The sequence below is a fragment of the Patella vulgata genome, chromosome 1, assembly GCF_932274485.2.
Source record: "Patella vulgata chromosome 1, xgPatVulg1.2, whole genome shotgun sequence".
Taxonomy (NCBI): Eukaryota; Metazoa; Mollusca; class Gastropoda; family Patellidae; genus Patella; species Patella vulgata.
Window position 1 is genome coordinate 95,135,060 of NC_065879.2, and position 288,358 is coordinate 95,423,417.

At 35.9% G+C, this 288,358-nt stretch overlaps 7 protein-coding genes and 2 long non-coding RNA genes across 14 annotated transcripts; 3 read left to right on the forward strand and 6 right to left on the reverse strand.

Moving 5' to 3' along the window:
• The first annotated feature begins 628 nt into the window (after nucleotides 1-628).
• On the forward strand, nucleotides 629-14,108 carry LOC126818463 (zinc finger protein 239). Its single transcript, XM_050545891.2, has 2 exons — nucleotides 629-763; nucleotides 9,655-14,108. The coding sequence occupies exons 1-2, from the start codon at nucleotides 761-763 to the stop codon at nucleotides 10,741-10,743; spliced, it is 1,092 nt and encodes a 363-aa protein (XP_050401848.1). The 5' UTR covers nucleotides 629-760; the 3' UTR covers nucleotides 10,744-14,108.
• Nucleotides 14,109-18,188: 4,080 nt separating this feature from the next.
• On the forward strand, nucleotides 18,189-23,681 carry LOC126818640 (zinc finger protein 239-like). Its single transcript, XM_050546168.2, has 2 exons — nucleotides 18,189-18,244; nucleotides 21,127-23,681. Exons 1-2 carry the CDS (start codon nucleotides 18,242-18,244, stop codon nucleotides 22,123-22,125), a joined length of 1,002 nt encoding a protein of 333 aa, XP_050402125.1. The 5' UTR covers nucleotides 18,189-18,241; the 3' UTR covers nucleotides 22,126-23,681.
• A 2,780-nt stretch (nucleotides 23,682-26,461) lies between these two features.
• Nucleotides 26,462-31,062, forward strand: LOC126818401 (zinc finger protein 664-like). The gene is made up of 2 exons (XM_050545816.2): nucleotides 26,462-26,517; nucleotides 27,672-31,062. Exons 1-2 carry the CDS (start codon nucleotides 26,515-26,517, stop codon nucleotides 28,788-28,790), a joined length of 1,122 nt encoding a protein of 373 aa, XP_050401773.1. The 5' UTR covers nucleotides 26,462-26,514; the 3' UTR covers nucleotides 28,791-31,062.
• Nucleotides 31,063-33,249: 2,187 nt separating this feature from the next.
• Nucleotides 33,250-39,864, reverse strand: LOC130010486 (gastrula zinc finger protein XlCGF57.1-like). Its single transcript, XM_056100363.1, has 2 exons — nucleotides 39,794-39,864; nucleotides 33,250-35,221 (listed from the first exon to the last, which is right to left on the reverse strand). The coding sequence occupies exons 1-2, from the start codon at nucleotides 39,794-39,796 to the stop codon at nucleotides 33,797-33,799; spliced, it is 1,428 nt and encodes a 475-aa protein (XP_055956338.1). The 5' UTR covers nucleotides 39,797-39,864; the 3' UTR covers nucleotides 33,250-33,796.
• A 7,895-nt stretch (nucleotides 39,865-47,759) lies between these two features.
• On the reverse strand, nucleotides 47,760-58,126 carry LOC126818915 (uncharacterized). The gene is made up of 5 exons (XR_007679410.2): nucleotides 58,033-58,126; nucleotides 51,408-51,626; nucleotides 50,628-50,855; nucleotides 49,089-49,526; nucleotides 47,760-48,498 (listed from the first exon to the last, which is right to left on the reverse strand). It is a non-coding gene; the product is annotated as an uncharacterized LOC126818915 (long non-coding RNA).
• A 20,333-nt stretch (nucleotides 58,127-78,459) lies between these two features.
• LOC126817346 (GTPase IMAP family member 4) lies at nucleotides 78,460-192,421 on the reverse strand. Of its 5 annotated transcripts, XM_050544232.1 has the most exons (5): nucleotides 192,268-192,421; nucleotides 125,354-125,430; nucleotides 83,384-83,492; nucleotides 83,185-83,215; nucleotides 78,460-80,435 (listed from the first exon to the last, which is right to left on the reverse strand). In XM_050544232.1, the coding sequence occupies exons 3-5, from the start codon at nucleotides 83,480-83,482 to the stop codon at nucleotides 78,955-78,957; spliced, it is 1,611 nt and encodes a 536-aa protein (XP_050400189.1). In that variant the 5' UTR covers nucleotides 83,483-83,492; nucleotides 125,354-125,430; nucleotides 192,268-192,421; the 3' UTR covers nucleotides 78,460-78,954. The 5 variants fall into 5 exon arrangements, with proteins under 5 accessions (XP_050400189.1, XP_050400496.1, XP_050400447.1 ...); XM_050544539.2 differs by lacking the exons at nucleotides 78,460-80,435; nucleotides 83,185-83,215; nucleotides 83,384-83,492 and adding exons at nucleotides 102,804-105,412; nucleotides 107,787-107,814 and having other exon boundaries at nucleotides 192,268-192,412; XM_050544490.2 differs by lacking the exons at nucleotides 78,460-80,435; nucleotides 83,185-83,215; nucleotides 83,384-83,492 and adding exons at nucleotides 102,804-105,412; nucleotides 107,787-107,817 and having other exon boundaries at nucleotides 192,268-192,411.
• Nucleotides 192,422-215,038: 22,617 nt separating this feature from the next.
• Nucleotides 215,039-217,371, reverse strand: LOC126831013 (toll-like receptor 4; the record flags this gene model as incomplete). Its single annotated transcript, XM_056101104.1, is given in 4 exon segments — nucleotides 215,039-215,673; nucleotides 215,857-216,113; nucleotides 216,617-216,986; nucleotides 217,272-217,371. Coding segments are annotated over 4 exon segments (1,362 nt in total), but the record flags the coding sequence as incomplete, so codon positions are not given.
• Nucleotides 217,372-237,328: 19,957 nt separating this feature from the next.
• LOC126818944 (uncharacterized) lies at nucleotides 237,329-246,564 on the reverse strand. Its single transcript, XR_007679425.2, has 4 exons — nucleotides 246,326-246,564; nucleotides 245,215-245,503; nucleotides 238,080-238,298; nucleotides 237,329-237,550 (listed from the first exon to the last, which is right to left on the reverse strand). It is a non-coding gene; the product is annotated as an uncharacterized LOC126818944 (long non-coding RNA).
• A 21,408-nt stretch (nucleotides 246,565-267,972) lies between these two features.
• Nucleotides 267,973-280,984, reverse strand: LOC126817003 (serine/threonine-protein phosphatase 6 regulatory ankyrin repeat subunit B). 2 transcript variants are annotated; one of them, XM_050543807.2, is made up of 6 exons: nucleotides 280,259-280,984; nucleotides 275,739-276,031; nucleotides 275,490-275,523; nucleotides 274,937-275,053; nucleotides 274,584-274,647; nucleotides 267,973-274,454 (listed from the first exon to the last, which is right to left on the reverse strand). In XM_050543807.2, the coding sequence occupies exons 1-6, from the start codon at nucleotides 280,356-280,358 to the stop codon at nucleotides 271,127-271,129; spliced, it is 3,936 nt and encodes a 1,311-aa protein (XP_050399764.1). In that variant the 5' UTR covers nucleotides 280,359-280,984; the 3' UTR covers nucleotides 267,973-271,126. The 2 variants fall into 2 exon arrangements, with proteins under 2 accessions (XP_050399764.1, XP_055954263.1); XM_056098288.1 differs by lacking the exons at nucleotides 275,490-275,523; nucleotides 275,739-276,031; nucleotides 280,259-280,984 and having other exon boundaries at nucleotides 274,937-275,482.
• Between the last annotated feature and the right edge of the window lie 7,374 nt (nucleotides 280,985-288,358).

Genomic DNA, 288,358 nt, shown 5'->3' on the forward strand with positions numbered 1-288,358 from the left:
TGTATGGGGTACACCCTAGGTTGAAGCGGACGTTAAACGCCAGTACTGACTGACTGGATTGACGGAAATGAAATCATTTGAGACAGAATAAAGCTCTGTAGGGATGACACTTTGTGATGGGCGTGGAGACATCAAGACCGGTCTGCGGAAAACGGGCAACAATTTTTAATGTTTGCAGTCGGAAGTCAGTGGGGTGTTTTTGTCTCCAGACTCCTAATACGGCTTGTGGCATAAAAATGATTTTTGATGTCAATTTTAAATAGTTATTTAATTACTCCAGTTTTTTTCTATCATAGAGAGAGCTGTCGGATCTAAATCTTACACAATGCATCTTTAATTCCGTGTCATTTGATTTTATTTCGCTGCATTTGGAACATTTCAGTTGATGACCAGACATCCCCCTTTCCACACACAATAATGAACCGTTTATGTCGGTTTAGTCCATGTCCATAATAAATAAATTATTCGCACCGGAAGCGCACACGTCTTATGTAGGTTATTTCTATTTAATAAGGCCAACTTCAAGTTTGGTCAAAGGTCACGAGATGTAAACAGAACTAACGCTAATCCCAAACCTTACCCTAACCCTGGACCTAGCCCTAACGCTTACCCAAACCCTAACCTACAATTTCGCCTACAATCACGTGCCCTAGCCGTATTTACATCTAGCGACCTTGAAGAAAATTGAGTTGGCCTTAACAAATAGATTGAGTCGTCTTTGTGTTTATGACTAGAGTATCAAGTCGACTGCTTTTGTATAATGGTGAGATAATTTTATTATTTCCTCGAATTCTCCCCTCTAAAATGTATTGTGGTGCATGGAAGCTAGCTACAATATTGTCGCGGTAATAATACCCTGTTTTAGTGTTTACCGCTACAATTGATAGCCTACCTAAGGCCGCGGTTAATTGTTTGTTTGTTTCTCATGACCTGTGTTTGTGAAATATAAATATACATGTAACCGGTGGGGGGTGTGTGTAAATTCTCAATAAAAACTAAGGTGTTTAGTTTTTAAACCTTTATTAAAAACCCTGAAATATATATACATTAAAATTAATATACATATCACAGTAAAATACATCACTAATTAAATTAAATATATTAAATATCCCTTAAGTTTATACTAAATATAATATAAGTAATTGATAACATACCCAAAGAAGGGTTTTTTAAATAAGACTATCAAGATGGTGAACAAAATCTTCAGATAACTATATTCTGGAAAATAACATTATTCTGATTATACATAACAATATACTTTCAAAACGGTACCTTATAATCTACTATATATATATGTATATATGAAAAACTAATGATTTTACATGTTATTTTCTATCTATTTAAATAAAATGGCTGCTTAAAGCTGAACTCCGGTTACAAAAATACCGAAATAATTAAATTAAAAAAAAGTTAACGCCCCCAAGCCGCCATACTTGTTTCCAATTGATGAAATAAATATGGCTGACATGGAGGCTTATGACCTGGAAAGGTTAGCCGATCTCACTTCCAGTTTGTTTCTTGTCAGCCACCTGTACACATCCCGCCTTATTCTCTACACACGCTTCACTGATCGCTCTATTGTTTCCCAACAGTATACCAAATTATTGCAGATTGCAAAATGTCTGATCAGGTAAGCCTGTAAATAATTATATGGACTGTGTCTACTTATATATTCACTAAGCTTTACTCTAAAACAAAAGATGGCTTACCCCAACCTGAAATTTTCAACCATGAAGAAGACAATAGTTTGTGCAGGTGAGTAAATTATATGAACCGCGTCTACTACTATATATAGCCTAAGCTTTACTCACCTGCACAAATCACCTGCACAAACTATTGTCTTATTCATGGTTGAAAATTTCAGGTTGGGGTAAGCCATCTTTTTGCATCTTTTGTTTTCATCATCATCATCATCATCATCAGTGAGGCCTTTAAATAGGTCCGGACCTTTTGGCCTGTCAGATTTTCTAAACAGGAATTCACAGCATTTATTAGGGCGGTACTGTTACATTGTGAGTTCAGTACGGGGCTAAATTAGACTAACTGGGCGTGGCATGGTGGTGCGCTAATGGGATGTATAGTATGATAAGTATCTGCGGGGGCTCCAGGCTTTGTCCAGACGACATTTAAACTGATTTAGTGTCGTTGAGGAGATCACATCGGTCGGAAGATTTTTCCAGTCGTTATAGGCTCTGTTACAGAAAAAATTTGCTCTTACTCTTGTGTTACTTCGTTGCTTCTTTAGCCTATAACCAACACCGTGACCTCTAGTGCGACTGCAAGTCTCCGTCATATAAGGTGCTGCAGTGGTATATTTACCGTTCATATACAGTATTTCCAGATTTCAATGACATCTCCCCGATCCTGTCTGTACTTCATACGTGGGATACCTAGCTTTTTAAGACGATCTTCGTATTCAAGTTTTTTGATACTCGGGATAAGTCTTGTTGCTCTGCGAAGTATTTGTTCTATCTGGCGTCTGTCTTCTAGTAATAGTGGGTAACGTACGGCATGGCAGTATTCCAGGTGGGGTCGGATAAGTGCAGTGAATAGTTGCTTCATTGATTCCTCGTCTATGTGCTTATATGTTCTGCGAATCATACACAGTATCTTATCAGCTGTTGCTACCTTTTGTTTCACATGTCCACTGAAGGTCAGGTTAGGGTCTATATAGAAGCCCATATCTTTCTCTAGCTGTCGTTGCCAGCCTGGTCCCTTCCATATTGTAGGTGTGTCCCGGGTTGTTCTTGCCAATGTGGAGTACCTTACATTTACTGGCGTTAAAACGTAGTAACCATTTGTTGGACCATTCACTTAAGTTGTTCAGGTCGTTCTGCAACTTTATTGTATCTGTTTTATCGTGGATCTCTGTGAAGACTTTCGTGTCGTCTGCAAACATCAGGCAGTTAGTGTTGATCATGTCTGGTAGGTCGTTGATGTAGCAGACAAAAAGAATCGGACCCAGTACACTCCCTTGAGGGATACCACTAGTCACATCGGAGCACCCTGAGGTGTTTGTGTTGACTCTGACACATTGTTTCCTGTCTGACAGAAAACTTGTAATCCATCGTAGGACATCACCTGTTATTCCAAGTCCTTTCAGTTTCCTTATGAGACGCCAGTGAGGAACTGTATCGGAGGCTTTGGCGAAGTCAAGATATAGTACATCTGTTGAATTGCCATTCTCTAATGAAGAGGTCCACTTGTCTAGGGCAGTAAGCAAATTGGTTGAGCAAGACCTGCCGCTCGTGAAGCCATGCTGTTCCTTGCATATAAGTTTGTTCGTATTGAGGTGGTTCATCATAGCTGTACGTACTAGTTTCTCCATAATTTTGCATACAATGCTGGTGAGGCTCACTGGCCTGTAGTTACCTGGTTCAGACTTAATTCCCTTTTTGAAGATAGGGGTAACTACGGCCTGTTTCCACTGTCTTGGTACTTGGCCTGTTTTAATGGAAGAGTTGAATATAAACACAAGGGGGTTGCTGATCTCATCTGCAGTTTCTGATAGTGTTCTTGGGTGGATGTTGTCCGGGCCTGGAGATTTGTTAGTTTTCACAGCGCGGAGTTCCTTCAAGACATCTTCACGCGTTATTGTGAAGGTTAACAGTTCATTTAACACATGAGTCAGAGTTGGCTGAGGGGCATCAGACGTATCTTCCTGGGTAAATACTTTACAAAAAAACTGGTTTAAGACATCGGCTTTGTCAGCATCTGAAGTTACTATGGCACCGGATGTGTCTTTAAGGTCATCTATTGATTCTCTCACCGTTGTCCTACTTCGGGCGTAGGCGTAGAATGCCTTAGGGTTCGATTTTGCCTCTGATGCGATCATCTTTTCATATGCTTTGACCGCCTTCTCGTTAGCCCATTTGACTTGGTTTCTTGCTTTGGCGTATCTCCTGTAGTTGTCAACTGTTCTGTTGTTTCTGTACTGCTGGAAGGTCAGGTTCTTCTGCTCTTTCATATAATTATTTACAGGCTTACCTGATCAGACATTTTGCAATCTTCAATAATTTGGCATACTGTTGGGAAACAATAGAGCGATCAGTGAAGCGTGTATAGAGAATAAGGCCGGATGTGTACAGGTGGCTGACAAGAAACAAACTGGAAGTGAGATCGGCTAACCATTCCAGGTCATAAGCCTCCATGTCCGCCATACTTATTTCACAAATTAGAAACAAGTATGGCGGCTTGGGGGCGTTAACTTTTTTTTATTTAATTATTTCGGTATTTTTGTAACCGGAGTTCAGCTTTAATATTACAATTTCTATCATTCCTACATCCGCTCCATCTAAAGCCCAATTACCCAAAATAAGAGAATTAGCACACATACCTGTAATACTGAAGTAGTATAACTGAAACAATTCTCTGAAAATAACCTAACTAGATTTGGAAAAAAAGTTTAAACAATTTGATGGAAAGTATCAAAATGTCCTTACACTTCGAAATCTATCTAATGTCTGATGTCCAAAGTGAGGTTTAGATAAAAAAAGAAAACTTGCTTGTAACCAAGGGAGTAGAATTGTATTCACCCCAAGATTTGGGCTCTAAGAAAACAGTACAGGTTAACAAGCCAAGTTAAAGGAGAGATGTTATTATAGACCAGTTGCAAGTAAAATTAGTGTCTGTTAGTTTAAAGGTGCACTCACTCAATGCACTATATTACTTGACATAATAAAACCTATAAACATATTAAAATTCTGCTTTGCTACATACATATTATGCTACATGAGGTAATTATTAATTATGGAGATGGAATTTTAAATTTTTGAATTTAATGCTGTTTCTATTTCAGCAATAACTAATGTCGGTTACTTGGTCATTGAAAACCAAACGGAAACTGGCGTTCGCGATTTATTCACATTTAATAAAATTTTTATAGATAAAAATATCTGTTGCACAATAGCTGCCGAGCATCGGAAGACTTAAAGTAGCTAAGTCTCTAACTCAATATCATCCAAAGTCTTACACGCTGAAAACACGAATTATTTGTCAATTCAAATCAACATTAATGTTGTGATCTTACCAGGAAAAGATAGGCTTCAGATATCCAATATTTAAGACAAAATAAACATTTTACCTTTGGTACATGAATCATGTACCATAGTGCCTTTTAGCGTCATTTGCAACAAGTGACCAGAAAGAACGAGGCTAGACATATTCAACTGTGGAGTCTGCTCAATAGACTGGAATAACCAGACGCTAGAAATTGCTATAGGGTTGAGACACATGACGTATTTCGTTGGACATAACTGATTTGAAATTAAGAATCAAAACGGAAACAATTGAATGTAAATCAGTTTATATACAATCAGATTACATTATTATATGCGTTGCGACCCATTTGAGTCAATTTCTAGGTCCCAAATATTATCGATTTAGCTCCTTTAATCATAATAATAGGTCTAAATTATTAGTGATATGCTTCTTCGTTAATCGTTCGTTAATTCGTTCGTTCTTGGCATTTCATTTCTTTATCTTCCCCTACTTTGACAGGTTACATAATGACCTGTTCCAATCAGGTTGATGATTTGTTTTGAAAAATATTTAAAAGCATACCCTTGGATTTTTGAATACAACATAAGTTAGATTATTTAACATGTCAGTCCAAAGAATTTATTACACACGTGTTCGTTTCTCTAACCTTGAAGAAGACAGTACCAATAACCTGTATGTTAATTGTCTTCAACTTTAACCCCATCGCCACATGGCATCATGATAATATAAATACTTTTATAATTTTGTCTATCTTCATCAAACTATTCACATTTATTGGTACCTTTGTGTCCTTTTGAGACTGTGTTTATAGAAATGAAATGAAATGGGGTTTAACGTCCTACTGTTCAGCTCCTATACTGGGCTAATGAAGACAGGCATACGCCATACAGTGTGCTATGAGGGAAATTTTGCCTGGGCAGCGGCACTATCACCTACTCTTATTTCGAATTCCAACTGCCAAGGGATCTTTTACGTGTATTCCAATCTTTACACAGGACCTCGGTTTTTCGTCTCATTCGAAGGACTAGACAGCTGTCCTTGTCAGGCCCTCCGTCCTGCATCACTGACGTCGGAAAATCTGGATGAACTTTCTCGGCCAATGCAAGGATCGAACACCCGACCTCCAGGCTAGCGAGCCAGCGCCTTACCCACCTAGCCACTGTGGCTCCCGGGTTTATAGAATGTCGTGGTTAATAAAACTGTCAGTCAGTCAGTCAGTGCGTACCTCATGATAGAGGCTATCTCATGGCGACAGTTTTGGAACAGTTGGTCACAGAGTGCTAGTCACGTAAATGAAATATTTTAGCACTAATTTAAAGACATTTATATCTTTCCGTGAATTTTATTACAATTGACAAGTGCCTTATGAAGTATGTATGTCGTCTTTGGTGAAGGAAAATGCTACAGAATGACAGATATGATACATTTTTTTTAACTTCCTGTTATGATTTTTTCACATTCTAGCTTACTACTAGTACTAAACTTTACTTATCACCTACAGTGTCATGTTTATTGATAAATAGTCGATTTTAATGCATCAATCCATTGTTAATATTTCAAGGCAAACAAATATAGTTTTACAAATTTTACAGGACGAATTTGTGACTTCCATAAATTTGACCAAATAATTATGGAAGTGCGTAATTATTACAGATGAAAATGGACATGCGGGCAGGTCATGAGAAAGAAACAATTAGGTGCCCCTACTTCTCTTGTTTTGCGACTCCAAAAGATCCAGAACACAGCCGCTAGAATAATATCTCTGGCTCCTCGTTACAGTTACATAACTCCAATTCTCAAAGAACTCCATTTTCTTCCTGTTAGTTACGGAATCAAATTTAAAATTCTGTGTTATACTTTTCGATGTTTAAATGGTACTGCCCCAAAATACCTGAGTGATCTCTTACAATCATATACTCTTGCAAGGACCTTAAGATCTGTAGATAAGAAACTTATATAAATAGACTATTATTATTATTATTATTATTATTAATTAACTGCGGCCTAATAGTAAGTGCAGGAGGACGGCACCACACACTCAAAACAAATCTCGGACAAGACACAAACAAAGTACATACATGTATCAGATTAGAACAGTGATTCTCAACCAGTGTGCCGCAAGATCGTCCTAACCAAAATTTTTAACAGCACACTAAGAAAATGCAAAAAACCATATGATTGCACTGGTGTCTACTGATTAGTTCATAGCTGTGTTTTTCTTTATTTAGTTTGAGTCATTATGTTGTATGCCGTCTGAATGCCATGTTTTTCTTGTGTAAAAATTCAAATATTTTTCATATATATTTAGCCAGCCAATGAGTGCCGCTGGCAAAAAAAGGTTGAGAACCACTGCATTAAGTGAATGGATCCGAGGGCTAGCTGTAAGCCTTTAGTTTTACTGCGCTGTACAGTCCCGGGCCTGTAGTGATACAGACTTCACTCAAAATTAAAAACTAACAACAATCAGGAATATAACCCAAAAAACATTGTGTAATACTAGTATGAGTCAAGATCTGCTATATGTTACATGAAATATACATGTAAATGTAAGCATATTGCATTAAAAAATTACCTATACAAGTAAACATATCAGTAAAATGTATAAAAAAGCCAGGTAGTCAAAAGTTCAGTGGTCTGTGTCAGTGAGAAACATTTTAAGCGTTTGAAAGAATTGAGGTATATATTGACTATAAAGTTAGGGCATATGTCATATTTACCAAGAAAACGGAGGAAAAAACAATAATAAATGTAAAAAAGCAAACAGAGAAAGTTCGACCTGTCTCAACGACACTCGGCTGCTGAATGAAGTGACATAAAACAGCAGATGTTTCCCAAATGAAACAAATGTAGACATAATCAGGGAGATAGTATATGCGTCAATTAAATATATCTAGAATAATAGCCGAAAGAGAAATGTTATATTTACTAATCAAGTCAAATGACGGCCATAAAACCTTTTTAAAGGTTTTTGTAAGTTTAGTGGGCAAGTGTCCTTGTAAGCTGGTGATAGTGGAATATACTACTAAATGAGATAAAAAAAATATTTCCTTTTTAATGTAAATGGGTAAGCTTATGTAAAATGAGTAAAAGGGTCCCTTCTTCTGCATAGATCAGTTTACACAATGTAAAGAAGGCACACTCCATTAAGCCAATGATCGACACCGTATGTGATGTCATATGTTAAAGGTATAAATTTACTATACTTGAACTTATAAAGGTTAGTCATCGTATATGGATTGGTCATGTAAGTTTGGGGGGTTGGATGGCCGAATGATTAGCACGTGCGCACTGTATCATACGGTCTGCCATTGAGTCAACTGGCGTGGTTTTGATTCCCCGGTTGTGTTTGTGGCAAGGAGAAGGGTTGTCTGTCCCACCTCGTGGGTTTTCTCCGGGTCCTCCAGTTTCCTCCTATTGCTAAAGACCCCTACGCACAAGCGAATTATTGACATAAAATTAAACCATGTGTTAAACCAGAAATGACCTAGTTTGTATCGAGTGGAGTTACCTCCCCTCTCTCTCTCTCATGTAAATTTAGGGTACATGGTATCAATCTGTTCCAGGGGATTGGGTGCATGAATGGTTAATGTGTGGGCATTGTATCATAAGATCTGTCATTGAGTCAGTCTCAATCCCAGAGATAACTTTACCCTTCATTTATCTCTGGTAAAACTCCCTGGCCATTAAAGGACAATATTGGTGTCAGTCATTATCACATATGTGATAGAACTGGTTAAACACGTTCCAAATATTATTTTATCACAGAGATCATTGCTACGATAGATGAGTAATCAATGTTTCAACAATAGGAAGTGATGAACGCAAAAGGAAAACACAAATTATCCCTCTATATAACCAGTTCTATCACATGTGATAATGACTGACACCAATATTGTCCTTTAATCAGTGTCAGATCAGTTCCTAAGCTCTGCCCTCCAGTGGCTTCTGATTGGCTTGATATGTTTGAATGAAATGCTGATTTACATATTAATGATCCTTGGGAACATCTCCCATATCTTGACATCAAAAGTTCATCTGACAACAGTTGATTTGATGATTTGCTGTGAACTATTTTTAACGCACCATGAGAGTTATTGGGCCGGAGAAACACGAGCACTGAAATATCTTGGATCTTTGTGAAGCGACCAGTGTAAGGATACATCACGTCAGGACATTCAAAATACAAATAGTTGAATTGGGCTATCTGATTGATTTTATTTCCAAATTAATCTCTTTTACTGTATGACCATAATACATGTAGCAGCTCTGTTTTAGAAAATAACAATATCTGACACATCCACAATACAAATAAAATGAAATGGGGTTTAACGTCCTACTGTTCTGCTCTGATATATTTATTTTAAATATTACAGGAAACTAATGATGTTATAACTTTTATATATTACAGGAAACTAATGATGTTATAACTTTTATACATTACAGGAAACTAATGATGTTATAACTTTAATATATTACAGGAAACTAATGATTTTATAACTTTTATATATTACAGGAAACTAATGATGTTATAACTTTTATATATTACAGGAAACTAATGATGTTATAACTTTTATATATTACAGGACACTAATGATTTTATAACTTTTATATATTATATGAAACTAATGATGTTATAACTTTTATATATTACAGGAAACTAATAATGTTATAACACTTCACCAGTGTGTCATATGTGAAGAGATTTTTCAACAATATGATGATTTAGTACAACACAATAAGATACATGTTAAAGAAGAGAAAACTGATAATGTAGATGAATATTGTCATGTTCAATTTAAAGAAGAGAAACATGATGATATTGAAACTGTTCATCCCTTTAATTTATCTAGAGGGGAATTTAAATCTGAGACTAATTTAGAAAAACACAGTGAAATAGATGGCAACATACATATTAATATTATACAACAATCTAAAGATGGCGGTGATAAGTCTCAAGATAATATGTGTATTAAAAAACCTTATAAATGTGATGTTTGTGGTAAATCATTTTATACACAAAGCAAGTGTAAAAACCATATGGTAATTCATACAACAGAGAGACCGTTTGAATGCAATATTTGTAGTAAATCATTTAATCTGAGTAGTACCCTGAAGCTCCACATGAGAATTCATACTGAAGAAAAACTTTATACATGCGATGTTTGCGCTAAATCGTTCAATTTTCTGGGTGGCCTTCGTGTGCACATGAGAAATCATACAGGTGAAAAACCTTATAAGTGTGAGTTTTGTGGTAAATTATTTGCTCAAAAGGGGCATCAACAGAGCCATGTTCGAGTTCATACGGGTGAGAAGCCATTTAAATGTGATGTTTGTAGTAAATCATTCGGTTTTCAAGGTGCCCTTCATCTGCACAGGCAAACTCATACAGGTGTTAAACCTCATAAGTGTGATGTTTGTGGTAAACTATTAAGCAGTATTGGTGTTTTACAGAGACACATCAGAACTCACACGGGTGAAAAACCTTATAAATGTGATGTTTGTGATAAATCATTTACTTGTAAACTCGGTCTACAAGCGCACTCGATAACACATACGGAGGAAAAACCATATAAGTGTGATATTTGTGATAAATCATTTAAACGGAAATCTAATTTTGTTGTACACATGAAAATTCACACTGGGGAAAAATCTTTTATATGTGGGGTTTGTGGGAAATCATTTTCAAGAACTTGTAATCTACAAAGACACTTGGTAACGCACACAGGAGTCAAAACCTGTTAAATGAGATTTCTGTTTTAAGTCATTTATTAAGAATTCTAGTTTTATTCACACTGGACAAAAATGATTTACCAGGCCTTTTAACAAAATGAAATGAAATGGGGTTTAATGTCCTACTGTTCTGCTCCTATACTGGGCTAATGAAGACGGGCATACGCCATACAGTGTGCTATGAGGGAAATTTTGCTCGGGCAGCGGCACTATCGCCTACTCTTATATTGAATTCCAAATGCCAAGGGATCTTTTACGTGCATTCCAATGTATACACGGGACCTCGGTTTTTCGTATCATTCGAAGGACTAGACAGCTGTCCTTGTCAGACCCTCTGTTCTGCACCACTGACAAGGGGGAACCACGTATCTTTTTTACCCTGTGCTTGATAACGACAAGAGGACACTTGTTGAAACGTTGCACTATTAAAGTTGCTAGTGATTGTTATCCATAAAGTTGTGTTGTGTTTTTTCAACTTTCTCGGGATCGAACACCCGACCTCCAGGCTAGCGAGCCAGTGTCTTAACAACCTAGCCATCGTGGCTCTCAGGCCTTTTACCTACAAAGACACATAAAAACTCACGCAAAAATATGATTTGTTAGATCTATATTTCGTTTTGTTTTTTTATACTTTCGATGGTCTACACCTCATGATTATCTGACAAGTTATAGTGGGAGTTCACATCAGAGGTCGTACGAGCGGCTTTTGACCCTATGACGTCATATATTGATTAATTAATCGGCGTTGACGTTTCTAGTGGTTTACCCACAGTTCTGTGCATGGTATGCCAAGAAGTCGCTGTAACAGACTGTTTCATTGGCTAATCCCTCACTTGAACCAAAACGCTGGTAATATAACAACTCTTCCAGATCCTAGTGTAACCAAGACAATTAAGTAAAGCGAAATTTTGAAACGAAATAGAATCTGTTTTAATCAGCTTGATTAGAATTAATAAAATAATGATTTAAAATGATTGGCAGTTAATGTGATTTAATTAAAAAATGAATAATCGAATCCTTGATTACTATTGTAACAATTAGAGGTCCCAATTTTTATCCGATCGTGATGAAACTTAAGACTATATGTTTACATTCCAGATTAGGATCACGGTGGGTAAGATGCTGGCTCGCTAGCCTGGAGGTCGGGTGTTCGATCCATGCATCGGCCAAGAAAGTTCATCCAGATTTTCCGGCGTGGTTTCCCCTTGTCAATGATGAAGGACGGAGGGCCTGACAAGGACAGCTGTCTAGTCGTTCAGATGGGACGAAAAAACAAGGTCCTGTGTACACGTTGGCATGCACGTAAAAGATCCCTTGACAGTTGGAATTCGATATACATGTAAGAGTAGGCCGTAGTGCCACGGTCCAGGCAGAATTCCCCTTATAGTACACTGTATGACATATGCCCGTCTTCTTTAGCCCAGTTCGTAGCAGAACAGCAGAACGTTACACCCCATTTCATTTTCATTTCTTTCTGGATATGGTCCCTGATTGTACCAATTGTTTGTGGACACTCTACAGGTCACAATTCTTATCCGATTTTGACGATAATTGAAATATAGGTTTATCTCCAAAAGATCTCGGTTGCTGTCGATATTTGCGCATATCGGATCGTAACTTCCTGAATTATGGCCCCTGATTGTACGAAAAATCGCCTTTTTTAGCTTGTGGTCCCTCTGGAGGTCACAATTATTATCAGATTTTAAAAACCGTTTGATTATATCACCGGTACACCATATTGATGGTTGACTTCGAAATTCGTGAAAATCGGACCAAAACTGCCAGACAAAATGGCCACCCCTCATATGCAAATAATGTAAATATATGGTATATCAAGGTTGTGGACCCTCTAGAAGTCAAAATTTTGATCCGATTTTGATGAAACTTGAAATATATCTTTATAACTCAAAGATCTTGGTTCCTGTCGATATTCGCACATATCGGATTGTAACTTCCTGAATCATGGCCCTTGATTGTTCGAAAAATCGCTTTTTGTTTATCTTGTTCTCTATCCATCTTTTGCAAAATGTGGGTGTATCCTGCCTGGCAGCCGCTAGTTGATGTTGGTTTGATTCCTCGATACTTTTGAGAATGATAAACGTGCAATTAATTAATATGTGTCATCTATTTATTTTTGGATTTTGGCGGGGGACATCAGCCTCACTGTTGGCTTGTTTATATTTCTCTCCACGACCGAGATGTAACTTTAGATTTGTTCGTGTTTAGCCAGTCTTAAAATCGGATGTCTTTTTGTTTCACCAACTTGAGTTTCTTCACCTTTTAGTTGGACAGGTTTTATTCTAATTTTTAGTAGGTTTACTGTAATATATCACAAAATGCCACATAAACTTCTTTGCCTTCATATTATTGTTTTATTCTAATATTTAGTAGTTTTACTGTAATATATCACAAAATTCAACATAAGAAATTCTGTTATCTGTTCATAAAAAACATTTTTACACAAAAGCTGGTTTTGGTTTTATTGCATACAGACTGGACATATCTTTTGCTTATTCTACCCATGCAGTGGACGTACCCCTTGCTCATCCTACCTGCAGAGTGGAATACCTTTTGCTCATCCTACCTGCAAAGTAGAATACCCTTTGCTTGTTCAATCCATAAGGTGTACATTCTCTCCCACCATCTTGAAAGTGGTGAAATAATTAGAATGTGCTTCACAGAATGTTCATGTCCATCAATAGCCTGTTTATTCTTTCCTATAATCATCTGGAGCCACAGTGGCTAAGTGGGTATGTCATGTATTGGCTTGCTAACTAAGACGTCCCGTTCCTCAGTGAGTAAGACACCAGCTCTGTAACTTAGAGGTCCTGTGTTCTATCCTAGTGTTGACTGATAAAGTTTGTGATTTTCGGGTGTGATTCCCGATGTCAGTAATGTAGGTTGGAAGGCCTGGCAAGAAACAATGTATAGTTGTTTGGATGAGACAAAAAATGGGGTCCCGTGTACACACTGGCGTGCATGTTTTTTTTTTCTAAACAATATTTATTCGCAGAAACTGGATTGGAGAACAGGCAGAAGCCTATAGACCCCTCTCCATAAAAGTGCAAACATAAATATATAATGAAAAGTAAAGTAAAGTAACGATTAAATTATAAGATGGCTATATACACGATATTTACAAACCACAATCAGAATGTTTATATTTCATAAATTTACATACGGAATTTTCAAAACCCTAGACAGTTGGAATCAAAATAAGAGTAGGCCACTGTCCAAGCAAGATATCCTTCATACATATAGCACCATGAATAGCATAAGCCCGTCTTCATTAGCCCAGTCAGGGTAGAACAGTAGGACGTTAAATCTTGTATCATTACCCCAGTCAGATTAGAACAGTAGGACGTTAAATCATGTATAATTACTATATTTATTATTTTACAGATATAAAAGCTAAATTAGCCTATTGAAAGTCTTTATTTTTGCCTCCAATGTTATATATATTTTGTTCCCTACAAATTCTTATGAATGACCTACATGTAACTTGATCCATGACCAGTGGGGTTGGATGGCTGACTGGTTAGCGTGCGCGCGCTGTATCATAAAGTCTGTCATTGAGTCGACTGGCGTGGTTTCGAATCCCCGGTTGTACGTGACAAGGAGTAGGGTCGCCTGTCCAACCTCGTGGGTTTTCTCCAGGTCCTCCGGTTTCCTCCCTCTACTAAAGACCCCTACGCGCAAGCGAATTATTGAAATAAAATTAAACCATATGTTAGTCCCGAAATGACCTAGTTTGTGTTGAGTGGACGTTAAACCCCATTTCTCTCTCTCTCTCTGATCCATGACCAACACAGAGTGACCTACTATATTTATGCATGGCCTAGGGTGATCCATTAGTTACCTAGAGTGTCCACTATATTTATGCTTGGCCTAGGGTGATCCATTAGTTACCTAGAGTGTCCACTATATTTATGCTTGGCCTAGGGTGATCCATTAGTCACCTAGAGTGTCCACTATATTTATGCGTGGCCTAGGGTGATCCATTAGTTACCTAGAGTGTCTACTATATTTATGCATTGCCTAGGGTGATCTATTAGTTACCTAGTGTGTCCTACTATATTTATGTATGGCCTAGGGTGATCTATTAGTTACCTAGAAAATCCACTATTTTTATGCGTGACCTTGAGTGCTCCACAATTTGAATGCAAGGCCTAGTCTGATCAACGACCAACCGAGAGTGACCCATGACCCACCTAACAATTTGTATATGTGGCCTTACCCATGACCAACCAAGTACCACACCTAATGTGATCCATGACTAGAGTACCACACAATTCATATACGATTTCTGGTCTGACACACCTACAATGCCCCATGTGTCTTAAGTGTGACCCAGTATGATCCATGACAAACAAAGCGTGTCACAATATCTATGCATGACCCAGTGTGACCCATTACCTACCTATTTTTTGCATAGCCTAATCTGACTCATGACCCATCAACAACAACCCACCATTTTTATGCGTGAAGTAAAGTTATCCAAAATTTTTCTCCGATTGTTCCCTACAATGTTTTTATGCATGGCCTAGTTTGACTCATGACCCATCAACAACGACCCACCATTTTTATGCGTGACGTAAAGTCTAACCTATGACCTACCGATAATTTCCTACCATATTTTTATGCATGGCTTAGTCTTACATGTACCTGAACGATGACTCACCTACAGTGCTCCACAATTGTCATGTGTGAACCTGGGGTGCCCACAAATCTTACGGGTAACCTAGTTGGGAGGGAGTGGTAACAATATTATGGTGGCAACAATAATGTGACCATCATCAATTATTGAATCCAAATTCATAATCAAGAAATATAGTAAGCAATTAAAGATACATTATGTAAGATTTAGATAAAGAGTCAGCCATTGTTACTATTAATAGCTTGAAAATAGATAATGTAAAATTAATAATTTGAAAATTTCATTCAAATTACTCTATTGCGAGCGAAGATATCAGCCTTTGAAGGTTTGACAAGACGTGTGCAATAATTTCAACCAAGACGTGTGCAATAAAGTCCCACTCCTCCATTTTTAGCTTAAATCAAAATATGGCTGAACTGTTCTAATATATTCAATATCAGAAACATCCGATGCCATAGAGTTGATTATGGCCTGAATAAGTTAATTAATGTCTAATAAATAATTTAGAAAACATTTCAGGCCTATAGAAGGACCTGCAATAGGCCGATTTAGCTCTTGCATAATGTATTAATGCGGAATAGTATGATACATCAACTGAGCTATAGATTAATGAACAAGTTGGTCATTTAAAATTTTCATATAGTCATAAACATATATCATATTTGTTGACCAAATTAGGTAATAATCCATGCTGGTATGCAGGTGCATATCTATTTAGCAGTTACCATTCTATGACGTTAGTAATTTTGGATGTTTGCATCTATAACAGCAAAAACCAGGGCTCGAATGATCAGACACCAGACACTGCTTGGGTTCTTTAGACAACCATTTGATTCTCAGAGGACCACCAGATTCTGAAAGAGTAAGGGTGTTAAGGTTTACATCATCTAACTGAGAGAGTAGCCTAATGGTTTAAAGGTTTCCATCAGCTAACTCGCTCTGTGAGTGGAATGGGGTTGAGGGAGAGAGAAATGGGGTTTAATGTCCACTCGACACAGGCTAGGTCATTTCGGGACTAACATATGTTTTAATTTTATTTCAATAAATCGCTTGCGCATAGGGTCTTTAGCAGTGGGATGAAACCGGAGGACCCGGAAAAAACCCACAAGGTTGGACAGGCAACCCTACTCCTTGTCACATACAACTGGGGATTCGAAACCACGCCAGTTGACTCAATGACAGGCTTTATGATACAGCACACACGTGCTAACCATTCGGCCATCCAACCCCCCCCCCAGTGGAATGGGGCTGAGGGAAAGATAAGTTAATCTTAATTTGTTGTAATGTATACTATTCTTTAACTGCTTTAACATAAAAACCTGTGCAAACCTGTTAAATATTCGATTGCGATATCGTTAGAAAACACAACGTTGAAGTCCAAAAGGAGAGAGATACAACAGTAAGCTGTCCAGAGACAAAAGGCAAACCACTAAACCAGTGGTTCTCAACCTATTTTTTTGCCAATGGCACACCTTGGAACACAAAAAAAAAAAAAAATAAAGGCACACCTGGCTAAATATATATGAAAAATATTTAAATTTTGTAGGCCTAGACAAAGACTAGCAATGGGGGGGGGGGGGGCGTATAATGACTCAAACTAAATAAAGTAAAATACAGCTATGAACTTATCAGTAGTCACCAGTGAATACTCAATTGGGATCACATGGTTTTTTACACTTTGGAAGATCTAGCTACGAGAATGTAGCTAAAAACGTTGAGATATACTGATGTGTTTGTTTTTAGCTACCACGATTGGATGCCTTTAGTTCCAAGTGGCAAACTCAATTTCTTTATTAATGCATGTAACATCTTTAAAATAAGATAAGTTTACGCTATTATGATCAATTAAAGTTACAGAGGCCAATGTAGTGGCACAACTGTCGCCTAACTCCAAATATTCGCATTTAAATTAATGAAGCGTTGTTTTTGTCTGACGTTCACCGCCATCGCAATCCATTCATAGTTACAGCACAGAGTAAAAATGGTTACAGTGCTTTAGATTGCCCTTTTGATTGGCTGTTATAAAAGCCTTATATTTAGCCCCGCCTTCATGATGACAGCGTATCGTTTAAAAAGATGGCGGTCAAAGTAACGGGTTAACGCCTCGATTTTAAAAACGACGATTTGTTCCCGCTTCAGGTAGGATTATATGCTTAATTGTAGTTGGGTCTGGCAGAAATATTATAAATAACAATAATCAATCGTTGTTTTTATTAAAAATATTGTCAATTTTGTTTACAAATGCCGGGTGTGAATCGCACCCGCATGTGCTACGTTGAAGGTAATGGCCTCATGTCTTATCTCGAAACTTGGAGGGTTGAGAGATTAAGGTTTGTTATCTAGGGAAGATCTTGCGACACATCAGTGTGCTACAGCACACTGGTTGAGAATCACTGCACTAGACAATCAGAGGTCAAGAATTACTGGGAGTTAGGCGTCAATAGAAGTGCGTTCTGGGAAAGTTTGGAGGCTGAGAACTCAAAGGGTCCCTACTTTTTCAGTGACTCTTCAGTTTTTTTTAATGGTATTTTTCGGTATGGTAGGCCTACAGACGTTTGGAACGTTTCAGTGTGTAGTAGCTATTGGCCTTTTAACACACAAACATTAAGGTTTTAAATTAAAAATGACAATAATTGATATGAAAAATGATATACTATCAAATATCGATACATATTATTGTGGAATGAGTAGAAATAATGGTGGATTTTGATTATCGAGCATTCCCAATAACATCCACAATATGAACCATTCGTGTGGGTTTAGTCCATGTCCATAATAAATATATGTTACACACCGGAAGTGTTCTCTTCTGTCCATGGGTTGACGATAAGAACATAAAAATTCTTTTGTAAAATGGTAAGATAATTCTATTAATTCATTGAATTGGCCATTCTAGAAGGCAAGGTGGTGTACGAAGACTTACTATCTGTTCATACAGTAAATGTGATCATTTCGAGAGAAGTGATAAGATATACTCTGCAAAAAAAGAAACGCACGGCCCATTTTTATATGATTTTTCATCTTTTTTTTTACGAAGTGGATATTTAACCGTATACGGCAAAGTGTCTACTTCCGCTATTTTACCGTACATCGTTTCGGCGCAGAAGCACGATTTTACGGGAAAAACATAAACCACTGACAGTCTTAGTACTTAAAGGAGCTAAATCGCTAATATTTGGGACCTAGAAATTGTAATCTGATTGTATATAAACTGATTTACATTCATTCAATTGTTTCTGTTTTGACTCTAATTTCAAATCAGTTATGTCCAGCGAAATACAGCATGTGTCTCAACCCTATAGCAATTTCTAGTGTCTGGTTATTCCAGTCTATTAAGCAGGGCTCTCCAGTTAAATATGTCTAGCCTCGTTCTTTCTGGCCACTTGTTGCAAATGACGCTAATACGCACTATGGTACACGATTTGTGTACCAATGGTAAAATGTTTATTTTGTCTTAAATATTGAATATGAGAAGCCTGCCCTTTCCTGGTAAGATCACAACATCAATGTTGATTTGAATTGACAAATAATTCGTATTTTCAACGTGTCAGACTTAGTATGATATTGAGTTAGACACTTAGCTACTTTAAATTAAAACCAAAAGCCGCAGAAATGCGCCCTCGACCAAAATAGAATAATATTCTAAATGCTTTTCTACAATTTCCATTTATTATCTTATTTTCTTTTAAAAATAATTCTCCAGTTTCTACCATAGAAATTCAAGTATGGCTATTTCGTTCCTTTATAAGAAACGGAAAAAGAAGCAATGTTAGACAAAGAACGAATAGAACTGTTGGACTAGGGTTAGGTTTTGGGTTAGGGTTTGGGTTATGGGTTAATGTCAGACGCCAAAGCGTAAACTACTAAGTCCAGGTATCAGAGAACTGCGCATGTTAAACGGAAATAAAGTAAAGTGCCGTATACGGTTAAATATCCACTGCATTTTTTTTAATTGAACGGGGTTGTTGTTTCCATAAATCTTGCTTGTTCTTAATGTCGTTATGTACAGGTAAAAGAAATTCATTATTAGCGCCTTGAGCATGGAACTGTGCGCGATATAAATATACATATTATTATTTTATTATTATTATAAATGTAGGGTCACTAATTGTGACTGGTCGTACTTTTTTGATGAAATATGTTTTTGCTTGATTGCACCAAGACACATATATGAGTTTAACAACTTCACAAGCTGTTCGCATGAAACACAAATGTAAGGCCTATGATATCCCGGGGTTCTAGGTTTCAAAATCAGTTGCACATGTAAACACTCAACGAGCAAAGTGGTGCAACATCTGAACAAAGACCAACGTAGCTTACCTTTCTTGCTTTGGGGATAGGTACCGACAGAAGTTCAACACGTGACCGCTCAGGCTAAACAAGAGTGACTCACTGGAACATCACATCTGGTTACATCATTTGCGGAAACTGTTCACAACTGACATCCACTGCAGTAGCAATTCCTGGATGGTGTAAGATCTCAGACCAGACAGTCTACAAACGCCTACATGAAACCAATGGATTCAGACACACACGATATGTCCACAACCAACGCTGGAGAACAGTTTGGTTCAGTGGACGAATCACAGTCCCTGTGCATCAAAGTGATGGTAGAGCGAGGGTATACTTACGACGAAATGTCACTTTGTATTTCGTTTTTTGAATAGTATACTTTATAATGAGATGCATAACTGCAACAGGCAAATTATAATCAAAACACCGGTGCTAAACATTTTTAATGAGCAAATAACTCTATTCTTTGGAACCTTAGAATAGACGAAAATATTCTAAAAGCGTACAGAAATGTAACATGCATGTATATAAAGTGATTTATAGTCAATGTTTAAATTTTTTATTGTAATTTCTATTCAATATCTCGAAAATGCCCCATTACCACTCGGCATCGTATTCTATGCAAAATTTTACTCTAGAAAAGTTATGTCTGGTTTTGACCCCCACCCCCCAGCAATGAGCCTCAGGTTTAGTTAAATTTCAACAATTTCTCTAAATTGATTCCAGTGTTAAAGCACCTGTTTCAGTTTGTAGAAAATTGCAATCTGATCTGTATGATATGGACTTGTCAATGCCCACCTTTACCTACAAAAGAATATATATCCAGCAACTCTTGTCGTCCACGCGGATGATTTACATTACAGGAAACTAATGATGTTATAACTTTTATATATTACAGGAAACTAATGATGTTATAACTTTTATATATTACAGGATACTAATGATGTTATAACATTTATATATTACAGGATACTAATGATGTTATAACTTTTATATATTACAGGAAACTATTGATGTTGTAACTTTTATATATTACAGGAAATTAATGATGTTATAACTTTTATATATTACAGGAAACTAATGAGGTTATAACTTTTATATATTACAGGAAACTAATATAACTTTTATATATTACTGGAAACTACTAATGTCATTACTTTTATATATTACAGGAAACTAAGGATATTATAACTTTTATATATTACAGGAAACTAATGATGTTATAACTTTTATATATTACAGGAAACTATTGATGTTGTAACTTTTATATATTACAGGAAATTAATGATGTTATAACTTTTATGAATTACAGGAAACTAATGATACTATAACTTTTATATATTACAGGAAACAATGATACTATAACTTTTATATATTACAGGAAACTAATATAACTTTTATATATTACAGGAAACCAATGATGTAATTACTTTTATATATTACAGGAAACTAAAGATGTTAACACATTTCATCAGTGTGTTGTATGTGATGAGATTTTTCAACAATATGATGATTTACAAGTACATAGTAAAATACATGTTAAAGAAGAGAAAACGGATGATGTAGATGAATATTGTCATGGTAAAGAAGAGAAAACTGATGATGTAGATGGATACTGTCATGTACAGTTTAAAGAAGAGAAAACTGAAGATTGTGAAACTGTTTATCAGTGTAATTTATGTGATGGGGAATTTAAATCTGAGTCTGATTTAGAAAAACACTGTGAAATACATGTTAACTTAGAGGAGATCGTAGAACATACTAAAGAAAGACTTTATAAATGTGATGTTTGTGGTAAATCATTTTGTTTTCTGGGTAGCCTTCGAAGGCACACACGAACTCATACGGACGAGAAACCATTTAAATGTGATATTTGTGGTAAATCATTTAGTCGGAAAGGACTTATTAAGAGCCACAAAAGAATTCATACAGGTGAAAAGCCTTATAAGTGTGATGTTTGTGGTAAATCATTAACACAGAGTGGAAGCCTACGGATACACATGAGAATTCATACTGGTGAAAAACGTTATAAATGTGATGTTTGTAGTAAATCATTCACACAGAGTAGTAGTCTACATTCACACATGAAAGTTCATGCAGAAGAAAAGCTTCAAACTTGTGATGTTTGTGGCAAATCATTTAGTGATCGCGGAACCCTTCACAGACACATGAGAATTCATACCGGAGCGAAACCTTATAAATGTGATGTTTGTAGTAAATTATTCCGTTTTCAGGGTAGCCTTCGCAGACACATAAAAATTCATACTGGTGAAAAACCTTATAACTGTGATGTTTGTGGTAAAGCTTTTAGCTCTAGTGGTGATGTACGGAAACACATGATAACTCATTCTAGAGAAAAACGCTATAAATGTAATGTTTGTGGTAAATCATTTACACAGAATAGTAGTCTAAAATACCACATGAGAAATCATACTGGCGAATAACCATAGAAATGTGATGTTTGTGGTAAATCACATAATCAGAAACCTAGTTTTGTTCTACACTCGAGACGTTCAAATTTACCCAAAATTCACAAAGACACATCAAAATTCACTAAAAAAAAACCTGCTCAATATTAAAAATTGATAAATTGTGTTTATGTATCTTTGACTAGTCTCTGTCTACGGTTGTATGCCATCTGACCTGCCATGTTTTTATTTTGCAAAATTCAAATATTTTTCATATATACGGTATTTATATCAGTATAACCATAAAACTGCACTACTTTGTTTCACGGTTAACGATGAAAAGATAAAAGGTATGCGGGTACAAACTGATTTCAACACTGGTTTAGTAACATTTTAAAGAACTTTTTGTCTGTCGTTTGTATGTCATTGTATAAAGATGGACAGTTTAGTATATTTATACATATTTACATACATGTAGTAACACTGTGGTTTTAATTGGCTATAGTTACCATTGTCTATGGTTACATAGTATATCATTAACTAATAGAAAACATGTACACGCATGTGTTAATCTGTAGTATATGGGTTCAATTTAGGATAGAATTAAGAAAATTGATGAAGTTAATGGCCAATTGTTACTTATTGTCTAGAAAGTCGAGGAGCGTATTTTTTAATTAGATGGTTTCCATTAATTTTCTTTTTGTGATGTCATCGGCTTTCATTTTATTAAAAAGGAAAATTTGAAATTTTATTTGTAGGCGTTGTGCACATCTAAAAATATGTCTATTTACAAATAAGGGCCCATTTTCAATATTACAATCCTGTCATTGGTTGCATACTCTATCCTGTAGATGTTTGTCTGTCACCCCAATGTAAAAATTTTGACAACCCTTTCAAGTCAAGACATATATATGTATGAGAATTTTTGTGTCACAATTGACACTAAGAGTAAAGTTATGAAAGTTATATTTGTTATTTTGCGGAAGATGGTCGCAACATTTATATCGAAGATCCGGGCAATTACACACACAAAAAAACGATCCTTGTGATAGATGAATTGAATTTTGCTTTGGTTAGGAGGCTTACAGATTAGTTGGCTGTTTTTGTGATTAAATAATTGAACACTATCAAATTTCGCTCTGAGATTGTTGATTGATGCTTGGGGGTTTGATGGCCGAATGGTTAGCACGTGCATGCTGTATCATAAGGCCTGTCATTGAGTAAACTGGCGTGGTTTCAAATCCCTGGTTGTAAGTGACAAGGAGTAGGGTCGCCTGTCCAACCTCGTGGGTTTTCTCCGGGTCCTTCGGTTTCCTGCCACTGCTAAAGACCCCTACGCGCAAGTGAATTATTGAAATAAATTTGAACCATGTGTTAGTCCCGAAATGACCTAGTTTGTGTTGAGTGGCCGTTAAAACCCATCTCTCTCTCTCTCTCTCTCTCGCTCTGTTGGTTGATGCCCTGGTCTCGTGCATTGTTTTAAAGATGTTGGGGGTTATGAGTAGCGACAATAATGTTATATGTCATTAAATGTAACAGAAGAAATTCTACTGTCATTCTTAAATTCATTTTAATAAATTAATAAAACACATTTTGTCACCAAAGTTGGTTTTTGATTTTGTTTTTTCATCCAGAATGGATGAACCGTTTGTTTATTCTCCCACCATCTTGAGAGTTGTGAAATAATTAGAAAGTGATAGCTCATCAATAATCTGGTGATTGTTTCCTATAAATATTGGAGCCGCAGTGACTGGATCACTGTCAATTGTTTCCTATAAATATCGGAAGTCACAGTAGCGCAGTAAATAAGACGCTGGCTTGGCAACCTAGAGGTTCCGTGGTTTATCCCAATGTCGGCCAATAAAATTTCTGATTTTCCAGGGCAAGACGGAGAACCTTCCATGGGACTAATTATAGTCTTTCGAATGGTACTAAAAACTGAGGTCCTGTGTACACATTGGCAATGCACATACAAGAACCCTACGCAGATAGAATTCGAAATAAAAGTAGGCATGCACGTAAAAGATCCATTGGCAGTTGGAATTCGATATAAGAGTAGGCTTCCATGCTGCTGTTTAGAAAACATTTCCCTCATTGCACATTGTTTGGCATATTCCCGTCTACATTAGCCCAGTTCGGAGCAGAACAGTAGGACATTAAACGCCATTTCATTTCATTTGTAATATAAATTCTGTTCCTACAAATCTTACGCGTGATCTAGTGTTATTCATTACCAACCAAGAGTGAACCACTGAATGTACGTGTGGCCTAACTTGAACCATTACCAACCAAGACTGAACCACTGAATGTATGTGTGGCCTAGCTTGAACCATTGCCCACCTAGAATGCCCACCATTTTATGCATGACTAATTTGACCCATGACCCACCTACAGTGGCCCACAATTCTTATGCATCGCTTGCTGGGGCGAGGGGGATGTAACTGTCAGGGGACAATTGTACCAGAAACCACTTCACTGGACCCCAGTAGATTTGATGGGTCCCAACAGGTGCTCAATAGGCTCGTACTGGGATCCATGCGAGTGACCATCAATGCTACAAGCCCATTAGGAGCATAGGAAGCCCATGAACACACCAAGGGCTCGGATCAGGTCCTGGGAAGTCGTTTGGAATGTTTCAATGTATAGCGAATGGTAATCACATTTTGAAGGGCCTTTATCACATTAAGGTTTTAAATAAAAATGACAATTTTATAAACCTATAAGACAGCTCCGTTCCAGCTCAGACAAGTTCATATTAATTGAACGTAATGCCAGACAAGTTTCCTACGGAGAAAAGGCCTTTTCATTTAAAGCACCTAAACTATGGAACAAGCTGCCCCATCAATTACCATGTTGTAATTCTTTAACTGCTTTTAAATCAAAACTCAAAAGGCATCTTTTTAAAATTGCCTTTTATAACACTTCTTAACTTTCCTTTTAAATGCTTAATGATTTGATTTTTAACATTTAGACCTCTTTTGAGTGTAATTTTATTTATTTATTTATTTTTAATCTATTTAATTATTTTATTGTAAAGCACATCTGGGCACTTATGTGAAAGATGGGCTATAAAAAGTACCATAATAATAACAATAATAATTGGTATGAAGAATGATATATCATCAAATATCGATACTTATTATTGTGGAATGAGTAGAAATTATGGTGGATTTTTGTGGATATTGGGAGATTTGGGTTGATTTGGGTAAATCGTACTACCTCGATTAACTCTTTCGCTGCTGCAGGCGATTATTATCAGCTAAACGGGTCGCTGTGGCAGGCGACTATTATCAACCAGACGGGTCGCTGCTGCAGGCATCTATTATCAACTAGACGGGTCGCTGTGGCAGGCGACTATTATCAACTAGATGGGTCGCTGTGGCAGGCGACTATTATCGACTAGACAGGTCGCTGTGGCAGGCAACTATTATCAACTAGACAGGTCGCTGTGGCAGGCGACTATTATCGACTAGACGGGTCGCTGTGGCAGGCGACTATTATTGACTAGACAGGTTGCTGTGGCAGGCAACTATTATCGACTAGACGGGTCGCTGTGGCAGGCGACTATTATCGACTAGACGGGTCGCTGCGGCAGGCGACTATTATCCACTAGACCGGTCGCTGCAGCAGGCGACTATTATCAACAAATCTGATGTTAATAGTTTAGTACAGGTGACGCAATTCTTTACAATGCGTGAAAGATGTTATTAAGAATAGACACCGGTGTCAACAGTATAACTGGAGGAAGTTCTTTGTTAGCTTGAGAAAAAAGGTTTTATCGAGATATTTGAATGGTTTTGAGCAAAAGCGTTAAGTGAAAATGGCATCAAATCAACATATTTCGACGGACAAAGCTGTTTAAGATTATTCTCTTAGATTCAAGATCAGAATATGAAAATTTTGACTCTGATAACGAAGTGAACAATTGACGACAAATTCCAACGAAGAAACAGTAATTCTACTGACATAAGGCATAAGCATAAATAGGCTTTGTTGAGTTTTTTTAATAATCATTCTATATATATATATATTATTCTATAAATAGAATAAACAATATGGCTGACAAAATCATCGTACCTACATCAAAATCATCGTACCTACATCAAAATTCGATTTAAGACCCAATTCTATATTAGTAAGATGTCCTGAAAATTTCGTCAAAATAAGTTTCATTTTATATTAAGATATTTAATTTTAAGCAAACCATTCCTTCCAAATTAAACCTTTTTATAGCTAAATGTCTTAGCATTCAGCCCTGCTGTCTTTTAGTGCCACTCAGCTGCGAAAGAGTTAAGTTGATAATCGAGCATTATGAACCGTTCGTGTCGGTTTAGTCCATGGCCATAATAAATATGTACTACATACCGGAAGTGGTCGATTCTGTCTTTGTGTTGATTAGAACAACGAGTCGATTATTCTTGTAAAATGGTGAGATATTTTTATTAATTCATTGACTTCTCCATTATACTATTATGACTAATTAAACCTACAGAGGCCAATGATAGTGACAGAACTATCTCCTTTTTCCAAATATTCGCGTTTAAATTAATAATGCATCATTTGAATCCGACTTGAAAACGTCATCGAAGTCTGTCCTACGCACTTCTTTTCATTGGGAAAACCTCAACATCTGGACCACATCTGGTACCCTACATCTATCCTCGGCTGTGTGATGGTAAGTGATAGCAGGGATCGTAACCAAGGATGTTTATCATAGATATTGAAAAAAAATGTCGCACTTTTTATACGCCCACATAGAAATGTGGATGTATATTGCCGTCGCCCCCGTCCGTACGTCCATAATTTCTTGTGATTAACGCTTTAACGTCAAAAGTTATCTTCCAATTGTTTTAAAATTGATATATGTTGTTTTGATTAGTGAGATGATTTCAGTAATTTCTGTTTATAACGTCTAGAGTTATGACCCTTCTTTCACTTTGTTGAACCTTGTGAACGCTCTAATGACAAAAGTTAACATCTGATCTTTGTGAAATTTAAATGCATTATTTAAATTAGGGAAACGAGGAAGCCTATTGAATTTCAGCAATTTCTGTGTATTACGTCAGTGTATTACGTCCATCCGTCGTCCACAATTTCTTGTGAACACTCTAACGCCAAAAGTTATGATCCGATTGTTTTATGTTACTCACATTGGTGAGATGAAGAAGCCTATTTCATTTCAATAATTTCTGTTTAATACAGGGAATTAATGATGTTATAACTTTTATATATTACAGGGAACTAAAGATGTTATATTTTTATATATTTCAGGTCTAATGATATTATAACTTTTATATATTACAGGAAACTAATGATGTTATAACTTTTATATATTACAGGAACTAATGATGTTATAACTTTTATATATTACAGGAAACTAATGATGTTATAACTTTTATATATTACAGGAAACTAATGATGTTATAACTTTTATATATTACAGGAAACTAATGATGTTATAACTTTTATATATTACAGGAACTAATGATGTGATAACTTTTACATATTACAGGAAACTAATGATGTTATAACTTTTATATATTACAGGAAACTAATGATGTTATAACTTTTATATATTACAGGAAACTAAAGATGTTAAAACATTTCATCAGTGTGTCGTATGTGATGAAATTTTCCAAGAATATGATGATTTACAAGTACATAATAAAATACATGTTAAAGAAGAGAAAACGGATGATGTAGATGAATATTGTCATGTTAAAGAAGAGAAAACTGATGATGTTGATGAATATTGTCATATTAAAGAAGGGAAAACTGATGATGTAGATGAATATTGTCATGTTAAAGAAGAGAAAACTGATGATATTGAAACTGTTTATCAGTGTAATTTGTGTGATGGGGAATTTAAATCTGAATCCGATTTAGAAAAACACTGTGAAATACATGTTAACTTAGAGGAGATCGTAGAACTTACTAGAGAAAGTCTTTATAAATGTAATGTTTGTGGTAAATTATTCACTAATCACGCTTTCCTTCACATTCACCTGAGGACTCATACCACTTTCAAACCATTTAAATGTGATGTTTGTGGTAAATCGTATAGCAGCAATTCTTATTTACAAATACACATGGTTATTCATACAGGTGAAACACCTTATAAATGTTATGTTTGTAGTAAATCATTTAACAGTAGTTATAATTTACAGCGTCACATGGATACTCACAACGGAGTAAAACTACATACATGTGATGTTTGTAATAAATCATTTAGTGATCGCGGTACCCTTCACAGACACGTTAAAACTCATACCGCAGAGAAGCCTTATAAATGTGATTTCTGTGGTAAACCTTTTAGCTGTGGTGGTGATCTACAGAAACACACCAGAATTCATACAGGTGAAAAACCTTATAGATGTGATGTTTGTGATAAATCATTTAGTCAGAGTAGTAGTTTAAAACGCCACATCGAAACTCATTCAGGTAAAAAACCATATTTTTGTGTTAAACCATTTAGCATCAGTGGTGATCTACGGAAACACATGACAATTCATACAGGTGAAAAAACTTTTAAATGCAATATTTGTAATAAATCCTTCACCTTGAAAGGTGGTTTACAGAAACACATGAGAATTCATACAGGTGTAAAACCATATACATGTGATGTTTGTAATAAATCATTTAGTCAGAATGGCTGTCTAAAGCGACACATGACCCTTCATACTGGAGAACAAACATATTAAACAGTGCATTGGCCGAGATAGTTCATCCAGATTTTCCAGCGTGGCTTCCCCTTGTCAGTGATGCAGGACGGAGGGCCTGACAAGGAAAGCTCTCTAGTCGTTCAGATGGGACGAAAAACTGAGGTCCCGTGTACACATTGGCGTGAACGTAAAAGATCCCTTGGCAGTTGGAATTCAATATAAGAGTAGGCCATAGTGCCTCAAAAAACAATGACTGCTGTATGGCGTATGCCCGTCTTCATTAACCCAGTTTAGGAGCAGAACAGTAGGACGTTTTACCCCATTTCATTTCACTTCATTTACCATTGCTACATGAATCTTATACCATAATGCATGATTTGTAGTAAGGGACTCGCAGAACGAGGCTAGACATATTCCACAAGTCATGTCAAACGGTGACGCCATATTCTTATCTGGAGAGCGTGTGCATTGAATAATATCGGTGTAAACTGGAATAACCAGACGCTAGAGATTGCCATTCAGTTGAGACCTCTGGTAGGGTGACCCGTGCACTCTACTGGAATAACCAGACGCTAGAGATTGCCATTCAGTTGAGACCTCTGGTAGGGTGACCCGTGCACTCTACAGAAAGTTGGTCTCGACACGGCTAATGTGCACGCTTCAGTGGTTGTGTCTCGAACTATCAGCAGTGGAGTGTATGTTACTATAAATAGCCATGGCACGTGCAATTCTCTACAAATCTATCAATTATTACAGCCGTAAAAAATCTATTGTTGACAATTTTGAATAGCAGTAAAATTTAGCTTCTTGGTTATTACAGCAGCCTTAGAAATTATGTGCGTTTTATTTTTTAAATTGCTTTATCATTAACTGTACCGTTAAGAGCGGTATCTTTTGGTTTAGTACAAATAATATCTCTGAATCACTTTCGTTAGCAGGAACATGATACTAGCAGTAGTTACATTTTACTTTTACAAGTTTCTTAAAACAATTGTTGAGCTGGCTAACGTGCATGTTTCTAAATTCAATTTCTTGTTCCAGCTTTCTGTTATGTTTCGTAAAAAGGTAGTCTTGATTATCCCGACCTGTCAATCAGACGTAGAATGGTTGGTACACTGGTTAAGCGAAACTAATTTCAAAACAAGGGCACGTAAACTATTTTTTACTCAAAAGTATCTGGATGTTATGGACGACACTTCGAAACCAGTTTCAGTCTATTATTTATAGATGATTAAATGGTCATAGCTTTTTAAGTACAACATGATCGTTTATTTAGAGACTATAATTTTGTGAAACTGATTAAAGGCTTGGTATATATATAAATATTGTGGCGTAATTGTCGAGATATTTGGAGATATTTATTTATGGTGGGTCACCCTGTCTCTGGCGTATTTTGCCGAACATAACTGATTTGAAATTACAGTCAAGTTAAAATGGAAATGATTGAATATAAATCATTTTATATACAATAATATGAAATTATTATATGCGTTGCGACCCATTTGTGTCCATTTCTAGGTGGCAAGTATTAGCGGTTTACCTCCTTTAAATGTGATATTTGAGGTAAATCATTTACTAAAAAATCTAATCTACAAAGACGCATCAAAATTCACGAAAACACCTGCTTGAAGCAGTCTGATTAAAACACAGACCCTATTTCGTTTCGTTTCGTTTTTTACTTGTCTTTACTACACTTGGATCTGGAAGATTTGTTATATAACAGATGTTCTAGATGCTGTGAGGAATTAGCCAATGAAACGGTGTGTTATGGCGAGTTCTGGGCGTGGTTTACACGGAACTGTGGGTAAACCACTAGAAACGTTAACGCTGATTGAATCAATCAATGTCTGACGTCATAGAGTTAAAGGTCGCTCATGTGACCCCTGATGTGACCTTCCAGTAAAACTGATCAGATCTGCATGTAGTGAGGCCATCGAATATATAAAAAATGAAACGAAATATAGATCTGTATTTTAATCTGATTGTGGTCGAAGCACCATATTTTATAGAGATAAATTGTGTTGAACGTCAGCTGGACATAAAGTAGATATAATGTATAGTACACGTTTATTTCAGTAATTGAAACCATGTCACTTCACTCAATAAGAGACCCCTCGCCCCCCACCCCACTGTATATTAATATAGTAATATACAGTCTATTACTATGGATAACAATCATTATATAAACCACGGTATGATTCAGCTTGCCATTTGATCTCTGGTGATCTTTTATCATTACTGTGTCTTACTATTTTATCCTATTTTTGGTATGTTTACTGTTATATGTCATAAGATGCAACATACTGTCATTCTTTGAATCATTTTAATAAAACACATTTTGTCGCCAAAGCTGGTCTTTGATTTGTTATTTCATCAAAAAGAGACATACATTGTACCCTTGGCTTATTCTACCCACAGTGAAGACATACCCTTGGCTTATTCTACCCAGTGTGGACATATCCTTGACTTATTCTACCACCACACTTCATCTTAAAGATACATTATGGGGGATTATATAAAGGGCTGGCAGTTCTCGCTATAATAGTTCAAAACTAGATAATGTAAAGTAATGCTGAAAATTTCAGTCAAATTGATCCACTTTGAACCAAGATTTTAGCGACTGAATTTTGAGCCTAGCCTCAATCATCATTACTAAAGTCAGTCCGATAAAAAACATAGTCTCGATTATCCATTTTTTTTATTTAATTATTAATGGACGTTAAGCAGCAGATAGGATTATAATTCAGTAAATATCGCAGGCTAGCGATGGCAAGGAGGGTTCATTATGGTCTGGATAAGTTAATAAATGTCGAATTGATAATTTAGATAACATTTCAGGCCTAAGAAAGACATGCAATAGGCAGATTTAGCTCTTGCATAATGTATGTTTAAAAGAGGTGAAATAATTAGAAAGTGCAACACAAAATGTTCATATAGCTTATTTGTAATCTGTCAATTTGTGCAAGGACAGTTGTTGGGATGGTTCTGTGTACAATTTGATGTGTGCATAAAAGATCCCTTGGCCATTGGAATTCGATATAAAGAGTTGGTCGTAGTGCCACTTTTCAAACAAAATTTCCCTAACAGCACACTGTATGGCGTATGTATACCCGTATTCATTGGATCAGTCGGAGCAGAACAGGAGGATGTTAAACCCCATTTCATTGGACAGATGAGCCAACTCCTTATCAAATACTATAAACAGAGATAGAAATTGGGTTTAACATCCACTCATCACAAACTAGGTGATTTGGGGATTAACATAATATTGTACATTTTATTTCAATAATTCGCTTGCACATACAAATCTTTAACAGTGAGGGGAACCAGAGGATTTTTCAAACCCCTCTTCAATGTTATTACTTTTAATTGTACATGTATAATCTTTTATCCTATCTATAGTATGTTTACTGTAATATATCACAGAATACATAGAGAGAGAGAGAGAGAGAGAGAGAGAGAGAAATGGGGTTAAACGTCCACTCGACACAAACTAGGTCATTTCGGGACTAACATATGGTTTACTTTTTATTTCAATAATTCGCTTGCACATAGGGGTCTTTAGCAGTGGGAGGACCCGGAGAAAACCCACGAGGTTGGACAGGCGACGCTACTCCTTGTCACATACAACCGGGGATTCGAAACCACGCCAGTCGACTCAATGACAGACTTTATGATACAGCGCGCGCACGCTAACCATTCAGCCATCCAACCCCCCTGTCACATACAACCAGGGAATCGAAACTCAATGATACAGCGGGGGATCGCGTGGCTAAGTGAGTAAGATGCTAGCTCGCTAGCCTGGAGGTCGGGTGTTCGATCCCTGCATTGGCCGAGAAAGTTCATCCAGATTTTCCGGCGTGGTTCTCCCTTGTCAGTGATGCAGGACGGAGGGGCTGACAAGGAAAGCTGTCTAGTCGTTTGGATGGGACGAAAAATCGAGGTCCCTTGTACACATTGGCGTGCACGTAAAAGATCCCCTGGCAGTTGGAATTCGATATAAGAGTAGGCCGTAGTGCCGCTGTCCGGGCAAAATTTCCCTCATAGCACACTGTATGGCATATGCCCGTCTTCATTAGCCCAGGTTAGGAGCAGAACAGTAGGACGTTAAACTCCATTTCATTTCATTTCATGATACAGCGATCATGTGCTAACCATTCGTCAACCTCCCGCCGCATGTTACGAATTGTGGCAAATGTTACTAAATTTAGAAACATTTGCAGAGCCCTCTATATATAAAAGATGAACCCTCCTCAAATAATATTTGGAGAATGTTGTGCTTAGCACCTGGATACAAGATGCACTGAGCTATATGCCTGGAAACAAATATGGCAAAATTGTCATTTCCCATCTGATGACCTAGTGAGGTGGTTCTGGGCTTGTCAAGTTCATAAACCTCTAAATAATATTTTATATAACAATTTAAGCCAAAACAAAGACCTACAATAGGCAGATTTAGCTCTTACATTTAAATAAACCATAAACAACTCTTGTGACAACATGTGTTTTATTTCACAGAATCAAGACTTGAATACTGAACATTTACATCTCTACCACTTCCTACGGTTGTCGAGACTTTTAGAAGAATTTCAGACAATTCAATTAATAACTGTCGATCGCACAGACTTTTACTTTTCAATTCTGTCAATATCGTCCACTGTCTCCGCCCTCCCTCCCACAATACCATTTGGATTATTTATACTCAAACATCAGAACACTGAACTTCTTCCTATACACTGAGCTTTTTGCCAACTCTCAGGCATGTAAAATAACCCTGGCCAGTTGGAATTAGATATTAGATACATGATACAGACATAGTCCCGATTTCCAGGCAAGCTAACCCTCATACATATGTAGCACGCTGCAGGACGTAAGCCCAACTTCATTTAAGCCTAGTCAGAGCAAGACAGTAGGATGCTACACCACATTTCATTTCTTTAATGAGAAAATGACATACAAATGCTGAGGTCTGAAATGATGGCGTAGATGGCAACTCTCAGAAAATTATTCACCACAAAACATCACATGCCATAAATTTTAAAATGTCATATTTTTGTGTGAATTTTTATGTGTTTTTGTAGATGACATTTATATGAAAATGATTTACCACAAATATCACATTCAAAAGTGTCTTTTTTTGTATGGCTATTCATGTGTATTTTTAAATGAGAATTCAGGGCATATGATTTACTACAGAAATTACATTTATAAAGTTTTTCACCAGTGTGAATTCTCCTGTGCTTGTTTAGCTCACCCTTACATAAAAATGTTTTCGTACAAAATTCACATATAAAAGGTCTCACTCCTGTATGAATTTTCATGTGTGCCGTCTGACTATTTCTTCGACTAAATGATTTACTACAAAAATTACATTTATATGGTTTTTCACCTGTGTGAGTCCTCATGTGTCTCACAATTTCTGATTTCTGACAAAATGATTTACCACAAACATGACATACAACAACTCTCTCTTTAGTATGTGTTTTCATATGTTGCTGTAGACCACCATTCTGGGTAAATGATTTACCACAAACATCACATCTATAAGGTTTTTCACCTGTATGAATTCTCAGGTGTTTCTGTAGGTTTCCATGGTGTGTGAATGATTTACCACAAACATCACACGTAAAAGGTTTTACACCTGTATGAGTTCTGATGTGTGTTTGTAGATCACTACTCCTGGTGAATGATTTACTACAAACATCACATTTATATGGTCTTTTAATACCCATCTGATCTTGAAACTTATCACCATCTTTAAATTGTCCTGAAATCTGTTCTGTTTGGTCGTTGGTCTCCTCGACTTTAAGATGTATTTCACAGTGTTTCTCTAAATCAGTGTCAGATTTAAATTCTTCATCACACAAATTACACTGATAGCATGTTTCATTATCATCAGTTTTCTCTTCTTTAACATGACAATATTCATCTACATCATCAGTTTTCTCTTCTTTAACATGACAATATTCATCTACATCATCTGTTTTCCCTTCTTTAACATGACAATATTCATCTACATCATCAGTTTTCTCTTCTTTAACATGACAATATTCATCTACATCATCAGTTTTCCCTTCTTTAACATGACAATATTCATCTACATCATCAGTTTTCTCTTCTTTAACATGACAATATTCATCTACATCATCTGTTTTCTCTTCTTTAACATGACAATATTCACCTACATCATCTGTTTTCTCTTCTTTAACATGACAATATTCGTCTACATCATCAATTTTCTCTTCTTTAACATGACAATATCCATCTACATCATCAGTTGTCTCTTCTTTAACATGACAATATTCATCTACATTATCAATTTTCTCTTCTTTAACATAAAAATATTCATCTATATCATCAGTTTTCTCTTCTTTAACATGTATTTTGGTGTGATGATCTAAATCATCATATTGTTGAAAAATCTCACCACATACAACACATTGATGAAATGTTTTAACATTATTAGTTTCCTGTAATATATAAAAGTTATAACATCATTAGTTTCCTGTAATATATAAAAGTTATAACACCATTAGTTTCCTATAATATACAAAAGTTCTAACATCTTTATAACATTATTAGTTTCCTGTAATATATAATAGGTATACCATCATTAGTATCCTGTCATGTATAAAAGGTATAACACCATCAGTTAATTAAAAACATAATTATTGCTTGACCCCTATAGTGTTACATACCATTATTGCTTAACCCCTATAGTATTACACACCATTATTGCTTATAACAAATTTGAGAATACTGTGATGGTACTTTGAAACAAATTAGATGAATAACAATAAAGATAGGTTGCTAAGTCGTCCGGGCAGTTAACAAGGATTGCCACATATAAATGGGGCTCTTTGCACAGTAATGGGACATATTACTGCCAATAGGAAGATTTTAAAAAATGTAATAATATGCCATTTAGGTATCTATTTTAATTCATACAAAGGGATTATTTTATGAATTTGAAAGTCATATATTGGGATAGCTTAGTGGGTTTGCTCCTTCATATGAGTGTTTACGTAATAATACCCCGAGGTAGCAATAAAGAACCAGAGAGAGAGAGAAATGGGGTTTAACGTCCACTCGACACAAACTAGGTCATTTCGGGACTAACATATGGTTTAATTTTATTTCAATAATTCACTTGCGCGTAGGGGTCTTTAGCAGTGGGAGGAAACCGGAGGACCCGGAGAAAACCCACGAAGTTGGACAGGCGAAACTCCTCCTTGTCACGTAAAACCGGGGATTCGAAACCACGCCAGTTGACTCAATGACAGGTCTTATGATACAGTACGCACGTGCTAACCATTCGGCCATCCAACCCCCCAATAAAGAACCACAGATATTGCATGATAATTAATGACCCTTTGAGGTTTAGAAATGTGTGTCTGACTTTTTTAAGATAATAGTATGTCATTTCAACCTTATAATAACTTTCAATGGACTGTTTATTCCCATTAATTTTTAAATTATAGATGAATTATCAATTGGCATAACTAGGCATGGAAAATATCAATTGTTATATCTTTACAAAATTTATTTTCTTGATTTAATTATTTACAATAATTTGTATTTAATCTGTGAATTATATATTACACAAACAAATAACAAAATAATCTGTTGTGGAGCTTTGACATTTTGTGACCACAAAAATAACATGGAAAAGAGTCCTAGATACACAATACCACACTGATCAGCAGTGAATATTCGCTTGGCCACTACAACCACTGATAAGGATGCCATCGATGTGACTTAATGAGTCCCAAATAGTAACTTTATTCCTCCGACAAATAAAATTCTAAAACATTCTTTTTAGGTATAAGAAAAATAAATAAAGATGTTTGAAGTATTTGTAGGTACAAATTATTTCCTATTTGTAGGTACAAATTATTTCCTATTTGTAGGTACAAATTATTTCCTATTTGTAGGTACAAATTATTTCCTATTTGTAGGTACAAATTATTTCCTATTTGTAGGTACAAATTATTTCCTATTTGTAGGTACAAATAATGGGTATTAAAATGAGTAAAAGGCTTCATTCTGTTCAAACCAGTTACTTTTTTTGTAAACAATGCACGCGTCATTGAATAGATCGATGTAAGACATACTGTATGCCTAATTCTAACAAATTTTATCAATGTAAATGGACTTATTGTTAAATATCAACGCTTAGACACCTTATAAAATGTTGAGCGTTACATTGTCGTCTCGGATAGAAAATGGGAAAAAAATATTATTTATTTTTATAGTCCTAAGAGATTGTTGTGTTGTTCTAATTCAGCACTTAATCAAACGATTACATGTCATTTGGGACTCACGTCATTTGGGACTCGCGTCATTTGGGACTCAAAAAAATATGACCACGACATTTGGGACTCGGGTAAACGACGTTTGGGACTTTGGTATACGTCATTTTGGGACGCGGGTATACGACGTTTGGGACTCGGGATAATTTATTAGAAATAGGCCAATTCAAAACATGAAAGAAAATATTTATTAACATGAAAAACGTGGTTAGTAAAAGGCTCAACCAAACGATAAAACATTAGTTGCACTTACGGTTCTTTGATAATCATCGTTTCTCATAAAAGTTATATATTTATTTAAAACGAATAATATGCTGATGAATTTATTTGAAAATGACCTACACAAAAAACAAAATAAATATTTAAACGACATGCACTCTTTTTTACAAGCCCCTAGAAATTGTTAACGATAATCCGTGAGCTGCACGTTGACATGCTTGTCGTAGATGGCAATACTAATTTGATAAATTAGTGCGAACAACAAAAGTTTTTTGTGGAAAATGGCAACGATCAAAGCGGGATAATTAAAGCTGATTAACCTATAATCCCGATGTTATTGCAGCATGTTCAAAGAAACCTAACGGTTCTTTGGTGGATGAGGAAAAACGTGAGTTGTCAATCATCGAGAATGGCGTTTGTGTGTTGATTGCAGTTATACCGTTTCATGAAAAAATATTAGCAGTGGTCGGTCAATCAAGTTCGTTTACTATTTGATAAAAGAAAAACAATGAAGTATTACTAAATATACACAAATTTTCAACAATATATTATTGTCAAGTTTTATACTTGCAGATGTGGGGGTTTCGTAGGTGATAAGCGTTGAGATAAACTTTGACACGCCTTATTCTTGCCCATATATGGAAATGGCTTATATAATCGACTATTTATTACGTCAAACTTGAATTGCCGGTCATACCACATGGAAATTCTAGAGAAACCCGCCATTTTGTTGAATGGCTGGAGATGGATAGTTCGGAGCTTCTGATTGGATAGCGTGGGTCAAGTCAGCCAATGGCAGAGCGGGTTCTGAATTGTGATTAAAATCCGTGTCAAGGTTCATGCACATGCATTCTACAGTACAGAGCGTATAGATATTGTATATAAGGCCACTTAAAGTCAGTCTTAGTCGAATGGTCGGGGGGTGCGAACCTCAGCTGGAATATTCTTTATTTCACTCTGTGGTAAGCATCTCAAGGGGAGACTTTGTCTTCGGTGATCAGCAAGTTCCGCAGGAATAACCCATTATTCCGCTCGGGGCGGGTTCGATCTCCGGGGTAGAGTTTTGCCTTTAGTCCTTAAGGCTAAGACGGGCGTCCCAACTATAGGGAAATTGTTGGTTTATGGGTAGAATTTTGAGTTACTAGTTATTTCACGGGTTCCGTTTGGGTGACGTTAGATTCGTTGTCTTCTTCTGTGCGAATGTTATATGTTCGGGCTGAGGCAGGCATAAAGTTGTGATGTATATATATTTATTAGTAGAATTGTGAGTTACTCGTTATTGTAAGGGTTCCGTTGAGTTGATATAAGATTTGTTTGCTGAGGCTGAGGCAGGCAAAAGTTATGATATTTATGATTTATTGTAAAGTTGCGAGTGTTTAATTATTTAAGGCTTCCGTTTGGGTGATGTAAGATTTGTGACGACCCTCTGGATGAATATTATTAATTCAGACTGAGGCAGGCGTCAATTTTTGTCAATATCCTTCCTAAGTTTTCATTCAATCGGCCGTTTTCATTCGGAAGGTATAGAACTTTGTGTAGACGGGACGCTCAGTTTTTTGTTTGATAAAGAGACATAGTTGATGAACTTGGCAGAGTTCTTTTATTTCAGCTGGTTCACCATTGGAGGGAAGAAGACCAACAGTTACGAACGCGCGTTTCGGTCTTCAGTTTTTGTATTTTCCGAAATAAAACTTTGAAACTTTATAAATGTGTTCTCTTTTCCTTCGGTTCATGCGAGAAACCTGACATCCTGTATAGAGACCTGGACTTCCGGTTTGCATAAGAGTCGGTCACTTCCACCGCTCGAGTGCAAATCGATAACACCCCGTCCTGTTACACAGATAAAACAAAACGAAGGAGAAGTTTTATACTCGCAGATAAAACAAAACAAAGGAGAACTAGCAGTGTTAATCGCGGTCTCAAGAATCGCCGATCAACTAAATAAAACGAAAGACAACTAAGACAGCTGTTACTATATATCTCATAAATAAATAGTCCCAACTGTCGTTTATATTCACAATATTGAGTCCCAAATGTCGTTTGTGTTGAGTCCCAATTGACGCCAATTCAAGTCCCAAACGTCGTCAACTGAGTCCCAAATGTCGTTTATGTTGAGTCCCAAATGACATGAGTCCCAAATGACGTTATACCAATCAAACATACACTAAAATTATGTTGGAAATCTGAGTCAAAACTACTCAATATTTTGAGTTGAAATATGGAGACAAGGTACATGTAAATACACCATTCCTCTATATTTTGGCGCTTAAATGTCTTACATACTCAGACTTTTATTTTTGAGACTCTGTTCAAATCGGGATAGTCCCTTAATAAGTTTGTAATGTTGTCCTTGGTGAAAAAAACCACTACGAGTGTATTGGTTTGAACGCCAAGAACAAGAATACCAGTTATTTTTTTGTATCATATCGACAATGAGTCATCTATATGACAGGACGATAACCATGAGACAAGGGTCATATTTTGTACAAAATGCTCCCAAAATACACTCACCATTATCCTGTTTTCAATATTTGGTGAAATTAAATCAGACTGAAGCGGCCTTCCTTCTTTGCCAAAACTCATTTCCGGTATTACAGTTTAATGGTTGTATATTTATTTTAGCCGTAGATGTATCCAACGCGATCAACTCACAATTTAAATAATTTCATTAAGCTAAATAAGTATTGTATTTGTTTAAATACAACCTCCAGTAATACAGGATGAAAATGATCGAGGCTATAGGCAGGGATATGGGCTAGACCTTCAGTAACGTAGACTGGAATTATCAAGGTTTATAGGCAGGGATATAGGTTACACATTCAGCAGTATTACATAACATTACCAGTTCATATTCATATCAATCTAATCTGGAAGCAATTTTATATAACTGGCTTAGATTTCCGTCAATTAATTAGAAGGGTGTCTCTGGTTGGTCAGCATTAAGCAAGTATTGTTGTGTACATGTATATATTGTCTTGTTATATTTTCATATTTTATCATTGCTTGATAATGACTAGAGAAGCCTAGTCGAAACGTCGCTCAGTAATCAGCAGTAATTGTATTCCATAGAATTGTGATTTGTATATGCATAGAGTTATTGTATATGTAGACTGTAGACTTGACCATGGTGTTTAGGCCTACTCTTATAACAAATTCCAACTGCCAAGAGATCTTTAACGTTCACGCCAATGTGTACACGGGATCTTGCTTTTCATCCCATCCGTACGACTAGACAGCTGTCCTTGTCAAGCCCTACGTCCTGCACCACTTACAAGGGAAAACTTCCTCGATCAATCCAACCCGCGACCTCCAGCCAGCGTCTTACTCACTAAATAAAACAAACATGTAGTTTTTGTATAAGTAGGCTGTTGCCATGGAAATCAGTTGTTTGTTTGAATATGAAAGTCAAGTGTTAAAACAGCATGAAGTTGTGCCAATGAGATGTGATGTCATATTCATATCTATTCATGATTGATGGGCTGAAGTACAAGCGGTCCAGACACATTTAATAGATCAATGAACATGGATATTCTTTGAATGGCATTTAGTAATTGGAACATAATCAAATCAAATAAAGACTCTGTAGAAATCCCTTGCCGATAGAATCAATAAGGATGGAGTATAGTTAGAGACTCCCTTAAAGGAATCCCTTGCCGATATAATCCAAGATGAATTGAATTTTAGTTTCAGATTAGATGGCTGTTTCTGTGATTTAAAATGAGGTTGTCGTTTGATACCAGGAGTGCCGTGCTCTCGTGCATTGTTTTAAAGACGTTGGGGTTTATGAGTAGCGACAATAATGTTATATGTCATAAAATGCAACAGAAGAAATTCTACTGTCATTCTTTAACTCATTTTAATAAAACACATTTTGTCACCAAAGCTGGTTTTTGATTTTGTTATTTCTTCCAGAATGGACCCGCCCTTGACTTATTCTACCTGCATATTGGACATACCCCGTCTTTATTAGCCCAGTTCGGAGCAGAACAGTAGGACGTTAAACCCCATTTCAGATCATTTCTATTGGACATAGCCGACATACCTTTTGCTTATTCTACCACCATCTTGAGAGTTGTGAAATAATTAGAATGTGCTTCACAGAATGTTCATGTCCATAACTCATCAATAACCTGTTTATTCTTTCCTATAAACATCTGGAGCTGCAGTGGCTGGATCGTTGTCAATTGTTTCCTATAAATATCGAGAGCCACAGTAACACAGTAAATAAGAACGCTGGCTTGCCAACCTAGAGATCCTATGTTTGATCCTGATTTCGGCCAATAAAGTTTTTGATTATCTGGTGAAGGACAGAGGGCCTTCCATCGGACTAATTATAGTCTTTTGAGGTATAAAAACTGAGGTCCTGTCTACACAAACTTGTAGGTTTTGTGCACTTTTAAAGATATGTCTATTTACAAATAAGGGCCCATTTTCAATATTACAATCCCGTCGATGGTTGCGTACTCTATCCCGTAGATGCATGGACGTCTCCCCTATGTAGAAATTTAGACACCCATTGCAAGTCAAGACATATATGAGATTTTTTGTATCACAGTTCATATTGTCGTTGACACTAAATGTAAACTTAAGAAAATTATATTTGTTATTTGGCGTAATATGGTCGCAACATTTGCATCGAAGATCCAGGCATTTAGATACATAAAAGCCGGTCCTTGTGATAGATGAATTGAATTTAGCTTTGGTTAGGAGGCGTTTGAGATTAGGTGGCTGTCCTTGTGATTTAATGAATTGAACATTATCAAATTTCGTTCTGAGGTTATCGTTTGATGCCAGGAGTGACCTGCTCTCGTACACTGATTTGGGATGTTGGGGGTTATGAGTAGCGACAAAGGTAATGATATTATCCGAACTGTCTTTTGCTTTAGTAGCCCTCAGTGTTTGAATATCAATTGCCAAAGCCTTATTTATCCCAACTTCTATTACCTCGAGGGGGTAGTACTGTTTCAATAAATTTCTTTTTAGCTCACCTAATCTGACAACCCGGAGGTCTTCATGTATCACAATAGTGCATATTTTTCTAGCTAAAGAAAAGGGTATATTATTTTTGGTATGGCGTGGGTGACATGATTTATATGAAAGATAGTTTTTGGTATCTGTTTCTTTAGAATACATAACCGTTATAAGGAGTTCTCCCCTTCGTGTCACTAGAACGTCCAAGAATGCGATTTGCAGATCGTTCGTTTCAATTGTGAATTTGATATTTAGATCTATAATATATATTCTATAAATAGAATAAACAACATGACTGACAAAATCATCGTACCTGCATCAAAATTCAATTTAAGACCTAATTCTATATTATAGTAAGATGTCCTGAAAATGTTGTCAAAATAGTTTCAATGTATGTTAAGATATTTAATTTTAAGTAAACCATTCCAAATTAAACCTATTTATAGTTAAACGTCTTAGCATTCAGCCCTGCAGTCTTTTAGTGCCACTCAGCAGCGAAAGCGTTAAGCTAATAATCGAGCATTGCCAGTAATACACGCAATTATGAACCGTTCATGTCGGTTTAGTTCCATGTCTATAATAAGGATATGCTACACACAACGGAAGTGTTCGATTCTGTCTTTGTGTTGATGATTACAACATTAAACCTTCGCTTGTAAAATGGTGAGATAATTTTATTAATTCATTGAATTCTCCATTCTAGAAGGCAAGGTGGTGCCGGGAGAGATAAATGTCACGGATCTGATATGCTTTATAAAGAGATGCATGACTGCTACAGGCAAATTGTAATCAAAAACACCTGCGTTAAACTTTTGAGAGAAAAGCTCAATTCTTACTAGGAATCCTAGAATAGACGAAAATCGTTCTAAAAGCATACTTTAATGTAGAGCTGAGGGATAATTTGGTTTTTCGATATAAAATATTGAAAAACCGAACATACCACGATATATCTCGGTTTTGATTTTTGTGAATTATATTTAACATAAATATTGAAAAATTGTCTCCCTTTTTATGCTATTTACGATATTTTATTGCTTAATGAAAAATAAAAGCTGTTATAAACTCCTGAGTATTCATTCCACGAAGTTTGCAAATGCCTATAAAGAGCTTTGTTTATGTCACATGATTTCTCAATCATTTTTTCCACCCGACCAATACTGTTAGAATTATCCATACATCTTTTAGGGGTTTCAGGTCACGTGACTTTAGCGTGAAATTAGACAGCCAGCGGCTGAAATATAGCCCACTTTAATCTACGATTCTGAATTACTATTTTATGTAAATGTGTAACTAGCAATTGCATTGTAATAGTTTAATATCAATCTCAATATCTGCAAAGATTCGGGCTCAAAAACTATCGAAATGTAAGCGAAATTACCGTTTATTTACAGGAGACGCTCGCGGGAAAATACCGCTCTAACGTCACGCGGCCGGGGATTTTCCATTGCTACGGCTCACTTCATTGGTGAATCCACACGTTAGTTTCCGGGAGATTTTCATATAGAACCAATCAAACGATAGATAACATTTTTGTGATTGTTATGGTGTGCGATACCTCGAAATCTGACAATTACAGCCGTAGAAAACGAGATTTATGTGTTTTGCTGACTGGAATTTGCTAAAGTTCGACTAAATATAGCCTACTTTTTTTGTGGTATCATCCAGATTATAAATATTTGACATATTATCATTCAAATTATTACGATTTTAATAAATCTTAGCTGACTATAACGTGCGGATTTCAGTTTTAGAATTGGTACTAGCAATTCTGAAGGGAAAATATCGCTTATGACGTCACTCAGATATGACTGAAAAGCACTTATTTTGTTGCCATGAAACACATTGACTGGTATAGAGCATTTTGATTACATTATTGACGTCGATCTCAGATTTTAAAATTACATAATCTTTGGATCTAATTAGAATATTTTGATGAAATAAAAAATTTGGGTAGCATTTTATGTACATTTTCACAAAATATTTAAAAAAATTTTTTCTGTCATTTGGAACTTTGACCTGAAACCCCTACATCTTTACAAATTGTTTATACCTATAATTTGATTTCCCAAGGGAATCATTGATTTTCTGATTGAAATAAATTTTAAAAGAGCAGAAATATAAATAATGCCAACTGTATTGAGAGTTCTGGTAGACTGATTATCATTCAACTTTGGATGTGTCATGGTGGTCCGTAATCCAAAAAATCACTATTTGACTAAATCAATGGACACTTTTTGACATAGTACTAAATGTTTTATAGTTTAATTTAGTAGTCTTGTATTGTATAATGCATTTTCAAGAAAGTATACGCTTGAATGTGATAAAACGAATTTGCAAGGGTAAACATGTAGATGAATAGAACCCAATCATACATGTACCTGTAGCTTTAAAAATAAATGCACGGCCGAAAGAACACTATCATATGTTATGTTTTTTCTGCCTCCTTCGTATGTTGGAATAAACAACAACATTTTTAGCAAGTCTTCGTGACTTTATAGATCTATGTCTGAACCAGCTCATTAAGTTTTGTTGGTGAATTATATGCTTAGAGTAGCTAAGTCTCTAACGCAATATCATCCACAGTCTTCAACTTTGAAAACATGAAGTATTTTTCAATTTAAATAAACATTGATGTTGTGATCTTACAGGGAAAAGATGGGCTCTGATATCCAATATTTAAGACAAAATAAACATGTGTGTACATCAACGCCCCCAGAAGCCTTTGCCCCCCCCCCCCCCCCCAACCCCCTAACAATTTTGGGCTAGCTACGAGCCTGTATCGTTACAATTCACGACAGGGGCATTACCCTCTGGCATTGCTCAAAAACCATCTTGTCACTGCAGCTCCTCCAAGCTGTGAACCAATAAAATTCCATTTGAACACCCGATCAACATGAAACTCTCCATCTCTGTAATTCGTCCAAGAAAGGATTTTACACAGTTTGTCTGCCATATATATATATATATATATGAATTTATCACTTACAGTGTTATAAACGAATAGGGCTCATACATAACACCCTTGCGTATTCCCTATAAAATAGCTTTATTATATTAGTAATTATAATAATAATTTTGATATAATTAGTGACATAATCCTTTATATATTATTCTTCCTTTACTGAGAGAGTATACATGTTTTAAACTTTATATTTACTCTAGAAAATTGTCCTGATGGATTTTACGGTACCGATTGTAACATTAGATGTCCAGCGATTTGTACAAACAACGTCTGTGAGAAAATGTCAGGATCATTTTCTAATGGCTGTCAAGGAGATCTTTATGGTAGCAGATGTGAATTTTCATGTAGCACCAGATGTAAGAATGGTAAATGTAATGCCACGATAGGGTCATGTACAGAATGTGAAGATGGTTACTATGGTGAATTCTGTAAGTTTGCATGCAACATCAATTGCAAGGATGATAAGTGTGATAGGAAGACAGGGAAATGTACCGGATGTAAAGATGGTTACTATGGTAATTTGTGTGAGTCTACATGCAACACCAGATGTAAGAATGGTAAATGTAATGCCAGAACTGGGAAATGCACCGGATGTAAAGATGGTTACTATGGTAAATTCTGTGAGTCTTCATGCAACACCAGATGTAAGAATGGTAAATGTAATGCTAGAACTGGGAAATGCACAGGATGTAAAGATGGTTACTATGGTGATGTGTGTGAAGAATCATGTTCTACCTGTAATGGTCCATGTCGACAATTAGATGGTGTTTGTTTGACTGGATGTAAAGATGGATATTGGGGATGTAATGGTTTGTGTCTACAGACATGTTCCTACTGTAATACAGGAGGCTGTAGAATAGAAGATGGCGTATGTCATAATGGTTGTCAAGTTGGTTTCTGCTATCCGAAATGCTTCAATAGAACAAGTAAGTCGTGTTTCCTGGCCATTCTCTATATAGATCCCTTTTCAGTGGCGATTCTTGTTGGCCTTGAATTATCGAAGTTTTGTTGATTAAGAAGTAGAAGGATATGAGAATTAACAGATAGTTTCCAGTTATTTCTACAGTTGATAGTTACTTTCAATAAATGTGTATTATCAAAGCTTTCACAGTCAGTACTAGCTTGTGACAGAAACATTGTCAGATATTGCTCCACTTGTGATATTAAACTGTGAACAATACAGTCAGTGAATATTGTTAGTAGAGTTATCTACCTTGCCTCATAATGCATGATATATGAGATTTATTTCCTGAAGGAGTGCAACTCGTTATTGGCTTTAGCTAAAAAGTTCCACTGACCATGCTTAAACCGGGTGTCTGGGTTGTTATGTGGTTGATTATCCAGTAGAATTTCATCAAACTTGACAACTGACCCAGATTCTTCGTACGTTGAAGACTAGAATGTTCCAAGTGCCCGAGACTGTGGGGATGGGTGTATCAAAACTTGAGCGGCCTCCGGTCTATAGCACTTTAATGTTTTGTTGTGTATGAGGTAAAGTGTCGATTGTTCTGTGGCGAGCATCTGAATACGAGGAACATATAAGGAGATAGTGATAAGGATCTTCTATTGAATTACCACATGAACATTCGGGAGTATTTGAAATATGTCTTGTAAATTTATGAAAATTTAGATTACTGCAGCCTAGTCTTAGTTTAGTATGTATAATTTGATTTTTACGTTTGCCAATATAATAAAAGAGAGGTATTTTCGGATCATGTTTAGACAGTTCTTGTTTAAATTTTGAGAGTGATAAGACATTTGTTATGGAAGGATTTAGGCTGTTCCAGAGTCGGATAGCTGATGGAAAGAATGAATTGTAATAGAGAGATGTTCTGCAGAATATTTCATCTAATTCTGGTTTACTTCTAAGATTATATGGAGATGTTTTTAATTTAATGTGGTTGGATAAATAATTTGGAACCGTTCCATTAATAATTTTATATATTGTCTGCAGTTTATGCCTTTTTCTTCTTTCATAGAAAGGAATAATACCAGTTTCCAGATAGAGTAAACGGTGGCTAGTTCCCTTTACAGTCCCACAAATATGTTCTCACCGAGGAGTGCACACCCCTACCCAATTCCTTAGGATTTCAGCGTGTATATTTGTTTTTATCTTACGTTGATCTATTAACCTTACAGATTGGGTATTCATCATGAAGATGGACAGGGCGGTTTCAATTCCCTGGTTGTACGTGACAAGGAGTAGAGTAGCCTGTACAACGTCGTGGGTTTTCTCCGGGTCCTACGCCCACCCCCCACTGCTAAAGACCCCTACGCGAAAGCGAATTATTGAAAAAAATTGAATATGTCAGTCCCAAAATGGTCTAGATTTTTACGAGTGGACCTTAAGCCCCATTTCGCTATCTCTGATCCAGTGTTTAAGGTAGTGTAGTATATTTCGATTTAAAAACCATAGTTTCATCACATCAAACGAAATTATCTTACAATTGAATGAAATGTATAAATCCTGGGTCTCCCCTGTATAAGCTCACACCAAAACATAACAAACAGGAAATAAAATAAACAAGACGAATTGTGTTAAAGTTTTATTCAGATAAGCGTTTTAATTTATGTTATAAAAGTCTTAAAATTTAAATTGTATTCACAGTAATATACAATAAGTGCAGAAAATTGTCGTAGTATTTAAAGGCTCAATACCACTCTTGTTGTAACTGAATAATATGTCCCAATCTTTATTCTGGTCAACAAATTGTGCTATTTTAGAATATTTCAATTAATTGATGATACAAATTTCATCTTAACACACCTTATTTAAAAATTTTGAAAAATTCAACATAATGGTTTGAAACGTCTAACGTAAACCTTTTCAAATGAAACTTCGATTTAAAATTATTTTCGAACCCTCTGGACAAGTAAAATAGGATGTAATGGATAATTTACACAACAGGTAGGACAGTTAAACATCTAGTACTTAGATAGAGATATTATATATTTTCTGGAGATTTCAAGCCAGCAAGAGTGTTATTATCCCTTTAAATATAATCATATTGATTGAATGCAAGAACAAAAACCAGTAAAAATTAAACAAAAACATGGGATATTTTCATAACCAACTTCTATTTTATACCCACCAGTCGCAAAGTCTTTAATTGGGCCATAATTTCTACTTTACATGTATATGCTTATTAAATTTATTTGAAATACTGAAACATGTATTTTCACAATAAAGCTGTTTATTTTTCCTTCGTTTTTCACCATTGTTGATTTTCTTATCACCTCCCTCATTTCTTGGTAATGGCCTGCTCGGGTTAATTTCAAGGACCTGAAAACCAAACACAAGTAATATTAAATATAAAAACTAAGAACAAATACGAAACGATAATTTTAGACGCCGCTCGAGTTTTGATACACCCATCCCCACATAGTCTCGGGCACTTGGAACATTCTAGTCTTCAACGTACGAAGAATCTGGGTCAGTTGTCAACGTTTGATGAAATTCTACTGGATAATCAACCACATAACAACCCGGTTTAAGCATGGTCAGTGGAACTTTTTAGCTAAAGCCAATAACGAGTTGCACTCCTTCAGGAAATAAATCTCATATATCATGCATTATGAGGCAAGGTAGATAACTCTACTAACAATATTCACTGACTGTATTGTTCACAGTTTTAATATCACAAGTGGAGCAATATCTGACAATGTTTCTGTCACAAGCTAGTACTGACTGTGAAAGCTTTGATAATACACATTTATTGAAAGTAACTATCAACTGTAGAAATAACTGGAAACTATCTGTTAATTCTCATATCCTTCTACTTCTTAATCAACAAAACTTCGATAATTCAAGGCCAACAAGAATCGCCACTGAAAAGGGATCTATATAGAGAATGGCCAGGAAACACGACTTACTTGTTCTATTGAAGCATTTCGGATTGCAGAAACCAACTTGACAACCATTATGACATACGCCATCTTCTATTCTACAGCCTCCTGTATTACAGTAGGAACATGTCTGTAGACACAAACCATTACATCCCCAATATCCATCTTTACATCCAGTCAAACAAACACCATCTAATTGTCGACATGGACCATTACAGGTAGAACATGATTCTTCACACACATCACCATAGTAACCATCTTTACATCCGGTGCATTTCCCAGTTCTAGCATTACATTTACCATTCTTACATCTGGTGTTGCATGAAGACTCACAGAATTTACCATAAAGATCTCCTTGACAGCCATTAGAACATGATCCTGACATTTTCTCACAGACGTTGTTTGTACAATTCGCTGGACATCTAATGTTACAATCGGTACCGTAAAATCCATCAGGACAATTTTCTAGAGTAAATATAAAGTTTAAAACATGTATACTCTCTCAGTAAAGGAAGAATAATAATATATAAAGGATTATGTCACTAATTATATCAAAATTATTAGTATAATTACTAATATAATAAAGCTATTTTATAGGGAATACGGAAGGGTGTTATGTAGGAGCCCTATTCGTTTATAACACTGTAAGTGATAAATTCATATATATATATATATATATATATATATATATATATATATATATATATATATATGGCAGACAAACTGTGTAAAATCCTTTCTTGGACGAATTACAGAGATGGAGAGTTTCATGTTGATCGGGTGTTCGAATGGAATTTTATTGGTTCACAGCTTTGAGGAGTCGCATTGACAAGATGGTTTTTGAGCAATGCCAGAGGGTAATGCCCCTGTCGTGAATTGTAACGATACAGGCTCGTAGCTAGCCCAAAATTGTTAGGGGGTTGGGGGGGGGGGGGGCAAAGGCATCTGGGGGCGTTGATGTACACACTCGACGGTCCACGGTAAACTGTACCGTGGAGCACCTCCGAAAGTTCAAGGGTCCCCCCCACCATAAAATTTTGGAAAATCGGGCATGCACCTGAAAATGACAGACAATTTCAACATGAATTTGATATGAGCTTTAAATTTGAAGGAAGGAAAACGACTTGAACGTACCTATAATAATTTAAGAGATAAACGAAAATTCACAATCGAGTTAAGAGTGCGAATTTTTCCAGACTATCACGCCGTTTTGGGCGACCAATTCATTTGTGGTCGCCTAACCAACCTCACTCGGCAGTATGGGCGCCCCGCCAATCTGACTCTGCATTATGTATGGCCTGGCAATAATATATTGTCATTATAAGGCACTCCACCAAACTTGTCATTATGGGGCTCCCTCCGGGATAAGACACCCCACAGATTAGGCCGTTTTTGGGTGCCCCATCAATCAAATTGTGGTGGTGATCGTGTGAGTCATTATGAGGCGTCTCAGAATTTCGGGGGGCGCCTCATTTATAATGACATACTCGGAAATAAGATTGCTAATTGTTGCTTATCTTATCCTATTCCAAAACTGGCAAACTGTTGAATCAGTAATAGACCTACCTGTGAATATTTGTACTTCACATAACGTCAAATATTTATGTGTTGAAACAAAAACATATCTAGCCGATAATGATGGTACAGGTGGTTGATTACATCTCTCTATGGTATATACAGATTGTCCTTTTGACGTGTGGTCTTTATAACATGGTGTAGCTGATCTAAAACCTGCTTCATCACATTTACCAGTAGAACTCAATCCAATCTCAAATTCTATCATTGTGTCAGTATCTGGAAACAATATAAATTGTATGTAACTCACTCAGTGGGGCTTGTATCACATCTAACATCAATTTAAAAACAATATGAAATGTATGTAACAATAATGTGATAATGCTGAAAATAATCAGAAATTAAATTCTTGCCACATTTACTATTTGTTTAACCCACTCTATTAATATTAACACTTTTAAAGTACTTGGCATATTGTAACCAATAAATTGGGTGGGAATTTAAGACTATCGATCTGTTACGTGCACTTCGTAACCTAAATACTTACAACGGATCGTCATTGCAGGAGCAAAATCTTAACAAACTTAATATCATGTTTTATGAGACAAATGCTTTGTTTTTCAATCAATCAGTCACTCAGTGGCGCCATTTCCACATCTAAAAACAACGACGTAAAAATTGTGTTTATTGAACTGGATATATTGCAAACTATTGTTCTAATATTTAATCATCAGATATCATTCTGCTTTCGGGCACAAAGTTTCAAAAAGGTAAAGTCGTTACTATGCTCTTACAAATCTTACAGTTCCGTTTAGTTATAATCTTACGTACCGTCATCTAATATGTTAAATATCTTCACACTACTGATATCAAAACTCTGTTTTAGATCGACACACAACCATTCTGTTGCTCTATCGTCATCAGTCTGTGTACAACTTCCCCCAGACCAATCCTGATTAGTATTACCATCTACAACTTTATCTGAAACGCCATAGTACGTTGAACTTTGCCTTGTTGGTTTATTAAGTGCCACATTCAAGGAACCTGAACCTGAAATTATATTGAAGACATTCAAGTGCATAAAGTAGTCACCCTATCAGTCCATTTTTGTTATGTTTCCAATCGCAAAGGAATTTGCAAGGCACTTAATTAGGATTGTGTAGGCATGCTTATCAACGCATCATCCACCCCTCGTCGGCATAGATGTTGATTCGATTAGGTGGCAACACTTTAAATAGTGTGTAAATCTTTATCAGTTTTTGTGTCGTATTACATGAAGCCCGCACAATACAAATGTGGCAGACGGTATTAGGCTCCATAACTGTAAGTTCACAACACTTAGCTCAACCTTGTTTAATTTCTATGGTCCAGTCCATAATTTTTCACTAAATCGTGGCAAATTGTTAAGGCCCGGTCCCACTGCACTTACGGATGCAAAGAGGATGTTAAACGGGGAAAAAACGTGCCCTTTGTTTGAAAACGCCATGCATCCGTTAGGTACTCATTGCATACGTGTTTCATACGCTCTATCCATCGAACATCCGTTCACATCGATTTCATCCGCGCGAAAAGTTTTGAGCTGCACAAAACTTTTATAACGGAAGAACTTTCTGCCGTGTACGATGTAAATGCGCGACATATACGAGCACCAAACGTTCCATGTCCGTTATCATCCGTTAAACGTCCACTGTATCCTTTCTGCATCCTCTGGGAATCCTCGCAACTGACATCCGCTCCAGCTGAAAACGGAAAGAGGGAGGGAAGATAAGGTACATGGAACGTCTATACATCGTTAGTAGCACGGAAATAGAAAGGATGTAAGCGTATGCATCTCGTATATAAAGTTTTCAAAACGGACAAAGCGTTTGTATCTGGGATGTATCTGGTATATTGAAGGATGTCGGGAGTTTGTCGGAGCTGTCATCCACTTCCATCCGCTAGGCTTCCGATGAACATCCTTTTAACATCCCCGCTACATACTTCCCACGTTCGTTCTTTTCCGTTCAGTTTTCGCAAATTTTCGTCAATTTTGTCCATTTCTGGAGCAGATGAAAACGGATGGAGCCACGCCCGAAAGTTTGCTCGCCCGCTGTGTCCTTTTTGCATACGTTTTGTGTCCATCGGCCACTGGGACCGGGCCTTTAGCAATTGGATATCAACCTCCATAACTGTACGTTCACTGTTCATGATGTTTCTATAAATTGTGGTTTTCATGAACTTGATCCACACTTAGAGAAGACCCCCACCTTGTTGTAAATAAAATAAGAAGGCATTGAGATGAAACGTGCCTGCTTTAGTAATCTCATCTTTATTCGGCAAATATAAGGCACGTGCCTTAGGTCAAGCCAAAAATCTAGGCCAGAAATAAACAAAGGAATTGTTTTTTTTGATAAATATCAGTTGATGACAAAAATGCTTCCCTTTTTTATACGCCCACATTTTTATGTGGGCATATATTGTCGTCGCCCCTGTCCACCCACAATTTGATTGTGGACACTCTACTGGTCACAATTTTTATCCAATTTTGACAAAACTTGAAATATAGGTTTATCTCCCAATGATCGCGGTTCCTTGTGATATTGGCAATGTATCGGATCGTAAGTTCATGGATTATGGCCCCTGATAGTATGATTTTTAACCGATTTTCATGAAACTTGAGATATATTTTTATAACTTATAACCCAATGTTCCGTACGTAACTATCGTACGAAAATTAAATAGTAGCTGGTTCTGCTGGTAGGGTGGATCTGTCATTCAGATTGCCAATGATCTTGGTTCCTTTCGATATTTGCGCTTATCAGACCGTAATTGCCTGGAGTATGACCCCCTAGTTGAACAAAAAATCGCGTCTTTAGCGTGTGGCCTCTTTAGATGTCACAATTTTTATCCTGTTTAAAAACCTTTTAAATATATTATATATAACCGCTACACCTGCCCCTGCAATGACGGTTCGTTAAAAATAAAAAAGGAAGTAGAAAATCAATCGTTATTCGTTTATTCCTGTACCCATGTTTGATAAACTCGTTCAACATGATGACAATGAAGGTATTACGTTAATGAATACATGAACGTTGGATGATTGTGTACGTTGGATGACTATGAAACGTACGTTGAACAAATGATACATTACAGCTGGTTACAACTAACGATGAAAGAACGAACGAAGAACAAACAAATGAAGAACGGTTTCATTGAAAAGATAAAAATACAAATGCATGTATTTACAATAAACTCTGTAACATATATGTTCTACATAACCAATAAGTAATAAGTATTGGAGAGTGCTGCTGGCGCTAAAACAACTCATAATATGCAATGCATCACCTACCAAGGAATACAAAGTTACATCATAGAACTAAATACACTGGAACGCCAACGAGCCCGTTAGAGCGAATTATGCTCGTCCTCGCATGCGCGAAGATAAAAGTGCCATGTTTACTTCGGGTAGGCCTGATGCTATGGCGGAGTATTTGGAATTCCAGTTTATCGATGTCATTTTAGACGTAAGTGTTGGCTGAATTCTCTTAAAATAAATATTAATTTGGAAATATTCCAATGAAATACAAAATAAAATTCTGTTAAATTTGTATTTGAAAGTAGCCTTTGGCTTGTATAGTTCGGCAAGTGCTGGTGTCAAATCATGCGGCAATTATTAATTCATGAGAGAAAAAATAAGCTTATCAATTTAGAATAAATCATTGGCCAATTATATTTATTCCCAAAATAAGAATTAATAAAAAAAAGTCTATAGAATTCTGTAGTACCCATTCTATTCCAACAGAAAACTGTAGTGATCCAATTGCCAAACTACGGAATACTACAGTATTAATTCCTATACGAGTAATACAACATAACTCTAGAATTTTCATACAGAAAATGCAATAAAAAAAAATCTATAGGAGTCTTGATAAGCAGGCAGAAAATTTCACTGCATTTTTTGAAGATTTGCAAAATTATAATAATATAGGCCTACTAGTCCTCATTTTTATATAGGCCTACCTATTTCTAAAACTGTGATCAGCTGTCAAAAAAAGGTCAAAATATGCAGGCAGAATTCTCGGAGCATGTTATGAAGATTTGTAAAATTAAAATACTACTAGGCCTTGTAATATAGGCCTACATATTTCTAAAAAAAGGTGATCAACTGTCAAAAAAAAAGTCATTATAAGCAGGCAGAAAATTTCATTGCATTTTGTGAAGATTTGCAAAATTAAAATAATATAGGCCTACTACGGCTCATTTTTTATATAGGCCTACCTATTTCTAAAACAGTGATCAGCTGTCAAAAATTAAGTCAAAATATGCAGGCAGAATTCTCTTAGCATGTTATGAAGATTTATAAAATTAAAATAAATTGACATTTACAGGGAGGAAGGCGTTTGCCCACTATCAAGGAGATTTGGATTTTGATTCAGATGTTTGTTGAGAAAATTGCCTGTTTTCCCCTTTTGTCAGTGGTGCATCAGGTAGCATTGCATATACTGTATTATGGAAGCATGAAGGAGTGCATTAAATATCAAAACTAAGTTTGGATTGGCACCAAGTACTGTGAATCAGAATGAAATAATTTTTTTTTTATTAAAAGGAAATAATAAATTTGAAATATGAAAAGTTGTGGATTTAAACGTTTATAATATGTGTATTTGCAATATAATAGAGACCCACAAAATGTAAAGACATTACTATTCTTAACTATGCTTATAGTGAAGTGACACTGTGTGAAGCTAATGTTTTTAGGATCTCGAAAATTTGCCCAAGAAAATATACCATAGTTGCATTCACATTGAACCTTAAATTTATATAAATTTATGACAATTTCACACATTTGATCAGAGAGAAAAGTTACCAGATTTATGCCGGAAACAATGTAAGACATATTTTCATTCACCCTATTGTAAATTGTGATCCGTGTGTCAAAGTTACAATAAATGGTTTTATGTAATCATAGAGGAGGGAGTGGGTAAATTTTACAGTTTACTGAATACACCTGTACCAGTACACACAAGAGCTGCATATCTTATGAATTGAATAGAAATTGACTTTAAACACATTGAGGAGAATTCATAATTTCATTGAGTGGACAAGATAGACAGTCTCTATCCCTAGTACATTTTCAAAATATTCACAATAATCCAATGATTTCATTCATTATATTTATTAAAATTATTTCCAAAAAATAGAATGTGTAACTGAAAGTGTATAATGTACAGTCAGTTGATAGCCGAGTCTATTTCAATTCTTCACAAGAAATATATTTCAAAGTCTTTCAGGCACTCGCATAACAACCTGCTTTTCATTCAGTGCAACAACTATTTTAAAGTTAGGATTTAAGGATGAATCAACACTCAGTGCGGGTGGTTATTTAGGAATTATATTTTATTGTCCTTCTTCCATGCTAGAAATTCCTTGTTCACATCAAATGAAAGTTCTTCATAAAATTAAATACAATGGCTTTTGTATTATTGCTCTGAAAAAAAAAAAATACATATTAATTATTAGTAGTAGTAGTAGTAGTATGTTTGAACATAAAATAGAGTTTCTTCAGTGATTTCTGTGTCTACAAATTACAAATAAATTTTACAGTTGAATAAAGAGAAATGCAGTTTTAGTTATACTAATATAATTTATGCATAAATTAAAAAGGCAGTTGGCGTCAGATTTTACAGATTATGACTTTACAGATGGGTTTATATTCAAATCAGACTCAATACCAAGAAAGTACGACTGATTTCAGGTAATGCCATGGGAATTGGCACAAGAAAAACTTTCTTCAATCAGCATTATTCACTTGATAGCTCTTTTAATTTTACTCAAACAAGGCCTTAATTTATATACAAATCCACTCCTTCAATGACACAAATCTGATATCCTTTTCTTCTTGATTATCATGTGAATTTTTTTACAAAGAATCAAGAAATAATATTCAAAAGGAAAATTCCATTTGTACATTTTTCTTTGAATTAGATCAAATAATTTAAATTTAAAAACAAAATACCAGTATTCATTATTGTGTACTTTTATTTTATTAGTTTCCCAATATTGTAAAATTAGAAGTATGGTTGTGCTCACTGAAATATTACTAAATCAACTTTTTGAAATTCATTCACATTCCTGACAGGCCTCTATAAGTCTATAGTAAACAAAAGGGTTTGGTACGTAATTCCGTCCCCGACTTAAACCAGTCATTACATTATTTTTTTGTAAATCGATTCATTTATGTTTTCTCAAAAATTAACGATGACTTGATTGTATGAATTATAGGCCTAATGACATTAGTGAATTTTCAACATACCTGTTTATAAAGACAGTGCGCAGTTTGTAAATTGTACTGTGCTGGCAGCCAGTCGACGTCGTCGCTTCCAGTTCTTCGTCATTTTACAACTCTCCCTGACACCCTGTTGCATTATTTATGACATTTTTTTTTATATCAATAATAAATGATGAGCGAAGATCACAACATTTGTTTGAAGTGAAGCACAAATGAAAAAATATTTAATCCAATTCACTCGCTTGCTTTCAACATTATCAGGCTAACAAAATTACGTGATAATAACAAGATACCGGAAGTAAACCGTGCACTTTTTCGAAGCACGTCACACAGCCAAAAATTTTACCGGAAGTAGACGCTCGTTGGCGTTCCAGTGTATTTAGCAATCTGTTTTACAGACCTAATGCGACATCCGTCTTTTGTCTCTGTCCAAGATGACTGACCTTTAAAAGGTCAGACCGCTGTAGTTCTAAGGGTGACGTCACATCACAATGTTTACCAACAAAGCAAGATGGCATCGATAACGTCAAAAAAGATTACTTCTGTGGCTTGTTTTTGTTGTTTTAAAACAAACACGAGCAGGTCAATCAGATTAGATGGTAAAAAATGTACTTCTGAAAGAATTCAGAGTAAACAAACAGAAAAAAACGTCAAATTGATGGTCACACGTGCGTTGTTTACATCAAACGTAGTAATATGAACTGGTACGGGTAATATGAACTGGTACGGGCAAAATTATATCGTTTTACCCATTTCACGCCTCCGCGTACTATTTTCTGTACCTTTTTACGCTAAATATGGAATATTTTTTTATCAAGATATACTTCAAACACCTTTATTTATTTTTCTAATACTAAAAAAAAATGTCTCAGAATTTAATTTGTCGAAAGAAAAAAGTTAATATTTTGTAGTCATTAAGTCGCATCGATGTCATCCTTATCAGTGACTGTAGCGGCCAAGCGAATATTGACTGCGGATCAGTGTGTGTATTTAGTTCTATGGTTACATGTAGCAGACGAGGAAATTGCACTCACGTGACAAGCAATATCGGTTTTGCGTGGGGAAAAAACACCCGAAAAAGTAAATCGTTAAATTTGACAGAATTATGAATTGACAGTGAATAAAAATAATATGGAAATGATCTGCGATATCTGTTTACACTTTTACATAATTCTCAAGTAAACTTACAACTTGTGAGAGGGTAACAGGCGTTAGAAATGCATGGTCTCGAATACACATGCCGTTTTTCTGCACATCAATGCCAATGGCGCTCGCTAATACCGGTTGAGTATGAAACTCGGATTTGGATTACGGTACGTTCAAATTACAGACTAGGACTAAATAAGAAGGGAAACGGCATTCTGCCGTAACAACCATTATGATGGTTGAGTACGCAAGTACATAATATCAAGGTTGTGGACCATCTAGTGGTCACAATTTTTTTTTTATCTAATTTTGATTAAACTTAAAAAATAAGTGTTTATATCTTGGATTATGGCCCCTGATTGTAGCTATGTATAAATACACAAATTATTAATAAAAATTGTTGACAAGTTTGACTCATTGTGTGATCAGTTTAAAATGTGGGGGTATAGTTTTTAAAATGTAAGTATTCCCCGCGTCGTGCGCAATACCCATCATATGTAGAGATGTGAAATAACTAGGATCACGTACTGAAATATGGAGATGGTAGTACTGTCCCGGGAGGAGGTAGTGGTTCGTGTTCAGAAAAATAATAATAATATTTGTCGTATAGGATATTTACCTACCCGAAGCCCAAGTGTTCTCTATCATATCCATCCGCGGGAGAGAAGGTTTATATCCGACATATGTCCCAATTCTTAATGTAATCTTTAATAAAATTTTCGATTTAAGCACATTTCCAGCAGAATGGGGTACTGCGATGATATGTCCTATATATATAAAAAAGGACGAAGGAACAGTGTTAAGAACTACAGGGGCATATCATTACTACCAGTAATTAGCAGGCAGTATGAAGTTAGCTCGATTTTCGTTTTTCGATATTGGTGAATATCGAAAAACAACTAGCTCGTTTTTCGATATTCAAACTTGAATCTAAAAAAGCAGATTTAATGGATGTATATATACAGAATGTCTTCAAAAAATATTTGATTAAATAAGTATTCTAAAATGAACTAAAGATATCATAAATGAGGATGCCCGAGCAGTGAATTCACATAACAAAAGCTCTTTCTCCTTGTTTTTTTGATATTGGCGAATGTCGTTTTTCGAGATTCGCCAATATCAAAAAAACAAGTAGAAATAGCCGTTTTTATACGAATCCACTGCTCAGGCATCCACATTTATGATATCTTTAGTTCATTTTACAAAACTGATTTAATCAAATGTGTTTTGGAGACATTCTGTAGATGTACAACCATTAAATCTACTTTTTTAAGATTCAAGTTTGAATATCGAAAAACGAGTAGCAAATTTTATGGATGCATATTTAGAGAATGTCTCCAAAACACAATTGATTAAATACGTTTTCTAAAACGAACTAAATATATCATAAATGAGGATGTCTGAGAAAACGAGCTAAAGATACCATAAATGAGGAGGTCTCAGCAGTGGATTCACTTAGAAAATGCTCTTTTTTTTTATGTTGGCGAATGTCGAAAAACGAGCTACTCGTTTTTCGATATTCAAACTTGAATCTAAAAAAAGCAGATTTAATGGATGTATATCTACAGAATGTCTCCAAAACACATTTGATTAAATCAGTTTTGTAAAATGAACTAAAGATATCATAAATGTGGATGCCTGAGCAGTGGATTCGTATAAAAACGGCTATTTCTACTTGTTTTTTTGAAAATGAATAAGCTGAAACGATGGCGCTTAAGCAATGGAAATTGAAATCCCCATTGCGCTTGAGCAATGGAAATTGAAATCACCATGGCGCTTATGCAATGGAAATTGAAATCACCATATTTTAGCCATATTGACGGACTGTTAATTTCTTTTCCTACAATCGACTTTGTCAAGCCTCTTGGGTGTACTGGTGAGAGACGGTTTAGTTGGAAAACGATTTGTTGTGGCCCCGCTCATCTTTAATGAAAATATATAGGTTGTAAACTCAAAATGGCCAAAACACATGTGATGACGATACGCTATGAAATATCCGGTTAATTCCAGTGATCTAGACACAATTCCACTGCCCTGACGAACATTTTCAATAGGCCTACGCTATTATATATAACAACTTTCACTTTCAATCTGATCTCTCTTTTGTTAATCCATGAAATCATTGCAAGTAATAGGAACTGGTTTAACGTCATGTCCTAACAACGGCGTTTGTACCTATATTCCACCTTCCAATGGTTCGTTTATGAGCACGTAAAAGATCCCTTGACAGTTGGAATTTGACGTAAGCTTTGGCCGTAGCATCGCTGTCTGGGTACCCCCCCCCCCCCCCCCGCACAATACTTCGTACGTATCCGTCTTCATTAGCCCGGATGGTACAGAAAAGCACGACGACACATTTCATTTCTATGGATAGGCAGATATTTGTCTCAAACCCATCTCATTTGTACACGCCGAGTTTAACAACATAGTAAAATCGAAAATTATTTTTACATCACCGAAAATCAACGAAAGGCTATATAGTCTCTTTAATATATTTTTGATTGACCAGAAATCCAAATCCATTCCATTTAAAGTTAAATATACAAATTTAAAATACCAACTTACCTTCTCCACACAAGGTTGCCAAGACAACGAGAACGGCTAATCTAATATCCATACTGGCTGATGCGTGGAACTTTTTAAATGTTAGACGTCGAGAGTCTGTTTTAAACATCAGTTATTCTGCTTGTAAACTAATCTTATTGCCACTGACTCATGTTCTTATAGCTGATAAGAACATGATGTGGAAACGATGACGTGTTAGTTTCTTTACAGATGTTATTCATATCTTTATCAGATTTCTACGTAAAGAACAACAATGTCCGGTACCGCTCATATTTACTTCTAAGAAGCAGATATTAAGAAGCTGTGATACAATTTGTAATACATTGGAGAGCAAAGAGTAAAAACATGTTCTTGGAAAAATTCCGTAAACCGGATATACAATATAATTTATTATAGAAATGTAAATAGACTACGAAGAACAATCTACACTAATAAATCCGTTCTGGATATTAACTCAGTTTTACTGTATCTAATATAATATTTTGATTAGGATATTAACTCAGTTTTACTGTATCTAATTTAATATTTTGATTAATTTATTGAGAGTAATTTTATACCAGTATATAATTTAAGATTATAATTTTAAACAATGTATTTATATTTTCTGTAAATAATTTCTATCGGGGGATGATTTGCTATTAACTCAGGCTTGTTTTCAAATCAGGTAATTTATATTGTACTTAATAAATATTTATAGAATAGATTGTGTTTAAAACAGAAATAGCACAATAATTATTTTGTTCTTATCTGTGGTAATACAATACATATTAATTAAAGTCCAATCATGCCAGTATAAAAGTGAATATAGAATTAAAGGGACTTAACCCCATCTATACTTTAGTGAATATAACTCTTATAACTTTGCATTTCAAGCTGTCATTTGTTCCTATATAATAAATGCATACAGTTGTGTGTGGGTGTGTGTACCTTTTATATTCCTCGAAGTGCGTTGTTTGATTGAACTTGAATAAGGCAATGTAGGAATTGCAAGAAGGAAGTGTTCCTTGTGAAGATCTGTAAAAACAAAATGACATTTCGATATCCAGGTTGAAGGCGGAATTATAATATAAATATACCAAAAACTAGAATAATTTATGTATCATTTGTGGACTAACTCCAAATCAAAGATGAGATACATGTAGTTCCATTTAAAGTTACTTGGACTAAAAACATATTCAAACTAATTAATCTATCCAAATTTTGCTTCACATCTTTTTCAAAACATTGAATTTGTGAGGGAATACCCTTGCTATAAAAAAAATCAATTAAAAGAGGGCATGTTTGAGTCACGTGTCACAGTACCTAGCAGTATCGAAGGCGGGGGAGAATTCATTGCATATACAAGACGATGGTGTCCTTAATCGCTGATTATTTATCACAAATATCGAAGCCTAATTAAATTCACGGATTATCCACTGGCCACGTCTTTTTCCGCGTTTTTTTTATATCAGATACTGTTGTACGCTTAAGCTAACCATCAATTTTATCAACACATACATCAAACGCTGACTAATACTGGGATCTTCTCGTGCAAGCTTTGATGTCACTCGAGCAGACATCCCTAATCGTCAGGTTGTCGATTAGGGGAACCCTTACATTTTTGTCCTGTATACATTCCATGAGTGCTTTTCAGGGAATCCAGTATTTTTCTAGTAAGATTGGATATTTCTACTTTCGATATATACCAACATTGCCATACTTTTATTGGAAATAACCACCCGATAAATACTTTTCTGGGAAAGTATATTTAAATCAGAAGGTTCAAATTATATGCCATTCAACATCGAAGTCCCGATACTCCACGTCTGATACAGACATTGTCATAGGCGTACGAGCTGGGGGGGGGGGGGGCCCCCATTTTGGGCACCAAATGCTGGGAAAATTTGGGCACACAATTGTACTTTGTAAAAGTTGTATAAAAAAAATATTGTCTTCTTGAATGTGTCCAATTTAACAGCGAATTTATTATTATTATGTAACATACTAAGAACCTAACTACATTTTTTGGGCACCAACCACCACCGCCCCCCCCCCCCCAGTCAAAAATTTCCCTGTACGCTTATGGACATTGTATAGTAGACAGTGTCAGCTGTCAAAGAGATACCCGTTGATGAAATGAAATGCTGTGACAAAGTGATTTATGTTAAAACTAGCTGAGTTCATTAAGTTCTATGTACCTAAATGATACTGTTGAATTTGGTGAGAAATATAAATCACTTTGTCACAATGCTCCGAACTAGGTTAATGAAGATGGACATGCGCCATACAGTGTGCTATGGGGGAAATTTTGCCCGGACAGCGGCACTACTCTTATGTCGAATTCCAACTGTCGAGGGATCTTTTACGTGCACGCCAATGCGTCAGGGGAACTTGGTTTTTCGTACCATCCAAATGACTAGACAGCTGTCCTCGTCAGACCCTCCGTCCTGCATCACTGGAAACCACCCCGGAAAATCTGGATAAACATTCTCGCCCAATGCAGGGATCGAACACCCGACCTGCAGGCTAGCGAGCCAGCTTCTTTTTTTTTTCTTGTAAAATATTTATTCACAGAATAATAAGTATATACATTACATAAAAACAGTATTTCCAAAATTCATATACATTCCATATATAATTAATTCCAGGCAAAAATACATTATGATATTAAAAACAGGTATTTTTGATTATTTTTAGTATTATATTAATTGAGTTGGCTATTTGAACAATAGCATAAAGTACAATAAGTTATGTACAGTTAAAAACATTGCCTGTGTTTAAAGACTGATAACACAATGGAAAGATATTTGATAAATCTAAGCAGTGGCATTCATAATGTTGCAAGTAATGTAAGCAAGAAGGAATCATATAACATAATGACTTATGTCATAGAGGCGTCCTGCCATATTAAAATACGTATTAGTGATTGTAACATAAACCTGTCGCTATCAATACCCGGCTGGAGATCTTGGTAGTATTCCTTATGTCATTGCGTAACTATAACTTGTTGTTGGCGTGTCTTATCTAACTTTCTTTGTCTGATAAACTATATTGAATGTTAAACCTTCATATGATGCTTGATACATTAGACAGGTGTCTAATGAGCTCCTTTGTCTCGAATACGTTTATAAACTCAGAACAGAAACGAATCTTCAGGCGGGTCCAGGAGGCCATGCTAGGCGGGTGCCTAGATCAAGGTACCTAATGGATACGAGAGAGGTCCAGGCAGGGCTAGGAGTTAGGTCCGGCCAGGACTGAGCGAAGGCCATGGGCGCCTTGGCACGAGACGGTACGAGACGACAGCTTCTGGAGTTAGCACACTCATGCTAAGCCAAGCTAATTAAGTCATGACTCCTTCCATATAGTTAGTTCTACGGTCGTTTACATCACGATGTTTGTACCTAATATTGTAAGAAGCAGAATAAAACTATTATTAGATGTATATACCAGTGTTGTCATCCAAGAACCCGATTTAAGAACCAATATTGTCACATATTAATTGGTGCCGTGACCAGGATAACGCTTGAAGTCTTATACCACTAGACGACCACAGGCCACAGATTTTAGTATTCACAGGTAATTCTTTTTCTAAATCCTACCATGGCGACGGTTAATAATGACATTGTGCTATAATGTATTATAATTTAACTGGGAAATCAGCAGTTTATCACCACGCTTTATTAAATATCATGGTGTAGTTACTTAATTTAATATAACGTTCAAGCTAGTAGTGGAACAGTCCTTAACTATTTGTAGGAAAATGACTAAAACAAAATTGTATATATATTGTTTGTTTTACAATGGGTCATGTTGTTTTTAAAAGATTATAAATTATAATTGTTTGTTTTGAACACATATTTTGGCATTTAAAATTAGTATTAATAGGTTAATATCGAAAAGTAAAATGTTTTGTGATTGTTTAACTCGAATTGGGTTAACAGTATCGTAATTTGAAATTTAACCCAATAACATTCACACAGTATTACCGCGTTTATCTCTAAGGTTTTTTATTTGTTTTGTCTATACGTGTATATTACCCCAAGTGTTAATGGGATGGCCCGATATTTACGGGAAAGATTTTATTCGTGTTTAACGTAGTACCCCAAATGTTAATGGGATGACCCGATATGTACGGGAGGGATTTTTTATTATTTTTATTTTGTGATACCCCAATAATATAGATTGGGAGGTCCCGATATGTTACGGGAAAAGGTTTATGTGAAACCCCAGTCAGGTGGGATTGGTTTAACCCCAGGAGAGGGTCGTGCTCAGAATTAGGAGCGAACGTATTGTCTTGTTTTGTGTTGTCTTTAAAAATTATAGAGATAAACCGTTATTAATTTTGATAAGTTCTTTCAAAAATATCTTATTTTAAGATTGGTTAAATGTGTTCAGATTATTCATATTCTTGAGATAAAACAATATGACTCCCTAATTTCAATTGTATCCATGTAAATAATACTGTAAATATCGTTAGATCGATATCTAAAGTCAAATCTGTTCCACTTGCTAATTTGATTAACTATTAATTAAGTTCACTCCATGATATATATGATAAGCAGATGATAAAACTTCGGCACGGGTGGCAGTTAATACTCTTCATATGCACATGTCATAACACGCCGTTTTGCCAGACGGTATGGAAAATGAAAAGACTACCGGTCAATAAGAAGAGCTGAACTAAACGGAGCAGGGAATATTCTGACCCCTCAACATTACTGGAACGAGGAAGGGCATCATATGTACCCCACCCCTACAGTTGGCTACGACAGTGCAGTAGTTTGTGTTCGCGATTCCACCAAATAATCGGTCTAAGAAGATAATTACAGTAGTTTGTGTTCGCGATTCCACCATTTATGTGAATAATAAGAGTAGTCTGTGTTTGTGATTCCAGGATCTCGTTTTTTTTTTTTTTTCATTGACTCGCGTGTGTGACCGATTGTGTGTATATAACTTTCAAGTTCGTGTGTTTTTCATTGACCCTTTCATTTTTGGATATTATGACATTTTACATGTATATATAACTTTTAAATTCGTGTGTGTTTCATTTACCTTTTCTTTTTGTTTATAGACATTTTTGTATACGACATTTTACGAGTGTTGTTTGTTTTTATATATTTTTTCATTATTATTATTGTTGTTTATATCTTTATAAGAGTAGTAATTATCGACTCCATAGGTATCTAATTTTGTAATAGTCTTTAAAAGTTATTTCATATAATTCATAACTTTATTCAAACAAAGAGAGGTATATAACATAATGACTTATGTCATAGAGGCGTCCTGCCATATTAAAATACGTATTAGTGATTGTAACATAAACCTGTCGCTATCAATACCCGGCTGGAGATCTTGGTAGTATTCCTTATGTCATTGCGTAACTATAACTTGTTGTTGGCATGTCTTATCTAACTTTCTTTGTCTGATAAACTATATTGAATGTTAAACCTTCATATGATGCTTGATACATTAGACAGGTGTCTAATGAGCTCCTTTGTCTCGAATACGTTTATAAACTCAGAACAGAAACGAATCTTCAGGCGGGTCCAGGAGGCCATGCTAGGCGGGTGCCTAGATCAAGGTACCTAATGGATACGAGAGAGGTCCAGGCAGGGCTAGGAGTTAGGTCCGGCCAGGACTGAGCGAAGGCCATGGGCGCCTTGGCACGAGACGGTACGAGACGACAGCTTCTGGAGTTAGCACACTCATGCTAAGCCAAGCTAATTAAGTCATGACTCCTTCCATATAGTTAGTTCTACGGTCGTTTACATCACGATGTTTGTACCTAATATTGTAAGAAGCAGAATAAAACTATTATTAGATGTATATACCAGTGTTGTCATCCAAGAACCCGATTTAAGAACCAATATTGTCACAATCATTTACATAAGTACTTTCTGAGACAAAGAAGAAAAACAAACAAAATCCCAGATTCGAATTTTAGTTAGTGGAGATAGCGGCTTTAAACTTTGAAAATATTATCTAAAGGTTTAATTATTAGTATATTTAACGTCTTGAAACATAGATCAGAAAAGTGTAAGCATGACAGAAGCAATTAGGTAGGCATTCTCGGAGATATTTAGTCCAACATATTTCCATAGATAGAAATTGCATGTTAAATTTGTTAGTATATACAGTATCAATGTAAAAAAAATGGCTTTAAATTTGGATGATTTTTCTTAATGTTTCATATTCTATTCAAAAAGGTTTACATGTTAGATTTATTAGAAAAATAGAGTGAAGAGTGACAAAAGAGAACACTAGGCTTTAGATTTAGAAAGTTTTACTTAATGATTCCATGAATTAGGTCGTTTACGATCACACTTGGGCGGAGCTTAACAGCACAGGACACGTGACATGTAAACACCGTAGTAAATAAAGTTACTCTAGCGTAAAATGGGTCACGTGACACTCCGATTGAATCACAGAGGCAAGTAATAAATATTGAAGTAGCGTGTACGATCACTATGACTGACATTGTTATGTAATAAAATATTAATAAATATATGGCAGATGGCAGTCGATTATAAATTTCAAAATATTTAACAAAATAATGACAACCTTGTGTCATAATAGGCTATTATATTTATATTTAAGATAGCATAAATACGAAAAATAAAATGTCATCCCTTTTAATATTTATAAAACAAATAATTAGTAAATAGAATAATTTATCGGGTTTATCCCCTGTAATGAATCTTTTTTTTCGTCCAAAAGAGGAAAAAAGAAATCCAGGGGGATAGCACAGAGTGGGGATAGTTTGAGGCTATTAGCCTTCTTTTGCGACTTGTGTGGGTTTCGCCAACAACAGCGAGGTGTTTTGGGAGGAGTTTAGATCACGTGGTCAAAATTTATTTCATTCTCGCGAAAAGTGGGCGTGGAGAAGACAACCGAACAACAAGGTAGTTTAAATAGCGTTAATTTGTAAATCTCGTCCGCTGCTCTAAGAACCCAGTATTTTCCGATAATAGGATGATACGAGGATTATACTTCCTAATTAATACCAAGTTTGAAACATTTTTACACTGTCTTTAAAGGTTTGTAGCCTAGGTTGTAAAACAGACCGTCTGCTTCAGACAGACGGTACAGCACGAGATCACGTGACTTCGACTCTTCACACACACACACACACACACCCCAACATCCGCAAGCTGTCGTAGACAAGCAGGTACAAACTAGGTCACACACAGTAAACAAAACATGAAGGGAGAAAGGGATTAAATTATCAAAGATAAAGATTTAAATATATTATTGCACATAACGGGGTGTACATATATATATTTAAACAATTATATATATATTTAATTGTTCTATGTATCGATATAAGTATAAATATGTTATTCAAATATATATCACTAGCAGGATACCCGGCTTCGCTCGGGGGTCATAACTCCGAATTCGGAAGTGGTAGACTAACGCCACCTGGCCTATGTTACTCCCCGGTCCGAGCTACCCCTATACCCCAAATTTCAGACTCGGGGCAGACCTAGTGTAGCCGCCAACCCCGAACAGACAGACAGACAGACAGACAAACGACAGTCACAAATATATATATAGATAGATGACAGTGATTGCTACAGTTAGAAGTTTAAGGCGATTTATGTTCATCAAAGCTAAAATTTTCAGACAATGGCCTGTCTTTAATAACTATCTTGACGATAATTAGCAGATGACGGCCCGAATATTACTTTTAGTAAATATATGTAAAAGCATCTAGTTGTTTACAGGATTTTAAACTCCATTCCACTTCATTTCATTTCAATAATGGAGATATTCAGTGATATTCACTTGTTTTGACCATGGATGATTATAAAACATATATAATACTATTAATAATGTTCCATGCATTTGAAATATTTAATTGTTGTATGTATTGATATAAGTGTAAATATGTTATTGAAATATATGTTTATTACGTCAAATATATTTAAATATAATGCCTCTATATATATCATGCTTGTTTTTAATCCAAGTTATACTAGACCAATGGATTTTGTGGAGGCTAATAGGTTGATTCTAGAGAGATGCCCAAAAAATGAAGAATATCCTTCGAACAACAAAATGTATTATCAGTTATAAACAACCGCCAAGTATTAGAAGGATGTTGACATCTTCTAAATTCGATATGGACACAGAAACTAAATCAACTCCACCATGTGTTTCAAAGTGCGGCGACAATATATGTAAATTGTGTGAGGCTATAATCGAAGGTACCATCTCCCCAACTAAAACATTTACAATTAGGCAAAACATGAATTGTCATTCAAAGAATGTGGTCTACATGATGGTGTGTGCTGGATGCGGTGAATGATATATTGGAAAGACTGACCAACAACTAAGTCGCAGAATTAATCGTCATCGCTCTCACATCAAAATTCCAGAAAATAGAATGATACCCGTGAGCAAACGTTTGCATGAACGTGGGAAGGGTTGCTTTAAAGTCAGCCCCATCTATAAACTGAATTTTGAAGACACGACTTTGCTTGAAACCAAAGAGCTTTGCTTCATTAAAATGTTTGGAGCAAAACTCAATGCAAAAGGAAATTGACCAGTCGTGTCCAACTATTAACTTCTTCCCGGATTACTGTACATAATGTCGCTATGACGACGTTTCTTAGTATTACGTTATCGTTATTGTTAATATTGTTATGTTATGTCCTGATGTTGCCCTGTGAGGGAAATATCGAACACCCGACCTGCAGGCTAGCGAGCCGGCTGCTTTTTTTTTTCTTGTAAAATATTTATTCACAGAATAATAAGTATATACATTACATAAAAACAGTATTTCCAAAACTCATATAAATTCCATATATAATTAATTCCAGGCACAAAATACATTATGATATTAAAAACAGGTATTTTTGATTATTTTTAGTATTATATTAATTGAGTTGGCTATTTGAACAATAGCATAAAGTACAATAAGTTATGTACAGTTAAAAACATTGCCTGTGTTTAAAGACTGATAACACAATGTCAATGGAAAGATATTTGATAAATCTAAGCAGTGGCATTCATAATGTTGCAAGTAATGTAAGCAAGAAGGAATCATTTACATAAATACTTTCTGAGAAAAAGAAGAAAAACAAACAAAATCCCAGATTTGATTTTTTAGTTAGTGGAGATAGCGGCTTTAAACTTTGAAAATATTATCTAATGGTTTAATTATTAGTATATTTAGCGTCTTGAAACATAGATCAGAAAAGTGTTAGCATGACAGAAGCAATTAGGTAGGCATTCTCGGAGATATTTAGTCCAACATATTTCCATAGATAGAAATTGCATGTTAAATTTGTTAGTATACAGTATCAATGTGGATGATTTTTCTTAATGTTTCATATTTTCCTATAACTGGTAACTTTCACATTAAAAAATGGTAGTGTAAGCAAGAAAGGTGCATTACATCAAGAATTTTCAAGTATTTTGTACTGAAACAGGTTTACATAGGTAAGATTCCATTATTAGATTTGTTAGTATAAAATGAACAGTGTCAATGAGGAAAATAGGCTTTAAATTCAGAGAGTATTTATAAAAGATTCAAATGTGGATATTTTTGGTGACTTTAAGCTTAAAGGAAAATAGTGTGATCAAGAAAATTTTATTAACTTCATAAATTGAAGAGAAAATCTACTGAAAAGATTTACAATAGCCAATTACAATGTTAATTTGTGGTGATTATTTGATAACCAAGAATAAAGGTATTGACGTATTCAAAAAAGGTCTGGATACAGAAGACTTGTATCACTGACACACAAAGAGAACCGCTACAATTACAGTTGTAATAAATAAGGAAATTCCGAGCATATTCTATTCAAAAAGGTTTACATGTTAGATTTATTAGGAAAATAGAATGAAGAGTGACAAAAGAGAACACTCGGCTTTAGATTTAGAAAGTTTTACATACTGATTCCAATAATTAGGTCGTTCACGATCACACTTGTCACGATCACACTTGGGCGGAGCTTAACAGCACAGGACACGTGACATAAAGGTATTCGTGTAAACACCGAAGTGAATAAAGTTACTCTAGCGTAAAATGGGTCACGTGACACTCCGACTGAAGCACAGAGGCAAGTAATAAATATTGAGGTAGCGTGTACGATCGTCTGCTAGAAAGTTCTGCTTTACACTATGACTGACATTGTTATGTAATAAAATATTAATAAATATATGGCAGTCGATTATAAATTTCAAAATATTTAACAAAAGACCCTAACCCTAACCAACCTAACCCCTAACTCAAAATAATGGTAACCTTGTGTCATAGGCTATTATATTTATATTTAAGATAGCATAAATACGAAAAATAAAATGTCATCCCATTTGATATTTATAAAACAAATAATTAGTAAATAGAATAATTTATCGGGTTTATCCCCTGTAAAAATCTTTTTTTCGTCGAAAAAAGAAATCCAGGGGGATAGTTTGAGGCTATTAGCCTTCTTTTACGACTTGTGTGGCTTTCGTCAACAACAGCTAGGTGTTTTGGGAGGAGTTTAGATCACGTGGTCAAAATTTATCTCATTCACGCGAAAAGTGGGCGTGGAGAAGACAACCGAACAACAAGGTAGTTTAAATAGCGTTAATTTGTAAATCTCGTCCGCTGCTCTCAGAACCTAGTATTTTTCGATACTAGGATAATACGAGGATAATACTTCCGAATTAATACCAAGTTTGAAACATTTTTACACTGTCTTTAAAGGTTTGTAGCCTTGGTTGTAAAACAGGTCGTCTGCGCCCGACACACTGTACAACACGAGATTACGTGACTTCGACTACACACACTAACACCCGCAAGCTGTAGCAGACAAGCAGGTATAAACTAGGTCACACAGTAAACAAAACAAGAAGGGAGAAAGGGATTAAATTATCACAGATAAAGATGTAAATATATTATTGCACATAACGGGATATACATATATATATATATATATATATATATATATATATATATATATATATATATATTTAATTATTCTATGTATAGATATAAGTGTAAATATGTTATTCAAATATATATCATGACAGTGATTGCTACAGTTAGAAGTTTATGGCGATTTATGTTCATCAAAGCTAAAACTTTCAGACAATGGCCTGTCTTTAATTACTATTACTATCTTGATGATAATTAGATGGCGTCCCGAATATTACTTTCAGTAAATATATGTAAAAGCATCTATTTGTTTACAGGATTTTAAACTCCATTCCACTTCATTTCATTTCAATAATGGAGATATTCAGTGATATTCACTTGTTTTGACCATGGATGATTATAAAACATATATAATACTATTAATAATGTTCCATGCATTTGAAATATTTAATTGTTGTATGTATTGAAATAAGTGTAAATATGTTATTGAAATATATGTTTATTACGTCAAATATGTTTAAATATAATGCCTCTATATATATAATGCTTGTTTTTAATCCAAGTTATACTAGACCAATGGATTTTGTGGAGGCTAATAGGTTGATTCTAGAGAGATGCTCAAAAAATGAAGAACATTCTTCGAACAACAAAATGTATTATCAGTTATAAACAACCGCCGAGTATTGGAAGGATGGTGACATCTTCTAAATTCGATATGGAACGACTAGACAGCTGTCCTTGTCAGAACCTCCGTCCTGCATCACTGGAAAACACACCGGAAAATCTGGAAACGATCAGTCAAATGGCCGGTCTCCTTTAAGCAAATAGTATAAAAGCATGTAATGCTCAAGTTGTAGACCACCTAGAGGTCACAATTTTTATCCGATTAGATGAAACTTAAAACGATTATCACTAGCTTTTGGATGAGTTCAATTTTGGTGCGCTTTAGAGAGAGGGAGAGAAATGGGGTTTAATGTCCAGTCGACACAAACCATGTCATTTCTGTTCAATTTTATTTCAATAATTCGCTTGCGCGCAGCAGTGGGAGGAAACTGGAGGATCCGGAGAAAACCAATGAGGTTGGACAGGCGACCCTACTGACGTACAACCGGGGAATCGAAACAACGCCTGTTGACTCATTGACATACCTTATGATACAGCGGGCACGCGCTAACCATTCGGCCATCCAAACTCCCGGTGAGCATTGGATCCCTGCCTTTTAACGCAAAATGTGAAATATGAACAAGGTTTGTGGACCTTCTTGCGGTGATATTTTTTGTCCGATTAATGGGATGAAACTTAAACTATGTGTTAAGGATCAAAAGTTCTTGGATGAGATCGACTTTGATACTCACCAGCCCTTCCATTCTAGAGCAATAGCCCCTGCGTTTTATGCAAAATTTGAAATATGTATGAATTTTGTAGGTCCCCCAAGAGGGCCACATTTGTTGTCCCATTCTGATGAAACTTAACAAATAGGTTAAGGATCAAAAGATCTTGAATGAGGGGATGAGCCCTATTGATTTTATCTCTTCCCCATCCATTTCTTGCAAAATGTGGGCGTATCTTGCATGTCAATAATTTGTTTTAACTGATCTTAACTGATACCAGTGAATTATTTGATTGATAAGGGACACAAGAAAAGAGTGTGAAAAAATTCTATTCCGTCGCTTATTTTATTACTTAATCTGTCATAGATGCAACGGAAGTGAGATGGGGTTGAAATAAGGATCGACTGTTCAGTTAACTAATCGCAACCCTCGCAATAGGGAGTCTCTTAACCCAGGGATCAGTATAGAAAATCTACGTCCTAGCGTCCTAGAAGTCTCACGTCTATGTTAAAACCAGGGCCCTGTTTCACAAAAAACTTAAATCTCCTTAAAATCGTCTAAAACTAAAATTCCATCCTAACTTAAGATAGATGCTTTTCACAAAACGATTTTAAGCATTTTAGATAAAATCCACTAAAATAATACTGTAAGTTAAAATTGTATCTTAAAATAGTGGCGTTTCACAAAACTATTTTAGGGACATTTTTAACTAAAATCAATTTTACCTTAGGACAGCCGCCACCCTCTCCTAACTTAAAATCACGACTTTAACAAACATTGATTAGAGCTACGTTGTGAGATCTATTGCGACATATAGATATATTTGGAATAATGATAATATTGCCAATGGCCCCGGTTATATAATTTAAACATACTATCATTCATAAAAATAATTTTCATTCAATTTCGTTTCATTACATGGGAAATATAGTCGCGGCCCATGCGTTTATTGTATTGTAAGGCAATATAAGCAATTAGATGACGCTCCAAAAGAACATAAAAACCCCCCAAAAACACCCCAGTAAACAAAACTCTTTGTTGCTATTTTATATATTACCATATGATTCAAGTATAAATTATACTATTTTCAACGTCCACTAGATACATACTTGGTCATTTCGGGACTAACACATGGTTCAATTTTATTTGAATAATTCGATTGCGCGTAGGAGTCTTTAGTAGTGGGAGGAAACCGGGGGGACCCGGAGGAGAAAACGCACGAGGTTGGACGGGCGACCCTACTCCCTGTCACGTACAACCGGGGAATCGGAACCCCGTCAGTCCTATAATACTAGATACGCCATATGCAAATAAGTATCTATGGTTTTGGGGTTATGATGATATATATAGGAGCCAAGGGTATTTTATATTGGGAAAAAATCATTTTAATTTAGTAAGATATATAGGCATTATCCAATAAGGAGTGTGGCATTTTCAAATTATTATTAAAAGGGTCCATGGGACTGATATTTCAAATCTAGGCGTCGGAACATTGGTTATTTCGTGTATTAGTTTAAAAGTTATTAAATACTTTTAAAAATCGACAATACTTTAGTCTAGATTAATCGTTTGAGTCAGAAATATCACATGTTTGTGACAATTTCTTATTAGTTTCTGTTAACGAAAATACCATAAAACCACAGAACTCTGTGATAAAACTACGAAATTCAAGCGATTTAGTTTATCGATAAGTATTATTTCCATTGACGCCTGCGAGTAAATCAAATGCCAAGGTCAAGGCCAACCAACTGATACATTTCAAAACGAATTAACATGCAATAAACTTATTTATTTCACCTCTCTATGACTGTCTGACCATGTACAGGCATTGTTACAACGTATGAAACTCTCCTCATTGATATTGTAACGGTTAGTTCAACCTGGCAACAGTTTTCAGTTCTGAAGCGTGTATGCTTACATCCTAAGTGCCCTCGCCGGAATTGTGCACTGCCCGAGCGAAAGCAATTTTAACTTAAATCTATTAAAATTGCATTTTAAGTTACAATCGATCTTCGTGAAACGCATAAAATTTAAAATTTCAGTTTGATTTTAGTTTAAGTTTTTGTGAAACAGGACCCAGGCCTCATATTTAACCGCAAAATTACTTGCCTGCAGTAACCTGGAGAACGGAATACTTGCGGCTAAATTATTCGGGGGAGCTAAAGCTCCCCCTCCCCCCAACTCCGCCGGGCCTGATGTTGTTGTGTTCGGGACGGGCATCACCAGGCAACGTGTTACCGAGTATGGCGTACTGATGAGGAACTTTATTGTGAAGAGTGTCGTACTGATGAGGAACCTTGTTGTGAAGTGTGTCGTGCTGATGAGGAACCTTGTTGTGAAGTGTGTCGTACTGATGAGGAACCTCGTTATCAGATGTTGCGTTCTGGTGAGGTAGATCACTTGGCACATCTGTTTTACTTTCATAATGAGCATTTGGTTCAATTTGGTCTGATGTGGAGATGTACATCGTCGGATAAACCTGATAATGAAAATATTATTTTGATTCTACCAGTGTGCTTACACAATAATTATTAAGGCATGAAACAAGGGTACACGAGTCCAACTGCTATTTAATGATACGTTTTCAAATGCATTAGACACTGGTTCCTTTCTTATCCTAACAGGAGATTTTAATATCAACATTTTAAGTAATTCAAGTAATTGTGTTAAATTTAAAAAACTATTACAAAGATTAAATCTTGAAAATCTGATAAATGAACCGACTAATTTCACAACGCTACCCGAGTCATGTATTGATCTTTTTATTACTAATAAGAAATCACTTATATCAGATACTAATGTTAATGCTCCTTATATGCAGTACACATTCACAAGTAATATTATCTTTAAAACTAAAAACATACAAACAATTAAATTATCAAAAGGACTATTAGAAATTATAAACTTGCAGATTATGAAGGTTTAAATAATGAATTATTAACTGTCGATTGGACAAATCACGTCTTTAATAATGATATCAATAAAGTCTATGCAAGTTATTTTTTAGCTGTTTTAAATAAAGCATTAATACAGTATATCCCAACAAAAGTAGTAACTATAAGACCAAATGATAAGCCATTTATGAATAACGGCATACGTATACAAATTCGAAAACGAAATAGAGCACACAAAAACTAATAATCCTAATCATTGGCTATTATGTAGAAAAATACGAAATGAAGTAGTAACATTAATCAGGCAAGCTAAAAATAATTTTAAAGACAAATAAATAATAAAACCCTGCCACCAAATAAATGGTGGAAAATAGCAAAATCTATTACAAATTTTGATAATGAAAAGGTAGCCATCTCGCCATTATTATATGAAAACTGTGTATACACACACCCACTTGATAAGGCAAATATCCTTAACACTTATTTTGCCTCGATTTCAAAATTAAATGATGAACCCGACCTTCCAAACTTTGCCTCTCGCAGTAACAACGAATTTCAGACATTTATTATAAGTGAACAAGAAGTAAAATACCAGTTACTAATTCTTAACTGCTCAAAACCTTCTGGCCCGGTTAAAATAAGTCCAGCTGTACTGAAAAAGTTAACCCCCTCAATCACCAGCCCTCTCGCCAAATTTTTCAATCTTTCATTAGAACTCTAATTATTACCTGATTTTTGGAAGACTTCACATATCATTGCAGCGTATAAAGGAAAGGGTTATCCGCATTACCCTGACAACTTTTGACCAATTTCATTAACATGCTCATTATGTAAATTATTAGAGAAAATCTTATTCAAAAATCTTTATAATTTTATAAAAGAAAATAACCGATTATATAAGTATCAGTCTGGTTTTCAACCAAACGATTCTACAGCAAATCAACTTGTAGAAATCTATGATGTTATAATAAGTAATCTTGATAAAGGAAAGAAAATTCGATTTATATTTTGTGATATATCAAAAGCGTTTGATAAAGTTTGGCATGAAGGTTTATTGACTAAATTGAAACAATATGGAATTAATAAAAAACATATGTAAATGGATTGAAAACTATTTAAGTAATAGATAACAATGCGTAGTTTTAGAAGGTTTTAAATCAAATTATTTGCATATTAATTCCGGAGTCCTCCAAGGAAGTGTACTGGGTCCTTTTTTATTTTTAATTTACTTAAATGATATCTCTGATAATATTACTAAATTATGACTAGTTGCCGATGATACTTCACTTTTTACAATTATTCATAATGATCCTCTAAGTAGCGCGAACTCTATAACTAAAGACCTGCAGATATCGTCTCAGCGTGGGCTAAACAGTGGTGTGTAAATGTTAACCCCAATAAGACTAAAAATATTACTTTTCGGAAATATAAAAGTTGAAAACGTAAACACTCATTGTCATTTGGGATTAACATTTCAGTCAAATGCACTATGGCCAAAACACATTTCAAATATATACCAGAAAGCTTGTGTTCGACTAAATATATTGCGCATACTTAAATATAAAATTAATAGATTTTCACTTAATAGATTCGCCCGATTTTAGAATATGCTAATATTGTATGGGATAACTGTCCAAAGAAGGATTCTGATCTATTGGAAAGTGTTCAAACTGAAGCAGGTAGGGTAGAATAATAACTGGCCTTAGAAGAAATTCATCTAAAAAAAATTTATACAAAGAGCTTGGGAGAGAATCGCTGTCTAATCGTAGAATAAAACACAAACTAATTTACTTATATAAAATAAGGAACAACCTAGGCCCAACTTATCTGACTGAAATCTTTAAAAAATTTGAATCTTTAGTACCAACTTCTAATCTTCGTAATGAAAATCAGAACCTCAATCCACCATTTTGTAAAACCAAATCGTATTCTAATAGTTTCTTTCCCTGCACAATTAAACTATGGAACAATTTACCGGAAAATCACCATATTGTAAAACCAAATCGTAGTTTCGTTCCCTGCACAATTGAACTATAGAAAAATTTACCGGAAAACATTAAAACCTTACAAGCGTTAAGCACATTTAAATCGGGCCTTTCACGGGTATACCCATTACCTAGACCTCCATTATATTATAACACTGGAAATAGGATAGAAAATATTATCCATTGCCAATGAAGAAATGAAGCTAGTAATTTAAAGAACCATTTATTCTATCATTTTATTAGTAAAACAAAGGTGTGCCCTAGATGTAATTCTACAGATGAAGATAACTACCATTATTTTTTCATATGTCCAACCTACTCTGCCCAAAGAACAATTCTCCAAAATAACTTACACCACCTCAAACAAAATGTTACAATTAACCTAATCTTATATGGCAACCCCGACCTTTCAGATGATACTTATTTTAACAAATTTAACAAAGTGTAAAAATACATTAAAGATAGCAAGATATTTTAACACTTTAACATTTAATATTTTATTTACAATATGCAATACTTTTTATCTGATATAAATTTCATAATCTAAAATGAAAATGTAATACCCTACGATTAGACTCCAAGAAATGTATATATGTTGGTAACTCACTGTCTATACATATGTCCACCATTGTCTATTGTAAACATAAGATATAACTGTTTTATATGTTTGGAGAGAACTTATATAGGCATTTGCCTGTTGTTCAATCCATTTCAGTTTATTGAATAAAATATTGTTTAAACTAAACTACAAACACATAGAAGTATTTTACTACTACAATTGGATACTCATGTGAAAAATAATTTATACAGTTATAAACATCCTTAAACACAGCATTGCCGTTGCGTGCAAAAATATATAAAGTATATAATATGTGAACTAATTGAATATAAATTCTATAAACGTGTACCAATTATTACTGCCTACCTTTAAATATTCGATAATATTTATCTATTTTTGTGAAGAAAATCCATGGATTATTTATTTTATCAAAAAAGCACTTGCGGTATTTCTATCCAGTTTGTTAAAACAGAATACGTAACATGACAGTCATTCTCTTTGATCTGCTGTGTGGTCCAAGAGATGATAAAAAGAATCCACGTGCGTGGCGATTACCAAATTTTTACATTTTAGCTATTTTGGACAGCCTCGTTTATTACACAATTAGTTTCTCAGCAATATTGTATTATATACTATTTATTTAAATCTACTTGAATGGAGAGTGATGGTATCAGGTGTTCTACCAATAAGGGAAGAGAGTATAATTGAAGATAATATAATCTATATCATAAATGACGGGGTATAACAAAGATGTAAACATTTAGTTAATCGTCAGGTGTTAAAGCAACACGCATACTGGTTTACGAGATCTGGCCTCATTTCTGAATCTTTGCCTTTCATCTTCAAGTTCCTGTTCTTTTCTCCTTATCTCTTCTTGTGCTGCTATTTTCTTTCTCTTCATCTCTTTTTCCGCTGCCAGTTTCTTCTTCCTCATCTCTTCAATCTGCTGCTTCTTAATTTGTTCCAATCTCTGCATTTTCTTCTCCAATTGCTTCCTGCTTTCCTCCATCTCTTGTTCTCTTTTTTTCCTTTTAGCCTCAAATATTTGTTTTTCGTTTGCTAGTGTCCTTTCTCTAGCTATAGCTTCAAGGCGTTTCTTCTCAGCTTCTTCTTCCGCTCTCTCTAATTCTAAGCGCATATCTTCGAGTCTCCTTTGCTCTTCCTCCGCCTCGCGTGTAATTCTCTCGTGTTCAATTTTCTGTAGTTCTGTTTCTTTATCCTGCGCAATCTGCACCTGATTCTGCCGCTTTCTCTCCATTTCAATCTTCTGGTTTTTTGTTTCGATTTCCTTTTCTTGTCTTTCTCTTTCAAGTTCTAGATTTTTTCTTTTTTTTTCTATTTCGATACGATTCTTTTCAGCTTCCGATGCCATTTCCTCCTCAATTTTCTTCCTCCGTTCCTCCATCTCTTGGGATTTTATGTCGCTTTCTCGCTCTAACTCTCGTCGCCGTTCTAATAATTTCTGTTTCTCCTCTTCATTTTTGCGTTGATCTTCCTCGTCCTTTAATCGTTGTTTTTCCATTTCCTCCTCCAGCTTCTGTGTTTTTTCCTTCATCTCTTCTTCGAGTTTGCGTTCTTTCTCATCGAGTTCCCTTTCTCTCTTATTTTTCTCCTCCTCTATTTGCTGCAGATATTCTTGATAAACTTTTTCAGCGGCTTCATACATGGCCCCTGTATAGTATTTACCACGATTGGATTTAATGGTTTCTCTTACTGCGTGTAGTAAATCTTCTACATCGTTTGCCAGATTTACAGGATCGGCGACATTATTAATGGCAACGCACCGACCGTTACACTCTTTTATGATCGATTTTACTGCGTCTGGACAATTTTCTATATACTTGTCTAGCGTAATTTGATTATAGTGCAATTTATCTTTAGATGTAAAAACACAAACCACAAAATTCATCACTTGTTTTCCGAAAATATGTTTCAAGTTATTGATCGTGTCGCGCTCTTCGGCTGTAAATCTACCAATGCTCATAACAAAAAAGATAACGTGTGGACCTGGAGATGAGAGGGTGATGCAGATACCTATTTCCGTTTCAGTTTCCTGATTAGACTTCCTTGTATCGAACAAACCTGGTGTATCAACTACGACTAGCTTGTTACCATCTTCCAACATTCTGGTGCCAAACTCACATTGCCTTGTTTCAGAGATTCCAAATGGGGCAGAAACAAACGCTTTATATTTTAGCAGACTGTTTCCAACTCCACTTTTTCCTACTCCAGTTTTACCGACCATTACTATTCTTATTTCTGGAAATTAAGAGAATATCGATTTATATGTCTAAAAGTAGCAGGTAGACTACGCATTTTTGATTTAAGGACGCAGTGATGACGGGTTTCACCAATGCCACGTTAACCTTGAACTGACGTCACTCCCGGTACATGGGCATTGCACGCGTGATATAATTTGCCAATAAACCTAGCAATACACAAAGACGACTCACACGATGACATCACGTCAACAAAATATTTAAATTGGATTACAGAAATTACCACTTCGCTTGTCCTTGGCATGACAGAGAATTGATTAAAATTTGAACAACATTAACCCTTAGTACAGCCTTATTAAAATGCGAAATATCTTAAAAAGTGATCCTGACAAAATTGGTTATTTTTTCAGGAAATAAAGATGTTAGAAACACTTTTTTTGATATCTATATGATCGTATTGCTTCATACTATTCTATGTTTGAAGTATTTGTTTTGGGGGGCTAAAACTTCAGTTTTTGCCAAAATGACATTACTTCCGTTGATAATAAAAATCTTACTTTTATGAAATCGTAAATGGCATTCGGTATCACATGGTGAAATTTTAATGAAAATCGAATAATAATTGACATTTTGATGGACCAAAAACCTTGACAAGTGATTTGTAGAAAATCGTCTATTTCTCCGCAACTGAGCATGTTGCAATGTCTATATGATCGTATGGGTTCATTCTATTTGATGATTGGAATAAGTGGCATTAGGCATCAAATGGTGGAAAATTTGAAAATCGAAAAATAATTGAAACTCTTAAGGACAAAAATCCCTATTTCTCGTCAATGCACTAAGTTAGAAACATATTTTGACAGATTGTCTTCGTGTGGAATAATACTACAAGTTACGAAGAAATATTTAAATAGTTCATTTTTACACCGTTTTCCCCCTTAAATCGAAATGGCACAAAAACAAGACCGAAATTAAAAAAAAAAACCAAAAAACTGAGCGCGATGTATTTTGCGCTTTCAGTATGAGCATTCATCTTGATCTATCAAATTTGTAAAATTTAAAACTTACTTTCGACGATTCGTGTAAAATAAAAAATCAAGAGTATCGTAGCTATGAGCCCTGTCTCTGGCAAAATGCATCATCGGTTAAAATCCGATCATTATTTCTACTATTACGGAAATATTTCAAAAAATGACAACTTTGGTGATTTTGGACATTTTGCATTGTAGCAGAACGCTCGAAGTAGCGTTCAACCCAAATGGCACCAACCCCAAACCGGTTTTAAAGATCCAATAAAATTGTTGAAAAAGGTAAATGTTTCAAAATTTGGTAGTGTGTCATTCCTCTAGAGGTAACAATTTTTATCTGATTTTAAAAAAAAAAGTTTGAATATATCCCGGTTACACCCTAACAACGGCTCAGTTCGAATTTCCTGAAAATGGGACCAAAACTGCCGGACAAATGGCCGCCCCTCGTACGCAAATAGTGTAAATGTAAATATATGGTATATCAAGGTCGTGAACCCTCTAGACGTCACAATTTTAATCCAACTTTGATGAAACTTGAAATACATATTTATAACCCAAAGATCCTTGTTACTGTCGATCTTCGCGCGTATGGGATGGTAACTTCCTGGATTATGGCCCTTGATTGTACGAAAAATCGCTTTTTGTTTAGTTTGTTCTGGCAAAATGTGGGCGTATCAGCCGCAGCCGCTGGTTTAAAAAACACAAACGTTTATTCAAAAATTTTAATCGTATATAATTTATCATGTATTCTGTTTTAAATATTTAAATATATAAAGGATTTGATATATTTTTTTTTAATTATATTTTCTGTGATATTTGTTTTTATTTACATATATAAGTACATCTCTGCTTTACTTTGTCTCGTTAAATTCACCATATGTTTGTCGCAATATAGCCCGGTTGGAGCTGACATGCCATTAAACAACATTTCATTATATATTCTGGTATGAGAAAGACAAAAAGGTTTCATTATTTATATTTTCAACTTTTCTAAAATCAGTTCTATTTATGTTAAACAAAGTTTAATTTATTCATAATATTTCAGTTCTGTTTTTGACCTACATTTACATAAAGTTTAAACACTGCTATTTAAATTCATAGTCTGTGTTTCTGATAGGTTAATTTAGTCCCGAAATGACCTAGTTTGTGTCGAGTGGACGTTAAACCCCAGTTCTCTCTCTCTCTCTGATAGGTTAATAGTCAGTTTAAAGGTTCAAATCAAAGGTCTTAAGATTTCCAGAAGATGACACCCCGACTTAAATACTCATGGAAACCATTAAATGTTGCAATATGCTACAATAATAAAACCCAATTAATTTGTGTTCTAATTAGGATTCTTCTTTTACAATTCGCTCGTTTCTAGACGAATCTATCACCAGCAGATACCGAAAAGAAAATGACATCTAGACTCTAGGCCGGTAGGCGAACCCTAAAATATATTGCTCTTTTATGGTTTACGTAGTCCTATATTTGAATAAACCCCGATTAAATTCATAACGCTAATTTGTAATCTCAAGAGGGGTTAATATTGCGATTATCAACTTCAAACGGAATAATATCGTTATCCCGCAAACATAAAAAATGCCACAAATTTAAATTAATAGTGTTACACAAGCAAATTGTGATGATCTGTTATGGAATAACCCCACTGAATAAAATAGCGATGGTTACTAGACACCTATGCTGGTTCTCATAACATTTATGAGCTTAGGGCCCATAAATATGTAAGTCCTTTGTAAGAATTAATTAGTAAATACGTACCCTTCAAATCGTGTGAGGAGGCGGCCATCGCCTGAAAGAATAGAGAGGACACGTGTATTTTTGTTTGTTGGAAAATCAAAGGATAATTATTTAATTCATTGGAAGTAAATATTTGAAGTTACTTCTGTCTTCAACCCTCCCGTGAAATATTGCCATGTGTTATTCGTACTGTCTAAAAGAAATATAGTTATATCTTCACCTCCTTTGTTTTACTTGAACCTTCTGCCCCATGTATTTCCGGTTGCAAGCCCATAGAATTAAATTGCTCTTCCATTTCTGTTTCTTGTAGTGTCGACATGTTTTAATACCTGAAATAGATGAACATCGTCCTTTACTCAACTCGATTTTTGAAACCAATGTATTTTTGAACAAGTTTAAAAAATATTCAAATGATTATTTAAGACAGAAATAAACAAGATTTTAACCCAATAAGTTTGGACCGGTTAGCGATCCAAACGAGTGGCGACACGATAATTGCGGGTCAAAATTGATGACCCAATATTTCTGAGTGCTATTTTTAGGGTCTGATGCAACTGACCAAGTATCGTTTGATCGGTATAACCCAAAACTTCTAACAGCGCATTGAAGAAATGCCACGGTGGTTATAATTTTTGGCATCCGACAAAAAAGTTATCATTACATATTTGACGACTTACAAGGCTATCTATAAAACAATGTGTGATGAAATATTGGAATTTTAAAAGTAACCAGCACGTGGTACGTTGCCACTCACTTTACATGTTGAAAAGTGAGCAAAATACCCAAACGTAAGTAATACTTCTATGTCCTGTTTTCAACGTGACCAAACAACTCAATTACAGTTTAGGTTCCACGATAGAATTTTTATTCCTTCCAAGCGAAACTTCTATCCAAGCAAGGCAAATCCTTAGTCACTATCCTAGTAATTAACTATAAGTATTAATTAATTGATTTGTTCAATTTGCCCAATTATGCAAAGAATAAGGGGGATAACCCCGGAATGAAAACGCCTCCCACCGATTAGACACTGTTCCTTGCCAGACACTCTATCCTGCTAACTTATACGTTAATTACAATATCAAGTAGATTAATTCCTATTGATGACCCGGTTTCTTTTCAAGAAAACAGAATTATTAAAATCCGGCAAAACGTCGCTATGTTATGTATGTCTAAAGCACAAACATAAGTCTACATAATAGTCATTACTAAATCTCGTATCTATTAATTTATCATGTGATTTGCACAGCGGTAAAGTATTTTAACAACACGACAATCAGATCTTCTATCATATATGGACTTTCTCCGAAAACTTATTTCTCACTTTAACCTCTAATAAGCTCGTAATATACTTAATCAGTGACCACGCGATAATCTCGCAAACTGTACGAGTCCTTTAATTTAAACACATACACACATCCATGCGATTTACAGGCGCCATACATTTTTATATACTGACATTTCTTTTGCCTGACGTTAACCATACTACTCAAAGTTCAAATATCTAATTTTTATAACTCCGTGAACACGTATCCCTATGAATAAAAACCCTTAAACATTATTCGCGATTTACACATGGGCTCTACACATTTACTGGCACGTCTTGCCCTAATTTAACTAAAAAGGTAAATTACTCATTTTAGCCTTTACTTGGCTAACATCACAATTAAGGACTTGTACTCAAAGTCGCAAAAACTTAGCTCTACTCAGATAAACACCATCCTCGGTATCCCCAGTGCTTATTCCGTTCTACTCCACTATACCCTTTTATTATTATTATTATTATTATTAAGAACATTTATATAGCGCACAATTCACATAGTGCTCAAATGCGCTTTACAAAATAAGTAGTAAAAACAATATAACACACACAAAGTACAATACAATAATTCAGAAATAAAATAAACTAACATAAAATTAATACATTTATACATAAAAATGTAAATAATATAAGAAAACTATTGATAACAAAATAAGAGTATTTAAATATCACGATCTGGATTAAAATATATACATTCTTCAAAAAATGTTTTAGTTATAAATTAAAAGCTTCTTTAAATAAATGAGTTTTAATTTTGTTCTTAAAAATTGTAATTGTTGTAGAATTTCTGATGTTAAAAGGTAACGACTTCCAAACTTTTGGTGCATGAACACTGAATGCTCTATCACCTATTGTTTTTAATCTTGATCGCCGTTGACATAACAGTAAACAATCAGATGAGGACCTCAAAGTTCTAGAGGGTGTGTAAATTTGAATTAAATCGCTCAAGTATGAAGGCGCAGAACCATTGAGGCATTTAAAAACTAAAAGAAGCAATTTATATGCGATTCTAAAATGTAATTTAATTAATAAAGGGGTAATATGATCGGTATGTTTAGATTTAGTGATAAGCCTGGCAGCTGAGTTCTGAACCATTTGAAGTTTGTGAATTAAATTATCAGGGATACCAGCTAAGAGAGAGTTACAGCTGTCCAGTCTAGAGTTACAAGTGAATATACAATGGTTTTTATAACATCAGGGGCTAAAATTGTACGAATTTTACTTATGTAGGCAGGGTAAGCTTACTCTTCCGGACACCTGTTACCACTGTTTGTCGTGTATTTTGTACACGGTGAACAGTCCATATGCTGATTACACTATTTTGCCGTATTACACTATTTTGCTTATACCGTTTTTTTAGGACTTCAAATTTTGTCTAATGGTTTGGATTGTTCGTACTTGGTTTTATTTTATGAAAATAACATACTTTACAAATATTATTGATTTGATTGCCCATGGCCATATAACTGTCAATAAATACACCAATGTTTCTTGTTGACTCAACAGGTTTGATAATGTGAGACCCTATTAATATGTTAATATCACTTTTCAATTTCAACACAGACGATGATTTGGATCCAAAAAGGATGTACTCCGTTTTATCGTCGTTTAATTTTAAAAAGTTAACAGACATCCAGGATTTAATTTCTGATATACACATTTCTATTTGTTGCTTTGGATAATTAGACGAGGCAGGATTAAAAGCGATATAGAGTTGGGTATCGTCCGCGTAAAAGTGAAAGTCTACACCATATTTTTTTAGCAATGTCTCCGAGGGGGGTTGTATAAACTGTAAAAAGAATCGGCCCTAAAATTGAGCCTTGTGGCAATCCATAATGAAGGCCCTTGTGCTCAGAGAGTTTGTTGTTTATCAACACTGCCTGAGTTCTTAAATGAAGATAAGACCGAAAAAGTACCAGAGAAGAGCCAGACACTCCAAATTCAGAATATAGCCTAGACAGTAACATTTCATGGTCCACTGTATCAAATGCGGCGGACAAATCTAGCAGTACCAGCATCACGCATTTGTTGTTGTCCATGGGCATCAAGATATCATTTTGAACTTTTAGTAGAGCAGTCTCGGTTGAGTGAAATCTTCTATATGCACTTTGGTACTTATCTAACAAATTATTTTGACACAAATGAGATTTAAACTGATCGGCAATACACTTTTCAAGGATCTTCGAAAGAAAACTTAAATTTGATACAGGTCTGTAATTTTTGTCGATATTTGGATCGAGTGACGTCTTCTTTATAAGGGGCGCAACGTAAGCTATTTTCATAGGTTGTGGAAATATACCGAGTTGCAGAGAAGTGTTCACAATATCTAATATGGTAGGGAGGAAGAGGGGTAGGTTCTGTTTGATGAGCCAGGTAGGTGCTGGATCCAAAGAACAAGATGCGGATTTCATGGAGTTGATTATGGTACGTAGTTCTTTTTCACTTAGATCACTAAATTTATCTAGAGAGCAAATGTCATTTGTTTTAATCACTTTTTCAATAACCACTGGAGTTGAAATAGCTAGATCATTACGTATTTTAGATATTTTTTCAGAAAAGAAATCAGCAAATCTGTTTGGAAGATCGGCACAGTTTTCCGTGGGGAGTGTAGTTTTGCCGTAGTTCGGATCTAACAAAGTATTAACAACTTTATAAACGTCCTTCTGTTGATTTGTACTGTTAGGTGTCTTTCCGGAATAAAAGGTGCGTTTCGAGGATTCAATAAGTGATTTTACATTTAATCGAGCAGAATTATAAATGTCCTTGTGGTCTTGTAACCCAGTAAGGCGCCATGTTTTTTCGCTGAAATTTCGGACCTTTTTGGCTGCATCAATGTCGGGGTTATACCATTCCGATCCAGGTTGCAACACTACAGATTTCTTCTGGAGCGGGAGGGCACTGTCAATAACACACTTAATTGAACTATTATAAATATCTACCTTCGTGTTGACATCAGCATTCTCAAGAGAGTTTCTGAAAGGCGGTTCTTCTAGCTTTCGCTTAAACAGTTCAATATCTAATGTTTTAAACTTACGATATTCAAATGTTTTCTTCTCTAAACTGGGCTTTTCAATGTTCAAGTTAAAACTGATAAGAAAGTGATCAGAAATAAGACTATTATTAACCCCAATATTTCTTACAGGAATTTCACCATCCCGCGTTATAACCAGATCAAGTGTATGGCCATATTGGTGTGTTGGTAAAGACACATGTTGTTGAAGGGAATACTGGCCGAAAACCTCTTTGAAACTTGACGCAAATGGATTTGATAGGTTGTCAACATGACAATTAAAATCGCCAAGAATAATCAGGTCGAGTTTAGATACAAAAAGTGAGTTGAGCAATGCTTTAAATTCGTCTAAAAACAGCGATTCCTGGTATTTAGATGGGGGTCGGTACAACAATACTACCCTAAGTTTACAATTTTTAGTCGATACAATAGAATCAAGATATTCAAAGGAAGACAGATTTAAACGTTCCTGAACATTTACGGAGATGGTTGATTTGTATATTAGTGAGACACCCCCTCCCCTCTTAAGCCGAGTAGCATTCTTAAAGTTGTAGCCGTTTGGAACTAAAGATGCCAATGTAACATTGTCATTGACAGTACCTAGCCAGGTCTCCGTTATGGCAAACAGGTCACATTCGGAATCAATAAGAGTTTCATTTAACTCTGAAGCTTTGTTGTTCACGGATCTGGCATTTAAAAGTAGAACCTTGAACTTTTGTGTCGTAAGGCCTATTTCGATTTTTGGTTCTGTTAAATTTGAATGATTTACAGCTCTCAAAGTATGCACATGGTTGCGTATTTGGGAAACACGAACAGGAATTGCTTGTCTGCATTTTCGCCCCGCAGTACAACCTCGCCTGGTTCGCTTTATGATTGGCTTCATAACATGTTTGAGGAATTAAATCTGGTTCTTATTCAATAAGTCATACGCAGAGTATTGTAAAAGTTGGTCCTTTGAGTATAATCTGGTCATATTGAGAGTTTATCAGTGAGTTTGTTCAATGAAGAGAAATCGCTCACCACCTAGACAGAGTTTGTATACAATGATACACATGAATGATCACTATAAATAACCATATAACATCTTATTTCTCCAATAATTCACAAATTTCAAATAGTTTCACTAAAATTACCTTATTGGTGAGTACTATATAGTCATAGAATTATCCATGCAAATATTCAAACACTAAAATAAACGTGAAACTGTAGAATTTCTTAAAAATGTCATAGAGAAAGAACGAGCAGCCTTATGCGCTCAAGTTCACTCAACCCTGGGTTAATCCATAGGGTTTCCACGATTTCAAATTATCTGCCATGGCCTTGATTGTAGCTATAGTCTACAAACCAATCAACAAACAGTTTACCAACCTGTCGTTTTGCCTTCGTTTTTATAAGGGTAGATAATCATATCCATTTAGTGAATGACTTGTGTAAATAATGTATATATTTCTAATTCATTTATATATAATTGTATCATCAAAATCTTTAGCATGTTTCTGATTTCAAATATGTATAACATCTATATGTTTGACTTGTGTTATTATTATTACTATTCGTTCTTTGTCTGAAATGTTTCATTCTGTTATGATTATTATCAAAAAAAAGGAATCCAGCGGAAACCCCAATCGCGAAAATTATGAGTTCATCACGCACATTTTTGTCTAACTTCTGCCAGGCCCGGCGACTCCATTAATATTCTTTATATACTCAAAACGTTTATTACCCTACTCCGTATAGTCCCACTTCAGCTCCAATTTAATATTTCTATCATATTTCTATCATATTTCATAATTTGTAACGGTCATGTCAACCTTAACTACGACTATATTTTTTTTATTCCATGTTTAAATCTACACCTATCATCTATTAAATTTCAACCTTAAATTAATTACTAAACATTATTTGGTCTTTTAAACAAATTAAACATGTTCAATTCGCCAGAAAAAAATGTATTTGCTCATTTGCGAATATTTCCACTTTGTTACTGATTAATACTTTCCCTTCAAGGTCAACGTCCTCTCAACACAACCTATGACATTTTGGGACTAACATGTTTCAATTTTATTTCAATAATTCTCGTGCGCGAAGGAGTTTTTAGCAGTAATAGAAAACCGGAGGACACCCAAAAAACCTGCGAGGTTGGACAGCTGACTCTACCTCTGGTCACGTACAAGTGGGAAATAAAACCTCAATGACAGACCTTATGATTTCACACTCACGCGTTATACCACTAGACCCGCGAGGTAGTTATGTAGAAGAACAAGACGAAGACCCGAAAATATCTGATAAAATTAAATAGCAATAACACCGATTTACTAGAGGCCAAAGAATCATATTTTATTGAAAAATATCGGCCAGTTAAATGCAATTGTGATATTGTATGTATCTTTGTAGTCTGAGTTATAATTTTAGTTATTCCCCGTCTGAACACTACTCTGTAACCATGACGCCATAATCATTATTGTGTTATTTTTATCTTTAAACCATTGTATATTCGTCTAAAGAGCATTAGCGAAAGTACTTACAAATATATACATATATATAGTTCTTTAATCCATATTTTATTTTATATTTGTTTTGTATATATATATATACTATTCAAAAAAAGTAGGGGATATTTGATTTTGGGGGCATAATACTAAAATATGCAAATGACTACGAAAAAAGTCACTATAGAACCTAACAGAAGAAACATTTCCAGTTACATGTGACGCCCAAACGCACCAATAGCTACCGCATGAAATGCAGGTGATGCTTGGGATCATCATGGGGGTCCAACCCAAGATTTGCACGACTCTGACTTTGAATGTTACAGTCATTGTGGCATTGAATTCCAGGGTGGAAACATCAGTTTAATTGTTTTAGTGACCAGAAAACAAATTTTGATATGCGTCGGCTTACCCAAAATGAAAGGTTACGTGCCCTTGGCATGCTACAGATCGGCACAACACAGGCGGTTGTGGCGCGGACGATGAATGTTTCTCAGTCTGTCATAAGCAGGCTATGGTCCAGATACCGTGATACACAATCTGTACAGGACAGACCACGCTCAGGTCGACCAAGGGCGACAACTCAAGCCCAGGATCGATTTATCCGTACCTTGGCCTTGAGAAATCGTGTCATCACAGCAAATCAGATCAGCGCTCGTCTTCAAACAGACACTGGTGTGAGAGTGAGTGGCCAGACGATTCGGAATCGACTGCATAGGGGCCACCTTCGCGCCCGACGTCCTCGCGTGATCCCTTGTTTGAGAGATCATCACATTCAGGCAAGACGTCGTTGGTGTAGGGATCGTCAACACTGGGATAATCGACGCTGGAGCAATGTGATGTTTTCAGATGAGTCAAGGTTCACTGTTGATTTTTTGGACAGACGTAGGAGGGTGTGGCGTCGTCGAAACGAGCGCTTCCAAGACGTTAACGTCATCAGACATGATCGATTTGGGGGTGGTTCTGTTATGGTGTTGGGATGCATCACTGTTGCTGGAAGAGCGGCTTTACATGCTGTTGCAGGGCGTGTTACAGGCCAGTACTACCGGGACAACATCTTGGCAGTCCATGTTGTGCCGTTCGCACGACGTCATGGCCGCCGTTTCATCTTCCAGGATAACAACGCAAGATGTCACAGGGCCAGGATCGTTACAGGTTACCTCCAACAACAGAACATCACCACATTACCTTGGCCAGCACTGAGTCCCGACCTCTCCCCCATCGAGCATGTCTGGGACATGCTTGGACAGAGGTTACGTCAACGTCAACAACGTCCTGCCAATGTCCAAGAACTTGCTGCTGCGTTGCAACAGGAATGGGACAATCTGGACCAAAATGACCTTAGACGTCTCATTAGGAGTATGCCACGTCGGATCAATGCTTGTTTGGCAAACAGAGGAGGATTTACCCGTTACTGACTTGGTTGTGATGCTGTGGTAACTTTGCTGTTTGACCCCGGGTATCATTTTACCCTTATAATGGTCAGTCTGTGCCTTACTTAGTCTAACGATCATTTGGAATAAATCGATGAATGTGAACTTCATTTCATTTTGTCATTTGTTTCTTCTTCAGTTTCATTAGGTGACTTTAATAACACTTAAAAATCAAATATCCCCTACTTTTTTTGAATAGTATATATAGCTCTAGTTAGTAATTATTTAAGACTAGGGGGTTGAGGTTTACTATAAATTAATTCTTTGCCATGAAATTGATTAAGATTATCATTAGAAAGGAGAACATTCTTAGTATCATAAATATGTCGAAATACAAGTAGAGATATTTTTTTCTTTAGGCGTTCTTAATGCTTCAGTAGTTAGACCCCTAGCCTTTTCAATACCTATATTAATAACGCCAAGTGGGTAATCTTTTTTCAACAAATTAGATCTCAATTCATCATGTAGATAGTTACTCTTCTTTTGATGAAGTTTCCTCATCTGAATTGAAAAGAATAATAATCAATTCCTTGTCGTCGTCTTGTGGCTTAGACCCAATTCCAACGCACTTGCTGCAGTCATGCTTGGACGAAATTTTACCTATTCTAACATCCATTGTTAATGTATCGTTGATGTCTGGTATTTTTCCAGCAGTCTTAAAAGAAGCTGAAGTTAGGCCACTATTGAACAAATCGACCTGTGTCTAATTTATCGTTTGCCTCCAAATTGATTGAGAAAGTTGTCTTCATAAATTTAAACAAAAGTTAAAACGAAATACTTTAAACTATAGTTTTCAGTCAGCCTATAAGAGTACACAAACGGCCATGGTTCGAGTTTGTAATACATTCTCTTAAAACTGGATGATAAAAACGTTGTGAAACTTGTTCTGTTAGATCTTAGTGCTACATTTGACACTATTGATCAGGATGTACTTATTAAACGACTTCATGGCAGATTTGGTATCCGGGGTTTGGCATTAGAATGGTTCAAATCTTACCTCAATTCACGAATACAATCCGTAAAAATCAAAAATCAAAACCTGTGAACTTATGTTACGGTGTTCCACATGGTTCTGTACTCGGCCCTCTGCTTTTCACAGCCTATACTTCACCTCTTGGAGACTTGATCAAAGAATTTGGTATTGATTATCATATATATTGCATTTAAACAAGGTACCCAAAAAGATAAAATATATAATTTACAACTCTGCATTCAGTCAATAAAAAAAGTGGATGTCCACCAACTTTCTTAAACTAAACGACGAAAAAAACAGAGGTATTAACGATTGGAAGTAAGTTTAGGAGATGGCAAATAGACGAACTTCCAATCAATATCGGTGATATTGCTCTATGGGGGAGAAATGATGTTCGTGATCTTGGTGTACAGTTAGATTGTAACTTTGATTTTAAACACCGTGTTTCAATGATATGTAAATCAACTCATTACAATATTTTTAACATTGGTCGTATTAGAAACTTTATTGATCTAAAAACAGCAAAATTGTTAGTTAATTCACTTGTAACATCTCGTTTTGATTACTGCAATTCCATTATGTTTAATCTCCCCTCATATCAAATAAATCAGCTACAGAAGATCCAAAATAATGCAGCCCGTATTGTAACAAGAACCAAACAACGTGATCATATTACTCCAATATTAAAGAATCTACATTTGTTACCTATTGAATCCCGTATTAACTTTAATATCGTCTCCTTAACGCACCTGGCTCTCCATTCTGAAGACTTTCCACACTATCTTCAATCTCTACTCCATCGATACCAACTAGAACTCTAAGATCCCAGAATAACAATTTACTGGTACAACCAAAAACCAAAACGTCCTACGGTCAGAGATCTTTTGCTTACGCTGCACCAATGTTATGTAATTCTCAACCCGAATCCCTGGTAACTTTTACAAAATTGTTAAAAACAGCACTTTTTAAGCAAAGTTTCATGTAGTGATTGTGATGACTTTTAAAAATTAAACTTTTAAGCAAAGTTTTATGGAGTGTCTGTGATAACTTTTAAAAATTGAACTTGTTAGCAAGTTTTATGTAGCGACTGTGGTGACTTTTAATAACTGAACTTTTTAGCCAATTTTATATAATGCTTGCACTGTCATTTTAATAACTAAATATTTCTTAAATTTCCAGTCATTATATGTATTATTCATTTTTATGTATTCTGCATCTACCATTTCTACAAAATGTAATAGCGCCGCGGAGCAGTAATTTTTACTGGAATTCAGACGCTTTATAAATTCATTATATTATATTATTAAGTCGTCGAATTCTGATATCTTCGTCTAAAATTATAGTGCATAGTTTCTGGCAAGAGAAAAGGGTATATTATTTTCAACATGGCGAGGATGACATGACTTGTAAGATAAACAAGCCAACAGTGAGGCTGATGTCCCCCGCCGAAATTGCAAAATAAATAGATGACACATATTAATTAATCGCACATTTATTTTTTTCATTAAGTTTCATCACTCTCTATCAGATAGAATCAAGATTATCTTGTCCCAAACCATCGACAAATGAAATCGATTAGCTCTGCCTAGCTTCAGCTCGAAATGTTAATTATTGAACTCAGTCAAGACATTCACCTAATGAACATCTACATGTACATCAAGTTTAAACATTCACCTAATAAACACCTACACCAAGTTTGAACATTCTAGCTCAATTAGAAGGTGAGTTATTGTGTTCCAAAGTCTCGGCCAATCAAATTGCTTATCGCTCTGCTTACCCTGAGCAGAAAATGCTCATTATCGAACTTAGTCAAGGTATTGATGTAATGAAACTATACACCAAGTTTCATCACTCTGACTTAATTAGAACTAAAGTTATCGTGTCCCAAAGCATCAACCAATCAAATTGCTTATCTCTGCTTACCCTAAGCCGACAATGCTCATCTTTGAGCTCCATCAAGGCATGGACCTAATAAACACCTACACCAAGTTTGAACATTCTAGCTCAATTAGAAGGAGAGTTATTGTGTCCCAAAAAGTGTGACGGACAGACGGACGGACAGACAGACGGACGAACCCATTTTAATAGTCCCCTGCTTTCTTCGAAAGGCGGGGGACAATAATTCATAGTATCTGTTTCTTTGGAGTAAATATCTGTAACGATTTGATTTTTAAATCTCTTAACGAGAACATCTAAAAAAGCAAGTTTCAATAGTGAATTTAATATTAATATCTAAATCATTTAAAAGTTTGTGCAAATCTGTTATATGGCATGTGGCCAAGATTAGTTTTCCAAATGAAGAAGACGTCGTCTAAATATCTTTTAAATTTCTCTTCGATGTAGTTTCTATAGTTAATACCAAATTTTGTTTTCAGTTATTTTATATAATTTTTCTTCTAAAAATCCCATAACGAGGTTACTAAGGTCCGGTGAACACACTGAGCCCATAGCACAGCCTTTAGTTTGTATCAAATTACGTTTTCCAAATTCGAAAGTATTATCGATAGCTTTTAAAATAAAAGTTTTTGAAAAACGGGGATATCGAAGTACAGGTAATCTATCTATCCAATAACTGACCGCCTCCAGGCACCAATTATGTGAGATATTGCTATAGAGACTACAGACACCCAATGTTACAAACATTTCCTCATCGTTTATTTCCTGCGGTAGGTTATTAAGGGAGTAAATGTCATCCTTTATATACGATTTAATTTTAAGGACAAAGGGTTTTAAAAGAATATCAATTAAATAAGACCATCTGTTGGTAATATATTGTTCTAATGTACAGTATTATATATTTCACCAGGAAGCCATTGATAATAATATAATTTCACCAGGAAGCCATTGATAATAATAATATAATTTCACCAGGAAGCCATTGATAATAATATAATTTCACCAGGCAGCCATTGAAATTATATTGAAACGTGTAGAAGCAAATCGGTGTTATTTTTATATTTTATACTATAATATATAGATGTAAAAGTTAAATGTTCATGGTTTATGTCTTCAATATTCTTTAAAAATAACAAACTGAAGATTGGTCTTCATATAAATTCATTACCAACCGGTAATGAAATATATACAAATGTAGTTCTTTAATCCACATTTTATTTATTTTTTTTTGTGTATTTATCACCTAAGAGCAGTCAACTTTAACCTTTTCATTTTTGTATTTAATTATTTATATGCATAAAAGAAGTATTTTATTTTTAATTTTAGCCTGATCTAATTTAACCTGTCTCGTAAAAATCACCATATGTTTGGCGCAATATAGCCCGGTTGGAGCTGACGTGCCATAAAACAACATTTCATTTCAATTACCCTGCCTGGCGCCACATCCGCCATAATTGCATCCAAACCATTAGAGAAAATCTCGGTAAAACAGCGTAATTGGCCAATGGACTATCCATATGCAAAATGCAAATGATGAACAGTGTTAACAGATATTATGTAGTAGACATAATCAGGAACGTAATACACGCATCAATTAAATATATCTAGGATAATAGCCGAACGAGACATGCTATATTTACTAATCAAGTCAATATGACGGTCCTAGAACTTTTTAAAGGTTTAAGTTTAGTGGACAAGTATCCCTGTAGTTGAAGCTTAGATGACAAATGCCTTGATCTACTTAAAATATCAACATAAAAGGAACAAGCTCTCGCGTATCGCACTAGCTGAGATACATACACTCCGTAAGCAGGTGATGTAGGAATGTTACTACTAATGAATGGAAAGTTAACAATCGGAAAGTCAAAGTCATCACGTTTATCGTACAATTTAACACTCAGTTTATGGCAATTTTTAAAATCGAGACGCAGATCCAAGTAGGAAGCGTAATTTTCACTGTTAGTACTATTTTCAATTTTGAGCTCATCAGGATATATGAATTCTACATAATCACTAAATTCAGGATTATTCAGTGATAGAACATCATTGATATACCAATAAGTGAAATTAAAACGTCTGACTAATCGTTTATTTGTTTTAAGAGTGCCTGTATATAATCGGCTTCGTAAGAATATAGAAACGAATCAGCAAGCAAAGGTGCACATGGGGATACCTACCACTTGCTGATATATTTCCCCACCAAATTCAGCAAAGATATTAACAATTAAAAAGTCCATCAACTGAAATATCTTGTTGCTGTTGTATTTATTTTTGGAATTATTATGGTTCTTAAGGGAAATAATGTTGGGAGTATCAGAACTGTAAATATTGCTATGGAAAGATGTAGATTGAAAATGCTTAAACCGAAAAAGCCAAATACATAAGTGAATTATTTATTACCATATGGTCACAGATTATGATTACATGTTTACAAATTATAATTAATGCATCATAAAAACCAAACGTGGGTGACACTCCACTTAAAGAACAATGTTGGCGTCAGCAGATATTACATATATGATAGACCTGGGTAAGCACTTTCCAAATATAATTGTAACACAAACATCTTTGCTACGGTTGAACCGGGAGCAACGTTTGCTACCATGCAAAAGGCCTTGTGGCTTTACCAATTTAAACGGAATCAAATAGGCCTACCAACTGAGCTGGTATCTCATGCTGGCCGTTTAAGCGATAATAATAGTTTATACAGGAAGCTCTATAACTAAACTCAAGTGATATATTATTATTTATTAATACTCACTTCTCTCTCTCCCCCACGTGAATTAAAAATCGCAAATTTGGCCCGTGCTCTTAAACTGAAATCAGGCGAAAACTTTTTCTCTGCGGATTTGTGTATACTTTTGGTCTATGGCAGTATATTAGATTCAAAATTCTAATATACTATCGTCTAATTATTTTCTAATTTCTATTCATGTTTGGAGGAGTGTTAAAATTGAAAACAATATCGAACGTGATATGGTTTGCAAATATTATTTCTAATATAAGCTTAACAGCATTTGTTCAATATTTTTAAAGACCAGTGCAGGATTTGGCTACTTTTATTTTTTTTACTGTTAAGCCAGTTAATATTTATATACTTTTTATCTATATTCTTTTACTGCTCTAAAAATTTCTCTTTATACCACCCGAACGACTAGTCACTGTCCGTACCAGACCCTCCGTCTTGTATCAATAAAAAGGGAGGGAGAACCACGCCGAAAGATATAGGTTATATTATAGAAATATATGTCTGTGGGTTATATAACATCGTTAGCTAGTATAAACACTGGCAGAACTAAGCGTTATAATATTTCTGACAGTATTAATTCCGTCCCTGTGATTTGCGGAGGCTGCCGGACTTAATTTCACCCATGACACACTGTATGGCGTAAGTCTGTCTCATTAGACTAGATGGTGTAGAAACGTAGGACGATAGACCCCATTTCATTTTGGTTTAATTTCGCCAAGAATACCGCTATCTATGAATTTTCGTATTGCTTTATGGGGTAAGCAAAGTGATAACCAATTTGATTGGTCGAGACTTTGGAGCTCGATAACTTTGAGTGATAGTGGTGAAACTTCGTGTATAGTTTTATTACATCGATACATTAACAAGGTTCGATGTTGAGCATTTTCTGTTTAGGCAAAGTAGAGACTTCAATCGGATTGGTCGAGACTTTGGAACACAATAACTCTCCTTCTAATTGAAGTAGAGTGTTCAAAATTATTGTAGGTGTCTTATTACGTGAATGTGCATTATTCACTAAGGCTAAGTCGAGATGAGCAATGTGTGACAGTATTGATTCTTTAATCAAGTTCAGATGACAAGACTAGTTTAACATCTTATAATACTTTTATTCTTCTTCTAACATATTATGTACAAAACTTAAGACTCCGTAATTATCTTGTGTTGAGAGAGCCATGTGCTAGCTCGCCTACGCACGAGTGTGCCAACTCCCAACTAACTTACATTACATGGCCGTTGTCCGGTCTTAACTCCAGAACGGCGTGGCCTGTCTAGCCGAACCTGTCTCTCGATTTGTTAGTTAACTGGGTTTTATAAACCCTTCCAAACAAGGGATCTTATATTAGGCATCTGGCTAATGTATCATATATCATATCAGGTTTAACATTCGATACATGCTAATCAGACAAAGAAAGTTTAAATAAAACAAGCCAACAACAAGTTAAAGTTAAGATTACATAATAACATAAGACCCCAGGGGTGTCGATAGTAGACAGGTTTAAAATCACTTTCGCGTGTCAAGATTATAGGAAGCGTCTATAACATCTGTTATTATGTAACATACCTTCCCTTTTTTTTGAATAAAGTTATGAATTATATAAAATAATTTTTTTAGACCGTTACAAAATTAAATACAAATGGAGTCGATAATAACTACTTTAAGTAAAATATAAACAAAAATACGAAAAATAACAATACACTGATTAAAAGTTATATAAACAAAAAAAAATGTAATCACATAACATTGAAATCACATAATTATATCGTAGATAATTTTACTGTTTATACACAGTTCTGGGGATCGTATATATAATATATAACGCAAACTATTCTAATTTGCACACACGCGAATAACTGAAATCACATCTATATAAATTATTTTCATGGTAACACACGCGAATGTATAATATTATTATAATGGTCACACGCGCAATGTAGAAATTATATCCATTTTCTTCTTCCGTACATCGTCGTTGTGGTCAACTGTAGGGAGATACAAATTCATTTTTTTTTTCTTCTTTTATTCCGTCGGCTTCTTCTTCGTATAAGTTTTCTGTAATAGCAAGGGGTCAGTGTTTTCCGGTAGTCTTATCTTTTCCATACCGCCTGGCAGGAACGGTGTGTTATGATATGTGCTATGAAGTGTATTATAACTGTCACATGTGCCCAAGTTTTATCATCTGTTTATCATATCATGGAGTGCACTTAATTAATAGTTAATCAAATTAGCAAGTGGAACAGACTTCAATTAGCTATCTAACGATATTTACATGGATAGAATTGAAATTAGGATGGCATATTGTTTTATCTCGAGATAAAGAATAATGATGATCTGAACACATTTTACCAATCTTCAATAATAAAATAAAACCAAGTACGAACAATCCAAACCATAAGACAGAATAATTCGAAGTCCTAAAAACGTTATAGGCAAAATAGTGTATTCAAGCAAAATAGTGTAATCAGCAAATGGACTGCTCCTCGTGTACAAATTACACAACAAACAGTGGTAACAGGTGTCCGGAAGAGTAAGCTTACCCTGCCTGGCGCCACACCCGCCATAGCTGCATCTAAACTATTAGACGAAATCTCGGCAAAATAACGTGATTGGCCAACGGACTATCAATGACAGCCTACACCGGTTGTGTTCCAAAAACAAACGGTATAGGCAAAGAATAACAGTTTATCTCTAAACACAACACAAGACAATACGTTCGCTCTTAATTCTGAACACGACCCTCTCCTGGGGTTAAACCAATCCCACCTGACTGGATTTTCACATAAAACGTTTCCCGTAACATATCGGGGCATCCCAATCTCAAATTATTGGGGTATCACAAAATAAAAAAAAAAACTCTCTCCCGTACATATCGGGTCATCCCATAAATATCGGGGCATCCCATTAACATTTGGGGTAATATACACGTATAGACAAAACAAAAAAACTTAGAGATAAACGCGTTAATACTGTGTGAATGTTATTGGGTTAAATTCCAAATTACGATACTGTTAAACCAATTCTAGTTAAACAATCACAAAACATTTTACTTCTCGATATTAACCTGTTAATACTTATTTTAAATGCCAAAATATGTGTTCAAAAACAAACAATTATAATTTATAATCTTTTAAAAACAACATGACCCATTGTAAAACAAACAATATATATACAATTTTGTTTTAGTCATTTTCCTACAAATAGTTAAGGACTGTTCTACTACTAGCTTGAAAGGCAATATATTAAATTTTTTAACTACACCATGATATTTAATAAAGCGTGATGATAAACTGCTGATTTCCCAGTTAAATTATAATACATAGCACCATTTCAGTATTCACCGTGCCATTGGTAGTATTAGAAAAATACTTACCTGTGAATACTAATAGCTGTGGCCTGTGGTCTTCTAGTGGTATATAGTACTTTACACGTTGCTCTGGTCTACGGCGCCAATTAATATGTGACAGTATTAATTCTTTAATCAAGTTCAGATGACAAGACTAGTTTAACATCTTATAATACGTTTATTCTTCTTCTAACATATTATGTACAAAACTTAAGACTCCGTAATTAGCTTGTGTTGAGAGAGCCATGTCCTAGCTCGGCTAGGCACGAGTGTGCCAACTCCCAACTAACTTATATTACATGGCCGTTGTCCGGTCTTAACTCCAGACCGGCGTGGCCTGTCCTAGCCGGACCTGTCTCTCGATTTGTTAGTTAACTGGGTTTTATAAACCCAGACAAAGAAAGTTTAAATAAAACATGCCAACAACAAGTTAAAGTTAAGATTACATAATATACTATTCAAAAAAAGTAGGGGATATTTGATTGTGGGGGCATAATACTAAAATATGCAAATGACTACGAAAAAAGTCACTATAGAACCTAACAGAAGAAACATTTCCAGTTACATGTGACGCCCAAACGCACCAATAGCTACCGCATGGAATGCAGGTGATGCTTGGGATCATCATGGGGGTCCAACCCACGATTTGCACGACTCTGACTTTGAATGTTACAGTCATTGTGGCATTGAATTCCAGGGTGGAAACATCAGTTTAATTGTTTTAGTGACCAGAAAACAAATTTTGATATGCGTCGGCTTACCCAAAATGAAAGGTTACGTGCCCTTGGCATGCTACAGATCGGCACAACACAGGCGGTTGTGGCGCGGACGATGAATGTTTCTCAGTCTGTCATAAGCAGGCTATGGTCCAGATACCGTGATACACAATCTGTACAGGACAGACCACGCTCAGGTCGACAACTCAAGCCCAGGATCGATTTATCCGTACCTTGGCCTTGAGAAATCGTGTCATCACAGCAAATCAGATCAGCGCTCGTCTTCAAACAGACACTGGTGTGAGAGTGAGTGGCCAGACGATTCGGAATCGACTGCATAGGGGTCACCTTCGCGCCCGACGTCCTCGCGTGATCCCTTGTTTGAGAGATCATCACATTCAGGCAAGACGTCGTTGGTGTAGGGATCGTCAACACTGGGATAATCGACGCTGGAGCAATGTGATGTTTTCAGATGAGTCAAGGTTCACTGTTGATTTTTTGGACAGACGTAGGAGGGTGTGGCGTCGTCGAAACGAGCGCTTCCAAGACGTTAACGTCATCAGACATGATCGATTTGGGGGTGGTTCTGTTATGGTGTGGGGAGGCATCACTGTTGCTGGAAGAACGGCTTTACATGTTGTTGCAGGGCGTGTTACAGGCCAGTACTACCGGGACAACATCTTGGCAGTCCATGTTGTGCCGTTCGCACGACGTCATGGCCGCCGTTTCATCTTCCAGGATGACAACGCAAGATGTCACAGGGCCAGGATCGTTACAGGTTACCTCCAACAATAGAACATCACCACATTACCTTGGCCAGCACTGAGTCCCGACCTCTCCCCCATCGAGCATGTCTGGGACATGCTTGGACAGAGGTTACGTCAACGTCAACAACGTCCTGCCAATGTCCAAGAACTTGCTGCTGCGTTGCAACAGGAATGGGACAATCTGGACCAAAATGACCTTAGACGTCTCATTAGGAGTATGCCACGTCGGATCAATGCTTGTTTGGCAAACAGAGGAGGATTTACCCGTTACTGACTTGGTTGTGATGCTGAGGTAACTTTGCTGTTTGACCTCGGGTATCATTTTACCCTTATAATGGTCAGTCTGTGCCTTACTTAGTCTAACGATCATTTGGAATAAATCGATGAATGTGAACTTCATTTCATTTTGTCATTTGTTTCTTCGTCAGTTTCATTAGGTGACTTTAATAACACTTAAAAATCAAATATCCCCTACTTTTTTTGAATAGTATAACATAAGACCCCAGGGGTGTCGATAGTAGACAGGTTTAAAATCACTTTCGCGTGTCAAGATGATAGGAAGCGTCTATAACATCTGTTGTTATGTAACAAATGTGATTGGTTGAGACTTTGGAACATAACTGGCAGTGTGAAGTTGAATCGTTTTTCGTTATTGAGGTGGTCACTTCGTTATTCGCGAATAACGAGGGACAAGCTACCTCGATATTCGTTATTCAACTTTTTATTTGGGATTCAAATATGCAGCTAGCCATGACTAGAATGATGCATGCCAAATACGACCTCTAGACGAAAAACAGTCCACATTGTTATTCTGCAGCGAATAACGAGCTGTTTGTTTTTCACCTCGTTATTCGGGATTCACATATGGTGTTCATGTATATTTAATGAGGTCACGTGACTTACCGCTCTCTCTCTCGGAGGAGAATTCATTGCACACACAAGACGGTGTTGTCTTTAATCACAGACTATTTATTACAAATATCGAATCCTAATTAAATTCTGTTTTTACATTTCTAATCAGTTATGTTCGGCGAAATACGTCAAAAGTTTCAATGGAATGGCAATCTCTAGAGTCTGGTTATTCCAGTGCATGCACTCCAGATAAGAATATGAGTCACCGTCTGACATGACTTGTGGAATAGGTCTAGCCTCGTTCTTCGAGTCCCTTGTTACAAAGGCGCTGAAACATCAATGGTAAAATGTTTATTTTGCCTTAAATATTGGATACCAGAAGCCCATCTTTTCCCGGTAAGATCACACAACATCAATGTTGATATAAATTGACAAATAATTCGTGTTTTTAATGTTGAAGAATTTGGATGATATTGAGTTAGAGACTTAGCTACTTTAATATGTGTCATCTGTTTTATTTTTTGGATTTCTGCGGGGGACATCATCCTCACTGTTGGCTTGTTATCATAAACTTACCTGTGTGTTGAAATTACCCCAGGTTAAATAAAATCCATTATACAATTACATATTCCAACGAATAAAAAAGTTCTCACTTGAAAAGTCAAGATTTGTGCGTGTATTTTCAACAGAGTTCAATTCATGAAAACACTGCAAATGTCACGTGATGTGCGACAGCATCGTAAAATGTTGAAACGTGGTGAAGGTTACAATAAAAAAAAGGCGTGATTTCTTGTGATCATTTGAGTTTGTTAACGAAAAATATTAACACAAGGCAATTATACTGAAGATTAATTTTGCAAAAAATTGATTGTCCGACTACTAATTTTTATTCACATTGAATAATAAACCCGATTATACGGATACTCTTAAATATTATAATGCTTACCCTTAACTGTGAATACCCAGCATATTATAGATATGTTTGTAACTTAGGTTACAGCCCGGACAATTACTTTGTGGCTTAGATTTATAAACACACCTTTTATCATAATTAAATTTCATGGCATGCTCTATGGATTTCACCCAAATGGAAATATTTTCTGGCAGCTATGTCGTACGGTTATTAATCAACTTTGAATTGAAAAGGGGTAGGCTGAATGTGCAAGCTAGGCCTATTACTGTGGAAGATCGAAGTAAACCTGTTGGTTCTGAATGCCATATTGAATTGAAAATAAATTTACAAAATTGAAAATAAATTTACAAAATTGAAAATAAATTTACAAAATTAAAAATTATTTTACAAAATTAAAAATAAAAATAGGAAAAAACTACGAAATTAAACGGAGCTAGGCGTCTCGTTTAGCAGAACGGGACTGCTCATTTTGTTCCATTTCAATGCCTTTACTGATTCATTTTCCGTGCCATTCTCTCTACTTGCTTCCTCTTTTCCTCCAACTCTTGTTCTCTTCTTCTCTTTTCAGCTTCAAATTTTTGTTTTTCTTTTGCTAATGTCATGTCTCTAGCTTGAGCTTCAAGGCGTTTCTTCTCAGCTTCCTCCGCCGCTCTCTCCATTTTTAAGCGACTATCTTTGATTCTCCTTTTCTTTTCCTCCGCCTCATGTATTATTCTCTCGTGTTCCACTTTCTGTTGTTCTGCCTCCTTTTCTTGTTCAATTCGCAGCTGGTTCTGCCGCTTTCTCTCCATTTCAATCTCGTGGACTTTTTGCTCCATGGTCTTGTCTTGTTTTTCTTTTTCAAGCTTCAGATTTTGTGCTTTCATTTCAATTATAATACGATTCTTTTCTGTTTCCGATGCCATTTCCTCCTCAATTTGCTTTCTCCGTTCCTCCATCTCTTGGGATTTTATGTCGCTTTCTCGCTCTAACTCTCGTCGCCGTTCTAATAATTTCTGTTTCTCCTCTTCATTTTTGCGTTGATCTTCCTCGTCCTTTAATCGTTGTTTTTCCGTTTCCTCCTCCAGCTTCCGTGTTTTTTCTTTCCTCTCTTCATCAAGTTGGCGTTCTTTCTCATCGAGTTCCCTTTCTCTCTGATTTTTCTCCTCCTCTATTTTCTGTAGATGTTCTTTATAAGCTTTTTCAGCGGCTACATACATAGCCCCAGTATAGTGTTTACCACCATTGGATTTAATGGTTTCTCTTACTGCGTGTAGTAAATCTTCTACATCGTTTGCCAGATTTACAGGATCGGCATAATTATTAATGGCAACCCACCGACCGTTACACTCTTTTATGATAGATTGTACTTCTTTTGGACATATTTCAAAATACTGGTCTAGCGTAATATTTCCATGGGTTAGTTTATCTTTATGTGTAAAAAGAATTATTACGAAATTCATCACTTGTTCTCCGAAAATATCTTTTAAATTATTGATCACGGCGCTCTCTTCATTTGTAAATTTACCAACGACCATAACAAAGAAAAAAACGTGTGGTCCTGGAGATGTGAGGCTGATACAGTGACCTATTTCCGTTTCAGTTTCCTGATTAGACTTCCTTGTATCGAATAAGCCTGGTGTATCAACTACGACAAGCTTGTGACCATCTGCCAACATTCTGGTGCCAAACTCACATTGTGTTGTTTCAGAGATTCCAAATGGGGCAGAAACAAACGCTTTATATTGTAGCAGACTGTTTCCAACTTCACTTTTTCCTACTCCAGTTTTACCGACCATTACTATTCTTATTTCTGGAAATTAAGAGAATATCGATCGATTTATTATGTCTAATAGTAGGAGGTAGACTACGCATTTTTGATTTAAGGACGCAGTCAAAATAATGTATAGAATTGAACCTGCTGGCCAAACGATTACAATTAAATCAAGTGTACTTTGTTTTGTTTTCAATTTTCCAAGAATGAATTTTAAAATGCGACATTGTCTTTTGCCCAATATATAGCAGTATCTGACCACCAAGCTTTACTCAATATTTGATTCGTTAATCTAATCAATACTTACTATAGAATGAATCCAATTGCACTAGAATTCGGTTGTACTAAATACCGAAAAATTAAAAAAATAAAACCACCAGAAAATTTTGTTTTGATACTAATTACGGAAAATATCCTAAAAACCCTAAATACCGAAAAATCACTATATACCGAAAAAACAACACCATCAACACAAAAACGAAACTAATTACCGAAAAAAACTAAATACTGAAAAAAATAGGGACTCCATTGGGTTCCCAGCCTCCATGCCTTCACGCTTTCCCAGGCCCCAGGTTTATTGGCGCCCAACTACCAATAAGGCTTGCCACTGTGCCCATGGGCTGTCAATGGCATTCCTGTGCTCCTAATGGGCTCGCATGGATCCTAGTGTGACCCCATTGAACAAACTGAACACCCATCAACAACACTGGGGTTCGGGTATGTGGTTCTAGGACAATTACCCCATGACAATTAGAGCTTGACAACCGCCCCCTAACAATTACCCCGCTCAGCAAAGGCCTTAAGATTCGGGGTACTCTAAGAATTGAGGGCACTCTAAAAATTGTAGGCCACTGTAGGTGGGTTATCCTTCAGGTTGGGCCACGCATAAAAGAATACGGGTAACTCTTGGTCACACATAAAACTGGTGTTCACTATAGGTGGGTAATAGGTCACGCATATATATAATGGGACACCCCATGCTGGTCATGGATCACGCTAGATCAGGCATAAGACCGGTCGGGCACTCAGAACCGGTCATGGATCACGGAAGGTCACGCATACGAATTGTGGTTCAGTACAGGGGGGTCATGGATCAGGTTAGGACACGAATAAAATTGTGGGGCACTCAGGTGATGGGCTAAAAGTAGGCGCGTCATGGGAACAATCAAGATTACATGATCCATGACCATCCTAGAGTATCCGACTACATATTTAAGCGTGGCCTTGTACGACCCACTACCCACCTAAAGATCTCACCATTTTAAACATGACCCAGAGTTCCCACAATTTTTGTGTGTGGCCTAGTGTGACCCATGACCCACCTACAGCGCCCACCATTTAGGAGTGCCCCCAATTCTTATGACCCAACTACAGTGCCCCACCATTTGTATGCGTTGCCGAACCCACCTAAAATTTTTATGTGTGGCCTAACCTGACACTCGATCCACCTAGCAACTTTTATGTGTGGGCTAGCCTTAACCACGAGCCACCTTAAGAATTTATGCGTGAACCAAGAGTGCCCACAATTCTTACGACCCAGGGGTGGGGGTAATTGCCCAGGGGTTGTCGTCATGGGTGATTGTTATGGAGTAATTGTCCTAAAACCACGTCCCCGCACCCCAGTAGAGTAGATGGGTCTCAACAGATGTTCAGTTTGTTCAATGGGCTCACCCTGGGATCCATGTGAGTGACCATCAGTGATACCAGCCTATTAGGAGCACAGGGGTTCTATTGGCAGCCCATGATCACAGGTCGGTCCGAATGACCATCGGTGCTACGAGTCCATTTAGCATCCCATGAGCACAGTGGGGGTTCAGATCGAGTCCGAGGAGCACTACTGAAAAGGCCTGCAGTTCGGCAACCAAATGGGGGCTCTAATATTTCAATATTTCCGTATTTACGCGGTTTTCAGTTATCAGTGTTGTTTTTCGGTATTAATGATTTTTCGGTTTTTGTGGTTTTCCGGACTTTTCGATAATAACCAATTATATCTGACTTCATAATTCTCTGGAATTTTAATTACTGTGTATTACTGAGCGATGTCTTTACTGGACTCAAGAACATCATTTGACATTTCGTTAAAACCGCAAACTGGTGAGCGTTGAATATCCAAAAGGAATATCAGTTCAAAACTGTTAAGGGGCATATCATTTGAGATTTCAGGGAAAATAGCAATATGATGAGCGTTGGATATCTAAAAGGATATTTTGTATTGATATGACGAATTGATGTATTGAAAATCCTGTGCATATGATATGTAGGTTATATGATATGTAGGTTATTTCTTGCGCCCACAAGATTAAATGCACATATACCTCTGCAATAGTCTTTTACCCCACCCCTTGCCTCCAGCACCCTTCCTGTGCAACCGTTGCAAATAATAAAGCTAACCACTGAAGTGGTGAATACGTACCATTCAAATCTTGTGTTGAGGAGGCCATCTTCTGAAACAATAACGAGAAGGGAGCATGCATTTCTGTCTGATGGATTTAGAAAATGAAATGAAATTGGGTTCAACGTCCTACTATTTTGGTCCGAACTGGGCTAATGAAAACGGGCATACGCCATACAGTGTGCTATGAGGGAAATTTTGCCCGGACTGCGGCACTACGGCCTACACTTATATCGAATTCCAACTGTCAAGGGATCTTTTACGTGCATGCCAATGTGTACACGGGACCTCGGTTTTTCGTCTCATCCGAATGACTAGACAGCTGTCCTTGTCAGGCCCTCCGTCCTGCATCACTGACAAGGGGGAATCACGCCGGAAAATCTGAATGAATAAAGTTAAATTTGGCGTAGATTACTTGTTGTTCGAAGGTTGTGTAATAATTGTCTAGATACGAAACAGCGTGGTTTTTTTTTAAATAATATTCAGGATGTCTGAATGGGATTGAGGGGGAACATGCTTAGCCTATGTAAAGCCCCTCTCCCTTGATAGTAAGATAATATATATACATTAAACAAAGAAAGAAATAGTTAACATGGTATAGTAAAACTCCAGATCGACTTTAAAGTGCTATCCATTACGCCTAAAGCTTTATTCCCGATACTGCTTCCCCCTACATGAAACAATTAGTGCCTAATCTAAAGCAGCGGCTTGGGTCAACTAGGTAGAGTAAAATTTTATATCTTTACTGTGTCAAGGTATATCCCTGTCTGTCCTCATAAGGCGTATGCGCTGGATATCCTCGCAGTAGCCTGCATGGATATTGCAACCCGTTGGTGGTTGAAGAGCAGGCAGGGATGAATCTTTAAAATTATACTCATGGCTTCCCAATCGAAGAAGACTCGTTCATTAAAACGAACGTCGACCGAGAAATTGAAACCTAATAATATACCAAGTAAAACTTCCCGAACCTGGCCTAGATTTCTGGTTATGCAGAGTACGAATGATATCAAATTAGCTAAAACCTCATCTGTTTTGATTGTTAAAGGTCTTGCTGGCTTGGCCGGTGAGCCCCAAAGCGTAAAAAACCCAAAGAGAAATGGTACTCTTTTATTGGAATGTGCTGAAGAATCACGTTACTTCATTATTAAAATCAAAACCTTTAGCCAAAGTTGTACCGCATTACTCTTTTAATTCTAAAAGAATGGTTAGCGCGTGTACGTTGTATCATAAGGTCTGTCATTGCATAAGACTGATTAGGCTCTTTTTAAATCTCCGTGTCTCTTCTCTTTTGATGCAAAGGAGTTGGAAGATACAGATGAACCCATGGCCTTATTCATTACAATACTTCAGGATGTAACTCATGAGAATGGCGATTCCGAAGACCACGACTGAGCCCAAACGTTTCAATAAACCATGGTATTATAATGATTGCAACTTAATTTGATATTTGTTTATTTGGTGCAATGTCTATTTTCTGTTGTTCGCAGGTTTATCTTGTAGATTTTTGTTTTACGTGTAGTGCGGTCTTCCTGCACTTACTATTAAAGAGCATGATCGTATTTTAAGACGCCTTGAGAGTCACCCTTTCATGGAGAATATTGTTGCATACCAAATGGTTCGGGCAAAGGCCCGTAAAACCATACGCCAAGTAAAAAGATCTGCATGGTAAGGTTACTTCTCAAAGATGAATTTCCGCATAACATCAAAGTCGGTGTGGGATTAGAATTCGTAGGATTAAAGGTAAAAATACTGCGTTATCAGTTAACCATTTTAATGTTGATAATACCACCTTAACAACATTTCCTGATATTGGTAATTATCTGGCCAGTACATTTTCATTCAATTCATCATCCAATTCCTCCTCTGATGTCTTTCGGGGCATTAAACATCAACAGGAGAAAAGGCGACTTAACTGCCAGTACATTCTCATTCAATTCATTATCCAATTCCTCCTCTGATGCCTTTCGGTGCATTAAACATCAACAGGAGAAAAGGCGACTTAACTTAAGTCCCGTAATGATGCTACAATGATAATTTATCATGATTAGCTTAAGCGAGCACGAGATACTGCAACTGACCCAGATGAAATTCACTACCGGTTTTTAAAACAATATACTTTTTTTCTACACTTTTAATACTATTAGACAGTTATACCCGGATTGGAATTTCCATGAAGCGACAATAGTTCCAATCCCTAAACCTGGTAAAGATCCTTCGAATCCCACCAATTATCGTCCGATCGCTTTAACTAGCTATATTTGCAAAACCATGGAGTGATTGATCGATCGAAGGCTTGTTTGGTACCTTGAGTCCAACAACTTCATTACAGACCTCCAATGTGGATTTCGGTACCAAAGGTGCACTCTTGATCATGTCGTTAGATTTGAAACGTTTGTCAGGGGTGCTTTCATCCATAAACAACATTTAGTTGTTATATTTTTAGATCTGGAGAAAGCTTATGATACCACATGCGGGGTTGCTTGTCTATCTTCATTAAAAACGTTTTAGAAGATGGGTCGTTTAAGTTACCCATTTAATCAGGGAAGTAATTATCTCCCACATTGTTGTTTTTTATCACAATTAATACAAAGAGCGGAATCTCTCACCCGTATTCCAGTACCCGGATTCGAAATGAAGTTAGCACACATATTCCTAGCGCCAATAAAAACCTATATATAATTATCACGAATATAATTGTTACCTTTATATGAGAAAATAACATTCTAAGACATATCAATGCAAAGTATATATATATAGTAGAACCCCCCCCCCCCCCAAACATTACCGTAAACATACTAAAATATCGCACATTAGGCTAACTGGGCAGACAGAAAAGGGGTACTTTACCGACGTGGGGTCGACGGCTGTCTTTATGTTCATGTCTTTCAGATTTGTTACTGATCGACAAGCATGCAGACAATCTAACCTCAGTTGCAGCTTTGCTTGAATTCTATTCAACAATGGGCTTCGGACAATGGATTTTGATTTTCTAAATCCAAGACTGTGTGTATGCACTTTGTCAAAGAAGGGGTTTACATCTTGATCCGAAGCTTACACTGGATGGCAGTCTCAGCTAATCCGTTACGCGAGAGCTTGTTCCTTTTATTCTGATTTTTTAAGTAGATCGGGGCATTTGTCATCTAAGCTTCAACTACAAGGATACTTGCGCACTAAACTTATTAAAACCTTTAAAAAGTTTTATGGCCGTCATATTGATTTGATTGGTAAATATAACGTGTCTCTCTCGGCTATTATTCTAGATATATTTAATTGACACGTATACTATTACTATCTCCCTGATAATGTCTACTACATCGTTAACACAGTTCATCGCGTGCATTTTGCATACCGATAGTTCATTGGCCAATCACGCTATTTTACCGACATTTCGCCTAATAGTTTGGATGCAGCTATGGCGGGTGTGGCGCCAGGCAGGGTAAGCTTACTCTTCCGGACACCGGTTACCACTGTTTGTCGTGTATTTTGTACACGAGAAGCAGTCCATTTGCTGATTACACTATTTTGCTTGAATACACTATTTTGCCTATAACGTTTTTTAGGACTTCGAATTCTGTCTTATGGTTTGGATTGTTCGTACTTGGTTTTATTTTATTTGTGGAACAACGGGATGAACCTGCTATAAAACGTTGCTTGTAGGGTTTTTTTCATGTAGTTTAGATATCCAATATAACAAGGGCAAATCTGTATAGGTATCTCCACACGGAGTACCAAATGAAGTGAGTACAGATTTGTGATTGGATATAATTTCATCCTTACTAAGAGTAGATCATTTATATGTAGCACTGTCGATTGGTTTCCCGAAATTAAGTTCTTTGAACAGACAGTCAAAATAATGTCGTTTACATATAAACACTGTGTTATTTGACGCCTTGTCAGCCGGAACAATAACATACTTGTCATGCAAGGCATTGAGATTTTCAACAATGCTAACATCATTGAAAATAGACTTAGGCCTAGTGTCAACTGACAAACGTTGCATGTATATTCTTCGTTTAAGTAAACGGCTGATAGACTTAGTCCAATCAGAGAGAGTATCCGAGATAACATCTTCCCTCTTGGCCCATGATCTAGCGTAGTCCTCTACGGCATCCATAATAAGTTCGAAATTTTGATCCCATGAAAATGGTTGCGGTTCCCGGTATTTGGGTCCTTTGGACAAAATTTCACGTAGCTTATTTTTCTGGACTATGTTCAAATCACCAGTGACCACATGTCCAGCTGGTGGGTAAAGGAAGGACGACGTAGAGCAAGAACATGGTAGAGGGTTATTATATAAGTCTTTTGCATTGATGTCAGATAATGCGTTTCTGTAATTAAATATTTTGGATGCATCGGGTTTAGTATAAGTATAAGAAATCCTAGGAACAGTAACAGCTTTGAAGTAAGGACGGATGTGTGCTGTGACTTGCTTATGGTGTAATATTTGGCTTAACCCAATAGCATCAATGCCTTTATTAGCAAATTTCAGTTTTAGAAATGAACTGTTGGTGGTGTGCGACGCATCAGGCTCAGTCGCAATGTCCACACGACGGTGGGCAATGTCAATAACAATGGATACAACCCTGTATTCAGTGGATGCAAGATCAGTACAGTTTGAATCCAAACATTCAGATTTAAGTAATTTCAAAATAGTAAGTGGAATAGAATATAATTTAGTACGGATATGGTGTGGCATATAGTGATATAGTGCTAAGCTTAGGTGGTGTGTAGCGACGATGTCCATGACTGCGTTTTCGACGACGAAACTTTGGGAATAACGTCATGATATTAACATCGCTACACGCAGGGCTTGATAAATTCCCAATACTAGCTACATTGTCATTGCATCCATAAGGGGGGGGGGGGGGCAGTACCTAATGTTCGTATCCAATATTCCTCTCGGTCTCTGCGAAAGGTAGTACTCAAAGTAGGGCTGTAGTATGGTGGTAAATTATCTCTAATATGGACACTCTCATTGATAGTATAGAGTGGTCCGGTTGGTTAAAATGTCTATATAGAATCTGGTTACTTCCCTTATTAATGTTGTGACGATGACCATTAATGCGTAAGTGTAAAGGTCCTTTAGTTTCGCCAACATAAACCAGTCCGCAGAGTGTACATTCTATACCATAGATAATATTGGAGGTTTTACAGTTTAGTTTCTCAAACCCACGTGTAAAATATGTTTTATTAGTTAAAGAACTAGTAAAATGGGTATTGCTATTCAAAATAGGACAGGTTTTACAATTATTAGACATACATTTAGAAATATAACAGTTAGATTGATGTGGTGAAAAATGCAAAATATCAGAAAGCCTAATCAATCATTGACTGGGGAAGAGACCGTAAATTCTTGTTCAGATTATATCGAGCATTAGTAAGATCTAAACTCGATTAGTGATGTATGGGTCAGCCCACGAATTTTATCTCAAAGAGCTTGACACCATACATTTCATATAACACCATATTTAGACCATATCATGAACATCTATATTTGCTGGAAAAGGTTATTTCATCATTCGGTATTCGCATTCAACCCCTATTGTCAGAGGCTGGTATCAGTCATGACAGTATTGCGAGTACCGGTTGAATTGTAGCTCACCCCTGGACTATATCGCCTCCAAAGATCGATTTAGATCTAACGAAAACCAAAAAGAAAGATATTAGTTCCACGGTGTTTCAGTCTCTCTTTCGAGAGTTAAGGTCTTAATATGATGATTATGCTCCAATTTACATAGATGGTTCCAAAGATGGTAATAGGATAGCTTCGGATAACGTCACACCATCTGGAATCATTTTTATTAGACTTCCGCCTGCTGCTTCCATATTTACTGCTGAGCTCCAGGCCATGTCTTTAAAGATGTTTTATTTACTTATTCTTTGTACAGGCAATTAGTAACAAACAGCTTGTTCATCCATTGGAAGCAAACATTTATCGTCTGCTACTATCACACGAGTTTAATGGCAAGGCCATTTTCCTTTGCTGGTTCCCCAAATCATTTTAGATCTTCCCATTTCACAATTTCTTTTACCTTTCACCGATTTTAAATCTTCCATCAACATTTTCATTTATGACCGCTAGCAACGGTCTTGTGGTCGTGCAGGCACAAACAAACTTCATCACATGAAGCCTCTCTTAGGACTGGCCCAACTCATATAGTCTCGGTCACCCAGAACTTCCTAGTCAACGTACGGAGGGTCTGGGATCGTTGTCAATATTTGACGAAAAGTTCCATTACCCATGCATAACCGGACGTTTGTTTTTTTTTATGTGGTGGATTATCCAGTATTTTTCGCCAACTCAAGTAAGAGTTGCGTCCCTTCCCGCAATAAATCCCACAATCATGAATCGTGTTTATTTAATAGCGAACGTGAGCAAAAATTTCGATTACAACTCTTTGGCTCAATTTTTGATTTGGGTTTTTTTTGGCGATTTCGGTACAGAGCTAGCTGTAATAGCTTCGTTTCATTTCTAACTTTTTAATCCATGAGCGTGGCAAGATAAACTCATTACAGCATTTTGGGATTTTCTTTTATTTGGTCGTTACAACCTTCGTTTACGTGGCGCTCTGTTTACTTAAGGAAATAAATATTTGCTAGCTCTAAATACGCAGAACTATTTGAGACCGGAAAATAACCGAAACAACCTTTTTAGTGGTAGTCTTTATTTTCCAGACACTTTTCGGTAACTTGGTGTAAATTACTTTCATAATCATAGTATCTTATTTAATCATTCTGTAGCCATAAATAAACTAATAACTGCTCCACTGTGGCGCATATTAGAAAGCGGTATTAATGCTCTTGATATGAAACATATTTATAAAAAATTACATGATTTTTTGAAACAGCAAATTTACATGACTTTGCAGAAGGTAAATCACACCCGTTTGAATCTCTGATTAAAATTGAAAACGATCCGGTCCTTGATCACTTAAAAAAATTAGATTTTAATTCCGATATTAATTCAACCCTTATCCATTTTTTTAAAATCCTCTTTGTCGAGTTTAAAAAGTACATTTCAAATATTTTACTTGAATATCGAGATGACTTTAATCCTTCATGTTCTGCCATGCCTCACAACAAATTGCCGGAAACCGTGTTCAGTCACCTCGATAGATTAATAAGGATCGCGCCCTCGTCTAATACTTTTGGCAAGGAAGCATCCATTTTATATAAAATGAATAAATCTAACGAATGGCTTAAAACTCTTTCTCCTGATAGACGTAATTTGGTCGTAATGGATGCTCGAATTATAACGAAAAACCAACTTTCTAAATTTAGACAAAGGCGCGAAGAGGTTGAGAGAAAACGGTTAGAGGTTCTTTTGGCGAAAAGGGATAAATTAAAAGAAAGGGGACAACTTGAGATTAGGAAAAAAGAGCGCCTAACAGCAGAAATTGCGGGGATGGGACTTTGGATAAATAAAGAAGGAATGGATGATGGGCTTTCAAAGTTTTCGTCACTCATTTAATACCCTCTATTTACAGTTTCGGTTGTTTTCTGGTTCATTTTAACTGTGCATATTTATTAATTTATTAGTTTGTTGTAAATCCTTTTGTTCCAGGAAATATTGTGAACATTTTATTGTTTGATAAAGAAGAGGATATTATCAACTGGCGTTTTGAACGATCATCTTTTTTATTTAATGGTTTGTAGTAAATCCTTTTGTTCCAGGAACTATATAGTCAAGAATAATGTTTGTTAATTAAATTTTACAATTTATTGTTTGACAAAGAAGAGGATATTATCAACTTATGTATTAAATTTAAATATAGATCGTGGTATCGGGTGACGATTAGGTAACAGATTTAGAAAGTTCAATTTAAATAGGTTGTGTGTACAGGCGATTACAATTAATAGATTAATTTAATTTCAACTTAAATCATCTTTGGGGAAACTTGTATTTCTGTAGCATAATAGCTAACATGATAACATTGATTGTTATAAAAAATATCTGAACAGACATATATATGGTTATACTGTAGAAGTACATGTATATGATTTAATCATGTTGCAAAAGACAACATTCGGTAGCAAATGCAGCTCTAACATACAGACATATTCATTCAGGGGGCGTTGGTCACGATGAAATGTGTTTTGGTAAATGTTATTGAGCGCTTTGTACGAAATAGAACAGATAACAGCATAAATATTCGTGTGTAAATGCTAGCATACCACACGAGAGAACGTGGTCTTAATTTTGAATTTGTTGTTAATATATTATCTTTTATGTTGCATTTACCCCTCCCCACTATACCAAATGCGAATTTAAATCTCCCCGAATCTCGATCTTTATTGTATTTGTAATACTTATAGAATATCGTCCCCATACTTTATCCTACAATGTTTTCTTTTTTCATAACAAACATCATACGGTACTATATAGTTATTTATCTGTGGGACAAAAAATAAAGTGTTAAATTAATAGATTTATAGAGGTCTTTATCCCTCACTCTCCGCATTACATGCCACTATATTTTCCTCGTACTTTATCCGACAATTTATTTTTCATAACAAATATCATGCTGCCCAATATATTTATTTATCTTTGGGATTAACATTAAAGTGTTATATACTATTCAAAAAAAGTAGGGGATATTTGATTTTGGGAGCATAATACTAAAATATGCAAATGACTACGAAAAAAGTCACTATAGAACCTAACAGAAGAAACATTTCCAGTTACATGTGACGCCCAAACGCACCAATAGCTACCGCATGGAATGCAGGTGATGCTTGGGATCATCATGGGGGTCCAACCCAAGATTTACACGACTCTGACTTTGAATGTTACAGTCATTGTGGCATTGAATTCCAGGGTGGAAACATCAGTTTAATTGTTTTAGTGACCAGAAAACAAATTCTGATATGCGTCGGCTTACCCAAAATGAAAGGGTACGTGCCCTTGGCATGCTACAGATCGGCACAACACAGGCGGTTGTGGCGCGGACGATGAATGTTTCTCAGTCTGTCATAAGCAGGCTATGGTCCAGATACCGTGATACACAATCTGTACAGGACAGACCACGCTCAGGTCGACCAAGGGCGACAACTCAAGCCCAGGATCGATTTATCCGTACCTTGACCTTGGGAAATCGTGTCATCACAGCAAATCAGATCAGCGCTCGTCTTCAAACAGACACTGGTGTGAGAGTGAGTGGCCAGACGATTCGGAATCGACTGCATAGGGGTCACCTTCGCGCCCGACGTCCTCGCGTGATCCCTTGTTTGAGAGATCATCACATTCAGGCAAGACGTCGTTGGTGTAGGGATCGTCAACACTGGGATAATCGACGCTGGAGCAATGTGATGTTTTCAGATGAGTCAAGGTTCACTGTTGATTTTTTGGACAGACGTAGGAGGGTGTGGCGTCGTCGAAACGAGCGCTTCCAAGACGTTAACGTCATCAGACATGATCGATTTGGGGGTGGTTCTGTTATGGTGTGGGGAGGCATCACTGTTGCTGGAAGAACGGCCGTACATGTTGTTGCAGGGCGTGTTACAGGCCAGTACTACCGGGACAACATCTTGGCAGTCCATGTTGTGCCGTTCGCACGACGTCATGGCCGCCGTTTCATCTTCCAGGATGACAACGCAAGATGTCACAGGGCCAGGATCGTTACAGGTTACCTCCAACAACAGAACATCACCCCATTACCTTGGCCAGCACTGAGTCCCGACCTCTCCCCCATCGAGCATGTCTGGGACATGCTTGGACAGAGGTTACGTCAACGTCAACAACGTCCTGCCAATGTCCAAAAACTTGCTGCTGCGTTGCAACAGGAATGGGACAATCTGAACCAAAATGACCTTAGACGTCTCATTAGGAGTATGCCACGTCGGATCAATGCTTGTTTGGCAAACAGAGGAGGATTTACCCGTTACTGACTTGGTTGTGATGCTGTGGTAACTTTGCTGTTTCACCCCGGGTATCATTTTACCCTTATAATGGTCAGTCTGTGCCTTACTTAGTCTAACGATCATTTGCAATAAATCGATGAATGTGAACTTCATTTCATTTTGTCATTTGTTTCTTCGTCAGTTTCATTAGGTGACTTTAATAACACTTAAAAATCAAATATCCCCTACTTTTTTTGAATAGTATATTATTAGATTTATAGACGCCTCTCTCTCTCGCTCCGTCTGTATATAACATGCCATTTGAAACAGACCCGGTGTCTGTGGGTATACAGAAATGAAAGCACTGTTTTTTTTAATACATATGTTTGGCTAATCTTTAAACAATTCATGTCAAACGTCGATCGTTTCATATCCAGCTAAACGTGTATTTTAATTTTCACTGTAGCATTATAAACAGTTAATATTAAGACATGTGAAGGCGTGGATATATTGTTAAAACATCTAAGCGTTTGCGCATGCGTACACATGTTAAATTCAATCGTCTCATAGAGTGTATTCCGTTACTTCGCAGCAAGGAAATAAACGATGTTTTCCGACTGCGATAATTAAAGTTCGTTTCAGGGGCTTCCGTACCATTTTTACCGCGACCAATTGACATAACTCTTATTCTCACTAAAAGTTATCTGCCTTGATTATGGAAGACAGGTAGATTTTGAGGCATTTATAACATATTTGCAAATGGTTATATCCTCAAAAATCAAATGTTGTCAGACTTCCATTGTTGATAAATGAAGTTTTTATGTTAAGTCTTATCATATAATGTTAAAATAATCCCGAAATAGTGTGTGTTTGTTGTTAAAAAAATTGAGTATGAACCACTCTACCTATTATTCTCAAATGTTGATAACGCATCCAAGCTAATATTCGTAGAATATTTTTCTGGATGATAGAGACTACAACTCCTATAGAACTAACAGGGGGGGTGAAGTTGTTTTATGTCGATCTCGCATAGGTCATACTTTTAAAACTCATATTTTCATTTTCAGATATTCAAAACATACTACAGTTTTCATTCTTTGCACAATCTGTTTGCCCAGCCAGGTTTACATGGGAAACTGCTAAACTTTTTAAATGAGACAGACTTTTACCATACATTTTAAATGTAAATAATTATATTTTACCCATATTTATTGTTTTCTAGTTATATTTAATTTACTGTGATATGATTTTATAATGTTTTGTGATATGAATTTTATTATTTACTGAACTGTGATATTTTGTTTTATATTTTTAAATATTATATCTATCTTGTGATCACATTTAACCTGTCTCAAAGAATTCATCATGTCTGGCGCAATATAGCTCGGTTGGTGCTGACGTGCCATAAAACAACATTTCATTTCATTCCAGTTTACTAATTTTGATACTAATTATGCTATCAATGTGGCTGTTAGATTTAGAGGTAAGTCCAAGGTGCTTATTTTCAGTTACTTCCATTATTATCCTGTGCCGGACGAAGTTAGGGAGCGGTATTGAAATGGGCTCCGTTCAAGATATCTTGAAAACACACACACACCTACCTATTACAGTAGTTGTGTCTTATTCTATGTAGTATTTTCTATGATTTACTGGTTGGTGTGCAAGTTTGTTTCCGGGGCATGTTATAAACAATTCAACATATCTTCATGCCACTTTGTACAAACAATAACCTATTATAGCAGTTGTGGCGTTTGCTGTTTACGAAATTCTTACAGTTAAACACGAAAATTTGATCATATATCAGCTAAGTTACAGAAACTCCATTGGCTTCCAGTTCGAGCGAGGGTTCAATTTAAAGCTCTTGTGGGTGTGTTTAAATCAATTTATTCTGACACCGCACCTAGTTATTTAAAAGAACTCTTTGATTTCTATACTCCCCGGCGATCCAACCTTCGTTCTTCAAGTGATCGTAGCATATTGAGGATTCCCAAATATAATAAGCGTTCTGGTGAATATGCTTTCTCCGTCAGAGCAGCTAAAATGTGGAATGATCTTCCAAAAACTCTTCGAGAGTCCTCTTAAGACTAACTTAAAAACATACTTTTTTCAAAAATGTTTTTGAACTGTTTTGTTGTGAATGCGCTTAGAAACACTCGATGTGTAATGAAGCGCTATATAAATCGAACAATAATAATAATAATGCATAGTGTATTTCTGGCTACAATACAGGGTGTATAATGTCTGGTTACAAATACATGCATTGAATTCCTAATTTTACAATTTATTCCTTTAGCATTGATATTGTTTATGATTGTATGCAATTTAAAAAAATAAATTATTTATTTGTTTCTTTAATAGTGTATCATAACATTTGATTATTTACATGTCAATTTTTTTTTGCATATATGCCTTTTGTGACCTCAGGGCATAAATGCCAAAAACGTTTTATTATATTTCTCTGTTAGTCATAATTAATGAACACGCATTGTGTGTGTGTTACTTTTTTATCAGACGGAATTTGAATTCCTAATTTTTTAATGTGTGCCTTTATTTTTAAAGATACGTTCCCAGAAATGTATTTATCGGGTGGTTATTTCCAATAAAAGTATGGCAATTTTGGTATATATGGAAAGTAGAAATATCCAATCTTACTAGCAAAATACTGGATTCCCTGAAAAACACTCATGGAGCGCATACAGGACAAAAATGTAAGGGTTTCCCTAATTGCACGCGGAGATTGAGAGCTTGATGTACATGTTGATAAACTTTATGAAGAGTTAGACGTACAACACTTTCTGAGATAAAAATCACGGAAAAAGACGCGGGCAGTGGATAATTCGAGAATTTAATTAGGCTTCGATATTTGTATTAAATAGTCAGCGATTAAAGACAACATCGACTTGTGTATGCAATGAATTCTCCTCCGACTTCGTACCCGTTGCTAAGTACCGAGGGCGGTAAGTCACGTGACACAAACATGACCTCTTTTGATCGATGTTTCGATAGCAAGGGAGATTCCCTGACAATTACAATGTTTTGAGAAGGGAATGTACGCGGGAATTTATCTTTAATAAATAAATGTATTTTTATTTGTCATAATAATTGTGGTTTTCTATTCCTGAAACAGCTATTCTTTGCGAACTGTCACCTAAAAAAAAACACTGTGTGAGGTTTTTGTTAGATATATATACATCCAGGAAAAGACCCCTGACCTGTGGTTGACACGTGACCTCCCACTTTCTGTTTCACCTGGTATGGTCAAAAATATATTTTGACTAACTGTAAACTAATAAATAAACAAGAAAAATTTGTTGTGTATTCATCACGTCAAAAACCAGATTGGGTAAAGATTTCAAAGATCTGGGATTTCTACGTGGTTGGTTATTAATCTTTATAACTTATTTTTTTTTATTTCTTTTACGCTGTTATTATTGTGGTACTTTTAATGTGTGCCAATTTATTGTTTTTATTATTCCAATTAGTTTTTATCATATTGTCTATCTGCATTTTATAATTTTATTGAATTGTAAAGCCCATCTGAGCACTTTATGAAAGGTGCGCTATAGAAATACACCAAAATAAAATTAATAATAATAATAATAATAATTAGCGTTGCCAAAGGGTTTTTAAATACTCAAAATGTCTCTAAAATGACTATTCCACTGCAAGCGTCAATTATTTAGATTCAATAATCTGAAGGAATTTTGAAAAAAATATTGAAAATTAAAAACGTTTTCGCATTTTGAAGATTGAGAATTGGAGGCACTAAAATACAGCATTTTTTAAAAACGCAAAAAAACCCCTGACCGAAGCTAATATCTCAGAAACTATAATAGTTAGATGTATGAAACTTGCAGAAATTGAAGTTAACGATGTACTTGATCAAATAAAATTATTACCAAACTGTTCAGTTATATAGTGTTTGTGCTATTGACTCTTAAAGTTGGGAGCGAAACCATAAAAAATTGACGTAACGATTAATAACCAACCACGTAGAAATCCCAGAGCTTTGAAATCTTTACCCAATCTGGTTCTTGACGTGATGAATACACAACAATTTTTTCCGTATTGTTGTCTTGTTTATTTATCGTAATACTCCCCATTCTGTTACTAATCGTAAACCTAGTGAATTGTTACTTAGTCGTGAAGTTCGTACAAGATTTACTTTGCTAAGACCAGATATTCAACAAACTGTAGATTGGAAACAAACTTGTGAAATTGCTAAACGTAATGTAAATCGTAAGGTCAGAGAATTTATTGTGGGGGAAAAAATAAGGTGTTAAATGTTCGTAATGATTATCCAAAATGGTTGTATGGTAAAATAGTTCGTTATATAGTTAAAATTGGTTATCGTGAACGCTAAGTTCATGTTGACCATATTCGTGAAACTTTTGAAGACAATATTTTACAAAATGATCATTTTGAGCCTATGATTAAAAGAGATGTAAATGTTGATGATAATAAAACTAGTCATTCTGATATTACTGATTGTAGAAGTAATAATTGTAATAATGATTTACATGTAGATAGTAATTCGTCAGTTCAAAATTCTACATGTAAATCTGCTTCTATTGAAGATAATAGGGTTAGACGTTTAGGTAGAATTACAAAACCACCCGAAAGACTTTTTGAATCTATCTAAAATAGTATATTTCATGTTTTCTGTTACAAGTTACTGATACAGGTATTACTATGTTATGTAAACATACATAAATTTCTGTTAATTTATAATCTTAAAAATATCTAACATTTTAGTTTAGTGTGGAGGGATATTATGTCTCTGAGTTCCATACATTGTACAACAATGTTGCAGTATATATGATGTCATTATGGTATGTGACCTTTGACCCAGGTTAATTATTGTACCCCTCTAAGGTGAATAAAAAGAAGCATGTTCAAGATGGCTACTAGTTGAGTGTTGGTGTTGATTGTTCTGTGTGAATACACCACAGACAAGAAGTAAGACACAGATCAAGAAGACTTGATGAATAAAGTGTTATACGTGTGGGTCTTTTGATAACTTGTTTTAGGTTTAATCTATTGACCAATTCAAATATCTTTCCAGTAGGATAACGTAACGCGTCGTAATTAAAGTCACCAAGAATGTTTATTATCTTCCTTGGCTGAAGAAATCCTTTTTTCTATAGCACCAAAATTGAAAGGACTCTTATCTGGCGTGTAGATCATATAATTTAAAAAAAAATAACTTTGTCATTTCTGTTTTATTTGGATATTGGCTAAAATTTTCTGGTTAGGTTTAAAAATTTCGAGTTCTAAAGGATTTCCTACTTTGTTAAAAAGGTTTGTAACATTCGCAGGTAGGAATAGTTGCTTCTAGTTTCGATTTACATACGTAATACTTTGTTAAGAATATTATTTGATTTACAAAAGTCCATAAGCGGATATTGTCAAAAATTGCTGTTTTAAGAATTTCGTACATTTCGTTCCATATCCGTTGAGTATATAAACAAATGATTCACAGTTTCAATATCTGAATGACAGAAGGAATACAGAATTAATTCTGTCAGTCTTAACTTAAGTAATTTATTTGTGTAAATTATTCTATGGATGTACTTATGTTGGAAGTTCTGTAATTTAGAGTTAATATTTACATTGTAAGCTAATCTGAGCATAATTTTCACTAAATTGGCGTATATATATACCCCCCCCCCTTCCCATTTAGTAATCAATGATAATTTTTCGTATTTAGCTAAAATCATGTGGTTATAAATGTGTTGAGCAGTTGTAGATGTTAAATCTCGTTTATACCACGCTTTCAAATTTTCGTTCATGTCATCTTCTGTAACTTTGTTATACGTTCGATCAGGTATATCATTTAGATTTGCGTGGGTTTTAAGCATATTTATAACGATTAACGCTGTATCATTTAAATAAATTGGTCTATCTTTCATTTGCATAACTTTAGCAAATAAGATTAACGTTCATAATAAAAATTGTATAGTCATTCCTCTCTTTAAATATATTATTTATTTGTTGAGCACAATGCTTATATATTGTTTTTTTTTAATGGAACATAGTTAATTAGGCTGTACTCATCTCTATTTATATAAAGACCGTTAAAATACGGGTATTCATACGAAATTCCCGTTATTGCGTTATAAATTACTGGAAAGTATGTTTCTTTGGCTTTTTAAATCTATCAATTATTTCCTGGCACATTCAGGATTATGCGCGGTCGTCTAGACAGTGCGGTGAATATCCTTATAGTGTGCTGGTTTAAAGTGTGTCAGGTTTCCGTGTATGTTAATAAGTCACGTGATAACCTACATTTGCATGTGAAAGTTGATGCTGTGCGAAAGATGCTATGTAGAAAACGTGAAGGACAAATGAGATGTGGCAGAGGGTAAATGTAAAATGTAATGAGAGAAATGCAAAATGTAGACACGTCAAAAAAACCCCCCAACATTTTCCAACAAAACATTTGACACTTAACGTTTTACATTTAACTCTTGCCTTAGAGGTATTTTGACTTAATCATTACCGGTATTAGGACTTTGTACATTGTACTTTTTACATATACTCAATGGAAAAGACATTGTAGCAGAGCATTTAGTATTGGTAGCGATACCCTTCCATACCTGCGAAAACCACGTTTTGAGTGGGAATTGAAGAAAATGTTTGATAGATTAATTAGTTTAAATATGATTGAAATCTTGTGAAAGATACCTTACCACGTACAAACTGTGTGATTTAATAATATATCTGGACTAAAAATATATCAGACTAATTTATCTATCATAAATGTATTTGCTTCTAATCCCACTCAAAACTGTGTGATTTGATGATATATTTGGACTAAAATCATATTCAAATAAATAAATCTATCACAATTTTGCTTCAAATCGTAGGGAGATACCCCAAGCTATAAAAAAGTATATTGTTAGAAGCCATGTTTGTCACCTAACTTGATTGAGGGGTTCAATAAAGAAATGACAACCGATCCGTAAGTAAAGCTGGCAGACAATAAGTCGGGTTGCGAGTTAGTGATACCCTGACATTTTTTCCCAGTGCTTGCCGCCTGGGTGTTTTTAGGGTTATCCAGCATTTTTGTAGTAAGATCGGGCGTCTATACGTTCCATATATACCAGATTTGGCATACTTTTGGAAATAAGCACCCGATAAATAATTATTTTATATTAATAAACTAATTCACATACTTATGGAAAAGAGATACTAATTAAACTATCAAGTTACGCCAATCCCATTCAGACATATTGTTTTTAAAAATCTACGCCTGTCACTGTTACATCAATTCAATTATCAAAATTATTAGAAGTTAATATTGAAAATATTATTCTGTTTAATCTGTTCACCCGATATCGGATATAAGTCAGCTTTAATCGGAAGTATTGATGCCACATACTATGTAAAAAAGAAACTAAGAGACATGCGACGGTGTACAGGGAGACGTGTGTAATGGCATACTAACAATGAATTCATAAACCTATGTAATTGGCCATAACATCAGATGTTGCAATCTCCGGTTTAAATCTACTTATAAAATTATTTTTATACAAGACATTTAATCTTCTTTAATGGATTTGTGCTGCTGCTCTAAAAAATTTGAAGAGTACAGTCAACAACCTGTTAGTAATGTGAATTCTTCCAACGAGACGTGATACTATGTTATTTTTTACATTTTACGTGAACCCATTTTTACATTATTATATGCTATTATCAACTAAATAATTACCCTGTTTAAAGTAATACCAGAATAATATACTTACTATTGTCGTAAAGTTTAAAATGTGGCTGTATTTCTGTGCGAACTGTTTACTTCAACAACTTGCCTTCAACTGACTATCTAAAATATAATTCATATTGAGTGTAATGCATTCAAAGATTCCCCGGGGACCTGAATGAACCTGAATAATAACAATAAGCTATATACAATAGAGACTGTTGGGGTGATTTACATATGGGTTATATTTAGTTATGTTAAAAAATGTAGTGCACCTGTAAAAACGGTATGCTTAAAGAAAATTGGCCTCGAATATGGTTTCAGAAACAAACTTTCGAAAATTGCCTCATATTTTCGAGCCGATAGAACCCCGTAGATGAGCACCTAAAAATCTGAAACTGGGTGGAATTATAGTTTATACTAATGTCTCTAACATATGTTACAACCATTCTTGTCCCATGTCATCTCTATATTTTTTTCAATTTTTTCAAAATCTTGGCTTTGGGTCATTCCATGTCAATTATCACCCAATGAGTTAAACCGTATCCCCTTCGATTTTGCTGAAATTTGGTTTATATGGTTATTAGGGCTGATCCGACCAACAGTTCCTGAGATACGGTCCACCCAATTTTGGGGATTTCAGCCAAAATATGGGCGTGGCCGCCAACATTCAAATGACCATAACCCAGTAACCTATTGGTCAAAATTGCTGGAATAAGTATTTCTGGAATGGGAATTTCACAAGGATTCCAATTCCATATCCATGTGTATTTTAAAGAGTGAAGACCTTTTGACTTTAAATTTGACTCGGAGATGAACTTTCATGAAAAATTTATCTCAACATGTTTTCTACAAAATGTCAAACAATTGGAGACATAATATCTTTTATAAGCATGTAAAATCAAGTTAAATAATTACACTTGAGGCTGAAAATCAGTGTCTTTGCATTCATGGATAAGCTCTGATGATACATAGTAACCTGCCGCAGTCTTTCCTGAAGATAGGTAACTATGATTCAAACAGCAAGTCATCCTCTTTCCCATTCCAGAAATATTTATTAACGCAATTTTGACTATTGGTTACTGGGTTATGGTCATTTGAATAATGGCGGCCACCCCCATTTTGGCCGAAATACCCAAAATTGTGTGGAGAATATTGTGGCATACTAAATGGTCCGATCGAAGGCTCGTAGAACCATACGTCAAGCAAAGAAATCTTCATGGCAAGGTTATGTCTCAAGGATCAATTCCCGTACCACATCTAAGTCTGTATGGGATAGTAATCGTAGGATGAAAGGTAAAAGTCGTGCTTTATCAGTTAACCATTTAAATGTTGATAATGCCACCTTAGCAATATTTCCTGATATTGCTAATTTTCCGGCCAGAATATTTTCATTTAATTCATCAATCATCCAATTTCTTGACCGATGCCTTTCGGGGCATTAAACAACAATAGGAGAAAAGGCGACTTATTTTTTTTCTAACACTTTTTGGGAATAGGTCACCGAAACTACAATAAAAACTTGTTTCCAAAGAATTCTAAAGGGTGAAAACTGACATGTTGCAAGCTTTACTATGTTTATAAAATATAATTTACATCATTTGGCTTTGTGTTCATTCTTTAGCCTTAGCTACTGCTATTTTTCTGGGCAGTACATTTTCATTCAATTCATCATTCAATGCCTTTCGAATGAAAGGCGACTTAATTACAAGTCCCGCAATGATGAATGCTACAATGATAACTTCTCCATTGCAGAGCTTCGGGATTCGCGAAAGTGAGCTCGGGATACTGCAACTGGTCCAGATGAAATACATAACCGAATTCTAAATCATTTACCTTTTTCCACTCCCTTGGATCTTTTTAACAGGATTTGGGTTGATGGGGAAATCCACACCCCCTTCGTGGTATGAAGCCACACTAATTCCCACCCCTAAACCGGGTAAAGATCATACGAATCCTACCAACTATCGTCCGATCGCTTTAACTAGCTGTATTTGCAAAACCATGGAGAGATTGATCAACCGAAGGCTTGTTTGGTACCTTGAGTCCAACAAGCTTATTACAGACCTCCAATGTGGATTCATCATCATCTCGTTCGATTTGAAACGTTCGTCAGGGCTTTCATCCAGAAGCAACATTTAGTTGCAATATTTGTTTATCTGAAAAGATTTAATATTTGTTTTTAATTATATTTTCTGTGATATTTGTTTTTATTTACCTATATAAATGTCTGTGATATTCTTTAAATTTGTCTTGTTAAATTCACCGCATTATGTTAGGCGCAATATAGCCCGGTTTGAGCTGACGTGCCATGAAACTCCATTTCATTTATTCATTTTGATCTGGAGAAAGCTTATGATACTACAAGGAAACATGGTATCATGCGCGACCTCCATAACCTCGGCCTACGAGGTCGCTTACCTATCTTCATTAAAAATTTCCTGGAAGATAGGTCATTTAAGGTACGACTGGGGTCAATATTCTCCACAGGGAAGTATTTCATCTCCTACTATTTTTGCGATAAACATTAATACTACCCCAGCGTGCCTTAAACCATGTTGATGACTTTTAGATGTGCTATGGTTCTACAGGCGTGCGGGTAATCGAACGTAAGTTGCAGCTTTGTTTGAATTTACTTTCGAACCCCTTTCGTCTGAGGCTGGTATCAGCCTGGACAGTACTGCGAATATCTCCCCCAAAGATCGATGTCGATCTTACGCAACATAAAACGAGAGATACTAGCTCGACGGTGTTTCAGTCTCTCTTTCGTGAGCTAAGGTCTAAATATGGTGATTATGCTCCAATTTTCACAGATGGTTCGAAAGATGATGATCGGGTTGCTGCGGCTACCATGAGACGATATCTGTCCACCTTCTACCTGCTGCTTCCATCTTTAAAGCTGAACCCCAGGCCATTCTTCAGGCTTTGGAATTCATTCGATCATCATCTAATTTAAAATATATAATTTTTACTCATTCTTTGTCCTCACTACAAGCATTAAATAGCAAAACCCATTAGTAGCAGACATTTCATACCAGTTGTCCTTTGCTGGTTTCCCGGTCAAGCAGATATTAAAGGGAATTACCAAGCAGACTTGGCTGTCATGTCTGCTTTGGATCTTTCCATATCTGATTTTTTTTTATGTCATATAAAAATTTTAATTTCCAGTAAACTCATTCAACGGTCTTGGGATCTTGCAGGCACAAACAAGCTTAAGCACATTAAGCCAAACTCCTATAGAAGCAACAGGAGGGATGAAGCTGTTTTATGTCGCTCTCGTATAGGTCATACTTTTTAACACATATTTGTCCACCGCCTTTTAAAGAAAGCAGGGGACTATTAAAATGAGTTCGTCTGTCTGTCTGTCCGTCCGCCTGTCTCTCTGTTAGAATGTTTAAACTTGGTGTAAGTATTTATTAGGTCAATTTCTTGATGGAGTTCGAAGATGAGCATTTTCTTCTTAGAGTAAGCAGAGATAACTTTAGTTCTAATTAAGTGAGAAATGCTCCGAACTGGGCTAATGAAGACGGGCATACGCCATACAGTGTGCTCTTACATCGAATTCCAACTGTCAAGGGATATTTTACGTGCACGCCAATGTGTACACGGGACTTCGGTTTTTCATCCCATCCGAACGACTCCGTCCTGCATCACTGACAAAGGGGAATCACGGCGGAAAATCTGGATGTACTTTCTCGGCCAATGCAGGGATCGAACACCCGACTTCCAGGCTACCAAGCCAGCGTCTTACCCTCTTTGCCACAGTGACCCCCTAATTAAGTGAGAGTGATGCAATTTGGTGTATAGTTTCATCACATCAATACCCTGACTAAGTTCGATAATGAGCATTTTCTGCTGAGGGTCAGCAGAGCGATAAGCAATGTGATTGTTCGAGACTTTGGAACACAATATACTCATTCTAATTGAGGTGGAATGTTCACACTTGCCGTAGGTATTAGGGGAATGCCTTGATGGAGCTCGAAGATGTGACTTTTCTGCTTAGGGTAAGCAGAGATAAGCAATTTGATTGGTTGATGCTTTGGGACACGATAACTTTAGTTCTAATTAAGTGAGAGTACGGGCACTTGGTGTATAATTTTTTTTTTACATCACTATTTGATTGGTCAAGACTTTGGAACATAACAACTCTGCTTTTAGTTGAGGTAGAATGTTTAAACTTGATGTAGATGTTCATTTCTTGACTGAGTTCAATTTGATTCTATCTGATAGAGAGTGATGAAACTTGGTGTATAGTTTGATTGCTCGATACTTTTGAAAAAAATCAATGTGCCATTAATTAATGTGTCGTCTATTTATTTTGGGATTTCGGCGGGGAAATTCAGCCTCACTGTTGGCTTGTTTCATCTTAAAGTGTGAGCCTCAACCGGAATGTGAACACTGTCAAGTACCTTTGAAGGTTAAGGACATTTTGATTGCGTGCAAGTATCTAAATGGCATTAGATTAAATCATTACCGTTGCCACTCTTTACATCAATTGTTTGCCCAACCGGGTCTGTATGGTAAACTACTAGACTTTTAAAAGACAGATTTTTTTCAGAAAATTTTAATTGTATACTTATGATTTTCATTTCTAATTTTTTTATTATATATACATAAAGGGTTGTGATAATTGTTTTTAATTGATATTTACTGTGATATTTGTTTTTAATTGTGTATATATATATATATATAACTATTGTGATTAACCTTTAGTTTGTCTCGTCTAAATCACCATATATTTGGCGCAATATAGCCCGATTGGTGCTGACGTGCCATAAAACAACATTTCATTCATTCATTCTTTTGGTTGTTTCCAAAGATTTCAGTTATTGTTTCTAAATGCTGTTTTTTCTCTCCGTGAAGTGTTTTTTCCCCCGTTAAATGTTTTTTTCCGTGAAACGTTTTTTTCTCCTTGAAGTGGTGTTCTCCGTGAGATGTTTTTTTCTCTCCGTGAAATGTTTTTTTTTCTCCATGAATTTTTTTCCCGTGAAAGTTCTTTTTTTTCGTAAAATATTTGTTTTTCTTCGTGGAATGTTTTCCGCCTAAATTAACATACTGCCTTGTCCGCGCAAAATGAGGAATCGCAGACTTGGGTATCAGTTGGTTTATTGAAGTGTGCAATTTGAAATCTTAAATCAGAAGATAATTATCGCTTTTAATTAACTTTGTCTGAAAGTTGTAGCACCATTGGAAGACGCTAAACCGGTCGCCACATCCGGCGTATCACCCATATATCTTTTCTTACTACATATTTTGGAACCACCCTTGATCGTCTTGTTTTGTCTCTGATCGCATTTATAACTCTGACATCCCACATTAATGACAGTTTCACGTTGTAATTGAATATACTGCATCTTAATTAGAATCACTAACAGGATCAACAAATACAAGAATTTCTTGATTACAGTTTTATATTAAGCTCCGATACAATAGTAATACATACAGTAGTTACAAGCATAGATTATGATCAGCTAAGCAGATATTAAAGTTTTCATATTCACAATCACTTCCTGTCACATGTCATATCAAGAATCTGAACAAGATAAAAATCTAAAAAAAAAATCATTAAAATCGGTCAAAAACTCGCGAAGTTAATGCGATTTTTCACTCGTAAACAACTTTGTCGGCACGAAAAACGTCAAAGGCAAAATTCGAAATTGTGACCATAAATTCGACCTGATCCCAGCTATCTAGAAATGTATTCATTTTGGAAATAGGAGACGTATTCCCCAAACTACGGCCTATTGTTGATTTTCCACTTTTTCTCATATTCAGTTCAAAATGGTGACCATCAGTTGACCGATATCAAAATTCTAATCCGATAGATTTTTAGGCATTCCTTCAAGGATTCAGAAAATGTAACTCCCATGTCTGTAAATAAAATACTGCAAAAGCCTTATGGATGTTTCACGTTTCAAGATGGTGGCACTTCCGGTTCAATCGGCACACATCAGTACTTACTTAGCTAGTACAGAAAACAATTCAAGGCACTCTAACCTATATTTCATCGATTTTTTTGAAAACTTTTGATCCTTAATTTCATCATGGGGAGATAATTTAGAAAATTTCTATAATGACATCTTTCAAGTCGCATCGATAAGATCTGTTTACATACTAAGCGACGAATTTGAAGTAAATGTTTCAAATGCATTCGTTCGTAAAATTCGGTGATTTCGTATTCGTAAAACGTTTTGAAAATATATTTAATCAAAAGCTACTACCCAGTTTTGGGGGGTGATGTGTGTGTGTGTGTGTGTGTGGGGGGGGGGGGATAGGTCAAAGTTTCAGAAAGATCCTAGGGTTAGATTCTGAGAAATCTGGTTTGCAGGAGACACACCAAAACAAAAAAAAATAATAATAACTAGATCTGTTATGCAGATATGAAAGCTTTCATATTCACGGTCAGTTTCTGTCACATGTCATGTGTTATATAAAAAATCTCAACAAGGAAAAATAATTATTAAAATCGATCAAAACTCGAATTTATATGCATATATACTGAGCGCCATGGAAAACGCATCACTTTTTTTTCCCCAAATATTTTATTACTAGGTGGTTTTGTATGCATAATTTTATGCAATACTACGAACTATTGTTTCACACAATGCTCCCAAACGCAAAAAATATCGGCCCGTGTGCAAAAAAAAAAATTGCACGAGATGCACATGAAAAACCCAATATTCACGTGCAGCATTGAGTGAGCCCTTTAAAAGCATGTTTTCAACTTAATGTGCAGTACATGAACTGTGAAACGTCAATCTGTCATAAGTTTTTGTTGGACGTGTGAAGGAATCGAGCTAGAGATGCCGAGACTTACTGAAAATCAACGGCATGAAGCCATGGGAATGTCCAGGGCTGGTATGTCTACACGTGCTATAAACAGACACTTCAATTGTCATCAGTCCACTATTGTAAGGTTGGTGGAACGTGTTCGAGTTACTGGATCAACACGTGACCGTCAACGTCCTGGTCCACAACGCGTTACAACCCAGGCTCAAGACCGCTACATCCGGGTCACTCATCTGCGTGACAGATTCCGCCCAGCGACTCGAACAGGTGCAGCAGTCGTCGGAAGACAAGGACCAGTAAGTGCCAACACCGTAAGACGTCGTCTAAGAGAAGTAGGACTCCGTGCACGACGACCTTATGTTGGAGCTATCCTCAGGGATCATCACCGTCAGTGGCGTTTGATATGGGCTCAAGGACACCAGACATGGAGAAGAGTAGACTGGCAAAGTGTGCTCTTCAGTGATGAGAGTCGCTTTCATCTTTATCACGCTGATGGCCGTCAACGTGTGTGGAGACGTCTTGGGGGAACGTCTTGCAGACTGCTGCGTCTTCGAAACGAATCGATGGGGTGGGGGAAGTGTAATGGTGTGGGGAGGCTTCACATTTCATCACCGGACCGCCCTACACATTTGCAGGGGTCGCGTTAATGCTGTAGCCTACCGTGATGATGGCCCGTGGAGGACACACGCGCTACTGACATCTGTGTCGTACTTGTGGTTTTGACCCCTCTGACTTTGTACCCTTGATTACAAATTAAACATCCATTAGTGTACAAATGTGTTGTTATTGATGTGTTCCCATTTGAATATTGTTCACAATAAGAAGCAAAATAAATCAGATATGTTTACAGGATCATTTTGTTATACGAAAAAAAAACTAAGTGATGCGTTTTCAATGGCACTCAGTATATATATAGTGAGAGTAACATTTCACCCGGACAAAAGAAATCTGGGAAATAACTGAGACTTGTATTTCTGTAATCAAATTGACTCCCTGTTCCAGAAGTTTAAAATACGGATATAGATGTTGAAAAACGGGACAGATGAGAAAATGAAATAAAAATGGCGAGAAATAACTAAAAAATGTCAGGAAAATGTCGAACAAATAAATTGTGTCGTGCGATGATCATTTGGAAAATTATACAACCCTAAATTGCACGGGTATTAATATGATATAAGCTTGACAGAAATTGCCGTGTAAACAACTTTGTCGGAAATTCGAAATTTTGAAATACCAAAAATTCGTGTCTGAGCCGAGGTATCCAGAAATGTAATAATTTATGTAATAGGAGACGGATTCTCTAAACCACAACCTATTGGGTATGTTTTCAAGCTCATTAATGTGTAATTTTCACTATTTTTCATTTTTCAAAATGGCGTCCATCATTTGCCAGAAATCAAAATTCTAAGCTCTACATTTTATGGGCATTCCTTTAAGGATTCGGAAAATATAATTCCCTTGTCTGTAAGTAAAATATCAAAAAAAAGCCGTAAGGATATTTCACATTTCAAGATGGTGTCACTTCCGGATTGAGCTACAAACACCATTTTTCGTGTACGAATCAGTAGTGTCGTAGCTAGTACAGAAAAAAAATTCAAAGCAATCTGACCTATATTTAGTCGATATGTTTACAAACTTTGATCCTTAATTTCTCCAAGGGGAGATAAGTTAGGGTATTTCTAGTGATATCGTTGAAGTTGGGTCAATCAGATCTACATACATTCCAAATTTCATGAAAATCCTACCAATATTAAAGAAGTTGTCAATTCTGTTTTACTTCCGGGCCGAAATGTCAATGACGCAATTTTCGAAAATCGGAAATAGCAGATTTGAAGTAAATATTTCAAGATACTCAAAGAAAATTTTTTTTAGTAAAATAGGTCACATAGTCAAAAGGGTTATGGTTATGTAGGTCAATTTCTTCGTTCGTCAAATTCTGTGACTTCGGATTCGTAAAACGTTTTAAAATGAAACTGGGTTAATGAAGACGGGCATACGCCATACAGCGTGCTATGAGGGAAATTTTGCGGCAGCGGCGCTACGGCCTACTCTTATATCGAATTCCAACTGCCAAGGGATATTTTACGTGCACGCCAATTTGTACACGGGACCTCGGTTTTTCGTCCCATCCGAACGACTGTTCAGCTGTCCTTCTTAGGCCCTCCGTCCTGCATCACTGACAAGGGGAAACCACGCCGGAAAATCGGGATGAACTTTCTCGGCCAATGCAGGGATCGAACACCCGACCTCCAAAACGTTTTGAAAATATATTTAATCAACCGTTCGCACCCCATTTGGGGGGTGGGGTAGGTCAAAGTTTCAGAAAGATCCTATGGTTAGATTCTGAGAAATCCGATTTGCAGAAAATACACACAAAAAAAATAATAATAAAAATAATAATAACTAGATCTGCTAGGCAGATATGAAAGCTTTCATATTCACGGCCAGTGTCTATCACATGTCATGGGTTATATAAAGAATCTCAACAAGGAAAAGGAATTATTAAAATCTATCAAAACGAGAGAGAGAGAGAGAGAGAGAGAGAGAGATGGGTTTAAAGTTAACTCGACACAAACTAGGTCATTTCGGGACTAACATGGTTTAATTCGCTTGCGCGTAGGGGTCTTTAGCAGCTGGAGCAAACCGGAACCGGAGGACCCGGAGAAAACCCACGAGGCTGGATGGGCAACCCTACTACTTGTCACGTACAACCGGGGATTCGAAACCACGCATTCCCCCTGCTGGTTCTATAGGAGTTTAGCCAGTCTCCTAAGAGAGGCGTAATGTGATAAAGTTTGTTTGTGTCTGCAAGATCCCAAAACCGTTGCCAGCGGTTATATATAAAAAGTTAATGGACGATTTAAAATCGGTGAAAGGTAAAAGAAATTGTGACATGGGAAGATCTAAAGCCCACATGGCAGCTAAGTCTGCTTGATCATTCCCTTTAATATCAAGATGACTGGGGAGCCAGCAAAGGACAACAACAGTCAGTGCTCCTAGCCTTACATTGAATAAATATTGCATTGTCAACATTGAGAATAACTGTTACACTAACAAAGTAACAACATTGATTCAATGTGTATAAATCAACTAAATATATTTTCAAAACTTTTTACGAATCCAAAATCACCGAATTTTACGAACGAATGCATTTAACCTACAATGCTGTAATTTTGTGACTATTTGACCTATTTTACTAAATCTTTTTTCTTTGAGTACCTTGAGACAATGACTTCAAATCTGCTGTTTCAGATTTTCGAATTTCGAAAATTCGTCGCTGTGATTTCGAACCGGTATTTATGACCAATTTGACAACTTCTTTAATAGTTGTACGATTTTCATGACATTTAGCATGTACGTAGATCTTACCGATGCGACTTCAAAAATATGATTAGAAATTTTCTAAATTATCTCCCCTTAATGAAATTAAGAATCAAAATTTTCAAAAAAATCATCGAAATATAGGTCAGAATGACCCAATTTATTTTTTCGATACTAGACAAGTAATTATTGATTCATACACAAAATATGGAGTTTGTCGATTGGTAATGCCACCATCTTGAAACGTGAAAAGTCCCTAAGGCTTTTGCGATATTGCACTTACAGACATGAGAGTTATATTTTCTGAATCCTTGAAGGAATGTCTAATAAACGTTCAGAGCAGAATTCTGATATAGGTCAACTGATAGTCACCATTTTGAATTGAATATGAATATGAAAAATAGTGAAAAATCCACATTGTCGTGGCTTAAAGAATCTGTCTCCTATTACCGAAATTAATATATTTCAGGATAGCCTGGATCATGGTCGAATGTTTGGTATTTGAATATTTCAAAAATTCGAATTTCGCCTTTGATGTTTTCCGTGCCGACAAGGTTGTTTTCTAGTGTAGGCCCGCGCATGCACGTCACAACCCTACTATCCTGCACACCAACTTGAAACTCACCGGGTATCTGGCTTATGGCCCCAAGCACAATTCCAAACAAGAAATTTTAGCGCCCGACTCATAGAGATGGATGCGCCCTGGTCGGAAATGGGGGGGGTAGCCGAAGTTTCGAAGAGATAGGTCCATTTTGTAAAAAAATCCCTTCATAACAAACATATTTAGCTGCTTTTTACTTCGCGCATGCGCAACGCTGGAACCAAAGGTACCATGACTACCAAATTCCGGCTAGGAACTTTTCACGTTGGTACCTAGGTGCCCAGAAAATTTCAAGGCGACACCTGCAAGTCGTTTGTTCTTGGCACGGCTCCAGATCAGCTGCCGTTTTCATTTTTTCTTAGTCCAGATACGGCTTCCGTAAGGGGAAAAAATAGGAATTTCGCCACGACACCGGAACGGATTGTCCGAGAACCATGAAATTTGGACACAATACGCCTATTACCATCCCGGATTCTGTACTTTACTCCCATTTTGATCCGATTAAAAAAAAAAGAAGAGTTTTAGCAACAAAAAAAAAAAAAACAATTTTCGGAATTTAATATTAGTTTTAATTAATTTTGAAATTGCAAATGCAAAGGGATTTTATCGCGTCTTCCGTATGTGATAGGTATTGGTACTATACACATTATCCTTAAAAGACAATTTTTTAAAATGACCGCAACGATGTTTGCGACACTAAAATCCGAAATCGCCTATTTTGACCTTTTTTGACTGCTGAGGCATCCTTCCGGTGGTCAAAATCTCTGGAATTTCCAGCGGTTGGCTGCGCCGCGATAATATTTATCTAAAAGGAGAAAAATTTCGCGATATAATACTTACTGACATGGGAGTTACATTTTCTGAATCCTTGAAGGAATGCCTAAAAAAAGTTCAGAACAGAATTTTGATTTCGGTCAACTGATGGTCTCCATTTGAAATTGAATATGAAGAACAGTGAAAAATCCACTTGAACAGACGTGATATTAATGAATATTTTTATGTGGTATTTACCTACGGTTAAAGAGTCATCTGATTTGACCAAAAATTGGCGGGTGTGGCGCCAGGCAGGGTAAGCTTACTCTTCCGGACACCTGTTACCACTGTTTGTCGTGTATTTTGTACACGAGGAGCAGTCCATTTCCTGATTACACTATTTAGCTCGAATACACTATTTTGCCAATAACGTTTTTTAGGACTTCGAATTCTGTCTTATGGTTTGGCTTGTTCGTACATGGTTTTATTTTATTTGTCACCGTATTTTACCTTGACCCCCATTGGCTAATTCAGTTTTTCAGTCCTGGATTAATTATTGTCCCCCGCCTTTCGAAGAAAGCAGGGGACTATTAAAATGGGTTCGTCCGTCTGTCTGTCCGTCTGTCACACTTTTTGGGACACAATAACTCTCTTCCTAATTAAGCTAGAATGTTCAAACTTGGTGTATGTGTTTATTAGGTCAATGCCTTGATGGAGTTCGAAGATGAGCATTTTCCGCTTAGGGTAAGCAGAGATAAGCAATTTGATTGGTTGATGCTTTGGGACACGATAACTCTCTTCCTAATTGGGCTAGAATGTTCAAACTTGGTGTATGTGTTGATTAGGTCAATGCCTTGATGGAGTTCGAAGATGAGCATTTTCCGCTTAGGATAAGCAATTTGATTGGTTGATGCTTTGGGACACGATAACTTTTAATTGAGCTAGAATGTTCAAACTTGGTGTATGTGTTTATTAGGTCAATGCCTTGATGGAGTTCGAAGATGAGCATTTTCCGCTTAGGGTAAGCAGAGATAAGCAATTTGATTGGTTGATACTTTGGGGCACGATAACTCTCTTCCTAATTGAGCTAGAATGTTCAAACTTGGTGTATGTGTTGATTAGGTCAATGCCTTGATGGAGTTCGAAGATGAGCATTTTCCGCTTAGGGTAAGCAGAGATAAGCAATTTGATTGGTTGATGCTTTGGGACACGATAACTTTAGTTTTAATTAAGTGAGATTGATGAAACTTGGTGTATAGATTTATTATATGAATACCTTAACTAAGTTCGATAATGAACATTTTTTGCTGAGGGTAAGCAGAGTGATAAGCAATTTGATTGGTAGAAACTTTGGAACACAATAACTCTCCTTCTAATTGAGGTAGAATGTTCAAACTTGGCATAGGTGTCTATTAGGTGAATGTTTAAACTTGATGTATATGTAGATGTTCATTAGGTGAATGTCTTGACTGAGTTCAATAATTAACATTTTGAGCTGAAGCTAAGCAGAGCTAATCGATTTCATTTGTCGATGGTTTGGGACAAGATAATCTTGATTCTATCTGATAGAGAGTGATGAAACTTAGTGAAAAAAATAAATGTGCGATTAATTAATATGTGTCATCTATTTATTTTGCAATTTCGGCGGGGGACATCAGCCTCACTGTTGGCTTGTTTATTGTTCGATTTGTATAAAACAAAGTTCATATGCTCCATGGTCCAAAATGTCATTTTTTTGTTACCGGTACATTTTCCTTTCGGCAACGGAAGTGACGTAAATTTAGCAAAAACTGAAATTTGACAGTTCGGTACCACTTTTTGAAAGCAAATATTATTTTTTTCAAATCTGGTATGACTGAAAGGGTGTACCCTGTTCAGGCGCAAAAATCATCGAGCTCAGTTTTTTTAATTTTTATTTCGTTTTCGGATCACTTCGATTTAAAGGTGAAAAAATGAGCTATTCACAACCCATTCAGGTTTTTCATATTTTAAAATATTTCTTCGCAACTTTCATAAACTTGAAATAATAATCCATACGAAGAGAATGTATGTGAAAATTAGTTTGTAATATGAGCAGTTGCCGAGAAATGTGCAATTTTGCATGAGTCACTTTTTACGCTAGTTTGCCTGTAAAAGAGTCAATTATTATTCGATTTTCATAAAAGTGACACCGTTTGATGCGTAATGTCAATTTGAACTAGCTAGGTCAAACCAAATTAACATTTTCAATGTCACCGGAAATGACGTAATTTGGGCAAAAATTGTATTTATAGCCTTCAAAACCAGTAATTTATTCAAATGAGTCGCATTTGTTACGTGTTTAAAATTTTGATATTTGATTTCAATCAACTAATAGAATGAACCCATACGATCAAATAGATATCACAAAATGGTTTCTAATGGACGATTTTCAACAGGTAACTTTTCAAGGTTTTTGGTCCATAAAAGTGTCAATTATTATTCGATTTCCATAACATTTCCAGTATGTGATACCTAATGCCATTTACGATTTCATACAAGTAATTTAACACTTTTACTGTCACAGGAAGTAACGTCATTTTGGCAAAAACTGTATTTTTAGCCTTCAAAACAGATATTTTATTCAAATGAGTCTGATTTGTGTTGTTTTTAAAATTATGATATTTGATTCCAATCAACAAATAGATTGAACCCACAGGACAATACAGATACCAAGAAATGTTTTCTAACTTGTACAGTTGCAGAGAAATAGACATTTTCTACAAGTCACTTTTCAAGGTTTTTGGTCTATAAAAGTGGCAATTATTATTCGATTTACATAAAATTTTCACCATGTACTGCCTTATGCTATTTCTGATTTCATAAAACTAATTTAACATTTTCATTATTACCGGAAGTAATGCAATTTTGTCAGGATCACTTACATGTAACAAATGTATACAATGAATTGATATTGCTGGATTTGGTTGATTCTGCGTACATTTTATTTGATGTGTGCAATGCTTATATGGAAACCTGTTTAATGGTTTCATCGGTACCGGAAGTGACATGTTCAAGGGTAACGGGGCAACGGTGAAACCCGTCTTTACTGCATCGCAGTTCTAGTTATTATTATTTTCCATTTGAGTATATCTCAGAAACTACTTGTCGGATCGATTCGATGTCTTCGGTTTTACTGGGAAAATGGGTTTGACTTTTTAAAGCTGTTTCTAACGTTCTGCGACAATGCGAAATGTCCGAAATCACCGAAATTGTCGTTTTTCGAAATTTTGCCGTAATGTTATCAATAATTGTCGGATTGTAATATACTATTCAAAAAAAGTAGGGGATATTTGATTTTTAAGTGTTATTAAAGTCACCTAATGAAACTGACGAAGAAACAAATGACAAAATGAAATGAAGTTCACATTCATCGATTTATTCCAAATGATCGTTAGACTAAGTAAGGCACAGACTGACCATTATAAGGGTAAAATGATACCCGGGGTCAAACAGCAAAGTTACCACAGCATCACAACCAAGTCAGTAACGGGTAAATCCTCCTCTGTTTGCCAAACAAGCATTGATCCGACGTGGCATACTCCTAATGAGACGTCTAAGGTCATTTTGGTCCAGATTGTCCCATTCCTGTTGCAACGCAGCAGCAAGTTCTTGGACATTGGCAGGACGTTGTTGACGTTGACGTAACCTCTGTCCAAGCATGTCCCAGACATGCTCGATGGGGGAGTGGTCGGGACTCAGTGCTGGCCAAGGTAATGTGGTGATGTTCTGTTGTTGGAGGTAACCTGTAACGATCCTGGCCCTGTGACATCTTGCGTTGTCATCCTGGAAGATGAAACGGCGGCCATGACGTCGTGCGAACGGCACAACATGGACTGCCAAGATGTTGTCCCGGTAGTACTGGCCTGTAACACGCCCTGCAACAACATGTAAAGCCGTTCTTCCAGCAACAGTGATGCCTCCCCACACCATAACAGAACCACCCCCAAATCGATCATGTCTGATGACGTTAACGTTTTGGAAGCGCTCGTTTCGACGACGCCACACCCTCCTACGTCTGTCCAAAAAATCAACAGTGAACCTTGACTCATCTGAAAACATCACATTGCTCCAGCGTCGATTATCCCAGTGTTGACGATCCCTACACCAACGACGTCTTGCCTGAATGTGATGATCTCTCAAACAAGGGATCACGCGAGGACGTCGGGCGCGAAGGTGACCCTTATGCAGTCGATTCCGAATCGTCTGGCCACTCACTCTCACACCAGTGTCTGTTTGAAGACGAGCGCTGATCTGATTTGCTGTGATGACACGATTTCTCAAGGCCAAGGTACGGATAAATCGATCCTGGGCTTGAGTTGTCGCCCTTGGTCGACCTGAGCGTGGTCTGTCCTGTACAGATTGTGTATCACGGTATCTGGACCATAGCCTACTTATGTACAGATTGTGTATCTGGACCATAGCCTGCTTATGACAGACTGAGAAACATTCATCGTCGGCGCCACAACCGCCTGTGTTGTGCCGATCTGTAGCATGCCAAGGTCACGTAATCTTTCATTTTGGGTAAGCCGACGCATATCAAAATTTGTTTTCTGGTCACTAAAACAATTAAACTGATGTTTCCACCTTGGAATTCAATGCCACAATGACTGTTACATTCAAAGTCAGAGTCGTGCAAATCTTGGGTTGGACCCCCATGATGATCCCAAGCATCAACTGCATTCCATGCGGTAGCTATTGGTGCGTTTGGGCGTCACATGTAACTGGAAATGTTTCTTCTGTTAGGTTCTATAGTGACTTTTTTCGTAGTCATTCGCATATTTTAGTATTATGCCCCCCAAATCAAATATCCCCTACTTTTTTTTGAATAGTATATTTGATACATTTTGACATAGCCCGAGACAAGGCACATAGCTACAGTTCTTTAGATTTTTTATTTTCGACGAATCTTCGGAGATATTAGGCGCAAAATTTTGAAAGTTAAATTTTTTACGAAAAACATTTTTATTAATGAATATTTTTATGTGGTAGTTTACCCAGGGTTCAAGAGTCATCTGATTTGACCAAAAATGGCAAAATTTTTTGTCACCGTATTCATCCTTGGCTCCCATTGGCTAATTTAGTTTTTCAGTCCTGGATTAATTATTTATTGTTTGATTTGTATAAAACAAAGTTCATATGCTCCGTGGTCCAAAATGTCATTTTTTTGTTACCGGTAAAGTTGTCTTTAGGCAACGGAAGTGACGTAAATTTAGCAAGAATTACAATTTTGACAGTTCGGTACCACTTTTTGAAAGCAAATATTATTTTTTTTAAAATCTGGTATGACTGAAAGGGTGTGCCCTGTAAAGGCGCAGGAAACATCGGGCTCAGTTCTTTTAATTTCGTTTTCGGGTCAATTCGATTTAAATGGACAATAACACTCTTGCTGGCTTGAAAGCTCCAGAAAATAAATAATATCTCTATCTAAGTACTAGATGTTTAAGTGTCCTATTTTACTTGTCCAGAGGGTTCGAAAATATTTTTAAATTGAAGTTTCATTTGAAAAGGTTTACGTTAGAAGTTTCAAACCATAATGTGAATTTTTCAAAATTTTTAAATAAGGTGTGTTAAGATGAAATTTGTATCATCAATTAATTGAAATATTCTAAAATAGTACAATTTGTTGACCAGAATAAAGATTGGGACATATTATTTAGTTACAACAAGAGTGGTATTGAGCCTTTAAAGGTGAAAAAATGAGCTATTCACAACCCATTCAGGCTTTTCATATTTTAAAATATTTCACAAACTTGTAGCAATAATCCATACGAAGAGAATGTATGTGCAAATTAGTTTGTAATATGAGCAGTTGCCGAGAAATGGGCAGTTTTGCATGAGTAACTAATTATTATTGTATTTTCATAAAACTGACACCATTTGATGCGTAATGTCAATTTTAACTAGGTCCAACCAATTTAACATTTTAAATGTCACCGAAAATGACGTAATTTGGGCAAACACTGTATTTATAGCCTTTGAAACAAATAATTGATTCAAATGAGTCGTATTTGTTATTTTGTTTAAAATTTTGATATTTGATTCAAATCAACTAATAGAATGAACCCATACGATCATATAGATACCACAAAATGGTTTCTACCTTTTTCAGTTGCGGAGAAATAGACGATTTTCAACAGGTAACTTTTCAAGGTTTTTGGTCCATAAAAGTGTCAATTATTATTCGATTTTTATCAAATTTTCACCGTTTGATACCTAATGCCATTTACGATTTCATTCAAGTAATTTAAGATTTTCATTATCACCGGAAGTACCGTCATTTTGGCAAAAACTGTATTTTTAGCCTTTAAAACAGATATTTTATTCAAATGAGTTTGATTTGTAATGTTTTTAAAATTATGATATTTGATTCCAATAAACAAACATACCATCATACAGATACCAAAATATGGTTTCTAACTTGTACGGTTGCAGAGAAATAGACGATATTCTGCAAGTCACTGCTCAAGGTTTTTGGTCTATGAAAGTGGCAATTATTATTCGATTTACATAAAATTTTCACCATGTCATTGTGATGCCTTATGCCATTTCTGATTTCATAAAACTAATTTAACATTTTCATTATCACCGGAAGTAATGTAATTTTGTCAGGATCACTAACATGTAACAAATATATACAATGAATTGATATTGCTGGATTTGGTTGATTCTGCGTGGGGATCACGGTGGCTAAGTGGGTAAGGCGCTGGCTCGCTAGCCTGGAGGTCGTGTGTTCGATCCCTGCATTGGCCGAGAAAGTTCATCCAGATTTTCCGGCGTGGTTTCCCCTTGTCAGTGATGCAGGACGGAGGGCCTGACAAGGACAGTTGTCTAGTCATTCGGATGAGACGAAAAACCGAGGTCCCGTGTACACATTGGCGTGCACGTAAAAGATCCCTTGACAGTTGGAATTCGATATAAGAGTAGGCCGTAGTGCCGCTGTCCGGGCAAAATTTCCCTCATAGCACACTGTATGGCGTATGCCCGTCTTCATTAGCCCAGTTCGGAGCAAAACAGTAGGACGTTAAACCCCATTTCATTTCATTTGATTCTGCGTACATTGTATTTGATGTGTGCAATGCTTATATGGAAACCTGTTTAATGGTTTCATCGGTACCGGAACTGACATATGTTCAGGGGTAACGGGGCACTTGTCGGATCGATTCCATATCTTCGGTTTTACTGGGAAAGTGGGTTTGACTTAAATTTTAAACCTATTTCTAACGTTCTGCGACAATGTGAAATGTTCGAAATCACCTAAGTTGTCGTTTTTTGAAATTTTGCCGTAATGTTATCAATAATTGTCGGATTGTAATATTTGATACATTTTGGCATAGCTGGAGACAAGGCACATAGCTACAGTTCTTTAGATTTTTTATTTTCGACGAATCTTCGGAGGTATTAGGCGCAAAATTTTGAAAATTTAAATTTTTACAAAAAACTTTTTTATTAATGAATAATTTTATGTGGTATTTTACCTACGGTTAAAGAGTCATCTGATTTGACCAAAAATTGCAACATTTTTTGTCACCGTATTTTACCTTGACCCCCATTGGCTAATTCAGTTTTTCAGTCCTGGATTAATTATTTATTGTTCAATTTGTATAAAACAAAGTTCATATGCTCCGTGGTCCAAAATGTCATTTATTTTGTTACCGGTACATTTTGCTTTCGGCAACGGAAGTGACGTAAATTTAGCAAAAACTGCAATTTTGACAGTCCGGTACAACTTTTTGAAAGCAAATATTATTTTTTTTCAAATCTGGTATGACTGAAAGGGTGTGACCTGTTAAGGCGCAGAAATCACCGCTCTCAGTTTTTTTAATTTTTAATTCGTTTTCGGATCATTTCGATTTAAAGGTGAAAAAAGATGAAACAATGAGCTATTCACAACCCATCCAGGCTTTCCATATTTTAAAATATTTCATAAATTAGTAGCAATAATCTATACGAAGAGAATGTATGTGAACGGCAACGGTAGTGACATAATTTTGCCAAAAACTACAATTTTGACAGTTCGGTACCACATTTTGAAAGCAAATATTATTTTTTTTCAAAATTTAATATTACCAAAAAAAATGCGCCATGCAAAGGCGCACAAATCATGGGACTCAGTTTTTTTAATTTCGATTTCGTTTTCGGACTATTTCGATTAAAAGGTAAAAAAGGGTGTAAAATTAAGCTATTTACAACCTATTCAGCGTCTTCATTTTTTAAAATATTTCTTCTTAACTTTCTTAATCTCGTAGCAATAATCCATACGAAGAGAATGTTTTTGAAAATTAATTTGTAATATGCGCAGTTGCCGAGAAATAGGCAAGTTTGCATGCGTCATTTTTCACATTATTTTGCCTGTAAAAGAGTCAATTATCATTCGATTTTCAATCTGTTTTTATCATTTGATGCCTAATGCCAATTTGGTCTAGGTCAAGCCAATTTAACATTTTTAGCCTTAAAAACATATTTTATTCAAATGAGTCTGATCTGTAATGTTGTTAACATTATGATATTTAATTCCAATCAACAAATAGAATTAACCCATACGATCATACAGATACCACAAAAAGGTTTCTAACTTGTACGGTTGCAGAGAAATAGACGATTTCCTTCAAGTCGCTTTTCAAGGTTTTCGGTCTATAAAAGTGTAAATTATTATTAGACTAGCAGGATACCCGGCTTCGCTCGGGGGTCATAACTCCGAAACTGGAAGTGGTAGACTAACGCCACCTGGCCTATGTTACTCCCCGGTCCGAGCTACCCCTATACCCCAAATTTCAGACTCGGGGCAGACCTAGTGTAGCCGCCAACCCCGAACAGACCGGCTTCGCTCGGGGGTTATAACGCCGAAACCGGAAGTGGTAGACTAACGCCACCTAGCCTCTGTTACTCCCCGGTCCGAGCTACCCCTATACCCCAAATTTCAGACTCGGGGCAGATGTAGCCGCCAACCCCGTAAAAACAGACTTAGCTCGGGGGTGGTAGACTAACGCCACCTGGCCTATGTTACTCCCCGGTCCAAGCTACCCCTATACCCCAAATTTCAGACTCGGGGCAGACCTAGTGTAGCCGCCAACCCCGAACAGACCGGCTTCGCTCGGGGGTCATAACTCCGAAACCGGAAGTGGTAGACTAACGCCACCTGGCCTATGTTACTCCCCGGTCCGAGCTACCCCTATACCCCAAATTTCAGACTCAGGGCAGACCTAGTGTAGCCGCCAACCTCGAACAGACAGACAGACAGACGACAGTCACAAATATTAGTATAGATTTTCATAAAAATTTTCACCATGTTATTTCATAGACATAATTTAACATTTTCACTATCACCGGAAGTAATGTCATTTGGGCAAAAACTGTATTTTTAGCTTTCGAAACAAATATTTTTTTGAAGTGAGTTATATTTATTATTCGTTTAACATTATGGTATTTGATTCCAGTGAACATATAGATTGGATCAATACGATCATAAAGATGTCCAAAAATGGCTTCTAGCATCTTCCCCTGTCGAGAAATAACCAATTTTGTCAGGATGACTTTTACAGATTTTTTTCCCATTTTAATTTTCCATTAGAAAGTTAGCTAACTAATCGGTAAGTGGGTAACAAATTTTGTCAGGATCACTGTTTTCACATATGTAACACATGGTAACAAATGTTCAGATGCAATTGATGTTGGTTGATTCTGCGTCTATTTGTGCAATGCTTATGTGGAAATCTGTTTAACGGTTTCATTGATGCCGGAAGTGACATAAGTTCAAGGATAACCTGGCACCGGAAGTGACATAAGTTCAATGGTAACGTAGCACCGGTGAAACCCGTCATTACTGCTTCGCAGTTCTAGTTATAGATTAATTTTAATATTTTACTACAACATAAAATCAACATGACAACATTGGAGCAATGTTTTCGGTTCAATCACAAACGGAGCCCAAGATGAAATGTTGAAATGATAACATAACTAATATGACATTATTTCACTATAGAATCCTGATGATTGAAATGATAACATATATATGACATTGTTTTACTTATAGACGCCTGATGATTGTCATTAGTAAATATCCATGAAGATTTTTGGTCGAGTGTTTACTGGTTTGGGAGGTCTAGTGGGTTAACACGTGTGCGTGAAATCACACGATCTGTCTTTGCGTCACGTAGCGTGGTTTCAATTCCCCGTTTGCACGTGACAATGATAGTCGCCTGTCCATCCTCGTGGGTCTTCTCCGGGCCCCCCTACAGCTAATGACCCATAAGTGCAAGCGAATTATTGAAATAAATTTGAACCATGTTAGTCCTGAAAAGACCTAATTTGTGTCGAGTGGATGTTAAACCCAATTTCTCTCCCTCTCTGTTGCCCTGGTGAAGTCCACGTATAGTCCAGGAGCTAATGACAAAATAATATAGTCATCAGTTACAAAAGGTTTGACCCCCCCCCCCCCAAATTTGTGGCAGGTGTCAGATCGGGCACTGCTGGGGCGTATGGCCGCAGCAGCACCTTAAAGAAGCCCCCATGGGCCTAAAATTAGGTCGTAAGTTACATGGCTGAAATTTTCTAGGGACAATTCTATCCATAGTCGGAGTAAATATTTCACAAATCTAACCAAACCTTTTGCCTTCTCCAAGTCAGATCACGCCCAATATCGCCTCACGGAGCTAATAATATGGTCATCAGTTACATGGGTGAAACTTTCCAAAAACAAAGATCCACACTTGGTAAATACAATTTTCAAAAATCTAACCAAACATTTGGGGGGTTTTCAGTCTAAAGTATGTCCGGCCACACTCTAAAAATGGGACTTTCTATAAGGTCATCAGTTACATGGCTGAAACTTACAAGAAACAAATGACATGAAATGAAATGAAATGTAGTTTTATGGCACGTCAGCTCCAACCGGGCTATATTGCGCCAAACATATGGTGAAAATTACGAGACAAGCTAAATTATATCACAGAAAAACGTTATATGCATAAATAAAAACAATATCACAGTTAATACAATTAAAAATAAAATATAACTTTTATGCATATAAATATTAAATACAAAAATGATATGAAATATATATGCAATTAAAATTTATGATAAAATCCTGTCTCTTTTTAAAAGTCTAACGCTTTACCATATAAACCTGGTTGGGTAAACATCTGATGTAATGACTGACAACGGTAAAAATTCGATCTAATATCCTTGAAATGCTTGCACTCAATCAAAATGTGCTTTACTGTCAAAGGAGCATGACAGTGTTCACATTCTGGTTGAGGCTCCCGCTTTAAAATGAAAATATGAGTTAAAAAGTATGACCAATGCGAGAGCCACACAAAACAACTTCATCCCTCCTGTTGGTTCTATAGGAGCTTGGCCAATCTCCTAAGGCTTAATGTGATGAAGTTTGTTTGTGTCTGCAAGATCCCAAGACCGTTGCCAGCGGTCATATATAAAAAGGTTAATGGACGATTTAAAATCGGCGAAAGGTAAAAGAAATTGTGACATGGGAAGATCTAAAGCAGACTTGGCAGCTAAGTCTTCTTGATCATTCCCTTTAATATCAACATGTGATAGTAGCAGCCGATAAATGTCTGCTACTAAAGGGTGTACAAGCTGCTTATTATTTATTGCCTGTAAAGAGGACAAAGAATCAGTAAATATAATGTGTTTTGAAGATGACGAGGATTTAATGAACTCCAAAGCCTGAAAGATGGCCTGGAGTTCAGCTGTAAATATGGAAGCAGCAGGAGGAAGACGAACAGAAATGGTCTCAGATGGCGTAACAGTAGCCGAAGCTACCCGATCACCATCTTTGGAACCATCTGTATATATTGGAGCATAAACACCATATTTAAACCTTAACTCTCTGAAGAGAGACTGAAACACCGCGGAACTAGTATCTTTCTTTTTATTTGTTGTAAGATCGAGATTAATATTGGGATGAGATATAGACCACGGTGGTGTCTCAAAGAAAGGGGTATTTGCAATACTGTCTTGACTGATACCAGCCTGAGACATACCGAATGATGGAATAACATTAGTCTTAAGTAAATATAGATGTTCATGATAGGGTCTAAATATGGTGTTAAATGAAATATGATGAGGCAGAGATGCAATTTTTGTAGCATACTGCAGTGTAAGTTTATCACGTCTGTCGTGCAATGAGGGCTCGTGCGCCTCGATGTATAAACTCTGCACACTGGAGATGTTCGAAATGCTCCTAAACTGATTCTAAGTCCTTGGTTGTGTATGGTGTCGAGCTCTTTGAGATAAGACTCGCAGGCAGACCCATACACAATACACCCATAATCGAGTTTATATCTTATCAGTGCTCGATATAATCTGAGCAAGACCTTACGGTCTGCTCCCCAGTCAGTGTTTGATAAGACTCTCAATATGTTGAGGGCTTTCAGACATTTCTTCTTGGGTGTTTTTATATGAGGGATAAATGATAATTTCTTATCAAATATCAAACCCAAGAATTTTGTTTCCTCTACAACCGGAATGGGACTACCATCCAGTGTAAGCTCCGGATCAGGATGTAAACCTCTTCTTTGACAGAAATGCATGCACACAGTCTTGGATTTCGAAAATCGAAATCCATTGTCAGTTGCCCATCGTTGAATAGAATTCAAGCAAAGCTGCAACTGACGTTAGATTGCCTGCTTGCTGGTCGATCCGTAACACATCTGAAAGTCATCAACATAAAGACTGTGTGTATGCACTTTAGTCAAAGAAGAGGTCTACATCCTGATCCGGAACTTACATTACATGGCAATCACATTCCAGTTGTAGATGAAACTAAATTCTTGGGTTTGATATCTGATAAGAAATGATCATTTATCCCCCATATAAAACACTCATGAAAAAATGTCTGAAAGCCCTCAACATATTGAGAGTCTTATCAATTACTGACTGGGGAGCAGACCGTAAGGTCTTACTCAGATTATATCGAACTTTAATAAGACCAAAGAGCTCGACACCATACACAACCAGGGACTTGGCATTAGTTTAGGAGCATTCCGAACATCTCCAGTGGACAATTTATACGCCGAGGCGCACGGGCCCTCATTGTACGACAGACGTGATAAACTGGCACTGCAGTATGCTACAAAAATTGCATCTCTGCCTCATCATATTTCATATAACACCATATTTAGACCATATCATGAACATCTTTATTTGCTGAAAACTAACGTTATTCCATCATTCGGTATTCGCATTCAACCCCTTTTGTCAGAGGCTGGCATCAGCCATGGCAGTATTGTGAGCACCCCTTTGTTTAGTACTCCACCCTGGACTATATCGCCTTCAAAGATCCATTAAGATCTAACGAAAAACAAAAAGAGAGATACTAGTTCCACGGTGTTCCAGGCTCGATGGTTCCAAAGACGGTGATCGGGTAGTTTCAGCTACCGTCACGCCATCTGGAATCATGTCTGCCAGACTTCCACCTGCTGCTTCCATATTTACTGCTGACCTCCACGCCATCTTTCAGGCATTGGAGTTCATTCAATCATCTTCTAATTTAAAACACGTTATATTTACTGATTCTCTGTCCTCTTTACAAGCAATAAACAATAAACAGCTTGTACACCCAATAGTAGCAGACATTTATCGTCTGCTACTATCACACGAGTTTATCGGCAAGGACACCGTCCTTTGCTGGCTCCCCAGTCACGTTGATATTGAAGGGAATGATCAGGCAGACTCAGCGGCCAAGTCTGCTTTAGATCTTCCCATATCATTTACCCTTCGTTTACCCTTTACAGATTTTAAAGCTTTTATTAACCAATTTATAAACAGTCTTGGGATCTTGCAGACACAAATAAACTTCATCACATCAAGTCTCTCCTTGGAGATTGGCCTAGCTCCTACAGATCTAATAGGAGAGGTTGTTTTGTGTCCCTCTCGCATAGGTCATACTTTTTTAACTCACATTTTCATATTAAAGCGAGAGCCTCAACCAGAATGTGAACAATGGCATGTTCTTTTGACAGTGAAGCACATTTTGATTGAGTGCAAGCAACTCAAGGATGTCAGATCGCATTTTTACCGTTGTCAGTCATTACATCACATGTTTGCCCAACCGAGTTTATATCATTAAGTGTTAGACCTTTTAAAAGAGACAGGATTTTATTTTAAATTTTATTTGTATATATCATTTTCATGTATCTATTGGAATATTTGTATGCGCAGAAGTTCATGATATTTATTTTTAAACTTAAGAACTGTGATATTTGTTTTTACATTTATGTATATAAATAGTATTGTGATATCTTATAGCTTGTCCCGTATATTTCGCCATATGTTTGGCGCAATATCGTCCGGTTTGAGCTGACGTTCCATAAAACAACATTTCATTCATTCATTCTATGAAGTGACACCAAGCGACCTCATAATGATGGTTGCAAGATAGAAATGTCACATTTGTTCCATGTTCATGCTAAACATGTAAAGCGTCAATGAAGAAGGCATTTTTCTTCTTAATGATAGAAATAAGATGAAATAGAATTTAAAATTACGCTGAACAAATAAAGGAATTGGATTGATACATTGTCTTAATTTAGAAATTAGACGATAGCACGACATTAACAATCATAGAATTTTGAATCTAATATACCACCATATAGGACACTCAGCCGTTCTGGGCAGTGTGAAGATAGCTCGATTTTCGTTTTTCGATATTGACGAATAACACAAAAAGAACTACCCGTTTTTCGATATTCAGATTTTAAAATAGAAAATAAAAATTCAGGGAGGGATACAGAACAATAAAGAAACGCATTGTATTAACGACATTAACAAATTTAGAATTTTTAATCTGATATACCACCATAGTTAGAGATTAATTTTGATCGTCTTGTTCATGGCGTGAGAATTCTTCCTCTAGAAGTAGACTTGATAATAGGCAATATTACATATTCTTCTATAGTGTAGTTTCAACAAAACATCATACAAAGTTTTATTCTATTCAGTTAAACGTTGTCAACTGTACATAATAAAACTGAACACAGTATAAAAACATTTTATGTGACTCGGTCGTCAGTGTATTGATTGATATCAAGTAATGAATAACATTATTTTATCCAATCCGCTTTACGGTCTTAGAAATGGGGGATTTCCCTAAACAGATAGGCGTCGTCAAGTTATTTATTGTGTAAATAGAAACTAGAACTGCGACGCAGTAATGACGGGTTTCACCGGTGCCCCGTTACCATTGAACATATGTCACTTCCGGTACCGATGAAACCATTAAACAGGTTTCCATATAAGCTTTGCACACATCAAATAAAATGTACGCAGAATCAACAAAATCCAGCAATATCAATTCATTGTATACATTTGTTACATGTAAGTGATCCTGACAAAATTACATTACTTCCGGTGTTAATGAAAATGTTATGAAATCAGAAATGGCACAAGGCATCACATGGTGAAAATTTTATGTAAATCGAATAATAATTTCCTTTTTCATAGACCAAAAACCTTGAACAGTGACTTGTAGAATATCGTCTATTTCTCTGCAACCGTACAAGTTAGAAACCATTTTTTGGTATCTGTATGATCGTATGGGGTCAAACTATTTGTTGATTGGAATGAAATATCATAAACTTTAAAACATAACAACTCAGACTTATTTGAATAAAATATCTGTTTTGAAGGCTAAAATACAGTTTTTGCCTAAATGACGTTACTTCCGGTGATAATGAAAATCTTAAATTACTTGAATGAAATTGTAAATGGCATTAGGTATCACACGGTGAAAATTGTATGAAAATCGAATAATAATTGACACTTTTATGGACCAAAAACCTTGAAAAGTTGCCTGTTGAAAATCGTCTATTTCTCCGCAATAGAAACCATTTTGTGATATCTATATGATCGCATGGGTTCATTCTATTAGTTGATTTGAATCAAATATCAAAATTTTAAACAAATAACAAATACGACTCATTTGAATAAATTATTTGTTTCGAAGGCTATAAATACAGTTTTTGCCCATATTACGTCATTTCCGGTGACACTGAAAATGTTAAATTGGTTTGACCTAGTTAAAATTGACATTACGCATCCAATGGTGTCACTTTTATGAAAATCCAATAATAATTGACTCTTTTACAGGCAAACTAGCGGAAATTGTGGCTCATGCAAAATTACCCATTTCTCGGCAACTGATCATATTACAAACTAATTTTCACATACATTCTCTTCGTATGGATTATTGCTACAAGTTTATGAAAGTTGCGAAGAAATATATTAAAACATGAAAAGCCTGAATGGGTTGTAAATAGCTCATTTTTTCACCTTTAAATCGAAATGGCGCAAATACAAAACCAAAATTTAAGAAAAGTGAGTCCGACATTTTGTGCGCCTTTTGAAGGGGCATTTATCTTGATCTATCAGATTTGCAAAAATTAACATTTGCTAGTGAAAAGACGTTCCGACTCGACAAAATTGGAGTTTTTAGCAAAATTGTGTAACATCTGGTACCGATAGAAAACTTTACCGGTAATAAAAAAAATTGAGAATTTGCACGATCTAGACGATCACAAGGCTACAGAAATATGTAGTAAGAAAAGATGCATGGGTCGTATGTAGGATGTGGCGACCGGTTTTCACGTCCGCTCTCCACGTCAGACAGAAAGACTCATGGTGCTACAATGGACGCAGAATCAACCAAATCCAGCAATATCAATTCCATTTATACATTTGTTACCATGCGTTAGATATTTCAAAAATGTGATCCTGACAAAATTTATTACTAACTTACCACTAAGTTAACTGACTATATAATGGGAACTTAAAATGTGAAAAAAAAGTCTTAAAAAGTGATCCTGACAAAATTGGTTATTTCTCGACAAAGAAAGATGGTAGAAGCAATTTTTGGACATCTATATGATCGTATTGATCCAATCTATATCTCCATTGGAATCAAATGTCATAATGTTAAACGAATAATAAATATAACTCACTTCAAAAAATATTTGTTTTGAAGGCTAAAAATTACTTCCGGTGATAATGAAAATGTTAAATTAGTTCCAAGAAATCATAAATGGCATCAGGCATCAAATGGTGAAAATTTTATGAAAATCAAATAATAATTGACACTTTTATAGACCAAAAACCTTGAAAAAAGACTTGTAGAAAATCTTCTATTTCTCTGCGACCGTAAAAGTTAGAAACCATTTTGTGGCATCTGTATGATCGTATTGATTCATTCTATTTGTTGATTGCAATCAATTATCATAAATTTAAAAACATTACAAATCAGACTCCTCTGAAAAAAATATCTGTTTTGAAGGCTATAAATACAGTTTTTGCCCATATGACGCCATTTCAGGTGACACTGAAAATGTAAAATTGGATCCGCCCAGTCCAAAATGGCATTAGGCATCATATGGTGAAAAAAAAAAGAAAATCGGATTATAATTAACTCTTTTACAGGCAAAATAATGTGAAAAGTGACCCATGCAAAATTGCCGATTTCTCGGCAACTGCTAATATTACAAACTAATTTTGACATAAATTGTCATCGTATGGATTAATGCTACAGGTTCGTGAAAGTTGTCAAGAAATATTGTAAAAAAAAAAAAATCTGAATGCATTGTATATAGCTCATTTTTACACCTGTTTCAGCTTTAAATCAAAATGATGCAAATGCAAAACCGAAATAAAAAAAACAAAACAAAGCAAGACATATTTTGCGTCTTTAGTATGAGCATTCATCTTGATCTATTAGATTTGTAAACATTAATATTTGCTTTTTAAAAGACCTTTCGACACGTCAAAATTGAAGTTTTGGGCAAAATTACGTCACTTCCGGTGCCGTCAGAAACTTTTATATGTAGAAGTAAGTTGAGAATTTGCACCAGGTGGGCTTTTCTTTTACACAAATAAGGCAATAAATAATTAACCCAGAACCCATACACGGAAATTAAAATGCGAAAAATCTTAAAAAGTGATCCTGACAAAATTGGTTATTTCTCGGCAAGGGAAGGTGTTAGAAACTATTTTGTGATATCAATATGATCGTATTGATTGATACTATTTGTCCATAGGAATCAAATATCATAATTTTACACCAATAATGAATATCGCTTACTTCAAACAATGACTTGTTTTAGAGGCTAAAAATAAAGTTTTTGAAAAACTGACGGTACTTCCGGTGATAATGAAAATACTAAATTACTTGTATGAAATCGTAAATGGCGTTAGGTATCACACAGTGAAATTTTTTATGAAAATCGAATAATAATTGCCACTTGTATGGACCAAAAACTTTGAAAAGTGACCTGCTGAAAATCGCCTATTTCTCCGCAACTGAACAAGTTAGAAAACATGTTGTGATATCTATATGATCATATGGGTTTATTCTATTAGTTGATTGGAATCAAATATCATAATTTTGAAAACATTACAAACCAGACTCGTTTGAATAAAATATCTGTTTTGAAGGCTATAAATACATTTTTGCCTAAATGGCGCCATTTCCGGTGACATTGAAAATGTTAAATTGGTTTGAACTAGTCAAAATTGACATTACGCATCAAATAGTGTCATTTTTATGAAAATCCAATAATAATTGGCTCTTTTACAGGCAAAATAGCGTAAAAAGTGACTCATGCAAAATTGGCCATTTCTCGGCAAATACTCATATTACAAACTAATTTTGACATAGATTATCTTCGTATGGATTTATGCTACAAGTTTATGAAAGTTGCGAAGAAATATTTTGAAATATGAAAAGCTTTAATGGGTTGTAAATAGCTCATTTTTACACCTTTTTTCACCTTTAAATCGAAATGGCGCAAATACAAAACCAAAATTAAAAAAAGTGAGTTAGACATTTTGTGCGCCTTTTGTAGGGGCATTTATCTTGATCTATCAGATTTGCAAAAATTAACATTTGCTAGTGAAAAGACGTTCCGACTCGACACAATTGGAGTTTTTAGCAAAATTGTGTAACATCCGGTACCGATAGAAAACTTTACCGGTAATAAAAAAATTGAGAATTTGCACCATGGAGCATATGAACTTTGTTTTATAAAAATCGGGCAATAAATAACTAACCTAGAACCGATAAACTGAATTAGCCAATAGCGGTCAAAAAGAATTATCGAGACAAAAAATGTTCACATTTTTGATCAAAGCAGACGACCCCTTAACCCTGGGTAAAATGCCGTAAAAAATTATTCATTAATAAAAAAGTTTTTTGTAAAAATTTAAATCTTCAAAATTTGGCGCCTAATATCTCCGAAGATTCGTCGAAAATCAAAAATCTAAACTACCGTAGCTATGTGCCCTGTCTCAGGCTATGTCAAAATGTATCCAATGTTAAAATCCGACGATTATTGTTAATATTACTGCAATATTTCAAAAAACGACAACTTTGGCGTTTCGGACATTTCGCATAGTCGCCGAAGGTTCGAAATAGCTTTAATCTCTAAGTCACACCCACTTTCCCAGTAAAACCTAAGACATCGAATTGATCCGATAAGTAGTTTCTGAGATATGCTCAAGTGGAAAAAAAAAATAATAATAAGAATAATCTTAACAAAAACAATAGTGTTTCACACAAGCTACGCAGTGTGAAACCCTAATAAAATAGAAGAATAATTCACAGTGAGCAAATTATACAGGCACTGTCATGTGGCTAAACTCATAGATATAATTATTGATTGTGTGTCAAAGGTCAAAGTGAAACAAACTGTGTTTACAACATGATCATTCGATAAAATATATGCGCCTAAACATTGCGGGCTAATATTTGAGAGAGAGGGGGGGGGGGGGCGGCGGAGAGATTTAACGTTCAATTGACACAGACTGGCTGATATCTGGACTAACATATGATTCAATTTTATTTTATTCACTGCTTCGCTTGCGCGTGATAGTCTTTGGCAGTGGGGAAGTAAAACGTCTGACCCGGAGATAACCTACGAGGTTGGACGACCCTACTCCGGGGAATCGAAACCACGAAACTTGACTCAGTGGCATACATTATGATTAAACACACACCGTTTGACCACCCAACCCGACAAATAATATTAAAATGTAAGATAAAACAGTAGTCAGTCAACCCATTTTTAAATGTATAGAATATATAGCAATTGTATATCAAGATTTTAATTCTATTGTATGAAATAATAGAGGTCATTTCAATCTGAAAGCCTATTGTAATTACTAAAATTATTAAGATTTCATTGGAAAACTTCTTATTCCTGTTAAGATTATTATTATAGAATCTTTCTGAAACGTTGACCTAACACCCCCCCCCCCCCAAAAAAAAATAAAATGGGTGGTGACTTTCGATTAAATATATTTTCAAAACGTTTTAAGAATCCGAAATCACCGAATTTTACGAACGAAAAATCATTTTCACCTGCAATTTCCGTTTTTTGATTTCAAAACATCGTCGCTTTGATTTTGTCCCGGAAGTTGAGTCGACTTTCATAGCTTCTTTAATATTAGCACGATTTCCATGAAATTTGGAATGCAAGAAGTTCGGACCCATGCGACCGTTTTTCTTTTAACTTATCTCCCTTTGGAGAAATTAAGGATCAAAGTTTTCAAAACAATTGGCAAAAAGTAGGTCAGATTGCCTTGATTTTTTTTCTGTACTAACTGATGCGTTCACAAAATATGAAGTCTGTAGATCGAACAGGAAGTGTCTCCATCTTAAAACGTATAGAAGGCTTTTGCGATATTTTACGTAGAGACATGGGAGTTACATTTTCTGAATCCCTGAGGGAATGCCTAAAAACGTGCAGAGTTTTGATTTAGGTCAACTGGTGGTCACCATTTCAAATTTCCACTTTGACGTTTTTCATGCCGCCAAAATTGTTTACGATTGAAAAATCCACATTAACGGCTTCGAAATACTCGGAATAGGCCGTCGTTTCGTGAATTTGTCTCTTATTTCCGAAATTAATACATTTCTGGTTAGCCTCCTTCCAAAGATGGATGGTGGCTTTGGACCGAATATATTTTCAAAATGTTCCACGAATCCGAAATCACCGAAATTTACTACATAGTTGTAACTTTGTGACCTATTTCACTAATTCTTTTTTTCTTTGAGTAGTTTAAACCATTTGCTTTAAATCTGTTATTTCCGATTTTCGAATTTCAAAAATTACCTTCATTGACATCTCATCCCAACATAACAACTTCTTAAATATTAGTACGATTTTCATGAAATTTGAAACGTAAATAGATCTGGATGATCCAACTTCAACGATATCATTAGACATTTTCTAACTACCCCCCCCCCCCCCCTTGGAGAAATTAAGGTTCAAGTTGCCTTGAATTCTTTTCAACTGTACTAGCTATGTGTACACAAACTATGGAGTTTGTCGTTCGAACCGAAAGTGCCATTATTTTCAAACGTGAAAAATCCCTACGATTTTTGCGATATTTAACTTACATACATGGGTGTTACATTTTGTTAATTCTCGAATCAATGCCCAAAACACGTTCAGAGCAGAATTTTGATTTAGGTCAACTGATGGTCACTATTTTGAATTGAATAAGAAAAATAGTGAATAATTGCCAAACGGGCGTTAAAATAAACAAAATAGGCCGTAGTTTGTTGAATTGGTCTCCTATTTCCAAAAATGAATGCATTTCTGGATAGCCTAGACCAGGGTCCAATTTGGGGGATTTCAAAATTTCGAACTTCGCCTTAGACGTTTATCGTGCCGACAACGTTGTTTACGAGTGAAAATTTCAAGAGAGATAAGAGCGATATAGGCAACATGGCGAAACACCGTGTTTACATTGACAACGAATGACGACGTGTGACAAAATACTGCCGTGTACCTCATTGAACTCAACTTACGAGCGATGAACATTACAGCTTAATGTGGCGGACAGCAATAAATAGAATTGAGGCAAAGATAAAGAAATTGTTGAAGCCGGGAGTGAATTATGCTGTCGTCTGAGAGATCACTTTTCTTCAGTTTCAAAGTCACGTTATTAGAAGCCTATTATGTAAGATCTATTTTATTAGTTAAGGTACTGTTATTAGGCATTAATAACCGAATGTAGACTGGTGTTACATAGTTAACGTACTTATATTTATTATTAAATTGGTGCGTGAAGCCTATACTGTCACTGCCTAGTTACGAATTATTTAGGATACCTGAAAACGGTTTTAATTTATTTATGAAAAATGTTTCGTGTTTTTCGGGAAAGTGTTTTCATAAAAGATGGCGTTTGATAATGGTGTGATAGTCCTGTGTGCAGATATTTGTCAATAAAGATTTGAGTTGAGGAACACCCCCACCTCTCCCCCATCACACACACAACAGAACGCTATGTTTTCTGACCATTTCTGAAAAAGGGGTTTTAAAATATATATGTAGCCTCTATCATTTTCACAAGGTTTGCAGCGGGGTGGTCAGTAGAACGGATGAATGCGGAATGCTCAATATCGATAGGACTCATCTATGACGAACGGCTGAACCAACTATATATTTTTGACTTTTAACATCATATAGTATATTTTATTATTAAAAACTAATATTAATGTAATAATAATAGTAGTACACTTTTAACGCGCTAAATTCCATACATTAAGTACATGCTCATAGCGCTACACAAAGTCTGATGACATGTTGGTTTATGTGCTATAACAGTTTTATGTCTCATAGTATTCTTTAAACAAGTGTGTTTTTAATAAACTCTTGAATTGCAATAAAGTTTGTGCATCTTTAACTTCTGATGGTAGTTTATTCCAAAATGTTGCTGAGATATTCTAGAAAGATCGCTTTTGGGACACAAACTAAGTTTTGGTTAGCCGATCGTAGTGTTCGGCTAGGGTGATATTTTGAGACTAGTTCCGATAGATAACTTGGTGCGGTTTGGTGAAAACCCTGATATGTGAATAAGAGAATTTTAAATTTTACACGGGCCTCCACTGGGAGCCAGTGAAGTTCTCTAAGCACTGGCTTTATATGTGAACACTTTCGTCACAGTTCTCGCTGCCATGTTCATAGTCCGTTGATTTGTTCTTTGGGCAAATTACCCAAAAGACTGTTACGATAATCTAATCTTCAGAGCACAAAGAATCGCACAATGTGGTGAGCAGCGTCTCTTGAGATCAGATATCTTATGGACCCTATGTTACGGAGGTGAAAGTGACAAGTGCGATTAATGTTATAAATATGTTGTTCCATTGATAAACTTGAATCCAGGTGGACCCCGATATTTTTTACTTTTTTGAGAAATCAATCTGTGATTCTCCAATACGGATGGATGCATGATAAACATTCGCCATTTTACTATTCGTTCCAACTAGCATGGCTTCAGTTTTTGAGGTTGGAAGCGGACGTTAAATAAAGCTATTTCACACACAGAGGAATTTCAGTGAGTGCCCGTTTCGGGCTGGAATTTTTCGGGCCAGCTTCGGCTGGCTCCCGAGCTTTTCCCTGCCGCCGCCTCGCCCGCGAGCTCTGCGGCGACGGGAGCGCGTCCGAGTGACCCTGCCCGAGTGCCCGTCTCGGAGTTGGAGAGAGATGCAGGGGAAGAGACGGCCGGGGCTGGAATTCCTCGAAACGGCCGATGCGTCGCGCTCTCGAAGAATTCCCGCTAGACATTCGACCGCCCCCGGATCTCGGCGACAGTTACAGAGACGAGGGACCCTGGCCAGAATGGGAAAAGGCGGAAAACGCCTGGGGGCTAAACATGTTAATCATTGAATTCGGCAATGCATGGACTTAGTTAAAATAGAACATATTCTGAAACTATAAAACAAGTTGCATCACTCTCTCCTTCAATTGGAATCGTGCCTCAAAGAACCGACCAATGAAATTAATTGGTGCTGCTTAGCAGAAATGTTAATCATTGAATTCAATCAAAAAGAGTTGTTATATCCCAAAGTCTTGGCCAATCAAACCGCTTATCGCTACTTAGACTAAGCCGAGAACTATCATCAGCCATTTTAGTCAAGGCATCATTAATATGAAAGTATACTCTTACCCAATTAGTTTTCTTGTTCCCAAAGTGCGTATCGCTGCTTAACCTTAGCGGAAAATGCTCTTCATCAGACTCCTTCACATAATTTACACAAACACCAGGTTTGGACAATCTGCCTCAATTAGACGGCGACTTAATGTGTCCCAACGCCTCGACCAAAGTGTTCACCAATCAGATTGATGTCACTAATGATGTCTATATTGATGCAATAAAGGCATACACCAAGTTTCACCAATGTCACTTAAATAGTCGCGGCCAATGAAATTGGTTATCGCTCTGCTTACACTAAGAAGAAAATGCTCGTGATCCAACTTAGTCAAGGTATGGAACTATCAACCAAGTTTGGTCATTTGAAAGCACCGACCACTCAAATTGCTTCATTCGGCTAAACTGAATCTAATAAACACCAACACCAAGTTTGAACATTTTGGCTCGTTTATAAGGACAATAATTGTATCCTCAAAATTATGACGGACGTACGAACAGACATACATACACACACATTTTAATAGTCTTCTACCACTACAATTGGATACTCATGTGAACAATAAATTATAAAGTTATAAACACCCTTAAACACAGCAATGCCATAGCGTGTAAAAATATATAAAGTATAAGTATATAATATGTGAACTAATTGAATATAAATTCTATAAACGTGATAAACGTGTATCAATCGATAATATTTATCTATTTTTGTAAAGAAAATCCATGGATTATTTATTTTATCAAAAAAAGCACTTTGTTAAAACACAATACGTAACATGATCTGCTGTGTGGTCCAAGAGATTATAAAAAGAATCCACGTGCGTGGCGATTACCAAATGTTTAGATTTTAGCTATTTTGGATAGCCCTGTTTATTACACAATTAGTTTCTCTGATTATTCTGTTATATACTATTTATTTAAATGAGCCTATTACATTTCGCGCGTTCTGACGTAATGTAGGCGCATTTGTCACCAGACACTTTACGGTAACATATTAGAGCTCTGGTTAATGCCGATTGATTTTGTTACGTCGTTATGTACTGGCTGTTAATCGGACAGTTAACCAGACATAATTTGGGACAATGTTTCAGTGGGATTAGGTCTAATCAAACGCAAAACTGCGAGGGGTATGACTAATAACGGAAAATATAATTGAAGCTAATAAAACTATATCCTCAATTGAGTGGTTTAATAAAAGGTTAATTACGTTTAAACTCTTCGACTAGAAGCGGAATACCAGCCGGTGGTACAAATATTGACAGCAACACCAAGCCGAATTTTTTAAGGCCTGAAATCCATGCTTCGGACTTTGCAATGGCTCTTCTGAATTGTTCCCGTCTATCTTCCAATTCCTTTTCTGCCTGCCTCCGCTCTTCTTCCGCTGCCATTTTTTCTCTCTTCATCTCTTCTTCCGCTGCCAGTTTCTTCTTCCTAATCTCTTCATTCTGCTGCTTCTTTTTTTGTTCCAGTCTCTCCTTTTCCTTCTCCAATTGCTTCCTGCTTTCCTCCATCTCATGATCCCTTTTTTTCAATTCAGCCTCAAATATTTGTTTTTCGTTTGCTAGTGTCCTTTCTCTAGCTATAGCTTCAAGGCGTTTCTTCTCAGCTTCTTTTTCCGCTCTCTCTAATTCTAAGCGCATATCTTCGAGTCTCCTTTGCTCTTCCTCCGCCTCGCGTGTAATTCTCTCGTGTTCAATTTTCTGTAGTTCTGTTTCTTTATCCTGCGCAATCTGCACCTGATTCTGCCGCTTTCTCTCCATTTCAATCTTCTGGTTTTTTGTTTCGATTTCCTTTTCTTGTCTTTCTCTTTCAAGTTCTAGATTTTTTCTTTTTTTTTCTATTTCGATACGATTCTTTTCAGCTTCCGATGCCATTTCCTCCTCAATTTTCTTCCTCCGTTCCTCCATCTCTTGGGATTTTATTTCGCGTTCTCGCTCTAACTCTCGTCGCCGTCCTAATAATTTCTGTTTCTCCTCTTCAATCTTTCGTTGTTCTTCCTCGTCCTTTAATCGTTGTTTTTCCATTTCCTCCTCCAGCTTCTGTGTTTTTTCCTTCATCTCTTCTTCGAGTTTGCGTTCTTTCTCATCGAGTTCCCTTTCTCTCTTATTTTTCTCCTCCTCTATTTGCTGCAGATATTCTTGATAAACTTTTTCAGCGGCTTCATACATGGCCCCTGTATAGTGTTTACCACCATTGGATTTAATGGTTTCTCTTACTGCGTGTAGTACATCTTCTACATCGTTTGCCAGATTTACAGGATCGGCATAATTATTAATGGCCACGCAACGACCGTTGCACTCTTTTATGATCGATTTTACTGTATCTGGACATTTTTCCAAAAACTGGTCAAGCGTAATTGCACTATTGGTCAATGCATCTTTTGATGTAAAAATACAAACTACAAAATTCATAACTTGTTCTCCGAAAATATGTTTCAAGTTATTGATCGTGTCGCGCTCTTCAGCTGTAAATCTACCAATGCTCATAACAAAGAAGATAACGTGTGGACCTGGAGATGAGAGATTGATGCAGCGACCTATTTCCGTTTCAGTTTCCTGATTAGACTTCCTTGTATCGAATAAGCCTGGTGTATCAACTATGACAAGCTTGTTACCATCTTCTAACATTCTGGTGCCAAACTCACATTGCGTTGTTTGAGAGATTCCAAATGGGGAAGATGCAAACGCCGTCTTCTGTAGCAGACTGTTTCCAACTTTACTTTTTCCTACTCCAGTTTTACCGACCATTACTATTCTTATTTCTGGAAATTAAGAGAATATAGATTGATTCATTTTTGATTTAAGGACGTAGTCAAAATAATGTAGAGAATTGTACCTACTGGCCAAACGATTACAATTAAGAATTATAAATCATATGTACTTAAAGACAGTGTTTACTGTGTATCTCATACCAATTTGATTCAAATTACTTCAGTCAGTTATATAGAAGGATAACTCGTGTTTGTCATTTTTGGCGTAACATCCCGTTTCTTCAAGTGTTTTATTACACATCTGCCGTAGCAATGATCTCTGTTTTAAAATTGTATGGAATTTGTTTAACCAGTTCTATTACACATGTAATAATGACTGACACCAAAATTGACCTTTAACCCCAGTGACTTTCAAAATGCCGCATTATCTTTTGTCAAATACACAGCAGTTTCTGGCTAGTATGCTTCAATTTACATTTGACTCTTTAATCTATTATTAGTTCTTATACTTCTACGTAGTATTAAAACTATTTTATTATTTTTAACCTTTTTAAGAAAAAGTAAATACTCTATACATATAAACTCTACATGTATACCATCAAAAAATATTTTACAGCAAGAGCTCAACGAATAACTAAAACTTTAGAAAATTTTATCGTGAAGTGACGTCATAGACGTAACAAAAACCATATTAAGACATCAGAGGAAGCTTTTTTATTTTTCAATAAATTTAAATGCAGCTTGAGTTTTGTCCAATAGAATGTGGTCTGTAACCTGCATGACCTAATTTTATGCTTAAGTTTCAAAACGGTATAATTTCTGAGCGTATTTCTTTCATTTTTGAAGATATCGACTTGAATCTTTCAGAATCCGCCATTAATGGGTAAATTAAATGATTATTGCCCTTCTAAAATCGATTTCATATAATAAACTTCTTTAATTTTTCATTATATAAAAAATATTTGTCAGTAGGAGTCGTCTTTCAACTTACAGTAATCTCGTCAAGTTAAATTTCAACGGAAGTGCCATCATTTTGAAAACGTGGGTAAATTTTTAAAATCTATCTTATACTACAATTCTTATCCGAGTTTCAATATATTTTTGAAAACCATTGTCAATTCTTAATCGATCGGTGCAATTAGAATTTTAATATTTGACCAATTGTTTTTTAAAGTGACGTCATTTTATTGAATTTTATTTTTGAAAAAGTCAAAAACCTTGAAATGAGGTAAAATGTTGATGCTTAACGATTAATTGAGTCATTTAGTGTTTATTCTGACTGTCTTACCAAACTCTGTTTGTAAACAAAGATTCTGTTCGACTTTAAAATCACAATGGCCATACAAAGTTAAATATTTTTGATTTAAGTCTTCAGTTCAGATTAAAAACAGACCCAGCACACGATGATACCTGACACTTGATATATAGTGCACAAGGGATGCCAAATTGTGTGAAATTTGCAAATTAATATCTTTGTAAATACTGACTCTAATAGAACCATTTTTGGACTGATATTCCTTTTAGAGATTCAACTTCACAATATTAATGTTTGAAAGAGATTAACAATCTCTCTGAAAACCTTCGGCAACTGTTATTACCACTCAAGCGCTAATTAATTTCAGGCTGTCATTAATACTACTCTTTTATTCCACAGAAGATATTGTCTATTGAATATATAAGGAAGGTAATGCAAGTTGTCTATTGGTCTTATATGGGCCGTTTTATCTATAAATTTGAATTCCATAATTATATACTCTGGTATGAGTCGTGCTCAATAATTGTGAAAGACAAAAGACAAAAAGCTTTGATTATTTGTATTTTCCCCAACGGAAAATTTTTAAATTTCAACTTTTCTAAAATCAGTTCTATCGATTTTATAATTTTCTCAAAGTTTAGTTTCTTTATAACATCCAAATTGTTAAACTATATTTATCCCAATTTAATTTTGAGTTTAAGTTTGATAAAGGCTACTTGAATTCAAGTCAAAGGTTTAAAATTTCCAGAAGATGACACGCCGTTTTACATGTTCGTACCTAGGACGTTAAACCACCAGAAAATGTGTAGCAGAGTACGGTTAAAATAGTATGTTAGGCTACATTGATAAAACCCAATTAATTTGTGTTCTAATTAGCATTCTTCGTTTACAATTAGCTCGTTTCCAAACGAATCTATCACCAGCAGATAACGAAAAGAAGATGCCATCTAGATTCCAGGCCGGTAGGCGAACTCTAAATTACTTTTGGGCATGTTCACCCAATCATTTCATTAATAGCTTGGTGTCAGGGATATCAAAGAAACGAACTCGTTCCGGTTAGAATAAACCCCGATTAAATTCATAAAACTAATTCGTAATCTCAAGAGGGGTTAATATTGCGATTATCAACTTCAAACGAAATAATATCGTTATCCCGGAAATATTACAAATGCCACAAATTTAAATTAATAGTGTTAAACAAGCAAATTGTGATGATCTGTTATGGAATAACCCCACTGAATAAAATAGCGATGGTTACTAGACACCGATGCTGGTTCAAATAACATTTATGAGCTTCGGGTCCATAAATATGTAAGTCCTTAGTAAGAATTAATTAGTAAATACGTACCCTTCAAATCGTGTGAGGAGGCGGCCATCGCCTGAAAGAATAGAGAGGACACGTGTATTTTTGTTTGTTGGAAAATCAAAGGATAATTATTTAATTCATTGGAAGTAAATATTTGAAGTTACTTCTGTCTTCAACCCTCGCGTGAAATATTGCCATGTGTTATTCGTCCTGTAGAAAGGAAATATAGGTATATTCACCTCTTCTGTTCCAAACAGATTGTTGTTCCATTATGCCAGGGTTTTACTACTTGAAATACGAGCGTAGATCAACATAGTCCTTTATTCGATTGATCAATCTCTCTATGGTTTTGCAAATACAGTTAGTTAAAGCAATCAGACGATAGCTGGTAGGATTTTTATGATCTTTACCTGATTTAGGGATGGGAATTATTGTGGCTTTATGCCTCGAAGGATAGAACCATCAACCCAAATCCGGTTAAACAGATCTAATAAAATTAAGAGAGTTTGAATGAATGAATGAATAAAATAGGGTTTTATGGCGCCAAACATATTGTGATTCTTTCGAGACAAGCTAAATCATATCAAAACACTTTGTGTGCATAAATTAAAAACAATATCACAGTATATCAAAATAGTTAAGCATTTCTCAATATAACCTAGGTTGGGCAAACAAGTGATGTGTGACTGACAACGGTAATATTGTGACCTTGTATCTTTGAGATGCTTGCACTCAATCAAAATGTGTTTAACTGTCAAGGGAACATGACAGTGTTCACATTCGGGTTGAGTCTCGTTTCAAGATGAACATGTGTGTTAAAAAAGTATGACCTATGCGAGAGCGTCACAAAACAACTTCATCATCAGAACCTGATAAACAAACTTCAAATTATGCAAAACACTGCAGTCAGGATCCTCTGCAGATCTGACAGAAACTGTCACATTACACCTGTTATAAAAGAACTTACTGGCTACCAATCACCCACAGAATCCATTTCAAACTCTTGTGTATGGCCCAGAAATTTTTTAATGAAACAGCCCCAGAATATCTTAGTTCAGTGCTATCTGAATATAACCCCAAATGCACCCTAAGGTAAAATATCATCACCTTCTAACAGTACCAAGTTGTAGACTTAAATCCTTTGGGTGTTCAAGCTGTTTATTGTTTGAAGCGAGGACAGAGAATCAGTAAAGATAATGTGCTGTAATAGATGCGATGATTGAATGAACTCCAATGCCTGAAGAATGGCATGGAGTTCAGCTGTAAATATTGAAGCAGCAGGTGGAAGACACACAGAAATAGTCTCAGATGGTGTCACAGTAACCAAAGCTACCCGATCACCATCTTTAGAACAGTCTGTGTAAATAGGAGCATATTCATCATATTTAGACCTTAGCTCTGAAAATAGAGACTGAAACACCGTGGAGCTTGTATCTGTCTATTTTTGTTGTGTAAGATCGAAATCAATCTTTGGGGGAGATATAGCCCACGGTGGAGTCCTAAAGAAAGGGGTATTCGCAATACCGTCAAGGCTGATAGCAGACTCAGACAAAAGGGGTTGTATGCGAATACTAAATGGTGGAATGACTTTAGTCTTGAGCAGATATAAATGCTCATGGTATGGTCTAAATGAAATATGATTTGGAAGAGATGCGATTTTTGTAGCATACTGCAGGACCTTACGATCTATCAATATGTTGAGGTGGGGGGTTGGATGGCCGAATGGTTAGCATTGGCGCGTGCTGTATCATAAGGTCTGTCATTGAGTCAACTGGCGGGTTTTCGAATCCCCGGTTGTACGTGACAAGGAGTAGGGTCGCCTGTTCAACCTCGTGGGTTTTCTCCGGGTCCTCCGGTTTCCTCCCACTGAGCAAGCGAATTATAAAAAAAATTAAACCATGTGTTAGTCCCGAAATAACCTAGTTTTTGTCGAGTGGACGTTAAACCCCATTTCTCTCTCTCTCTCAATATGTTGAGGGCTTTCAGACATTTCTTTTTTAGGTTTTTAATGTGGGGGATAAATGATAATTAAATATTAGTCCTAGAAATTGGAAGGCGATTGCATCCAAGAACAGTTCTGGATCGGGATGCAAACCTCGTTTCTGACAGAAATGCATGCGGACCAGCTCAGAGCAACGAGGGGGGCGGGAAGTGTTCTCGGGGGTGCTGTAATATTGACGGTCAATGTATATCTATTTTTTATGGTCGAAAATTTTTTCACAGATGCCAAATCAGGGTGGTGATCAGGCGTTTTCCAGATATAGGGGGTCAAATGTCTACAATGGGGGGAGAGGGGATGTCATTATGTTGACATAATATATTAATAAAACATAAATTTCTAGGTCTGCCCATCTCTAAATAAGTGTTTATGATGCCCCTGGACATCTGTTTTGATAGGTATGGAGGGGGTAGCAGGTGTGCGTGTGTGGAGGGGTGGGAATAAAATTGTCGGGAAATATTAAATTGTAATGGTACTTTTCAAGAAATCTTGAAATGTAAATAAAAAACACAGTAACTCAGAGATATGTTTAGTTATTAGTTTATTCTTTGTCTTCATCAGAAGATTCAAAATAAAAAGTTTATATGAGCGAGATAAATAATTTCTTGGTAGCTGGCCAACAGCCCGAAATCTCTTTGGATATGTTTCACAACCAATCCACAGTGTAAATCTTCATTCCAGCTATGAAGCAAAGGGCCACGTATACGGCACGGTGATAATAAAGTAATGTCTTATTTTTTCACCCAGAAAATCTTTTTTCTAGCGTCATCTACTGATGTAAGTCGCCTTTCGCAATATTTTCTACCTTTGCCCGTCTCATTATTGATCAAAATTTTTATATTTGAATAATCGTTTGCGAAGAGAATGATTGGGATGTCTATTTCGCCCGGGCAAAATATAATTTGTTTCAGCACCTCCATTAATTTGCAATGCGAAGAGGAGTAGAATGAACTCCGGGGCCTGAAGTATAGCCTGGAGCTCAGCTGTAAAAATAGAAGCTACAGGTGGAAGACGCACAGATATGGTCTCATATGGCGTCACAGTAGCCGAAGCTAGGCGATCACCATCTTTCGAGTATATATAGGAGCATAATCGCCATATTTAGACCTTAGCTCTCGAAAGAGGGGTTGAAACACCGTGGAGCTAGTATCTTTCTTTTTATGTTGTGTTACATCGAAATCGATCTTTGGGGGAGATATAGCCCACGGTGGAGTCCTAAAGAAAGGGGTATTCGCAATACTGTCATGTCTGATTCCAGCTCCAGACAAAAGGGGTTGTATGCGAATACCAAATGATGGAATAACTTTAGGTTTAAGCATATATATATGTTCGTGGTAGGGTCTAAATATAGTATTATATGAAATATGATTTGGAAGTGATGCAATTTTCGTAGCATACTGCAGGGCAAGCTTATCACGTCTGTTGTGCAATGAGGGCCCGTGCGTCTAGACGTATAAACTATGCACTGGAGATGTACGAAAGGCTCCTAGTCCTTGATTGTGTATGGCGTCAAACTCTTTGGGATAAGACTCGCGGCCTGACCCATACACAATACACCCATAATCGAGTTTAGATCTTATTAAAGACTCTGAATATGTTGAGGGCTTTCCGACATTTCTTCTTGAGGCTCTTTATATGGGGTATAAATGATAATTTCTTTTATCAAATACCAAACCTAAGAATTTCGTTTCGTCTACAACTGGAATGGGATTGCCATCAAGTGTAAGCTCCGGATCAGGATGTAAACCTCTTCGTTGACAAAAGTGCATACAGGCAGTCAAAACTGCAAACTGACGTTCGATTGTCTGCATACTTGTCGATCCGTAACATATATGAAAATCATAAACATAAAGAGAGCCGTCGACCCCACGTTTAAGGCACGCCGGTATCGTATTAATTTTAATAGAAAATAGTGTGGGAAAAAATATACTTCCCTGAGGGACTCCCATTTCCTGTGGATCCGTAACACATCTGAACGTCGTCAACACAGAGTGCCGTCGACCCCACGTTTAAGGCACGTCGGTATTGTATTTATTTTGATGGTAAAAAGTGTGGGAGATAATATACTTCCCTGAAGAACCCCCATTTCTTGGGGAAATGGGTCAGAGAAAATTGATCCCAGGCGTACCTTAAACGACCTATCTTCTAGGAAATTGGAAATAAAGATAGGCAACCGACCTTGTAAACTTAAGTTATGGGAGTCACGCATAATCCCATATTTCCATGTGGTATCGTACGCTTTCTCCAGATCAAAGAAAATGGCAACTAAGTGTTGTTTCTGGATGAAAGCGTCTCTGACAAACGTTTCAAATCGAACGAGCTGATCAAGAGTGCTCCTTTGGGACCGAAATCCACATTGAAGGTCAGTAAAAAGGTTGTTGGACTCAAGGTACCAAACAAGACTTCGATTGATCAGTCTCTCCATGGTTTTACAAATAAAGCAATAGTTGGTAGGATTCGTATGATCTTGACCCGGTTTAGGGATGGGAATTATTGTGGCTTCACGCCAGGTAGGCGGGAATTTCCCATCAACCCAAATCCGGTTAAAAAGATCCAATAAAATTAAGAGAGTGGAAAAAGGTAAATGTTTTTGGTAGTGTATTTTATCTGGACCAGTTGCAGTATCTCGAGCTCGCTTAAACGAATCACGGAGCTCTGCAATGGAGAAGTTATCATTGTAGCATTCATCATTGTGGGACTTGAAATTAAGTCGCCTTTTCTCCTGTTCTCGAAAGTCATCGGAGGAGAAATTTGATGATGAATTGAATGAGATTGTACTGGCCAGAGAATTTGCAATATCAGGAAAGGTTGTTAGGGTGGTATTATCAACATTTAGATGGTTGACTGATAATGCACTACTTTTAACTTTAGTCCGACGAATCCTATCCCATACCGATTTGGAAGTCGTGCGGGAATTTATTCTTGAGACATAACCCTGCCATGAAGACTTCTTTGCCTGGCGTATGGTTCTACGGGCCTTCGCCCGGACCATTTGGTATGCAGCAATATTTTCCATTGAAGGGTGATTCTCGAGTTGTCTCAAAATACGATCACGCTCTTTAAGAGCGGATTTGCAATCATCGTTATACCATTGTTTGTTGAAACGTTTAGGTTTAGTCGTGGTCTTTGAAATCGCCTGCTCAGCTACACCTTGGAGGATTGAAGTGAATAAGGCAATAGGATCATCTGCATCATCTAACTCCTTGGGGGGGGGGGGGGGTTGGATGGCTGAATGGTTAGCGTGCGCGCGCTGTATTATAAAGTCTGTCATTGAGTCGACTGGCGTGGTTTCGAATCCCCGGTTGTACGTGGCAAGGAGTAGGGTCGCCTGTCCAACCTCGTGGGTTTTCTCCGGGTCCTCCGGTTTCCTCCCACTGCTAAAGACCCCTACGCGCAAGCGAATTATGTAAATAAAATTAAACCAGATGTTAGTCCCGAGGTGACCTAGTTTGTGTCGAGTGGACGTTAAACCCCATTTCTCTCTCTCTCTAACTGCTTTGCATCAAAGGAGAAGAGACACAAAGATTCAAAACGAGCCCAATCAGCCTTATGCAATTTCCACCTCTGAGGTCTTTCGACCGGAGAGGGACTATTTTCATCAATCACGATAGGAAAGTGGTCACTGCCACATTGACCCTCCACGTAAAATCCTGAAATAGGACCGGGGAGCAAATGTGAGATCAATGGAAAAAAAGGAAGTAGTTGCTGGGTGTAGGTTAGTAGGCGAGTCATTATTTAATAAGCACAGCTTATTAATGTTAATGAAGTCAGCAATTTGATTACCTCTGATATTATCACCAGGACTACCCCAGAGTGAATGATGACCATTGAAATCCCCCGTAAGGTATTGATCTATCGGGGGGCAGTAGTAATAAAAAACATCATACGTCAAGTCGAAAAATATGCACTGGACCTGGGTAGACCACCCACCCATTAAAATCGTGCGTAAAAAAATATGCACCATCATTTTTAAGAAAGACCACCCTAAAATCTTGCGCAATAAAATGTGTTCTTCACAGTTGCTTAATTGACCACCCAAAAATCATGCGCAAGAAAATGTGTTCCTCACAGTTGCTTATTAGACCACCCTAAAATCTTGTGCAAGAAAATGTGTTTCTTGAAATATCTCATTTTAGACCACCCAAAAGTATGTGCAATACCTGACTACTAAAAGGCTGAGCAATAGAACAAATGACAAGACGATATGTTATAAATACAGTATTTATATTGAGTTGATGTTCAACAAAATTCTGAGTCTGAATTATTAGCAAAGATAGTCTAAGACTGCCCATATGCAGAGACAGGCTAAAATATATGAACTTAGGCTTGTACCTATTCATTTATTGTGCTTTCCCATATCCACTCACATCTACTGATCACAGGTTGACCAATTTTGACCAGAGTGTGAAGAAGTAAAAGATTACCCAAATCTCATCTCGGCATGCTGCGGTGTTGTGGGTAAAAAAGATGTTGACCCTCTCCACACGACGTGTTTATTCGGAGTGGGCTGGCAAACCAAATTGACAGGACAACAGTCGATCAAATCACGGGATAACACTTGATTGAAATGATAAGGCTTTGAAATATTAATGAATATTTATGTAAATAAACATATACAAGAAACAGGAGTTACAGTACAAACATAAACAAATTGACAGTTCTAATTCAATATTTAGAGTTCACGAGTCACGGAATTCACAGTTCACAGATTTCACGATGTCTATAGAGATCCGCCATGTTAGAAAGCATGGGTTTTCACGAAATTAAAGTTCACTTTCCCGGAGGAATTATAAAGTTAATCACAGACATCACCTTACGACACAAAGTTCACCATTCACTTAAGTATCACAATTGTCCTAAAAACATAGTTACCAAACACCACCTCCGAGACGGGGAAAAAACAGTATCGAAATGAAATGAAATGGGGTTTAACGTCCTACTGTTTTGCTCCGAACTGGGCTAATGAAGACGGGCATATGCCATACAGTGTGCTATGAGGGAAATTTTGCCCGGACAGCGGCACTACGGCCTACTCTTATATCGAATTCCAACTGTCAAGGGATCTTTTACGTGCACGCCAATGAGTACACGGGACCTCGGTTTTTCGTCCCATCCGAACGACTAGACAGCTGTCCTTGTCAGCCCCTCCGTCCTGCATCACTGACAAGGGAGAACCACGCCGGAAAATCGGGATGAACTTTCTCGGCCAATGCAGGGATCGAACACCCGACCTCCAGGCTAGCGAGCCAGCGCCCTACCCACTTAGCCACCGTGATCCCCAAACAGTATCGACACGGCATTGTAACATGCTTAAGGGTGAATCTTGCGTTTTGATTGGTGGATTAGACACTGTCGATTTGACAATATATAACACCCCTCTGTTTTAGCAAGGCGAATAACTGCGCATATAAATATTACAGTGTACTTTTTTTTCATTTTGTGCTCAGTCATCTTCCTCAACTCAAATCTGTATTGACAAATATCTGCTCAAATGACCATCACACTATTTTCAAACTTCATCCAAACACATCTCTGAAATATAAAACAGAAGAAAATCAGTCATAAACAGGCATCATAAATTATTCGTAACTAAGCAGTGTGGACAATTTTGTTTTGTTCTTTTGCACTCTGCAGTGTTTACTTTAAAGTGGACAATTTAAATCAAAGTTTGCCCAAATTCTGAATAACATGATCTGCCTGATAATGATTCATTAGTCTCAAGAAATTGTTTGAAAATATAGTCACTAGGGGAGGTGAAATAGCAGCTGATTTGGGCCTAGGATAACGGGAAATTATGCTAAAATTGACAATGACAATGATTGACAACACGCCAGAACGATATACATAGCAACCACTTGAATCCTAGGCGGCATGACGCAGTTTTATAGGGTATTCTGAGGGGGTGTATGCAAGAACTGCTCTTCTCTGAACTAGAACTAGCACTAAAATTGTGTTGACGGTCTGCAAATAAAATAATAAAGGCTAACAACTCACCCATGTTAAAGTTATCAAAACTTCGAAAGTGTAGAAATCATATTGTTGACAAGATTTATCCCTGTGTAGTCTCGGTTAACAGGCCGTAACTAATTCCAAAACCGCGCATTTATTGTAATTTTATATCCCTATTTTTTGTAGACGTATATGTACGTAAACTATAATTTTGGATACGGTCTAAAATACGATTCTATTTTGATGGGGTTGTTATTAATATGAACTGAAACACTTCGTATCCCGTTTCATGCAATTTTCTTGCAGGGACCCATTAGACCAACCAATTTTCTTACCCAGAAATGTTTTTTTTCTTTCAGAACTCTGTTAGACCACCCAATTTTCTTACCCGGAAATGCTTTTTTTCTTTCAGAACTCTGTTAGACCACCCAATTTTCTTACCTGGAAATGCTTTTTTTCTTGCAGAACTCAGTTAGACCACCCAATTTTCTTACCCGGAAATGCACCTTTTCTTGCACTTTTTTCGGCTGGCAGACCCACCCCACCCCCCAGTTGCTGTTTGCATTTTTTTTACAGTTGCCCCCTGGTTCTATCAGGTCATCAAGATCCCTGGGGTTTAAATTTAAACTTGGTGGTAAGTACACAGAGCAGAGAGTAACAGGAATGTGTAAAGTCACCCTAGCAGCCACAGTCTGCAGAGGATTGGTTAGGGGGACTTGACTCTGTGGGACATCTCCATTAATTATAATGGAAACACCACCATGTACTCTACCATCATTAGTAGAAAATGATGATATTCAACAAAATGCTTAAATGGTAATTTATCAGATGTTTTAAGAAATGTTTCTTGTAAACAAATAGCTAATGGGTTGAATTGTTGTATTAGGATTTGGATTTCATTAAAATTAGGTTAAAATACCACGACAGTTCCATTGAAATATGGAATTAACCATCGTCAGGGATGTTTAACAGGACTTCTTGGTTGTTATTTGGGATTGGGGTCGTGAATCTCCACAACAACATCCATCATATTGTCCTGATTCCTGAATCTGTTATAGGTCTGGACAGGGTCATCCTCGTCCTTCCTACTACGGAAGGACAAAAGTTTTGAACCGGCCTTCGAAGTTGAAGGTCGGTCTTTAGTGTTTGTTGGTGGTTTTCCACCTTTTGGGGGTAGTGTGGGTGGCTTTCCACCACTTGAAAGAGGAGTGTCGGACACAATCTCCTCTGCTGCTGTAGATAAACTTGTCTGAGTGCCGACGGCAATACGCTCGGGTTTCTTTGGTATTGGAGGCTTAGTGAATGATCCTGCCTGCTCGGAAGCTGGCAGGGACAACTAGGTCTGACAAGCAACGGAAACGGCCTTCGACTTCGCTATGTTTGCAAACAAAGTTGCAAATACGGGCGATGGTGTGGCAAACTCCTAACGCCTCAGGGTAAGAAATATTTTTTTCTGTTTTTATCTGTTGCACCTGTTTCTCTTTTTTACACAAAGGACACACTCTTGAATAAGCAAAATGAGCTCCTTTGCAATTGGCAAAGTGATAATGGAGTTGACATGTTTCACTTTCATGGCCATCTTGGCCACACCGTGCACAAATTAGTTTTCCCATACATACATTTTTGCTCTGCCCAAAACGTTGGCATTGAAAGCAACGCAATGGTTGGGTAGGTACGGTAAAACTGGAATTAAGAGAAATCCAGCTTTTATCATTTGGGTCAGTTCTGGTCGGTTGAAAGTCAGGATATAATTGTTGGTTTGGATGATGTTACCATTACGCTCGATAGAATATGCGTTTTACGACTGTGAGCAGAGATTTTCAAGCATCTCTTCCCCATTGCTACCTTCTTAATCATGGGGCCTAATAACACCTCTAGAAACATTTAGACTATTATGAGGCGTTACTTTAATTGGTATATTCGCTAAAAGAGTCGATTTTAATAATGACAACTAGATTTTTTATTTTGAGAAGCCATTTGTAAGCTTTAAAGATTCATCACTGACTGCTCTCCAATCACCAAGGGTTGCAACATCCATACAGGCTATTGCGCGAATATCCAGCGTTGACGCCCGACGAGAACAGCCAGTGATATACTAAAGAGGAGATCTTATGCTTCATCCGATTGACCCAAACCGCTGCTTCGGAGAAGATGCTCCAGGACACAAAGGTTAAAAGGTTAAACTGTACTAAACTAATAACACAGTAAGGGAAAAACAAATCATCTTCTTATCAGCTAACACGACCAAAGCCGATTGATCAGAGTGGGCCATTCTGACCTCCCGTCTATGTGAACCATGGGCCAAAGTAATGTGTTGCCGAGAAAGGGCTCGTAAGCCAAATCCCCACTCAATTACCAGGATTCCACTCGCCATCGACAAGGGTCACAACGCACGGCAAATACGTTGCCCCATTACAGGGATCATTTCAGTCGCCTCTTACGACACGCAGGACATACGAAGGGTATATTATTATCACCCCCTAAACTCAAGGGGGGGGGGGGGGGCGAAACGCTTTACAAATCCGAAATCACCAAATGTTAATGACGAAAGAATTAACCTACATATCTGTAACTTTGTGAATATTTGACCGATTTTACATATTCATATTTCTTTGGGTACTTTAAAACATTTTCTTTAAATCTGCTATTTTCGAATTTCAAATATTACGTCATCGACATACTATTTCGGAAGTAAAAACAAATTTGACAACTTTTTTAATATAAGCACGATTTTCATGAAATTTGGAATAGCAGTAGACCTAATTCAATTCACTTAAACGGGGTCTTTAAAAAAATTTTGGAGAAATGATTGATTCATTTAACACGACAAAGTTGTTTACGAGTGAAAAATCCGCATTAATGGATATAAATATTCGAATAGCTGGGGTTAATCCGATTCCAAAAATATAATATTCATTATAAGTTATCTTAGTTTATTGTTCGATATTTTCTCGGCATTTTTCCAGCCATTATGCTTCTGGGTGTTAAACGACTTGATCGTTTTTTCAGAAACTTCTGCAACGGAAAGTCAATCCGATTCCAGCAATACGGTCTCAGCAATATCTTTTTATTTTTAGACTACCTTTTGGCCAGGATGGCCCGATCAACTGAGGACCCGTCTATAAATCTGGGTCCACGTTAAAGATCCCTTGACAGTTGGAATTCGATATAGCATTCTGTATAGCGTATACCGGTCTTCATTAGCCCAGTAGAAGCAGAATAACAGGACGTTAAAGCATAATTCATTTTATATTAATAACCGTGGAATTTAGGGTTGTATAATTTTCCAAATGATCATTCCACTACACAATTTACTTGTGGGGCACTTCTGTCTTATACCCAATAAATCCTTTTGTTTTTATTAACATTAGATGACACTATACATCTATCTTCATGTGAACAGCTTTAGAAAATTCATCTGTGATATTTTATAGTACAAGGTGAATGATAAAAGATCAAGTAATAAAGATTATAGTTTGTAATCCATATTTTAGAGACAGAAGTACCTTTGTTGGTCTGTATCCATGTAGTGGAGACTGAAGTACATAATTAATCAGAGGGATCACTAATAATTGAAATAAAATGTTCAACTCTCTTACCTAACTATATACGTACTTATTGTATGTATATAAGAAACATATATACTTACTATTATATGTTCAGTCGCTCTAATAATATATGCACTTAAACATGTATACAAATCTTTATAAACTGATAAAGACTACTGTACTGATTTCTATAACACCACAGATAATGTAATACCAGTATACTCTCTTAAACAGGTTATCTTAAACATACAAAACATGCTTAACTACGGCAGTCTTGATAATAAATGCAATTCAAAGGAGGATCATCCAGAGATAAAAGATATAATAGAGCATGACATTGATAGCTTTGCTACTGCAGGTTATAAACAATTATTTAAAGTTACACTACAGTCTACAAAATATTAATATTCAAGTGTGGCATTATATACAAACAATTTTAATTTTCTTTTTTCCATCCGGTGCATCATAAGGTCTGTCATAGAGTCTTTTGGCATGGTTTCAATTCTCCAGCTGCAGGTGACAAGGAGTAGGGTTAAACCCAATCTCTCTCTCTCTCCCTAATTTATGACTAGGGCTGAATTACATGAAAGAAACTTACCTACATCAGGGCTGGTATCCTCACAACGAATATAGCGAAGATCAAAAATTCCTGACAGGGACTGCAGGAAATCGGTCATTCAGTGATAATTTGTCATTTGAAGAAAAGGAAATTCATAAATTGATGGATAAATATCATTACCTGTGGTCTTCCCCTTGGCCAATACTATTGGACTAATGGAGTGCTACCACAGATGGTTGTATGTTCCCCCAAAGAATTCTACCAGAACCTCTTAATGAATCCACCCTACCAAAATCTTCTACAAAACCTCTGAATGTATCCTCCTTTTCATCCAGATCACCTGCCCAAATCTTTCAATGCATCTAGCATTCCGCCAAAACCTCTGGATGTATCCACCCTTCCAACCAATTATCTAGTAAAGATATCTTTCCCAACAAAGCTCCTGCCAAAATCTCCAGATCAGTCCATCCTTCCCCTAAATCTCCTTCCAAACCTCTTGATGATTCCACCCTTCAATCCAAATCTCTAGCCAAAACAGCTTAAACATACATTATGCAAGAGCTAAATCTGCTTATTGCAGGTCTTTCTTTAGGCCTGAAATGTTATCTAAACTATTAATTAGACATTATCCAGACCATAATCAACTCTTGATGACTATGAATTTTATCGTACCGACTTTAGTAATGATGATCAAGGCTAGGCCCAAAATTCTATCGCTAAGTTCTCGGTTCAGAGTGGATCAATTTGAATGAAATTTTCAGCAAATCCAATTTACATTATCTAGTTTTTAACTACTATAGTGAGAACTGCCAGCTCTTTATCTAATCTCCCATAATGTATCTTTAATGAATTAATCATCTTTCCTCTCTAAAGATATCCATCCTTTCACCTCCAACCAAACCATTAAAGCTAAATCTCTAGCCAAAACCTCTAGATAATTCATACTTCTTAATTAATCCATCCTTCTATTTCTCCTGTCAAAACCTTTTTAATAAAACTGAACACTTAATAAGTTATTACACAAAAATATCTAGCTTCTCCTCCTTTAATGACCTGTTTTATCTGTTATTTCCTATATCTTATATAATGTATGAAACAGTTGTTTACACCAAGTTTATATTTTAACAATGTGTATAGTGATATTTTAATTACATGTATTCTTCACATTGTACTATATTCTAGCTATTAAAATACTATTAAACATGTCCTATATGACATTGAATAGGTAACTTAATACCAGGGCGTGGGTGCATTTATTATTTGATTCTTATATATAACAAATAGCTTATTACATAATTTCAAACTATTTTAGATATCTAAACTTCTCAAGATGGTATCAGATGCTCCAGAAAGAGTAAGCATTTTGCACCTGTAATATACATAGGACAATATAGGACATATTTTTCAAGGGTGGTTCTCACTTGTCAGGTGTGGCTACATATGTTGCAAAACAAGTAAAGTGTACCTGATCACTTAGAAGACAAACATAAATGATGTCTGCATCTGATACAACCTTGAGAAGTTCAGATATCTAAAATAGTTTGAAATTATGTAATTAGCTATTTGTTATATATAAGAATCAAATAATAAATGCACCCACGCCCCGGTATTAAGTTATTCAATGTCATATCGGAGATTGGCATTCACATAAATGAACCATTTGAATAATAGTAAAGTGAAATGCTGCAGTTTGGGGCAAAAGTTTCCTCTTTGCATGCATCAACTTATTTACATTACGGCTAGTATCTTCACAATGATTATAGCGAAGATTGAAAATTCCTGACAGACTGCAGGAAATAGAACAATTGGTGATAATTTGTCATTTGAAGACAAGGAAAAATTCATAAATAATGGCATTAGCCTACCTGTGGTGTTCCTCTGGGCCAAAAAGGCTAATTCTGCCATAACCTCTGTTACTAGAGGAGACCAACAATAGCACATAAAAACTTTAATAATGTTGAGTTTATTAACATGTCAAATTCTTCTAACAAATAAATGTTTTAATCTTCTATCAAATGAGTTTTTCATGACAGAATTTAAGTCTGATTTACAGTAGGGCTTATAAAGGGGGATTATTCTTTAATGGCTTAATATTAATCTTGACATACACACAGAGATTGTTTCCTTAATGACTGCTATTAAACAGATATTTGATAGGATGTGCCAACATCTTATGTATATGCACATAAAAGGGACATACAAATACTCCACATAATTTTTTAAATAACCGTAAAGAGTAATATAGGGGATGGAGCTTTATCAAGACTGGTTTAAATGACTTTTTGATGAATGGCATTTTAATACATGGGTTATTCTGCACCATCATATATTCTTCCAGGGTCGCAGTTTTTCTGCTTACCTAGTCGACTTTTATCCCATCCATTTCTATACACCGACTTCATATCTGTCACTAGGACATTTCAACAACTGATCATTTCTCACTTATTAAATATCATGTCAGGTAACTCTCAATTATGTATTTGCTGGTCACATGACTGTGCATCAGTACAACATTTCAATTTAAATAGAGTCGAACATGTTGACATTTTTGCAATTTGACAGTTGTCATCAAAAATAAATTACTGACATTTTTGTTTCCATATTCCTTTTCACACTGCTTTCATCTTATTCATATCTACTCCAACTGGCAATAACAATATAGTCTGTTTGTTTCCTCCAAAACTGACATTTTTGATTCATTCATTCAAAAGAAATACAGCAACAAACTGAGGAGTGAAATGTAGGTGTATGTAAGCATACTTATATACTATTCAAAAAAAGTAGGGGATATTTGATTTTTAAGTGTTATTAAAGTCACCTAATGAAACTGACGAAGAAACAAATGACAAAATGAAATGAAGTTCACATTCATCGATTTATTCCAAATGATCGTTAGACTAAGTAAGGCACAGACTGACCATTATAAGGGTAAAATGATACCCGGGGTCAAACAGCAAAGTTACCACAGCATCACAACCAAGTCAGTAACGGGTAAATCCTCCTCTGTTTGCCAAACAAGCATTGATCCGACGTGGCATACTCCTAATGAGACGTCTAAGGTCATTTTGGTCCAGATTGTCCCATTCCTGTTGCAACGCAGCAGCAAGTTCTTGGACATTGGCAGGACGTTGTTGACGTTGACGTAACCTCTGTCCAAGCATGTCCCAGACATGCTCGATGGGGGAGAGGTCGGGACTCAGTGCTGGCCAAGGTAATGTGGTGATGTTCTGTTGTTGGAGGTAACCTGTAACGATCCTGGCCCTGTGACATCTTGCGTTGTCATCCTGGAAGATGAAACGGCGGCCATGACGTCGTGCGAACGGCACAACATGGACTGCCAAGATGTTGTCCCGGTAGTACTGGCCTGTAACACGCCCTGCAACAACATGTAAAGCCGTTCTTCCAGCAACAGTGATGCCTCCCCACACCATAACAGAACCACCCCCAAATCGATCATGTCTGATGACGTTAACGTCTTGGAAGCGCTCGTTTCGACGACGCCACACCCTCCTACGTCTGTCCAAAAAATCAACAGTGAACCTTGACTCATCTGAAAACATCACATTGCTCCAGCGTCGATTATCCCAGTGTTGACGATCCCTACACCAACGGCGTCTTGCCTGAATGTGATGATCTCTCAAACAAGGGATCACGCGAGGGCGCGAAGGTGACCCGATGTAGTCGAATCCGAATCGTCTGGCCACTCACTCTCACACCAGTGTCTGTTTGAAGACGAGCGCTGATCTGATTTGCTGTGATGACACGATTTCTCAAGGCCAAGGTACGGATAAATCGATCCTGGGCTTGAGTTGTCGCCCTTGGTCGACCTGAGCGTGGTCTGTCCTGTACAGATTGTGTATCACGGTATCTGGACCATAGCCTGCTTATGACAGACTGAGAAACATTCATCGTCCGCGCCACAACCGCCTGTGTTGTGCCGATCTGTAGCATGCCAAGGGCAATAACCTTTCATTTTGGGTAAGCCGACGCATATCAAAATTTGTTTTCTGGTCACTAAAACAATTAAACTGATGTTTCCACCCTGGAATTCAATGCCACAATGACTGTAACATTCAAAGTCAGAGTCGTGCAAATCTTGGGTTGGACCCCCATGATGATCCCAAGCATCACCTGCATTCCATGCGGTAGCTATTGGTGCGTTTGGGCGTCACATGTAACTGGAAATGTTTCTTCTGTTAGGTTCTATAGTGACTTTTTTCGTAGTCATTTGCATATTTTAGTATTATGCCCCCAAAATCAAATATCCCCTACTTTTTTTGAATCGTATATATACCTATATAACTTCGAGTTTTGATCGATTTTAAAAATTCTTTTTCCTTGTTGACATTCTTTATATAACCTATGACCTTTGACACAAACTGACCGTGAATATGAAAGCTTTCATATCTGCCTAGCAGATCTAGTTTTTATTATTTTTTTTATCCTGGGAGCCTATTTTTCAGTGCCTGTAATAGATACCGATCTGGGACCTAATTTTCTATCGGGAAACCATGTGGTGGGTACATGTACGTCATTAATATATACTGAGCGCCATGGAAAACGCATCACTTAGTTTTTCGTATAACAAAATGATCCTGTAAACATATCTTATTTATTTTGCTTCTTATTGTGAACAATATTCAAATGGGAACACACCAATAACAACACATTTGTACACTTATGGATGTTTAATCTGTAATCAAGGGTACAAAGTCAGAGGGGTCAAAACCAAAAGTACGAAACAGGTGTCAGTAGCGCGTGTGTCCTCCACGGTCCATTTAAACCTCTGTAAATAAATACAAAATACAAAAAAGCAATTCGAAAAATAAACCATAAGTAAAGGAACCATCTCAGTGAATAAAGCTATTAATATGCCGTTAACCCGTGTCGCTAACCGAATATTGTTTTTTTTATAGTAAATTAGACGAATAAAACATATAACGTTGCCATCGCGACCCTGATGCCCATGAACACAAATGACGAGTTTAAGACAAACCATGGCGGAATGGAATTGATTAATGGAATATAAAATTTATTATGTATTGACCATACTTTTCTGGTTAGATTTTAGCCTAAACACGACATGTGTGTTGGTGACAATTTTGGCAGTCATATCTGAATGACTCAAAAACTTTTTATATTTCTTTAACTTTTGGTATATCTAAATTCGGGCTATTATTTATGGTAGAAAGGTATAATAAAATGACCTAAAGCTTTAAAACATATTTTTAAATATGTTGATGCACCCTAAATTGAATTTGAAGCACCAGGGATAAATCAATAAAAATAGCTATAATGCATGATTTTATTGTAACTAGTGAACTGATAAATATTGTACAATTTATCTAAACAGTACGTTTATGAAAACGTGGTACTTTTCTGATATCTAGTTAAATTAACACTTACCCAGATCTTGGCATAAAATGATCACGGCTTAAACAATTCCGTGCGAATCAAGAATTCTTTATGTAAGAATAGAGCTTTATAAGACCGTAAATGCACCACACATTATGTCTTTATAAGATGGTAGCTATAATCTTTCAATCCAATCCCCTAATTAAGTATACCCCCACCCAATGATAAAAAAATAATAACATAGCAAAACGGTGTTTAATTCTGATCATCTAAATTATCAAATGATATTCGCCGAAGTAGTAACAGAGAAGGGCGTGTTTTAAGATATACATAATGTATCTTACTATTTTTCGCTTATATAATTTGATTTTCAAATACAAACCATTAATACTTATCTTAGCATTAAAACAATCAACCATTTGTGGTTATATTGAAATCTGTAAAAGACGCATTCTTTTTGAATATATTTTAATAAAGAATTCTTGATTCGCACGGAATTGTTTTAGCCGTGATCATTTTAAGTCATGCTTATGCCAAGATCTGGGTAAGTGTTAATTTAACTAGATATCAGAAAAGTACCACGTTTTCATAAATGTACTCTTTAGATAAATTGTACAATATTTCTCAGTTCACTAGTTACAATAAAATCGTGCATTATAGCTATTTTTATTTATTTATCCCTGGTGCTTCAAATTCAATTTAGGGTACCTCAACATATTTAAAAATATGTTTTAAAGCTTTAGGTCATTTTATTATATCTTCCTACCATAAATAATAGCCCGAATTTAGGTATACCAAAAGTTAAAGAAATATAAACAGTTTTTGAGTCATTCAGATATGACTGCCAAAATTGTCACCAACACACATGTCGTGTTTAGGCTAAAATCTAACCAGAAAAATATTGTCAATACATAATAAAATTTATATTCCATTAATCAATTCCATCACGCCATTGGTTTGTCTTAAACTCGTCATTTGTGTTCATGGGCATCAGGGTCGAGATGGCAACGTTATATGTTTTATTCGTCTAATTTACTATAAAACACAATATTCGGTTAGCGACACGGGTTAACGGCATATTAATAGCTTTATTCACTGAGATGGTTCCTTTACTTATGGTTTATTTTTCGAATTGCTTTTTGTATTTATTTACAGAGGTTAAAAGTTCAAATGGACATATTTAGCACCTTCTTGTAAACCGTTGAAAGATTTAAAGTTTGGATTAAGGTTAAGTGAATGTAGGTCAAACATGCCGTTTGACAGAGTGTGTATTAGGGTGTTAAAGATTAAAAGTTATTATGTGTACAACAATAAAACTATTTCAATTTCAAGTTGTCTAATCCAGGTTGTTGTGAGGTATGCATCTTAGTGTTTTGACGACCTGAAAAATATACTTAATTTTATTTAATTTTATTTAAACTTTTTAGAATCTTAGGATGATTTAAACTAAGACCGGTTCCAGATTCAATAATACATATAGCAAGTATAACAAACCTTTAAACCTTGATACGTTCACTATTTCGGGCATTAAACTAATGGCTGATATTGTTTGTAGATAATACTAAGCCTAGGTTAACATCTTCAAAACATATCAATTTAATTCAAGCCTACTGTCCTAAACGCAGATATAGCACAATTATTAGATAATACGAATTAATTAAGTTAAGCATTCCCCAATCATGGGTGAGAGAAAATCAAACCAACTTGAATATAACAACAATGTCTTCCACCAACACGAGCCACGTGTTAGATGATGAATGAATTTGTGACACCGAATCAATTAAAATCTAAGTGTTGTTATGAAAAATGTCTCGGCTCTAAATTTGTAAAACTTATTTGTTTAAATTATTGGGAAAAGAATGGTTTCTTGTGTAATTTTCTTATCATATGGAAAACCATTTTTTGTATTTTTAAAAATCCTAAATGTATTGACTTAGATTATAAAATTTTACATAATATATTATGGTCAACGGAAAAGCTATTTAAGATAGGTAAAGTAAGTGACGAATATTGCCCGGTTTGTAAACCAATGCACGAAGATATTCAATATTTACTAGATGTCATTATTAAACAGTTTTTTAAACTTCTAATTAAGAATATAATGAAAATAAATATAAGTAGTAATGAATTAGGCACTGTAATTTTATTTGGTCTCCAGCGGTCAAGTAAAACTCCACCAATAGAGTTATGTAATATTATTATGTGTACAATACGATTAGCTATATATAATAGATAATACATCCTGCGTACACATCTACGAAAAGAATGAGAGTGCTAAAGATTTTATTTTAAAATTTAGTTAGCCTCCAGGGTTCAATGATGAGATAAGCATCGATTTTTAACTTTAAATAAAAGAAACAAAAAGTCTAATTTACTATAAAACACCATTCGGTTCGCGTCACGGGTTAACGGCATATTAATAACTTTATTCACTGCGATGGTTTCTTTACTTATGGTATATTTTTCGAATTAATTTACAACGGTTAAAAGTTTACAATCCAACATGATGTTGTTATATAGTCGTGAAAATGTGGTATATTTACTGTCGCATTGTAATTTTTCCTTGATTTTTCACCCGTGCGGGTATAGATAATCTTATAAATGAATACTTCTTAGAATACAAGACGATATTCATCCCAACTTTACATGTAATGTTTAATTATCTTTTTGATTGTGGTGTATATCCAAATAGTTGGTCAACAGGAGTTATTATACCGTTATATAAAACGGGTGGCCCCCATGATGCTAACAACTATCGTGGTATAACCCTGAATAGTCATTTAGGTAAAATGTTCACGTCTATTTTTAGTAAGAGACTGCAGAACTTTAACTCTGAACATACTATATTATCAGATGCGATGTTCGGATTTAGAGAGGGTTTGGGTACTAGGGATGCAACTTTCACTTTACATAATTTAATACTTAAGACTTTGTCACAGAAAAAAGCGGCTATATTGCTGATTGATCGACTCTTCCAAAGCATTTGATAATGTCTCGCACACAAAAATACGACAGAAACTACTCAAACATGGCGTAACCGGGAAACTTCTCAAATTGTTAAAATCTATGTACTCCCAAATACAATCATGTGTCAAATTTAAAGGCGAATTTTCAGATTACTTTACATGTACCTCTGGCTTATTACAAGGCGAGTCTCTCTCACCATTTTTGTTTTCATTCTATGTCACTGATTTGGAAACTAAACTGCTTAGCTGTAATAGTGAACCTATAAGTATTGGTGACATCAATTTGTGTCTACTAATGTATGCAGACGATACCGTATTACTTAGCTACTCACCTGATAATTTACAGAATATGTGGAATGGTATAGATGAATATTGTTCGGTCAATTGCCTCGATTTAAATGCAAATAAAACGAAAATCGTCGTTTTGAGGTAAGATCATGTGTAATGCAATGTGGTATTATAGACATATTTTAGTTGAAGTAGTCAGTAGCTTTAATTACCTTGGTATAATTTTCAACTATAACGGTAAATTATCTGTTACCCGGAAAACTATAGCTCTATAAGGACAGAAATAATGCTTTAGTTTAATGCAAAACCATCAAAGACAACCATTTAATATACAAACCGGTTTAGCATTATTTGACACATACGTGGTCCCCGTTCTAAATTATGCATCAGAAGTCTTGGGATGTCATGCGGGAAGCCGATAATATAGAAAAGGTCAATAGGTCATTTTGAAAGAAAATGTAGGGTGTTAGAACATCAACAAGTAACGTATTAGTAGCCTTTGAACTTGGTAGACTTAGCTCCTTTAACACCCTAATACACACTCTGACCTACTTAGGCCTCTAAGACATGTTATGACTGAGCAAATCAGTTTAGAATATTTTCAATTAAACTTTTAACCGTTGTAAATTAATTCGAAAAATATACCATAAGTAAAGAAACCATCGCAGTGAATAAAGTTATTAATATGCCGTTAACCCGTGACGCGAACCGAATGGTGTTTTATAGTAAATTAGACTTTTTGTTTCTTTTATTTAAAGTTAAAAATCGATGCTTATCTCATCATTTAACCCGGGAGGCTAACTAAATTTTAAAATAAAATCTTTAGCACTCTCATTCTTTTCGTAGATGTGTACGCAGGATGTATTATCTATTATATATAGCTAATCGTATTGTACACATAATAATATTACATAACTCTATTGGTGGAGTTTTACTTGACCGCTGGAGACCAAATAAAATTACAGTGCCTAATTCATTACTACTTATATTTATTTTCATTATATTCTTAATTAGAAGTTTAAAAAACTGTTTAATAATGACATCTAGTAAATATTGAATATCTTCGTGCATTGGTTTACAAACCGGGCAATATTCGTCACTAACTTTACCTATCTTAAATAGCTTTTCCGTTGACCATAATATATTATGTAAAATTTTATAATCTAAGTCAATACATTTAGGATTTTTAAAAATACAAAAAATGGTTTTCCATATGATAAGAAAATTACACAAGAAACCATTCTTTTCCCAATAATTTAAACAAATAAGTTTTACAAATTTAGAGCCGAGACATTTTTCATAACAACACTTAGATTTTAATTGATTCGGTGTCACAAATTCATTCATCATCTAACACGTGGCTCGTGTTGGTGGAAGACATTGTTGTTATATTCAAGTTGGTTTGATTTTCTCTCACCCATGATTGGGGAATGCTTAACTTAATTAATTCGTATTATCTAATAATTGTGCTATATCTGCGTTTAGGACAGTAGGCTTGAATTAAATTGATATGTTTTGAAGATGTTAACCTAGGCTTAGTATTATCTACAAACAATATCAGCCATTAGTTTAATGCCCGAAATAGTGAACGTATCAAGGTTTAAAGGTTTGTTATACTTGCTATATGTATTATTGAATCTGGAACCGGTCTTAGTTTAAATCATCCTAAGATTCTAAAAAGTTTAAATAAAATTAAATAAAATTAAGTATATTTTTCAGGTCGTCAAAACACTAAGATGCATACCTCACAACAACCTGGATTAGACAACTTGAAATTGAAATAGTTTTATTGTTGTACACATAATGAAAGAAATTGTGTTATTTCACAGCTGAATTGCATGGTAAGAACCGTAGAACCACCTTGTAGGGAATAACTTTTAATCTTTAACACCCTAATACACACTCTGTCAAACGGCATGTTTGACCTACATTCATTTAACCTTAATCCAAACTTTAAATCTTTCAACGGTTTACAAGAAGGTGCTAAATATGTCCATTTGAATTTTTAACCTCTGTAAATAAATACAAAAAGCAATTCGAAAAATAAATCATAAGTAAAGGAACCATCTCAGTGAATAAAGCTATTAATATGCCGTTAACCCGTGTCGCTAACCAAATATTGTGTTTTATAGTAAATTAGACGAATAAAACATATAACGTTGCCATCTCGACCCTGATGCCCATGAACACCAATGACGAGTTTAAGACAAACCAATGGCGGAATGGAATTGATTAATGGAATATAAATTTTATTATGTATTGACAATATTTTTCTGGTTAGATTTTAGCCTAAACACGACATGTGTGTTGGTGACTATTTTGGCAGTCAGATCTGAATGATTCAAAAACTGTTTATATTTCTTTAACTTTTGGTATACCTAAATTCGGGCTATTATTTATGGTAGGAAGATATAATAAAATGACCTAAAGCTTTAAAACATATTTTTAAATATGTTGAGGCACCCTAAATTGAATTTGAAGCACCAGGGATAAATAAATAAAAATAGCTATAATGCACGATTTTATTGTAACTAGTGAACTGAGAAATATTGTACAATTTATCTAAAGAGTACATTTATGAAAACGTGGTACTTTTCTGATATCTAGTTAAATTAACACTTACCCAGATCTTGGCATAAGCATGACTTAAAATGATCACGGCTAAAACAATTCCGTGCGAATCAAGAATTCTTTATGTAAGAATAGAGCTTTATAAGACCGTAAATGCACCACACATTATGTCTCCATAAGATGGTAGCTATAATCTTTCAATCCAATCCCCTAATTAAGTATACCCCCACCGAATCATAAAAAAATTATAACATAGCAAAACGGTGTTTAATTCTGATCATCTAAATTATCAAATGATATTCGCCGAAGTAGTAACTGAGAAGGGCGTGTTTTAAGATATACATAATGTATCTTACTATTTTTCGCTTATATAATTTGATTTTCAAATACAAACCATTAATACTTATCTTAGCATTAAAACAATCAACCATTTGTGGTTATATTGAAATCTGTAAAAGACGCATTCTTTTTGAATATATTTAAAAAAAAAAAAAAAGTTAAGTACAACAGTCCAGTAGGTTTTGCTGCATTGGAAAAAAACATATTAGTAACGCTTTTTCAACAAGCAATTGTTATACTCTTAGTGATTTGTAGAGCGTCAAATCACAATGTTGCATTATAAACCTCAGAATGCCTCGTTCGGCATTTCTGTCCAAACGAGGCAAAAACATGTCAAAATTTTTGCTCCGATTTTGCCTCGTTGTAACGAGGTAAAAAAAATACCTCGTTTCTCTGGAGTCTCAAAACGTGTTTTTTTTAAATTGCCCTGTTTTTGGAACGAGGTATTTTGTTCAGAACGAGGCTGGGTAAAATTCCAGTCATCTAGTTTTGGATTTGGGGAAATTCATTCTCCTTTTCCCATAAATACAGATTGCCCTATTATTTAATTATCAAACCAAACAGCATGTAATCAAAGAACGCTTGTATCCGCCATATGTAATATTGTCACGTGACATTGTTATGTTTTGTTTCGCTTTGGAAATGAAATGAAATGTTGTTTAACGTCCTACGCCTCTGCACCTAACCTGGGCTAATTGAAGACGGGCATACGCCATACAGTGTGCTATGAGGGAAATTTTGCCTGGGCAGCGGCGCTACGGCCTACTCTTATATCGAATTTCAACTGCCAAGGGATCTTTTACGTGCACGCCTATGTGTACACGGGACCTCGGTTTTTCGTCCCATCCGAACGTCTAGGCAGCTGTCCTTGTCAGGCACTCCGTTCTGCATGTTTCGCTCGGGAAGCGTTTATTATACATAATAGAACTCCAGTGTAGTAAGCCATAACTATGAACAATATCATGTCCGAAATAAATAATCTAATTTGTAGATCTGCAATTGGTAACATGATGGTCCGAACATTATTTGTTGACAGCAAATACCGCTAATAATTATCTTAAATAAAATACCTCGTTTAGTAAACGAGGCAATTTTACCCAGCCTCGTTCTGAACAAAATACCTCGTTCCAAAAACAGGGCAATTTTAAAAAAAAACACATTTTGGAACTCCAGAGAAACGAGGTATTTTGACACGTTTTTGCCTCGTTTGCACAGAAATGCCGAACGAGGCATTCTGAGGTTTATAGTGTTATGTAAGATATAATGGGTTGTTCAAACTTATTTGCTCGGTTTGTCTTTAGACAAGTATATGATATAAGATTTAAGCTTAACAAGTATTCTTAACAAGTATTAACATCTATTGTCTAGTGTAAGATGTGTGATTCTTAATAATTAGTTTTCATTGTTCTGATACCAACGCCTATTTACTCGGCTTGCTATAAAAACAGACACTAAGTCATTAGCCTTTCATTGTTCTAAATCAACTATAGAGTCCCAGCTGTCAATCAGCCTCTATGTGCCTACAAGTTATCAGCTTAATTGTTTATATAACATGTAAACCCATCAGGATTGTCTGCCGAGATCACGTGCTTGTAAATATATTATCCAGTATTGAAATATCTTCTAATCAAAAAGACTTTATGTATTATATCACATACTCATAAGTGGTGCCGTGAGCGACGAACCAGGGGTTATGACCAGACCAATGTTTTTAAAGTCCTGACCACTAGAAGATCGAAGCATTTTATTAAGAGGTAAATCTTTTTTCCGATCCTAATTATGGCAGCGGTTACTGCTGATATTAGCGTTATGTTTAATAATTTAACTGCCGAAATAAGCGGTTTGTCTTCAACGCTTAAACATTATGTAGTAACTCAATTAGCTCAACAATTTTCTAGTATTAAGAAATATGACACTTCACCTCCTGTATCTTGTTCAAAAATTAAATATATTGCTAGTATGAAAATTACTAAAACAAAGATATCTATTTAGTTTGTTTTACAAATGAGTTATGTTGATTTTTTTTTAAATAATATGTAAATTATAATTGTTTGTTTCGAACACATTTTGGCTTAAAATTAGTAGTAACTATTGAATGCCCATAATTCGAAGTGAAATGTTTGTTGAAAAGAGATACTAATTAAACTGTCAAGTTACGCCAATCCCATTCAGACATATTGTTTTTAAAAGTCTACGCCTGTCACTGTTACATCAATTCAATTATCAAAATTATTAGAAGTTAATATTGAAAATATTATTCTGTTTAATCTGTTCACCCGATATCAGATAAGTCAGCTTTAATCGGAAGTATTGATGCCACATACTATGTAAAAAAAACCTAAGAGACAGACGACGGTGTACAGGGAGACGTGTGTAATGACATACTAACAATGATTTCATAAACGTATGCAATTGGCTATAACATCAGATGTTGCAATCTCAGGTTTAAAACTACTCATAAAATTATTTTTATACAAGACATTTACTCTTTTTAAATGAATTTGTGCTGCTGCTCTAAAATATTTGAAGAGTACAGTCAACAACCTGTTAGTAATGTGAATTCTTCCAACGAGACGTGATACTATGTTATTTTTTACATTTTACGTGAAGCCCCTTTTACATTATTATATGCTATTATCAACTAAATATTTACCCAGTTCAAAGTAATACCAGAATAATATACTTACTATTGTCGTAAAGTTTAAAATGTCGCTGTATTTTTGTGTGAACTGTTTACTTCAACAACTTGCCTTTAACTGACTATCTAAAATATAATTCATATTGAGTGTAATGCATTAAAAGATTCCCCGGGGACCTGAATGCACCTGAATAATAACAATAAGCTATATACAATAGAGACTGTTGGGGTGATTTACATATGGGTTATATTTAGTTATGTTAAAAAATGTAGTGCACCTGTAAAAACGGTATGCTTAAAGATCTGTCAGTCAATTAGACGTGGGTTAAATAAGTAGAGTACCTTTTACAGAAATCTTCATAGCTAATACAATTTTACTATTTGAGATTTCTACTTTTTTGATTATGTCCAAAAACTGAAAGTTGTTTTTTTTCCGAGAAATGTTTTTGTTTCTGTATTTTGCCGCTAGCTCATTTATGATCTAAGAAATTAGATTGGAATCGAGTTCTGATAATGATTGCATATTTTTTCAACTGGTCAAAAATAGAAAGCCAAACTACAAAATACTGTAACCGATCAACAGTGCAGATTTATGCAGATTTATGAATTATGATTAAATTATATTACAAGTTTAAGAATAATAAACGGGAAGATAAAGACGGGTCTTATGCATTTAAATAAAAACAAATAACTTCCAAACATATAGGTAAATAAGCGCTATGAATTCCAATGAAAATATATATTTGAAACAAATCTGATTAGCCCCTATAGAACACAACCTAAAAAATATTAAGACCAGCCCATTTATGAAAAAAGGATCATCCCCCAAAATGTTGCAAGAGAAGATTTTTTGTGGTTTCTGGTAGTGCTGGGTGTACTGAATGACATCCAAAGCGTTTACCAAAATGTGAGTACATGAAAGTCCCAAATTTTGATGTCAAATACCAGTTATTTGAATGGTAAAACTTCAAACAACCATAAAGTAGTCAATGTTGTAAAGGAATTAAACTAGCACCTGCAATAATGAAATGGTTTTCAGATGACCAATGCCCCCTTGTACCATTGTCGAAGGTACCCCTACCCTAAATTTATAAATGGGCATAATTACACTGTTTTATTATAATATGGTCTCTAAGTTAATGTTTTTGGGATCCATTTTATTATTTGAAGATATATCCAGTGGTTTTGTCGGGTACCGTATCCCAGTTTCAGGAGTATCCCTTTTGAAATAGACCTACCCCTGCACTGCTTTATCATAATATAGCAACTTTGGTATCTGAACTATTTTTTTGTGTCAGTATTTCATTTCAAGATATGCTCAGTGGTTTTAAATGTCCCCTTATACCATTTGCATTGTATTGGTACACCTCCAAAACACAGTGAACCCACATTTATCAATATTCGTAACTCTGCACTAGCTACTATCACATACTGGCTTTGTGGTATGTACATGTGTTTAGAGGGATTCCCCTACCCCGTAACCGATCTGGAGAGAGCTTATGATACCACATGAAAATATGGTATCATGCGCGACCTGCATAACCACGGTCTGTGGGGGCGCTTACCTATCTTCATTAAAAACTTCTTAGAAGATAGGTCGTTTAAGGTACGCTTGGGATCAATTTTCTCTGACCATTGAAATGGGGGTTCCGCAGAGAAATATATTGTCTCCCACGCTCTTTTTCTCTGACCCATTTCCACAGGAAATGGGGGTTCCCCACACTCTTTGCAATAAAACTTAATACGATACCAACGTGCCTTAAACGTGGGGTCGACGGTTCTCTTTATGTTGATGATTTTCAGATGCGTTATGGATCGACAAGTATGCAGACAATCGAACGTCAGTTGCAGCTTTGCTTGAATTCTATTCAACGATGGGCAACTGACAATGGATTTAGATTTTCGAAATCCAAGACTGTGTGCATGCACTTCTGTCACAGAAGACGTTTACATCCTGATCCGAAACTTACGCTGGATGGTATACCCATTCCAGATGTAGATGAAACCAAATTCTTGGGTTTGATATTTGATAAGAAATTATCATTTATCCCTCATATTAAAACCCTGAAAAAGAAATTTCTGAAAGCCCTGTAGTACTATCAGATGGTCAATCTGTAATATTCAATCTTCACGCTGTGTTTTCTTCCGGGACGAAGTTACAACTACAGTTACAACACTGGAAGTGTTACAATTCTTCCTAGTCTCAAATATGATATATGTTTTATAACAAAGTAAAATGAATATGACCAACATGCTCATAAATCTATAGCTAAGTTAACGTATCACAATAACCAGCATATACTTTCTATATTTGTGATTATGAAGTTTAGAATCAATAATATGAACAGTATAGGAGTAGGACGTTAAACCCCATTTCATTTCATTTCAATAATATGAAAGATAACGCTATTGTTCTAGCCATCATATTTCTCCATTCTTTGTCTTTAGACCCCCTGTCTTGTTATTGTCAAAATTTTCATCAACAATTTTAATTTGCGTTTCAGACTTTAACTTATACCATAGCTAATATTTTGACAATGGAGAATCAGTCAAGGCAGTATTGCGAATACCCCTTGCTTTAGGACTCCACCGTGGGCTGTATCTCCCCCAAAGATTGATTTCAATCTTACACAACATAAAAAGGGAGATACTAGTTCCACGGTGTTTCAATCTCTATTTCTAGAGCTAAGGTCTAAATATGGTGATTATGCTCCTATTTACACAGACGGTTCCAAAGATGGCGATCGGGTAGCTACGGCTACCGTCACGCCATCTGACACCATTTCTGCTGCTTCCATATTTACTGCTGAACTCCAGGCTACTTTCGGGCTTTGGAGTTCATTAAATCTTTATCTTTAAAACACATTTTATTTACATTATAAATAATAAGCAGTTTGTGCACCCTTTAGTAGCAGACATTTATCGTCTGCTACTATCACACGAGTTTAACGGCAAGGACACCGTCCTTTGCTGGCTCCCCAGTCATGTTGATATTAAAGGGAATGATCAAGCGGACTAAGCTGCCAAGTCTGCTTTAGATATTCCCATATCACAATTTCTTTTACCTTTCACCGATTTTAAATCGTCCATTAACTTTTTTTTATATATTACCGCTGGCAAGGGTCTTGGGATCTTGCAGACACACACAAACTTCATCACATTAAGCCTCTCTTAGGAGACTGGTCAAGCTCCCATAGAACTAACAGGAAGGATGAAGTTGTTTTGTGTCGCTCTCGCATTGGTCATACTATTGTTTAACTCATATTTTCATTTTAAAGCGAGAGCCTCAACCAGAATGTTAAGCACATTTTGATTGAGTGCAAGCATTTCAAGGATATTAGATAGAATTTTTACCATTGTCAGTCATTACATCACATGTTTGCCCAACTGGGTTTATATTGTAAAGTGTTAGACTTTTTAAAAGAGACAGGATTTTATCATAAATTTTAATTGTATATATATCATTTCATTTTTGTATTTAATATTTATATGCATAAAATGTTGTATTTTATTTTTAATTTTACTAACTGTGATATTGTTTTTATTTATTTATGCATATAATATTTTTATGTTACATAGTTTAGCCTGTCTCGTAATATAGCCCGGTTGGAGCTGGCGTGCCATAAAACCACATTTCATTTCATTTCTACCCCGTAACTTGCTATTTTAGAAGATGAGTGAAACAGGAAAGCAATAGATGTACAAGGTATTATTTACCAATTTGCTCTACATAGAATATTTATCATTTCGAGAACACACAAATTTGCTCTTAATTAACTGAGCTAATTTTGTTAAAATAAGTGTCAAACCCTAGTTTGTCGGAATATATATCACATGATTATTTCTTTTACCAATTATCTTAATGTTTTATATTTCATCTTTACCCTGCAATTTTATTTGTTTTACCAAATAGTTTAATTAAAATTTTTATTGACTATCGATATTTTATCCGTACCTGTACCCTGCTATTTTATTGTTTTCAATCCTATTATCTTATTTTAATAGTTTGATTTTAATTTTTGATGATTTGTTTTACATTGCGTACTTACAATCATTATTTTATACAAGCGCCACAGAGCAGATTTACAAGCTGAATTTTCAAAATCAATAAATTATTCTTATTATATGTAAAAGTTCCTGGTGACATTATATTTGATTAGAAATTGTAGTCTTGATAGACAAAAATAAACTTTTGAGGTATAGGCATGGTTATTTAATCTAAGGCATATATCAAGCACCAATGAAGTTGGATCTGTGTTTTAATCAGATTGAATTAAACATAATAACATAATGTCGCTGGTCATGGAATCTTGAAGGCACAAACATATTCATCACGTAAAGCTCCTATAGAACTAACAGGAGAGATGAGGTTATTTTGTGTCGCTCTCGCATAGGTCATACTCTTTTAACCCTCATTTTCATCTTGAAGCGTGGCGACTCAACCAGAATGTGAACACTGCCATGTTTCTTTGATAGTTATGCACATTCTGATCGAGTGCAAGCATCTTAAGGATATAAGATCAAATTATTACCGTTGCCAGTAACTGCATCAGTTGTTTGCCCAACCGGAGCTAATCTGTAAAGGGCTAGATTTTTTAAAAGAGAAAACTTTTATTCAAAATTTTAATTGTATATATTTTATCATGTATTAAATTTTAAATATTTACATATGTAAAGGATTTGATATATTTATTTTTAATTATATTTTCTGTGATATTTGTTTTTAAAATTATATATGTAAGTACATCTCCGTGATATTGTTTTTTATCTCATTAAATTCACCATGTTTGAAGCTGACGTGCCATTGAACAACATTTCATTCATTCCATATTTTAGTTTATCAGATGAACTTATTGTTGAAGATGGGCGTAATCTACGTCAATTATTTTCTCAACCGGAACTATATAATAAAAAGTTAAAGTTTTTAAAAGAGACAAACTTTTACTAAAAATTTTAACTGTATATATTTTAACATATGTATTGTAATACATATGTAAAGTGATATATTTATTTCTAATTTTATTGTCTGTGATATTTGTTTTTATTTACATATATAATTACAACTTCGTGATATTTCCTTTATTTGTCTCATTAAATTCATCATGTGTTTGGCGCAATATAGCCCGGCTGGAGCTGACGTGCCATTAAACTCCATTTAATTCATTATTTACCATACCATCTTAGAATTTTATTTTTCTACGGCTATATTTTACCATAATTAGATTACAGTTTGGGGTAATGCCAATAAAGGTAAACTAGAGGTCCTGTATAAACTTCAAAAACGTGCATCAAGGAGCATTTTGGGTGAAAAACCTGATTCACATACGGCACCGTTGTTTGAATCTCTAAACTGGCTTACAATCTACCAACGCATTCAATACAACCAAGGAATGCTCACCTTCAAAATTCTAAGAGACAAATTACCATCATATTTATATAACACATTCTATGAAAATTCTAAATTCACCGAAATTACCATGACTTTGAGATCAGAAAGTCAACTTAAATTAGCAATTCCAAAAGGTAAGAAAAAGGCAATGACATGTACATTTCAATATACCGCCTCTGTATTCTGGAATTCACTACCTCAAACTATGAAACATGCGTCTTCAAGTTTCATCGTCCAAACGGAGTTACTAAAACATGTTAAATCTTTGAACCCTTGTTAATTACTGTTGTCCTCTGAATGTATGTTTATTTGCCTTTCTTTCTTGTTTGTTTGATATTCCTTTATTATAATCTTGTATATTATGATATATATGCACTCTGTAAATATTGTTACTCATGTACTAAATATCTCAGAAAATAAAGTCATTATTATTATTATTTTAAGCTTATTCCATTCTTGTATGGTAGAAGGTATAAAGAATTTAGAAAATAAAGTTGTTCGACAAAAGATAAATTATTGCTTTTACGAAGATTATAAGGAGTTTTGGAAAACAGAATTAAATTGTGGAGGTATGGAGGGGTTAGCTGATTAATAATGTACATTAAGATCAGTTTGTGACGCCTTCGTGTCTCTTGTAGAGTGATAAATCCCCGTTTCTTCATATAATACCCGCTTATACTTAATGTCCTCGATCAGGCGCCCAATCACCAAGTTAGGCAAACAGTGGTAGAAATAAAATGAAATGAAACTCTCAGACTAAGCTAATGAAGACGGGAATACGCAATACAGTGTGTTATGGGGGTAATTTTGCCCAGACGGAGGCGATGCGGACTACTCTTATATCGAATTATAACTGTTAAGGAACCTCGGTTTTGTGTACCATCCTAACGACTAGACAGATTTCCTTGTCAGGCTAGGTAAAAAATGTTATGCTAAACATATCGTCTTAATGATAGAAATAAGATGAAATAGAATTAAAATTTAAGCTGAACAAAATAGAAATTGGATTATATTATTAGAAATTACGCGAATAGAAATTAAAAAATAGCTCGACATTAACAAATTTTGAATGTAATACACCGACATAGTCCTATTTTATAAATACATTTATTACTAAGCACACTGGTGTTAAGAGATTAATTTTGACCTGTTTATTCGTAATGGCGTGAGAAATCCTCCCCTCGAACTAGACTGAATAATATTCAATATCAAATACTCTTCAATAGTGTAGTTACAACAAAACATCATACAAAGTTTTTTTCTATTCAGTTAAACGTTGTCAATTGTACATAATAAAACTGAACACAGTATAGAAACTGTTGAATAACATTATTTTATTCAATCCTCTTTACGGTCGTAGAAATGGGGGATTTCCCTATACAGTTAGGCGTCGTCAAGTTATTTGTTGTGTAAATAGAAACTAAAATAAAATAGAAGAATAATTCACAGTGAGCAAATTATACAAGCACTGTCATGTGGCTAAACTCATAGATATAATTATTGATTGTGTGTCAAAGATAAGAGTGAATTGTGTATAAAACATGTTCATTCGTTTAAATATATGCCTAAAGCCTTGGGGCTAATATTTGAGAGGGGGGGCAGAAAGATTTAACGTCTACTTGACACAGACTAGCTGATTTCGGGACTAAAATATGATTCAATTTAATTTAAGCCTTGATCGATGGACATTTGGTGACAAACACATTTAAAATAGACTGGTCAGACTGAAGACAAAGGCTAGGAAGCTGGGTAAAAGTAAGGCTAAGTCCAAAAAATCTACAAAAGCACACGACGATTTTCTTGACACGCCATTTTTTTCTAGGGATAGCGGACGAGACTTCATCGGCAGATACTAGTGAAATTAATTTCATAAATAGAGAGACTTGGATACGGTGGCTGATTTAGGACACCCAAAAAAAAAAAAAAATCTCGAACGGCGGGGTGCAAGGGCGGGGATTGAATGTAGAAATACGGCACGGATCGCGCCAGGGTAAATTAGCTAGTGATGGCATCGAGAGTTGATTATGGTCTTGATAAGTTAATTAATGTCTAATTAATAATTTGGATAAAATTTTAGGCCTAAGTAAAGACCTGAAATAGGCGGATTTAGCTCTAGCATAATGTATTGTATGTTTAGGTAATTTTTTTTTCAAAGTCATTATATCGGAAAAACTGAAATGTGCGCGTATAAAATGTCCCTTCCATTGATGTCCACGCATCTGTCACTTCAAGCCGGTATGTGCAGGTAAATGTGCAAATTGTTGAGACATGAATTAATTGTTAACCCTGTTGTGGATAGTTGAGAATAATATTAGATTTGTTGTTGGTCGGTGAAATGCTTCCTACTACATTTTACGCATAATAGAAGCCTGTATTTGAGAAATGATTGGTCCAATCGAAGGAGCCATGGTGAGTAAGACGCTGGCTCGTTCACCAGGTGGTCTAGGATCGCTCCCTGTAGTTTCAGGTGCGCTTTTCCTGTGAGCGGTGCTGGACGGGAAAGGGGACAATGGCCAGGACAGTGTCAAGTCATTCGGCGTGTACGTAAAGGAACCCTTCCTTGCCAGTTGGGATTCAAATTAAGAATAGGCTTTAGCGCAGCGAATCTCAGCATAAAATTTGATAACTATATACAAACATTTCAAATATACAGACATGGAAAATGAAATCAGGTGAACCATGTTAAAATCGTGAATCTAACAACATTAAAATTCAATCACCAACATTGATTTTGGGAGATGGTTTAATATGTGATTTAAGAGAGAAAAAGGAAAATGAACCGTGAATATTATGATCACTAGATTGTCAAAGGAATTTGTTGTCAAATTGATTTCGGCTCACCAGTAAATTCCTGAATAAAATACAATAAATACTTTGGTAACACCTTGCTAGAAATGACAACTAGTACACCTAAAACTAAAACTGAACCTTCCTTTCATCTTCCACGAGGTAATCGCTGACCAGATAACCAAGCCAAAATGTTCCACGAACATTGAGTTTCTTGATATCTTATCTAATCAAGTCCATAATCAAGTCCATAAAATGCACCTATGACCTGTCTACTCTAATAGATATAAGAAATAATAAGGGATACGGTGGTTTCACAGGCACTTCTTATATTATTTAGAACTGTTTTCACCGAGTCAAAACAATATGGTAGGTGATCTTACTTATTGTAGAGTTGTAGTCTACATAATCTAAGATGTTTTAAGTTCTTTCAAATACCAGTTAGAAATAATCGAATAAGATAAAATAGTATTTGATACCCGTCTCGTTTGTGTTGATATGATTCATAACGACTTGTGAAATCACGTTGAAATTAATAAATAATTACATTAACTTGAATACACTCTTACAGCCATAAATAGTGTCTAAATGGTCAGAGACACTTTCCGGACGATTTCTGGCTGATCAAATTACTCAGCAATGAAGTGAAATTTTATTTCTTTTCTAAATCCCTTACCATGCAAACACAATCGATGGTGGTTTCCTGTGATACAGAACTTGACAAATATATGCCTAATAATACCAAGGTTGTGGACACTATAGAGGTCACAATTTTTATTGGATTATACCCAGGATGTGGGCCATCCAGAGGGTCGAATTTTCATCCAATTTTGATATACCCCAAAGGTCTGGGATCCTTTCGATATTGGCGCATATTGGACCATAACTTTTTGGATTATGGCCCCTGATTGTATGAAATATTACGTTTTTAGCTTATGGATCCTCTAGAGGTCACCATTTTTTTACATTTTTTTTTTCAAATTGATTTATTGTGGAATTGTTTGGTTGAAAGCCAGACTGATACTTATATAGCAGTTTATTTTCTTTTATAAAATTATAAAGATTTTTGAATAAGATTTTCTCTAGTATTTTACATAATGAGCATGTTAATTGGTCTCTAGTTGTCAGGGAAATGCGGATCACCCTTTCCTTTATACGCTGCAATGATATGAGAAGTCTTCCAAATATCAGGTAATAATTGGTGTTCTAATGAAAGATTAAAAAACTTAGTGAGAGGTTTTGTGATTGACAGAGTTATCTTTTTTAGCACAGCTGGGCTGATGTTATCGGGACCAGAAGGCTTTGAACAGTTAAGAATTAGTAGCTGGTCTCTTACTTCTTGTTCACTTACAATAAATTGATGTAATTCGTTGTTACTACTAGAAGCAAAATTTGGGAGGTCAGGTACACCATTTAATTTTGAAATCGAGGCAAAACAGGAGTTCAGGATATTTGCCTTATCAAGTGGGTGTGTGTGAACGCGTTTTTAAAATATTAATGGAGAGGTGGCTATCTTTTCATTTTCCAAATTTGCAATAGATTTAGCTATTTTCCACCATTTATTTGAAGGCAGGTTGTTATTATTTTTTTGTTGTTCTAATTTGCTTTTATAATTACTTTTAGCTTCCCTAATTAATGTTATTACTTCATTTCGTATTTTTCTAAATAATAGCCAATGATTAGGATTATTAGGTTTTTTGGCGCGTTTGTGTGCTCTATTTCTTTTTCGTATTTTTATACGTATAGTGTTATTCATAAACGGCTTATCATTTGGTCTTATAGTTACTACTTTTGTTGGGATATACTTTATTAATGCTTTATTTAAAACATCTAAAAGGCTTTGGTAATTTTTATTAATATCGTCATTATTAAAAAAAACTTTTGACCAATCGACATTTATTAATTTATTATTTAAACCTTCATAATCAGCAAGTTTATAATTTCTAATAGTTCTTTTGTATGTTAATTTTTTGTATGTTTTTATATTTAAAGATAATATTATTGGTGAATGTGTACTGCATATAGGAGCATAAACATTAGTATCTGATATAAGTGATTTTTTATTAGTAATAAAAAGGTCGATACACGAGCCGGGTAGCGTTGTGAAATTTGTGGGAACATTTATCAAGTTTTCGAGGTTTAATCTTTGTAATAGTTTTTTAAATTTAATACAATTACTTGAAGTACTTAGAATGTTAACGTTAAAATCCCCTGTTAGAATTAGAAAGGGGCCACTATCAAGTGCATTAGATAACGTGTCGTAAAATATATCCCAAAATGCAACTCTTGTATTTGGAGGTCTATAAATAACCCCGAGTAAGAATTTAGTATTATCGGTAAAAATCTCTATAAAAATTAATTCAATATCAGGGTTTATGAGATCATGCCTTATCTGAAAATGTAGGTTATTTTTAATATAAACAACAACCCCACCCCCATGCCTGTTCCTATCTAATCTTACAGGACTTGTATAACCAGGCAGTAAAATCAATGAATCTTTAATAGTGTTGTCTACATGGGATTCGGTAATACATATTATATCATAGTTGGAGAATTCAGCTTCAATTATATCTAATTTGGGCAATAAACTGCACACATTATTGTGGACAATAGAAATATTACCTGTACTTAATGTATTAAACGGACCAGGGTTTTGTTCTATGCAACCGATAATTAGCAATGTTTTAATTACAAGCAGTAGATGAATATTTATACCATAACAAAAGATAGGATGTAAGATCATATATAAGGAATGTTGATTGTTCCGTTTAAGAGGACACATATTATTAGTTTTAATCGTGACTGTCGTTAAGTAGTATTTTACGTTCACATGTAAAAACGGGACATATATTTATATCTATTTCGGTATGCATCTATAATGAGATATGACTTTAAATTAAAATTTATTGTATTGTATTTATGCTAAAAACAAATTAATAATATTGACTACAAAGTGCAAAGTGAATACTCCAGGGATATTTCCAACTTTTTATGCATGTTAACTTACATTTAAAAGGTGATGAACTGAAATATTGATATTTTATAAAAGATTGCAATATAGTGATTATATTTTTTTGAAAATATCGCAATATCTGTTTTTCAGGGATATTACCCAGCTCGATATGAATATATGTATAAAGTGATTTATATTCAAGTTTTAAATTTGAAAAACTTGTAATTTCTAATCAATTATGTTTGATGAAATATATGAATAGTCCAAATTAAACAGCAGTCATTTGCAACTGCTTTAGTCCATTCTAGACAATTAACCGCTCATTTTTAATTACTTCCACATTGTTTTCTGGGATATGTTTTTCTTTGGTATGTCAACAGTTTTCCGACGTGGTTTCCCCTTGTCAGTGGTGCAGAACGGAGGGCCTGACAAGTACAGCTGTCTAGTCATTCGGATGATACGAAAAACCGAGGTCCCGTGTATACATTGGCATGCACGTAAAAGATCCCTTGGCAGTTGGAATTTGATATAAGAGTAGGCCGTAGTGCCGATGCCCGGGCAAAATTTCCCTCATAGCACACTGTATGGCGTATGCCCGTCTTCATTAGCCCAGGTTAGGAGCAGAACAGTAGGACGTTAAACCCCATTTCATTTTATTTCATTTCACAAGAGACAATCCCAGTAACGTTTTATCAAATGTTTTTAATCTAAACAAAACTTGGTCATATTTTTAGTGTGTATACTTTCTTTTGGACATTAGTACTACGGTTAAAAAGTTGATCAAGAATTAATGAAGAGAATAGATGATGGGTGAATCCTACTGTTTTAACTAGAAACGGTCTAACTGAAGTCAATAGATATGTAACTGGACATCAAATCTGCCCAATACACATATTTCTTTAAATGTTATATTAATTAGAGATTTATTAACTTTGCATGGCCATAATCAACTCTCTAGAACATCGGATGCTCATAATTTTCAACAGATTTAAAAACGATTGGCAGTTAATGTTTTGATTAGAAATTGGAGAATGGTAGCAATGACTATTGAGATTCCGTTATTAAGTTAGCTCAGAATGGAGTAATTTGACTGAAATTTTCAACATATTCCCTTTTCATTATCAATTTTGTGGCTATTATAGCGAAATTTGTTATTCTTTGATTGTTTTTAATAAAACACATTTTGCCACATTTTGATTTTGTTATTTCATTCTGAATGGACATACCCTCAGGGCTGGGGCCATTACATTGCTAATGTAATTAATTACATTACCATTACCATTACTTTTTAAATGTAATCATTACAAAACTGATGTTTTCACTGTATGACTTGAAAAAATGAATTGAAAGTATAGTTAATTAAATTTTTTTTTTTTTTAAGTAATTTTATAAAATTCTCAATCAATCCAAATAGTTTTTCTATAATAATTGTATTGCTGATGAATTATTCAGCCTTACTCTAAAACAAAATATATATTTGTTTTATATTAAGTAACCATAAAATGATGAGATATTGGAAGGCCATTGTTTGGTATGTCACTTGTTACCTTGAGATTAAGATTAAAGTGTAGTAAAACTGTTAACACTGATCTAAAATTATAATGAATTGGATTTGTGTCGGGTACACTTAACCTACTTCTTTAGTGCTATACAATTTGAGGCCAGTTATATTGGAAATATTTATATGTGCCATAAAATGTAATTGAAAAGTAATTGAAACGTAATTGACCATTACATGCTTTTTGGAATGTAATTAATTACATTTCCATTACTCATTACTTTTGAAATCTTCCATTACTCATTACATGGCCATTACTTAAAACATGTAATGATTACATTCCATTACCATTACCCCAGCCCTGCATACCCTTTGTTTATTATACCCACAGAGGGGGGTGGGTGGATGGCCGAATGGTTAGCACGTGCGCGCTGTATCATAAAGTCTGTCATTGAGTCAGTTCGTGTGGTTTCGAATCCCCGGTTGTACGTGACAAGGAGTAGGGTCGCCTGTCCAACCTCGTGGGTTTTCCCCGGGTCCTCCGGTTTCCTCCCACTACTAAAGACCCCTACGAGCAAGCGAATTATGGAAATAAAATTGAACCATGTGTTAGTCCCGAAATGACCTAGTTTGTGTCAAGTGGACGTTAAACCCCATTTCTCTCTCTCTCCCTATTTAAGAGAACCAAGATATCATAAACAATGTCTTACATAATGACCCTAGGACGTTAAACCCCATTTCTCTCTCTCTCCCACAGAGTGGATGTACCCTTTGTTTATTCTGCCCACAGAGTGGACGTACCCTTTGCTCATCCTACCCAACAGACTTCATGTACTTATAGCTTATTAATAATCTCCCAATTGTTGGGGGGTTGGGTGGCCGAATGGTTAGCACGTGTGCAGTATCATAAGGTCTGTCATTGTGTCAACTGGCGTGGTTTCCATTCCCCGGTTGTATGTGACAAGGAGTAGGGTCGCCTGTCCCACCTCGTGGATTCCCTATTAAATATTCACTGGTATCTACTGGTAAGTTCACAAATGTGTTTTTCTTGAATAAGTTTGAATCATTCTAGATGTGTATATGACTAGTATGTCTACGGTTGTATGGCGTCTATGATTTGCCATGTCTTTATTTTGCAAAATTCAAATATTTTTCATATATTATTTAGCCAGGTGTGCTGCTGTTTTTTTCATGTGTTCCAAGGTGTGCCGTTGGTAATAAAAGGTGGATGATATTGAGTTAGAGACTTAGCTACGGCACACGGTAAATATGAACACGGTAAATATGAACACGGTAAATCAATACCCTTTTTTTCTAAATGTTCGCCTTATTTCTAATCCCATGAGTATTTATACATTTTGACTAATTGCATACATAGAGTATATAAAGACCCTTACGCGCAAACGAATTATTGAAATAAAATTGAACCATGTGTTAGTCACGAAATGACTTGGTTTGTGTTAAACTCTCTCTCTCTCTCTCTCTCTCTCTCTCTCTCTGTAACTAGCATGTGCTTAATTGTATATATACGAAACACGTTTGGGTATAAGCTTATCTATACATTTCATTTCATTTCATTTATAACACCATGAATTGGTTAAAGTTGAAAAGTGACAATTTGCCTTGAAATAAAAGCTTAGGTAGCGGAGGGCGCCAGAGGCCTTAGTACCCCACCCCCCAAGTTCAAGAGAAGGGACGGGGTTGTTTATGTTTGGTGTACTTATCTATGCAGTAGCTTTCTTTCTCCACTGAGCATCAACCAGAATGTGAACACTGTCATGTTCCTCTGACAGTTAAGCACATTTTGAATGAGTGCAAGCATCTCAAAGATACAAGATTACGGTATTACCGTTGCCAATCATTACATCAGTTGTTTGCCCAACCGGGTCTATATTGCATGTTTCATGTTTTAAATATACATTCATAAAGTTTATATTTATTTTTATTTGATATTTTCTGTGATATTTGTTTTTATTTATGTATATATAGACAATATTGTGATTATTAGTTTCTAGTTTGTCTGGAGAAATATCACCATATGTTTGGCGCAATATAGCCCGGTTGGAGCTGACGTGTCATTAAACAACATTTCATTTATTCATTCTTTCTCCGCTCTAGTGTGAATCGCTCATAACCTGGGGAACCGCGGTGGCTCGGTTAGTAAGACTTTGGCTTACTAACTTGGATGTCCCGTGTTCGATTCCGATGTTGACCGATAAAGAACCTCGTGATTTTGTTCCGGCGTGGCTACCCCTTATCAGTGTTGCAGCTTTCCTGTTAACCAGGACGAACTATACTTATACAATATATGAGATACGGTGTAGTGGGATAATAGAGACTTTTGTCAATCGGAATTTCCCCATCCGTATCACGTATCCGTATGGTATACGTGATACGTTGCGTCAATGTAGTTTTAGAGTTTTGGCAGATTTTCGCGTGGCTGAGCTGGGATAAGTTCTATTACAGCATCACCACCTGTACTAGTCAAATGCCTAGCCTACAATTTCCCATAAAAGGGCATAACTTCAAATTGCACGCAACCCTCGAATGGTACTTAAAACATCCGTTTCGAAGTAGCCTGCGCGTTTTAATATTATAGCCGTAGAGAAGCTTTAGTCGTCATTATATACGTTCTTTACACGATGCTTCTTCAGATATTATTACTTTATCACCTGACTATATGCAATTTTAATTAAAATTGTAACTTGTGATTTGCTGTTGAAATATTGGGTTTAACGGGAATATGGCTCTATTTTTTGGAGGCAGGTTGGATGGCCGAATGGTTAGCGAGTGCGCGTTGTATCATAAGGTCTGTCATTGAGTCAACTGGCATGGTTTCGATTCCCCGGTTGTACGTCACAAATGAAATGAAATGAAATGTGATTTTATGGCACGTCAGCTCCAACCGGGATATATTGCGCCAAACATATGGTGAATACTGCGAGACAGGCTAAATTATATCACAGAAAAACATTATATGCATAAATAAAAACAATATCACAGTTAGTAAAATTAAAAATAAAATACAACTTTTATGCATATAAATATTAAATACAAAAATGAAATGATATATATATATATACAATCAAAATTTATGATAAAATCCTGTCTCTTTTAAAAAGTCTAACCCTTTACCATATAAACCCGGTTGGGCAAACATGTGATGTAATGACTGACACCGGTAAAAATTTGATCTAATATTCTTGAAATGCCTGCACTCAAATCAAAATGTGCTTAACTGTCAAAGGAACGTGACAGTGTTCACATTCTGGTTGAGGCTCTCGCTTTAAAATGAAAATATGAGTTAAAAAATGTACGTCAAAAGGAGTAAGGTCGACTGTCCAACCTCGTGGGTTCAATAACTCGCTTGCGCGTAGGGGTCTTTAGCAGTGGGAGGAAACTGGTGGACCCGGAGAAAACCCACGAGGTTGAATATAGAGTCTAACATTTTAAAAGCTATAATAATAATAGAACACAGAAAGCCACGATAAAATACATATATGGGGTTTAAAGAACGATCAAAAGTATTCTCACTTTAAACATATTGATCCACAAAATACTCAATTCAAAGAAAACTTAAGTAAATTCTGAATAGCCTACTTGAACTAGACTAATTTTTATGATTTTCCAAGAGTCGTTCACCTGAAATATGTTAGATTTTATATATCCGCATGCATCGAAAATAAAATGTCACACCAGCAAAATATTGGTTACTTGTGGGCTCAATAACCTTTCGGTGACTTTTGTTGTTAAATCTTAAAAAAATGAACAGATGTTTGGCCTTATAAGTGACCGGGATAAAATTATGGTTTGACTCATTTAAATAGTTTGTTATAAATTAAGATCCTGATGTAAATTAGAATACAGGCCAATAATGTCTGTTAATCTATAGAATCAAAGATGTATGTGTGTATGTTGGCCTATCACGCTTCGTCGCCCCGATCCTCCCCCACATTATGTGGCATCAAATTAACCACCATGATCCCGTAAATGTTTTTGGCCATCGAATTTGGGCCGGGGGTGAATAATGCTTTGTCGCCGCGCTTAACCACCTCATATGTGGTATAAAATCAACCAGCATGAATGGTTTAAACCATCGAATTTGGGCCCCGGGCGAATTGAGGCCGTCGGTGAATTAAGCCCCTGTCGGATCTGGGCCCCGGATGTAGACGGGTATCATGCTAGTAGTCAAATAAACGTACATATTTCAAGAGCAATATTTTAGATTTGTTTTGATCGAAGCTGTGTAAGCTTGTTGGAAAATCAGTGTAAATGAATAAATATGTAGTGTTTTGTCTTCTTGGATTGGCATTTAGTAATTGAACATATTAACACAAGCTCCTATAACATTTGCTTGATAAAGACGAGAGTATAAATCCTCGTCTAAACGTAGCTTAGTATTTAACTCAGTAATTGTTTATCCATAAAATTGTACCTTGTGTTAATGTAGTGTTTTAGTCCGTTAAAACATCACTACATCCTGAATAAATGATTAATTATTTATTAATATTCTCGAATTGGGGGACAATTTGTTGCCGTAGTTTGCAAAAGAAACTGAAGATGGGCTAGACAGATCGATACACATCATATTATCTGTTTCAATAAATTTAGTGAAAACAGATTTGTTGATCTTTTTTTAAAACATTAGTATTGATTCCAAATTCAACCCATACAGATATAAAATCCCACCTGCCTCAAAACATGTGCCAATCCGCATGTAACAAGAATAACTATAAATTGTAAATTAAATAATAATACACAATGTGCCGTATTCTACTTGAGGCAACCGTTGTAAGTTCGTTCCTGGAGTTTTACTTCCACCGGGAATGGGTACCAATAGTTTGACGAATCAAATCTTGCCACTGAGCATATAAATGCATATTTGAAGAATCGTGTGAATATCTATGTGCTATTACCGTTTCACGAATTGTCCGTGCAAATCACGCCCTTCTTGATCAAAGTAACAATTCTATTTGTAAAAGCGTGCACGAGCTTATTCTGGATTCGTATTGGAAAACCTTTGGTATCAAGGCGACTGCAGTTCAGGGCCCTGTTTCTCGAAATCTTAACTGCAGATAAAATCCAAATTTTAGTGGATACTTCAATTTTGATTGGCTAAGCACTAAAATCAATCTTATATTATCCAATCAAATTACTAAAATTTGGATTTTATCTTAGTTAAAATTTCGTGAAACAGCCCCCTGTTGCTTTATTAAAAAAGATAATTGATATTAAACTATAAAATTTACTGACCTATATCCGTTTGAGATTGCCCAAGTAAATAAAAATAAGTCCCAAACGATTCGTTACCCCGTCGGGTAGCGTATTCGTGCCAGGGGCGGATCTAGGAATTTTTGCAGGAGTTGCCAGCTTCCTGAGACAATGTATCCTCCCCACCTCCCACATGGCCTCTGTCGTCTTTTTGGCGTATATACATACACATTGAGCTTTTTAAACAGAGAAATTCAACACCTCAATTTTTATTACGAATTAATACAATGACATTGTGATTCAATTTCATGGATGCAAAGCATTAATTGTGATATCACATAATATGTCCATATCATTATCTTGTGCTTTGAGTGCCCATCCTGTCCCACATATGACGATAAAGGATAAAGCACACGGCCGAGAAACTTTTCTGATAAAAAGTGTTGATTTACAAAAATTTTTATGTAGCTAAGCAGTCGACCCCCATCCCCCCTGCGTGCGTAGAGCGTTTTGCATTATATATTATACCTGATAAGATGTTATTACTATATTCATCGTTATAAATATGGTTTAAAAATTGTAGTTATAAAAGCTTATTTCTCAAAGGTATAAAGATATTCACAAGACTCTTCTGTGCCCATAATTTCAGCTTACATATTTGTTTCAATAAAAGTAGTGAAAATATATGTATTTTGTGCGGTCCTCCTGCACTTACTATTAACCATTAGTTGTCATATCAAATTGAATCCATACAGATATCAAAACATGTGCCAGTCCGCATATAACGAGAATAAATATGAATTGTAAATGGTTCACACACCCGTTCAGTTGTGTTTTACACAATACATCCATTATTTCCCCTTATTGTAGAATATTAATAAATAATTTATACATAATAATTAATTCAGGATGTAGTGACTATTTAACAGAAAAGTCATAATTTAACTGGTACTACTCACTTATCAGTCATAATTTTAACTGGTACTACTCTTATATCGAATTCCAACTGCCAAAGGACCTTTTACGTGCATTCTAATGTATACACGGGACCTCGGTTTTTCGTCTCATCCGAAGGACTAGACAGCTGTCCTTGTCAGGCCTTCCGTCCTGCATCACTTTGGCGCTCACAAGGGGAATTCGTTGAGGTTCGCAAGTCCGTTCGTTTGACACTTTGTTCTCTGGTCGGATAAGCTAGTGATCAGGCGACGGACGGTATCTGGTCAGATCTATTTATCTCGACGATCGATACCTGACCGAATACTGTCAGACAGCATTTCCGGCAGTCTAATTTTCTAGGGGAGGTCCCCCATACCCTCCGTAAGGACTCCCTACTTTGACGCTCGTGTGTGGGCTTCGTCGAGATTCGCAAGTCCGTTCGTTTGACACTTTACCTCAACGATCAGTGCCAAAAATACTGCCAGCCTGCATTTCCGGCAACCTGTTTTTCAAAATTTTCTGGGGGAGCCCCCCCCCCCTACTCCTAGTTGAAGCTCGTGCTTTTAACCTTGGACTTTGCCACTGCCTACTATCAAAAATCATTATATTTCTGTAAAATATTGGGCCAATATTACCAAAAAATGACATTCAAGTACACTCTGGACTTGAGGTTCACAAGCAGATATTCCACGCGGCGCGAGATGCCTACAATAAACTGCTTGATGAAACAAAGTTCGACTATCATCGTTCACGGATTGAATGCGCGGATCAGAGGACTCTGTTTGGAATAGTCGATGAGTTGTCTGGTTCGAAAAGGTCAACTTCCCAAGTACTGCCTGATCTTGAACCCAGTGACCTACCTGATCAATTTGCATCGTTCTTCACGCAGAAGATCAAGAACATTCGTGAGAAGATCGGCAATGGTTCGCCAGTTGTGGACTTTTCGGATGAAACTTCTTGTCGGTTGATGAACTTTGTTCCCATGACGCAGGAGGCTGTCACAAAAGTGATCGGTGATATGCCAAATAAATCATGTGCATTAGACCCAATACCAACTTCTCTAGTCAGGGACTGTATCAATGATCTTTCTCCAGTGCTGACCAATATTGTCAATGGCTCTTTTGCCACAGGAGTTTTCCCCCGGTCTTGCAAGGGCGCGTTGGTCCGCCCTCTGATAAAGAAGTCAGGTCTTGATAGAAATGAGTTCAAGAACTACAGGCCAGTGTCCAATTGCAGTTTTATTGACAAGTTTTTAGAAAAATGTGCCTTCGTTCAGTTGAATGCCTACTTGGTAGACAATTCCCTTTATGGTAAATTTCAATCTGCCTATCGGGAGGGACATAGCACCGAAACTGCGCTCCTTAGAGTGCATAACGATGTTATGCTCTCTCTAGACGGACAGAGGATGTCATTTTAGTTATGCTAGATCTTTCGGCTGCTTTCGACACCATTGACCATGACATACTCATGCAGCGCCTTCGCACGAGGTTTGGTATCGGTGGCTTTGCCCACGATTGGCTTGGGTCCTTCCTTCGTGGACGAACACAAGTTGTCACGATCGGGTCTTTGATGTCGAAGGAGCCACATACACTTGAATACGGTGTTCCTCAAGGTTCTGTTCTTGGGCCTGTGTTATTTTCACTTTACATGTCACCATTAGAAAATATTATTTGCCAGCATGGATTAAACTGTGTCATTTTCGCTGACGATTCTCAGATCTACATGACTTGCAGGACCCGCACTGACTATTCTGTTGTTGCCTCCATAGAGGCCTGCGTGACCGAGATCCGCCACTGGATGCAGGCAAACATGCTTGCTCTTAATGACGGGAAAACCGAGGTTCTCTGGTTTACGTCTAAAAACAAGAGGGTTAGTGATCGGGCCCTGGAGGCTGCTGTGCGGATTGGTGACGTCACAGTTCCCCCGTCCCAGTCGGCCCGGAATCTGGGCGTAATATTTGACTCTTCCGGCTCTTTGAGCGAGCATGTTGTCGCCGTGTGTCGTGCTGCGTCGTACTCTCTCTGGCGTATAGGAAAATTGAGGAATCTTTTGGACCAAAGAAGTACGGAAAAATTAGTTCATGGTTTTGTTACATCCAGATTGGATTACTGCAACAGTTTACTTTTCGGCCTGCCTTCGTATCAAATTCAGAAATTACAGCTAATCCAGAATTCTGCTGCTCGGCTAGTTGCCAGGATGTCGCATCGATCGCGTGATTCTATCACGCCCATGCTACGTGAGCTCCATTGGCTTCCGGTAGAGAGCAGAATTCGCTTCAAAATTCTGTGTATTATTTTCAGAAGTATTCACCTTCGTACGGCGCCGCGTTACCTCAGTGAGCTGGTGTCCGTTCAGAGATCCGGAAGAGTCACTCGTAGTTCGGATGAGATCCGACTCGAACCACGCCATTTTACCGCATATGCAAAGCGCTCACTGACAGTCTGTGGGCCGGAACTGTGGAATGTTCTCCCTCGAAATCTTAGGGCAATCGATATTTACAGTCAATTTAAGGCCACTCTCAAAACGTTTCTTTTTAGGCAATACTACCTTTAAATTAATGATTGTATCTTTATCACATATCACGTATTCTTATTATGTATATTATGATATTTTTATTTTTATTGTGTTCTGTGTTATATGTATAAATTGTAAAGCCTACTGAGATAATGTATGGAGTGGGCTCTAAATATATTAATAATACTTAATAATAATAATACTTTTGTTTGTGGAAAATAAAGTATTTATTCATTGTTTAGCTTTCCATTTATCATTGTTACTATAAATATATGTTTAAAAATGGGGTTTAACGTCCTACTTTTCTGCTCCGAACTGGGCTAATGAACACAGGCATACGCCATACAGTGTGCTATAAGGGAAATTACGGTCTACTCATATATCAAATTCCAACTGTCAAGGGATCTTTTACGTGCACGCCACGTTAAAATGTTTGCACTTTTTACAGGAATTACATTAATCATCAACACATGTATTTTTTTTTAACAATTATTATTTTAAAAATCATACATAAGAGTATAAAATAATTTGTGGTTTTTATTCATATTTAGTCCCAATCCAGGCGTGTACCCGATTGGCGCAGAAAAGTTGGACATTAAACCCCGTTTCATATCATATTCTCCTAAAATTATACGAGTGGTCACCATCAGAGAGAGAGAGAGAGAGAGAGAGAGATTGGGGGGGGGGGAGGGGGTAACGTCCACTCGACACAAAACTAGTTCATTTCAGGACTAACACGTTGTTCAATTTTATTTCAATAATTCGCTTGCGAGTAGGGGTCTTTAGCAGTGGGAGGAAACTGGAGAACCCGGAGAAAACCCACAAGGTTGGAGAGGGGGTACCTACTACTTGTCACGTACAACCGGGGAATTGAAACCTGGCCAGTTGACTCAATTACAGACCTTATTATACAACGCGTACGTGATCATCATTTAGCTACCCCCCCCCCTCGACATTCACACTGAAACAACTTAAAATAGTTTAACAGGCCTTGCTAATATATGATGAACGCCATCATGGACAGTAAACACAAATTATATAGGTATACATCAAAGATTCCAAATCACCGGGTCAAAAGTTGGGCTTCTTATATCCAATACTTAAGACAAAATTAAAACTTTAAAATGGGAACACGAATCGTTTGCCATAATGCTTTCGAGCGCCAGTTTTATGAAGCGACTCGATGAGAGAGAGAGAGAAATGGGGTTTAACGTCCACTCGACACAAACTAGGTCATTTCGGGACTAACATACGGTTTAATTTTATTTACATAATTCGCTTGCGCGTAGGGGTCTTTAGCAGTGGGAGGAAACCGGAGGACCCGGAGAAAACCCACGAGGTTGGACAGGCGACCCTACTCCTTGTCACGTACAACCGGGGATTCGAAACCACGCCAGTCGACTCAATGACAGACTTTATGATACAGCGCGCGCACGCTAACCATTCAGCCACCCCCCTCCCCCCGCGACTCGATGAACGAGGCTAAACATATAATGTGTGTATTTTTACACCGGGAGAGACTTTATGAAATCTTAATCTGCATTAATTGCTTTTGTAAGATTGTCCCAAAAGACAAGATTACCCTAAGGATCATCAGTATATTCTACATACGAATCATTTCTCATTAGCTGAACAAGCTCATGAGGTAGATCTTTAACTGGAATACGTTCATATATTATAACAATTACAACAGTTCTACCGGTACTAATACCTTCTATTAAAGCCATATTCAGTTCATAGATGCACCAATAACTCTTGCGGAAATTCTTCGTCAACACAATCAGAGTTTTCTTACTGTTTCTCACAGCGTTGGATATATTAGCAGCAATTACCTCCCCTACCAAGAAATCCCGGTGGTGAATACAGAGTTGCATCCCTTGTTGCCTTTCTAGCTTTTCAATCATGTCAGTAACGACAATCTGGCGGTCTTCATCTGCGTACGAAACGAAGGCATCGAAGTCAAACTTGTTCTGAATATCATTACCAAGAGCAGTATATTGACGGTATATGTTACGTCTTACGTAATAAAAATATCGGAGTTTCCAGCGGTATCTATATATTAGGCTCGACATGATAACCGCCATAATCACCACAATGCTACTGGTTAAAACAACAATCATGACTGTCCACGAAGCACATTCCTTGTCTAGATTTAACAATATGGCTCCTAGATGGTTTAATGAGATAATTTTTCCGTGCCTGTTTTCACACGTGTATTCATTTCTTCTAATAAAATTGGTTGTGTTAGTTTCCATCCATTTAAAGAAATCCAGGTTTTCACAGATACACAACAGGGACTGACCGAGCAGGTTGATTTTCAAAACTGTCCCCTTAGCCTGCTGCAGATCACCAAATTTTCTTAAAGACAGTGGAAGTGTAGATAAACTGTTGTAGCTAAGATCGAGGAATGTTAAGTTGGTCATGTGATCAATATCCAACGACCATTGCTTCATTCTGTTATTGGATAAATCTAAATTCTTTAATTTTATTTGCTCGTGTAGAAATACCGAAGGTAGAACCGTTATATGATTGTCTGATATATCCAATATTTCTAGCTTGGTTAATGGTTTAAATATACTTCCATTCGTGTCAGAAGCAAAGGTAAAGCTTAAAAAATTCGAACCAATGTATAAAGAACGAAGATTAATTGCTCCAATAAAAAAATCCTTATTTATTTCGTCACAGAAGTTGTGGGACAAACTGAGCCATTCCATACGAGTACAACCCAAAATTGGACTATGCCATTTATTTAAAATATTTGATGAGAAATCCAGCATTTTCACTTGGTTTTTACCAAACGTCATTCGTGGAATGGAACATCCAAGTTTAATGTGGCTTATATTAATGTATTGAATTTTAGGTGGAAGTTTAATAACAGATTGATTCCGTTTCTCCTCGCTTTTAGAAAACCAACTCAATAGTGAAATATGTGCATCCGTATCCGTTCCTGTTTGAGATGATTGTCGTCATGGATGACCTCATCATTAAAATAGGGACAGTTTTTGTAGAAATAAGATCTATCTGGTAATATATTGTCGTGTTCAGGATGTGTGATGTACTGATAACTGGCATCAACACATATAATATCTTTAAAATAATATAAACCAAACACATATATCCCAAACGTCGGTAAATTATCCCTAAGACTTGTTATTCTAATGGTAGCAGGTAAGTAATTAAGAATTAGTTCGTCAAAGCGTTGAATCCTGTTCTGATCTACATAAAGTTCCGTGATATTAAGGTGATGAAATCTAGATACGTGCTTGCCAGTTACTTCAGTCCCAAGAGCAAAGTTTTCATAAATGGAACTTATATTGAGAATGCGGAAAGCTTTACTGTTTAAATTTATTAAAGGCAACGTTGCGGCATCAAATCCAAGTTTCCTGTTACCAGCGAGATCGAGAAATTTTAATTTTGAAAACATGCTGAAGGCAAAACTATCAATTTTTCTGATTTGACAGTTACTCAACACGAGGCTTTCTATGTTAGGGACATTGATAAAAGAAGTGTTAATAATGTGGTGGGTTTCACATTTACCTGTAAAACTCAGGTATTTCAGGTTCGTAAGATTTGAAAAACCCCTCCCAAGTTCTATAATGAGTATGCCATCCATCTTTAAGGTTTCAAGAGAACACAAACTTGCAAAGCTTTCATCCGGATAGTCCGCGTTAGATACTGGATATTTGTAGTTTGAAGATATGTCCAGAGTTTGGAGATTTACAAGAGATTTAAAAACTCCAATCGGGTAGCTTTCAGGTTTCATACTAATATTGTTGCTGTGAAGGTTCAGTGTGATCAAAGTGTCCAATCCATAAAAACTAAAATTGTTTAGTCGTGATATACGATTGTTGGAAATGTCTAGAAAGGAAAGTTTGGTTCCGTTAAATGTGTAATCTGCTATATTTTCAATGAAATTATCTTGTAGTATTAACCAAGTTGTTTTGTCTGGTATATTTGGTGGAATTTCTCTTAATGCACGCTTAGAACAGTCCACTACGATGCCCGTTGCTCCCTCTTTATTTCGGCATTCACATTTTTTACACAACTGCGGCTCAACAAATAGATCATCTCCACCAGTTATAGCTGTCCAAACACCAAATAATAATAGACACTGTAACAATCTCATTCTAAATGAAAGAGAAAAACAAATCAACATATAATATACCCCTTATCAGTTCGCACGTGCAAGTTCTTTCTGCTCTATTTATTCACAGGTATCTGACCTTCTATCCGTATATATATATGCATACACCATGTCGTACCAGACAATATATAATAAAAAACAACAGGCATGCAATGCCTGTTGAAAACTCATCTTACCTGCTCTCGCTTCGGCTCGTTTTTTTTTCAACAATTAGTAATGTCAGGCAACCAAACCTCTGTCAATTCACTCAATTATGTTTTTTCTTCAATCTAGTCGTTTTGATTTGCATAAATACTCCTACAAAACGATATCATCGCCACTTGTTTCCAATATTTACATCGTTTTCGTCCATTTTCATTTTGTCACTGCCGCCATGCGCTGACGTCACACAAATAGACGCATTCGGCAGACCTCGTTTTTTTTGTTGCTGGGGTTGAGGGATTCTACCGATATTCGCCGAATATGTATAGACGTTTCACTGACGCATGAGACGACGCTACTTCTTATTATGTGTTAACCATTTTAGTAGCTTTTCATGTAAGCAAATTTAAAATGGGAGCTAAAGAATAAAATTTGCCTAATTTTTTTAATACCGTAGCTTTTCATGTAAGCAATTTTAAAATGGGAGCTATAGAATAAAATTTGCCTAAAAAAATTAGGCAAATTTTATTCTTTAGCTCCCATTGTAAAATTGCTTACATGAAAAGCTACTAAAATGGCCGAATGGTTAACACATAATAAGGAGTAGGGTCGTCTCATGCGTCAGTGAAACGTCTATACATATTCGGCGAATATCGGTAGAATCCCTCATTATAGTATAATACTAGACTTTTATATATAAACCTATCTCCCCTTTAGCCATTCCACCTACATACACATAAACCAATGACTTCAATTGATTACGAAAAACGTGATGACATATTTTTCATGTGACAAGACCTCAAGTATATTTATGCATAAAAATAAAAAAAAACAATTCATGAAAATAATGGCATAATACATTATGGGAGATAAGATAAAGAGCTGGCAATTCTCACTATAATAGTCCAAAACTAGATAATGTAAAGGCAATTTGCTGAAAATTTCAGTCAAATTGATCCACTATGAACCGAGATTTTAGCGATTGAATACTGGAGCTAGCCTCGATCATCATTACTAAAGTCGGTAGGATAAAAAACATAGTCTCGATTATCCATTTTTTGATTTAATTATGAATGGACGTCGAACAGCAAATCGGAACGCAATCCAATAAATATCGCAGGCTAGCGATGCCATCGAGAGTTGATTATGGTCGTGAAATGAAATGAAATGAAATGGGGTTTAACGTCCTACTGTTTTTCTCCGAACTAGGCTAATGAAGACGGGCATACGCCAAACAGTGTGCTATGAGGGAAATTCTGCCCGGACAGCGGCACTACGGCCTACTCTTATATCGAATTCCAACTGTCAATGGATCTTTTACGTGCACGTCAATGTGTACACGGGAGCTCGATTTTTCGTATCCTTGACATGCTCTCCTTCCCGCATCACTGACGAGCAAGCGTCTTACCCACTTAGCCACCGTGATTCCCGTATTGGGTAGTATTGGGTGGTATTGGGTACTGTTGGATGGTATTGGTTAGTATTGGGTACTGTTGGGTGGTATTGGGCAGTATTGGGTAGTATTGGGTACTGTTGGGTAGTATTGGTTAGTATTGGGTACTGTTGGATGGTATTGGGTAGTATTAGGTGAATCGACTTGTCGCGTTAAAACAGACCCTGCTCAATATACGACCCAACAATACGGTTAATTCTTAATATAAATACACACATCCAAGGTCAAGATGGTGGACGGTGTGGCAGCTTTCTACAACCCACCTTCACTAACCCCAACCCTGTTCCACGTCGATCCCACCTTACTATACCACAGTCTCACCAAACTATGAATTCACTGGCCCGGGGTAAATTGCTTGCTTGTATGTCCCGAAGACTCAAGAATGCGACTTTATCCGGAGAAATGTGTGAAAGGAAATTATTTTAATCAGCAGATTTATTTTTTCAATTAAATGTTGGCTCGATAACCTGGAGGGCCCTGCGTTAGACGAGAAAGTTCATAAAATACTGTATGATGTATGGCTGGTGTATTAGCCCAGTCGGAGCACAACAAGAGGATGTTAAACCTAATTTCATTTCATTTAATTCATTTCAAATTAAGCGAGACTGCTAGCACAACCAAGTTAACAGCAATAATTTAAAAAAAAAAGATTTAATTTGAGTTTCATTGTTTGATTGGAAGCCGCCCACCCCCACGTCACTGTAAATATTGAAATGACTATAACTTACCTATTGTTGATATCAATATCATCGGCCATTTAAATGAAGACAATAAATGTACTTGTATAATAATATCCCTAAGATTTGATTATAACAAATGAAATTACTACATACCACTATATACCAGGATAAGTGGTGTTTCCGTACAATCAACGACTTGAGACTTATGGTAAAGCCGGGAACACATGGCACACTTTCTAATACAATTTTTTTTAGCAACTTCTAATTGTTTCCGATTTTGCTAAACAAATTTCCTATGTGCTCGTATTTCGACGGCAATGGGTTTTTATCGTCGGTTAAGTTTGCTAGAAATCCCTTTCAAAACCCTCTAGCCATTCTGGAGAGTTGGATGGCTGAATGGTTAGCACGTACGAGCCGAATCATAAGGTCTGTCATTGAGTCAACTGGCGTGGTTTCGATTCACAGGTTGTGCTTGACAAGGAGCAGGGTCGCCTGTCCAGCCTGTGGGTTTTCTCCGGGTCCTCCGGTTTCCTCCCATTGCTAAAGACCCATTAGTGAAATAAAATTGAACCATGTGTTAGTGACCTGGTTTGTGTTAAGTGGACGTTAAACCCCTTCTCTCCCTCTCCCTCTCTCTCTCTCTCTCCGCCTCTCTCGCCATTCCATCAACAAAATCAAGCGGACATCAAGAGTTGTCCATTAGTTATACCCTTAAATGTGTGTTCTGTCCAGTTGGGGTGTTTTTCATGGAATCCAGTATTTGGGCGTCACCACTTTCCATATGTACCAAATTTGACATACGTCCGCTGGAATTATTAGAATAAGGCCCACATCCACCGCTAACGGTACACTTAGGTGATATTGAAATTAGAAATGTTACGATTTCATGATCGTTTAAGTATAATATTAAGGTTTATTCTATCTTGTTTTAAAGACGTTACAGGCATTAATAAACAAAACAAGTTTTTAAGGTGAAACTAATAAAACCAACTCGTAACTTCAGAGATATCTTAAAGTATGTGAATCCCCGGTTGTACGTTACAAGAAGTAGGGTCGCCTGTCCAAACTCGTGGGTTTTCTCCGGGTCCTCCGGTTTCCTCCCACTGCTAAAGACCCCTACGCGCAAGCGAATTATTGAAATAAAATTAAACGATATGTTAGTCCCGAAATGACCTAGTTTGTGTCGAGTGGACGTTAAACCCAATCTCTCTCTCTCTCTCTCTCTCTCTCTCTCTCTTAAAATATGTAGCGACGTTGTAGGAGTCGCGGTGGCTCTGTGAGTAAGACGCTGGCTCGTTAACCAGTAGGTCTCGGGTCTCGCTCCCGGAGTTGGCCGAGATAGTTTCTATGGATTTTCTGGCGTGGTTTCTCCTTGTCAGTGGTACAGGACAGATGACCCGATAAGGTGATGCAGGACAGATTGCCTGACCCTGGCAAGGTGGTACAGGACAGATGACCTGGCAAGGTGGTGCAGGACAGATGACCCGACAAGGTGTTACAGGACAGATGACCCGACAAGGTGTTACAGGACAGATGACCCGACAAGGTGGTGCAGGACAGATGACCCTGACAGGGTGGTGCAGGACAGACGACCTGACAAGGTGGAACAGGACAGATGACCTGACAAGGAACAGTGTCTAATCGTGCGCGTAAATAAAACGTGAAAATTTGAATTCCAAATAAGAGTAAGCCGTAGTGCCGCTGTTCGGGCAATCTTCCCCCCATATCACACCATGTCTATGGTGTATGACTTTCATCATTAACCCAGCAGGATCTTTCTATGGCGCATTTCTTTTTCATCTGCTTGTAACTTTTAAACCTGTTAATACTCCCGTACATGTAGTTGGTTAATACGATTCGTGTACGCAGCCCTTAGTATACCATCTAGATCCTATATCAAGCAATCGTGTTGTGTAAACATGTAGTTGATTAATACGATTCGTGTATACAGCCCTTAGTCTACCATCTAGGTTGTGACCGTATAAAGCAATCTTGTACCGGTAGTTGAGATCTATCTACATTAGGGGTGGGGTTTATTTACCGGAAGTGACGCTACAGGATAAAGGCGTAGCAAGATAATAAAACGGAATAGGGTTTAACGTCCTACTTTTCTGTATCAAAATAAAATGGGACTTAATGTACTACTTGTCTGCAACTGGCGTGGTTTCGATTCCCCGGTCGTACGTGAAAAAGAGTAGGGTCGTCTATCTAACCTCATGGGTTTTCTCCGGGATCTCCAGTTTCCTTCCACTGATAACGACCCCTACGCGCAAGCGAATTATTGAAATAAAATTGAACCATATGTTAGTCCCGAAATGACGTAGTTTGTGTCGAGTGGACGTTACCCCCCCCCCCCTCCTGGTGGAAACTAGTAAAATCAGTTGTGAAAATGGAAAACGTAAACAGCAATAATCAAACCCCAATTAACCCCAATGGCAAAATTTATTATCATCCATTTGATAAGGCGACGGTATTAAATTCATACCTTACATCTGTTTCAAAACGAGATACCTCACATGAATTACCCCCCTTTGATGCACGCTCTGACATCACAATGAATGATTTTATCGTAACCGAACAAGAGGTTAAAGACCAATTAAAAATACTCGACTCTTCAAAGCCACCAGGACCAGATGAAATCAGCCCACTAATTCTAAAAAACATATCTCCCGCCATTGTAATTCCATTAACTCGTCTATTTAACCTGTGCCTTACAACTAAACAACTTCCAGACATATGGAAAACTTCACATGTCACAGCTGCCTTTAAAGGGAAGGGTGATCCACAATTACCAGAAAATTATCGCCCCATTTCCTTAACGTGCACAATTTGTAAGATTTTTGAAAAAAATTATCCTAAAACATCTGCACAACTTTATTAAAAAATATCATTTATTATCTAAACATCAGTCAGGATTTCAAAAAAATGATTCAACGCAATAAACCAACTTCTTGAGATATATAATATAATCATACGTAATCTAGATAAAGGGAAAGAGCTTAGCTTTGTATTCTGTAATATTTCTAAAGCGTTTGATAAAGTCTGACACATGGGAATTATATATAAGCTGCGAAAGTATGATATTAATCTAAATTTATGTGATTGGATATACAATTATTTTACAAATCGTAAACCATGTGTTGTCCTTGAAGGTTTTTCATCACTTTATTTGTCAGTTGAATCCAGGGTTCCCCAGGGATCGATACTCGGTCCTTTTCTATTCTTAATATACATAAATGATATTTCAGACAATCTAGATAACAATGTACGATTATTTGCTGACGATACGTCCTTATTTGCAATTATAAATGATAACCGATTAGAAACTGCTAATTCAATCAAAAGTGATCTGAAGCTAATATCACCGTGGGCAAATAAATGGCAAATAAAATTTAACCCAAATAAAACTAAAAACTTAATATTCACACGTAAAAAAACTAATCATCCTAATCTTATGTTTGAAAATAAAATTATTGATAAAGTTTCCCCACACTGCCACTTGGGACTAACATTTCATCTAAACGGAACATGGGCAGAACATATTTCTAAAATTCACAAAAAAAGCTTGCAATAGACTCAACATACTACGCCAATTAAAATTTAAATTAAACAGATCTACGTTATGTACGATATTTACGTCATTTATACGTCCTCTTACGGAGTATAGGGATAATATATGGGATAATTGTAGTATTACAGATTCGGAATTACTTGAGAATATCCAACTAGATGCAGGGAGAATCATAACTGGTCTGCGACGAAATTCCCACAGAAAATATGTTTATGACGAATTAGGGTAGGAACCACTGTTCAAACGCCGCCAAAAGCATAAACTCGTCTATTTTTATAAAATCCTTAATTGCTATATTCCCAAGTATTTGTCCGATATTCTAATAAAAATACAACCTGAAACAAATTACAATCTTAGAAACCACAAACTGAAAATACCACAATGTAAAACGTCTTCTTATATAAAATGTTTTTCCCAAACACAATAAAACTATGGAATAGTCTTCCTGCGCACGTGCAGTTATCACCGTCTCTCAATACTTTTAAGTCCAGTCTCCTGAGTCAGTACATAAAAAACCTAGTTATTTTCACTATGGAAACTGTAAGGAAAATATCATTCACTGCCAACTAAGAAATAAATCTAGTAATCTCAATAATCATCTTTTCCACCACTACCTATCTGAATCAAAAATATGTCCAAAATGCAATTCTTCGGATGAAGATAACTTCCACTTTTTCTTCTCTTGCCCATCTTATTCAGCTATCAGAATCGAACTATTAAATTCATTAAAGGTATTCACAGAAACTATTAATCTAGATCTGATTTTAAATGGCTCTACAGATCTTTCGAATACCTCCAATATCTTGATTTTTCAAGCAGTCCATTATTTTATTAAAAGTACCCAAAGGTTTTGATTCGCTTTTACATAGTATCATTGTTGTATAATATCAAAATATTGCATCGTATATATCATTTCCACATGAAACTGTATATATGTTCGGTTTTACAATTTATTATATTTAATCTCTTTTTTTATGTATATGTTTATATTATATCGTTTATTATTTTCTGTATCCCTGGGAAAGAACTTATATGGGCTTTGCCTGTTCTTCAATCCTTTTCAAATGAATAAAATATTGTTTAAACTAATTAAACAAAACAACACATTCGCTTCTAACGTAAGCGCAACCCTACTTCCTTGAGGGTATAAAAAAAACCGATTCCTCTTAATAGGAATACACAAAGCTCGAATTTACGAGGCAAAAACTTTTTAAAAAACATTCCCGTTATGTCGGGGTATATACAACACACAAAAGAAAGAGAAAGAGAGAGGGAGAGAGAGAGATGGTGTTTAACGTCCGCTCGACAAAAACTAGGTCATTTCGGGACTAACATATGGTTTAATTCTATTCAATAATTCGCTTGCGCGTAGGGGCTTTAGCAGTGGGGAAAACCGGAGGACCAGGAGAAAACCCACGAGGTTGGACAGGCGACCCTACTCCTTGTCACGTACAACCGGGGATTCGAAACCACGTCAGTTGACTCAATGACGGGCCTTATGATACAGCACGCACGTGCTAACCATTCAACCATCCAACCCCCTACCAAACAAAAGAATAACATAGGAGATAAAACCGTGAATACTATGTGAATGTTTGTGTGTTAATAAATAAATAAATAAATTTTTATTCGTACACGAAGTACAACAAATATCAGAAATAAATACATATAAATATATACAAGTTCTCAACTAATACAGAGTTGATTAATTATTTCATTTAATTTTATATATTCAGATGGCGAACAATCACTTAAATCTATGTATTCTCGTATTGCATTTCCTATTCTCTTATCATTTTCCTTCCAGGTACTTTTATCGTGACATTCTATTTTATTTACAATATTTAACAATGACTTGCGTTCTAAATTGTATTTTGTTATATTATAATGATATGATAATTGATATTATTGCACATAGTAGACTTACTTCCCAACAACGCAGTACGTCCACATATATGAAGACATAAATTACTACTATGTATAATACTATGATAAATCCTGACATATAACATTCAATAAATTATTGTGGGTTCTTGGGGAAATGTTGAATACTTTCCTTACCTGTTTTCTCCAGAAATATCTTCACCGCAAATATAGCGATGGACGATGAAAAATCTATTCAACCGTCTATTCAAGAATTTCCTAATTAGGATCTTAACTCAATTCCAGTCAAACAGTGAAAACATGCTAAATATAAACCTCTTATTACTTTGTTACTATTCATTTTAAAAGCCAAAATATGTATTCAAAAACAAAACAATTATAATTTACATTCTTTTAAAAACAAAATGACTCACCGTAAAACAACAATCACACACAATTTCTGTTCCCCGCAGTTCCGTCGCCATTGATTGGAAAGTCTTTTGCAGTTTTTTGTTGATTGCCCCATTTTTCTTCATGTCCATCAGTAACACTGATTGAAAACGCGTCTGCCACCCACGGTTTCACAGATAAGTGTTTCGGTCCTGCATTTAAAAAAAAAACTTCTTTTTCCTCCAACTCAACATATGTCTTGCGGTGAAATCTCTTTTGCCTCGTCACGGCATGCCTACTGACCAGTGCATGAAGTCACGTGGATCTTGTACGCAGATCATATGTAGTTTGTATATGACACGGGATTAATTACGTGTTTAATTAGATCATCACCAGTCCGCGCCTTAAGAGTAGTTTATACAGAGTTGATAGGACAATATTATAAATATTATCAAAGCTAATCGAGTTCATGAATTTCTTTGCACCTAAATGATCGTTCAATTTGATGTAAAGTATAAAGATCACTTTGTCACACCTGTAGTTCTTTCTTTATACCTTAAATGTTATATAAATTATTAATTAGACATTAATTAACTTATCTAGACCATAATCAACTCTCGATGTCATCGCTGGCCTGCGATATTTACTGGGTAAGGTTTATTCGTGTAGACCAGTTCTTTTACCATACATTTTAATATTATTTGCTGGGTTGGATGGTCGAACGGTGTGGGTTTAATCATAATGTATGCCATTGAGTATGTTGCGTGGGTTAGATAACCCGAAGTAGGGTCACGTCACTTTTCACAATAAAACAGTAAGGTTTATTGGTGTAGACCCGGGCCCTGTTTCACGAAAGTGTAACTAAGACACTTAAATTTTGATTGGCTAAGCACTAAAATCAATCTAATGTTGTCCAATCAAATTACTAAAATTTGGATTTTAACTTAGTTAAAATTTCGTGAAACAGGCCCCAGTTCTTTTACCTTACATTTTAATTTTATCTGCCGGGTTGGGTGGTTGAACGGTGTGCGCTTAATCATAATGTTTGCCACTGAGTCAAGTTGCGTGGTTACATTATGCGACGTAGGATCGTCTGCCTAACCTCGTGGGTTTCCTCCGGGTCAAACATTTTCCTTCCACTGCTAAAGACTATCAAGCGCAAGCGAAGCATTGAATAAAATAAAATTGAATCATATGTTAGTCCCGAAATCAGCTAGTCTGTGTCAAGTGAACGTTACCCCCCCCCCCCCTCTCCATCTCTGTCTCAAATATTAGCCCACAGGATTTCGGCGTATATTTAATCGAATAATCATGTTTTAAACAGAGTTTGTTTCACTTTAACCTTTGACACCCAACCGATAATTCCGTTGCAATTCGATATAAGAGTAGGCCGCAGCGCCGCTGCCCGGGCAAAATTTCCCTCATAGCACACTGTATGGCGTATGCCCGTCTTCATTAGCCCAGGTTAGGAGCAGAGCAGTAGGACGTTAAACCCCATTTCATTTCCATCATTTTATGATGACATTTCTAAGATGGAGGGGGGGGGGCCGGTTGCATGGCCGAATGGTTAGCACGTGCTTGCTGTATCATAAAGCCTGTTTTACATGACAAGGAATCGAGTCGCCTGTCCAACCTCGTGGGTTTTCTCCGGGTCCTCGGGTTTCCTCCCACTGCTAAAGACCCCTACGCGCAAGCGAATTATTGAAATAAAATTAAACCATATCTCTCTCAGATGGCGACCATTTTTGGCGGGAAAATTGGCAGATGTGCTGATTTCGAATAAGTAGTAGTGTTTGGTGTCAATATATATGTTTTCGGGGTCACAAATTCTATTCCTGACATTTACAACCTTGTAAAATGATCACACGTTCATATACTTAGCATATTTCCAAGATGGCGGTCATTCTTGGCGGGAAAATAGGACGATGTGCTGATATTGATTAAGTAGTCGTCGTTCGTGTCAATATATATGTTTTCAGGGGCACAGATTCCATTTCGGTCAGTAACAACTGTGTAAAATGATTATAAGTTAACCTATTGTGCATATTTTCAATATGACGGCCATTTTTGGCGGGAAAATGGGACGATGTGCGGATATTGATTAAAGATACATTGTAGAGAGCTGGCCACCCTTGCTAACACTTTAAAAATAGATGATCTAAGAAGAATATATTGAAAATTTCAGTCAAATTACTTTATTCTGAACAAAGTTATCACCATTGTAATTTTTGACTAGAAATGGGAGTCAACTCTATCTCCACCGTCTCCGAGAATGGCCGATCTTTTGATTGACAGGCGTTAACCTACATAATCTCGATTATCAGTTAACGTTTTCAATGGTTATGGTACCGTTAGCCTATTCGGTTTGAGGCGGGGTTGCAATTCAATTCGTATCATATTTATTTTTTACTACAAATTAAAAATAAGACTTTTAATATATAGATAAGAAGCGAAAGTTTGAAAGGAATGGACCAAATCAATGAGGCAGCATTGTACATAATTATAGCCGACTTCTTGTTAGCCTTCGTGTACTCTTGTACTGTAACTGGTAGGCCTACGTGACTCCCAAAGCAGACAAATAGGAAACAGTGATCCAAATGGGGCTGCAATTCAACTGGGGTGATGTTAGCTGCGATGTTTATCAATTTCCATAATTTTTCTGTAAACGAAAGTGACAAATTAGAGCGTATAATACCGACATCCAAACTCTCATTTTAACCACAGCTAAACATATTATCAAGGCCGTATATCGAACTTTCGACTGACATACGGCCTTGCTCAAAAGCGGCCTCGCTTTATACGCTCTATCATTTAGCCTCGGTCATTACTGCCTTTTATAGAAAATGTCCGGAAGTATGACGTCAACGTAACGATTAATCTCCGCTTACGACGCCATTTATGGATTTAATCAATCAATGAAATCCTGTTTAAATCCAAACCGAATCCAAGCAATCCGTGGGTCTACAGAGTTGATTTTGGGTTTGTTGGGTAAATAAAGATCTAATTTATAATTTCTATGACATCTGAGGCCCAAAGGAAGACCGACAATAGGCAGATTTAGCTCATAATGTATGTTTAAGTAGTCGTCTATGGTACCAGGATATATTCGGGGCGCAGATTCCATTTCTGCTATTTACAAATGTGTAAAATGATCGCATGTTCACATATTTAGAATATATCTAAAATGATTTTGATTAAGTAGTCGTGTCTTTGTGACAATATAATAATGTTTTAAGTTCATTTCTGTCGTTTACAACTGTCTAACATGATCACATGTTTATATATTTAGCATATTTCTAATATGGCTGTCATGTGTCAATATATGTTTTCGGGGGCGCAGATTCGATTTCTGCCATTTACAACTGCGTGAAATGGTGGTATGTCCGACGTTTTATAAACACATTACTGACAAGGTTTCTGAATCCAATTCTGCTATGTATAAGCTTGTAGCATGTTCCTAGAAGCCATTGCCGTGTTTCACCCATTAGGTGTATTACCCAACAAAGAAATAAAAACGACTGCAAATGAAATAGTAATACTTGCTGTAAGAAACTTTTATGGCATAGATTATATTATCAGATGACCCCAAGCTGCATGTGGAAGGTTCGTTCAGAGGATTGCTGTTGCTTAAAGGATGCTGTGACCCTTCATTAATGACATACTGAAAGAACTGATGGTAGTGATGTCCAAGTAGCCAGTCACGTCGTTGTGTAAGTAGTGACATACTTTGGTGACGCCGCCAGGTTGGAACGGGGATCACGGTGGCTAAGTGGGTAAGGCGCTGGCTCGCTAGCCTGGAGGTCGGGTGTTCGATCCCTGCATTGGCCGAGAAAGTTCATCCAGATTTTCCGGCGTGGTTCCCCCTTGTCAGTGATGCAGGACGGAGGGCCTGACAAGGACAGCTGTCTAGTCATTCGGATGAGACGAAAAACCGAGGTCCCGTGTACACATTGACGTGCACGTAAAAAATCCCTTGACAGTTGGAATTCGATATAAGAGTAGGCCGTAGTGCCGCTGTCCGGGCAAAATTACCCTCATAGCACACTGTATGGCGTATGCCCGTCTTCATTAGCCCAGTTCGGAGCAAAACAGTAGGACGTTAAACCCCATTTCATTTCATTTCATTTCCAGGTTGGAACGAAGCCCCTGGCCACATGCTTGCTACGCTGTTACGGCCTTTATGTAGATATAGTATATAAAGGGAAGATACTGACCCTCGTCCATCAGCTCCAGTCTAGCATCCAAAGAGGAAACATCAAGAAAACTATAAAATGTTCTTGACTGCTTGACTTTTGGTTGATCTCTGCTTGGAAAGTGAATGAGGATGAGTGAGCATGGCGCAATCTCTATAGGCGTGGCGAGAGAACGCCTTACGCTACACCAGGTAGGCACGTAACGGGGGTGTGGTGAGCATGGCGAGAGAACGCCTTACGCCAGGTATAGGCGTGGTAGGCACGTAACGGGAGTGTGGTGAGCATGGCGAGAGAACGCCTTACGCCTGGTATAGGCGTGGTAGGCACGTAACGGGAGTGTGGTGAGCATGGCGAGAGAACGCCTTACGCCTGGTATAGGCGTGGTAGGCACGTAACGGGAGTGTGGTGAGTAAGTATTTCGGTCTGACTGCTAACTGCCAGATCATGTTGGAAACACCTTTCGCGCAGCCAGAGCATGGCCATGAGTGTAGTAAGATCTTGGAAATATGCTAAATTGGTGAACATATGACCATTTTACGCAGTTGTATATGACAGAAATCGAGTCTGCTTCCCCGAAAACATATATATTGACACCAAAGACAACTACTGAATCGATTTCCCGCCACAAGTGGCAGCAATGTTGGAAATATACAAAATATGTGAACATGTGATCAGTTTACAAGGTTGTAAATGTCTGAAATTCATTCTTCGCCCCCGTAAACATACATGTATATATTGGCACCAAACACTACTACTTAATCAATTTCTGCACATCCTCCAATTTTCCGGCCAAAAATGACCCCCATCTTGGAAATATGCTAAGTATATGAACATGTGATCATTTTACAAGGTTGTAATTGTCAGGAATGGAATCTGTGACCCCGAAAACATATATATTGACACCAAACACTACTACTTAATTAAATCAGCACATCGTCCGATTTTCCCGCCAAAGCTTCTTCCACGATTTCTTCCCGAAAGGCCGTCGGATTTACGTTAAGGATCAGACTAGTGTCTGTTTAGGGAGTGTGCCTCTTTATTTATCGTTGTAAGGTTATGTATTAAATGATCCTTTATATATGTTCTTGTTTTTATATAAACAATATTTATTCAGAAACTGAGGGGATTGGGGAACAGGCAAAGCCTATATAAAGAATAGATATAAAGGAAATTATATATGTACATAACCCAATAAAAAAAATATTTAAATGTAAACATAAGTTTGAAATAATTAAAATCAACTATTTTTTAAAATTTAAAGGAAACTATATATGTACATAACCCAATAAAAAAAATATTTAAATATAAACATAAGTTTGAAATAATTAAAATCAACTATTTTTTAAAATTTAAAGGAAATTATATATGTACATAACCCAATAAAAAAAATATTTAAATGTAAACATAAGTTTGAAATAATTAAAATCAACTATTTTTTAAAATTTAAAGGAAATTATATATGTACATAACCCAATAAAAAAAATATTTAAATGTAAACATAAGTTTGAAATAATTAAAATCAACTATTTTTTAAAATTTAAATCTATCGGTTTGTTCAATAAAAATAAGTACCTGGTTAAATACTGACACGTTTTCGTTGTATGAGAGTGTTTCCGATCCATATAGTAGTAGTCTGGAGGCTCAGCGCGGGGGGGGGGGGGGCATCAAATGGGCACAAAACCAGACCCAACTTTTCTAGAGTAAAATGTTGCGTAGAATACGATGCCGAGTGGTAATCAGTCCGTCGTTGGGGCGTTTTCGAGATATTTGGTGACAAAGGTCAAATGGGTTCATTTGCACTGAAAGTGAATGCGCGGTCATTCTTGTATCATGAAAATAAGCTGAAAATGATCGAAAGTAATCACACTTTCAATAAAAATGTAAACTTGCTAAATTCACCTTTGTTCTTTGTGACCCCAGAGGTCGAAAGGTCACATTTTCCGTTTTAGCACTAGGAAGATTTAAAGTAATAAATGTCGGCGTAAAATATAAAAACTAAAGCGATACCTGTTCTAATTAATAATAGGAACATTTAAAATTTATCTTTAGGTGGCCTTAGCACCAAACATTTACTTTGGAATCGTCGAAAATGATCTTGCATAACAGAACCAAAACGCTACGGAGCCTGTTTCAAAAATACGTAAAAACTGTTAAAACTAAATCTCTCCGAATTAGTTTTACAACGAATGCTATACATAATGATACTAGTTGTCTGAAAAAAAACAATTAAATAGTTCCATGGCTGGACTCCAGGCTGCAGGCCGCGTCACAAAGCCTGCCAAAATTTTACCCGCTAACATTTACCAATACGACATATATATCCTGTGAACCACTATGTACAATGCATTCGTCGGTTTTATCTGCATCCATGTTCCGGCGAAATTCATAAAAACTCCTAAAATGTTTGCAAACTTTTAATCTCGTCGCCAGATGCGTGTTTTCCCGTCACAGATTAACGTCGGTTTTCCTAGACTGGGATTCTCGGAAATCCACGCGGCCTGCAGGCTGGAGTCCAACACTGAAACTATTCAATTGTTTTTCAGATAACTAGTATCATTATGTATAACAATCGTTGTGAAAATAAATCGGAGAGATTTCGATTTGACAGTTTTTACGTATTTTTGAAACAGGTTTCAAAGTGTGTTGGTTCTGTTTTGCAAGATCATTTTCGACGTTCCAAAGTATAAAAGTTCGTTGCTAAGACCACCTAAAGATAAATTTGAAATGTTCCTATTATTAATTAGAACAGGTTTCGCTTTAATTTTTATACTTTACGTTGACATTTTATTGCTTTAAATCCTCCTAGTGCAAAAACGGTAAATTTCACCTTTTGACCTCCAGGGTCACTAAGACTAAAGGTGAATTTAGCAAGTTTACATTTTTATTGAAAGTGTGATTACTTTCGATCATTTTCAGCTTCTTTTCATAATACAAGAATGACTGCACATTCACTTTCAGTGCAAATGAACTCATTTGACCTTTGACCCCGAATATCTCGAAAACGCCCCAACGGCGGACTGATTACCACTTGGCATCGTATTCTACGCAAACCCATTTGATGCACACCCCCCACCCCCGCGCGCGCTGAGCCTCCGGTCTATAGCACTTTAATGTTTTGTTGTGTATGAGGTAAAGTGTCGATTGTTCTGTGGCGAGCATCTGAATACGAGGAACATATAAGGAGATAGTGATAAGGATCTTCTATTGAATTACCACATGAACATTCGGGAGTATTTGAAATATGTCTTGTAAATTTATGAAAATTTAGATTACTGCAGCCTAGTCTTAGTTTAGTATGTATAATTTGATTTTTACGTTTGCCAATATAATAAAAGAGAGGTATTTTCGGATCATGTTTAGACAGTTCTTGTTTAAATTTTGAGAGTGAGAAGACATTTGTTATGGAAGGATTTAGGCTGTTCCAGAGTCGGATAGCTGATGGAAAGAATGAATTGTAATAGAGAGATGTTCTGCAGAATATTTCATCTAATTCTGGTTTACTTCTAAGATTATATGGAGATGTTTTTAATTTAATGTGGTTGGATAAATAATTTGGAACCGTTCCATTAATAATTTTATATATTGTCTGCAGTTTATGCATTTTTCTTCTTTCATAGAAGGGAATAATACCAGTTTCCAGATAGAGTAAACGGTGGCTAGTTCCCTTTACAGTCCCACAAATATGTTCTCACCGAGGAGTGCACACCCCTACCCAGTTCCTTAGGATTTCAGCGTGTATATTTGTTTTTATCTTACGTTGATCTATTAACCTTACAGATTGGGTATTCATCATGAAGATGGACAGGGCGGTTTCAATTCCCTGGTTGTACGTGACAAGGAGTAGAGTAGCCTGTACAATGTCGTGGGTTTTCTCCGGGTCCTACGCCCCCCCCCCCCCACTGCTAAAGACCCCTACGCGATAGCGAATTATTGAAAAAAATTGAATATGTCAGTCCTAAAATGGTCTAGATTTTTACGAGTGGACCTTAAGCCCCATTTCGCTATCTCTGATCCAGTGTTTAAGGTAGTGTAGTATATTTCGATTTAAAAACCATAGTTTCATCACATCAAACGAAATTATCTTACAATTGAATGAAATGTATAAATCCTGGGTCTCCCCTGTATAAGCTCACACCAAAACATAACAAACAGGAAATAAAATAAACAAGACGAATTGTGTTAAAGTTTTATTCAGATAAGAGTTTTACTTTATGTTATAAAAGTCTTAAAATTTAAATTGTATTCACAGTAATATACAATAAGTGCAGAAAATTGTCGTAGTATTTAAAGGCTCAATACCACTCTTGTTGTAACTGAATAATATGTCCCAATCTTTATTCTGGTCAACAAAATTGTACTATTTTAGAATATTTCAATTAATTGATGATACAAATTTCATCTTAACACACCTTATTTAAAATTTTTTGAAAAATTCAACATAATGGTTTGAAACGTCTAACGTAAACCTTTTCAAATGAAACTTCGATTTAAAATTATTTTCGAACCCTCTGGACAAGTAAAATAGGATGTAATGGATAATTTACACAACAGGCAGGACAGTTAAACATCTAGTACTTAGATAGAGATATTATATATTTTCTGGAGATTTCAAGCCAGCAAGAGTGTTATTATCCCTTTAAATATAATCATATTGATTGATTGCAAGAACAAAAACCAGTAAAAATTAAACAAAAACATGGGATATTTTCAAAACCAACTTATATTTTATACCCACCAGTCGCAAAATCTTTAATTGGGCCATAATTTCTACTTTACATGTATATGCTTATTAAATTTATTTGAAATACTGAAACATGTATTTTCACAATAAAGCTGTTTATTTTTCCTTCGTTTTTCACCATTGTTGATTTTCTTATCACCTCCCTCATTTCTTGGTAATGGCCTGCTCGGGTTAATTTCAAGGACCTGAAAACCAAACACAAGTAATATTAAATATAAAAACTAAGAACAAATACGAAACAATAATTTTAGACGCCGTTCGGAGTTTTGATACACCCATCCCCACATAGTCTCGGGCACCTGGAACATTCTAGTCTTCAACGTACGAAGAATCTGGGTCAGTTGTCAACGTTTGATGAAATTCTACTGGATAATCAACCACATAACAACCCAGACACCCGGTTTAAGCATGGTCAGTGGAACTTTTTAGCTAAAGCCAATAACGAGTTGCACTCCTTCAGGAAATAAATCTCATATATCATGCATTATGAGGCAAGGTAGATAACTCTACTAACAATATTCACTGACTGTATTGTTCACAGTTTTAATATCACAAGTGGAGCAATATCTGACAATGTTTCTGTCACAAGCTAGTACTGACTGTGAAAGCTTTGATAATACACATTTATTGAAAGTAACTATCAACTGTAGAAATAACCGGAAACTATCTGTTAATTCTCATATCCTTCTACTTCTTAATCAACAAAACTTCGATAATTCAAGGCCAACAAGAATCGCCACTGAAAAGGGATCTATATAGAGAATGGCCAGGAAACACGACTTACTTGTTCTATTGAAGCATTTCGGATTGCAGAAACCAACTTGACAACCATTATGACATACGCCATCTTCTATTCTACAGCCTCCTGTATTACAGTAGGAACATGTCTGTAGACACAAACCATTACATCCCCAATATCCATCTTTACATCCAGTCAAACAAACACCATCTAATTGTCGACATGGACCATTACAGGAAGAACATGATTCTTCACACACATCACCATAGTAACCATCTTTACATCCGGTGCATTTCCCAGTTCTAGCATTACATTTACCATTCTTACATCTGGTGTTGCATGAAGACTCACAGAATTTACCATAGTAACCATCTTTACATCCGGTGCATTTCCCAGTTCTGGCATTACATTTACCATTCTTACATCTGGTGTTGCATGTAGACTCACACAAATTACCATAGTAACCATCTTTACATCCGGTACATTTCCCTGTCTTCCTATCACACTTATCATCCTTGCAATTGATGTTGCATGCAAACTCACAGAATTCACCATAGTAACCATCTTCACATTCTGTACATGACCCTATCGTGGCATTACATTTACCATTCTTACATCTGGTGCTACATGAAAATTCACATCTGCTACCATAAAGATCTCCTTGACAGCCATTAGAACATGATCCTGACATTTTCTCACAGACGTTGTTTGTACAAATCGCTGGACATCTAATGTTACAATCGGTACCGTAAAATCAATCAGGACAATTTTCTAGAGTAAATATAAAGTTTAAAACATGTATACTCTCTCAGTAAAGGAAGAATAATATATAAAGGATTATGTCACTAATTATATCAAAATTATTATTATAATTACTAATATAATAAAGCTATTTTATAGGGAATACGCAAGGGTGTTATGTATGAGCCCTATTCGTTTATAACACTGTAAGTGATAAATTCATATATATATATATATATATATATATATGAATTTATCACTTACAGTGTTATATATATATATATATATATATGGCAGACAAACTGTGTAAAATCCTTTCTTGGACGAATTACAGAGATGGAGAGTTTCATGTTGATCGGGTGTTCAAATGGAATTTTATTGGTTCAAAGTTTGGAGGAGCTGCAGTGACAAGATGGTTTTTGAGCAATGCCAGAGGGTAATGCCCCTGTCGTGAATTGTAACGATACAGGCTCGTAGCTAGCCCAAAATTGTTAGGGGGTTGGGCAAAGGCTTCTGGGGGCGTCGGTGCGGCTTCTGGGGGCGTTGATGTACACACTCGACGGTCCACGGTAAACTGTACCGTGGAGCACCTCCGAAAGTTCAAGGGTCCCCCCACCATAAAATTTTGGAAAATCGGGTATGCACCTGAAAATGACGGACAATTTCAACATGAATTTGATATGAGCTTTAAATTTGAAGGAAGGAAAACGACTTGAACGTACCTATAATAATTTAAGAGATAAACGAAAATTCACAATCGAGTTAAGAGTGCGAATTTTTCCAGACTATCACACCGTTTTGGGCGACCAATTCATTTGTGGTCGCCTAACCAACCTCACTCGGCAGTATGGGCGCCCCCCAATCTGACTCGGCATTATGCATTATGTATGGCCTGGCAATAATATATTGTCATTATAAGGCCCTCCACCAAACTTGTCATTATGGGGCTCCCTCCGGGATAAGACACCCCACAGATTAGGCCGTTTTTTGGTGCCCCATCAATTAAATTGTGGTGGTGATCGTGTGAGTCATTATGAGGCGTCTCAGAATTTCGGGGGGCGCCTCATTTATAATGACATATTTGGAAATAAGATTGCTAATTGTTGCTTATCTTATCCTATTCCAAAACTGGCAAACTGTTGAATCAGTAATAGACCTACCTGTGAATATTTGTACTTCACATAACGTCAAATATTTATGTGTTGAAACAAAAACATATCTAGCCGATAATGATGGTACAGGTGGTTGATTACATCTCTCTATGGTATATACAGATTGTCCTTTTGACGTGTGGTCTTTATAACATGGTGTAGCTGATCTAAAACCTGCTTCATCACATTTACCAGTAGAACTCAATCCAATCTCAAATCCTATCATTGTGTCAGTATCTGGAAACAATATAAATTGTATGTAACTCACTCAGTGGGGCTTGTATCACATCTAACAACAATTTAAAAACAATATGAAATGTATGTAACAATAATGTGATAATGCTGAAAATAATCAGAAATTAAATTCTTGCCACATTTACTATTTGTTTAACCCACTCTATTAATATTAACACTTTTAAAGTACTTGGCATATTGTAACCAATAAATTGGGTGGGAATTTAAGACTATCGATCTGTTACGTGCACTTCGTAACCTAAATACTTACAACGGATCGTCATTGCAGGAGCAAAATCTTAACAAACTTAATATCATGTTTTATGAGACAAATGCTTTGTTTTTCAATCAATCAGTCACTCAGTGGCGCCATTTCCACATCTAAAAACAACGACGTAAAAATTGTAAACTATTGTTCTAATATTCAATCATCAGATATTATTCTGCTTTCAGGCACAAAGTTTCAAAAAGGTAAAGTCGTTACTATGCTCTTACAAATCTTACAGTTCCGTTTAGTTATAATCTTACGTACCGTCATCTAATATGTTAAATATCTTCATACTACTGATATCAAAACTCTGTTTTAGATCGACACACAACCATTCTGTTGCTCTATCGTCATCAGTCTGTGTACAACTTCCCCCAGACCAATCCTGATTAGTATTACCATCTACAACTTTATCTGAAACGCCATAGTACGTTGAACTTTGCCTTGTTGGTTTATTAAGCGCCACATTCAAGGAATCTGAACCTGAAATTATATTGAAGACATTCATGGTAGTTTGGGTGCATAAAGTAGTAACCCTATCAGTCCATTTTTGTTATGTTTCCAATCGCAAAGGAATTTGCAAGGCACTTAATTAGGATTGTGTAGGCATGCTTATCAACGCATCATCCACCCCTCGTCGGCATAGATGTTGATTCGATTAGGCGGCAACACTTTAAATAGTGTGTAAATCTTTATGAGTTTTTGTGTCGTATTACATGAAGCCCGCACAATACAAATGTGGCAGACGGTATCAGGCTCCATAACTGTAAGTTCACAACACTTAGCTCAACCTTGTTTAATTTCTATGATCCAGTCCATAATTTTTCTCTAAATCGTGGCAAATTGTTAAGGCCCGGTCCCACTGCACTTACGGATGCAAAGAGGATGTTAAACGGGGAAAAAAACGTGCCCTCCGTTTGAAAACGCCATGCATCCGTTGTGTACTCATTGCATACGTGTTTCATAGGCTCTATCCATCGAACATCCGTTCACATCGATTTCATACGCGCAAAAAGTTTTGAGCTGCACAAAACTTTTATAACGGAAGAGCTTTCTGCCGTGTACGATGTAAATGCGCGACATATACGAGCACCAAACGTTCCATGTCCGTTATCATCCGTTAAACGTCCACTGTATCCTTTCTGCATCCTCTGGGAATCCTCGCAACTGACATCCGCTCCAGCTGAAAACGGAAAGAGGGAGGGAAGATAAGGTACATGGAACGTCTATACATCCTTAGTAGCACGGAAATAGAAAGGATGTAAGCGTATGCATCTTGTATATAAAGTTTTCAAAACGGACAAAGCGTTTGTATCTGGGATGTATCTGGTATATTGAAGGATGTCGGGAGTTTGCCGAAGCTGTCATCCACTTCCATCCGCTAGACTTCCAATGAACATCCTTTTAACATCCCCGCTACATACTTCCCTCGTTCGTTCTTTTCCGTTCAGTTTTCGCAAATTTTCGTCAATTTTGTCCATTTCTGGAGCGGATGAAAACGGATGGAGCCACCCCCGAAAGTTTGCTCGCCCGCTGTGTCCTTTTTGCATACGTTTTGTGTCCATCGGCCACTGGGACCGGGCCTTTAGCAATTGGATATCAACCTCCATAACTGTACATTCACTGTTCATGATGTTTCTATAAATTGTGGTTTTCATGAACTTGATCCACACTTAGAGAAGACCACCACCTTGTTGTAAATAAAATAAGAAGGCATTGAGATGAAACGTGCCTGCTTTAGTAATCTCATCTATATTCGGCAAATATAAGGCACATGCCTTAAGTCCAGCCAAAAATCTAGGCCAGAAATAAATAAAGGAATTGTTTTTTTTGATAAATATCAGGTGATGACAAAAATGCTTCCCTTTTTTATACTCCCACATTTTTATGTGGGCATATATTGTCGTCGCCCCTATCCACCCACAATTTGATTGTGGACACTCTACTGGTCACAATTTTTATCCCATTTTGACAAAACTTGAAATATAGGTTATCTCCCAATGATCGCGGTTCCTTGTGATATTGGCAATGTATCGGATCGTAAGTTCATGGATTATGGCCCCTGATAGTATGATTTTTATCTGATTTTCATGAAACTTGAGATATATTTTTATAACTTATAACCCAATGATCCGTACGTAACTATCGTACGAAAATTAAATAGTAGCTGGCTCTGCAGGTAGGGTGGATCTGTCGTTCAGATTGCCACTGATCTTGGTTCCTTTCGATATTTGCGCTTATCAGATCGTAATTGCCTGGAGTATGACCCCCTAGTTGAACAAAAAATCGCGTCTTTAGCGTGTGGCCTCTTTAGATGTCACAATTTTTATCCTGTTTAAAAACCTTTTAAATATATTATATATAACCGCTACACCTGCCCCTGCAATGACGGTTCGTTAAAAATAAAATAAGGAAGTAGAAAATCAATCGTTATTCGTTTATTCCTGTACCCATGTTTGATAAACTCGTTCAACATGATGACAATGAAGGTATTACGTTAATGAATACATGAACGTTGGATGATTGTGTACGTTGGATGATTGTGTACTATGAAACTTTACAATAACAGTACGTTGAACAAATGATACATTACAGCTGGTTACAACTAACGATGAAAGAACGAACGAAGAACAAACAAATGAAGAACGGTTTCATTGAAAAGATAAAAATACACATGCATGTATTTACAATAAACTCTGTAACATATATGTTCTACATAACTAATAAGTAATAAGTATTGGAGAGTGCTGCTGGCGCTAAAACAACTCATAATATGCAATGCATCACCTACCAAGGAATACAAAGTTACATCATAGAACTAAATACACTGGAATGCCAACGAGCCTGTTAGAGCGAATTATGCTCGTCCCCGCATGCGCGAAGATAAAAGTGCCATGTTTATTTCTGGTAGGCCTGATGCTATGGCGGAGTATTTGGAATTCCAGTTTATCGATGTCATTTTAGACGTAAGTGTTGGCTGAATTTTCTTAAAATAAATATTAATTTGGAAATATTCCAATGAAATACAAAATAAAATTCTGTTAAATTTGTATTTGAAAGTAGCCTTTGGCTTGTATAGTTCGGCAAGTGCCGGTGTCAAATCATGCGGCAATTATTAATTCATGAGAGAAAAAATAAGCTTATCAATTTAGAATAAATCATTGGCCAATTATATTTATTCCCAAAATAAGAATTAATAAAAAAAAGTCTATAGAATTCTGTAGTACCCATTTAGGCCGTCTTCTCGGGGTGAAAATCTTGTCACCTTCGCTCCCGCTAAACTGGTCTACAAATCGGACTATCAATAATCGTGCAATCAATATGTCAACAAAGTTCTCCAATAAAATCTGCCAATTTAATAGTTCAAGCTCGAAATAGGCTATAAATCGATGACTTATTTCTTTATAGTGCGCAGCCATATTTGCGTAGATGTGAGTTGGATCCTGCGCATCTATTTAAAATTTGGCCAATCAGCAGGGTTGCGGTAAAAAATTCTGGGGTCAAGTGCCAGGTCATAGCATTTGTAAACAAAGCCATGCGAACGATTTACCTTGCAAATCGCTCGCGGATGGGACGAACAGAGATCAAATGAACCCCAAAAACGTCCCATCCGTGTAGAGAAGTGGTGTATGAGAGCCACAAAAGGTATTTTGATCACACTGACATAAAATGTGGCAGTCAGTCAGGTTTTTTCGACACTGATTAAGGATATTGGACCGGTCTATTTCACTAGAAAAATGCCTTAATATCAAGGGAGATTACAGAGAATGCAACAAGGTCACTGCTTCTATAAGTGTAATTCTAATAAAATCATTCATTTTACATAACAAAATACTTAAAACCTGTCTAGTCTGCTGTCTTGATAATGATCATGGATAGGCTAGTGTATAGCTAAGATTAAGAATGAAAAAACATATTTTGAAATAAAGGTTGAAAACTTAAAAAGTTGCAGAAATATTAAGAAGAAATGCTTAAATAATTTGAACTAGCTCAGAATTTTCTGGGAAAATCCCATATGGACAAAATAAAATTTGCATCTACAATGTATAAGCTTACAATAGATATATGAATTCAAAATGGGTTTTGTCTGCAATTACGAATGAACCAGATGCCCCCCCCCATCAATATGGGGCTCACCTACGACATAGTTTACATGTAATCATCGAGTAGTTAGAATAAGGCTACCGGTATTTGTTTCACTGGACTTATCAAAACAGCAAAAGTGTTATTGGTGCTTTAAATAAAATAATAAAAATGCTGTTTTTATTTCGCACTGGACTAAATTGTCCCTCTTTTGTATGGCCCCCGCTCGAACATACTTGGATTATTTCTTGCAAATTATACAGATCTCTGATAAAACTGACTTCTTTAACTCTGATGAAGTAGTAACAAGTACTGCACCATGATGTGATTCCTTTGGTGATATTAATGAAGGAGTAGGGGTGAATGCAACACACTTTTAGTTTTTAAATTTGTTGAAGTACTAGGCCTAGTAGTAGGGGTTATGGACATAAAGGCCCTAAACCAAAATGGCTCAAGTATTTGGTCATAACGGTCAAACATTTTGGTCAAAACTACATAACGGTCAAAACATTAGGGTCATAATGGCCAAAAAGAACATTTGAATTTTGATATATTATGTATCAAATGATATTTATTAATATAAATATTGCATAATATAAATACCAATATTTCTTAATAGATAATATTTTCATATACATTTCTTTAATACATAAATTTAAAAACACTGTAGACATTTAATACTTAATACACTGTATAACTATAACATACATAATTTACAAAGACATCTATTTAATATGGAGGGTGGGTGGCGAATGGTTCAACATGTACACATAAAATCATAAGGTCTGTCATTGCGTCAATGACTTAATTTCAATTCTCTGCATGTACGTGACAAGGACTAGGGTCACTTGTTCAACCTTGTGAGTTTTCTCCGAGTCCCCCAGTTTCCTTCCTCTGCTACAGACCCTTACATGCAAGCAAATTATTTAAATAAAAAGGAACTGTGTCGACTGGACATTAATGTTCAGCTCATGTTACTTTATCAGTGGGGTGTGAAAGACTTAATTAGGGATTATCAAAAACTTTGATTAAATTGTATCCCCTCTTTCCTTTGAATCACAGCATGCAATGTTCTGGGTTGACTTGGATGGTTATATTCAATTCTTTCATTCACAAATTTTTTCTGGACTTATGGTCTGTAGCCTATATATGATGCACCTTTATTTATTACATTTATTTATTACTTCTACTAGTTGGAATAGAAGTGGTCATATCTTGTTGAAGGTTTGGTGAAACCGTGTTTAAAATATTATGTTATGAGTGAATTAGTATTAATATACTAACAGTAAGTTGTTAAATAATGTTTGGTCAAAATATATTATGACCACATCACAGTAATACTAATACTAATAGTCTGTATGTATGTCGTGACAGTTTAGTTTCGGTTGGACTGAATGAAGACGCTGCCTTATCACTGAGTCACTCTCTTTCTTTCTCGCATCATTTAACTGTTTTGTTCTTAAAACATCTATAAAACGTTGGATGAAATATAAAACCACTGCCGACTGTATCTTCAATATAATATCCCTCGTAATAAAATATCCATTTGTATCGAAAAATGCTGCAATGGATTGGTCATTTCCATCCAATTGAAACCAGTCTATAGCTACCTCACGACATTTATCTCACCTGGTGTTTGTAAAGGGTTCTGCACTTCCCTTATTAACACTGTCTAAGTGAACAATACAAGTTAATTGAGCCTTTGTCGCCATTTAGTGTAGCTTCTACATATAACTGCAATGTATTCCTTGTGAAGCACGCCATTTTGTGTTTACCAACAACACACGCAAATGTTGACAATAACGTGATTGGTCGATTGTGGAAAAAACGATCACGTGACGCGGCGAACAACGCTGAATTCTGTCCAGTGACCTCGCGCACTATGAATTTTACTATCAATAAATAGTCGGGCTTTCAACGAAGACTATCACCGAAGAACTATGGAATTTTTTGGGGAACATTACAACAAACGAATATCTCTATATGAACTATAGACTGACAAAATTTCTTCTAGACCGGATTTGTAGGAACGAAAATATTTTTGCAACGACAATTTGTGCCCATGGAATGCAGCCTAATTCTATTCCAACAGAGAACTGTAGTGATCCAATTGCCAAACTATGGAATACTACAGAATTAATTCCTATACGAGTAATACGACATAACTCTAGAATTTTCATAAAGAAAATGCAATAAAAAAATATCTATAGGAGTCTTGATAAGCAGGCAGAAAATTTCGCTGCATTTTTTGAAGATTTGCAAAATTATAATAATATAGGCCTATTAGGCCTCATTTTTATATAGGCCTACCTATTTCTAAAACTGTGATCAGCTGTCAAAAAAAGGTCAAAATATGCAGGCAGAATTCTCGGAGCATGTTATGAAGATTTGTAAAATTAAAATACTACTAGGCCTTGTAATATAGGCCTACATATTTCTAAAAAAAGGTGATCAACTGTCAAAAAAAAAGTCATTATAAGCAGGCAGAAAATTTCATTGCATTTTTTGAAGATTTGAAAAATTAAAATAATATAGGCCTACTACGGCTCATTTTTTATGTAGGCCTACCTATTTCTAAAACAGTGATCAGCTGTCAAAAATTAAGTCAAAATATGCAGGCAGAATTCTCTTAGCATGTTATAAAGATTTATAAAATTAAAATAAATTGACATTTACAGGGAGGAAGGCGTTTGCCCACTATCAAGGAGATTTGGATTTTGCAGACAGACAATTTCACTGCATTTTGTGAAGATTTGCAAAATTAAAATAATATAGGCCTACTAGGCCTCATTTTTATATAGGCCTACCTATTTCTAAAACAGTGATCAGCTGTCAAAAAAAGGTCAAAATATGCAGGCAGAATTCTCTTAGCATGTTATGAAGATATATAAAATTAAAATAAATTGACATTTACAGGGAGGAAGGCGTTTGCCCACTATCAAGGAGATTTGGATTTTGATTCAGATGTTTGTTGAGAAAATTGCCTGTTTTCCCCTTTTGTCAGTGGTGCATCAGGTAGCATTGCATATACTGTATTATGGAAGCATGAAGGAGTGCATTAAATATCAAAACTAAGTTTGGATTGGCACCAAGTACTGTGAATCAGAATGAAATAATTTTTTTTTTATTAAAAGGAAATAATAAATTTGAAATATGAAAAGTTGTGGATTTAAACGTTTATAATATGTGTATTTGCAATATAATAGAGACCCACAAAATGTAAAGACATTACTATTCTTAACTATGCTTATAGTGAAGTGACACTGTGTGAAGCTAATGTTTTTAGGATCTCAAAAATTTGCCCAAGAAAATATACCATAGATTAGTTGCATTCACATTGAACCTGATAGCTGATAGCTGAGTCTATATTCCAATTCTTCACAAGAAATATATTTCAAAGTCTTTCAGGCACTCGCATAACAGCCTGCTTTTCATTCAGTGCAACAACTATTTTAAAGTTAGGATTTAGGGATGAATCAACACTCAGTGCGGGTGGTTATTTAGGAATTATATTTTATTGTCCTTCTTCCATGCTAGAAATTCCTTGTTCACATCAAATGAAAGTTCTTCATAAAATTAAATACAATGGCTTTTGTATTATTGGTCTGAAAAAAAAAATACATATTAATTACTACTTTAGTAGTAGTAGTAGTAGTAGTAGTAGTATGTTTGAACATAAAATAGAGTTCCTTCAGGGATTTCTGTGTCTACAAATTACAAATAAATTTTACAGTTGAATAAAGAGAAATGCAGTTTTAGTTATACTAATATAATTTATGCATAAATTAAAAAGGCAGTTGGCGTCAGATTTTACAGATTATGACTTTACAGATGGGTTTATATTCAAATCAGACTCAATACCAAGAAAGTACGACCGATTTCAGGTAATGCCATGGGAATTGGCACAAGAAAATCTTTCTTCAATCAGCATTATTCACTTGATAGCTCTTTTAATTTTACTCAAACAAGGCCTTAATTTATATACAAATCCACTCCTTCAATGACACAAATCTGATATCCTTTTCTTCTTGATTATCATGTGAATCAAGAAATAATATTCAAAAGGAAAATTCCATTTGTACATTTTTCTTTGAATTAGATCAAATAATTTAAATTTAAAAACAAAATACCAGTATTCATTATTGTGTACTTTTATTTTATTAGTACCCCAATATTGTAAAATTAGAAGTATGGTTGTGCTCACTGAAATATTACTAAATCAACTTTTTGAAATTCATTCACATTCCTGACAGGCCTCTATAAGTCTATAGTAAACAAAAGGGTTTGGTACGTAATTCTGTCCTCGACTTAAACCAGTCATTACATTATTATTTTGTAAATCGATTCATTTATGTTTTCTCAAAAAAAAACGATGACTTGATTGTATGAATTATAGGCCTAATGACATTAGTGAATTTTCAACATACCTGTTTATAAAGACAGTGCGCAGTTTGTAAATTGTACTGTGCTGGCAGCCAGTCGACGTCGTCGCTTCCAGTTCTTCGTCATTTTACAACTCTCCCTGTTGCATTATTTATGACATTTTTTTTTATATCAATAATAAATGATGAGCGAAGATCACAACATTTGTTTGAAGTGAGGCACAAATGAAAAAATATTTAATCCAATTCACTCGCTTGCTTTCAACATTATCAGGCTAACAAAATTACGTGATAATAACAAGATACCGGAAGTAAACTGTGCACTTTTTCGAAGTACGTCACACAGCCACAAATTTTACCGGAAGTAGACGCTCGTTGGCGTTCCAGTGTATTTAGCAATCTGTTTTACAGACCTAATGCGACATCCGTCTTTTGTCTCTGTCCAAGATGAATGACCTTTAAAAGGTCAGACCGCTGTAGTTCTATTAAGGGTGACGACACATCCCAATGTTTACCAACAAAGCAAGATGGCATCGATAACGTCAAAAAAGATTACTTCTGTGGCTTGTTTTTGTTGTTTTAAAACAAACACGAGCAGGTCAATCAGATTAGACGGTAAAAAATGTACTTCTGAAAGAATTCAGAGTAAACAAACAGAAAAAAACGTCAAATTGATGGTCACACGTGCGTTGTTTACATCAAACGTAGTAATATGAACTGGTACGGGCAAAATTATATCGTTTTACCCATTTTACGCCTCCGCGTACTATTTTCTGTACCTATTTACGCTAAATATGGAATATTTTTTTATCAAGATATACTTCAAACACCTTTATTTATTTTTCTAATACTAAAAAAAAAATGTCTCAGAATTTAATTTGTCGAAAGAAAAAAGTTAATATTTTGTAGTCATTAAGTCGCATCGATGTCATCCTTATCAGTGATTGTAGCGGCCAAGCGAATATTCACTGCGGATCAGTGTGTGTGTTTAGTTCTATGGTTACATGTAGCAGACGAGGAAATTGCACTCACGTGACAAGCAATATCGGTATTGCGTGGGGGAAAAAAACACCCGAAAAAGTAAATCGTTAAATTTGACAGAATTATGAATTGACAGTGAATAAAAATAATATGGAAATGATCTGCGATATCTGTTTACACTTTTACATAATTCTCAAGTAAACTTACAACTTGTGAGAGGGTAACAGGCGTTAGAAATGCATGGTCTCGAATACACATGCCGTTTTTCTGCACATCAATGCCAATGGCGCTCGCTAATTCTGGTTGAGTATGAAACTCGGATTTGGATTACGTTACGTGCAAATTACAGACTAGGACTAAATAAGAAGGGAAACAGCATTCTGCCGTAACAACCATTATGATGGTTGAGTACGCAAGTACATAATATCAAGGTTGTGGACCATCTAGTGGTCACAATTTTTTTTTATCTAATTTTGATTAAACTTAAAAAATAAGTGTTTATATCTTGGATTATGGCCCCTGATTGTAGCTATGTATAAATACACAAATTATTAATAAAAATTGTTGACAAGTTTGACTCATTGTGTTATCAGCTTAAAATGTGGGGGTATAGTTTTTAAAATGTAAGTATTCCCCGCGTCGTGCGCAATACCCATCATATGTAGAGATGTGAAATAACTAGGATCACGTACTGAAATATGGAGATGGTAGTACTGTCCAGGGAGGAGGTAGTGGTTCGTGTTCAGAAAAATAATAATAATATTTGTTGTATAGGATATTTACCTATCCGAAGCCCAAGTGTTCTCTATCATATCCATCCGCGGGAGAGAAGGTTTATATCCGACATATGTCCCAATTCTTAATGTAATCTTTAATAAAATTTTCGATTTAAGCATATTTCCAGCAGAATGGGGTACTGCGATGATATGTCATATATATATAAGAAAGGACAAAGGAACTGTGTTAAGAACTACAGGGGCATATCATTACTACCAGTAATTAGCAGGCAGTATGAAGTTAGCTCGATTTTCGTTTTTCGATATTGGTGAATATCGAAAAACAACTAGCTCGTTTTTCGATATTCAAACTTGAATCTAAAAAAAGCAGATTTAATGGATGTATATATACAGAATGTCTTCAAAAAATATTTGATTAAATAAGTATTCTAAAATGAACTAAAGATATCATAAATGAGGATGCCCGAGCAGTGAATTCACATAACAAAAGCTCTTTCTCCTTGTTTTTTTGATATTGGCGAATGTCGTTTTTCGAGATTCGCCAATATCAAAAAAAACAAGTAGAAATAGCCGTTTTTATACGAATCCACTGCTCAGGCATCCACATTTATGATATCTTTAGTTCATTTTACAAAACTGATTTAATCAAATGTGTTTTGGAGACATTCTGTAGATGTACAACCATTAAATCTACTTTTTTAAGATTCAAGTTTGAATATCGAAAAACGAGTAGCAAATTTTATGGATGCATATTTAGAGAATGTCTCCAAAACACAATTGATTAAATACGTTTTCTAAAACGAACTAAATATATCATAAATGAGGAGGTCTCAGCAGTGGATTCACTTAGAAAATGCTCTTTTTTTATGTTGGCGAATGTCGAAAAACGAGCTACTCGTTTTTCGATATTCAAACTTGAATCTAAAAAAAGCAGATTTAATGGATGTATATCTACAGAATGTCTCCAAAACACATTTGATTAAATAAGTATTCTAAAACGAACTAAAGATATCATAAATGGGGATGCCTGAGCAGTGGATTCACATAAAACTGCTCTTTCTCCTTGTATTTTGATATTGGCGAATCTCGAAAAACGAGCTACTCGAAAGACGAGCTACTCGTATATTGTCGTCGCCCCCGTCCGTCCGTCGGTCCGTCCGTCCGTCCGTCGGGCTTGTGGACGCCCTAGAGGCTAAAGTTAATATCCGATTGACTTTAAATTTATACACAGTGTTTAAGGTCATGAGACGAAGAAGCCTATATACTGAATGTCTCCAAAACAAGTTTGTATTATAAAAGGCCGTCGGGCTTGATAGCCAAGACTTACTTCCACTTTTAAAAATATAATTTAACGTCACACCAAACCAGACCCCCCCCCAAAGAAAAACACCCCCCCCCCCCCAAAAAAAACCCCAAAAAAACCCCAAAACAAAAAAACAAACAAACAAAAAAACAAACAAACAAAACCCCCCACTATTTTAATGTAATTAAGTCATCCGAAGCTTGTACTAAATATTATAATGACTCATTATTACTATATTGTCCATAAATTAAGTTTGAATGAACTGACCCTTTCGAATAATTTTGGTACAGCATTTTAAAAATAAAAGTACTTATGATTGCTAAAAGTATTACTTTTATTTTGACACTGGTGCTTTAAATTTGGAATAACCAGTTGCATATCCATACGCCCTGTATTTTTAAAACAAATCACAAAGAAATCAGTGAGGGGTGAACTAAAAATAATCTTATTAAACTTATTGAAATGTATGACTATACGTCTAGGCCTATAGTGTTACGGAATAATTGTGTTATATACCACGTAAGTCGCCACTGTGACTGTATAATATAAACCCACTGTTCTAAATATAAACACAGCTACGTGGAAATAACAGTATTCATCATTGACGTTAACACGATTAGCCATTGGTCCACGAGTAAAGTGCGTGTTTGTACTGAAACTAATATTCAAACAAATGGTAGATTATTTGATAACCGCTATTTTAAAACTAGGTAAGAGCCGCAATGTCGTATTATTCCAGATAGTACATTTCTTTTATTGCGATCTGAATGTAAAATTTACGTCCGGTTCTACTACCGGTTTATAAATTATTACACAGATTCTCACAGATTTTAAAAATAACGAGTTATTATTTTTTTAGAAATATACGTTAGATAAATTAAAGAAATAAATTATGTACCCCGTTAGAAAATGTTATATTAAAAAAGGTATATAAATTTAAATTAATTTTTTCGCCTCTCATTTTGCCTGGTCTCATTCATGAGATTAATAAATCCCTTGCAAATAATATTATGAAGGTTGAATCCACTAGAAATAAAGTCCAATAAATTGTTTGATGCCGTTCAGTGTTTACAAAGATATAAAGAATTGCAAATTTAGCAACGATTGGCATCCTTTGTACACGATTTAAACAATTAAATTCAAACAATTATGGCGTGATTTCGATTCCCCGCGAATTATTGAAATAAAATTGAATATGTTGGTCCCGAAATGGGCTAGTTTGTGTCTGTCGAGTGGACGTTACCCCCCCCTCTCTCTCTCTCTCTCTCTCTCTCTCACATTTTGATTGACATTATGAAACACGCTACGCGGGAACTTTTAGCACCGAACAGTGTATCTTATTTATTTATATATTTATGTATTATTATAAGCTTTGCTCAGATATGTTGAATAATTATAATGTCCAGTGGCGGATTTTACTAGTATAAGCTTGGCAGACTGAAGTCGGGGGCCTCAAAGTGGAGAGGGTAAGCTTATAATAGTTTTGGTACTGTCACAAACCTTTCTCACACGCCATGCAGTCTTAACCATCTTTCACCATTCTCTGAAAGATGGTAGAGGATTTTGAGGGTAGAAGAATAATGATTGTGACCTACTATAATGGTGGGCCCGGAGTGGCGAAAAAATTTATTAATATGGCAATTTTCGCGGGAAAAAATATGTGTTTTGAAGCTGTCGCACGGTATCGCAGGTTACAATTCACATGCCTCTTTCCGAATTTGGACGAAATAGGGATATCGATTAACCAGGGCAGTGGCGGTTTAATTCCTACCCCCCCCCCCCCCGCTCTCCCTCCAATCTGCTTTTAGTTTCTTTTAATTTTTGGATGATTTATGGGAATGTCCTTTTTTTCGGAAAATTTACAACTTATATTGGCGTTTTCCCCCGTTTCTTTTATTCATCCTTGCGAAATGAACCGATTTTGAAGTCTTTTTTAAAATAAAGTAATCAAATTTATTAAAAATTTATTACTAGCAACAGTCTCGGGATTCAACACAAATTTAATTGGTTTCACAAATTTAAAGGCACACTATAATATGCCGGATATTGAAATCCCATGGACATTGAGGGTGAAGTGTAACACTATCGTTAGTGACAACAGTAGACCAGTATAGTAAATACAGCATTTATTACAACGGGAGCATATAACAGCTACAGTTACATACATACAACAACAATAACTAGTCCACGACAGGAACACATCTAACTATGTTAATTCCACCATTCTGCCCGTCTGCCAAGACAGCGGGTGAACTCGGGTGAGTCCATACACTCGTCCAAGCCTCACTTCACCTCCCCGCTCCTCTCTCCTAACTGTCAGTGAACTCCTCAATATATACCCTTACACACATGGTCATACATGCAATTGTATCTTTTATCTCGTCACGGCATGGCTACTGACCAATGCATATTCCTTTGAAGTAAAGCGGAGCGTGCGCAAAGACCACACGTAGTTTGTAAAGAACATACTGAATCAATTAGATGTTTAATAAGCTCGTGCTTAACAGAAGTTTATATAGAGGTGAAAGTCAAAAATCATATATTGTTAAAACTATCAGAGTTCATTAAGTTCTTAAGTTCTATGTACCTAAATGATACTGTTCAATTTGGTGAGAAATATAAATCACAGAAGCCAAAAGATTAAGTCACTGGAGGTATTCGAAAATGAATAAGCTGAAACGATGGCGCTTAAGCAATGGAAATTGAAATCCCCATTGCGCTTGAGCAATGGAAATTGAAATCACCATGGCGCTTATGCAATGGAAATTGAAATCACCATATTTTAGCCATATTGACGGACTGTTAATTTCTTTTCCTACAATCGACTTTGTCAAGCCTCTTATGGGTGTCACTGGTGAGAGACGGTTTAGTTGGAAAACGATTTGTTGTGGCCCCGCTCATCTTTAATGAAAATATAGGTTGTAAACTCAAAATGGCCAAAACACATGTGATGACGATACGCTATGAAATATCCGGTTAATTCCAGTGATCTAGACACAATTCCACTGCCCTGACGAACATTTTCAATAGGCCTACGCTATTATATATAACAACTTTCACTTTCAATCTGATCTCTCTTTTGTTAATCCATGAAATCACTGCAAGTTATAGGAACTGGTTTAACGTTATATGTCCTACCACGGCGTATGTACCTATATTCCACCTACCAATGGTTCGTTTATGAGCACGTAAAAGATCCCTTGACAGTTGGAATTTGACGTAAGCTTTGGCCGTAGCATCGCTGTCTGGGTACCCCCCCCCCCCCCGCACAATACTTCGTACGTATCCGTCTTCATTAGCCCGGGTGGTACAGAAAAGCACGACGACATTTCATTTCATTTCTATGGATAGGCAGATTTGTCTCAAACCCATCTCATTTGTACACGCCGAGTTTAACAACATAGTAAAATCGAAAATTATTTTTACATCACCGAAAATCAACGAAAGGCTATATAGTCTCTTTAATATATTTTTGATTGACCAGAAATCCAAATCCATTCCATTTAAAGTTAAATATACAAATTTAAAATACCAACTTACCTTCTCCACACAAAGTTGCCAAGACAACGAGAACGGCTAATCTAATATCCATACTGGCTGATGCGTGGAACTTTTTAAATGTTAGACGTCGAGAGTCTGTTTTAAACATCAGTTGTTCTGCTTGTAAACTAATCTTATTGCCACTGACTCATGTTCTTATAGCTGATAAGAACATGATGTGGAAACGATGACGTGTTAGTTTCTTTACAGATGTTATTCATATCTTTATCAGATTTCTACGTAAAGAACAACAATGTCCGGTACCGCTCATATTTACTTCTAAGAAGCAGATATTAAGAAGCTGTGATACAATTTGTAATACATTGGAGAGCAAAGAGTAAAAACATGTTCTTGGAAAAATTCCGTAAACCGGATATACAATATAATTTATTATAGAAATGTAAATAGACTACGAAGAACAATCTACACTAATAAATCCGTTCTGGATATTAACTCAGTTTTACTGTATCTAATATAATATTTTGATTAGGATATTAACTCAGTTTTACTCTATCTAATTTAATATTTTGATTAATTAATTGAATACCAGTATATAATTTAAGATTATAATTTTAAACAATGTATTTATATTTTCTGTAAATAATTTCTATCGGGGGATGATTTGCTATTAACTCCGGCTTGTTTTCAAATCCGGTAATTATATATTGTACTTAATAAATATTTATAGAATAGATTGTGTTTAAAACAGAAATAGCACACTAATTATTTTGTTCTTATCTGTGGTAATACAATACATATTAATTAAAGTCCAATCATGCCAGTATAAAAGTGAATATAGAATTAAAGGGACTTAACCCCATCTATACTTTAGTGAATATAACTCTTATAACTTTGCATTTCAAGCTGTCATTTGTTCCTATATAATAAATGCATACAGTTGTGTGTGGGTGTGTGTACCTTTTATATTCCTCGAAGTGCGTTGTTTGATTGAACTTGAATAAGGCAATGTAGGAATTGCAAGAAGGAAGTGTTCCTTGTGAAGATCTGTAAAAACAAAATGACATTTCGATATCCAGGTTGAAGGCGGAATTATAATATAAATATACCAAAAACTAGAATAATTTATGTATCATTCGTGGACTAACTCCAAATCAAAGATGAGATACATGTAGTTCCATTTAAAGTTACTTGGACTAAAAACATATTCAAACTAATTAATCTATCCAAATTTTGCTTCACATCTTTTTCAAAACATTGAATTTGTGAGGGAAGACCCTTGCTATAAAAAAAATCGATTAAAAGAGGGCATGTTTGAGTCACGTGTCACAGTACCTAGCGGTACCGAAGGCGGGGGAGAATTCATTGCATATACAAGACGATTGTGTCCTTAATCGCTGATTATTTATCACAAATATCGAAGCCTAATTAAATTCACGGATTATCCACTGGCCACGTCTTTTTCCGCGTTTTTTTTTATCTCAGATACTGTTGTACGCTTAAGCTAACCATCAATTTTATCAACACATACATCAAACGCTGACTAATGCTGGGACCTTCTCGTGCAAGCTTTGATGTCACTCGAGCAGACATCCCTAATCGTCGGGTTGTCGATTAGGGGAACCCTTACATTTTTGTCCTGTATACATTCCATGAGTGCTTTTCAGGGAATCCAGTATTTTTCTAGTAAGATTGGATATTTCTACTTTCCATATATACCAACATTGCCATACTTTTATTGGAAATAACCACCCGATAAATACTTTTCTGGGAAAGTATATTTAAATCAGAAGGTTCAAATTATATGCCATTCAACATCGAAGTCCCGATACTCCACGTCTGATACAGACATTGTCATAGTCGTACGAGCTGGGGGGCGGCTGCCCCCCCATTTTGGGCACCAAATGCTGGGAAAATTTGGGCACACAATTGTACTTTGTAAAAGTTGTATAAAAAAAATATTGTCTTCTTGAATGTGTCCAATTTAACAGCGAATTTATTATTATTATGTAACATACTAAGAACCTAACTACATTTTTTGGGCACCAACCACCACCGCCCCCCCCCCCCCCCAGTCACAAATTTCCCTGTACGCTTATGGACATTGTATAGTAGACAGTGTCAGCTGTCAAAGAGATACCCGTTGATGAAATGAAATGCTGTGACAAAGTGATTTATGTTAAAACTAGCTGAGTTCATTAAGTTCTATGTACCTAAATGATACTGTTGAATTTGGTGAGAAATATAAATCACTTTGTCACAATGCTCCGAACTGGGTTTATGAAGACGGACATGCGCCATACAGCGTGCTATGGGGGAAATTTTGCCCGGACAGCGGCACTACTCTTATGTCGAATTCCAACTGTCGAGGGATCTTTTACGTGCACGCCAATGCGTCAGGGGAACTTGGTTTTTCGTACGATCCGAATGATTAGACACTGTCCTCGTCAGACCCTCCGTCCTGCATCACTGGAAACCACCCCGGAAAATCTGGATAAACATTCTCGCCCAATGCAGGGATCGAACACCCGACCTGCAGGCTAGCGAGCCAGCTTCTTTTTTTTTTCTTGTAAAATATTTATTCACAGAATAATAAGTATATACATTACATAAAAACAGTATTTCCAAAATTCATATACATTCCATATATAATTAATTCCAGGCACAAAATACATTATGATATTAAAAACGGGTATTTTTGATTATTTTTAGTATTATATTAATTGAGTTGGCTATTTGAACAATAGCATAAAGTACAATAAGTTATGTACAGTTAAAAACATTGCCTGTGTTTAAAGACTGATAACACAATGGAAAGATATTTGATAAATCTAAGCAGTGGCATTCATAATGTTGCAAGTAATGTAAGCAAGAAGGAATCATTTACATAAGTACTTTCTGAGAAAAAGAAGAAAAACAAACAAAATCCCAGATTCGAATTTTAGTTAGTGGAGATAGCGGCTTTAAACTTTTAAAATATTATCTAAAGGTTTAATTATTAGTATATTTAAAGTCTTGAAACATAGATCAGAAAAGTGTAAGCATGACAGAAGCAATTAGGTAGGCATTCTCGGAGATATTTAGTCCAACATATTTCCATAGATAGAAATTGCATGTTAAATTTGTTAGTATATACAGTATCAATGTGAAAAAATGGCTTTAAATTTGGATGATTTTTCTTAATGTTTCATATTTTCCTATAACTGGTAACTTTCGCATTAAAAAATGGTAGTGAAAGCAAGAAAGGTGCATTACATCAAGAATTTTCAAGTATTTTGTACTGAAACAGGTTTACATAGGTAAGATTCCATTATTAGATTTGTTAGTATAAAATGAACAGTGTCAATGAGGAAAATAGGCTTTAAATTCAGAGAGTATTTATAAAAGGTTCAAATGTGGATATTTTTGGTGACTTTAAGCTTAAAGGAAAATAGTGTGATCAAGAAAATTTTATTAACTTCATAAATTGAAGAGAAAATCTACTGAAAAGATTTACAATAGGCAATTACAATGTTAATTTGTGGTGATTACTTGATAACCAAGAATAAAGGTATTGACGTGTTCAAAAAAGGTCTGGATACAGAAGACTTGTATCACTCACACACAGAGAGAACCGCTACAATTACAGTTGTAATAAATAAGGAAATTCCGAGCATATTCTATTCAAAAAGGTTTACATGTTAGATTTATTAGGAAAATAGAATGAAGAGTGACAAGAGAGGACACTCGGCTTTAGATTTAGAAAGTTTTACTTAATGATTCCATGAATTAGGTCGTTTACGATCACACTTGGGCGGAGCTTAACAGCACAGGACACGTGACATGTAAACACCGTAGTAAATAAAGTTACTCTAGCGTAAAATGGGTCACGTGACACTCCGATTGAATCACAGAGGCAAGTAATAAATATTGAAGTAGCGTGTACGATCACTATGACTGACATTGTTATGTAATAAAATATTAATAAATATATGGCAGTAAACATTATGGCAGTCGATTATAAATTTCAAAATATTTAACAAAATAATGACAACCTTGTGTCATAATAGGCTATTATATTTATATTTAAGATAGCATAAATACGAAAAATAAAATGTCATCCCTTTTAATATTTATAAAACAAATAATTAGTAAATAGAATAATTAATCGGGTTTATCCCCTGTAATGAATCTTTTTTTTCGTCCAAAAAAGGAAAAAAGAAATCCAGGGGGATAGCACAGAGTGGGGATAGTTTGAGGCTATTAGCCTTCTTTTGCGACTTGTGTGGGTTTCGCCAACAACAGCTAGGTGTTTTGGGAGGAGTTTAGATCACGTGGTCAAAATTTATTTCATTCTCGCGAAAAGTGGGCGTGGAGAAGACAACCGAACAACAAGGTAGTTTAAATAGCGTTAATTTGTAAATCTCGTCCGCTGCTCTAAGAACCCAGTATTTTCCGATAATAGGATGATACGAGGATTATACTTCCTAATTAATACCAAGTTTGAAACATTTTTACACTGTCTTTAAAGGTTTGTAGCCTAGGTTGTAAAACAGACCGTCTGCTTCAGACAGACGGTACAGCACGAGATCACGTGACTTCGACTCTTTACACACACACACTAACACCCGCAAGCTGTAGTAGACAAGCAGGTACAAACTAGGTCACACACAGTAAACAAAACATGAAGGGAGAAAGGGATTAAATTATCAAAGATAAAGATTTAAATATATTATTGCACATAACGGGGTGTACATATATATATTTAAACAATTATTTATATATTTAATTGTTCTATGTATCGATATAAGTATAAATATGTTATTCAAATATATATCACTAGCAGGATACCCGGCTTCGCTCGGGGGTCATAACTCCGAATTCGGATGTGGTAGACTAACGCCACCTGGCCTATGTTACTCCCCGGTCCGAGCTACCCCTATACCCCAAATTTCAGACTCGGGGCAGACCTAGTGTAGCCGCCAACCCCGAACAGACAGACAGACAAACGACAGTCACAAATATATATATAGATAGATGACAGTGATTGCTACAGTTAGAAGTTTAAGGCGATTTATGTTCATCAAAGCTAAAATTTTCAGACAATGGCCTGTCTTTAATAACTATCTTGACGATAATTAGCAGATGACGGCCCGAATATTACTTTTAGTAAATATATGTAAAAACATCTAGTTGTTTACAGGATTTTAAACTCCATTCCACTTCATTTCATTTCAATAATGGAGATATTCAGTGATATTCACTTGTTTTGACCATGGATGATTATACTATTAATAATGTTCCATGCATGTGAAATATTTAATTGTTGTATGTATTGATATAAGTGTAAATATGTTATTGAAATATATGTTTATTACGTCAAATATATTTAAATATAATGCCTCTGTATATATCATGCCTGTTTTTAATCCAAGTTATACTAGACCAATGGATTTTGTGGAGGCTAATAGGTTGATTCTAGAGAGATGCCCAAAAAATGAAGAATATCCTCCGAACAACAAAATGTATTATCAGTTATAAACAACCGCCAAGTATTGGAAGGATGTTGACATCTTCTAAATTCGATATGGACACAGAAACTAAATCAACTCCACCATGTGTTTCAAAGTGCGGCGACAATAGATGTAAATTGTGTGAGGCGATAATCGAAGGTACCATCTCCCCAACTAAAACATTTACAATTAGGCAAAACATGAATTGTCATTCAAAGAATGTGGTCTACATGATGGTGTGTGCTGGATGCGGTGAACGATATATTGGAAAGACTGACCAACAACTAAGTCGCAGAATTAATCGTCATCGCTCTCACATCAAAATTCCAGAAAATAGAATGATACCTGTGAGCAAACGTTTGCATGAATGTGGGAAGGGTTGCTTTAAAGTCAGCCCCATCTATAAACTGAATTTTGAAGACACGACTTTGCTTGAAACCAAAGAGCTTTGCTTCATTAAAATGTTTGGAGCAAAACTCAATGCAAAAGGAAATTGACCAGTCGTGTCCAACTATTAACTTCTTCCCGGATTACTGTACATAAGTCGCTATGACGACGTTTCTTAGTATTACGTTATCGTTATTGTTAATATTGTTATGTTATGTCCTGATGTTGCCCTGTGAGGGAAATATCGAACACCCGACCTGCAGGCTAGCGAGCCAGCTTCTTTTTTTTTTCTTGTAAAATATTTATTCACAGAATAATAAGTATATACATTACATAAAAACAGTATTTCCAAAATTCATATACATTCCATATATAATTAATTCCAGGCAAAAAATACATTATGATATTAAAAACAGGTATTTTTGATTATTTTTAGTATGATATTAATTGAGTTGGCTATTTGAACAATAGCATAAAGTACAATAAGTTATGTACAGTTAAAAACATTGCCTGTGTTTAAAGACTGATAACACAATGGAAAGATATTTGATAAATCCAAGCAGTGGCATTCATAATGTTGCAAGTAATGTAAGCAAGAAGAAATCATTTTTAAATATTAGTTAATGGAGATAGCGGCTTTAAACTTTGAAAATATTATCTAAAGGTTTAATTATTAGTATATTTAACGTCTTGAAACATAGATCAGAAAAGTGTAAGCATGACAGAAGCAATTAGGTAGGCATTCTCGGAGATATTTAGTCCAACATATTTCCATAGATAGAAATTGCATGTTAAATTTGTTAGTATATACAGTATCAATGTGAAAAAATGGCTTTAAATTTGGATGATTTTTCTTAATGTTTCATATTTTCCTATAACTGGTAACTTTCACATTAAAAAATGGTAGTGTAAGCAAGAAAGGTGCATTACATCAAGAATTTTCAAGTATTTTGTACTGAAACAGGTTTACATAGGTAAGATTCCATTATTAGATTTGTTAGTATAAAATGAACAGTGTCAATGAGGAAAATAGGCTTTAAATTCAGAGAGTATTTATAAAAGGTTCAAATGTGGATATTTTTGGTGACTTTAAGCTTAAAGGAAAATAGTGTGATCAAGAAAATTTTATTAACTTCATAAATTGAAGAGAAAATCTACTGAAAAGATTTACAATAGGCAATTACAATGTTAATTTGTGGTGATTACTTGATAACCAAGAATAAAGGTATTGACGTGTTCAACAAAGGTCTGGATACAGAAGACTTGTATCACTCACACACAAAGAGAACCGCTACAATTACAGTTGTAATAAATAAGGAAATTCCGAGCATATTCTATTCAAAAAGGTTTACATGTTAGATTTATTAGAAAAATAGAGTGAAGAGTGACAAAAGAGAACACTAGGCTTTAGATTTAGAAAGTTTTACTTAATGATTCCAATAATTAGGTCGTTTACGATCACACTTGGGCGGAGCTTAACAGCACAAGACACGTGACATAAAGGTCTTCGTGTAAACACCGTAGTAAATAAAGTTGCTCTAGCGTAAAATGGGTCACGTGACACTCCGACTGAAGCACAGAGGCAAGTAATAAATATTGAGGAAGTGTGTACGATCGTCTGCTAGAGAGTTCCGCTTTACACTATGACTGACCTTCTTATGTAATAAAATATTAATAAATATATGGCAGTAAACATTATCGCAGTCGATTATAAATTTCAAAATATTTAACAAAATAATGGCAACCTTGTGTCATAATAGGCTATTATATTTATCTTTAAGATAGCATAAATACGAAAAATAAAATGTCATCCCATTTAATACTTATAAAACAAATAATTAGTAAATAGAAAAATTTATCGGGTTTATCCCCTCTCAGGAATCTTTTTTTCATCGAAAAAAGGAAAAAAGAAATCCAGGGGGATAGTTTGAGGCTATTAGCCTTCTTTTACGACTTGTGTGGGTTACGTCAACAACAGCTAGGTGTTTTGGGAGGAGTTTAGATCACGTGGTCAAAATTTATCTCATTCACGCGAAAAGTGGGCGTGGAGAAAACAACCGAACAACAAGGTAGTTTAAATAGCGTTAATTTGTAAATCTCGTCCGCTGCTCTCAGAACCTAGTATTTTCCGATACTAGGATAATACTTCCGAATTAATACCAAGTTTGAAACATTTTTACACTGTCTTTAAAGGTTTGTAGCCTAGGTTGTAAAACAGGCCGTCTGCTTCAGACAGACGGTACATCACGAGATCACGTGACTTCGATTCTTTATACACACACACACACACAGAAGTTGTAGTCGACTGGCGGGTACAAACTAGGTCACATAGTAAACAAAACATGAAGGGAGAAAAGGATTAAATTATCACAGATAAAGATTTAAATATATTATTGCACATAACGGGGTGTACATATATATAAATATGTTATTCAAATATATATCATGACAGTGATTGCTACAGTTAGAAGTTTATGGCGATTTATGTTCATCAAAGCTAAAACTTTCAGACAATGGCCTGTCTTTAATTACTATTACTACCTTGATGATAATTAGCAGATGACGTCCCGAATATTACTTTCAGTAAATATATGTAAAAGCATCTAGTTGTTTACAGGATTTTAAACTCCATTCCACTTCATTTCATTTCAATAATGGAGATATTCAGTGATATTCACTTGTTTTGACCATGGATGATTATACTATTAATAATGTTCCATGCATTTGAAATATTTAATTGTTGTATGTATTGAAATAAGTGTAAATATGTTATTCAAATATATGTTTATTACCTCAAATATGTTTAAATATAATGCCTCTATATATATCATGCCTGTTTTTAATCCAAGTTATACTAGACCAATGGATTTTGTGGAGGCTAATAGGTTGATTCTAGAGAGATGCCCAAAAACGAAGAACATCCTTCGAACAACAAAATGTATTATCAGTTATAAACAACCGCCGAGTATTGGAAGGATGGTGACATCTTCTAAATTCGATATGGAACGACTAGACAGCTGTCCTTGTCAGACCCTCCGTCCTGCATCACTGGAAACCACGCCGGAAAATCTGGAAACGATCAGTCAAATGGCCGCTCTCCTTTAAGCAAATAGTATAAAAGCATGTAATGCTCAAGTTGTAGACCACCTAGAGGTCACAATTTTTATCCGATTAGATGAAACTTAAAACGATTATCACTAGCTTTTGGATGAGTTCAATTTTGGTGCGCTTTATAGAGAGGGAGAGAAATGGGGTTTAATGTCCAGTCGACACAAACCACGTCATTTCTGTTCAATTTTATTTCAATAATTCGCTTGCGCGCAGCAGTGGGAGGAAACTGGAGGATCCGGAGAAAACCAATGAGGTTGGACAGGCGACCCTACTGACGTACAACCGGGAATCGAAACAACGCCAGTTGACTCACTGACATACCTTATGATACAGCGGGCACGCGCTAACCATTCGGCCATCCAAACTCCCGGTGAGCATTGGATCCCTGCCTTTTAACGCAAAATGTGAAATATGAATAAGGTTTGTGGACCTTCTTGCGGTGATATTTTTTGTCCGATTAATGGGATGAAACTTAAACTATGTGTTAAGGATCAAAATTTCTTGGATGAGATCGACTTTAATACGCACCAGTCCTTCCATTCTAGAGCAAAAGCCCCCGCGTTTTATGCAAAATTTGAAATATGTATAAATTTTGTAGCCCCCCCCCCAGGAGGGCCACATTTGTTGTCCCATTCTGATGAAACTTAAGAAATAGGTTAAGGATCAAAAGATCTTGAATGAGGGGATGAGCCCTATTGATTTTATCGCTTCCCCATCCATTTCTTGTAAAATGTGGGCGTATCTTGATTACAATCATTTGTTTTAACTGGTCTTAATTGATAGCAGTGAATTATTTGATTGGTAAGGGACACAAGGAAAGAGTATAAATAAAACTCTATCTCGTTGTTTTTCTAATTCAGATTTAATGAATAAAAATATTGTTTAAAAAAAAAAAATAGATACAACGGAAGTGAGATGGGGTTGAAATAAGGATCGACTGTTCAGTTAACTAATCGCGACCCTCGCAATAGGGAGTCTCTTAACCCAGGGATCAGTATAGAAAGTCTACGTCCTAGCGTCCTAGAAGTCTCACGTCTATGTTAAAACCAGGGCCCTGTTTCACAAAAACCTAAATCTCCTTAAAATCGTCTTAAACTAAAATTCCATCTAACTTAAGATAGATGCATTTCACAAAACGATTTTAAGCATTTTAGATAAAATCCACTAAAATAATACTGTATGTTAAAATTGTATCTTAAAATAGTGGCGTTTCACAAAACTATTTTAGGGACATTTTTAATTAAAACCAATTTTAACTTAGGACAGCCGTCACCCTCTCCTAACTTAAAATCACGACATTAACAAACATTGATTAGAGCTACGTTGTAAGATCTATTGCGACATATAGATATATTTGGAATAATGATAATATTGCCAATGGCCCCGGTTATATAATTTAAACATACTATTATTCACAAAAATAATTTCCATTCAATTTCGTTTCATTGCATGGGAAATATAGTTGCGGCCCATGCGTTTATTGTATTGTAAGGCAATATAAGCAATTAGATGACACCCCAAATTAAACCCCCAAGAACGAAAAAAAAACCCCAAAAAACCCCACCCCAGTAAACAAAACTCTTTGTTACTATTTTATATATTACCATATGATTCAAGTATAAATTATACTATTTTCAACGTCCACTAGACACAAACTAGGTCATTTCGGGACTAACACATGGTTCAAATGTATTTGAATAATTCGCTTGCGCGTAGGAGTCTTTAGTAGTGGGAGGAAACCCGGGGGACCTGGAGGAGAAAACGCACGAGGAAGGACGGGCGACCCTACTCCCTGTCACGTACAACCGCGGCATCGGAACCCCGTCAGTCCTATAATACTAGATACGCCATATGCAAATAAGTATCTATGGTTTTGGGGTTATGATGATATATATAGGAGCCAAGGGTATTTTATACTGGGAAAAAAACATTTTAATTTAGTAAGATATATAGGCATTATCCAATAAGGAGTGTGGCATTTTCAAATTATTATTAAAAGGGTCCATGGGACTGACATTTCAAATCCAGGCATCGGAACATTGGTTATTTCGTGTATTAGTTTAAAAGTTATAAAATACTTTTAAAAATCGACAATACTTTATTCGAGATTAATCGTTTGAGTCAAAAATATCACATGTTTCTGACAATTTCTCATTAGTTCCTGTTATCCAAAATACCATAAAACCATAGAACTCTGTGATAAAACTACGAAATTCAAGCGATTTAGTTTATCGATACGCATTATTTCCATTGAAGCCTGCGAGTAAATCAAATGCCAAGGTCAAGGCCAACCAACTGATACATTTCAAAACGAATTAACATGCAATAACCTTATTTATTTCACCTCTCTACGACTGTTTGACCATGTGCAGACATTGAAAAACGTATGAAACTCTCATTGGTATTGTAACGGTTAGTTCAATCTGGCAACAGTTTTCAGTTCCGAAGCGTGTATGCTTACACCCTAAGTGCCATCACCGGCCGGAATTGTGCACTGCACGAGCGAAAGCAATTTTAACTAAAATCTATTAAAATTGCATTTTAAGTTACAATCGATCTTCGTGAAACGCATAAAATTTAAAATTTCAGTTTGATTTTAGTTAAAATCTATTTTAGTGATTTTAGTTTAAGTTTTTGTGAAACAGGACCAAGGTCTCATATCTAACCGCATAATTACTTGCGTGCAATAACCTGGAGAACGGAATACTCGCGGTCAAATTTTTCGGGGGAGTTAAAGCGCCCCCCCCCCCAACTCCGCCGGGCCTGATGTTGTTGTGTTCGGGACGGGCATCACCAGGCAATGTGTTACCGAGTATGGCGTACTGATGAGGAACTTTGTTGTGAAGTGTGTCGTGCTGATGAGGAACCTTGTTGTGAAGTGTGTCGTACAGATGAGGAACTTTGTTGTGAAGTGTGTCGTACTGATGAGGAACTTTGTTGTGAAGTGTGTGGTAACGATGAGGAACCTTGTTGTGAAGTATGTCGTACTGATGAGGACCCTTGTCGTGAAGTGTGTCGTACTGATGGGGAACCTCGTTATCAGATGTTGCGTTCTGGTGAGGTAGATCACTTGGCACATCTGTTTTACTTTCATAATGAACATTTGGTTCAGTTTGGTCTGATGTGGAGATGTTCGTCGTCTGATAATATGGAAATATTATTCTGATTCTACCAGTGTGCCTACACAATTATTATTAAGGCACGAAACCAGAGTCCAACTGCTAGCTAATAAATGAAAGTGGGTTTAACGTCCTACTTTTCTGCCCTGTCTGAGCTAATGAAGTGTGCCATGCGAGACATTTCGCTCGGACAGCGTTTTTACGATGTGTAAATGTTCAGGCTACACAGCATTTCTTTTTTTCGTCCCATTCGTCGAACGACCAGATCATGTTTTTGCCAGGTTCCCTCATTCTGCACCACCATGAAACTGCGCCGGAAGGAAGGAACTTTCTCCAAGCAAGGAACTTTTTTGGCCAACACCGGGATAGAACTCGATATCTCCTAGTTAGCGAGCCATCGATTTACTCACTGAGGCACCGCTACGGTCTACTGTTATTTCCAATTCCATCTGTCAAGGGTTCATTTACGTGCATGCCAATGTATAAACGAGACCTCGGTTTTTGACCCATCCAAATAACTACGTTAGACACTGTTCCTTGTCGCCCCCCCCCCCCACACACACTCACACGCACTTCTCCCTCTATGTATAGAGCGCCATCTCAGTGGCTGCCACAATGTTTTGCTCTGTGTTATTTTATGTAATTTGAGGTGTTTTAGAACTGTTTGTTAAACTTGTTTATTTGGAACTACATCTGGAATATTACAAAGGTTACTTTTATTGTGATTATTTCGTCAAGTTTGGTTAGACCTGAAGGATATTTGCTGTTTTAATATTTCAATTTCACAAGTCTTGTTGATGTAAGGAGACGGGATGTGTTACTTACCATTGTACAAAACTAACTAACCATTTTGATTCACGCCCTGGTTGTGCATGGTTTAATGACGAGATACGAGAAGTCAAGAAACTACGAAAACATGCTGAAAAGACCTGACGTAAATCAAAACTATTCATTCACAAGGACATTTATAAAAGCATTAAAAACCGCGTAAATTCCATGATTGACTGTGCTAAAGATAAATTTTATTCAGATAAGATTACTAATAGTGATAAAAGTCTCAAAGAATTATTCGGTCTCTCTCATTAGAAACGATCTGAATATCTTAAATTGTGATATCGATATTAACACCGAACCACTCTCTGTGTCATTCAACTCTTTTAGTTCTGTAAGTGAACCTTTTGTCATAGCGCTTTAAAGGAACAATAACACTCTGGCTGGCTTGACAGCTCCAGAAAATAGAAAAATAGCCTTATTCTAAGTACTAGATGTGTTAGTGTCTGACCTGTTGTGTAAATTATCCATTAAATCCTATTTTACTTGTCCAGAGGGTTCAAAAATATTTTTAAATCCAAGTCACATTTGAAAAGCTTTACGTCAGGCTTTTCAAATCATTTAGTTGAATTTTTCCAATTTTTTTAAATTAGGTGTGTTAAGATGAAATTTGTATCATCAATTAATTGGAATATTGTAAAATAGTGCAATTTGTTTACCAGAATAAAGATTGTGGCATATTATTCAGTTACTACAAGAGTGGTATTGAGGCTTTAATCAAAGGGTCACCATCGAAAACCTGTTCGTTAGATTAACGGCCGACTTCAGTCCTTAAACTTTTTATCTAAATTTATAACAGATATTGTTAATTGTTGTCTAAAACAAGACATTTTACCTACTTTGTATAAAATTGCAAATTTTAAACCCATTATTAAAAAGTTAGATCCGGATATCAATATATTAAAAAATTATCGGCCTGTGTCAAATTTAAATTTTATATCTAAAATCATAGAAAAATGTATCGCCAATCAACTCATAGAAAATGTAGATGATAATAATTTACAAGAACCCCTTCAAAGTGCATATAAGCGATTTGATAGTGTAGAAACAGCATTAACCAGGGTTCATAATGATATATTGCTGTCTTTGGACAATCAACACCGTGTATTTCTTATTTTGTTAGACTTATCGGCTGCATTTGATACAGTTGACCAATCAACAACCACACTATAATATTCAAATCTATTTTACCGAATGCTCTCACTAATACTGCGAAATTAGATGGCCACCACAATATTGGAGAAAATCTGCGTTAGAAAATCGTAAGTAGAAAATCTGAAGTAGAAAGTCAAAAGTCAAAATTAGAAAGTCAAAAGTAAAAATTCTGTCAATGAAAGTAGAATTCTGACGGTTTACAGTTGAAAGCAAAAAGTCAAAAATCAAAAGTTGATAGTAGAAGGTAGGAATTCTGTCCATGAAAGTAGAATTCTGAAAAGCTATATTGATTTTGTTAAAAGTTTCCACCATTAAAATACACTTTTAGATAAGAGTTTTCCCTTTTACTTTTGATTTTTTACTTTTGATTTTCTACTTTTGAGTTTAAACACCATATCATTTTGAACCCGATACCTCGTCATATTTCATATCCATATCATTTCTCCGCTATAAAAGTATTTTGATTCCTTAAAACGCCACAGCATGAACTGTTTTTAAATTGACCTAATCTGCAATCGATAACACCTGTCATACTGGGTGTGATAGCATGCTGTACCTGGACTGGTATAGACGAGATAAAACGTACTGTACCGGGACTGGATGTGTGCAAGATAAATCGTGCTGCACAGGGATTGGATGTGTGCAAGATAAAATCGTGCTGCACCGGGACTGGAGGTGTGCCAGACTAATCGTGCTATACCGGGACAGGAGGCGTGCGACATAAATCGTGCTCTACCGAAACTTGACGTTCCAAATCGTGCTGTAACAGGATTGGAGGTGGGTGAAATTTTTCGTGCAGTATCGGTACTTGACGTGGGCTAAATAAAGCGTGATGTAATAGGACTGGAGGTAGGCGAGATGAATCGTGCTGTACAGGGAGTGGAGGTGGGCGCGTTGAATCGTGTTGTACTGGGACTTGACGTAGGCGAAATATGGCGTGTTGTACCTGGACTGGACGGGCTAGTTGATGCTTGATGTATCTGAACTGGACAGGGGCAAAATAAAGGCAAATGTCTAAGCCAGGTGCAGTGTGTCCAAAACGTACCCGAAGGACCACGTGGAACAATTTGCATTTGGAAACAGAAAACAGCATCATTTATTGCAGTGCATGAAAACATGAACATATAATACAATGTTAATAATAATATCAATAATTCAATGGTGCTCATAAACTATTAATAATAACATGGTGATGATAAACCATTAATAGTAACATAGTGGTGATAAACTATCAATAATAACAGGGTGGTGAGAAACCATTAATAATAACATGGTGGTGATAAACCATTAATAATAAAATGGTGGTGATAAACCATTAATAATAACACGGTGGTGATAAACTACCAATAATAGCATGGTGCTGATAAACTATTAATAATAACATGGTGGTCATAAACTATTAATAATAACACGGTGGTGATAAATTATTAATAATAACATGGTGGTGATAAACTATTAATAATAACATGGTGGTGATAAACTATTAATAATAACATGGTGGTGATAAACTATTAATAATAACATGATGCTGATAAACTATTAATAATACCATGGTGGTGATGAACTATTAATAACACCATGGTGGTGATAAACTATTAATAATAACACGGTGCTGATAAACCATTAATAATAACACGGTGATGATAAACTATTAATAATAACACGGTGGTGATAAACCATTAATAATAACATGGTGGTGATAAACCATTAATAATAACATGGCGGTGATAAACTATTAATAATAATATGGTGCTGATAAACCATTAATAATAACATGATGGTGATAAACCATTAATAATAACATGGTGGTGATAAACTATTAATAATAACATGGTGGTCATAAACTATTAATAATAACATGGTGATAAACCATTGATAATACCATGGTGATAAACTATTAATAATACCATGGTGGTAATAAACTATTAATAATAACACGGTAGTGATAAACTACTAATAATAGCATGGTACTGATAAACTATTAATAATAACATGGTGAAGATAAACTATTAATAATAACATGGTGCTGATAAACTATTGATAATAACGCGGTGCTGACTAGTCATTAATAATAACATGGTGGTGATAAAATATTAATAATAACATGGTGCTGATAAACAATTAATAATAAAACGGTGGTGATAAACCATTAATAGTAACATATTGGTGATAAACAATTAATAATAACATGGTGGTGATAAACTATTAATAATAACACGGTGGTGATAAACCATTAATAATAACATGGTGGTGATAAACTATTAATAATACCATGGTGCTGATAAACTATTAATAATAACATGGTGGTGATAAACTATTAATAATAACATGGTGGTGATAAGCCATTAATAATACCATGGTGGTGATAAACCATTAATAATAACATGGTGTTAAACCATTGATAATACCATGGTGATAAACTATTAATAATAACATGGTGGTGATAAACTATTAATAATAACATGGTGCAAATAAACTATTAATAATAACATGGTGCTGATAAACTCTTAATAATAACATGGTGGTGATAAACCATTAATAATCACATGGTGGTGATAAACTATTAATAATAACATGATGCTGATAAACTATTAATAATAACATGTTGGCGATAAACTATTAATAATAACATGGTCGTGATAAACTATTAATAATAACACGGTCCTGATAAACTATTAATAATAACACGGTCCTGATAAACCATTAATAATAGCACGGTGCTGATAAACTATTAATAATAACACGGTGCTGATAAACCATTAATAATAACATGGTGGTGATAAACAATTAATAATAACATGGTGCTGATAAACTATTAATAATAACATGGTGCTAATAAACCATTAATATTAATAATAGCACGGTGGTGATAAACCATTAATAATAACACGGTGCTAATAAATCATTAATAACATGGTGGTGATAAACTATTAATAATAACATGGTGGTGATAAACTATTAATAATAACATGGTGGTGATAAACTATTAATAATAACATGGTGGTGATAAACTATTAATAATAACAAGGTGCTGATAAACCATTAATAATAACATGGTGCTGATAAACTATTAATTATAACATGGTGGTCATAAACTATTAATAATAACACGGTGGTGATAAACCATTAATAATAACACGGCGGTGATAAACTATTAATAATAACATGGTGGTGATAAACCATTAATAATAACAAGGTGCTGATAAACTATTGATAATAACATGGTGCTGATAATAACATGGTGGTGATAAACTATTAATAATAACATGGTGGTGATAAACTATTAATAATAACAAGGTGCTGATAAACCATTAATAATAACATGGTGCTGATAAACTATTAATTATAACATGGTGGTCATAAACTATTAATAATAACACGGTGGTGATAAACCATTAATAATAACACGGTGGTGATAAACTATTAATAATAACATGGTGGTGATAAACCATTAATAATAACAAGGTGCTGATAAACTATTGATAATAACATGGTGCTGATAAACTATTAAAAATAACACGGTGCTGATAAACCATTAATAATAGCGCGGTGCTGATAAACTATTAATAATAACATGGTTGTGATAAACTATTAATAGTAACATATTGGTGATAAACTATTAATACCTGTTTTCATCAGGTAACAGTTAAGTCGAATTTAAGCCCAGGGCTTAAAAATGAAAAACTAGCAAAAACAATCAAAACATGTAGAATATTCAAAGTTTAATAAAGACAGCATTTTCATGATCAAACATCCGTTAAGGGAGACCACTCTAATTCAATAATATAATTTACGCCCCTAACAACACTTAGCGTATAATACTGACTGAGATTTTACATGGATAGCATGTTTCAGCAAACATCCGTTAAGGGAGACCACTCTAATTCAATAATCTAATGTACGCCCATGGGCTAAATAACGGATGGGCTTAAATACGTGCAGTCCCGGTAGTAACATGATGGTGATAAACTATTATCATCATCACCGCCAAGATGGTACACATGGACACAGCCATCATAATATATCATCATCAACGTCCAGGTATTGTAATATCATTACTCTACCATCATCACCGTTCGGGGGTTGGGTGGCCGAATGGTTAACGTGTGCGCGTTAGATCAGAAGGTCTATCATTGAGTCAACAGTAATCTCTAAGAGGTACATGACAAGACGTTATCCATCCTGGCTCTAATTATGTACCCGTATCTTTGTCATCCTCATCTATAATAACTTCATCCTTCACCATCCATCTTGTCATCTCCATCACTAACATCTGAATCTTTTTCATCATCATCTTCACTAACATCAGAATCTGTATCATTCGCATCTTTAACATCATCATCATCATCATCATCACCATAATCATCATCATCACTATCAACATCATAATCATCATCATCATCATCATCACTATCATAATAATCATCCATGGAATAACGGCCAAAGTATTTTTTAGAAAGAAGATCAACCAGTAAGATCTTCCTTATCAGAGGTTTAGGAAACAGTAGTTGTTCAACTTTCTCCTTTATTCCTAGTCCCAATTTCTGCCTGATGACTCTTATGCACTTCGCTTCAAGAGATAAGTTAAAACATGCAAACTTGAATTTTTCCCTGTTGTTTAAGTGAACCATTCCACCTCGGTCATTTAGCTCATCTTCCATTTTAAAATTAACAGTGGAAACAACCTCTTCTTCTGGGGCCCCACTTCGATAAAGTAGTTGTCTAAGTTCATTTCTCTCTTCACTATTAAAATCATCTAAAAAAACATCATGGTTGTAGTAGTTACGCTCAGTAGATACAGACTGAAGATGCTGAAGGCAGCAGTTTTCAGCAACGAAATATCTTATTAAATCAAGAGTTTTCTCTGGTTCATAAAAAGTAGGAAAAAGTAAAGCTCGCTGTATCAGTGTATTGCCATCTGGTCCTGGTAAATTCAGAAGTTTATGACCACCTCTCATAATACATGTTTTTAAACAATATCTACTATTATCAAGGTCTAGAAAATGTAAAGCAGATGTTTCATATTTTGTTTCTAAAATATTAAGTTCTGAGCCCAATTCAAGTAATAAATGCATAATAATTGTATTTGTATTCATGGCCGCCAAGATCAAAGCAGTTTTTCCATTTATGTCCTGAGAATCGATATTTCCGCCAGTCTCAAGTAAACGTTTGACAGCATTTTTATGATTTATATCAATAGTATAATTAAACAACCATTTAAACTTCTGTGATCTAAACTTACCCTTCAGTTTAGCCAAGCGATGAAAAATATTTTGATTGGTTGTTTCAGTAAAACTATCCACTGATGGTTTTAATCCTATATAATACTCAAAAATCTTTAACTGCCCGAAATTAATAATATCATACATTAGTTCAGGTCCATTAGCAACCAAATCGGCCCCAGACTCGACTAGAAGTTTGAATATAGCCAAAGTAGTTCTGAAATCCCTTTTGCTGACCCAGGTTCTACCATATTCATTTTTGTTTGTTTTTACAAAACAATGTCTACAAGCTGACAAACCCTGCTCATTAGTTTTATTTACATTAACACTATCTACAAGCACTAATTTAATAATATCTAAATCGTGGGCGTATTGAGCGGCATACATTAAAGGCCTTAGCTTTGCACTCATGGCGGGATCAGCACCATTCTGTATTAATAATTTAATAATACCTACACATTTACCTTTATCACCATGAAGTGTTATAGCACATGCTAAAGGTGACATACCATAACCGTCAACCTTGTTTACGTCAGCATCTTTCTTTATTAATAATGTTATAATACCTAAACCTGTATTTTTATCACCATGGCGTGATATAGCACATGTTAAAGGTGTCGTATTAAGCCTACCAACCATATTAACATCAGCACCGTGGTGTATTAATAATGATATAATACCTTTACATAAATATTTAGCACCATGGTAGTCTATAGCATGTGTTAAAGGTGTGCCATACCTGCTGACCATGTTCACGTCAGCACCGTGTTGTATTAATAATGATATACCTGTATCTTTATCACCAACGTGTTCTATAACACGTGTTAAAGGTAATCCACGTATCCTATCAACCATGTTAACGTCAGCACCATATTTGATTAATAAATCCATAATATATATGCACATATCTTTATCACCATGTTGTTCAATAGCACATGTTAAAGGTGATCTACCATACTTGTCAACCATATTAACGACAGCACCTTTCTGTATTAATAATGTTATAACCTCTTTACATGGATATTTACCACCATGCTGTAAAATAGCTTGTATTAAAGGCGAGTAAGACTTGTAAATCATGTTCACGTCAGCACCGTGGTTTATTAATAATGCAATAATACCTGTATCTTTATCACCATGGTGTTCTATAGCACATGTTAGAGGTGGCATACCATAACCGTCAACCTTCTTAACGTCAGCATCATTTTGTATTAATAATTTTATAATATCTAAACATATTGTACCTTTATCACTATGATATGTTATAGCACGTGCTAATGGGGTTCTACCATACCCGTCAACCATGTTCACGTCAGCACCTTTCCGTATTAATAATGTTATAATATATTCACCGGTATCTTTATCGCCATGGTGTTCTATAGCACGTGTTAGAGGTGACGCATGTAACTCGTCAGTCATGTTAACGTTAGCACCTCGTCCGATTAATAATTCTATAATATGTGAACATTTACGATGGTGTTCTATAGCACATGTTAAAGGTGACTTTCTATAACCGTCAACCTTATTAACGTCAGCACCATTTTGTATTAATAATTTTATAATATCTAAACATATTTTACCTTTATCGCCATGGTATTCTATAGCACATGTTAAAGGTGTGCTATTCAACTGTTCAACCATGTTAACATCAGCACCGTGTTTTATTAATAATGTTATAATATCTAGACATGTTTCTTTACCACCATACTTATAAATAACATGTAGTAAATTGAACTTGTCGAATGCACCCCCAGCTTCTGTTAAAATTTTAATACAGTTTAAACATTCGGCAACATCATCAATGTTTTCTGTACAGTGATATAGTGCAGTGAAACCAGATTTTGATTTATAATTAATCATGTTCTTGATTTGATCATTACTTAAAAGAATTGATAACATTTTACCAGATTTAGCGAACATTAATATAGTTTTATCGAGACCTGGATTTAGATTTATATCCGAAACGGTTAAAAGATATTTAGTAATATTAAAACTGTCATACTTAACAGATTCCAACAAAGCACTCCATACTTTATCGTCATGTTTAACCTCTAAATATAATGCCCTTTTATACAGATACTGAATACCTTCAACAAAATCTGATTTTATAGCACATGTCATTAACTGTATATTTAAATTAATATCAAGTTGACCATCAGATTGTAATATTATAATATTATTAAATAAAAATTTAACAAGTGGTAAATATCTTCTCTCTAATGATTGACAGGTTAAACTTATAATGACGTCTTGTAATCTTCTGACGTCATCTGGCTGTAGTTCTTTTAATATGGTCTCTATTTGATCAATGTTGACGTCATCAACAGTTTGAGTTAACCTGTAAAACATAAAAATATTGATGATTAGGTCAATGATTTATTTACATTTATTTAAAAGGTCAGTTAATCCCAGAAATCATATTTACTATGTAAGCTTAATAATTCATCTTTCCTAGATAGTTACTTACCTTTCCTGTATCGTCTGGAATTTATGTTTTTGTTTGATATCTTCACTTTCAATTGATAATTTAGCTAGAAAACAATATAACAGTAAATACTGAATTAAACAAGTTATTATGTATATTTATGTATATTTATTATATACAGTGAAACCTTGTCTAACGACCAACTCGGTATTACGGACAAGTAACGTATACGACCATAATATAAACTAACCCATGTTTTTCTTCTATATTGCTTATACGTTTTGATCGGTATTACAAAATACCGTCTCTATACAAATCAATAGCAATTACTAGTTATAATATAAACGTAATAGAGTATAGCATTCGTTACAAACAACTTAGTAAAATCTCTTTACCTTTTTTAGTGGGTAGCAGGTGTTCCATTTCATCATCACTCTCCTTTGGAATATCTCTTTTAACCGTTCTGTCATCTCGTGGTTCATTGGTTTTATCCATTTTAAAACAGGAAATATCTCAGAGAAAATAGAACAATATTAAAGTTTGTGTTTTTAAAGTGACAGTTGAATCATGTTATAATTGACGGTAGTGATGATATAAATAAAATAAAATGTGCAAGATCGTCATAATAACGTAATTAAAATTGGATATGGATACAATGCTTATTATCATTACAACGATAGCAATGACAAACGAGACTCTAAATAGCCATAACTCCACTCAGAATAAAGTAATTTGATTGAAATTTTCAATATATTCATTATTCGTTTTCTATTTATTAAACTATCATAGCGAGAATTGTCAGCTCTTCACCTTACATAATACATCAGCAATTACTACATATCTGACATAGTTAGAGTTAAAATAGCAGGTACTAGTTCTGTATTGCCTGTCATTTTGTTTAAAGTTATTATTTCGAGGCCTTTCTACCATTTATGTTTAAAATCTTACCAGTTGTTTTATTATAGTTCTCTTGGCCGTTAACCTTTAAAAATATAAAGTAAAAATAAAGTAAAAATATAAAGTAAAAATTAACTAAAATACAACTAAAATACAAATTAAATGGATAAAATGACAGTTATAAACTGGTGACATCATTTGAGGTGCCAAACATCTAATACAATAGCCAGTTATATGGTGGCATTATCAAGCATTTTCCACCTGTCTTTGATAAAATATCCAATATTAATGATTAGTTACCTTCGGTAAAATATCCAAGATGGCATCATAGCCCTTCTTCTTTAATACATCTAAAAATACCAGATAAACAGTTTGTCCTGAACTGTGTATCCTTCCCATCATTGCTTCTAGTCCGTCTTTCCGACTGATCTCTTCTTTCTTCAGAATAAAATCTAAATCTGAATCTGATAGACAGTGTTGATCTAGCATGTCATATATTATATCTCGTGCTCGTAGATCTGATATCTGAGATATTTTATTGCTCCATGTTTTTATTTTTTTATCTGTATCTCTCTCATTCTCTGATGATTTAGCTACAAATATAGTATGTTAATAATATACTTTCTGAGTCAATAGTATTATATTTTATTCAATATAATTTGATCTGACTGTATCATTGATAGCTGATTGCGTTAGTGAATTGTTGTCTTACATATAATAGATATGGTTGATATTATAAATATAACGGATTTGGTCGTATTAAATGTATTATACGTATACTATCTAGTTGGTTGATATCTGATTGTACAGAAATTTATCCATAATTTATAGATAATTGTGTTAGAATTGATTTTGTCTTTCCAGATTGACGATACCAATCAGCTGGACCTCCTGTTTTAACTAGACTTTACTTTGACGGCAGCGAATTTTAATACCGTGTTTTTTTTTAAAGTGACTATTTGTATGTTTATATTTTTTTAATACTCCTTCGTATGTAAATACTTTTATTTAAATCAACCTGTCCATAATATCACGTAATATGTATTGGACGTTAAATTTGTAATAAATACATAGGCGTACGCAGTCTTAAGACCAACTAGAAATCAGCCAGATTTCTTCAAGTTTGGGAATGTGACCTCAAAGATTTGTTGAAGAGAATCCTGTCACCAACCTCTCAAAGACAATAAATTGTAGCCCAATTATTATCTATTCAGATGGTGTATTGTATAAGTGTCATATTACACTGCTCTATATATTTAGAATGTAACACTAAAGCTAGATGGGTTTGGAATCAGATTCTATGAAATTTGAATAAGAGAATAAGAAAAACTAATCAAATTAAACACAGAAATAAACAAATTTAATAACAATTTAATAAAATTAAAAAATATTGATTCAAATATTACATAATGTAATAATAAGCTTATTAATTTGATGTAATATCTACAGCAGCTTGTCTAAGCCAGGGTATAAAATATCTTACATTATTCTACTCATATACTTTGATATTGACCAATTTGATGTTAACCAATTAAATGATTTTGGAACTTTTTCTTGGGGAGATAAATATTCATAAGTAAAACAAGGGTTGTTGAGCACATTACGATTGTATAACTCTTGTCAATTATATATTGATTTCTATAGAAAGGGGCCAATATCGAAATATTAATGGCCTATTGATCCATCGTACAATACTATTTACGAACTTATCAATTATCAGTAAAAGAAAATTTGATCCAAAATTATCTATTTTGGTGCAAAAATATGAACATTTACTGATTATTTACATACAGGGAAAAGGTCACCCCAAAACAATCTACATGTATTTGTTATTTAAAAGAGCTAACTCGCTAATATTTAGGACCTAGAAATTGACACAAATGTTTCGCAACACAAATAATAATGTAATGTGAATGTACATACACTGATTTAGTATTTATTGCGCATGCTCTCCAGATAGGAATATGACGTAACCGTTTGAGTTACTTGTGGAATATATCTAGCCCCGTCCTTCTAGTCCCTTGTTATAAATGGCACTTAAAGGCATTCGTGAACCGATGGTAAAATGTTTATTTTGTCTTACAATCTTATGGAAGCCTATAACTACCATTTATAATTTCTACTTTTCGCCCCTTCAAAACACGAAAGTCGAAAAGTGACCTTGAAAGTAGAGACTACATCAACTTCTGAGGCGAAAAGACAACAGTACGACAGCAAGCCAAAATCAAAGGTCGCTAATATCGCCATCAATACTAGACTTTATAAACTATTTTGTTAACGCGAATTTATTGTCAATGTCAACAAAACAGTACACCTTTAATAATGTATTATAACAATATTACTTATATTCTCTGTCACCACAGGGGGATCACGTGGCTAAGTGGGTAAGACGCTAGTTCGCTAGCCTGGAGGTCGGGTGTTCGATCCCTGCATTGGCCGAGAAAGTTCATCCAGATTTTCCGGCGTGGTTCTCCCTTGTCAGTGATGCAGGACGGAGGGGCTGACAAGGAAAGCTATCTAGTCGTTCGGATGGGACGAAAAACCGAGGTCCCGTGTACACATTGGCGTGCACGTAAAAGATCCCTTGGCAGTTGGAATTCGATATAAGAGTAGGCCGTAGTGCCGCTGTCCGGGCAAAATTTCCCTTATAGCACACTGTATGGCGTATGCCGGTCTTCATTAGCCCAGGTTAGGAGCAGAACAGTAGGACGTTAAAACTCCATTTCATTTCATTTCATTTCTGTCACCACAGAGTTCTTGATGTGGAAATTTACACGGAAATATTTATTTATGGCTAGGGATATGATATCATATCTTTCTTATCTAAATTAGATCCTGCTTATATATATATATATAACCAGGATATAATATATATAACCAGGGTATAATTTAGATAAGAAAGATATGATATCATATCCCTAGCCATAAATAAATATTTCCGTGTAAATTTCCACATCAAGAACTCGTAGTATTATTCTTACAATTTCTCGTACAATAGGGGCCACAAGGCAAGAAGTTAGGCCCGATATACGCGAACATCAAACCGAGATCTTTGATACATAAACATATAATATTAAGTTTTTTTCAAAACCGGATACAAATCGTTAGAGGGACCACAGCCTTCGATCCGATTATTACAAAATTCAAACCCAGGGTGTAACGGTGTATATTTAAACGGTTTTTAAAATCGGGTATAAACTGTAATTTTTGGTACACCCGGGGTCCATAATCTAGGAGGTTACGGACCGATATGTGCGAATATGGAAAGAAACAAAAATCCGTGGAATATAGACATATATTTTAAGTTTGATCAAAATCGGATAAAAAAATTGTGACTTCTACAGTGTCCACAACCTTGGTATTATATACTTTTATACTATTTGCGAACGAGGAGCGGGCAGTTTCAATCCGATTTTCATGAAATTCGAACTCAACCATCATAAGGGTGGAGTGGTGATATGTTAGAACAGCTTTTAATATTGGATAAAATGCCAATATCAAAAGGAACCGCGTGTCCACAAATAAATTGTGGGCTGACAGGGGCGACTCAATACACGTCCACTTGAAAATATGGGCGTACAAAAATAGCTCAGCATGATAAAACTTGGTTTTTGGAAGACTAAACAACTGATATCAAAGACTTTATATGAAATGAGATTTTTATTTTAGAAATTAAAATGTTAAGTTATTTGATACTCCCACTGGCAGGTTAATAGTTGTCAACGCTTATGTAATTTATATTAGGGCAATACTACTCAAGACGGACATGTTGTTTAGATCAGCATACCAAGCAATTAAAATCAGTGAACCGGACCAAACCCAAACATCCAAAATTTAGCACTTTTTCCTAGATAGTCCTAGCACTGTACGGGCTCGATGACAGTTAGGGGGCAGAATCAGAAATGCCCGAAAAGAATTTTGGGTTTACAGAAAGCGGTGCCGGTCTTCTGCGAGAGGCGAAGGAGCAGAGCCTACCGTGTATGGAACCCCAAAGAACATTTTAGCATATTTGACGGTCGCAAACGCGTTTCCCGACTCTTCCAGCCCGTGAATACAACTTAAATGTGACCTGAATCCCCAACAATGAATCAATCGTCGCTGGGTATAGGGGCCTCTCCCTCCCGGGGCCAATTTTGAAAATTTAACCGTCGCTATTCTAGCCCGTGAGTTAAGTAACTACAAAGATGTCCAATGGTTTTGTAACCGAAATCCCACTCTATACCGACCTAACTTTCTAACCGCCCAATCAGACTGCTGCAGCTGCATGCACAAACAAGTAGAGTGACTCCAGACAAAATCCTTAATCCAATGTCAATTCAGTACAACTTCGTGGTATTCAATTTAAAGAAAAGTAAGTAGATGAAATAAAATCATTTTTGTTCACTTTACCCGTCTGCCCAAAAAGTCAGATTGCCCGAAAGTTAGGGGGCAGCTGGCTCGTACGCCTATGAATAAATAACTTTATTTTGTTGATGCTAAATATCTATTTGATCGTATTTATAGTTGACTAATCTGTTATATAGTTCCCATAAGTCCACCCACCTAAATCTCAGTGGTATAGGACAGAGTGCCTGGCAAGGGGCAAACTACAGTGGTTCGTCGAGTGGGACGAACAATCGAGATTAGCATACAGGTAACAGAACCCTTGACGGTAGGCGAATGATGTACCCCCCCCCCCCCACGTTCTTCAGTCGGTGCAGAAGATTAGGACGTTAAACTCCATTTCATTTCGTTATATTACGGATACAAATCAATAGCAATAAATAGTTTTAATAATATAAAAGTAATACAGTATAAACAACTTGGTTAAATCTCTTTACCTATTTTAGTTGGTATCAGGTGTTCCATTTCATCACCACTCTCGTTTGAACATCCTCTTTTAACCGTTCTGTCATCTTGTGGTACCTTGTTTTTATCCATTTTAAAACAGGAAATATCTCGGACAAAAAAGAACAATATTAAAGTTTGTGTTTAAGTGATAGTTGAATCGTGTTATAATTGTCGGTAGTGATGATATAAATAAATTGTGCACGCAGGGCCGTTCATAACGATTTTGTTTGGAGGGGGGGGGGATGTTAGCAAAAATGCCACCGACTGATACAAATGCCCCTAATACGAGAGTGATGCAGTTAGGGGTGTACCACCGCTGGTACGAGTTTACTAAGGGGGGTCTAGGGGCATGCCCCCTCCCCCCAATTTTTGTGAGTCTAAAATCCCTGAAATGCCATTACCTGGACTTCGGGGGAAGATTTTGCAAAATTCTGATGGTCAGAAAACACTTATAACATGAGTAAAATACGATATAATATTTCTACTGGGGTTGAATATGCAACAAATAAAAATTCTTAAGTTCAATAGATTGCCTTAACATTTGATAATTTAAATTTTTGTTTTACGTATTTCTCAAACCAGCTTACCCTTTCTTTTACCAGCCCAAACCGTAATACTATGCTTCCGATAACTTCTTATCAACTGTTTAACTAATATTATTCGTATGACAACCAAGAATGTATTTTATAGTATAAGTATCTTTGTAACACGCTCTCTCTCATCGTTTCAACAATGAAACGAACTCTGATATTGAAAATAATTGTGATATAATTTAACTATTACTTGAATAGCACACTTTCATTCACGTGTCCCTTTCGGAGTGCAAAAAAAAAAGATTACTTAAATTACTATCTACGAGCTTTACCCCCTTGCATATATTATTATAAATTCCCATGCCCACTAATACTGGTTTTTAATTACTCGCGTTTAAAACATGAAATATAATTTCAATTATAAGAAAGTAATCTAACTGTTGGAGATGTTGACTCATACCTCGATTTATTTATGAATTGGTTCGAGTAACTGTGATTGTAAATATATTTATTTGGATGTTTTGTTTATTGTTATGTAATGTATTGTATATTTGTTTATCACCCTTTCAGTATTCCATTTATCAAACCTCTTGGGGTGTAAAATGTAACAATTTCATATTTAAAGTAACTTTTAGTTTAAAGAATCTCTCTCTATGGATACATACCTATATAGATATAAATATATGTTTGATTGCTCCGATTTTACATGGGAAGTAAAATATTACTCAACGACAGTCACGATTTAAACTAATAATATAATTCGGCCTCTCAAACGGAACAATCAACACACCTTATATGTGAACTTATATCTCATGTTACGGTATAAGTATTCATCTCTTGGTTGTAATTAAAACTTACTAATTGTAGGTTGCATAGAACAAAATCATGGTCCGTTAAATACATTAAGTTCAGGTAACATTTCCATTGGTTTGTAGCCTATTGCCAAAATTAGATATAACTGAAGCTGAATTCTCTAACCATGATATATGTATACTGAATCCCATCTAGAAAACGTGTGTAAAGTCCTGTTAGATTCGATAGAAACAGGCATGTTTTTTTTTGTTTATATCAAAAATAATCTTCACTTTCAGATTAGGCATGATGTCATAAACCCTGATATTGAATTAATTTGTATAGATATATTTACTGATTACACCAAATTCTTATTCGGAGTAATATATAGACACCTAAATACAAGGGTTGCCCTTTGGGATATATTTTACGATACGTTATCTAATGCATTAGATGGTGGTTCCTTCTTTTTTTTTTATCCTAACAGGGGATTTTAATATAAACATTTTAAGTAATTCAAGTAATTGTGCTAAATTCAAAAAATTATTACAAAGATTGAATTTTAAAAATCTGATTACAGAACCGACTAATTTCACAACGCTACCCGGGTCATGCATTGATCTTTTTATTACTAATAAGAAATCATTTATATCAGATACTAATGTTAATGCCCCTATATTCAGTACACATTCACCAATAATATTATCTTTAAAAATAAAAACAATTAACATAGAAAAGGACTATTAGAAATAATAAACTTGCAGATTATGAAAGTTTCAATAACGAATTTATGCAAGTTTATGCAAATTTTTTTTAGATGTATTAAATAAAGCAATAATATAGTATATCCCAACAAAAGTAGTAACCATATGATAAGCCATTAAATAACACGATACGTATACAAATTCGAAAACGAAATATAGCACACAAACGCGCCAAAAATGATACTCCTAATCAATGGCTATTATTTAGAAAAATACGAAATGAAGTAGTAACATTAATTAGGGAAGCTAAAAGTAATTTTAAAGACAAATTAGAAAAACAAATAAATAATAAAATCCTGCCTCAAAATAAATGGTGGAAAATAGCAAAATCTATTACAAATTTTGAAAATTAAAACTGTAGCCATCTCCCCATTATTGTATGATAAGGTAGCCATCTCCCAATTATTGTATTAGACTTTTATTATGTTATAATAAGTAATCTTGATAACGGAAAGCAAATTCGATTTACATTTTGTGATGTATCAAAAGCGTTTGATAAAGTTTGGCATGAAGGTTCATTGTCTAAATTAAAGGACAATATTGGTGTTAGTCATTATTACATATGTGATAGAACTCGTTAAGCACGTTCCAAATATAATTTTAACACGGAGATCATTGCTACGATAGATCATCTATGGTAATGTTTGGGGGCATTTGTGTGGAAATTATCACCACAAGAGTTCCACAAGATATTGTATTTCTGACAACAAATTATACAATCAACAAGATTTTCGACTTAAAATAATATTCATATAGTGTTTTGGGTCTGTGGTGTTTTTCACCACAAGAGTTCCACAAGAAATTGGACATAGAAAAAATATCTTGACTAAAAATAATTGTGATACAGTGTTTTTGGTCTGTGGTGTTTTTCACCACAGGAGTTCCACAAGATATTCCAAAAATTCTTCTCAGACCTTCCTATGTGGTACCACACAAGCATATTGGGGGGTCTGCGCTGAATTTTTTTTTTCTAAGTCCAATATATTGTGAAAAAACACCACAGAATAATATTTGTAGAATATATTTTCCCCACATCTCACACATAGAAAGGATAGGCTATTATTGTTCCAGAGAAATAAAAAGAAAATGTTCCATAATTTTTTTTTCATGGTCCACTTTTCCAAACCTTGACATGTCTACGATAGATGCGTAATGAAGGTAAATGTCACATTTCTAAATTTATTCGATGTTCATGCCAAACGCCAAACATGTAAATCCTCAACGAAGAAAACATTTTGACATTTTATGCATAATAATAGAAATAAGATGAAATAGACTTTGAATTTACGCTGAACAAATAAAGAAATTGGATTATATATTGTCTTAATTTAGAAAATACATGAATAGAAATTAGACGATAGCACGACATTAACAAATTTAGAATCTAATATACCGCTATACTCGGTCGTTCGGGTTGTTAGCTTGCCTGCGCCAATTGCAAAGTAGCACAGTTATCAGAAGTGAATATTCGTTAGGCCGCTACAATCACTGAAAGAGATGACATCGGCGCGGCATAATTTGCTTGCAATATTAACTTTTCTCTATCTGCAAATTAAGTTCTAATTTTTTTTTTAGTAAAATCAATAAAGGTGTTTGAAGTACATTTCCTATTTAGTGTAAAACGAGTAAAAGGGACTATTCAGCCTGGCCAGATCACGTTATGTTAATTCAAACCAGTAATGTGACGTCACATGTAGAATGCATTTGAACTTATAAGGGTCAGTCATCTTATATATAAAATGCCACTTTTGCTATAACTCTCTGAAACAGATTGGCGAAGTCGGCGATGTAATTTCCTAACATATGGTTCAAGTTCAACAATTCGATGACGCGTAGAGGTCATTAGCTGTGGAAGGAAACCGGAGTATCCGGAGAAGACCCACGAGGTTGGACAGGCGACCCAACTCCTTGCCACGTCCATAGGGGAATCAAAACCACGCCACTAGACTCAATGACAGACCTTGGGATTACACGCGCACGCGTCAATCCACTAGACCACCCAACACCCCCCCCCGTGCAACAGATCAAAGTAACTGAGGTTATTTTACGTAATTTCCATTTATTTTCCCCATCAAGTCGATGATCTATACGGGGAAGTAACCGACGTTATTTTACTTTTATTTCCGGTACACAATTTTAACATTTTACCTATCAAGTCGATGATCTATACAGGACAGTCATGTATTATGGATACATATATAATTCTTTAGAATTAAATATCGAAAGGGAGTGGGTGGACATACAGAATTCAGGGGCTTTATGTAAGATTAAATAAAGAGCTGGCAGCTCTGACCATAATAGTTGACGAGAGGGTCGCTACCGCTGCAATATACGACCACATTCCTGCTTTGATTGATCTTGTACATTTTAAAATGAAGAGAATGAAACTGAAATGCTTGCAATGACTGTATTATGATAAGAAGCGAAGAAGGCTAGGTGTTACAGACTAAATATTAACAACACGTGGGTGTGACACTGCCCCATGGGGTTGGGGCATGCACCATATTAAACAATTGCTGTCTTTACGGTATAAGGAATAAATATGCCAAGTTCCAAGATGATCCATTCAGAACTACAGTCTGCAGACGATAAACAAAAATTGGGCGTGGTCCTGGTTGTTGGAGATGTGACAATATAAATAGGTACAACCCTGTTATTGAAATGATTGATGTGTTGAATTTGAACAAAATCTTTTCATAATTGCAACCTGTAGAGTATTTACAGACATAAAATAAACAAACCAGCGGCTGCCAGGCAGGATACGCCCACATTTTGCAAGAGATGGATAGAGAACAAGCTAAACAAAAAGCGATTTTTTCGAACAATGAAGGGCCATAATTTAGGATATCGACAGTAACCAAGATCTTTGGGTTATAAAGATATATTTCAAGTTTCATCAAAATCGGATTAAAATTGTGACTCCTAAAGGGTCCATAACCTTGATGTACCATATATTTACACTATTTGCGTATGAGGGGCAGCCATTTAGTCCGGCACTTTTGGCCCGATTTTCACGAAATTCAAATTTAGCCGTCGTTTTTCTTTCAATCGGATAAAAGTTTTGACCTCTAGATTTTTCGTACAATCAAGGGCCATAATTCAGGAAGGTACGATCCGATATGCGCGAATATCGAAATGGACCAAGATATTTGGGTTATAAACATGTATTTCAAGTTCTATCCAAATCGGATTAAAATTATTACCTCTAGAGGGTCCACAACCTTGATATACCATATTTTTTTTACACCAATCGCGTATGAGGGGCGGCCATTTTGTCCGGCAGTTTTGGTCCGATTTTCACGAAATTCGAACTCAACTTACTTTATGTTGTTACGGGGATATATTCGAAGGTTTTTTTTTAAATCGGATAATAATTGTGACCTCTAGAGGGACCACAAGCTAAAAATGAGATTTGTCGTACAATCAGGGGCCATAATTCAGGAAGTTACGATCCGATATGCACGAATATCGAAAGGAACCAAGATCTTTGGGTTTCATCAGAATAGGAGGATTAAAATTGTGACCTCTATAGGGTCAACAAGCTAAAAACGCGATTTTTCGTACAACCAGGGGCCATAACCCGTGAAGTTTCAATCGTATACATGCCAATATCGAAATGAACCAAGATCTTTTGGAGATATGAAAGATCTTTCGGATATGAATTGTGACCTGTAGAGGTCCACAAACAAATTGTGGACGGACGGACGAACCGACAGGGGCGACGACAATATACGTCGTCATGAATGAAAATGTAGGCGTATAAAAAGTGGGTGTGACACCACTCCTGGGGATCGGGACATGCACCAAAATAAATATTTGCTATCCTTACAGTATAAAGAATAAATGTGCCAAGTTCCAAGATGAGCAGATCATGCACCAAAATCAATACTTACCGTCCAAGCAAAACCATGTTCCAAGATAATACAATCAGAATTGTGGCCTGTATACGATAAACACAAAAAATGGGCGTGGTCCTGCCCTGGCTGTTGGCACATACACCAAAATCAATAGGGTATAAGGAATAGGTATTCAAAGCTTCAAAAGGGTCTGTTAAGATCTGTAGGCGATACACAGACACAAACAAAAATTGGGCGTGGCTCTGTCCCAGAGAGTCGGGTATGCACAAAAAAACAAGAGGTCATCCCTAGCGTATACGGGATACGTATGGAAAGTTTTCAAGGCGATCCATTAACAATTGCAGCCTGTAGGCGACACACAAATACAAAAAGAGAAAATGGGTGTGGCTCTGCCCCGGGGGGGGGGGGCGAGCATGCACTAAATACAATAGTGATGATCCTTGGGGTATAAGGAATAAGTATGCAAAGTTTCAAGTGGATGCGGTCTGTAGACGATAAACAAATAAATACAAAAAATGGGCGTCGGGCATGCACCAACAGCAATAGGGGTCATCCTTAGGGTATAAGGAATAAGTATATAAAGTATGCGACACGCATATATAATGTAAAGGGAATATGCTGAAAATTTCAGTCAAATTGCTCCACTCTGAACCGAGATATTAGCGATTGAATTTTAGGCCTAGCCTTGGTCATCATTACTAAAGTCGGTACGATAAAAAACAAAGTCTCGATTATCTATTTTTGCGTTTCAACATCAATGAGCGTTGAGCAGCAAAGCGGATTCAAATCGGGGAAATAAGATGGTATCGAGAGCTGATTATGGTCTTTTCATGTTATTAGCTGTCTAATTAATAGTTTATATAACATTTCAGGTCTAAAGAAAGATATGCAATAGTCAAATACTAAACAGCTTAGTATTCTGTTCTAGTGAATAAACAACCCAACATAGACTCCACCCATGGTATTTCCATATATGGACCCTCCCCCCACCCTCGGGTGTAGGGGGTGATAGGAATATACCTTACGTATGTCCTACGTGTTGATTCTTATATTTCCAACCCTCTTCGCTGCTATAGATGTCAGAAATTTGGACACAGTAAGACTGTCTGGAGGAGCAAAGAGTTTTACTGCGTTAACTGCAAGGGTAAGCATTTTGCTTATTCTCGCGAATGTCCAATATGGAAGAAAGAGAACAGAATTCAACAGGTAATGTCTGAACGGAAGATTCCATATTTTGATACTAGGAATCAAGTAGAACTTACTTCACTCATTCCCATTGCACCACAAGGGAAATCTTTTTCGAGTGTAGTTAAAGTTTCTACAAAATCTACATCTGTTCAGACAGACATAACCTGGCCATATAAACAGAAAATACCAAAGACTTTGCCTACATCAGATCATGTCAACGGGGTCTCGAGCTCCACTGAGAGCTCGACTCAATGCACTAACTGTCTCCCTGGTGATATTGTATCACTCTTGCCTCCATCTGGAGTTATTGAACGATTCCCAATACATTATTCATCCACGCCTCTGTTGTCTTATACTGCCTCAGCGCTGTCATATTCACGGTTATACTGAACCGCCCAGTTAGTAGTACCGTCCATTGGTGTTTGGGTCGTGGGGGCTCAGACTGTACAAATGTTCTGTCAACTCTTGAAAAACAGGCGGAATTGACAGAGGCAGATCTCGAGATTCTGTGGCATTGATTATCATTTCTGGTTCTCTCGTTCACAAGAATTTGCTCCCAGAAATGACCCCAAATGCCAGGATATTCATTCTCTTTTTCAAAATTTTCTCAGGTTGGCCAATGTTATAGCCACTGCCCCTAAGATTCACATAAATATGATAACAGAACCAATAACAGTCATCATATGATATGACATAAACTTTATGTCAACTTTAACACAACTGCTTTCCGATGAGATAACGATCGGCGAACAACTATATAGGCAATAATATCAATGTTTTACCGGGGCGCACAGTATAGCCAGTATGTTATTGACATTAATTGTGGGGTAGGAATGTGGATGGCGCCCTATATTTGGAACCGCCCCGACCCAACCTCTATTCCCAGCTTCTAGATCCGCTACTGGTCCCTAGAAAACTCGCATCTGTGGTACCACATGAGATGTGTGGTAACCTGA

Bases quoted from the DNA above. Each gene is read 5' to 3' on its own strand.
- LOC126817003 (XM_050543807.2), bottom strand. From the start codon at position 280,358: ATGGATAAAAACAAGGTACCACAAGATGACAGAACGGTTAAAAGAGGA. The intron at 276,032-280,258 runs GTAAAGAGATTT...CTATATTTGTAG, and splicing joins CCTGATACCAACTAAAATAG to CTAAATCATCAGAGAATGAG. The intron at 274,648-274,936 runs GTAAAGAGATTT...ATTGTTTTCTAG, and splicing joins CCTGCTACCCACTAAAAAAG to CTAAATTATCAATTGAAAGT.
- LOC126817346 (XM_050544232.1), bottom strand. From the start codon at position 83,482: ATGTCGACACTACAAGAAACAGAAATGGAAGAGCAATTTAATTCTATG. The intron at 83,216-83,383 runs GTGAAGATATAA...CTATTCTTTCAG, and splicing joins GTTCAAGTAAAACAAAGGAG to GCGATGGCCGCCTCCTCACA. The intron at 80,436-83,184 runs GTACGTATTTAC...CTTAATTTCCAG, and splicing joins CTCCTCACACGATTTGAAGG to AAATAAGAATAGTAATGGTC.